The 288,358-nt window shown below is 33.7% G+C and overlaps 1 protein-coding gene across 2 annotated transcripts; it reads right to left on the reverse strand.

Moving 5' to 3' along the window:
• Positions 1-25,368: 25,368 nt before the first annotated feature.
• Cadm2 (cell adhesion molecule 2) lies at positions 25,369-140,784 on the reverse strand. Of its 2 annotated transcripts, XM_070030447.1 has the most exons (8): positions 140,648-140,784; positions 138,594-138,731; positions 121,484-121,654; positions 109,964-110,054; positions 94,501-94,679; positions 77,532-77,651; positions 34,069-34,194; positions 25,369-33,059 (listed from the first exon to the last, which is right to left on the reverse strand). In XM_070030447.1, the coding sequence occupies exons 1-8, from the start codon at positions 140,685-140,687 to the stop codon at positions 32,941-32,943; spliced, it is 984 nt and encodes a 327-aa protein (XP_069886548.1). In that variant the 5' UTR covers positions 140,688-140,784; the 3' UTR covers positions 25,369-32,940. The 2 variants fall into 2 exon arrangements, with proteins under 2 accessions (XP_069886548.1, XP_069886550.1); XM_070030449.1 differs by lacking the exon at positions 77,532-77,651.
• Positions 140,785-288,358: the final 147,574 nt, after the last annotated feature.

The raw sequence follows: 288,358 nt of genomic DNA on the forward strand, positions 1-288,358 counted from the left end.
AGGATTTCAAGGGTGATCCATCAATACCTAGCCACATTCCCTTTTGAAATACTGCTACCCTTTTCTTTATTTAAACTAACCATCTGATTCTAAAACTAAAGTAACAATCTATCTAAATTAACAAACTGATTAGTGGCAATTATGTAATTAAAATAATCTTCAAAATAAAATATTAGAAGAGTCACACTGACAATGCAACCATGGTTGAAAATGCAATCATGGTTTCAACCATGGTTGAAAATGCAATCATGTCATTCAAAGACAAAACAGATGGATTTTAAATTTTCTGTTTATCTCTGTTCCTACATCAGTGCAAAAGTGTTTCATTATTTTTTTCAGATACATATTAATATGTTTTTAGAATTTCATTTAAATTCCTATATGAAATATTTACATTAAAATTTTATGTGACTTAACCCACTCAAAATCTCTATTTCTTCAATGTTCTTAAGTACAATAATTAAATAGTTCAACTTAAATTTTATATGAGAACCTAGAAGATGGATAAATGTGATTCAATACTGTCATTTCCTCTAAAATATTTCTCTGAACTTTTAAGTAATTGGTAACTTTCAATCATCATTTTAGCACTTAAAAATGAGATTATGTTGGTAAATAAAGTATATTTTCAATGAAATGATATTCTATATAAACACACACTAAATCAGTGCCTAATTGTTATATATTTTAATAGACATTATTTACCAAGAATAAACCTTGTTGTTCACATTCTTACTTGGGATTCATAATTTTAAGCAAAGAAATCCAACAATCAATCTTTCTGCACTAATAAAGAATTAGATACAGAAATTGAGAATTCTAGCACTATCAAAACTACTGATAGTGTCTACATAAGACTTTTATCTTCAGAGACAAGAGTCACCATTTTCAGATCAATGTTGTTTGCTGTTGGAATAAAGTAGACACAAAGTCCATATTTTAAAAATCTTTCCTCTTTTCTTCTCTTCATTGGTCTCAACTGCAGTTTTATAGTATTTACTTTTCTCAATTTTTGGACAGTGATTCAAAACTCTAAGCTGAGCTAATACTCAAAATATCATATATTATTTAAGAAGAGATGTGTGTGGACTGCATTTCTATAGACATTAGCCTCCAGGGAGACCTCTTTGAAAATTTTGCTTAGTGGTTAAAGCTGGACAATATTTTTGAAGATACAACAATTTTTAAAAAGTACCCTAAAGATGCAGTTAACTAAAAGTACATGGTTTGTATGCTACTGCCACTAACCATTATTTGACAATTCACAGAGAATCACAGTTTATATTCTATAATGTTTTAAGCATTTCAGTGAAATTAGGCATTGTGTCTGATGAACCAACTTGAGTGATATTTTTCTCCCTAACAAAATTAATCATTGCCTCTAGTAGTAAGTCAAACTTTCTCTGAATTCAACTTGACCATGCAGATTTTACAACTCACTTGAACTATTTTGCTGCTGGCAAAGAATCTCTATGTCAGCCACTGCTGCAAACTTTGCATTTGGCATCTTTCAAACTATGAATAGAAACATAATAATAAAAGCATATGGCTAAAAAGCTAATGGTTTTTTCATCAGTGTTTCTTACATCAGTAATAGTTTGGCAGATTCTGTATAATTTTTACCTGGGGGTAGCTAAATTGGGATTGTGTCTCTGGATGTAAAAATAAAAGGTCATCATTTTCTCTACAGGAATAGATGAAAGGACATTACAAGATACCAGGAGAGCTGAGAATGGCATAGTGCCTCAAGGCATTTTGTTGAAAACAAAATATGTGGACAAACATATTCAATGACTACTGTTCCCATTTTTTTTTCCTGCTAGTCTTCTAAAACCTCTCACCTACCATGGAAAATAATTTACTCTTCTTTGAATTGGATATGAAACAATATTTTATCTGTTATTTAGTGTGTGTGTGTGTGTGTGTGTGTGTGTGTGTGTGTGTGTGTGTGTGTGTGTGTGTATTTGCTGGGGACACCTGCTAAGCAACTGAAATACCTTTGAGCTACTTCCCAAACACCCAGCAATTTTATTGTGATTTCATCATTTAATAGGATCTGCTCCTATAGTGGTAGGGTAAGAATCTATATGAACAGAGATGTATTATGACAAAAAAATTTTTTGTAAACATTGTTGGAAATTGAGAAGTTCCAAGATCTCCAGCAGGTAAGCTAAGAGCAGGGAGAGCCAATGTGTAATTCCATTCTAAGGCTGAATGCCTGAAGGCCAGGAGAAGCAATAGTTTTAAGTATCACTCTGAAGAGTGACAGGCTCAAACCTAAGAAAAGTCAATATGTCAAACCAAATTTGAAGGCAAGAGAAACACAATGTCAGCTCAAGTAGTGAGGCAGAAGGATATTTCTCTCAATCAGCTTTGAGTTCTATTCAGATGTGCAATAGATTGGAAGGAGCCTGTCCACATTGCTCAGTGTTAATTTCATCCAGAAACATTTAGGGAAACACTCAGAAAACTGTTTGGTCAAATATCTGGGATTCCAATTTTTATTGAAAAATTAGGGAAATGAATTTTGCTTCAAATTATTCAAGGGTAATATTTAGACCTAAGATCTCAGAGGGTTTTTGCTTACCTGGCTAAAATGATGATCCTCCTGATCTGTGACTCCTGAGTAAGTAGGACTGGAACTGTAAAGCATTGGTGCCTGGATGATGTAGTTTTAACAAGTAAATCAGTAGGCAGATTAAGAGATAAGACTTAGAAATACAGATATATGTAATTTACATCACTTGAGTTATTTGGCATTAGTCACATGCTTTGTATGTAGGATTTTTTATTATCCTCATGCTTCAATCTGATAATACTGATTTAGAGAACTTCACTAGATCAAAAATTTCTTCATTTGAACAGAAATAAATTGATGTCTGAAAGTAAGAATTTGGTTAGCAAAGTCAGTTACATAAGTAGTTTTTTTTGTTTTATACCTTCATATTATAAAGTTCTAAACAGATTTAATTAATTCATTCACTAAGAAATGGATAATGTGCTGAGGAAGAGAACATGACTTTTTTTATAATACATAAAATAGCAGGAAAGGATCTAGAATCCACATTTTAAGAATTAATGAAATTTTAGCAAGGAAGAAAGAAATGATAGCCAAAATTAGTATATTAACATGTTCCTATTACTGAAATCAGAATGTAGATAGTAGTTCTAAGGAAGATAGAGACCCAGAAATCTCAAGAAATTAAACTCTGTAAAGGAACAGCATTAAGCAACATTGAAATACACTGAAGAAATACAAAAGAAGACAGCAAAAATGTATTTATTCATGGTGAATTGAAAACCCATTGCACAACTTTTCAAAGTTACTTTTCGTTTCTTTGCCAGTTACTTGACAAATAGAGGCAAGTGTCTTGACCTGACCTGTGCAACTCCAAGGCTTTAGTCTTAGGGTCTAAAATCTCTGTTTTCAAGACAGTGCTTTCATTCTATACTTTCTGACTATACATGCAAGAATTGTTTAAGTTAATTGATCTTATGAAGTGCTCTATTCATTGCTTTGATAAGATTTTTCTTTTAAAATGATATATTATAAAGTGTTTCCTCACTTTATTTTTTTCTGTTGCTTTAGTAGCTGAATAAGACTTTTGCTTGATCTAAATCTTTGAATCATGCTTTAGTTCTATATGATTTTGAAATAAAACTTACTTTCTGATTTCCCTATTATTTTCATATGATTGTAAAATTATTCCTATTTTATTCCACCTGACTAATAAGTTGGATTTTTTTTTCTGTCTCAATGCCATAGGCTAATAACTTCTAAGATAACTTAAGCTGATTGAACTGCCTCATAATTTTTGCCTAGATGTGAATTGTGACATCAATGCATTTATTCAAGTTTTCAATGAATTCTCTTAAATTGTTTCTTTGAAAATATTTCTGCTTGTTTTCATCATGTTCCATTGGTTATGCTTAATTTTACAAGGCTTAGCAATGATGTATATATTGGATGATCTTTTTGCGTCATGTAGTCCTTTTTTATTTTGAAACTGCTCATTTACTTTTATATTTCATATTGCTCAACTTGAATTCTCTTGGTAAGTTTATATTTTTCTCTTTCTGCTTCAATCAGCACATTTATTTTAGATGCTATTGTTTTTATTCATTTTGACAGAAATTTTGGCATATTATTTTTTCTTTTTTCCACTAAGTTATAATGTTCATGAAGATGATGTTTATTTTAACATATTGGATATAGTAACAAAGTGTGTAATCAAATATCACCTGTTTTCTACTATCATCTTTAGGCATATTTCTAGTGTGTTCACAAAATATCCTTTGCAGGTAAAATTCATTTTATATTTTATTTTTAGCATGTTTATTGGGAGATAGTAGGCTTGAAACTATTCTTGGTAAACTTCTTTGGAAAATAAAACTTTTAATGTAATAAGACAATGGAGAGAGAATTAGGGCAAGCAAAATACTTAGGACCATGTAATTTACATTTCAATCTGGTGCCATTTTCTTAGGAACATAACACTATGTCAGGATGTGACTGATATAACCAAGTGTCTCACAGTGGTTCAATATGGTAGACAGTTTCATTTCCAAGAAGATATACACCTAAGCATAAACACATACACATACACACACATACACACACACATTGGACTAGATTAAGGAATTATTAGAACTCCTTTTTCCTAGATTATGATCATGTTGAGACAGAGCTCTCTAGCATACAGAAGGCAGAACTCTATTCAACCACTTCCATCCAAACTTACTTGAAGTTGGAGGATTTTCCATCCTGTGTTTGTTAGTGAACTTTTTCCCCCTATTTTCAGTAGCTCTAGGCTTTAATATTGCTTTCAGTAAATTTGGTGGAAAATGTTGTTAACTATCCAATATTTATTTTTGCTTTCCTTTCTGTTTCATCACCAGAAGTAGAGTTTGGACTGGGACCACAATGTGTGCTAAACAAAAATCATGTTTCTAGATTTTGTGAAGCATGTGGACATATGCATCAGTTTTGGAATGGAATTCTACTGGCTGTGATCCAGGAATGATACTATTTTACCACAATGACAGAACTGATTGAGCTGACCCGGGCCACAGCTCTTTTCTCTCTTCCCTTTGACTTTTATTGCAAAGGGTCAGCATTGTGTTTTTTGGTAGCTTTCAATCCACTTTGGCTGCATTTTGCATTTGTTATGGCAGTTAGAAGAAAAAGAAGATGGGGGAGGAGGAAAAGGAGGGTGAGCAAGAGGGGGAGGTGTGGAGAAAGAAAAGGGGAAGAGAAAAGGGGGGAGGCAGATTATTTTGTGAAGAGCCAGCTCTTAAAATTGAATATATGACATATGGAAATCATAGTCCAAATGTTATAGGAAAATGACCTCCTCTCCCAAAAAATAAAAAAAAAAGAAAAAGAAAAAATGAAGGGGAGGGAAGAGAAGAAGAGGTAAGGAAGGGAAGGAAGGAGGAAAGAAAGGAAGGGTAAAAGGAGAGAAGGAAGGAACGATAGAAAGAGAGAAGGAAGGAAAGTATAGAGGGTAGGTGGGCAGACAAGCAAACAAGTAAGGGATTCTATTCCCTAGATTTCATTTCAAAATCTTTTGAAAACCAGTTTTATTTATTCTTTTGATTCAGGGCCTCATTCCTAAACAAATCACAATTTTTGAAGAGTTGGGGAAGAGTTCCTCAGCCTTTGATTCTCAGCTATAAGCTCAGAACTGAAATAATTTTTATAAGTTTTTTTATTGGGAAAATACTGAACAGAGGGCTTACAGTTACATGAGCAAGGTGATGAGTACATTTCTTATCAAGCACTGTTGCATTCTCCTTTGTTTTTCCCCTACCATTCCTTCCCTCCCACTTCCACAACTACACCCTCCCTGCCTAAATTGTAAAGTTCATTGTTCAAGTGTCTTGTATATCACATTGTTGCAATGGATCAACCTGTATCTCTATTTAAACATTTGTTTTTTCCCTTCCCCTCTCCAAACTATATGGACATCAAATACAGTGAAAACAGGGGTTATACCATGGGGGAGGAACATGCAAATGAAACAAAAGAAATCACATGGTATCTTATAAATACGATAGAAACAATAGCAAGAAAGAAAAAACTACTTGTGTCCCTATCTTGGGTTACATTTCACTTAACATCATCTTATCTGGTCATATGTATACAGCTTTTGATCTTTTCTGCTTGCCCAAGACATATAATAGTTATTGTAAAGAAGGGAAACCATAGGACCTATGTTTCTTTGGGCCTAGTTTACTTCATTTAATACAATATTTTTGAAGCTTTCCATATCCTAACAAATGGGGCAATGTCATTCTTTCTGATGGAGGCATAGAATTCCATTGTGTATCTATACCACATTTTCTTGAACCATTCATCTACTGAGGGGCATCTGGGTCGGTTCCATATCTTTTTTTTTTTTTTTTTTTTGTGGGTCGTGGGGCTTGAACTCTGGGCCTGGGCGCTGTCCCTCAGCTCTTCAGCTCAAGGCGAGCGCTCTACCACTTGAGCTACAGCGCCACTTCCCCATATCTTAGCTATGGTAAATAATGCTGCAATAAACATAGTTGTGTTGGTAGATTTAGTATGGTCTTGTTTGTGATCATTCGGATAAATGCCCAAAAGTGGGATTGCTGGGTCATAGGGGAGCTCTATGTGGAGTCTTTTGAGGAACCTCCATACTACTTTCCAAAGTGGTTGAACAAGTTTACACTCCCAGCAACAATGCAGTAAGGTTTCCTTCTGGCCACATCCCCTCCAGCATCTGTTGTTATTAGAGTTCTTGATTATAGCTATTCTAACTGGGGTAAGGTACCACCTCAATGTTGTTTTGATTTGCATTTCTTTTATGTGTCTATTGGTCATTCTTATTTCCTCTTCAGAGAAGTTTCTCTTTAAGTCTATAGCCCACTTATTTATTGGGCAGTTGTTTCTTTGAGGATTTGTTGTTGGGGGATTTAATTTTTTGAGTTCCAGGTATATTTTAGATATGAGACCCTTATCCATTGTATGGCTAGTGACGATCTTCTCCCAATCCATGGGCTTTCTATTGATCTTGCTAATTATGTCCTTTGCCTTGCAGGAGCTCTGCAGCTTCATACAGTCCCATTTGTCCAACCTTTCTTTGATTTGTCATTTTTCTGGGTCTCTTTCTTTTTCTTTTTCTTTTTTTTTTTTTTTTTTCGGTCCAGTCGTGGGGCTTGAACTCTGGGCCTGGGCACTGTCCCTCAGCTCTTCAGCTCAAGGCTAGCACTCTACCACTTGAGTCACAGCGCCACTTGGGGGTTTTTTCTTTTTGCTTATGTGGTGCTGAGGAATCGAACCCAGGGCCTCAGGCATGCAAGGCAAGCACTCTACCACTGAGCCACCTTCCCAGCCCCATTTTTCTGGGTCTCTATTAAGAAAATTAGGCCTGTGCCAAGAAGTCCTAGGGTTTCTCCTATTCCATCTTGTAATGTTTTCAGGGTGTCTGCTTTGACTCCGAGATCTTTGATGCATTTGGAGTTGATTCTGGTGCAAGGTGATATTTAAGGAGCTAGATTTAGTTTTCTACAGGTGATTAACCAATTTTGCCAGCACCATTTACTGATGAGGCTGTCTTTCTTCCATTCTCTTGTTTTAGCTCCCTTATCGAAGATTAGATGGCTATAGGTCTATAGGTTCATTTCTGGGTTTCAATTCTATTCCATTGGTTCTGAGGTCTCTTCTTGTGCCAGTACCAAGCTATTTTGATTGCTATGGCTCTGTAGTAGAGTTTGAAATTTGGTATTGATATTCCTCCAGCAATGTTCTTTCTGTTAAGGATCGTTTTTGCTATTCAGGGTTGTTTATTGTTCCATATGAAATTTTGGATTGTCTCTTCTATTTCCTTGAAGAATGAGGTTGGAATATTGATAGATATTCCATTGAATTTGGATGTAGCCTTGGGAAGTGTTGCATTTTCACAATGTTGACCCTTCCAATCCAGGAACATTTGAGGTTTTCCCACTTTCTAAGTTCTGTTTTGATTTCCTTTTTCATGTTTTTAAAGTTTTCATTATAGAGGTCTTTCACTTCTTTAGTTAATTCCTAGGTATTTTATTTTTTGTGAAGCTATTACAAATGGAGTTGTTTTCATGATTTCAGCGATGCTCTTCTCATTGGTGGCATAAAGAAAAGCCATTGATTTTTGAGGGTTTATTTTATACCCTGCTACTTTGCCGAAGTTTCCAATCAGCTCTAGTAATTTGGGAGTGGAGTCCGTGGGATTCTTTTTTTTTTTTTTTTTTTTTTTGGTCGGTTGTTGGCCTGATCTCTGTCCCTCAGCTCTTCAGCTCAAGGCTAGCGCTCTACCACTTGAGCCACAGCGCCACTGCAGGGTTTTTCTGCTTATGTGGTACTGAGGAATCGAACCCAGGGCCTCATGCATGCAAGGCAAGCACTCTACCACTGAGCCACCTTCCCAGCCCAGTGGGATTCTTTAAATACAAGATCCTGTCATCTGCAAACAGGAAGAGCTTTACTTCATCTTTCCCTATTTGGATCCCCTTTATGTTTGCATCTTGTCTTAGTGCTGTAGCTAAGCATTCTAAGACTAAATTGAAGAGAAGTGGAGAGAATGTACATCCTTATCTCATTCCTGAGTTTAGAAGAAATGTCTTTAGTTTTCACCATTAAGTATAATGCTGGCTGTAGGTTTGTCATATACAGCCTTTATTGTATTGAGGAATGTTCCATGGATTCCTAATTTCTCCAGAGACTCATCATGAAAGGGTGTAGGAACTAATCAAATACTTTTTCTGCTTCTTTTTTCTTTTTTGTCGTTCGTGGGGCTTGAACTCTGGACTTGGGCACTGTCCCTGTGCTCTTTCAGCCCAAGGTGATTGATTGCTCTACCACTTGAGCCACAGCAGCACTTCCGGTTTTCTAGTGGTTTATTGGAGATAAGAGTCACGGAGTTTCCTGCCCGGGCTGGCTTTTGAACCACAATCCTCAGATCTCAGCCTCCTGAATAGCTAGGATTAGAGTCCTGAGCCATTGCGGCCCAGCTCTTTTTCTGCTTCTTTTGAGATAACCATGAGCTTCTTATCCTTGCTCTTGTTAATGTGATAAATTACATTAATTGATTTGCATATATTGAAGCAGCTTTGTATCCCTGAAATGAATCCTGTTTGACCATGGTGTATGATTTGTTTGGATGAATTGTTGAAGTCGATTGGCCAGAATTTTGTTGAGAAGTTTTGCATTGGTGTTCATCAAAGAAATGGATTTATAGTTCTCTTTCTTTGATGAGTCCCTGCCTGGTTTTAGGATGAGGGTTATGATGGCTTCATAGAAATAGTTTGGTAGTGAACTTTCAATTTCATTGAAGAGTTGAAGGAGTGTTGGTGTGAGTACTGCTTTGAAGGCCTTGTAGAATTCTGCTATAAATCCATCTGGTCCTGGGATTTTCTTAGATGGGAGATCTCTTATTTCTGTTTCTATTTCAATACTTAATATGGGTCTGTTAAGTTGGTTTAACTTACGTTGGTTTAGTTTTGGCATGTTGACATTTGCTAGGAAATCGTCCATTTCTTCCAGATTCTCAAACTTCTTAGTATAAAAGTTTGAAAATTATTCCTTTATAAAGTTCTGAATCTTGTTTTTTTTTCTGTGGTGATGTATCCATTCTCATCTCTAAGTTTGTTTATTTGGGTGTGTTCTCTTCTTTTTCTGATAAGATTTATTAAGGGTCTGTCAATTTTGTTAATTTTTTCAAAGAACCAACTCTTTATTATGTTGGTTCTTTCTATGGTTTTCTTTGGATTCCAATTGGTTTGATTCTGAATTAATTTTAATTATTTCTTTCTGTCTACTGGATTGGGGTTTAGTTTGCTGTTCTTTTTCAAGAGGTTCACATGTCTCATTAAATTGTTGGTTTCAAATCTCTCCTATTTTTTGATGTTGGAACTCTAACTCTGAGTACTGTCTTTGCTGCGTCTCAGCTGGTAATTTGTATGTTCATTTTTGTTGCATGGCATGAACATTTGAATTTCCTTTTTAATCTCTCCCATGACCCACTGGTGATTAAACAGTTTGTTGTTCAGCCTCCATGTGTTCCAGGACTTTCTTTGGTGGCTTTTGGTGTTGAGTTGTAATTTTATTCACTTGTGGTCTGAATGAATGCAGGGCATAAGTTCAATTTTCTGAATTTGGACAAGTTTGTTTTGTGACCTAAAATGTCATCTATTTTGGAAAAGGTTCCCTGTGCTACTGACAAAAATGTGTATTCTGATGCTGCTGGGTGGAATATTCAGTAGATGTCTGTTAAATCTAGTTGATCTATGCAGTTGTTTAGATCTGTGGTTTTTCTATTGAGTTTTTGCCGGTTGACTTATCTAGTGGGGATAAAGGTGTGTTAAAGTCCCCAACAATTAGTGTCTTTGGATCTATGTGAGATTTGAGGGAAAGTAGTGTTTCTTGGATAAATTTGGATGTTCTATTGTTTGGTGATTGGATATTTAGAATTGTAATATACTCCTGAAGGAGAGATCCCTTAATTAGTTTGTAGCAACCTTCTTTATCTCTTCTTATTAATTTTAATTTGAAGACTATTTTATTTGATATTAGAATTGCAACTCCCATCTGTTTATTGGGGACATTTGCTTGGTTTATTTTATTTATTTATTTTTTATTTTTTGGTAGGTCGTGGGGCCTGAACTCTGGGCACTGTCTCTCAGCTCTTTAGCTGAAGGCTAGCACTCTATCACTTGAGCGTCAGCCCCACTTTTGGCTTTGTCTGCTTATGTGGCACTGAGGAATCGAATTCAGGGCCTTATGCATGCAAGGTGAGCACTCTACCACTGAGCCACCTTCCCAGCCCTACTTGGTTGATTTTATTCCAGCCTTTCATTTTCAAAATATGTTTGTTTTTATGGGCAAGGTGTGACTCTTGAAAGCTGCAGATAGAAGAATTTTGGTTTTTAATCCAACTAGACAGGCTACATCACTTAATTAGAGAGTTAAGTCCATTAATGTTGAAAGTCAGGAGTGGGAGCTGTTTGGTAGTTTCTGCCATGTTATCCACCTTCTTGGGGGCTGTGACAACTGGGTTCTTCCTATGGTTCTTGGATTCTCAGTTTGGGTGCAGTTTCTTGGCCTTTATTGTGGTCTCGTTGGTTTTCTATGCATATGACATCTTTAAGTATCTTTTGTAAAGCTGATTTGGTGGAGGTATATTGTTTCAGTTTTTCTTTGCTATGGAAGGTTTTCATCTGACCTTCTGTTATGAAGGAGAGTTTAGCTGGGTACAGTATTCTTGGTTGATTGTTGTTTGTCTTTAGGGTGTGGCATACATCAATCCAGGCTCTTCTTGCTTTAATTGTCTCTGCTGAGAAATCTGAGGTTATTCTAATTTGTTTTCCTTTGTAGGTGATTTATCTTTTCTCCTTGAGAGTTTTAAGGATCCTTTCCTTGGTCTGAATTGATCCTGTGCGGATTATAAAATGAGGGTGGGATGTCCTGTTCTGGGTCTATCTGGTCTATCTAGGGTTCTAAAAGCTTCTTGTATCTGAATAGGCTTACCTTTTTGCATGTTTGGGAAATTCTCTGTTAGGATCCTGTTAAATAAATTTCCTAGAAGGTGCTCCTCTACACCCATTACCCTCAGATTAGGCCCTCTGATGGTGTCTTCTAAATGTTGAATAGATCTATATTTCTTGGATTTGTCTTGGATAGTTGTGTGTTCTTTCTCTATAATATCTAGGCTGTCTTCAATTCCCGAGATTTGATCTTCTGTATGGTCTAATCCATTGTCAAGACTTTCTACTTTGTTTTTTATTTGCTTTCCTTCTAATTGGTCAGCTTAGATGGCTTCAAATTCTTTGTTGGAGCTTTGGTTTAGATCTTGTATGAACTTCTTTACTTCCTTAATTTGGTGGTCACTGTTTATTCTCAAATCACTTAGGTGATTGGTTATGGTCTCCTTGGTGGTTATGGTTTCCTTGGACTTCCTTTCCTTCTGATGGGTTCCATACAGCATTCCATTTGTGGTCTCGCTAGATTCCTTCAATTGTCTGTTTATGGATTCCATGAATGCCTATATCGAACTTTGTCTATTCTCTTCCCACTCATACAATGCCTGTATTAATCTTTGATTAGCTTCCTCATGCTAGTGAGATTCCTGTATTGAGTTTTGGTTAGCCTCAACATGCTCCTGAAGTTCCTGTATAAATCTTTGGTTAGCTTTGTCTTGCTCCCTATCACACTCACACTGAGTCCTTTGCAGGTTTTCAATCTTTTCATTCACCATGTTTACCAGTAGCGTTGGTAGAGCTTTTTGGGAACTCTCCTCTGGGATTATTCCTAAACTGTTATGTCACCTGGTTATCATGTATGGGAGTTGGGATACCCAGACTTGCAATTTTTCTTGTGTTTCTCTGGCTTGTTCTGCCCATTTTGTATGAAAGTAACATCAATTTTATGCTAGAACACTATTTTAGGCAAGCATCAACCTGAGTCCTGTAATTGCACAATCAAAATGGCTACCGATACAATCTAATTCAATAAATACAATCTATTCATCATACAACTATGGATTAATGGGATAAGAACATCAAAGAGGGATTCAGCAGACCAGAAATTAAAAGGTTGACAATTGTGGGGAAAATAGGATTAGATGGATGGAGAGAGGTAAAAGAAAAGAGAGAATTTAACCAAGTCCTAATCTCAGAAAGGAAATGGATAGGACAGAATGAGGGGAGAGAGGTAAAAGAAACAAGAAAAATGAAAAAAAAACCAAAAATTTAAATTTTAAAAATGAAACATTAAAAAATTAATAAAAAGTGTAAAAAATGATATTGAGAGAAGAAAAAGATAAGATGAGAGGAGAGAGATAAAAAGAAAAATGAAATGATAAAAAAATTTAAAAAATAAAAATGGAATACTTAAAAATTACATAGGTATAAAGAAATAATACTATTATTAAAGAAGTTAAGCCTAAGAGGTTGTGAATTGTGTAATATATTTCTGAATTAAGTATGTACACCATGAGGGATAAGATCTATTAATCAACAACGGATATATATCTGGGGATAAGCAGAAAAACAATTAAGTCACATAAACAAGAAAAGAATAAAAAGAAAAAAAAGAAATGAAAAAAGGACCAAAAGGTTAAAAGAGATTTAAAAAAACCCACACAGCTAAAATAAAAATTATGAAAGAAAAAAGAAAACATTTTACAAAAATAAAAAATAAATTAGGTAGAAAAGAGTTCTTTGAATTTTTTTTTTTGGGGGGGGGTGTGAAGGAAGATTTTGTATCTCCCGTATGTCTGTAACCAGTCTCTTGGTGGAGTCTCTGGTCTGCTTGTGGTGTTTGGTTTTCCTGTGGCTTAATTGGTTTCTTAAGTCAGTTTGAGTAGGCATAAAGAAGATCTGCCTTCTCAGGATTTTGTAATCCTCCTGGCATTCTAGTTCAGTGGGAGGGAGATCTGCTTTGAGTATCACAAAAGAGGTAGATGGTTATTTCCTCTAGTTTGGAGTTGCTGTGATGAGGCTAAGTTCTGGGTAGGTTTGAGGCCTATTGGCAATCAGTAGTTTTTCCCTGAGGGGTTAACTCCTGAGATACTCTCAGAGCCCAGCCTGGATCCATTCTCATGATTTATATTTACTGAGCTTCAATTGTTTGTCTTTTACCCCTCCAGCTGTCTAGGCTTGCAGTAGGGAAGAGCAGCCTATAACTCTGTTTACCCAGTGAGGAAAGTCCCTCTTCAGGGGGTGGAGCTTAATTTTGTGGGGGAAGCTTCCTATGCCTGAGAAGGGCGACTTTCCTGTGGGTGAGACCCTCAGGTCAGGTTCCTGTGACCTGCTAAAAGCTCCTGTTGTTTTCTTCTAAGGCCTGATTTGGAGCTAGCTGCTCTGGTCATGCCTTTGTCAGTATCAAAGATGGAGATCTTCTCTGGTGGTAGGGGAGGGCTACTTTCCCACCTCTGCTCTGTGAGAAGGAGTGAGGATGTCAGGGTTCTATTCTTGGTTCCTGGGCCATCCCTGGTCTGAGATCAGCAGGATGAAGATTTCTGCTCCTTGTCAGCCTGTGGTGAGTAGAATTCGCTTGTACTCCACATCAGGCACTTTTGTCCCTCTCTCTGTTGATATGGCTGTCACGGCAGCTGCTACCACAGCTGAAACTGGCAAGTGTTCAAATCTGTTTCCTTGACCAAGCTGCCTGGATATTCCCTCTTTGGCCAAACTCTCTGTACTGTGATGGCACACTTGGTGTGATTCTCTAGCCTAGGATTTCACTGGAACACTAAAACTGCTTTCTATGTGAGTGCTTGTTTAGCCTCCAGCTTCTCCTCCACCATCTTCCTCCCCAGAACTGAAATAATTTTAAATGGAACAAGAACTACATATAAAATCAATTATTAGTGACTTCTTTTTTAAAGCAAGGTGGAATTTCGTGAAGAAGAAAGAGTAAGATTACAATTAAAACCATGCCTCAGGGCATATGTACAAGTGGTGTTTGTGTGTGTGTGTGTGCGTGTGTGTGTATGCATGTTTGTGATAGAAATTCTTTAACTCCTGCTGACAAATATTGGTAGTTGCAAAGTAATGATTTCTCTTTGTGTTTATAGCACTATTAGATATTTTTTGGCATTGGACTTGAACTCAGGACCTTGACACTGTTCCTGAGCTGTTTTTGCTCAAGGCTAGCTAGTGCTCTATCATCTTCTGGTTTTCTGGTGGTTAATTGGAGATAATAGTAAGAGCTCCCTCCCAGCAATCCCACTCCTACTCATTTCTTCAGATAACATAAATCAGGCTTCACTAGTGCTACCAGAACAACCATGCTTATTGTAGCATTGCTTACCATAGCTAAGATATAGACTCAACCCAGATGCCCCTCAGCAGATGAATAGATCAATGGTGTATACATACTCAATGGAATTCTATGCTTCCATCAGAAAAAATGTCATGGCCCCACTTGTAAAAAGATGGAAAGACTTAGAAAAAAAATTATCTCAAATAAAGTAAGCCAGACCCAAAGAAACATAGGCTGTATGGTTTCCCTCATTTGTAATAATTAAAATGTGCCCAGAAATCTACAAGTAAACTCAATGGATAGTAAAATACAAATAATTAAACACCACTCCAAACTTTCACACAGTGACACCAAAGGAGAATATTCTTAGAAGAGGATCACAAAGGCTAATTGGCGCTATGCATATTATTATATAAAATGATGTTTATCAAAATGAGTTCCAAGACATGGAACCTAGAGGCTCTTAATTGTACTTTTTGTGGTTCATTTATTTTCTTTTTCTTTGGTTTATTCCCTTTGTCACTCTGTTTGAGCTCTGTATTCTTTCTCTTGTATATAGTTTATCTGATTTGAGGGAGGGAAGAGGAAGCAGTGAAATTGTAGGGCAAAGGGTAAACTAATTCAGCAGTGATACTACATACTATGTCAGAAACGAAATATATAATTTGGGGAAGAGGAGGGTTGGGAGGTGAAAAACTGTGAGAAAATATGGGAGTGGGTGACACTATCAAAAAAAGAAATAGGACTGGAAAGGTGGCTCAGTGGTAGAGAGCTTGCCTTGCATGCATGAGGCCCTGGGTTCAATTCCTCAGCACCACATAAGCAGAAAAAAAAAGCTGGAAATGGCACTGTGGCTCAAGTGGTAGAGTGCTAGCCTTGAGCTGAAGAGCTGAGGGACAGCACCCAGGCCAATAGTTCAGGCCCCACGACCGGACCCCCCAAAAAAAGAAAAAAGAAAAAAGAAATGTACTCATTATCTGACTTATGTAACAGTAACTTCTTTGTTCTTTACCTTTACAGGAAAATAAAATAAAGTAACAAACAAATAAGAGAACAAAAAAGAATAAGGGTGTGGGTATCATTATTGCAATGAGTCATCCTGTGTCCTTGTTTCAGTGTTTTATTACTCCCCTTTACTTCCCCAAATTAGACAATTGTGTATACAAGATGTAGAGTACCAAAATCAAGGACAGTGACAACAGGGAATATACCATAGCTGGAAGAATATACAAAGGCAACAACAACAACAAAAAATAACATAGTACATTAAAAACAACAACAAAGAAAGACCTCTTGTGTCCATATCTTGGGGTTCATATCATTTAGCATCATTTTATATGGTCATATGTACATAACTTTTGAGCTTTTCTGCTCATCTGATAAAATTATCCTAGACCTATACTAATTGCAAATGAGGGAAACCATGGGGGCTATATTTCTTTGGGCCTGGCTTACTTCCCTTAATATAATTTTTTCCTAAGTCTTTCCATTTCCTAACAAATGGTTCTGATGGAAGCATAGAATTCCATTTTGTGTGTGTGTGTGTGAGAGAGAGAGAGAGAGAGAGAGAATACATACATACATACATATATATATATATATAATTTCTTAATTCATTCATCTACTGGGGGCATCTGGGTTGGTTCCATATCTTAGCTATGGTGAATAATGCTGTAGTTTTATTATGGCCTTGTTTGTGATTGTTTGGGTAAATGCCCAAAAGTCTGATTCCTGGGTCATAGGAGAGCTCTATATGTAGTCCTTTGTGAAACCTCCATACTGCTTTCCAAAGTGGTTGAACAAGGCTCTGCGTAGCCGGGACTGTGTATAGTCACCTACAGAAAATAGCATAAGTGCCGGCCGCTGGGGCCAGCAGCCGGGTGCTCCGTCCCGTCCCTGAAAGCAGCACAAATATCTTCCCCACAGTATGAAAAATAGACACCTCTACCACTGCACCCATGCATCTCAGCTCTTAAAAAAAAAAATCAGTAGTATGGATTGTTTCCTCTCAAGTTTCAAAGAAAAAAAAATGAAAGGTCACTTTTTCTCATTACACACTGGTGTGTAGCTAGTAACTTTTAGATAAAAATGTGCCACTCTAGAAAAAAGTGCTCAGCAGATTCTGACCAGGCGAAGCAAGCCGCCCTGGGGGAGCTGGGGGGTAGGGGGGCTGGGGCAAGGTGGAGTTTTTGTTCAAAAGCACTGGACTTTAGTTGATAGTCTGTACCACAAGCTACAAGCATCTACAGTCTGACACACTTTTCCACATATTTGTTCAAATATTGAGGTTGTCAGTGTTGGCATTTCCAATGCTGGCTAAAATACAATGAGTTTTATTGTGTGCTTTTGTTATTTTTATTTCTGTTTACTCTTATCTTTATGATCATTGGCATCAGAAGACAACAGAAAGTCTCTACTGTCATCTTAAGCTAATATACTACATATTATTTATATTCATGAATATATATCTAGTCTGAGACTGATTTTATAGTCCAAATTTCAGGTTGATTTGCACTTAATATAAAGTACAATTTTCTATATTTGAAGTTTTTTTAATGCCAATTCTATCCTCAAACCATCAAAAGCAATTTCATTGAAAGATACAATCCAGTATTTTTACTCTGAAATGCATGTGGATATTAATGTAAATTCAGTGACACAGTATTTCTACTTAGGCCCTGAGTTCCTCCAATTTTACTCTATCAAAAATGCTCTTTGTATCAATTTACCATCATTTTTAGTCTACCTCTAAGATAAAGTTGCCTCCATTACTCTCTAGCCAAATATCACTTTAGTTCCTATGTTACAATTACTTAAATGAGAGTGTTTTATTGAAATATCTCACCCTCCCTATTATATTTCTAAGAGTTCTAGCATTCTATTCTGATGAATATGTATGCTTATGATGGTTCCTAATCTATCATATCTTCAATTACTTGTTGAATTGTACTTTTACAAATTGAGGTTTAATTTTAAAAGTTACTTTAAATAATTTCTTTTTTTCCCCAGAAACACAGAAGTGATCAATGTAGTCATTTCTAGTTCTCGTTTAACCTTTATCATTTGTAATCACTCTGAGATGACATACACTAGATAAAATTTATATGGAACACCTAAGAGCCAGTACCATTAACTTGAACACATGGGAAAATAAATTGTAAGGTTAAATTGATAGTAAATCAAATATTTGAAATGATAAGTGTTTGAGTGAAGAAGTATGCTTACTTTGGTTAGAACTTATATACTGTGCATATACATACTGTACACATTACATACTGTGCATATGGATCAAAGAATCTCACAAAACTGGGCACCAGTGGCTCAGTGTAGCTACTTGTAGCTACACAAGAAGCTAAGATCTCGAAGACCATGCTTTGACCATGGAAGAAAGTCTATGAGACTCCATCTCCAAAATAATGAGCAAAAAGCTAGACTGGGGGTACGGCCTCCATGATAGAATACTAACCTATAAGTGGTAAAGCCCTGAGTTCAAATCCTAACTAAAAAAAATCATATAGCCTATAAATCTCTACAATACATTTTACTTAAAAAATACTGTATGTATGTATGTGTGTGTGTGTGTGTGTGTGTGTGTGTGTGTGTGTGTGTGTGTGTGTGTCTATAGGTATGTGTGTGTGTGGTCTGCTTGTACTGTGCTTTAACTTATGACCCCTTGGATTTTCTCTCACTGATGGTACTCTTACACTTGAACCATACCTCCAGTTTCAGTTTTTTGCTGGCTAATTGGAAGTAAGGTTCACAGATTCATCTGCCAGTGTTGGTTTAGAACCACAGTCCTCAGACATTAACCTCTTGAGTGGCTAAGATTATAGGCAAGTTTTAAAAAGGAGAAAGGATCAATGAAGTTTCTGTTTGAATCCCCTTCTTCATGATCTGGAATTTTCAGTTTGAGGCTGATCATGCTTTGGAAAGGCAACACATACTATAGATGGCTTTTTGACAGAAATAGTTTTGGACATAGGGATTTTGAAAATCTGTATTTCCTCCAGTTCTTCTCTAAACACTTTTTCAAAAGAGTTCCACACACATGAAGTAGCCATGGCCCTATGAAATTCAAACTTACTCAAGTTACCCCGGTAAATATTTAAATTATTTCTTCTTTATATATTCTTAGAGAAATAATGTAGATATCTAATGATGTATACAAAACCCTAAAAGTTAGTGATGTAAAAGCATTGGTTTTGCTTGCAGCTCTGCTGCCTGAGCTATATCACCTCAGCAGAACCAACATGTTTTTGCCACACTCTGGCAGCTCTGGCAGCTTGAAGCTCATATCTGAATCCTCTGAAATCTCATTTATAAACATGCCAGTGCCCGGGCTTAAAAGCCTTGGCTGAAAAAGACTAGGACTCCTTACGCAACTCTATATTTCCATGTGAATTTTTTTTCCCAGCAGTGGCTTCAAGGAAGTTGGATATACACAGACTCATGCTACAGACCATGTCCAAGAGAGAGAATGAGCCAATGTGAAGTTCTTTTTTTTTTTTTTTAATATGATCTAGTTCTGGAATTCATCAGGTATTCCTGTCTTACTCTTTGCCTTGCAGAAGTTGTGAACCCTTTCAGATTCAAAACAAGAAAAGCTAGGGCTGATTTCTCAAAGTAATTCAGTATCACTGTAAATATTGTAATTCTTGGTTGAAACTGATCCATCTCAGGAGACTTACTGTGCCCTCAGAAATTTGCTGAAAATTATTTTTACTTAATGTAAAGTAATATTCCATATTTATTATGCTCTGTGAATTATTCTTTGAGATGCATTAGTCAATTATTTTTGGTTCCAAGTGCTCCGCTATCTAATAATTATTGCATTACTTTATAAATTTTGATGTCTTTGCATTTCTGTCTTTATTCATTTTCTTTTTCTTCTTCTTTTATTTTTTTGGGGGGGTATCAGTTATGGGGCTTGAACTCTGGGCTTGGGTGCTGTCCCTGAACTCTTCAGTTCAAGGTGAATGCTCTCCCATTTGAACCATAGGGCAACTTCCAGTTTTCTGGTGGTTAATTAAAGATAAGAGTTTCATGCACTTTCCTGCCTGGGCTGGTTTTGAACCATGATCCTCAGAACTCAGTCTCCTGAGCAGCTAGCATTATAGGCATGAGCCACCAGCAACCAGCTTATCCTTATATCTGCTTTTGTTCTGTTTATTTTATATTTTTGTTTTTTAGTTTTCAAGTATGAAAACCACAAAAGACAATATAGTGTGTATTCACTTGACACTTAATATGTCTACAATAAGCTAGTGGTGGTGGCTCATGTCCATAATGCTAGCTACAAAGGAATCAAAGACTAGGAAAAAACGCATTTCAAAGACAGCAAGTGCATAAAGTTTGCAGCGAATAAAATGTTGAATATAGTAGTATAAGCCTCTCATTCCAGCTATGCCTAAAATATCAATATGAGGATTATAGTCAGATTACTTCCAGACATAACTGACTAGTGTTGACCAGTCATAAAAGGCTAGGATGTAAATCAAATTTAAAGAGTGGCTGCCTAGCAAGAACTAGGACTGGGATTAAACCCCCAGACTCCTAAAGGAAAAAAAAAATCTGTACAACATTTTAAATAAAATCCTTCTATTTTCTCTTTTTTCAATGCTACTTTATAGCTCTATCTATCAGACCTTATGGATTTTTCTTCCAAATATGTTATCTTCTTTAACATACCGAAGAGTTATATTTGAACATGGAAGAATGGAGGAAAATTGAATGTTTTTATACATAAGTAAAATCATATTAACACAATTAATCATATGATCTCAGTAATTTACTTTTTTGTGTTCCAGCTCTGGGGCTTGAACTCAAGGTCTGAATGCTATCTCTGAGCATTTTTGCTCAAGGCTAGCACTCTACCTCAACTTCTAGCGTGTATAGTGGTTAATTGGAGATAACAGTCCTGCAAATTTTCTTGTCTGGAGCTTTCTTAGAACTGCAACCCTCAGATCTCAGTCTCCTGAATAGTTGGGATTACAGATGTGAATAACTGATGCCTGGATCACTTACATTTCTAAACAGCAGCATAGAGACTTAATTTCTTAGAAATCTGCAGGAATAGAATTGTAAAGTATGCATTACAAATGGCCTCTTATATTTAACCTAGTGTCAGTGGTTCCTGCCCATATCATTGTTCTACATCAGTTGCGTTGATTTGCTTTTGAAATAGCATGAATTATTATAGACATGCCATTTTTCTTTATTTATTTTTATTTAGTAGTATAGGAGACTTAAAATACAAATTCCATAGATACAGCCAGTATATTTGGAGCAATGTCACTCCTCTATGATATTCTTTTTATTCCCCCCCCAAAACTTCTTCCTTTTCAAAAACAGTAGTTGATGCTGTTTTGTGAGCATACAGTGCCATGTGGGGAGAAATCGCCTCTCACCAGGCAGTGAATCTACTGGCCCTAGAGCTGAACTTCACATCTTCCTGAGCTGTGAGCTGTAAATGCAGTTCTGTCATTTAAAATTGCTCAGTCTAAGGCATTTGTTACTGCAGCTTGCAGGATGAGACCTCACTTCTTTTGAGGAAACCTTCAGCTTCTTCTTGACTCAGGAACCTGTCAATCACATACCCTCTCTACTCCTAGTACCATATGCTCTCCAAGGACTCCCATGGTTTTCACACGTGGGGGGGATGATTAAATCCTTGTCTAGTGAACGGCAGCTTATTTCTAAGTCAGCACTAGACACTGGGTAGGCCACATGAACCCCTCCAGGAGATTTCTGGCTCTTTCCAGCATGAGTGTGACAGCACGTTCCTCATGTGGCTAATCCCTAGGTTGTCTTACCAACTCATTTACTTTCTCACCTGGATAACTCACACTGACTTTAAAAAAAACAAAACAAAACAAAACTACCACTGTTTCTGTCTTTGTGAAGATACCGAGTTTTACACTTTCTTTGCCCATATTTCACAAGTCATGCCTGTGATAAATACAAATATGGATAAAAGACCAGGTGCTTCTGGTCTGGCATCTTTTCTGATGGTCAAAAATGATGTGCCTAACTCAAGCCTTCACACTGGCTGCTGCTTTTTCAGTGTCAACTGTATTTTCCTTTGTGTTTACTTACCATTTACCACTCGCTAGTTCATTCATGAGAAACAGTTCAACATTTCTTCCCAGACCAGGCTGCCTCCATAAGTCAATGCTTTCTCTGTCCATCCTCTCTGTCTTTGTATACTGCCCATCACAGATACTGGAATTGATAATTATTCATTAACCTTTGTGTTTTGTTCTGTTTCCTTCCAGGCAGTGTTTATCTGCTAGTGGAAGGGATGGTGTCTTATTTACTAATTACTGTTCTGTGGACTCTCATGAATGACCCAGGATCTTTTAGTGATTAAAATTCTGATTGAATAAATAAAGGGAAAAATAGAAATACCAGGAGATACATGGGGAATACAATATTTTAAATTAAAACACATTATTGGGTAAAAGGAAAGAACATAATATATCCAAAACAGATTGTAAGACAGAATTAATAGAAAGATTCATGTATGTGTATCTAGCTGAAAAGTAAAAAAAAATAAGCTCAGATGATAAGTACTGGATTTTGTAGCCTCTTCTGATAAATTATCCACATGAACTTGGACTTTCTAGATTAAAATACATACAGGTTCCTAATGTTATTCACTTGGATTTAAACGAGCCCATTCTTGCATATTTGTGGAACTCTGAAGAAATTTTAGACTCTCACACATTTTAAAAATTGTGGACTTGCAAATTATGTAGCATAGATTAACAATGAGCCTGAGGATGTAGCTCAGTGGTTACAGAGCTTGCTTTGATTAAGGATGAATGTAGCAGATAAATACTGCTAATAATAAACTGACAACAGTACTAGGGGAAGGAAAACCTGTGCATTTTCAGCGGAATTACACAACACAATGGAAATGTAGTTCAGTGGCTAGATGTATATTCTTATCCTCCAATAGATATTTATGTTATTTAACCTGAATTTCCTGTTTTCTATGATGTGAAGTTCTCTTCAAAATTATATACTTTCTTTGTCTCTGAGGAAGCAGTGTATTTTTAAGAAGAAGAGAATCACCTGTGAAGTATGCTTCAATGTCTCAGTATAAAAATCATGGATAGTGGCTGGGCACAAGAAGGAGAAACATGAATCAGAAGTGTTTCCAGAGCTGTGGGGCACAGTTTGGTTCAAGAGATTTTCATACTGTAGTTCATTGTGAAACATAAAATACTGCCCCACTTTCTACTCAAAGTACTCTATGTGTGTCTACTTTCTAATCATTAAGAGAAAAATATATCTGTTTTGGCTACTCCCAAAATATTATTTAAAAAGAAAATGCCTTTTCTGATTCCTTAAGTCCATACAAACACAAGGGAAGTATAAGTAATATAGCCTGTTCTGTTATACAGTACTTAATAAATGTATAATTATGTAATTGGTAGATTATGTAGTAAAAAATCAAAGTTCTTGTATTAATCGATCCTGATGATGCGAAGTGTGTAAATGAGAGCTTGTGAGATCTCTGATACATTGTGATCCTCTTTCATAAACTTTCTATGATCTCTAGGGGATCTTCATTGTGCTGTAGTCCCATCAATTGGAAAATTGTCAAATAGGTAAATCTTACCTTTGTAAATTTTCACATTATTTTTTTCTGGAAACAACACTGAAAAGGATCCATTTCCTGATACTCTGTTAATGGAGAACAAAAAAAAACCCACATCTCTTTCTGATACATCTATTTTATGAGCTAAGTTTATTTTTCAAATCATAGAGTGAATATTTGTCCTATTCAAGGGTATTAGGTTGTCTTCATAAATACTTTATGGTTTTTACTGGGTCACCTGAATTCCATCAATTCCATCATTATTATATCCCAATTATAATCTGTATGAATGAATTTCTTTCTTTCTTTTTTTCTCCCTAGTATCAGGGTTTGAACTCAGCGCCTCACTCTTAGTTGCATTGAATAGATTTCCTATCTGGTACTCTAACATCTGATCTCCAGCTCCAATCCAGCTTTTAATAGATATTTTGGAAATGTAGAATTATGAGCTTTCTGCCTAGGGTAGCTTTGTATTGTAATCTTTTCATCTCTACCATCTGATTAGCTAGGATTTCAGTCATGAGCCACTATGGCAGCCTGGCTTATGAATTTATTTCCTTAATATTTCTTGTATTTCTTGTATATATATCATATATATTAGAAATGCATATATATTACATATATATTATCCAATTGCTCTTGAGAATTTAAAATGGTAAGGTAAAATTAAAATATATTTAATTATATTGAGACTGTGTTCAGGATAAATATTTTAGTAAGTTGAGTGATTTATTGATTTTGGTCATGGTTTTGGTCCCTTTTCAGATGACTGAATATTATGATTCCTTAGTCTGATGAAGTATTTATTTCTAAGTCAGATTGGCTTTTTAAAAAAATTCTCACATGAAATCACTAGAAAAGGATCACGTTTATGGCTATAGTTTTTGAAAGATACATCCTTTTAATTTCTAGTTTTACTAAGTTTTAAGATTTTTGTTCCTAAATATGCAACTATTTATTACTGGATTTTTCTACTTTTTCACTAGCTTAAGAATGCAAGAAATTCAGAAATTTGGTATTCTTTGCAAATTAAGGTGGCTGTTTAATAGGGTGTAGAGGTCTGGGAATTGATATTTTGGCTGGTTTATTGGAGATAAGAGTCTCACTGACTTTCCTGCCTGGACTGGCTTTGAACCGTAATCCTCAGATCTCAGCCTCCTGAGTAGCTAGGATTACAGGTGTGAGCCACCAGTGCCCAGCTAGAAAATTACTTTTCTTAAATTTCACAAAAAAATGGCTTCAAATTTTACAAAAAATGTATAATTTGAAAATTCTCTAAAACTATGTACTTCCTGAAACACATCATGTTATATCTTAGCATTATTTTAGTATTATCATGCAATAAAGATTTTTCTCATGTACCCAAATTACCATGTAATAAATAATTAAACAATTAATACTTAGCCTTGAGGTATGAAGAAAATGAAAGTATGTTACATATATGTATGTGCAGATAGCATAATGAGAGCCACCAAATACCATTGGAAACAGGGTGAAAAACAAGTAAGGTTAAGCTAATCCAATAGAGATGGCAAATGTGTTTCGCTAACACTCTATACACATAGGGGAATTGTCATGATGAAGCTCCATTGTAGTAGTAATGTATTCAAGTAAAATAAATCTGAAAACATTTTTCTGTGAGTTAAACATTTCTAGAGTGCCTTCTTGGTTTTTAAAACACTACAGAAAGCTTTTAACAAAGTAAAAATTGCCATTATGAAAATCCAACTATTTTAGGTAGGAAACATAGATGCAAGTATTTGGTTGTAGAATTTTGTATGAATGGGCATGTCGCTTATCACTAAAAAGAGAAACATAGCTATGGCTATGGGTATTTCACATTAAATGTCATCATTTCTTTTTATGTACTGAATGGGATCTTTTATATAGGCTCAAATATCTTAACTGACATTGCAAGTTTGACTTTTTTTCTTGTAAAACATGAATTAGATATAATACAACATATTACTTAAAGAAAATAAACCAGATACAAAATCTTGCCTTGTATTTACAGACAAATTTTAATGGAATATTTCATGGTCCAACACAAATATCAGACCCAATGACACTAATTCTTGTACAGCCTTTGGCTTACCCTGTATTAACAAAATCTTTTTTTTAAAGTAGACTATAAAATACCGTATGGTAAGTGAACTTTCAAAGACACAAAGAAAATCCTCCATAAATTTAAAAGCTTATCTCAAATTCTTATTTGTATAAGCTTAGGATGGATATAATATTAATTGCATTATCTTAGGTAGTTGAAATATTTAATTGATTATAGTGTGAAAATTAAAAAAATGGTTTAAATATATTTGCTTGTTTCTAGTCAACATTAGTAAATACATGTAAGTGAATGTAAAATTACCTATACAGAGTTTTGAAATTTTGGAAATCTCAAACGAATTTCCCTAAATCAGCAACACTTATTTTTTAACCCTTAGTCAGCATACTACAAGGTTCATAAATTTCAAGGAGTAATGATTAAATGTTGTACAAATAAAAAGACACTAATTTGATGCTTCTTAATTTTTAAAACTTCTCCTTAAAAATTTATAACAAAAATGGTCAGCATGAGGAAACCTAAAAAAGGTGGGTAATGTATGCATTTGAAAATGTTACCAAAATATCTTTGACATAAAGAAATCCTTGCAATATCTTTAAGCTGTCACTAGAATAAAAGAAAGTTCCATCTTTCAATGTCTGTTTTTAAGCTTAAGAAAATGTGCTAAATGAATAGGGAATTCAGTAATGTTCAACAGATAACTAAAATTGAAATTTTATTATTTCATATTTCTTGGACAATATTTTTCTGACAAGACTTTACTGAAAGATGTAGTGCCAATGGGAACCCTGTAAGAATGTTTATAAGAGTTGTACATGACATATTTTAAGTGCCACTAAGTACACATTGAATACTTTGTAAGTATATAGGCATATCAACATGCAAGTGTCATGTACCTCATATTACAATATGCATTTTGTTTGAAAATGTGAATTACAAGTAGATTTGATAATAGTGTTTGTTTTCTGTGCAACATATTTAATTTTGATGAATAGTCTTTACAGCACCGAATAATTTTCTTTAATGCTATCATAAATATACCCTTCCAAAAGTTATGTATTTCATGTCATAGAAATAAAATATTTTATTTTTGAAGCTACATTACTGGGAACACCTGCATATCTGGGTATCATTTTTTAGAGATAAGTCTTTAAATTCTTTTTAACATGGCAGACTTGTTCCAAGGTTGAAATATTTATGACAAAAATGGAGCTTTCTTGACGAAATACTTTTTGATTGAATGAAACACTAAACAACCAATTCACAAATACTGATGTGAACTGAATATGAAGAAAATAGATCAGCAATCCCAAACTCAGAAATCCTCGGCTTACTACTTAACTGCATCATTGAATCTACAATAAGTACAACAGGTACAGTTAAATGAATTGCAAAATACTGAGTTCTTACACATTCATAAGGATTAATACTACTAGCTTTGAAAATTTTTCAGATTATTTTTCTACTTATGATATTCGTTCAACACATTAGAAACACAGAGGAAAACAGAAGGAGAAATATATAACAATTCTGTTCACATTCTATAATCTTTATAACCAATTAGTGATCACTCCTTTCAACCATCCATAGTTTATTGCGTTTGACCTTCACTATGCGCAAATATAAATAGAAGTGTCAACTAGTTTCATGTACAAGGAAAAGCACTAAAAGAAAGAAAGCGTTTGAGGTTAGACAGTACTGTGTGTAAGTGTTATGTTGCGTTTAGTACTGCACTGAAAAGTCCATGTAGGAATCATTGCTGCTTTGACCCTGAATGTGGGAAAAGTGCTTAAGTGCTGAGCCCTGGTAGGTTTTTCTTTGCCCCTGCAAATCATATATTTTTAAACTTGACTTCTTTTGAAATATACAGTATATTTCAGAGGGGAAAATAGTTTGTTTTCTTTACATCTTTTTCACATTTGGGCCCATTCTCTCCAAAATAATCATACATTTCTTGGATATATAGATATATAGATATATATATACACACACACATAGATGTATATATATACACACACATATGAAAAAGATGGTAAAGATTCTACCATGTATTGATTCTTAACCTACAACTTAACATAGCCACATTTCACTTCAAGAATAACTGATAGATTCACCACCAAATCTGAGAAATTTATGTATGCTTTCTTTTCCTAGAGGAAAATATGGTCATAAAATAAAATTTTCTTTTCTGTTATTTAAATCACCCATTGAAAAACAAAATTATATTGTGCCTAAGTAGACAAAATATATTGATATTAATGGCAATACTTTGCATTTTCAGGGTTATCTGTTAATGAGGAGGCAGTTTAAAAATATTTTTTGTTTACATAGATAACACTTCTTAGGAAAATAAATAATATACATGATTTTCACTTAAAACGCAGCATTGATTTGTAAGAAATTGTTTCCTTTTAAAAAATGAAATGAAATATCAGATCGGACTGCAAAGTGTTGCCTTTCAAATTATTTTAAAAATCACAATTACATTACAATGAATATTAAACAGACATGTAAACTATCCTTACCAAGTGATCATATTTTACCTATAGGAAAAGTTAACGGTAGAGAGAAGGAAACAAACGCAGATTCATACACCATAGAATACACTACAAGAAGTTGGCTTTTGAGATTTCCCAGCGGGCGGGGAGTGCATTGTTATGAAAAATCCCAAAATAATGCTTCCTGGGATATCTTGTAAATATTTATTTCCTCTATTTATATAGCCCATGTTAAAAGTGAGAGGTAGAAGGATTATTGTAAGTATGCATGGCAGAGAAATTACCAGCTATATCCAATAACTATTGCATTCAATATTAATAACCTCAATACATAAAATGCTGATGATTTAAAAATCCATTCTTATTGATGACCCATTTAACACACTTTCTTATCTTGTTACTTTAATGCATTGCCTTTGGAAGGGTATAAGTGCAAAGGGTGTGTTTGGGTTATAATAGGGATAGAAAAGAGAAAAAATGAAAACCCACACAATTCCAATTAATATATAGTTACTTTAAATATGATATGTACCTGATGTTCTTTCATTGAATAATCTTGCACTCAGAATAAGAGTACTGCAATCTAGTAACAAATACACATTTCAAAAAAAGTTTAATAATTTCTATGAGCTTTGAATCAAAGTTTAATGCCAGATTATTTCTTTCTCTATAGTAATGCCAAAAACTAAACCAAACAATTTTATTATGTTACATTAATATTTAAGAAACAACTTTTTGAGTTAGGTGTGTTTTTGAGTCATGTATTAGTATATGAAATGTGAAGGGGAACAAACTCTTGGACTTTGTTTAAGAATTCTTGAAAATCCCTTTGCATTAGGTATCCAGCAATAGAATTGTAGATATTGCACTGAATCTATTTCAATATTGCCAGTGTATATATTTCAAAACAAATTCTATTATCTACACTAAGGTTTCCTCTTTCCCAGTATTCAAAATGCATATTATAATTACATGGGTTTCCAACATCCATACACAGCAAGTACAAGATAATTACATGTACATATACTGTAGTTACCTATATTTTGCATAGTTTTTAGTGTGTACTTTGTGCCACTTAACAAAAAGCATTACTCATCAGTAATTCTCATTAGGTGTCTCATTTATTTCAACTCTGATTACAGTTTAAACTCTTTTCGTTTTTAATATTCATCATAGATTGCCATTTGCAAAACAGAATAATAATAACAGAGTATTTTAGAGGGTTCTAAGTAATTATATGTACCATGAGAAAGTTGCAGTAAGACATGAGGTTTTGCATGTTCTCCACAATTAAAAAAATAATAAAACAATGTGAAATTTGATATTTGTCATCCACTTGTCATTATGTCCAAAATAAAAGAAGAAAGCATTTTTCATGTTCCCCTTGGTAACACTTTGCAATAAGTGGCACTAAATTACACTATAACTGCTATGTTACATGGAAGAGCCATCACTGTGAAACAGCTGCTGTACATGTGCCTATATGGAACCTCAATGCTGTTACAATCATGAGTACATAATTACAAGTGAGCCTGTCCTTTTCATTGAGATATCTATACTTTTATATCGAAACAAAAATAAATGGATGTTAGCTTCTTTTCCATAATGAGGAAAGTTAACTTTCTCTATGTTATTTTAATTGTGGAGTTTCAATGAAAGAGTAAGCATCTTGAATCAACATGAGATCATCCAGTTTCTATATTAAGCTCCAATATCAGGTTCCTTAAACTGCTTCTTGGATTTTCTGGTGAAAGAAAACAAGTTGAAGTTTTCTCTCTCTCTCTCTCTCTCTCTCTCTCTCTCTCTCTCTCTCTCTCTCTCTCTCTCTCTCTCTCTCTCTCTCTCCTATTTTTTAGTCTGTCTCGGTCTTTTCTATACCACTTCTTCTCATATTGCCATACATACACACATTCACACACATTCACACAACTTCATCATCATCAATACTCCAATTGACTGTCTTTACCCTTGTACTCTCAAACTTTTCTTATGAATTTTGATTCTACCTACGACATTAAAAAATGGAAAAGAGAAATGTTGTTTTGATCAACTTTTGATGGAGAACAATCAATTTACACTGTAAACAGTACACTGGCAGAGAATAGCTATTTTTGGTAAGGAACAATGATCCATATTCTACTGGGTGTGTTTGCACATGCATTCCATTGAGTCTGTAGCTACTGTGCTCACTTAGCAGAGACAACAAGTGTATCCTCTTGTCTACAGTGTGTGCATTTCATACTTCTCAATGGACACATGTCCCATTTAGAAATCTTATCTCTTTTTAGTTTTTTCCTGATCTGTTGGTATGGACATAAACATGATTTTTAGAATTGATTTCATTTGTGAAAAGTCAAATCACTTTTAATTATTGGAAGGATATTTCATTCATTCTTTTGTCCTATTGCAGAAAATGATATCAATTCAAACTAAGTATACCAAATTGAAAAACATTTTCATAAATTTCAATCTATTTTTTATGAGTTCTAATAAGATTTTTATATTACTCAGAGGGATTAAAAAGAGTGAAAATTTTAAATGTAACCAAGTTTGGAGTTCTAATTTTACAAGAGCTATAAATAAGGATTGAGTTATTTAGGCAACAATTTAGCAGTTGGAGCCAAGTAGAATATAGATGAAATGAAGAGGAATGTAAATACAGCATCGATGAAGAGGAGCAATTTTGTAAGTGCATCCTGAAATTAGGCTTTAAATAGTAATTGATGATGCAGTTTATACAGAATACTTCTGCAGTAAGAACCCTTTTATTTTGTACTAACAGGATGAATTTTGCTTTGTGGAGTCTTTCTAAATATTATGCATTGAAAGATATGAACAGTATAAACCTATTCTAGTTTCAATGTGTCTAGTAGCACCTACCTGATTCTCTCAAACTACCATACTATATTAACATATTATTGCATTTTTCCACAGATGGTATGTAGTGAACTGTAAAAAACAAGCATGCAATCACATCAATGCAGACTTATTTCCTTAAAATGTCATACTGTATATGATTTATTATGTTAACACTCAACCACATCATATTATTTATGTTCTGTATATTTTGAAAAAAGTGCTGCTTGACTGACATCGTCCTTTATCTCTTGTACGAAATCAACAAGATAAATGCTTCAACAATCAAAAAACAACAAAAAACCCTGAAAAATTCTAACATTATCCTTAAAGGTTTATACTTTTCTGATAAATAACCTAAGATACCGCACCTTCGTCTTTCATTTTGTATTAATACATGATGTTGTACTCAACCATTATCATTCCCCGCAAAAATATATTCCAAGGTATTGTTTTTAAAACCCTAAGCCATCACACTGTCAGATGTCATAAGAATAGCAACCATTTTGTCATATTTGTTTTTTTCTTAAAGGTGCAGTGCTTATAAATGGGAAAATATTTTTAATCTAACTGGATTTTTAATTTAGCATAATAGAAATTTACTGAAAACTAATCTAGCGATATTGCATTTTACTAGAAGAAATAAGACTTTAGACTGACTCTGTGTCATATTTAAGAATACAGCATTTCATAGTGGTTAAATACACAATTGTTTTTAAATAATCCAGAGAAAGAGACTTTCACCTTGGAGTTAAAAGCATGGCAGAATTTCTCTATCACTCACTGTGTCATAAGTTTGTACCTCACAAAATGCATAGACAGGAATTTAATATAAAGAATTAGTTCTTTTATACAGAAAACATATCTTGAACACTTTTTTGGCAAATCAACATAGGTCAGCAGATCTAGAACTGCCAAATCAAATTTTGTAAGTTTTTAGCAAACTAAAAGTTTATTTTTAGGTTATTATTCAACTGTGGTTGTAATTGAAAACCTGAGGCTGTGCACTGGTTGTTAGCTTAAAATTACCTTTCCTTAGAACATTGTGCTTCCGTTGTATAACAAATAAAAATTAACAAGAACTAGAAAAATTTGTTGTTGAACAGTGCGAGGACATACAGACAAAAATACTAATACATGTTATCTACTCATAATATTGACTTAAGTAATATCTAAAGAGATCGAATGGACATTAGAAAATGCTTACTTATGACTGAATAACCTACAGCCAAAAAAGTTAAATATGTATCAAATAATGTTTAATTGGATTTATTATATGCACTATATACAGATACTAAAATGTCTCAAAATTGTGCCCTATGGATACTTCGGTTTTGTTTAGGCAGGTGAGTCTGGATGGAGCAAATAAATTATAGTTTCAAAGAGAGAAATGAATGAAATTATTGTGATTCCCAAAGTAGTTACACGTTTGGAATAATTTATTGGTAAATGAAGCTACAGTAACCTAATGATAGGGTCTATATAGTTCTATAAGATATCATGTCATGATTATATCCATACACATGGCTCCTGTATCAAACTCTCAATTTGTTAAATAGTAAATTGATACAGCATTACCAGTATAATCTCAAACACTCAGTAAACTACACTACAGTGTTTTCAGATTGTGTTTTCTAGGGCATATGTTTCCAAAACATGTCTTTGAAGATAGACAAGTAGAAAACATTGTAAACCTCTAATCTTCGATTAAACTTAAGTATATTAGGTCTTTGCCTAATCTTGTTACTGTGAAAGCTGTCCAATGGTAAACCAATAAATTCTATGATTTAAAGAAAAGCATGGAGGGTGGGGAACCGCTGCATACATTTTTTTTTCAATGTATAAAAACAACTCAATATCATGATCAGAGGAGATGATTAACATTGTTAAGGCTGTATATTCAAGCACTGTGTGTTAAAACAGCAATGGTGTGAAATTTAGGCAGTAGGAATGTCCTGCATTATGGATGGTACTGTAATTAAAAAATGATTCTTTTCAACAACTGATTGTTGGCATACACTGGCTACTGATAGCAGTACAGTATGGATGTTAATAAAAGTAGCAGAAGATGGTAGGAATGATTTTCTGAAAGATGATAGCCAGTTTTCTCCAGCAGCCAGCCGGGTAAGGAAAACTCAGAACTGTGGCCTGAATTTTAAATGAAATACTCTTTTTTCTCTTCCGCATTGACTTGGCTGCCTTCAGCATTGATAATGGCTGTGTCAGCATCGGGCGCATCTTCAGCTCCTTTAGCTTCATTCGTTAGATAGGTTCCTGTGGATATGGAAAGGAAACAATGTTACTTCTAGAAGTCTAATAAAATAACCAGCAACAAAACTAGATTTGTTTCGTTAGGAACTTTGGATGAATTCCTTACATGTTGGAACATATTCTGAGATGTAATAAACTACAGAAGTCGCCCTTTTATATTTGGGTCTCTTCTTTTAGTTTTCAGCAGGTGTAGCTATGGGAGAGTTAATGATAGGGAACAGCCAAACTGCAATGGACATGACATTTTTATTTCTTTAATGATTACTAAAGAATACATAATAATGTGGCTGTAGGAATCAGAATCCTTTGTTAACAAGGATGAAGCTAATGATCATGCCAAATGTATCCCATTCACTTTCGTAATTCTGCTTGAAAGCAATGTCAATATGGACTCTTTTCCATAACAAAGAATGTTACATATTTCTTTCAGTAAAAAAAAAAAAGTAATATGACTGGCCACTTGTGTTTCCATAAACCTGTAAACAATACACTGACCACTTAATTAGAATTGAAAGTTTAGTCCTAAAGCAAATTTAGAAAGTCTTTTCATTCTTTAAGTCATTTTTTATTCAACCTTGGACTGGCTTAGTAAAATACTGTTTAGAAAATTGTGAAAGCTCACAAATGGGCTTCTGGCCTAGGAGGGTAAAGAATAAAATTTCATAATTTATCTAAAGGACTAAAATACATCTATAAGCATCTGTTTGTTTGGTTCTTTTTGTGTTTCTGTAACACTGAGGAAATTTTAAAAATCTTGTGTAATATTATAGATAACCTATTAGTGGTATGTTTTACTTTAAAAAGGAAATAATAGAATATGAATGATATGACCAAGAATATCTTGAAATAATTTAGTATAAAAACCATTCCCTCCTCCTTTCTTTTATATACATATATACACATAGATGTATATACATATACACACATACATGAATATCTATCCATCAAATTTTAAGCCAATTTTAGAATTTTGTTGTCCTAATGAAGGGCACTCTCTTTCATTATAACATACCTTTATGTCTTGCCAGATATCGACCAAGTAAAAATATAGAACAGAGTGTTACAAACACAACTACCGCCACTATTCCTCCTATGAGGGCGTGGTCAGGACCATTCTGGCCAGCCAGGGAATTGGGATCTGGAAGAAAGAAGAAATATTGTTATAGTTAGTCTGTCTCAATTAAGTCAAAAGATACATATCTGTGCAAGAATGAATTATGTGAAAAATAGCACATTTTTGTAAAATAAAATTGTGTTGTTTGTTGCAACACTTATCCAGTTAGCAAATATATATTGTGTGCCAATAAAGTACAGCATACCTGAGAATATAACATCTGATATATTAACTACTTACTATTGCCATGGAGCTTACATGTTAAACAAAAGACTGCGTAAACAAACACATAGATACAGAACATGATCTTTTATATTCATATGTTCTTTCATGATCCTTACTTCTATTTGAAAATACATGTCTGTATTGTGTGTATGTCTATTTGGTGTGATAAATCCAATTATGCCATTTGCCTCTGTGTGTGTGTGTGTGTGTGTGTGTGTGTGTGTGTGTGTGTGTGTGTGTGTGTATGCTGGTCCTGGGGTTTGAACTCAGAACCTTGACACTACCCTGAGCTTATTTTTGCTCAACCATTGCTCAAGTAACATTCCATCATTTGAGCCACAGCCCCACTTCTGGCTTTCTGTTAGTTAATTGGGGATATTCCTAGACTTTCCTCGTCATACTGGCTTTGATACTTGAATCTCAAGACCTTAGTCTTCTGAGTAGTCATGGTTACCGGCATGAGCCTCCTGTGTCCATCTCCAACTATGCTATTTGAAAAATAAAATTATGTCATTGGAAAATCTAGACCTAAATATGTATATTGAGATTTATTATCATGTTAATATTATTTCAAGATTTGGAAATAGAAATCATCTTATAAATATGTTAGAAACAATATTTGATGTTGGTATAATTTGTGGAGGGGAAGGGAAGAAACAAATCGTTTTAATAGTGATACAGGTGGACCCATTGCAACAATGAGAAGTACAAGTCGTTATGTCGAAAAATGAACTTTACAATTTTGGCTGAGGTAGGAGGTGGATGGGAATGGGTAGGGGGAAGATGGGAAGGGATAGGAAGGGGAAACAAAGGAGGAGGCAACAATGCTTGATATGAAATGTACTCATTACCTTGCCCATGTAATTGTAACCCCTCTGTATGGTATTTTCACTATATGTATATATATATATATATATATATATATATATATATATATATATATATATATATGAATGAGTTGGAAATAGAGAAGACTCCCAACACTTAATCCACATTTAAGTCTCAAGTGATTTCCTCAAGTTCATATAAGAGTTCCACTATCATTGAAGAAGACAGAAAAGCTGCTGTAATTAATCCAAGTGAAAAAGTATATTGTTGATAAGATGGGGAAAACAATGTACAATATGGAAGATCACATCTTAAATGTATAGTACAAAATAAAGTGATTAGAATAAAACAAGTTATTAATATCCTTTTATATTTTCTTTAGTATCACTGGAAGGAGATAAACTCAGTAATAGATGGAGAGCTTTCAAGCACAAATATAATGATCAAAAGAAATTCTAAATGTTTATGTTTTTGCAAAGTTTGGAAAATAAGTGGTATATGTCACATAATAAATGAAAAAAATAATTGAAGTTTTGAGCAAGAGAATCCATTAAGTCTGTTTAATGGCAAGGATTATATTAAATGTATTTTCCTATGCTTCCCAAGTCACATGTTGCAAACCAGTCTCATGGACTACTTTTACTGTGAAATAGTATCTAGGGAAGGAGAAAGCAACAAAGAAAATTGGTTTGTCAATAATTCTTTCAAAAAACTTAGAGTGTGATGATAGAAACATGTATCTGACAAATATATTTAGAAGTATTGTGTGCTTTTAATGGAACTATTGTGTCAAAGAATCATATATCTAGACAGAAAAATACTGACTTGAAACTTTCGACTATAGATCTTCTTTGTGTGTATATGTGTGTGTGTGTGTGTGTGTGTGTGTGTGTGTGTGTGTGTGTGTGTGTGCATGCATGTGTGTATGTAATGGGGCCTGAATGCTGGGCCTGGGTGCTATTCCTCAGCTCTTCAGCTCAAGGCTAGCACTCTACCACTGAGCCAGAGAGCAACTTCCTGCTTCTTTTGCTCATGAGGAGTCAAACCCAAGGCCTCATGTATGCAAGGCAAGTACTCTAGCAGTGAGCCACCTTCCCAGCCCCAATCATAAACACTTTATATGCTGAGTATCTCTCAAAACTGAACATTCAGTTGGGAAAGGAGATTTAGGGAATACTTTTCAAACAACTCATTTCTTGAAACTAAACCCTAAGAAGGGGTAATGCTGCATCAAAGGGCCTAGATGTTTTGTAGAGACTTTTGCAATATAACAAAAATCTATTGTAGAATCAACCTTACCTGGGAAATTTCCCTTTTTCCATGTATTGCTCACTTTAGATACTATAACTAAAATTATTATGCCAATCTGGTACAGCAAAATGACATATTAATTTAAATATTTTGGCAATACTGGAGTTTAAACTCTACTATTTGAGATGTCCCACTGGCTCCAGTTTAAATATTTTGGATTTAGTTCATTGAAGGTTTGCATAATGCCTGCATATTTTTTGCCACTTGAGGTAATTAATTTTGAAATACCTACCTAAGCAGTTCATTCATTTTTGTACTCAAGGTTTCTATTTTAGCAACTTGTTTCACAAAAGGATTAACCATTTTTAGCATTTTCTATTTATTATCCATTTGTGGTATTCTCAGTGATACATACTTCTTACCAGATTTTGTATAACAGCAATGGAAACATTTCACCCATGATAAAATGACATGCATCTAAATCTATATTGTCACCTTACACTTTCACTATTATATTTAGTCCTTCTGAAATGCCTTTCTGTCTATGATTTGGTGTTAATGCATACAATTAAAATGTAATTTTTTATATTGCTGGAGTTTAAACTCAGAGCCTAAGATTATTAGGAAAGTATGTAATCACTTGAAATATGTATCTATGTTCTTTTCTTCTTTTCCTCCTCTCTCTGCCTCCTCTTCTCTTTCTTTTCTTTTCTTTTTTTTTTTTTTTGTGCTGTTCTTGTGGCTTGAACTCAGTGCCTGGACACTGTCCATGAGTTGCTTTTGCTCAAGGCTAGTCTTCTACCACTTAAGCCACAGCTCCTCTTCTGGCTTCTGGCATTTGTGGTAATTTTTTAGAAGGAAGAATCTCAGGGATTTTTCTTGCCAGGGCTAGCTTTGAACCATGATCCTCAGATCTCAGACTCCTGAGTAGCTAAGATTTCTGGTACCTTTTTTTCTTCTGTAATGTATTTTCAGGTAAGGTCTCCTGCTTTTACCCAATAGTTGGCCAGTTGTCGTTGGTGATTCTCCTACTTCTACTATCAAGGAGCTAGAATTACAGGTGTATAACCCACCTCCTTTTCATTTGGTTCAGTCTTTTTGGACAATTACTTGTACTGTACATAATTTATTTTATCAGAAATTTTACATGGTTTTTCATAACTTAGTCATCTATGTACTATGTTTTTGGGTATTTGGATTTGTTTGTAGGTGAAATATGGATTATGATATTATACTTCCTGGGTAGAGTGGAGAATGAGCTTGGTGACACAGACTATCATTTTGATTGACAGCTTTCCCTGATTTATTTCATTTTTCCCTCTCATTTTCTATATTTTCAATCTCATGGCTTAATGTCAGATAATATAGTTTAAATTAAGATAATTTTTGATGATTTTTTTCCAATGCTAGGAATCATTGTCAGGATCTTGTCCATTTAGGGCAAGCAATATTTTAGCCTTTCCTCATATACAGTTGGGTTTAGGATGAAAGGACAATATGATCTATTACAATTTATTTCAGATCAAGGTTATCTTTTCATGCCCCTTATTACATTTATAGTTTCCTTCATTTCATATGCACTAATAGATATTTTATGACTTTAGGGTAATTAATCACGCCAATATTAATTTGGCTGTATCCATTCTTAGAACCTGGGAAAGAGACCATCCATAAAATCGATAAAAATGTAGCCTAGTAACTTTTAAGATTGCACATGCACTTGAGGTATAGAGAATGCTATTTACATGTCTACTGGTAAATACGTCTTTTTTAATGACACATTACTTATTTCTGGATCTGATCTTTTAAAAAAATGGTATTGTAGCTCTAAGATGTTAAGATTTTGTTTTTAAATTTTCCTTTGCCATTCCTGAGGCTTGAACTCTTGGCCTGGGAGCTGTCCCAAAATTCCTATGCTGAATGCTAGCACTCTACGGCTTCAGCCACAATGACACTTCCAGTTTTCTTATGATAGACTTGGAGATAAGAGTCTCACAGACTTTCCTCCCCCTGTCTGGCTTAGAGTTGCTATCCTCAGAGCTCAGCTTCCTGAGTAGCTATGATTACAGGTCTGAGCCACATGCACTCATCTTAAAGGTTTCTGTTTAATTTTTCTTCTTAACAGTTAAAAACAAGACACCAAATCAAATAAATACTATTTGAACAATGCATAAATAATAGATAATTGAAATGACCACATCCTAATGAGAATTTCTTCCATATCCTTTTTGTCTCATCCATCTCTGACTGTCATAAAGATAGAAGATAAAGTACAGCCTTCTCTTCTGAAGTTTCATAACAGGAAGATAAGACTGCATTATTATTCATATAAATTCACCACACATCTTTAAAGTACCTTATTTGCTCTCCAGTGTTAATGATTTTTCTGGAGTGACCCTGTGATCACCAGAATGAGTCAGTTCCAATGGGTTTTTCAAGGTATGAGTGTTCTTTTAAATAAAAACATTACAATGCAATATATATATATATATATATGTATATAATATATATAGAGAAATATATAGATATATACATAAGTATAGTAAAATTAGAGCTTTTTCAACATCTTTTATTTAAAGTATATTTACTACAAAGACAAAGTAATGTCAATATATGATATTTAGAGTTAGAGATTGCTCTATTTGAAAGAGTAGAAAATAACATTAAGAAATAAAAAAGAAAAGAAGTAACCAACCCTTTGGGTTGTAGAGTGCTACCAATGAGCAAAAGCATCAGATACCGAGTTTGAGAAGCAAAAAAAAAAAAAAAAAGAAAAAAGAAAGATAGAAAGAAAAAGACAAAAGAAAAGAAAAGAAAAAAGCATTAAGTTACAGTCTTATTTAGAATATTAAAATATGAAGAATCATATAGTGCATAATCTATCTGCAAACTTATTTTGCAGATTTCAATTTACCATATTCTTCTTCTTGTTTTTTTTTTTTTGGTCGGCCATAGGGCTTGCACTCTGGGCTTGGGCGCTGTCTTGCGCTCTTCAGCTCAAGGCGAGTGCTCTACGGCTCAAGCCACAGCACCACTTCTGGTTTTCTAGTGGTTTATTGGCGATAAAAGTCTCCCAAACTTTCCTGCCCTGGCTGACTTCGAACCGTGATCCTCAGATCTTAGCTTCCTGAGAAGCCAGGATTACAGGTGTGAGCCACCTGCTCCTGGCCTAACACGTTATTCTTCTATGCAAGTATAAATTGTAATAGAAAAGTATGTCAAAGATTGTAAAAATCACAGGGTGTAAGCTGTGGAATTTTTTTGATTGATTGAAACACTTCTGAAATATTAAGCTAAAGGTGAAATAAGAGACCATAAATCAGTCATGTTTATCTCAGGGAAGTTTTTCTAGTGTTTAGTTGAAAGTTTGAATCAAAGGATTCTTAAGTGCTCCACCACTTTAGCCTCTCCACATGTGTGCACACATACATTTCATACAGTCAAAATTATCTGTTAGTTACATAAGAAAAAAGGAGGGTAAATGGGATGCCATGAAGAACAGTAGTTTCCAGTTTGGAGCTCCTCAAAAGACTGACTGAGGATCTCTCATTCACTCTAGAGGGCAACTGTAAAACATTCTAAGGTCAAAACTAGCTGAAGAATTGACTAGAGGACGATTTGCATAAACTAAGAGTGGTGGAAAACCTCTAGTGGAAGCCTGATGGGTTAAGGATTACATGAGAGAATACATTGTTAACTCTTCAGTCTGTGTCAGGCTTTTATTATAAATCATTACTTCATTCAATACACAGAAACTGCTGATTCAGTAGCTTTGATGTAATGTTTGAAAGATTCAGAAATAATAATGAAAATCATGTTTTATCTTGAAGATGACTCGATTTGAGAATAAGAACTGATGGAGGTAATTAGTAACATTTAATTTTTGCACAATTATAGTCTCCTTTCTTCTATCATGATAAAGATTCTAATGTCTGTCCTATTAAATAATCACTTGCCAATATTCCTTTTTCTTACTGTAAGATGTTCTTTTCTTTTTCTGTTTGCAAAATTTCAGACAATAGTGATCAGTTTTTCATGAATTATTTAGATTAAGAGCTCACACATTGGATTAATTCATTCAAGTTTCATCTTCCCTAGATATATGTTTTCTTGAAGATAAAAGTTGGACCATGCACTTGTAATACAGCTGCAACAGCAATTTTATAAAATTCTTAGAATCAAACTACTTGAGTGGGTAAATTGATAATATTAAATTCTTATATGGAATTCTAGAAAAATTGGATTTTTATATCTCAATTTATTGTGTTGAGCACTGAGCACTGAATCATTGTTCTTTCACAAACTAAATACTATCTAAACACTAAATACTAGGTTTCCATCTAAATAACATAGAAATTAGAGCTCAGTAGAAAAATGACAGCCAGATTTTCATTTAATTCCTGTTTAGAATAATATGATTTGATATTAGATCTGGAATTTTTCAGTGTAGCTATGGAACTGTTTATCACTTTTTAAAGATAAAGTGTTTCACAGAGAGGATTGCTGTAACAAAACAGTGGTAATATTGACGAATCATTTATGGAAAAAAAAACTTTGGCAGAATATGATATCAGCAAAGCTCCTGGGGAGAGGGCTTCCAAAGAGCCATCTGTTATTATATTTCTGTTCAGGTACTGATTCTGATGAAACTATTTAAGAAAAACTTCAAAGAAGAGAAAACATTAAAATATGTAAATATTTGTCTATGTGCAGTGATTTTCACTTAATTTTCTCTATAAATTTCATTATAAGAACTGGGCATGGTGGCCACATGTCTTCAGCCTATAAAGGCTGAGTCAGAATTGCAAATTCCAGGATAGACTAGGCTAAACAACCTCATTTCCTTTCAAAAAAGAATAAGAAAAACAAAAGCAATATGTAGAGGGACTATAAGTTTATATGAGTTCTATAATAGGGTGTTATCATATAAGAGATTTTCAATAATAAATTAAAATAAACTCTACTAAAATTCTTAAGCTTTCCTCTTAAAATATATTTATTATAATACATTTGTTTGCACTTCAAGCTGATGAGGGACAGATACTCTGTATTAGCATTTAATCACTATAACAATATACTTGAAATGGTTAGTTTATCAAGACACAAGTTTTATTTAGGCTCCTGGTTTTGAAGGTTCCATTCCAAAAGTGGTTACAGTATAGTAATTGCTTTGGGCTCTAATGTATAACAGATGACAATGGCAGACATTGGTGTAGTAGTAGTAGTTTAGTTTGGTGGATCAAACTACTCATTTGATGCGCCACGGAACAAGAGAAAGAGGGACATATTGTAATGCTTCCAGTATCTTAAGGACTTCTCGCTATCCTCTACCTCCTAAATGTTCCAGTATCTCCTAGGAGTGCCAGCCTGACACAATCCTTTAATCCACTGATTTTGTAGGACAAAATGAATCTAAAGTATATTACACCCTCACTTCTTCCTGCTTGCATTAGTTAGTGCACTTTTTGACAGAAATTATAAAATCATTGTTTTGTTTAATTTGTTTGGATTATTTTCATGAAATTGTTTAGCTTAGAAATACAATCAAGTGATAAAATAGTGATATATTTTGCTATATATAGTATAGATATAATTTTATCAGCTTGCATTTATAGAGTCAAAATGTACTGGGTTTGAATAAAATATGTACTTGAGTAGTTTACTTAATTTGAGAATTAAAATTAAAATGAGAAGTTGCTTCTCAAGTGATGTCTTGGGGAAAAAGAGAGAGAGAGATGTTAGCAAATTTCCATTGATTTCATTGATCTTTCTCTCTGGAAAGAAAATTTTTCAGCTATGAAGAATTTGTACAACTCCAGTGAAGATTCTCACCCAGTATAGCAGTGGCAGCATTAGGACCAAGAGCCCTTCATAAAGTATATCACTCTTATCCAACATGCAAGAGAAATTCCCAGAGGATTACTGAGGAGAGAGCGGGAGGAAATTGAAGGAAAGGAATGTTTTATAAAACATTATCTCTAGATGATAATTTTAAAAAATCTCTTGGAATCAGTCACATAAATGATCAGTCAAGCATATGACACCTATGTTAAATAATAGCACTGCTTCTGATGGAGATCTGAGAGAACATCTCATTCAAAAATGTAAGATCCTAACTCATGTCTTAAGTTGACATTTTCCCTTTCAGTTCCTTCCTCATTAATGAGAGTGGATATATTTCTGCTGTGTCTTTTTCAAAACTGTATTGTGGTTTTTTGTTTTTTTGGGGGTCTGGTCGTGGGGCCTGAACTCTGGGCCTGGGCACTGTCCCTCAGTTCTTCAGCTCAAGGCTAGCGTTCTACCAATTGAGCCACAGCGCCACTTCCGGCTTTTTTCTTTTTGCTTATGTGGTGCTGAGGAATTGAACCCAGGGCCTCATGCATGCAAGGCAAGCACTCTACCACTGAGCCACCTTCCCAGCCCCTCAAAATTGTATTGTTAAAAATAGTTTCCTTTGGATTTTCTATAGTCTGAATATTTGTGTACTTCTAGAATTCTCACCAGAATATTATTTATAGTGGTGATGAAATTAGGTAGAGAGTGAAGAGAATTTGGGAAGTGAAGAAATCATGGTGGCTGTTCTTTCATTAAAAGGATAAAGCTTTTTATAAAACTATCTTGTCCTTTTTATCATGGTAGGACACAGTGAGAATGTCCTATCAGTGACCCCAAAACAGCCATTGCCACAACTAAAGGGTTTGCCTTTGTCTTCACATGTACCTTCTCACTAGCTCTAGGTCTTCAGGAAATAAATTCCTATTGCTCTGATATCACCCAACATATGGGTGATTAAGTCTTTTGTTAGAGAAGCCTGAAAAGTACTCAGAATCTAAGTACTAAGTACTAATTTTAGTACTAGTACTAAGTACTAATCTTAGTACTAAGTACTAAGAATGTAAGTACTGTAGATCAGAATCTTCAGAAATAACTGCCGAGTAAAATAAAGCGTCTGAAGTGTATTAACATGTCTACAATTTATAACTTTGTTTTGCTTTCATCAGAACAAAAAAAAACTTTTAAATGTGTTCCATAGCACCCAGGTTCTTTTTCTTCTTTGTTGATCTGTGAAAATGGCTGAATTTCACACTGTTGATCCTTGTGTTTTTAACTAGAAATTTCTCTGCCTTCATGGTCAACAATACCTACTTCTTTGCACATCACTGGTCTCAGCTTCTGCATACAGAGTGAATACATGGAAACAACTAAGAAAAAAGATAAAAGACAAACCTACAACACTGCCATTTCTCTATTTTGGCAGTAAATTCTATGAAAAAAAAGATTTATTAGAATGTGTTTAAAGCAGAATGGAATTTCAATGAATTGAATGCTATGACTTTTTCATAAAGTAAAATCTAGAGAAAAATTTATTTCTTAAAGTAAGCAAATATATTTTACATTAAATATTATATTTAAATTATGAGTAAGCAGCAGTAGTAAAAAGTTATTTTTAAGTGCTCAGAAAATGTAACAAAGAAACACATACTTGAAAATAAGAATATATATATTATATATATATATATATATATAGAGAGAGAGAGAGAGAGAGAGAGTGAGAGAGAGAGAGAGAGACCTGACATGCTAAAGTGCTAGTCAATACCAACTCTTTCAAATGTCTGTCCAAATATGGAAATGATAGTGACAGAAATAAAACTTTGCAAGGCTGGGGAACTATCACTTGGATAGAAGCATGTTTAATTTCAAATGGAACAATAGTCTAGAAATAAATTTTCCTATTATGTGGAGTGAAGTAATCAGCCTTGAAGAGACAAAGAACAAATTTTTCCTCTCATATGTAGAAGTTAGATATAAAATACAAAACAGTTATGAAAACTTATATAAGCCATGTGCATATATAACAAAATAAAATTGATCAAAGTATGTTAGATGTTATGGTGGTTTACAACAAGGTAATTCTTTTGAATATTTTTCTGACCGTTTAACAAAATGAAAATCAGGGATCTGAAAGATGCTTCATATGAGGAGGTTAAGACTCTCAAGGGAAGAGTGGAGGAGGCAGGTAAGGGGAGACAAATGAAGAGAAGAATGGTGGAAGATAATATTTCAATGTATTTACATGAAAATGTAATCAAGCAATTTGAGAGGATTAGTGGTTTGGTACAGATGAGGGAGATATTGGTGGAAGGGGCAACACGGATCTATTCTCAGGTTAACATCATTTGATATGTTTGAAGCTTCTATGTCTTCAGTATCAGGAATTAAACAATCAGCTGTTTCAGCAACCATAATACTGATCATAGTAACAGGAATTATGTATACACTGTGACTACAGAATGAACTTTATCATTCACAAAGCAAATGGAAAGTTTTTAAGAAACATACTGTGCCAAAATCATAACACTGTTTTCTATTTAAGTATAGATAGCTTGCATACTGCCAGAATTCACGATCTCTTATTGTTTTTTAAATTTAAAATATGCATTCAGTCATACTACTTAATGTGTATCCTATGAAACAAAGAAAAATGAGTGGATGAATGAATATTCTAATGATGCTGGAGAATGATGGAAGGGGTGAACTTTATCAAGATGCATTATACTCATAAACTCACATGTGAATTGTAACTCCTTTGTACAACTACTTAAAGATAATAAAAACATAACTTAAAAAGAAATAAGTATGCAAAATGCAGCTAATGAAGCCTGTAGCAAATTCTTTAGAGGGAATTGCCTTTAATAGTAAAGAATGGCAACTCTGTCTAAAATAGCTCTGCCCTTACTAGTAAAAATGAACTATGATTAGATGTAATATTTTTTTCCTACATGAATACTAATAAGCATTAGGACCAAATCCTGGATATGTAGGAAATGTAATTATTCATGTTAACAATTATTACGTAGCAATTTATAGACCATTATAAATGAAATGATACACCTGATGTAAGATTCATCCACTGAAGCCATTTAAAATAAAATAAAGAAAAAAAAATTAATGGCAACATTAAAATACTTGTACTTTATATTCTAAACTATGTCTTAAAGTCATAAGCGTAGCATTCTGAAATCTTTTAAAGTGATACATAATACTAAGAAGTGTTCTACAATTTTTTAAATAAAGGTTCTATACAGAGGGGTTGCAGTTACATGAGGAGGGTAATGTGTACATTTCCTCTTATCGAGCATTATTACCTTCTCCTTTGATTTTTCCCTCACCATCACTTCCCTCCCCACCTCCTCAACTCCTCCCTCTCTCCACTCCCCTCCCAACATTGTAAAGTTCATTTTCAACATAGTGTCCTGTACACCTCATCGTCACAATGGGTCAACCTGCATCCCCATTTGAGCATTCCGCTATACCTTTTCCCCTCCCTAAATTACAAAAATGTATATTCAAGATGCAGAACACCGGAATCAAATACAGTGAAAACAGGGGTTATACCATGGGGGAAGAATGTCCAAAAGAAACAAAAGAACTTTGATAACAGCTTTATCTTTCCTCTCCTTAAACAATATAAAGTATATTCGAATAGAGCACATTCTGTGACTCAGAACCTCAAGTCATCAAAATGGTCTTAAAATTTAACACATTTATTTCTTTTTCTGTTGTAATTATTTACCTTCTTTCCACTTCGTCTTATCCCCAGATAAAATCACCTTTCTGAATTATTTTCTGAAATATATCCCTAACCAATAGTTGAAATTGTCTTCAAGATAACCAATGGAGAAAATGCAGTAACAACGTAATAATCTGTAGATTTTTGAAAGTCCTCTTGGAAGGTAACAACTCAGTACCAGAAATGTTTGTATGTGCTTTATTTTGTTGATTAAAATAGACTTTTAAAATAGACACATCAAAATACTGTAAAAATTAAACACATCAAAATACTGTAATTCTTTTAGTGGCCATAATAGGTCTGTTGCTGTAAACTTAAAATAGAAATCAGATGATGCTTAACGTAATTTTTCTTCTTTTTTTGGGGGGGGATGCCTGTCATGGAACTTGAACTCAGGGTCTGAGCATTGTCCCTAAGCTTTTGTGCTCAAGACTGCACCTCTGTAACTTGATCCCTAGCTCTACTTTCAGCATTTTGTGGTTAATTGGAACAAAGTGTCTTAAGGACTTCCTTGTCCTCAGATAGCTTAAAACTATGAACCTCAGATTTTGGCCTCCTGAGTAGCTAGGATTACAAGCATAAACCAATGGTACCTAGCTTAAAACAATTTTTTAGCAAAACTAAATGTTCCCCCTTAAAAAATGTTATTGTAAAGGTTATATACAGAGGGGTTACAATTACATGAGTCAGATGAGTACATTTATTTTTGAACATTGTCATCCCTCCCTCGTTTTTCAGTTATTTTTTTCCCTCTCAATCCTTCCCCCCAGTTGTACAGTTCATTTCCAACACAGTGTCTAGTATCACTGATGAAAATATTTGTCACAAAGAATGTGACACTGATTATCAATCGTTTATAGTCTCAAGTAAGATTTTTAGTGTCAAAAAGGCTCAGAACAAACTCAACTCAGTGTGCATTTCATAATCTCATCACTATTTGTCCATTGCATTGAGCCTTGGTTTATCCTTAGTAATTTGTTTTCTGTCCAGATCATTTATACTACAGAGTTGTGAATTTCAATTTGGTTCTCTATCTGTCCTTTAAATGATGTACGTTACAGTGTAATATTTATTTATTTATTTATTTAATTTTTTTGGCCAGTCATGGGGCCTGAACTCTGGGCCTGGGAACTGTCCCTCACCTCTTCAGCTCAAGGCTAGTGCTCTACCACTTGAGCCACAGCGTTACTTCCGGCTTTTGCTGCTTTTAAGGTGCTGAAAAATCGAACCCAGGGCCTCATGCATGCAAGGCAAGCACTCTAACACTGAGCCACCTTCCCAGCCCCAGTGTAATATTTAATATGTGTTATATTCATTCATGAAATACATCCTTTTCAATGTCTACACTTAAGTGTCATTTGAATGAAACTATTATTCTTAAGAATAGTAACAATAATCACTACTGATTACTATAGAATATACACATACTATAGTATACTCCATCCTTCCTTAATGTAAAAAATGAAATGTAGGCAGGATCCATTTTGCCTTAGAATTAGCACATTAATTCAGTGAAAATTTAGTGATATTTTAATTTAACATGATTTAAGAAAAATAGTATATTAATATTGCTCTGAACAATAATATTTTTAAGACATTTCAGAATATATATAATTTATCTTTTTCATTATATCATTTTATCTAAATAGACTTACTGGTTTTCTTTTATTGACAATCTCATACATTTTCTTTTCTTTTCTTTTCTTTTTTGTTGGTCATGGAGCTTGAACCCTGGGCCTGGGCACTGTCCCTCAGCTCTTCAGCTCAAGGCTAGTACTCTACCACTTGAGCCACAGCACTACTTCTCGTTTTTCTGAGTGTTTTATTGGAGATAAGAGTCTCACGGACCTGGGCTGGCTTTGAACCGAGATCCTTAGATCTCAGACCCCTGAGTAGCTAGGATTACAAGAGTGATTCTCCATTGGCTGGCACATTTCTTTTAAACTTAAAATTTTCAAAATTATTTCAGAAAATGCTATATTTTTTATAAACTTATGCAGGAAAAGAAATAATATATATATATACATGTATAGTTTTATATATACATTATATATGTTATTTAATTGAAAACAAAATAACATTATTTTAAGATAAATATTTTAAATGATTATAAAGATGTAACATTAGTTTTAATTCTTCCATTAAAACTAATCTATAGTCTGGCACTAGTGGCTCATGCCTATAATCCTAGCTATTCAGGAGGCTGAGCTCTGAGGATCATGGTTCAAAACCAGGTTGTTCAGTTAACCACCAGAAAACTGGAAGTGGTACTGTAACTCAAAGTGGTAGGGTGCTAGCCTTGAGCAAAAGAGCTCAGAGATGGTTCTCAGACAATGAGTTCAAGACCCATGACAGCAAAATAAATAAGTTGATAAATAAATAAATATACTAATCTACAGAGATCATCTACATCTTAGATATTCTTTCAATATATTTTGCAAATACATGCATGGTTCAGCATTGTTTATTTATGCCATAGTTGCAATTATAGTCAACATTGAACCATTCAGGAAAAAAGCAAAACAAACTGGTGGTACATAATTTTCCTAGCTAGAAAATTCTGTATTGATATCTCATTGATATCTTCCTAATGTAGAGAACCAGTCTAAATACATAAATTTCCCCTGAATTTATGTATACCATGCATATATGTGGATATTGGTATTTCATCAATTTGTACCCAACTCCTCCCAGTTATCGCTCATAGGAGTGAGCTTCTGAGGAGCATGAAAGAATAAGAGAAAAGGCAATGTATTAGACTGAGCAAACCTTCTTTCTCTTTGCATTCAAGTTCACTAAGATTTTTTTATCTATCTCTAGTCCTTGAAGTCCATTATGACTTTTAGCAATACTCTAGTCCCAGCAGTGATAGATGTAAAGTCTACCCAAAGAGTTAAATCCATGTCAGTTTGCAACTGACAAACTCATTTCCTGAGTTCTCCTAAGACACTAATAAGATCTTGAATCAAAGGTCCAGTGTAATTACCAAGGGTATTTCAGAATAAATAAATTTGATGAATGCATCCATTTGGCTATTGATCAAACATGTGGAGAGAGGTTGATTTCCAGTGATACATTGCAATCTGTCGATTGTAACAGTCCCTGATGCCTTTCTATAAATGATGTACATTGGGGATTACTTGACTTAGGCAGACAGAAATGTTAGTCACTTTTAAAGTGTTACACAATGGGAGTTTGTCAGATACAAGCTAATCTTATATTGTTAAGGAAGACATTAAGAAATAATAGAGCCATGTTTATTTTACTAAATGACAATTGTATTGAAACTATTTGAAGAGGGTAAAGTCAATTTCATATCTGCCAGGAACTGGCTTTGAATGACAGAAATGTATATCAAAGGGGATTGGAAATGAAGGCACCAGATAAATGTTTGGTTATATTTTAAAATAACCAAATTTTGATAAATGAATGAAGCCTAGCTGTTTATTTAAGCAAAGAACATCAACAGTGCAAGGCATTAAAAACAAAACATTATTAGACATTTTTACATGTTGTGGTTATTACCCTCATATCAACACATTTAAGTTTCAAGGAAATAATTCTAATCTATTGACTTTTAATTAAAATGCAAAGCATGTTGGGAAGGATGGGGCATGTTTTTAGAATAGGGTAAAAATAAAACTAAACAATCCATTATTGCAAAAAAAAAAAAATAGTATAGTCTGTTGTAAGTTTTCATGTTATGTAAAATTTCCAAGGAGTGTTTGGGCCTCAGAATTTCACTCTTGGCAACACTGACTGTTTTACTTTTGGAGGTGTGTCCCTTGCGTTGGAAAAGTTTAGCAGCATGTTTAGCTAAATTGTGACATACTTGTAAACCAACTCTCATATGGACTTTAATTTTTAAAAATGCCAATTTCAATAAATCTCATTTTGTATGATCCTATGCCCATAGCTTGTGATCCCTTTGTGATCCTATCCTAAGAATATTCTCTTCTGGTGTCACTGTGTGAATGTTTAGAGGACTGTTTAATTTATCACCTACAAGTGTTTTGTTTTTTTGTTTGTTTGTTTTGTTTGTCTCTTACCATCCAGTATATTTACTTGTAGATTGTAAATTTATAGGTACATTCTAACAAAAACAAGAAGGTTTTTTTTTTGTTGTTGTTATTTTTTCTCCTTCATTGATATTTTTGTTTACTTCTTTTCTTGTATGTAAGTTGATCTGTTTTCAGTGTAAGGGGGGCACAGAAATGGTGGGACAAAGGGGGACCAAATCAGCATTAATGCTCACTAGACACTGTGTTTAAAATAAACTATGCAGTTTGTGTAGGGGGTGGGGTTGAGAGGGGAAAACTGGAAAAACAAAGGGGGGGGGAGAACGGATGTTTGAAAAGAAATGTGCTCATTTACCTGACTTATGTGACTGTAACCCCTCTGTATATCACCTATATCACCTTTACAAGAAAAACATGCCAAGACATTACTGAATGTGTCCTAGCAAGCCAAGAGTTTGGCTATCCATAATGATTTAAATGAACTTGCTTAATAAGCACAGAGGGTAATATGAAAGATAGGAATAAAAATATGCTAGATTATCAACTACTAAATCTTTGTAAAATTTTGTGTATGATGGAATACACAGATATTACATATTTTAAGAATGAGTATTTGTATTAAAATATTAATTTTATAAAATCATGTTAAGAAAAAGTCAATATATTTAAAGTGATGCATTAAAATGATTAGTATAGGAAGTAAAGGAGAAAAATAAAATATTGTCTTTGCTTACTAGGTACAACAGAATATTATGAAGTAAACTGGACTACTAGTAATTCTAATATTTTGATTTTTAATAAATACATTTGGAAGCAATGTACAGTTAGTTACATTTTAACACATTTTTATTTAAGGCTGAACTGAACTACATTCTTCGCATCAAGTTGGATGTTGAGTGAGAAAATAAGTATGGACATAATTGCATAGCAGTAGGCTTAGATTTGTGTTAGAATCTGAATTTATCTTTGTCAAGCTTGGACACAGGAAAATACAAAGTTTACTTTCTCTGGGGCTCCTGAAATATAATGTTAAAAATAGTATGTACTATATAATTTATGGTTAAAATTTAAAAAAAACTCACAAGTATAAGGACTTATATAATGCTTAGCACTTTAAAATAACTTTATATTTGTTGCTATTTTCATTATTGTTGTAAGTTAAATAAATACAAAAAATGTCTATGGAGAAAAAAACTTGTACAGAAATGTAATCTAATTGGATAAATTAAAAAGGAAACCTAAGTAAATGTTTTATTTCTGGTAGATGGAAATGTATCTTTAAAAACCTTCTAGTGAAACAAAGGGAGGGATATTTGTGTTATGACCTAATTTAGTAGTCCCTGTGATACAATCCAGAGCAATTGAGAATTGGATTATAAGTACACTCATCAATGCCTCAATAATTCAATGTCCCTAAGAACTGGAGCATAGACAAAGAAATGCCTGCCTTTATGAATGGGAATAAAAAAGAATGATGCTAGAAATTTTAGACCAATGTAATTACCTGCAAGTTCCAGGAAGACTAGAGGAACAAATAGGCAATTAACTTAAATCATGAAATCATAGAGGTTAATTAGCCGCCCTCCTCCCATAAGATCAGTTCTTAGAAGGATATTTGCAATAGCAACATGTGCTTACTTTTTTTTTTTTTACTACAGTGGTAGTATTTACAGAAACATTAGTAATTGTGGAAGGGGAAAAAAAAAAGCAATCTCAACATTGCTATTCTCTATTCTTGTCCAGATTCTTCTTCTATGTGTTTATTCTCTCCAATCCTAATCTCAAATATATCTGTCACTTGAGACAGACAAGTATGATGAAAGTTTCTTATAGGTAGAAAGCTCAGCCATGTCATTTCCTACCATTCCATTTTAAGGAAAAGACAAAATGATGATGGTTAGGTTCAGTTTACTTTGAGTGTAAAATGAAGCTACTAATATCTACTTCATGGGATTCTGAAGGCGTGAATGAAGAGGCATTTGCAATTAAAATTTTAGAAAGTTTTATTAGGCAAACTAATTGCCTATATCGATCTACTTTCTTGCTCTCAGAAAAAACTCATAAAATAAATTATAAAAATGTTTGTTAATGTACTTAAAATGTACTATGTGATTTTTGTTGTTGTTTTTCTTTCTTTGTATGTTCTTCCCCCATGGTATAACTCCTATTGCCATTGTATTCCGTGTCCTGCATCATATATATATATATATATTTTTTTTTCTAATTTGGGGAGGGGAAGAGAAATAACAAAAAAAAATAAGGATACAGAATGACCCATTCTAACAATGAGATGTACAAGACACATGTTGAAAATGAACTTTACAACTGTGGGGTGGGGGGAGGAGTTGGGGAGGTGGGGAGAAAAGGGATGGTAGGGGGAAAACAAAGGAGCAGGTAACAATGCTCAATAGGAAATGGACTCATTACCTTGTTCATATAACTGTAACCCCTCTGTACAGTATGTTTACAATAAAAATATATATCTTAAAGAAAAAGTTTGTTGAGCCAGACAGCTCCATGAAGATGCTGGTGAGGAAAGCGGGACAATGACCTCAACTGCAGTGAGGCAATGCTAATAATGTAGGATGGTTTTCAAAGGAAGAGGAAGCATAAGTATTCAGTAGAGAGGGCAAGGTAGAAAGACTCCAAGATAAAGGACATTCTGAGTTCAATGAAGCAGCAAAAGCTTCAGAAATCAGAAAGATATGCTGTCCTATCACTTTACATGAGGATATGTTTTCCTCCAGTAACTTCTTTCTATGGTCATGTGATTGGCTCCATGTCCTACAGGTCGCTGATGGGTAAAAGACCTCATTGCAAGGATTTAGAGAATTTACAAAAACATTTAGAACACAATTTACGTTTAATTCTAAAATTAGCTCCACTTGTATCTACAAAAGGAAATAAAATCTGCAATCTATTAAAACTCTCAGCTTGATAATAATAGTTTCTAATTGTTTTAACAAGGCATACAGCGTAAGTTATTATAGTTTCTTTATAAAGGTAAATCACTAAAGTTCTTAAATTCTAAAAATAAATCTTTAAGACTTCCATAACAATTTGTTTTTCATTTAAAATCTAGCCTCTACTGGTATGATTAGCTGGTATGGCTGGCTTTGTACAACGGCAGCTACAGAAATTCAGCTTCCTCACTGCTTTATTCAATAGACACTTTTGAAACATTTCTTTGTGCCAATAATCACAATTGCATTTGTAACTCATTATTTTTTTCTGTGCTTCTGTCTCTCTTTCTCTGTCCCTCTGTCAGCATTTTTTTCCATTTTCAAATTTAAAGCCTCCTTTTACTGTTGACATTATGGTAACATCTGTGTGTTAAGCAAAAGTTGGCAGGGTAGGCTTAGTTAAAAAAATTTAAACAACAAACCAATAACACTTCATTGTATAAAAATCATAAATTTCATAAAATAAACATTTTAGATAGCTCTTGTAGAAGTAAGAGGAAAAAAGAAAATCAATAGAAATCCTAATGAAGACAACAAGTATAGAATAATAATTCTGAAAAAAATATTATAGAATAAAGAATCTCCCTTATTTACATGGGTTTGATTACAGAAACTAATAAAGTACTCGCTAAATAAAAAAATTAAAAAAAAAAGAATAAAAAATCTCAGTCTCCTGAGTGGCTAAGACTACAGGTATGAGTCACCAGCACCCAGCCTTATCCTGACTTTTAAATCTCTTAAGGAGAGATTTGTCTTTCCATTTTCTGATGAGTAGACTGTGATCTTGAGAGGTGAAATAATGTGTGGTGGTGGTGGTGATGGTGGTGGTGGTGGTGGTGGTGGTGGTGGTGTGTGTGTGCGTGTGTGTGTGGGTCCTGGGGTTGAAACTAGGTGCCTTAGGGCTGTCCTTGAGCATTTTTTTGTTGTTTTTCAAGGATAATGCTTCATAATGAAGTAAATAATTGGAGATAAGGGTCTCACAGATTTTTATTTATTTATTTTGGTGATCTTCAGTTTGAACTCTAGGCCTTGGAGTTGTCCTTCAGCTCTTCAGCTCAAGGCAAGCGCTCTGCCACTTGAGCCACAACGCCACTTCTGGTTTTCTGGTGGTTTATCTGAGATTAAGTGTCTCATGGGCTTTCTTGCCCTGGCTGGCTTTGAACCGCAATCCTCAGATCTCATCCTCCTGATTAGCTAGGATTACAGGTATGAGCCGAGTGGGTCTCAAAGATATTTCTGCCTGGCTGGCTTCAAACACTGATCCTTAGATCTCAGTTTTTTTAGTAGCTAGGATTATAGACGTGGGACATCCTAACTCAGAAATACCAATTATTATTATTTTTTTAGTCTATGTCTGAACAGCAACTTTTTCCTTATGCTCATACTTTGTGTTTTTGGATAGAAAAAATAAAAATTGTTTTGCTACAAAATATACAGCTCACACTACAGGTATCTTTATGGACATTAATGATGAAAGTGGTTCTCTGGAGTGGTTTTAAACCTTGTCCTTCATTTTTGATTTTAGGAGAGAAGAAGGCAAAAATGTTGTACAACAACTGAGATCATGAAGAGAAATTATCTCCAGATTCATAAGTGGCAGAAGACTGTGGGAATGAAGGAGTGAAAAATAGGGAATTTTATAGTGGAAGATTTTATTTTCATATAAAGGACAAAGCTAAATCAAAAGAAAGAATTTGATCAAAGAGCAACCATAAAATACAAAGCAAATTCAAGAAATGTCTAAGAACCATGACATTTTCGGAGAAATAAGATGAGTAAACTTCAGAAAAAGAGAAAGACAGGATTGGTTTTTTAGAACATGTCCTAATTTTTTTCAAAACATGTATAACTTCACGAATAGCTCATAAAACATTTGAATGATTTCAGTTTTGCATTAGCATTCTGTCAAATTTTATGTTCTAAATGTAAAATAGGGACTACATTTCAGTGTGTAACTCAGAAACAGTGAATGAGTATAACTATTTTGGTCATGTATGAGTTACTTGATAATGAAAATTTGTCATATTTAGAAGTATAGAGTTAGAACAATTTTGTCTTACACTTTCACTACAAACTTAATATATGCATGTGTATGAATGTGACAAATATATATATTTGTCGTTGATGATAATTTCTTCAAATTTTATGCTGTATTTTATAGCTACATAAGAAAAGCCACATCTGAAACACATTAAAAATTTTCTTTTCAGCTATTGCTCTCTGATACATTTTATTATAGCAATTGACAAGACAAAGGTATCCTTTGAAAGGCTAGTTTATGTTTTATAGCATTGTTTACTAAACACTTAATGCCTATTCTAGTTGTAACACAGATGTCTTTTGAAACACCAGCTGTTTTTTAAAATTTTATATACCTTTTTGATAACTGGGATATGAATAACAGGAAAAAAATGACCTTTTATGTCTCAAACTAGATGAAAGCCACATTTCAGCTTTCTTTGTGTGATGCATGAATCTATTTCATGCTCATATTGTTATTGAATTTTGATCAGGGAATATTTCAAAATATAAATTAATAAATAGAGATAAAAATAGGAACCAGATTATTACTGCTTAAACTTCCACTTTTTATTGGCTAATATTTGTCAGCTATATTGGTGTATATATTGATACTATCCTCCACTTAGAAAATATCAGCTATGATGAATATTTTCATCCTTTTGTCTCTCACTCAAGAAATTCTTGGAGGCAGGGGGGAGTTGGGAGGGCAGAGATGGGAAGGGGAAACAAAGGAGGAGGCAACAATGCTTGATAAGAAATGTACTCATTACCTTGCTCATGTAATTGTAACCCCTCTGTATGGTATTTACACAATAAAAAAACTTATTAATAATAAAAAAAGAAATTCTCCCCAACTTGCTCCTTGTAGGATAATTCATTATTTTTCTACTTTTTAATTATTCATATATTTGTTTAATCATTTTAATAAAATTGTCATTTTATGAGTCCTCAGACATTGAATGAAACATTGAATGGATTTTCAAAAATTCTGAAATATAAATTACTAGTTTCTGAACAAAATTCCTTTTTACTTTGCTCTCCTTAAATAATATTCTTTCCCCTGGTTCTCCTCATCCAACTTTCTGCCTCTGGTGTGTGCAGCATTTGCCATTATCCTTTGAATCCTCATTATCCTTGAATTGAACAATTATCTCATAAGACACCTGTCAGTCCCCAATTTTTCCTATTTTTTTTAAATTTAAAAACATCTAATAATTTTAGTATTTGTAAAGCCCAATTATTACCACATTGTAACTTCATCCCCAATGCTTGATACTTCTCTATTGCCTAAAGAAGAGAAGCATCTCTTCTTAGGAGACATTTAGAGTACGTCTCAAGAATGTTTCTGCAACTGATCTCCAGTCATATTTTCCTCCATTAAATATTATGGTATGAGACAAAAGTATGATACATAATTTATTCCAGGGCAAACTTGGTATTATTACTTCATTTTACAGATGAGAATATTGAGAATTAAGAAAATGAAATATCTTGCTCATTCACCTAGAAAATTAAGTTAAAGAGTTTTGATTTGGCTGTATAAAGTTTCAAAATTTTTTTTTTTTTGGGGTCCAGTCGTGGGGCCTGAACTCTGGGCCTGGGTGCTGTCCCTCAGCTCTTCAGCTCAAGGCTAGCGCTCTACCACTTGAGCTACAGCGCCACTTCTGGCTTTTTTCTTTTTTTGCATATGTGGTGCTGGGGAATCGAACCCAGGGCCTCAGGCATGCAAGGCAAGCGCTCTACCACTGAGCCATCCTCCCAGCCCCTAAAGTTTCAAATTTTATGTGAGCTGTTTTTTTCTCCCTTTCTGTAAAGTTATTTGTTTTTGTAAAATGTTACAACAATTTGAATGTACTGGAATCTACACTTTTTACCTTATTTTAAGCAAAGATCCAACACTGTAACCTAATTGGAACAAATATACCACTGTAGTGTGTAATATAACTGACAGATATTATTGCAATTGAGGGCTATAAAATAGTAGTTTACCTAAAAGAATTGGGCACACATAATTTTCAAGGCCAATTATGAGTTGCAACAGTACTTGCTAAATACTACCAACTAAAGATGCTACACATTTTTTTTTTAGAAATCAAAATCATTGTTGGCCTGTACTACAAATAATTAGCAAAATGCTTCTAGACTAGGTGTAAGGGAAGAGTATAAACTGGACACTAATGTCTGTACAGATCCAGACCCATCAAACTATGTTTCTTCAGCTTACTCAGATAAGTACTAGCCTACATCAACTTGGTACAATGGCACTGGCCCACTGGGTAGCTGAAGTCCATCAGCACAAATACTTTGTGGTCAGAATATAATTGTTACAACTTTTCTATTGAAATGAGTTTCTTCTTTTTGATTAAAAAAAAAAGAATCTTACTTGTCACTCTACATATTCTTGTTCTGTCTCTTGAAAAAAAAAGATATGTAAAAAAACTTTTAAAAATTGTGTTTTTGCATTTGAACTTATTTCAAATCATTAATCCAATCTTTAGTAATTTGTTTTATTATTAAATCACCTTAGGGAACCGGATTATTTTACCTTGATTATATAACAAAGACATTAATCATCATTAGATATGAATAAAATATAATGATTGCCCTAAGTTTTAACATATCATAAAATTCCAGAGGCCAAATTCTGGAGTTGTTAAGATTTTTGAAATTATTATTAGAGGTAATAACAGGGCAAATTTAAGGTTTCCACCTTCCTTCACCTTTGGAACTTCTAATGCAAAGAATAATTTTTGGACTGTGATTAACAAAACTTATGCTAGCTTTTATTCTAAGAAAGAAAGTGGTGGGAGTCACAACTGCTGGCACACTATTACTGATTAATTATATTTTCTTCCTTTTCCACCAGAATCTTTTCTTTACCTATTATTAACCTCCAAATCAAAATAAGGTTATCACCTTAATGAGAAAATATGTAGCATATTTTCTCTTCCTCATGTTTTATCTTAAAACCTTTTAAATGATAGATCACTACATATAAAAAATCACATTTATCTTATTACAGTCTCATTAATCAATATAAATAAGTGTATAGGCATATAACTTAAATACATAGGAAGAAGCACAATAACATGGTTTACAGATGGCTTCCTTGTGTACTTCTCCTACTTCACTATCACACCTTCATACTTTAATTAGAAAGTAATGCATGCCTCTAGAATGATGTGTTAGTTACATCCTAGGAAAATGGAAAGCTTTTGTAAGTTATGTATTCTTTTTTTTTGCCTAGAAAATAAAATGGTTACTTTTGCTTAAAGTTCCATAGTATATGCGTTGAAAGTTATGACTGAATTCTCCCTCTCACTTCCTTCTCTCTATCCTTTATCCTCTTCCCTTGCACCTTCCCACCTCACCCACCCACAAACACATCTTTCACATGTCAGTTACTTGGTATTCATTTTGTTAGGCCATGAGTTTGTTTTTCTAAGAAATTATAACAGTTGAATTTTCCCTTGCAAATCCCATACTTTGGTTAATATATTTCTGTGCACTTGTATGCAGACCCTTATACATTTAGAAATTAGTTCTAGCTTTTGCATATGAGAGAAAACATGAATCATTTTCTCTCTGTATGGATTTGCTTAACATTATTTTCCAGGTCCATCTATTTCTTTGCAAGTGATATAGTGTCTGTCTTCCCAGCAGATGAGTAAAATTCCACTCTCTATATACATATATATGCACACATACGTATGTGTGTATATAGACACACATATATACACAAATATACAAACATATATATATACATATATGTGATATATATACATATATGTGGTATATACATATATGTGGTATATATATGTATATATATATATATATATATATATATATATATATATAATCCTTTTGTCCATTGGGGAGCAAATGGGCTGTTCCTATACTTTGGTTATGGTGAATAGTGTTGCTATAAAATATGATTGTGCAAGTGACTTACTGTGTCTTGACTTGTAATATTTTATAATTGTGGTATTGATAGGTTATAGAGTAGTTCTGTGTGTATTTTTTTAAAATTTTAACTCTAAGATGCTTTCTAGGCATTTGAACAATTTACATTCTACCAATATTGTATTAGGGTACATTTTCTACTGTATCTGTAAGAACCTAGGTTATAGAGTAGTTCTGCGTGTATTTTTTTAAAATTTTAACTCTAAGATGCTTTCTAGGCATTTGAACAATTTACATTCTACCAATATTGTATTAGGGTACATTTTCTACTGTATCTGTAAGAACCTCTGCTGTTTGTATTTTTGATGATGAGCATTCTAACTGGGGAAGAGTGGAATTTTAGTGTTGTTTAGATTTACATTAAGAAACATTTTATATTGAGGTAGATCAATTGCTTGAAAATAAAGTTATATACAATACAATAGTTACAATCACACATTTAACAGAATACTGATTGCCATGCATTTATATAAACAAAAATGAATATTTTATCTGCTAATTTATATTGACTTCAATACTACAATGTATTTTTATCATTTAGTTACAGATTTGTGTTCTTTATTTTATATTTTATCAAAAGATTACATATATTTCCATTATGTCGCTAAGATTTTAGATATTGAATTGAATCTATCTGGCATTTTAAGATAATTTTTGTACATTCTCATATGCCATCATCAAGGAGAGATTTACTTTTTTGCAATATAATTGGCAGCTTAGATTGTGTATGGAGTTTTGTAGTTCAAGATCTTTATCTGAGGGCTGGGAAAGTGGCTCAGAGTGCTTGCCTTGCATGCATGAGGCCCTGGGTTCAATTCCTCAGCACCACATAAGCAAAGAGAAAAAAGCCGGAAGTGGCGCTGTGGCTCAAGTGGTAGAGCACTAGCCTTGAGCTGAAGAGCTGAGGGACAGCGCCCAGGCCCAGAGTTCAGGCCCCACGCCGGGACCCCCCCCCAAAAAAAAAAAGGTCTTTATCTGATAAAATATCTCTTCCTCGTCTGTTGTCTTTCTCTTTTTCTTCTTTTCCACTTTTCTTATTGGATTTCTCTCCTCAGTCTCATGAATTCTATATTGGTCTCTTAATGTTTTGTCATTAACTACAAAATCAATTTTTGGAGTCTAAACTTGGCACACACACATATTTTGTTTCTTAATAAATTTTAAAGAAGTTGCCAATTTTCAAGTGTTTATTAAGTCTGTTAACATGTACATATTAATGGCTCAGCATACTTATTAAAATGGCTAATTATTTGGATATATTTATTAATATTAAATTTGAATCACTAGGTTGTTTAGCTATGGTTCTTTTAATCTGACTAGATTATATATGCTATTATACTATGTAGATTTTTTTCATCAGTATTTACAGTGATTGCATTAGAATTTTCTTGATCTTGCCGGGTGCTGGTGGCTCACACCTGTAATCCTAGCTACTCAGGAGGCTGAGATATGAGGATCACGGTTCAAAGCCAGCCCGGGCAGCAAATCTATGAGACTCCTATCTCCAACAAACCATTAGAAAATCGGAAATGCCACTGTGCCTCAAGTGGTAGAGCACTCACCTTGAGTTGAAGAGCTGAGGGACAGTGCCCAAGCCCAGAGTTCATGCCCCACAACCGAAAATAATAATAATAATAATAATAATAATTTTCTTTGTACTATCATTATAAGATTTCCTAGTGATGTTCTACTGGCATTATGAAAAGCTATGTGAAATTTACTTGTTTCTTTGTGCCTGGGTCAATTTTTAAAAATAATACATTTAAATTTTGATATAATTGACAAGTACATGGTAAAAAGGGCATTTTGGCCACTATTGTAGTTCATTTTTCTGAACAAGACATTTTTAACTTTGTTTTCATGGGAATATACTGCATATAGATTTTCACTTAGTTGTATCTTTTTACAAAAATTATTGTAAAGATGCTGTACAGAGGGGTTACAGTTATATGAGTAAGGCCATGAGTACATTACTTGTCGATCATTGTTACCTCTTCTCTTCCTTGACATATTTATATCTTTATTTATAGAATTCCTTTTCTTTCTCTCTTAATTTCTCCTTACTAGTAATTTTAAAATCTTTTCTTGGCTGGGCACCAGTGGCTCATCCCTGTAATCCTAGCTACTCAGAAGGCTGAGATCTGATGATCATGGTTCAAAGCCAGCCCAGGCAGGAAAGTCCATGACACTCTTCTCAATAAACCACCAGAAAACCAGAAATGGCACTGTATCTCAAGTGGTAGAGTGCCAGCCTTGAGCTGAAGAGCTGAGAAAAAGATTTGTCTTCCAGGACTGATCTCTGACAAAGATTGTTTCACCTCCTTAATATCTTACATTACAGAAAAGTGTTACTATATCTGTTACTATGTTGTTTCTGTTTCCTTGTCTTAAAATTTTATCATTATTTTTCTTTCATACTTATTTTTAGAATATGTTTTATCAAGTTACAGCAATAGAAATGTTCATTGTTTGGAATTTTTCTATGAATAAGATTTTAAGTGGTTTATATATCATTAGATTTGCTGTTTCACTAGTATTATGAAGTGAAGACTTTATGTTTTTCTATTATTTGTCACATAACTTATCTTCCATTGTCCATAATACATTAGGATAGTATATTCTAGCTAGAAAAATTATATTTATCAATATTTTATATTCTTTCATACTGACTGTTGTTTCCTGTCCTATCCCTGATTTGTAATATTTTGAATAAATGCCTAATTGTGGTATGGCTAGATTTTTAGGGTAGTTCTATGTGATTGATTCCTTTATAAAAATATGTTTACACAAACTTGATAAAATATGTGTTCTCTATTTGTGGGGAAGAATTTGATGTATACCAGTCAGACCAAGTTTGTTTTAATTGTTCAGCCTATTTAAATTTTTATTATTAGCCTTATCAAGGATTGTAATTCCATGGTTTTAGATTACAGGATATCACATACAAGATTTCTAAATAATATTTAATTTTAACTTTCAATCTGATCAACACAAAGTAGTCATCTTTATTGCATATATTGCCATTTAATTTAAATTAAAGGGTAAAAAATTACATGGATAATTACTAAGATATTCCAAATAGGCTGAGAAGAAGAAAGTGTCACAATGTTAAACAACATGTAACAAAGGCATCATTTAAGGCATTCATTTTCTAAACACAACTAAAAAGTTTAAGGCTCAAAACTATGCAAATTAAATGCATGCGATCAGAACTTTTTACTAAATACTCATATGATAATAAAACCATAATAGTTTCTTGACTGCTCCTGGGAAAAGATAATAAGAGTTTATAAGCAGGAAGTATTGACTTAAGTAGTCATATTGACAGCTTTTCAGTGAATAAAGGTCAAATTTCGTGATATAATAACGTAGAACTCATAAATTATGAATATCAGTGCACTGTGTTTTTAGTTTCTTGAGCAATAGTACATATTTTCCTTTTTGCTCTATCTTAGTCTATTAGAAATTATTTTGTAGGACATGGGTGATAGAAAGAAGATTAAAAATTATTCATGAAGAATTTCACATATGAAGTGTATTTTCTTTTTTACAATTTTGTGTTCTCATTAAGGTAAAGTCCTTGAAAAATCCAAAAGTCTTTGTAGTAATTTTTTTTTCTTTCTCTCTTTCTGCTTGACAGTATTAGGTGCTTTGGGAGTGTAAGGTGTAAAAGGTTCATATGCTAGCCACAAACTGTATCATTACTCACCTTATCTTCTTTCATCCAAGAAAGTCCTAATTTCTTTCACATATTATCTGCTAGAACAAGATTAGTATGGATTAGCTCACCTAGACAGGCCTGGCCTTACACATCTTGATGTTCTACAACAACCTAGCAAGTCTACTTCCACCTGACACATTACAGGATTTTTTTTTTATTTCTAGGAGGATCAGTTTAAATGTGTATCTCATGAGTAACAGAGCTGAGGATTTTGGAATAACCCTGTAGTGACTTAATGACACTTAACAATGTTTGTTTATTCTTTCTCTCTTTCTTTTCTTGCACAAATATAGCCTCATTTATGGTTGGTTTTAACCTTGTTTCTGTTATTTGCATTATGTGTATTTTGATAAGCCTTGTCAAACCAATTTTGTTGTAATCACACTGCTTTGCAGCAGTAGTTTTAAGTTTTAGTGCTGGGAATTGAACCCAAGGCCTTGTGCATGCAATACAATATCTGAACCAGGGAGCCACATCCCCTGTCCCTATCATTTTTAATAGAACAAAGGAACTATGATGTTCTTTTAGCCTACAGTCTTATGGTCTCAATTTTAAAATACACAAGAAAATGAATTCCACATTAAAAAAAAAAAAAACCTGGGAAATTGTGGCTCATGCCCATAATTCTAAGTCATCAGGAGGTGAGATCTGAGGATCATAGCTTGAAGCTAGCCCAGGCAGAAAAGTCCATGAGACTCATCTCAAATTAACTACTACAAAAGCTAGAAGTAGAGCTGTAGCTCAAGTGGTAGAGCACTAACTTTGAGCACAAAAATTCAGGAACAGCACCCAGGCTGAGTTCAAGACCTAAACTGGCACACACACACACACATTTTTCATTCCAGTTTTATAGATCCCCTTTAAAAGTAGATAATTAGGCAAGACTGAATCCATACATAAACTACACAGCAAACACTATCATGATATATTGTGCATTGAAAATTTTTGACAAAAAGAATTCCTCTCCATCTCTATGCAGTTTCTTCTAATTTACTTATTCTGAATAATCATAGAAGTCACTACAGTTTTTTTCTCTACTTTAGGGATTCAGTATTTCAAGATACATACTTTCCATTCATTTGATCTTTATATCTAATTATGAAAGTTGCAAAGTTAGGTGTTTCTATAGCTATAAGTCCTTTCACTATAATTAGATAAGTTTTTTGAGATTATTCCAAATATTGTAGACATTGTTCTAAACACTTTGCATTCATTATCTCATTATACTCACAACCATCATTATTACAATTACAATAACACTTCTCTAATATCATCTGCTAACAGCAGGTGAGATTCTCTAAAAACTGAATAGCTGCAAAAAAACCCTTAAATGTGTAAGACTTGACATAGTGTCGACTTTTCTCCAACATATATAATCATAACATAATTACACAATTGTAACAACCTCTACAATTAATATAATATCTAGTAAAATTTATTAAAATTTAAAGCTATGTAAAATGATTTTTTAAAGAATTTCCTTAGAATGTTAATGTTTGTCTTTTCCCAATTTTAAAACAAAACAAAAAGACAAAAACAACAACAACAACAAAACCCACAACAACTATTTCAGGTATATTACAGGCTCATGCCTTAATACTAGCTACTTATGAGGCTAAGATCCAATGATTATGGTTCAAAGTTAGCCAAGGCAGAAATGTCTTTGTGACTCTTATCTCCAAATAAGCAGCTAAAGCATTGACTGAAAGTGTTTCTTAAATGGTAGAGTGTTAGCCTTGTCTAAAAAAAGACAGTGTAAGGCCTTGAGTTCAAGCCCTATTACTCTCCTGCCCATACAAATGAAGTTCTTAAATAAAATAGCCATAAGAGAAGTGTATGTTTGTGATATTTTCCAGTTATTTTTTGTTTCATTTTGTTTTGTTTTGTTTTCTGTCGGGCCTGAACTCTAGTGCTCTACCACTTGAGCAACAGGGCCACTTCCTGGAGCCTAGGGCATCATGCATGTAAGGCAAGCACTCTACCACAGAGCCACCTTTCCAGCCCAACTTTGCAATTCTTAAAAAGTTCCTGCATATCAGTATGTTCTCAAATAAAATAAAATAAAATTAAAAAAAACAGTATGTTCTCAAATAAAATAAAATAAAATTAAAAAAAAAGTTCCTGCATATATAATTATGCTACTTTTTTATAGATTAGGACCAAATAGTCAAGGAGATGATGTTAAAATTCATGATTCAAATAATAAAATTTAGTTTTATTTTTGACAACAAATTAAAATTTTCATTGAGATTTACTCCAGAGCCTTAAACTGCTTCCTTCAGATAATACTGGCCATATTGCTTTTTGATTTTATGTTTCAAGGATTAAAGTTTACAAATGATCCTTTTCAGTTTCCAAACACCAAGGCTTCAAGTGTAATTTAAACAAAATGTTTTCATTTTGAAGCCAACTTGTTCAGATAGACGAAAGAGAAAACCTTGACCTTGAATAGAGTCTGGAGAAGTAGTTTATGGAAGGCAACGTAATTCCATTTCCTTGCTGACCAATGTATCATTTAACACTTCTCATACCAAAATGAGGCTTTGGGGCTCAGATAGACATGGGGCGGGAGAGAGAGAAAGAGAGAGAGACAGACAGACAGAGACAGAGAGACAGAGAGACAGACACAGACAAAGAGAGAGAGACAGAGAGACAGACAGACTGAGACAGATAGAGAGAGACAGAGATAGAGACAAAGAGACAGAGAGAAGAGAGAGGGAGGGAGACAGAGGGAGGAGGGAGAGGGAAGAAAGGAGAAAGGGAGAGAGGGAGAGAGAGAGAGGAAGGACAGAGGGAGAGAGGGAGAGGGAGAAGGGAGGAGGGAGATAGGGAGAGGGGGTAAGGAGAGAGGGAGAGAGAGAGGAGGGAAAGAGGGAGAGAGGGAGAAGGGAGGAGGGAGAGGGAGAAGGGAGAAGGGAGAAGGGAGAAAAGGAGGAGAGAGAGAGGGAAAGGGGGGAGAGAGAGAGATAGAGAGAGGGAGGGAGGGAGGGAGGGAGGGAAAAGAGGGGAAGGTGAGGTGGAGACAGAGAGGGAGAGGGGATTAAAGTACCTAAGGATCAAAAAACCTAAGAACAAGATTTCCAAACATATTGAAGTAGGAATCCTTTGTCTTGTTTTAAGTCTTGGTTAATTAATTCCTTAAATTAGATGTTTAGGTGAAAGCGGTAAAAATAATTACTTCAAATTTTAAAATGAGCTTCTAAGAGTTGGTCATTGTAATTCTACTTCAGTTAATGGAAGTCTGAGGCTTGAAGGGTCTCAAGTCAAGCAAAGGCTACCTGTAGCAATTAATCATTCAATCGATCAGCCAATCAATCAATAAAATAAATGAGCCCCAAACCAGACTGCAGTGAGTTCATACAGAAAATAATATGTAAAATATGATGTTATATTTTATAACCATGCAAAATTTTTTCTCATAATACTTAACAATAAAGTTTCTACTAGATCAAATCTGTGTGTTTTGTGTGTGTGTGTGTGTGAAAGTGTGTGCAAATACCAAGACTCTACCACTTGAGTGATCCCTCCAACTGGGTGTCTTTCACAAGAGGGAGTTTTATCTCCTATATCTGATGTTGAAGGGTTTTCTTTCTCCTAATAAAGGGAGGAAGAGGAAAGTTAGACTGACTGTTTTGAATCTGCTGGTTTTTAGAGTCTTAATTCAACATAATCTTTATGCCATAATGGCATTTGAGTGGGCATATTTTGTCACCTATAATGGCTCACTTTAACTCACATTACAGACATTTATAAATTTAGATTTTAAAGATGACTTGGACTTGGTTGACTTTGAAGAATGAGTATTATCATTTGTAAGTGTTCTATTAAGTATATGTGTTGGAAACTTAATTATCAATGCAACTTAATCCCTAATCCCTATCTGGGGAGATGAAGCTAATGCACAGTGATGTGTTCCTTTGCCTTTATGAATAGATCCTAGAAATGGCAAAATTTGGTTAGTTATCTGAAAGTAGGTGGTTAGGAAAGTGTCCCTTTTAAAGTATGTTTTTTATTGTAAACATACTGTACAGAGGGGTTCCAGTTACATGAGTAAGGTAGTGAGTGCATTTCCTATTGAGCATTGTTACCCCTCCTTTGTTTTTCCCCTAACATCCCTTCCCTTCCACCTCCCTAGCTCCTCCCCGCCTCACCCTGGAAGTTGTAAAGTTCATTTTCAACCTAGTATCTTGTATGTCTCATTGTTACAATGGGTCAACCTGAATTCTTGTTTCAGCATTTTGTTATTTCCCTTCTCCTCCCCAAATTAGGAAAGTGTATATACAAGATGCAGGGCACCAGAACCTTGCTCACACTTTTGGGGATTCTCCTGTCCATGCACTTTCTGCCATGGGGACACAAAAAAGAAAGCCTTCACCAGTGTCTTGCTGGCTGAGAATCGTGAGGAAAACACACTTTTTAAAATAAATAATCCAGTTCTAGTCATACTGTCATAGCAGCAGAAAACAGAAACGCACATATTTTCAAACTGCCATACTTTGTAGCTCTCACTTAACAACATCATTTAATCTCACTGGTAGTAAAATTTTTATCTTGTCCATCTAGTCCGGTCTTTCTGGCTCACACAGCCTTCAAATCTTGATCCTCTTATCTCAGCCTCCAAAATAGATAGGATTATAGGTTTGAACCACTGGCACTCAGCTACAAAGGTATTTTAAGCTCATCATCTTTAATTCAAAATTTATATTATCACCAAGTATCTTCATTTACATAATGCCAAATACTGAAGAAATTAGAAATATACTACAGACTAGAGATATAAATATGAGTGTGGAAGTGTAACATATGTAAATATTAGTGGGGTAGGGTAAAGCATGTATTTAACCCTGGCTTCAATACTCACCATTATGACAAAAAGTATGAAAGAAAGAAAATAAATATACGGAAGTCAAATGAAAAGAATATTAGATTTTTTATCTCTCCTTTGCATATTCATTTCTTTTAACTTGCTTCTAAGCTGTAATATATGGATTTATCCTTGCTAGACTCAAAGGAAAATATAAGAGGATTTGCTTTTTTCTTCTTGGAAATGGATTGTGAACTACTGAATCTCCAGAAGCATTTCAAACTATTTGTATTTAGAATACAGTAAGGTCTGCCCCTGGCCATGCAGGCCCTGAGCAGACTCCTCCCTAGTCTTGGCCCAGTATCTGTGTTACCTAGGTAACTGGCACACCAAGAAGCTGTAACCTTTCCCTCCTGCTAGGTCACAACTGTGGGCTGCATCTGGTCAGGCCTCCTATCTGACCATAGGCTGGTCCCAGGCCCTGAGGTCATGTCCAGATACAGTGTGGCCACACCTCTTCCTGTCCCTGGCCTAGATAAGTCCTGGACTGGGATTGGGTCACCCCTTTTGGCCATGCCTCTCTACCTTGCTTGGCGAGGGGCAGCAGTTTGGTAAATGAACTTCTTTTCCTGCCAGAATATCGTGTGGTATCCTCTTCATCTGCTATCTAATGAAACCTACCTATTTAATATACCTTACAAATACCTGTTACAAAAAAATACATGATCATTCTTCATGCTTTAAACAAACTTCTAAAATCTTATGACCAAAGCTTTATGATTTCTCAGTTGTAGCTGCAACATAGAAAAATAGGTATACAGCAGAGTGAAAACAAATAGATTGTTTTCATTTTACATGTTTCCTTTCTACCAATGGAACTGAATTAAAAACACACATACTTTAAAAGTATCAAAGACAGATAAATCAAGTTATATATTTAAAACCGTGATTGTTGTTGGTAAAATCTTCTCTTAAGAAAATTTCAATTTCTGAAAAGCTATTTCTCAGGACTGGAAATTACATGTCTGTGTGACACTAAAATTCCTTTAATGGAAAATTAATAGGACATAACCATATCAGTCATTTTTTATTAAATTACTGCTATCTTGCTTTTAGAAACTGTAGCTAAGATTCTCTAAGCACTTATTCCTAATGGAAAGAGTTTGCATCCATACAAGTGGATTTGAGAGTCTTACAAGTGAAGGATAAATTAGATGGGTATTCCTTATAAGACTCATGGGGTTTTCAACCGTGTCCCATCTCCAGTATTTGTCTTTTCCTAATTTTCCCTGCAATGTATCAAATTGTGAAGGCATTACTTATCTATATTATTTGTCTATTACAGCTTCATGAGAGAATTCAAAAACTAAAATAAGATCTGACATCCAATCACCCCAAACAAATGTGCAGATGAATTATTCTAAAGACATATATCTCTGCTCTTCATTCCTTACCTGGATCCCAAATCCATCTGTTACTCTGATTTGTCTTTTATTCAGCCTGGCAGGGTTCCCTGAGGGTCCTCAAATTTTCAGGATGACTTTAGTTAGAAAGGTATAGATAGGAAGGCAGAAAATGAAATGTCTGACATTTAATCTCCCCCTTCCAATGTCCCTACCTTCCTGGGATTCTGTCAATTGATAATACAGTCTGTGAAAACTGGTTTTTGAACTTTACCTTGTGTGGCTCCAGTTTTTCCTGGTTGGAAGAATCTGTGTCATTACTTTGGTCCTGCAGATTTAGTCTAGACATAACATCTTTCTTTCTTGCTAGTACATTCTTTGTTCTTCTCCATACCTTATCTTCCAGCCTTGTATTAAAGGTTACTTTATTAAATAAACATTGGCTACTCTATGTTTAGACCATCTTCATGTTTCTGCTGACATCCTGAGCATCAGGGTAACCATAAGAGTAGTAGGGGAGGGGGAAGTTAGGGATTATCTTATAATCAATGTAGAGCATGACACTAAAGAGAAAGAAAAGTATTTCAATATTACTCTTTTCATTATAATTCAGACTATTTCTGTACAGCATTGTTTGTTTGGTTTTTTTGTTATGGAACCTATATTGTAGGCATGACTTTTTTTTTTTTTTTTTTGGTCGTGGGGCTTGAACTCTGGACTTGGGCGCTATCCCTGCGCTCTTCAGCTCAAGGCAAGCACTCTACTGCTTGAGCCACAGTGGTGCTTCCGTTTTTCTAGTGGTTTATTGGAGATAAGAGTCTCCCAGACTATCCTGACCGGGCTGGCTTTGAACCATGATCCTCAGATCTCAGCCTCCTGAGTAGCTAGGATTATAAGCGTGAGCCACCAATGCCTGGCTTTGTAGGCATGACTTTGTTTGAACTAATTTAGACAAAAATATGTTTTTCAAAATGCTCATGTAATTTCTAATGTTAACTCATACTTATATTCTCTTTCTCTATATAAATATACATTGCATAACCTTCTATTACTAGAGAGTTGCATAAAAAATTTTTCTAATATTTGAGTTCATATCTTTACCTAAGATGTAAAATAACTGGACTTACTAAGAATTTCCATAAATAATAAAACGTTAATGTAATCATTTAAACCATATTATTAAAGGAAGTTTTATTTCTGTTATCACTTACTGACATGTATTGTAACACTGTTAACTGCTTTTCTAACACTGTTGCATTCAAATTTTTGGCTATGAAACTTCTACTTATAGTTGGTCCTGACAATTTTGTTGGTGGTGATGGTGGTGGTGGTGGTGGTAGTGGTGGTGGTGTGTATGTATATGCAATAGTTTAAACCTGTGAAACTACTTTATTTTTTTTGCTTTTTCAGTTTTCTTGATCAATTTATGATAGGATTTCTTTATTTAAGATTCAGTGTGTCAAAGATTCAAAATAAAAAGTTCTGAGTATTTTGTCCATTTTTCAGCAGTCACTCAGAAAATTCAGTCTCCTCGTTCTTTAATCATTGTGTGCACATTTTACATCAAGTAGCTTTTAATTTACTGGTCACAGATTAAATGAGTATAGAAAGCCAATATGAACTTATTTGAAATTTTGAGCAATAAGGAAATAGTGTATTAGTGAAGCAAGAGATGTTTAAAATACTGCAATTATCTGAGCTCTTATTGAAATTCCACAAACTTCCCAAAGTTAATAGATTATATTAGACCCGGCTTAGAAGTCATGCTTTGTGGCTTTGGTCTTATTTATTGTCCTGCCTAAAAGTTCCCACTGAAGTCAAGGTCACCTTGGGCCCCAAAGTTGGTATAATTAGTATCAATTCAGTGTTTCACCAAGCTTACAAGGGAGGTTATTAACTGTGCTTCATGCAGAGTGTCAGAGAAGCAAAGGCAGGACTGGCAATCTTTTAAGCTTCAAAGGCACAGCTCATAAATTTAATTCACTATTTAGTAAGGAAGATACATCAGTTTAGTTTATTAATGACTTTTCAAATAATATCAGAGATGTTCTAGAATTATTTATTCATACATGTGGTCCAGGATTTCCAAAGAGAAAACAAGATTTTCCCAATAACATATAACTCATTTTAGTTTCACTATTTTCAAATGTAATATATATAATTCTTTCAATACAAAAACTATGCATATGACTTTAAAATTTATGTGACTATATATATTACATGAAAATGAACTGAATAAAATGGCACATACTTGGTTAAGACACCTGTCATTCAGTTGCTAGTTTCTTCTGAAGATAATATAAGAATATAATTATATTATACAAAGATATACTTTTTTTTTTGGTCGGTCATGGGGCTTGAACACTGGGCCTGAATGCTGTTCCTCAGCTCTTCAGCTCAAGGCTAGCATTCTATCATTGAGCTACAGCACCACTTCCGGGTCCCTGGTGGTTTACTGGAGATAAGAGTTTCACGGACTTTCCTGCCTAGGCTGGCTTTGAACCGCAATCCTCAGATCTCAGCTTCCTGAGTAGCTAGGATTACAGACGTGAGCCACCAGTGCCCCGCTACAAAGACAATATTCTTATCATAAAATCACCACTATACTTATAAATGTTGAAAGCAATAATAATATTCTATTTACTAAAGTTAGCAGCAGTTGGACAGAGATTTCTATTGAAATGGATGTATAAAACCTTAAAATGTAATGCCACTGCCACTGTTTTTTGATACTGCACAAACTGCAAGAATGTCCTTAAAAACTGACATAAGTATAGGTGTACTGCTCTTTGCAAGTGAGATTGGCATTGTTATGAAAACATGAATATGAGCTTTCATATTTCATGGATGATGTAATGAACTTGGTAAGAATTTAAAGATTTTCAAATGTTGCCAGAAAGCAATTTCAGTCGAGTCCAAAACACTCAATTTAGTTTTAAAATGATTATTAAAAATAGTATTATTCATTCTTTTTTCAAATAAGGTAAAATAAAAAATACAGTAATTCTGGCATTTTATGATATCATATGTAATTTGACCCTACCCATTCAATTATGCATAGGCCACCAGCCTGCCTCACTACTCACATCTAGCCTGTGGATACTTCATTAGTATTAACAATTGGGTACTTGCAGCAAGGTTGATGAAATACTTTCAACTGTAGAACTTACATTGCTATTCATTTGCTGTATGATGTATGCTTAATGTGTTGTTTCCATTATGAACTATTTTTTTACATGTAGAATTTAAAACAGAATCAACTTCACATAACAATTCTTGTTATGATGGGAAAAAAACTAATGAAAATTTAGCTATCATTTATAGCTCAAACTGAGAAACTTGTCTCTTTGTAGATAAGCATGTTTCTGTATACAGACCATCTGGATATCAAATTATTACTTAATTTTTGTCAACTGAAAGAATCACCAGCATATTGACACTTAATTTTTAAAAGCTCACAATACCATACAGATTGTATTTTATTACCAACAATAAAACCAGAAACATCTTTATAGTTAAACACTTGTAGTAAAGGCTCATAAACAACTTCTTGATTTGTACACTTTAGAATTTGTGTCAAGATGATAGATTCTTGACATTTCAAATGCTCTGTTTGAGTGCATTCGTAGTGGCTAACTCACAAATATGGTGTTTACTTCAGTCATTTTTTTCTTTATTGCTATATTTCTGTCCTTTTATTTTGATAAATTTTCCTTTATGCCATAATATTCTACTTTGTAAAATTTCCGAGTATAATATACATGATCCAGACACTGGCTTTAAGTTTACATGCAATATTTTCTGTTCTTTTTCTTGAGCTTATTTTATTTTGAAGTCAGGGCTATGAAATAATTGAAGTTAAAAGCCTACAGACAAAAAAATACTTTTATGATACAAGCCTACCAACTGTGCCTATATTAAATACAAGTAGAAATTAGCAATACATCTCATTCTTTATGCTGGAACAAGGTAAATACTGAGGTAATTTATTTTCAGTTTACACATACAACACATATATGATTATATTACAAACATTAAAATATATTTGTTCGTGTGTGTGTGTGTGTGTGTGTGTGTGTGTGTGTGTGTGTGTGTGTGTGTGTGTGTGCTGGTCCTGGGGCTTCAACTCAGAGCATGGGCGCTATCTCTGAGTTTTTGTGCTCAAAGCTAGCTCTCTGCCACTTGAGCCACAGAACCATTTCTGGCTCTTTGGTATTTTATTAGAGACAAGATTCTCCCAGACTTTGTTTGCCAGGTTGCCTTTGAAAGGCAGTCCTCAGATTTCAGCTGAGTAGCTGGGATTATAATAAACATGAGCCATCAGCTCCAGCTGATTCAGTTTTTACAAAGAAAAATTAATGATTTATTCAAAGATTTCCAGAATCCATAGCTCTGATTTATTATAAAAATACAAGATTTCATATAAAGAACTCTTTTGTCTTACTTTGCAGTGCTATAATCAACAAAGGTTCTCTTGCAATTAGCTTCATTTTAATTATTAAATTGGTTGCGATTTTTAGAAAAATGATAGCTAAATTAGTGTGAAAATTTCCTTCTATCATTTCAACAGCTGATACAAAATCAATTCCAGACTTAAAACAATAATTAATTTCAATATTACATGGATGTACAAACAACTTTGAGTCCAGTTTTAGTTTTTCTTTTTTCCACATCCACATTATTAAAATGTGAATTATTCGAACAGATTAGGGTATATAAACTGTTTTAAAACAATTTTTAATTCCAATATGATCAGGTACTAATATTTAGTTTAGGATTCTTCCTGTCTCAATTATAAAAGTATGTTATGAATTGTTATTCAAAAACTCAGATAAACATACATAGTTAATCTTATATGTCCTTACTTAATTACATAGTTGTATCACTGAAGCCAATCACAAGCTACACCTTGCCCAGACCTTGACCACTTATGGCAAATAATAATGGTGGCAATATTGCTCCCTTCTTTCTAGCTTTAAATACTAATTGCAAATGTGGTAGGGTGGGATAAAGAAACAATATTTTTAGTGTGAATGTTCCAGTTGTCTTGCTCAAAGAAATTTGTTAAAATTAATGTATTTCAGAGGTATTTTCAACATGAATTCTCGTAATGACTACAGGAAGTAAGGGCTTCTTATTTTCTGATGAAATAAAAAATGGGAAAGCAAAATTTAATTCCATGTCTGAGACCAAAAGGCTCTTAATCAAAGAATCAAAATTACCTTTTTTTATTTTTACTTTTTCATTATAAAGATGATATACAGAAGTGTTTCAGTTAACATGAGTCAGGTAATGAGTACATTTCCTTTCAAACACTATCACCCTTCCTTTGCTCTCTCCCCATTTTTCCCTCCCATTCCCACACACAGTTAATTTTCAACATTGTTACTAGTGAGTATGACTACTGCATTTGTTCACACTTTGTCCCTTCATTTAAAGTATGGCTTTAAAAAAAGAATACTAGGTCGGGTGCCAGTGGCTCATATCTATAATGCTAGCAACTAAGGAGGCTGAGATCTAAGAATAGTGGTTCGAAGCCAGACCAGACAGGAATAGCCCCCTCTTATCTCCAATAAATCATTCATAAAAAGCTGAATACTAGTGTTGTGTGTGGCTCAAGTGGTAGAGCACTAGCCTTGAGCACAAAGAGGCTCAGGCCCCAGTTCATGCCTCAGAACTGAAAGAAAAAAAAAAAAGAGCAAGCGATAGCATGTTTTTTAAAGGGTTGAAGTCAAAGGGAGAGACTGGATGAATGGAAAGAGGAAAGATTTCTGAATGCACTCATAATATTCAGTGTATATGTGAAATCAGATCTAGGTAAATTGAGAGGATGGTTGGGGTAAGAAGAGATCGGGGAGAATGATGACAGGGGTGACATTGCTCAAGATACATTGAACTCATAAACTGACATGTAGAACTGAAAACCCTCAGTTGAACTAGTTGATAACAAACATGAGTAAATAGACATTTACACTCAAAACTATCTTTCTCATTTATTTTTTCCTTGTTTTTGCCATGACTGCTCAAATTGATTCACTTATTTGTGTGTTAACACTGCATACTACTGGATACTACTAATTTCTTGCCTCTCTCCCTCATTGAATTAAAAGTCTTCGTTTTCAAACAGGGATTAATTTTATTCACAAGCAAAGAGATGTATAGTCTCAAGGTTATTACTTTAATCATCTGACTAGTATTTTTTTTTGTTTGAGTCCATCTTGATTTCTTATATAGCCACAGTTGAAACTCTACACTTACTTTAAATTGGATATTGATCATACTCAAAGACTCTGTAATGATAGGAGTTGTGAAAGTATAGATGTTGATATTAACCTTGATAATTTGCTATTATTTATTATATTTACCAAGATAAATTTTACAGTTTATGAAATCGCAAAATATGGCATTTAAATCTAATGAAATTAAATATATTTAGTTTAGTTCAAATCATAGTATGGAAGGGTTGAAATGAATTTTACAGGTTGAAAATATTTCTTTAAATTTTACATTTTCTGATATAAACTGCTTACTGTACCTCCTCAATTATAATTTTGAAATAGCCTCAAAAATGTATTTATAAATGAATTGAATGTGTATATATGCAATGTATTATTATATATATATCTCTATATAAATCTATGTATTTATATGTTAATATGTGTAAATATATACTGTAGACTATACTCTGTGTAAATACAAATGTGTAAAATGTATAAATATATCCATTATATATACTGTATATATATATATATATACACAACATATACAAATGCATATAAATATTAGCATCCCACTTCAATAGGCTGAAAGATAGATATGCAAGATTTTCCCAAAAAGAATACACTTGCTTCTTTCTAAAAATTAAACAAAATCACTGATTTGGTTAAAAATGTTTCCATTGATTACTATTGATATTAAATGTAAATAATTTTCATAATTGTAAGACCTGGTATATGCCAGCTAAATATTCAATACTTTTTTTGAAAAATGACAGAGTAGTTGATTATCAGACTTTGTATCTAAATAGACATTTAAAACTGTTTCAGTAAATGCTCTTCACTCTTTATGTTTGTTATACTAGAACATAACATAGAGACTTTGGTATAACACAGTAGTTAAAATTTACATTGAATTACAATGTACACACATCTCTGCAGAACAAAACAAATAGGACTTTGTATACCTTTCATTTTATTGATTCCATAAAAATATGTTTTTTTACCTTTTTATTTTCATTTTCTTTCCTCCATTATTTAATATTATTAACAATGACTAAGATCTTTAAGTTGCTCCTACTTATAGAGTTAGCTAAAATAAAATTTATTCAGTTATCCAAACAATAAACCAAATTATTTCTGAAATATTTTAACTGCTACACACCTCAAATTAATTTTAACAACAGTCTTCTACACTGAAAAATATGGTTGAAAGATTATTAGATCTTGAGAGATGTCAGACATTGTGTTTTCTGGAACAATTTAAAGAAAGAAAATGTTGTGCAAATTGGAAATTGAATACAACATCAAAATTATTAAAAATTCCAAGAAAAACACTCCTACATGATCTACCCTTACAGGTAATGATAGCGAACATATCTTTGATGTTAATTACTACACGCAAAAATAGAAACTCTCTGTTAATTTTAAATGAAATTGTTAATTTTAACATATATTAGTATAGCCAACATAATACAAACACATTATAAGTAAGAAAAAGACAACATTAAACATGATGACTTCTCTCTTAATATTGCTTATGCATAAAGTAAGATGTAGGCTTTACTATAATACCCTTAAAACTCTATTATCTATGAATGAGCCATTTCACAATTTTCTCAAGAATACTTTTACTTTTTGTATTTCTCAACCAGAATATAATTAATTCTTTTAATCTTAAAGATACTTGATTTCCTTAAATTTGCTCTTTCTTTTGGTAATAGAAAATGTTACATGGATAGTAATAGCAGGGATTTTTTTTTCCTGCAGGAATGTAGATTCCTATTATTTTCCTGGACAACTGCAATATTTGGTCTGAGAACATTCCATTAGCATAATACATAAATCTAGTGTCAAATCAATTTAGAATGACTTGCACTTTGAATAGTTCTTGTCAAGTCTACGTGGTGAGTAGTTTGTAATAACTTCATGACTTATGACTATTTTAAATCAAGTTCAGCATTCCACACCCTTTAGTTATTTGCAAAGGAATATAAAGTCAGTAACATTAAACTAGTATGAGAGAATTGAGATGATGCCCTCTGCATCCTTGAATGTTCTTCATTTATATTTGAAGATGAAGCAAAACCTGTGTTCCATGCTCAGATTTTAATTTGGTCAACACTTTAGAGTCCCAAATCTTAACATCTGTATTCTGGAATATTTTGATAACTCTTCAGTACACTATGAAATAAAATATCCCAATGTTTTCCCATATTATTTTTCAATAATTTGAATTTCAGCTATTTTGGTAATTTAATTAGTTCTTAAAATTCTTTCATATTATACATCAGTTATTCTACTCTTCTAAAGAACCTCTATATAATAACACCAGTTATGGTGTTTTTCAGGCCGTAACAAAGAAGCATACTGTACCTCTTATTCTGCTGGTGGTTTCAGATGTGGTTGGGCTGGTTGTTATGGTTACTGTGGTTGTGACTGTTGCAGTGGTAAGGGAGGGGATGATAGTAGTGGGAAGCAAAGTGGTGGGAACATCTGGTGAGTGGGAAGAAAAACAAAACACAAAACAAAAATCATATCATGCAAACAAAAGAGAAACACGAATGATTCAAATTATAAGCACATATATCTTACTTATGTTTAACTTTACAAGCTTGCACAGAGGTTCGGGTGGTACAACTGATGGTACCACACAGATTCTGTCATTTTTATTTTTCACTTCTTTTTTATTTTCTCCAACACAAAGCAATGTCTTGGAGCCAAGTTAGAGAATAATGAAGGTTCTTTGCAATATGTAGAGTGAAATTTAAAATGACAAGAATTCATTTGTTCACTGAATCATTTGAAAAATGAGTCATTTGAAAATTTGGACATGCAGTAGCAAAATACATACAGTAAAACAAAAAAATAGCATGCTTGGTAAACAAATTAAAAAAAAGAAATAACACATACAGAAATAAACAAAAATACCACCATAGAAGATTAACGATGTTAATGATGAATATGCATATGCATATTAAGTGCTGTTCGCTTTTTGCTTTTTTTAGGAAAACTTAATGGTAAGAACTAAAATGAGAGCAAACTTTAGAAACAAACAAACAAAAGAAGCTATTATTATTATTGTTATTTTGCTTCTCCTGTTTTCACAAATAATGTTAATGTACAGAATCTTGCAAATCTTACCCAAATTAGCTGGTAACGCCTTGTAACAATTTTGCGGTACGTAGGAGTCTTTAACATGTATTGAGTCAACTAGAATGGAACTCAATATTCTGAAAGGTTTATGGCTTATTTTAATGTGGCATAGCTTGAGGAATTTACTGAACATAGATTTTATGACATTCAATCCTTAATCCATAAATCATCAAGTTGCCAAAAGTTAACATAGTACTTCAAATTTACACAAGACAGGAGATGAAACAAATAAAGACAGAATAATTTAATGTCCAATCCCCTCTTCCTTTCATTCAAACTTTCTGAAAATATGAAAAAATAGCAAAGGGAAAATTAAAAGGACCCAACTAATATCAAGCTACATAATCCTCAGTAAAAGGCTTAGAGTAACAAATCTAGTCTCAAGTGGATATATGTATTAACTAATACAGTGACGTGATTAGAAACAGTTCCCAAATTACCTGCAATTAATATACTGGTGATTATTTCATGTGTTTGTCACAAACATGCAAAGTGTTTGACAGACTGTTTTGCTATTAAGTGGTTTCCTATAATTCCCTCTAGTAAAAGTCTTTGAGTCACACCAAACATTTTATAGTTCTTTACTTCTGATAAATAGTCCTACTCAATTACAGACTTTCCCTACTGAATTCTGTATATTAGAAACAAGCATGGGGTCACTCTCTCATCTTGAATATTGATGTTTACACCTGCTTTGCAATGGAGAAATGCTTCCTGGCCAGGCAAATTATGGAAACAACCTCTGAAAACTCATTGATGTAACATTAATTACTAAGGAAAGTGGCTATTTCCTGGAGTGTGGTTTTGCATGATCATACCTTAGAACTGTCTATAAAATGTTTTAATGGAATAAATATTATGTATCTATGCATGTACATAGTACTTTTGGGTTGAGAGGGTTGTTTTATTTGTTTTTAATCATATGTTCTTATTTCATGGTAAGCTTTTTAAATAGTGGAAACTGATTCTAATTTTCCAAATATGATTTTAATTTTTGTGCACAGACAACAGAAAATGAAAAATCTTTATTAGCAAAATAATTTCCTCATTATGATCTAAATGGTATGTATTTAATAAATGCAAAGGTCAGTATTTTCCATGACGTTCAAGTTTGAAAACAGATTTTAATATTGTCACTTACTGCTCAGTGTAAAGCGTAAAGAATCTATTATTACCAAACTAATCTCATATTAAATTATTTTCTATCAGATATAGTAATAGAATACTACTTTTTCACCTAGTTTTAATAAAATAAACTATCAATATCAGCTCAGGCATTTGATTTGTAAGCACAGAATACATATAAGTGTGTTATTCATTTGCTTATATTAGTATATTTAAAAAATGTCATTTTGAATTTTTTTCTCTTCCCATATTAGAAAAAAATAGAAATTCTAATTTGGGAGTCTACATATTTTCAAGTCTTATGACCTATCTCATATAAACCAATAATGTCCTGGTATTGTATAAAATTCATTAAATATATATATATATATATATATATATATATCTTTTTCTTCAACTAGTACTCAGAGAATTGAAAATATGGATAAATGTAACAATTGTTTATGAATTTTAAATTAATTATCCAGATAGATGAGTAAAAAACGCATGTCATTATTAGCATGTGATCTAGCTTCCCATCATCTTCTTCCAACCTTCCTTCTTTTTTTTTTGTGGCTGAAAGTAATCTGGTGAAAGCATCTTGGCCTATATGATAACTCGGTTAAGAAAATGACCCATTAGGGGGCTGGGAAGGTGGCTTAGTGGTAGAGTGTTTGCCTTCCATGCTTGAGATTCTGGGTTTAATTCCTCAGCACCACATAAGCAGAAAAAGCTGGAAATGGAGCTGTGGCTCAAGTGGTAGAGTGCTTGCCTTGAGCTGAAGAGCTGAGGGACAATACCCAGGCCCAGAGTTTGGGCCCCAGGACAAACAAGAAAAAAATAAAATAAAGTAAATCAGAGAGAAATGGACTTGAATTAAAAGCCTGGGCCCTATCACTGAACTATTTTTCTCCAGATTACTGCACTATCACTTTGAGCTACAGCTCTTGGTTTCTGGTGGTTAATTAGAGGTAAGAGTCTTGCAGAAGATTTCCTTTCCTGGGCTACAAGAATGATCAATGTGAACAGGATCATATTAGTTTTTTATTTTTTTTAATTGTTGTTTTTAATGCATAGGTCTATCACTTCTCAATAAATTCCACATATCTGTGGGAAAAAAAGAACAACAAACAAACATAAACAGAGTCTCACGGACTGGAGCTTGAACTCAGGACCTAGATGCTCCCATGTGATTTTGTGCTCAAGGCTATTGCTCTACCACTTGAACCACAGTTGCATGCCTGGTTAATTGCAGAAAACAATCTCATTGACTTTTCTTCCTGGCCTGGCTTCAAACCATGGTCCTCAGATCTCAGCCTCCTGAGTAGCTAGGATTAAAAGCATGAGCCAGTGGAACCTGGATCCTATTTTCAATGAATACAAATGGATGAATTTTGATTTTTTTTAATTTCTTTTAAAATTTCAAATAATTATGAGGGATTCTTCAATCTGTTGTGCTCTACTAAGCGCCACTCATAAAATGTGGTGACATTTACTTCTTTTTTTGTGGGGGGGGGGGGATGGTGAAACAATAAAATCTGAAATAATTTGAATTCACACTTCTAGAATTTTTTAAATAATTAATATGAATTTCAAAAATAAACCATGGACTTAAACCTTCCAACAATTCTTTGGAACTGCTTGGAATTCTGTGCAAGTTGATAGAAATTTAACAGTATTCCTATATTCTACTTAAATTTCCTGATTGCTCTCATTTTAGTCCCTTTTCTCTTGTCTTGACAATTAGTCTTAGAGCATAATCTTTCTTGATGTGGAAACCTCAGTGCAATGTGAAAGGTCAATAAATAGCCAATAAACACAATTATAATATTATAAGCATATAACCTTTTCAAGGTATTTAGATAAGCCCAATTATGTGATAGGACCAACGAATTATCATTGAAGTAAAATGATTTCTTTCCACTGAAAAAAGTGATCTTATTTTGTCTTCAACATAAATTAGAAAGGTCAGATTTCAAGGCCAACACCTAGTTACTCCTCATTTCATCAAAACATAAATATCATCCACAAATCTTTCTTCTACATTGAGAGTAATGCAGATCTGGTTTATAGCTGATGTTTTCTGTGTTTCCATATAAATTCTCTTCCTTGTCACCTAACTGAAGTTTTTTTCAAGCTTCTTGTCAGTTGTCTCGTATCACAACAAAATTACAATACTTGTATTGCCATAATTAAGGAAGTTTCAAGATAGTTTTCTGTTCTATATAATTTTACATATACATATTTATACTAGTTATATGACAGAACCTTGTTTTATTTGATCTCAGTATTATTATCTTTGTCTTGTCAGAGAGCTGACATTAGCAAAAGTCTGTAGGAACCACTTTCTGAAACCCAAGGGTTCTTACTTTTTATTTTGATCTTGTTCTTACTCCGACAAATGACTGGCAATATTCAGGACTATTTAGCAGATTAAGGCAAGGTAAAGAATATTAATTTTGGCCTTTTAGTTAGCTGTTGATTACAAAAGTATACAATATTTTCATGAAATAACTGGACTTGTCAGGCACTTCATAACGCTATTACTAGGGATAATGATACTGATGACATAGGTACCATATCCTTGTTAATAACATGAATCAGTAACAGAATTATACAATTATTCCCTAGAAAATATTGCTGTCCTCACTTTCTTGTGCTCATGGTATTTAGAAATTCATTCTGAGAGTCTTCAGTTCTACAAGACTATTTTTAAAATATAAAAAAAGACAGCATCTCCAAGGATCTTGTGCTTTGAATGCATATTTTTTAATGTTGTGAAAGTGTTAGAACTCCCAGATCATATCATCCAATTAAAAATGATGGGAAAATGTCCTTTCCTTCACATACTAATGAGTGAATTAAAAAAAAAAATGCCACCACATTTTGTTAGTGGCGCTTAGTAGAGCACAACAGATACTGTATAACCTTGTCAGAATGAAATCACTTGCAACAAGCACTGCATACAATAAACTGCAGTGTGGTAAAGCACCTTTTCCCCAGTAACGAGCTTTTCAGGTTAAAGGTATGTTCTGTTCTCTACAAATGCAATGTACAATAATTTCTAACTTGTCAACCTGTTTTGTTTTGTGGCAGTTTCTCTTTTTAAAACTGGCATTTAGAATGGATTTTCGAAGCAAAATTAAGTCTAAACAGCCCTAGAAGCCAAAACTGTGAGTTTCTCTTTCCAAACCAGTGTTCAAATAAGGAGAAAAATTCCTCCTACTTATGTACTTTGAAATCCATTTATCTATTTCCTTCCTTTGTGTGTCCTAAGTTTTCCTTTCCAGACTACTCCCAGGATAATCAGTCTACACCAACTTTTCTTTTTTTTTTTTTTTTTTATGGAGACACTTATAAGTGTTAGATTTTGATGGATAATAGATGAACTAAGATTGGAAGTGTCTCGTTCATTTCCAACATAGTATCCAGTGGGTTTCACCGCTGAATTAGTGCAAACATGGTCCCACTTTTCTCTGCTTCCCTTTCCACTCCCCAAATCAGATTAACTTATATAGAAGATAAAGGGTACAGAAAAACAAACAAACAAATCTACTTAAGGGAATTAACTCCCCCCAAAAAAGGAAAGAAAAAAGATTGGTAGTGTCTTTCTGGTAGAGAAAAAAGGAAATGTATTCATCTGAATCATATAACTGGAAGTTTTGTCCATCACCTTTACAATAAAATTTAAATTAAAAAAAGATTGGAAGTGTCTTTCTGGTAGAGAGTATGCACATTTTTTTTCTTTACAAATCGTAAGGCATCTTTTTTTTTTTTGTCAGTCATGGGGCTTCAACTCTGTAAGGCACCTTCTTGTTATTGCTAATTCTACTTCCATCAGATGTGATGGTAAAAGAACATTTTATGGTATTTGCTTTTACGTCTTTGGGGAAAATGAACATTCCTCTGTTTACCTTATGTTCAATTACACATAGAGCAATCTATTTTGGGTCAGGCCATAAAAGTACATAACTACAAGTCCCTTATTTAAATGCCATTCATCAGGTTGAAAGGGCCTCAAGTCACCAGTGGATTTCACCTCCCTGAAAAATCATCCATAATCTCATCTGCTTCATAGAAAGGGACCCTTTGCAAAACCAGATTTGAATGAATCCCTTTTCATTATTTTGGTTGCTCCTATAGCTTTTCATAATAAATGAATCCTTATGAGAAAAATGAAAAGTAGCACAATTTTCAACTGTAGGTGGTATCTCACAGTTTTATGTAATTACAATTAAAAGTTATGAATAAAATCAATGTATTATTAAAAATATATGGTTTACACTTTTAAAATGCTTTTGAGCGGGGGCGGGGGAGGGAGAGGATGGGAAGGGATAGGAAGGGGAAACAAAGGAGGAGGCTACAATGCTTGATAAGAAATGTACTCATTATCTTGCCCATGTAATTGTAACCCCTCTGTACAGTATTTTCACAAATTAAAAATTAAAAAAATAAAATGCTTTTGATACATTCCAAAGTGAAAAAAAATACATTGAAATTTAAAGAAGGACTTCAAAATGCTTTGACATGGATAATCTGACATCCTTTAGCTCCACCTAATTCAATTGGTTTGTCTTTGGCTAAAATATTTTACATACAAGTATATCAGATAAATACTGTCCTTTATTTACAAAATCGAATCAAGTATGTATACAAAGAAATGTGTTATACTAGAAAAATACAGATATTATTGTTTTCATGTAGTTTATGATAAAATAGCTAGAAGGAATTTTGTATGTAGTTTAGGTCTGTGTACCTATTAATTTTATTTAAAATTGAATACTATAGATATGGTAATTTATATAAATTTCTCCAGAACAGGTTCTTGACTATTGATAGATACAACTGACTTAAACACAAAATATGTTCACTTAAGAATATTATTGATGTAATATTTTTGCATGTGACTTTGAGAAACTAGTTTTCTCAATGTGTCAGCTCATATATAAAATACAAAAACTCACCAATTACCTTACACTGCAAGTCATATTAGACATAAAACTTAAAAGATAACCTTGTATATGCTTGAAAAACTAATAATGACATGCATGGCATAAAAAGGAACATAAGTGAAACTTCATTTGAGAATACAAAAGCACTTTCTATGAAACAACCATAGTCGAATATAGCATGCTAATGATAAAACCTCTCAAGTTTTCTTGATTGAATTTATTTATTTATTTTTAGTGTTCATTTTTTCACAAAAAGTTGCTTAACTAGTACTAGGTTATATATTTATTTCATATTACATTGTTCAATCATGGACTTAATAAAAATATTTGTGATATTGGTCTTGAACCCATTTCTTCTTTCACACACATATCATACACATATAGTGTAAAACTGACTGGATCATGTCTGAACTATGCTACCTTTGTTGAATCTAAAGAGAGAGATCTGAGCTTCCAGGAGTCACATCTAAGACTGAAATTTCACAAGTAAAAATATTTTACTCTGAATGTTTTTGATGGCTCAAGTCTGTAATCAAAGCTACTTGGGATATGAGGAAAGGAGGATCTTGGCTTAAGGCTAAGGCAAGCAAAAGCATGAGATCTTATCTAAAAACAAACTCAAGAAAAGAGAGCCAGGACTGTAGCTCAAGTTTTGCTTGTTTAGCAAATGTGAGGCCCTGAGTTTAAACTCCCGCACCATCAAGAAAAAAATAAATAATTGTTTTATTTGGTAAAATATTCACGATTCTTATTTTAGAAGTAATGACAAAGACTGATAATGTTCCCAGAATATTTTTGTTTAAAATATGGTCTTTATAAGGATGTCAACATTTCACCAAATTAAAACACTTTGAGGAATTTTACATTTCCATGGATGTAGTTCTTGCAATATATTAACCTGGAAAACCTGTTTAACTCTATAAGTGGCCATTTATTTACAAATGAATTGCCAAATAAATACAACTTACTTCACTCACATACAACATACAAAGATCTTTGGAAGTGATAGAAGAACAAGCATTACACTGACACCTGATGTCAAGTTGTATGTGTGTGTGTGTGTGTGTGTGTGTGTGTGCACGCGCGCGTGTGTTTTGTGTGCGTATAAAACGTATGTGTATTGTACATTTAATTACAATTGAGACTGAATGAATGAATGTCAGCATGTACATATGTGCACATACATATTTACATATAATTAATCCATTAAATTTGTGTTTGAGGATAGATATAATAATTAAAGAAACTACTAATTAATAGTTTACTACCTAAGAGCTAGGTGTTCAGAGATAAAGAAAATTCTCTAAAGCTCTGCTTTCAAGGAAATCATATTCTCCTGAAAAAATAAAGAATAATTCAAATGTGTATATACATTTTTATTTGAAAATAAAGGTGTAGCTTTATATACACTTATATAAATATACTGTCAGGAACTACTTCATGATGGGGTTGCATATTTTCTAAGAAATATATTTTTAGAGAATAGAACACTGGAATAGGAATAGATCTATTTATATGATCATCACTACTAACAGGAAGACTGTGTATGCTACAATGTCTTGGTTACTATGATATCATTAAGTGATAGTGATTTTTTTATCTTCTTCATAATCTTTGAGATTACATTCAGCTACACAGCCCATCACTGACCAAAGTCACAACATTATGTGGCACATGACTATATAACTAAATATGTCTATATCTATATCTAGATAGATAGATAGATAGATATACACCCAACTAAAACATGGAGAATAATAATAAATGTTCTGTCAAGAAATAAAATGAAACGGTAGAGGGATGGTAGTAGCTTTTAATGGAGATGAATGAAAAACATCTAAGAAGACATCTTTTATCAGAGATCTGGAAAATGAGAAAATAGCACTACACAGACAAGGCCAGCATTCATGACAGTCATGCTTCAATTTCTTGGAAAACCACTGTGGACACAGGCAAAATTCCTTTAAAAACAGAATGAGCTTAGTGTCTTAGGAGAGTTGAAAGAGGGTGAAGGGACAGAATTGGTTGTCTGCATGATACCAGGAAATGTGAGTTAGGGACTGTAGCACATAACTTCCAATTACTTGAGAGGTGAAGACCAGAAAATCACATTGCTTGGTAGCCTAGGCAAGACTATCACAAACCAGTCTCTGCATAGTGGTGCATACCTTTAATACCAGGTACGAATAGTTAAGGAGGAAAAAATAGGAGGATGATGGTCTAATGGTGGATAGGGCTAACAAGCTTTAATCCCTTCCCAAAAAACAAACAAAAACAAAACAACTCCCCCCCCCCAAAAAAATATCATAAAATCTAAATGAAGTGGGACAGGGTTGCAAAGTTGCTTATGACTCAAGTGGTGGAATTCTTGCCAAGTAAGTATGAGGCCTTGAGTTTAAGATGGGTGGGGGAACTCTGCTGGGAACATCAATCTTATCTAGCTAGATATGATAAGGTCAGTAATAATTGAGCTTAATACAAAGTAATAACTTTGCATTTGCTCTAGATATGAAGCATCTTTAGGTTTTGTGAATGGGGAAAAGTCATGAAAGGATATGAATTTAAAGGCTCATAAGTTGGAACAATTGGAAATATGCATGGATTTTTGTGTGTATGTGTGGTTTGTGGGGCTTGAACTCAGGCCTGGGTGCTGTCCCTGAGCTCTTCAGCTCAAGGTGAGCACTCTACCATTTTGAGCCACAGCACCACTTGAGGTTTTCTGGTCCTTAATTGGAGGTAAGAGTCTCATGGATATCCCTGTCCAGGCTGGATATGAAATGTGATCCTCAGATCTCAGCCTACTGAATAGCTGGAGTAACAGGCATAAGCCACTGGTGCCCAGCTATGCATGGGTGTTTAGAATCTGGCACCTGTAAGATACCCTTTCAATATTTATGCCAGAGTAAAGGGTGGCTTGAAGATTAGGGAGCATGGTTTAGAAGGATGAAAAGTACTGGTGAGAGAAAAACAGGTAGGAATGAAGATAATTCTTAGATGCTAAAACAACTACATGATACATAGTTAAGCCATTTGGGAAAACTACATTGTAAGGAGCAGAAAAAACAGGCTCTATGCCAAACCTGTATCTCCTTTTCATAAATGTCATTGTTTCTGAAAACTATTGCTAACATTTCTCCTCCTGGCTGTTGCATGATGCTTGAATTCACTAATAAATGAGCTAATTAATGCTTGTATTTTGGGGTAGAAGAGCTCTCTGCTTTTCTTCAAAGCTCTAGCCTTATTATCTTATTTCCACAAAAACCTATCTAAAAGGCCATAGTGAGTGCCATAGATTTTTTTTAATCCTTATTAAATAGTGCAACTGAGAGAAACAATTATATGTAACTAGACTCAGAAATATTCTTAAATGTATGGAATTTTGAATAGTACTTCCTTTCTTAGGAGGAATGGAGATTTTTTTTTCCCTTTTGACATCTCACGCAGGGTTCCATCTAGATATTTACTGCAGAGTGGTATGTCTATGTGATTTTTTTTAGATTTACGTGAATTTTTAAAATTTATCCACCACATACTCTATGTGGAAAAGCTGGAATTCACCTTCACTCTGCGTTGTCTCCCCAATACATGTTTAAAATGCTTTATGAAGCAAACAGTGATCTTGTCCCTAGTCTTTTTCACCACTCCTCTTCTCTCTGCAGAGTTCAACAGTGGATTTATCCAGTCAGAGGTATGCATTTCCTACAGGCATCAGAGCTCTCCCTACTCATTCATGTCCAGAAATGACATGTTTTATCTCAAAGATTAAAGCAACTACTGTTTTAAGAATCATCCAACTAGTTACTGCCTGGAAATTCTCAACCAAATATGAGAGCAGCAAGCATAGGGTTTTTCCATTAGCAGACTGTTCATTACTCCATATGGATGTCTTTTTGCCATCCTTTTCTTCTTCTACCATGTATTTGCTATCTATGCTTCTAAAGAAAGCTGCTCCAAAGGAAAATGCTCATTATGAGTGTGCAGAATTAATTTGCCAACTGGTATGTCTGTTTCTATGTGAGGAAACAGATTTTAGTTAAAACCCCTTTTCATGTTTGCTAGGCTGTGCAGCTGTCCATAATCCAAGGCTTCCTCTCTTGCTTGTCATCCACTCATCAGAGCTCAAAGGTTTTCTCTTTTAATTTAACAAGGTTTATAAGTGTCACCTTGCCTAGTAATACAGCTAGGCATAAAGAAACGATGCCGTCTTCCAGTGAGTCTAAACATTTTGTTCCTAGGTGACTTTAATAGTAAATCCATGTCACAAGAAGCTACAAACATTTTTGTCTGGCTATATACTTGCTCTGAAGCACGTTTCTCAAAAATATTGTGATGAGAATACTTAGTAGCTTTGAAATCATTGCTAACCCTGACATGTGTCTATGGAAGTTCTATGCCTATAATAAATAGGCATGTGCATGTAACAATTACATGTATCAATTTCTATACTTTGGAAGGTCATAAACAAATTTGAGATATTAATTTGTGATATTTTTAATCTTTTAGAAAAAATATTATAGCATTCACTCACAGAAGTTTTATTTTGCTAAACATAGGTCAATAATAACAATGCTAGATCAACAATGTTTATTTTCTGTATAACAGTTAAATATTTGAAAGACAAGATGGCTTGAATTGAAATGTTTACTAACTGAAGGAAGGATACCCCTTATTTGGTTTGTTTCACTTCCATAGCAGGCAAGTCAATTACAATAGAAAATCAACAATACTCCGGATGGAAAAGAGCTTTCATTTACTTTATCTCTGAAGACATGTATGTCCAAATAAGGAACCAAGCTTGGAAGGTTGGCTTAAGGCAGTAATCTGTAATATACAGTTGCACATACAGCTTTTTTTTGGTCTCTGAATATCTTTTGACATTTATTAACAATAAAATCAAAATGAAATGAAAGTTTCAATCTTATTGATTCTTAAAAGTTAGAAAGGCACAGTAAATAGCTTCATTCCTTTTACAACAATACATGCACATTTCTAGTAGTAATATTCTCTTATTATTAAAATTTAAGAAATAGAACACCTTTTTATTATGTGCAAGTACTTATACAAAGGAATTTCAATTTAACATGTCCTTTTATGTGTTAAAAAACCCACAATATTTTTATAATGGTTCCTGTTAGCTAATAATAAGTGTGTATAGGTGTATATATACATATATATATGTATTATCTAAAAGATTAAAACAACTACTCTTTTAAGATAATCATATATAGCTAAATACATGTATGTGAGTGCTACATCTGAAACAAACAATTTTACTGGCAACATAAATATCAGTATTTATTTACTAGACACCTGTATAAATAAACAAATTAAAATTTGCTCTATTTCTATATTTTAAAGATTTTTTCCTATTGCTTTGTTAGCAAGAATTTTGAGTGTTTTTGTTCTTTAGTAAAATTAATTTAATTTATAATCTGGATATTATTCAGAAACATCTGTGTCAGTAAACTTTCTGCAGTCGTTTAGTAATTATTATAATTGAATTGTCCTTTGTATAAGAAGGTTATTACCAAAATAAACAACAATAATAGATGCATTAAGCTTTGTATTAATCTATGAATAAATCTATGTATCTGACATAGTATGTGATACTTCCATTTATATTTGTCACTTAGGAAAAATCCAGAATTCGTGAATTACTATTTTTTTTTAAATCCCAGATTCTTGGATTTCACTCTCCTATGTTTCAATCATGTGCATCTATGTATGACTTCCTTTTCATATTAAACTACAATCTTCTTAAATGTCATTTACCTGAGTGTTATTGTTCTAAAAAGATAAATACTGTCATTTTTTAATAAAGGAATCAATTGTTCTTTTGGTTAAATTATCTAGATATAAATATGGCAATAAAAAACATATTTCAAGTCAGGTTCTGCTGGCTCACATCTGTATTTCTAGCTACTCAGGAGGCTGAGATTTGAGGATCATTGTTCAAGGCCAGCCTAGGAAGGAAAGGCCATGAGACTCTTTTCTCCAATTAACCACCAGAAACCTGGGAGTTCTGTTGTAGCTCAAAGTGGTAGAGCACTAGCCTTGAGCACAAGAGCTCAGGGACAGAACTCAAGCCATGAGCTGAAGCCACATGACCAACAAGAAAACTTTTAAAAAAGAAAAAAATATTTCAAATCTATTAACCTTTGGATTATGGATTTTAAAGAAATAAATATGATAGCATATATAACAAGAAAAAAATTTCAACCTTTAAGTAAGAAAGCAAAATATAAGAAATAACTATGCTCTCAGGAATTAATTAGTGCAAATGTGCTTATTAATTTAACATGTTAATTTTTTCTATTGTTGAGTTTTTTAGTGAAACTGATACCTAGTCTACTATTGGAACCTCCATGGTGCAAATTCTTCTTCATAAGTATAATATGTTATCATATAGGTATTTGTTCCCTGGCTCCAGTTAGGAATTTCATTACAGGTAAATTTTGTACCCATGGTTTCAAATTACCATTTGTACTCCTCCTTCTTAAATTTCGAAAGGTGCAAGTAAGAGTGGGACAAAATCTACTAGTATACATAACACAAAATATCAGTGCCATTGACAATTAGCTGTGAGAGCCTTTAAATCATGCTCTTTCCATTGACACCCAAAGAATAAAATCTAACCACAAAGATGCATGTAGATAGCTGATGATTTCACACAAAACTGCTCAGCAGTCTATCAGGTTAACAATCAATAGAATCTGGGCAATTGTGGGAGGCTCAGACAGGAGATTCTGTTCATGAAAAATCTTATGCTAGAGCCATATTAAATTATCACAGCTAATGTAAAAATCATCCTTGGTATAAAAGATAGAAGGGTAAAGTTATCAGAAATGATCGCTTATCATCCAATTCTGAAATGCATACAGATGTCATTATGGATTGAAATGCCACTCAAATTTCATCGCTTAGTAGGTTTTGAAACAGCAAAACCATTTACAGAAGAGTGCAGCTTTATATTTATACAACCAGTGACTAATGAAACATTATACCCAGTGTGCAAAGGGGAAAAAACACTTTATTTTGTAACGAACCCAATTGGAACCCTTTTTAAACACACTGTAACATGGTTTCACTGTTTCATCAAACCTCTCATTACTCGAGTCAATAATCCTAGGTAAACGACTGTTGAACTTCACAGCATTTATCTAGCAGCATGAATAGCGTTAATCTATGGGGTGCTTTTGATGAATTGAAGTTCAAAAAGCAAAGCCAAAAATGACTTCTTACAAAGAGCTTAGAGAACTATTTATTTGAAATATGTCAGCTGCCAACTACCTAAAGGTAGCTTGGCTATTTAGGAAACCATGCTGTTGGCTAGCCTGCAAACATCAGAAAAAAAAATATGAATTTAGCCTATTTGAATTGCCTTAAAGAAACAAATGGCATGTTCCTTATCTGACTATATTATTTCTTTTGTCACTAGCCTTCTAATTCTCTGTATTTTTGTGTTGTTGCTTTCAGCACAATGGGGCACACTCCCCAACATGCAACTGCTTTCTGAGAAATCATTAGGTGAGAGAAACACTTAAAACTTAGGAAGAATCACAGACAGTATGCTTAACCTTGATACTATACAATCTAATTATAGCCATACTCTTGAATCTGGCTTCCTGGATCTAATTTATATTCTTTACACCTGCATCAATCGTTCAATTCATTCTGGTAGTAAGTCTAGATGTTCTGTCTATGGGAACATACAACATTTAATTCCATATTTGATTGTGCTAAGCTTTCCCAAAGATGAGCTTTCTAATATATATATATATATATATATATATATATATATATATATGTATATATATATGTATTGGTAATGGGGCTTGAACTCTGGGCCTGGGTGCTGTCTCTTAGCTCTTCAACTCAAAGCTAGCACTCTCCCACTTGAGCCACAGCACCACTTCTGGTTTTCTGGTAGTTTATTGAAGATAAGAGTCTCACAGACTTTTGTGCCTGGGCTGGCTTTGAACCACAGTCCTCAGATCTCGGCCTCCTGAGTAGCTAGGATTACAGGCGAGAATCACTGGCACGCAGCTTGTACTACTTATAAAATATTAGAAATTAAATGTTTAGCTTTACCATGTTGAAGATGTATATATGTAGAGAGTTTATTCACTGTCTGCCCTCATCTTTTTAGCAGCACCAGGGGCCATTGTGAAATGAATGAAAATACATACACATATATATAATCAAGGTTGCCTAAAAATAAGAAAAGTCTTACTTTTATATATTACTTTTCTCCCACATTAGCCCACATCTTTACAAAATGAACACAAGGAAAAATCAGAAAAGCAGGGTTATTATTATTATTTTTGGTAAATTAAAACTCTTTACAAAGAATTAGACAATTCTATTTTTGTATAAATCTATGGAACTAATCAATGCTTCTTACTGTATTCCATAATTAGATTCATAGAGAAGATATCACGTAAGCAAAACTTATACATGATTCTTAAAATTCACTGGATTTAGCCAGCATCAGTGCCTTATGCATGTAATCCTTTCTACTCAGGAGGCTGAGATCTGAGTACCACGGTTCAAAGCCAGCCCAAGCAGGAAAGTCTATGAAACTCTTACCTCTCATTAACCACCAGGAAACCAGAAGTTGCACTGTGGCACAAGTTTCAGAGCACTCACTTGAGCTGAAGAGCTCAGGGACATCGCCTAAGGCCCAGAGTTCAAGCCCCACAACCAACCAAAAAAAACAAATCATTGGATTTTTACAGAATTTTGTTTTACATAAAATTACAGAATTTCAGAATTTTTTTAATACTGAAAAGAATATACTGGTACTATTAAGCATGTTTCTCTTGGTGAAATAATCTAAGGGAAATGTTATATTCTCTTAGAGAGATGCCGTTTTAGCCTGGCATACAAAATAAACCTCAAGGGCAATGTATAATTTTATTAATTACAGTACTTATTGACATCATAAAAAGTTAGCTCCATTTAATGATATGTTAAAGCTACCTATGGACAACCCATTGTGACTTCTTGTGGTTGAAAAGACATGATTGTCTTCACTACAGAGTATAGGCATTATTTCCTGTTATTTTGTTGTATTCACACCAATTATGAAATAAGATCAATCAAGAAGAAAAGTCTACAGATATTGCAATTTATTATTTGTCCGAGGCATCGACCTGCGTGACTCATCTGAGTTCCTGTGTGCCATGGGGTACATGTGTCATGCATTCCCTCTGGGTGCCCCACACTGGGCAAAGAGCCTGCGCTGCCTGACACACTCAGGAGATGGTTTGCGGGAAGTGCCATTTGTGCCCCTCCTATTTAATCAAGTAGAACAATGCCTCATGATGCCTTTTGTGTTTTTTAATGGAGGACCTCCCCCCCACCTTGCTTCCTCTTTTATTATCTTGAACAACTCTTCCCGCCCACTGATTAAAGGTTGCTAATTGTCCACATTGCCCCGAAATTGTTTAAAGTCAACTTTCTGTCCCGTGATGATCCCATGACTACAGACTTACCTTCTATGCCCCTGTTATCTATATAAGCATAAGCGTATGACGTTTTAATAAACTTTGGCTATACTCGCACGGTAGGGTCCCATTCTGCCTACCAGATACTGCGTTCCCCGGTCTCGCTGTGTGAACTGCAACAATTATTCATATGAAATTGCTCATTGATATTGTATTTTCTGTAATCAATAATATTGTCTCTAGGACTTTCTATTTTTGAGTACTATCATTTTTATGAGTAGCCAGTTAGAGAGATTTTTAAAAGGTTGTTTTTTTGATCATACAACTGCAAGTTAATTAAAGGAAATAGTTTTCATAACTCTAGATTTTAATAAAAATCCTTTAATTTGCAAAATTAAAGATATGCATTAACATTTATGAGTCACCACCAAAAATTAAATAAAAGTATTTATGACAAACTTTTTCACAAAATAACCTTATTCTTAGTGTGTGCTGTAATTTTCTTTTTATTAGCCTTTCTTGGAACGTATTAATGCAAATCTTGGAGATGTTTATGTTTATGAAAAGTCCTGATGAAAGAGCAACCAGCCCTTTAATTTGCTTTATTATGCTGAGGACTTTGACAAATTTAAGCAACTTTTTAGGCCATTCTCTAACCTGCAGTGCTTTCAGAAAGATACTTACCATGGACGATGAGGACGTATTCCGCGCTGCTTTGGCCGATGGTGTTTGTGGCTTCGCATCGGTATGTGCCATTGTCAGTCTTGTTCAGGAACAGAATGTTGAGCTCTCTGCCACTCACAACCATTCGATCAGGATCCGGTAGCTCTCCGCCATCTTTTGTCCACAACACAGGTTCTGGCCTGTTAGATCCAAAGAGGAGTACAGAGAAAATAAGAAACATTGCATACTCTGTGAACCCACTGAGTTGAGCAATTCACAAATTTCAAGACCTACTTTGTGCATAAGTATAGGCTATGGTACCATTAGAAGCACCGAACACTCACTAAGAAGATTCCATGTTAGGTTAAATTATAATTTAATTCTACCCTTCTTTAGCCGAGAGGTGTGGAACAACTAATTTGTTGAGAATCATACCATTTAACCTTTGTACCCTGAACAGGTCCTGAGTCTACATCCTGCTGCTAATGGCTCACACCTCACATTAGAAGATTTTCTTTGCAGTATTGAAGCAAATCTTTCCCAGAAATACCTGAAATTATATTTTCCCAAGAGTTCTATCTAATGACACAGCTCTGCCTGAATGTGACTGATGGGTATCTCACATCTCCTCCACCATTCACATTCACCCAAAAGGTTTATCTAAAAGATCATCTTTAACAAAATCCAGGTGCTTAATAATTTGGGAATAAGTAACAAAAATGTTGTGTATATTCACAATGAAATAGTATCAGCAATAAAGAATAAAATTATGCCATATTTGAGCAAATGTATAGCAATAAAGATTATCATGTTGAAAGAGAAAAACCAAATTCAAAAGCCAAATACTGCATGTTTTCTCTTATATGCAAATCCATATTTAAATAATCATAATAATTATGGGATATTATTATATAATATGTAATATATTACATATAACATATATTATGTATTGATAATTTATATGATTATATAATCTATAATGTATTATACATTTTATATGTAATATATGTTCTATCATATTATAATTTCTATTGCTTTCTTGAGGGAGCATAAGCAGAGGAATAGAGAATGGGAGGAACATGACAAAAATACATGTATCACGATATATGCATGTATAAATGAAGATAACAGAATAAGTAGATAAAGAATTGGACTAAGAATAATGGAGGAAATAAATTTGAACAATGTGTGTTGAATTGATCATAATATCATAATAAAACTCTATTATGATTGATATATAATGATAAAAGTAATTGAATACATTCTGATCATGTACTTCGTAAGGTAATTTTGGTTAATGACAGAGAACATGGAATTTTGAGCTCATGAGACTTGTGACCATCTTAGAATGTGTATAATGATGTTCTTTTTTTTCTTTTTTTTATAAACCGGTCGTAGGGCCTGAACTCTGGGCCTGGACACTGTCCCTCAGCTCTTCAGCTCAAGGCTAGCGCTCTACCACTTGAGCCACAGCGCCACTTCCGGCTTTTTTTTTTGCTTATGTGGTGCTGGGAATCGAACCCAGGGCCTCAGGCATGCAAGGCAAGCGCTCTACCACTGAGCCACCTTCCCGGCCCGATATAATGATGTTCTTACAGAAGGGAAATTTCCTAAGTTGCCTGTCTCGGGGTTTATCCCATTAGTTGAGCAATGAAGATTGTACTTGCAAAGGATTCTCATGTCAAAATTATAATTTGGGGAGGGGAAAGAAAAAACAAATTGTTTAAATAGGGATACAGTTGGACCCATTGCAAAGATGAGATGTATAAGATGTTATGTCAAAAAACGAACTTTACAATTTTGGCGCAGGGTGGGAGTGGGGGTGGGGCGGAGATGAGAAGGGGAAACAAAGGAGGAGGAAACAATGCTTAAGAAATGTACTCATTACCTTGCTCATGTAATTGTAACCCCTCTGTATGGTATTTTCAGTAAAAAAAACTTATTGATTAAAAAAATAAAAAAATTACCTTTTAGAGAAGAAATGACAAGTAAACCATAGGTTCTCATCTTTGAAATATTTAACTTTTTCAAAGCATTAATAATAGGAATAATTGTTCATAATCCCTATCATGCTGTATGGATGATGCATTCCATATCTTTTCAGTAATTCTCAAAATAAACGTATCTGTTTGCTGTTTTACAATATGGCGGCTTGATCTTTGGGCAGCACAATTGCTAGACAGACACTCTACTTCTTAAGCAACATTCCCAACACTTTGGGGATTTTAGTTAATTTTTTCAATAAGGTTGTGAACTTTTGCCCCTGGCCAACCTTGAACTGTGATTCTATTACCTCTACATTTTGAGTATCTTACATTACCAGGATGTACCATCATGCCTAACCTAAATGCCTTAAAAAAAAAATCATAGGTACTATATAAAGAATGGAGAAGATAGGAGAAATAGTCAAAATCTGATCTAACTCATTTTGATGTTTCATCTCCTAGCTCCTGCTTTCAACATAACAATTATTTTCCTTGTGTACATACGGATTTTCTACTTTTAGCAAGATTTTGTCATTATTTCATGTCATGAACATTTAAATATATGTTAAACCATTGTGAATACAAGCAGAACATAATATTTGAAAATTGATACTAGGATTGTGACATGCATTCTATGAGAAATAATATATATTTTAGAGACAAAACCATCTGCAAAATATCAAACTTAAAAATGAAAACTGTGAGTTCCTAGCTGCCACCTCTAATCCTACCTACTCAGGAGGCTGACATAGAGAATTTGGGTTCAAAGCCAGCTCAGGCACACAGATCAGAGTGACTCTTATTTCCACTTAACCAGCAAAATGTAAAACTAAGGTGTGTGTGTTTCAAGTAGAGCTTCAGCCATAAACAAAATAGCTTTAATGAGAACATGAGGCCCTGAGATCAGGCCTCAGTACTGACATTAAAAAACAAAACAAAACAAAATGAGATAAAACAAAACAAATCTTACAGATGAAATATTAAAAATACAACATTGAGAAGAACACCTATATGTGCAAATCAGCGAGATGGTGAAAGAACTGGCAATCAAATAGTTAAATGTTGAAACCAGTTGGAAGTGTGATATTTTTATATAACAAATAATGCATATTTTCCATCTGCCAATAGTAATTAATTATATGCCCTTGAAATCCTTTTAATTAATTAAGAGTGTTATAATATTTTTGTTCAAAATTTTGGTCTTTCACCTCAGTTGCTAACAGCATTCTGAGTCCTGATGTTTCCTGAGTAATAGGCTTATTTTTGTTCTGTTGAGGAGCTCTTAAAAGGTAGTATGAGATTCTCTTGGTGGACTCCTGGAGAAATCAGGATGGAAACTATGTAGAAGGATATAACATTCAATCCTACTTGAGAAAAAGGAAATAATTGAATATTGAATTATCAATGTTCAGTGTCCAATCACTAAGGCCTTTGTAATGAAGCCATCAGAGAAACTCAAGGCACCTGATTCAAAGAGCATAGGTGTTGAACAATGTGCTGGGAGGAGTGAGGTCATTCAGTAGAGGATGTGGAAGCACATGTCCTTTCCAACTCATCTCTGCATCTGGCTATTCATGTGAATCCTATGTAGTTTATGGGAAAGCATAAACATAGTGCTTTCCAGAGACCCATGAGCTGTTACAGAAAATTAATCAAACACACACAGACAGCCATGATGACCCCAGTTTGTAGTTGGTTGGACAATAGGTTGTTGACCCCCATTGTTGGGAGATGAAACTCACATAAATTTTGATGATCACGGGTGAATTAGTATAGTGTATGAGTAGAGAATAGTGAAAGGTTGTATGTGTGTGTGTGTGTGTGTGTGTGTGTGTGTGTGTGTGTGTGTGTGTGTTTCACAGAGTGAAAGCGAAGAAGGGGCTTTTATTAGGACTGTACCTATGAAATATAAAGTTCATCTTTATAATTATACTCAAGTTACTCACTATATTGAAGCATATTTTAGTGAAAAATAAGCTGAAATTTTAAATTAACAGATGTAATTATGTATATATATACATTAATGTATCTGTACATTTATATTTATTAAAAATAATACCTGTAGTATCTCAAACCTGAAACAGTAGCGGTTTCTTATTACTTGAATCCATAAATTTTGTGTCATCCTGACAGTAAAAACGTTGTGCAAATATATAATTAAATTTAGACTTGTCTTTTAAAATTAAATAACTAGAAATATAGACATATAGAGAACCTTTTGATTTGTTAATTGGCATTTCAAATAACTGAAGAAGTGATTAATGGAAAATGAAAAAAAAGAACATTCTGAAAACAGTGAGCTAAGTTTTTCACTGATTCTTGAACCTATTTTGGATGGTAAATCTTCCATTAGAACCATAAGATGGAGTTATGGTAAAATAGTAGTTAGGTTTATACATAAATTAAAACTAGCCTACACAGCCAAGTGCCAGTGTCATACACTTGTAATCTTAGCTACTAAGGAGGCTGAGATCTGAGAATAATATTTTGAAGCCAGATCAGGCAGGAAAGTCTGTAAGACTCTTGTTTTTATTTTTTTATTTCTTGCTTTTTTTTTTAATTGTGAAAATACCATATAGAGGGGTTACAATTAAGATAATGAGTACATTTCTTACCAAGCATTGTTGCCTCCTCCTTTGTTCCCCTTCCCATCCCTTCCCATCTCTCCCCCCTCCCCAAAGTTGTAAAGTTCCTTCTTCGAAATAACGAGAAATTAGCAGTAGAGCTGTGACTCAAGTGGTACAGTGCTAGTCTTAACAGCTTTCTGTGCTTTCTCTGCAGCTTTTTGGTGTTTTTTTTTTTAAATGGAGATTTTTTTTTTATTGTGAACATACTGTACAGAAGGGTTACAATTACATGGGCAAGCTTTTTGGTTTTGAGTTCACCAAGACTAATACACATACACATGAGCGAGTACACATACACACACACACACAAACACACACACACACACACACACACACTCTAGCATACATGTATTTCCAGTTATTATTTAAAATAATCAAACTTCTTAATATCTCCATAAAAATTAAGTGGTTTAGCAAATACAATTTGTTTCATCTGAATAAAGAAGGCCTGTAGATGTTTTCTAATTTGAACACAGAAATGATTGAATTTCTGGCTCCAGAGAACAACGTCCTTCCCTGGTATCCAGACATCCAAAAGAGATCATTTGAAAAATGGTCATAGTCTTCGGATTTTGTGTGGTCAGATTAAAAAATGTACAGGAGTCAGGCACTAGGGGCAAAAGGAAATTGAGGGCAGCAACACGAGTGAGACAGTAACATTGTACATTGTAGTTAATCCCGAAAATCACCCCTTTAAAAATAGCAAGTAATTAGAACTTGGAAATCTACATGTGATGAGCCTTGAGTTTTTTTTCTATCAAATCTAAGTGACAATGTTTTATTTTTACCTTTTAAAATTATAACTGTTTCTAAACCCACTGAATGGATGATACAGAACAAAAGAAGCAAATATGTTTATGAATTCACTCGCATACATTCTAAGGTTGTAGGGCCATAGTTTTCAAATTTAACACATTTTTATAAATTTTAATTCAATGTTTTATTTTGTGCATATATTTAAAACTTGAACAGCAAATAAGAAATGGACTTCTAATTGGGTTTTTCTCATCATATAATACTTGATTCTGATTTACTAGGCACTTACTGCTGCTAAATTTAGTCTTATAGTTGAGAGAAGAAATAACCTATATAGAAGAGTTAAGTGCTTATTAGCAAACTTAATAATAATAACATTATTTTAGAGTGTCTGTGAAATCCTGTACTTATTTATCTAATGTCTATTGATAATTATTTCAAGTTTTGAGGTAGAAAGCGATTATACTACAAACTGCATAATTCCAGCAAAGTTATGGTACAACAAATGGATTATATCTAGAGCATTTCAGATTGCTATGGTATTGAAGGAGATGCAGAGGTCATGCTGAAGTCAAAACAAAATTCAAGGGTGGGACACAGAAATAAACTAATCTCTCAGGATGGTCTGCTGAAGAAAAACAACTACCCATGTTTTATCTAAACGTTTCTTTTCTTTGTAACACAAAATGTTAATGATTAGGATATCATGAGCAGCTAGGTGCTGCTGTAATCCTAGCTATTCAGCAGGCTGAAATATGAGGATTGTGATTCAAAGCCAGCCTCAACAGGAAAGTCCTTGAGCATCTTATCTCCAATTAACCACCAGAAAACCAGAAAGAGAGCCATGGTTTAAAGTGACAGAGCACTAGCCTTGAGCAAAAGAGCACAAGAACAGTACACAGCCCCTGATTTCAAACCCATGGCCAACAACAACAGAACGACATCATGAGTATCATATGTGAAATTGCAAGTACCATTATGTGTGTACATTAGGTATGAAATCTTCATGATCAAGTGAACAATTCACTTACTCTATGTATTCTTTTAAAACTTACTTGAAAAGTATTAGTTCTTGAATTTCTCTCTTGAAAATAATGCACTTTTTAACAGATTCATGCTTTTTAAAATCCAAAACATGCCAGTCTGAATGTCTCAGATTCTGCTGTTTTATATCTGCCATCATATAAGGCAATTAGGTGCCTTATAAGATGGAGCTTCTACCATTCACCTCAGTCAAACCTGGAAGAACATTCAGTTCAGAATGTTGCAAGGAAGAATTATATTTTCTATAGAAGAGTTAAATTAATTCATGGCTTCCACTGATATAAAATAGTGCTTATTAGTCTATGTGATCTCATACTTACGTTAAACACAGAGTGAGCCACAGTCATAGAATTGCAACTGTTTCATAACTCCTTTCTTGTCTAACATCAAAGTGAATGGTCTTGGAAAAATAATCAGAAAGTGCACATCATTTGTCTGGTAGCTGACAATGAAATATTTTGTGCAAAGAAGAATGAAATGGATCTAAATTTAAAACTTACAAATTTGAAATTGTATTTTAATTATTTGGAAGAAATCCTCAGAGGATCACATTTTTCTTCATTATTAAACACAGCGTTGCTGTTGATATTCAAGTCTATTTTATGGAACTAAAATGACTTCATGTAGAACACACAGGTTTGTATTTTCATTATAGATGGGTAAAGTGGTTAAAATTTAGCATCAGTTTCCCCAAGATCTTGATGTATCTTTAATGTAAAAAATTTCGATTTTGAGGGTAAGAAAGGCATTACAAAGTCATGTATAAAAATCATATACTTGTATATAAGAACAATTTGCTCACTTTGTTCTCTTTTCTTCTCTATAATTTCCTTTCCTCCATTGTCCATTTTTTGGCTTTTAAGGGTCCTCATCTAAATTGATTTTATGACTCAAGAATAAGCCACAACTTGCATTTTTGACATCATAGGGAGAGCAACTGTATTCATAGATACTCTTCTTCCTACATTCTGCAAAACCATAGTATTTACATTTGACTTCAGTAAGATCATTTCAGGATCGCCTGTCCTTGCAGTTTCAAGTGAAAAATACTTACATTCTTCACTTCCCACCTTCAGAGCATAATGTTGGTCACAAATCACAATAGGTGCTTTTCTACTACTCACTTACCTTTAAAAAATGAATATATCTCTATATCTCTCTACTTTCTCCTTTCTTTCAGGTATATGGATATTTATGGGACTTTGACTTCCTAAAAGTTAGGCTGATAGAGTGTCCATGGATCATTGACAGACTGACTATTCTAATTAGACCCAATTTAATTCCTAAAATTTGGGACATTAATGTTTAAATTTGTTTCCCATTATAAAGCTTTCTGCCTGTTATGTTTGAACAGAAGTTATTTGTAAAATAACTTCATGCATGTTAAAAATCATGTGTAATGCAAGGAAAACACTTTTTTTATTGTTTCTGTGAGTTCACACAATAACTTTCCAGAGAATAATATTCTGTTCCATCATTAAGTAAAATAATACCAAACATGTACAGTGACTCCAAATTAATTCTGTTCTACATATCTTCTTCTATCCATATATTTATTCAGAAGTGATAACTAAAATATTTTACAGCTAATATAACAAGCACAGAACAATCCACTTTACAGTAAATTGTATTTGTGATTACCACAGGGATATTAGCTTCAAATTTATGACTAATATTATGGAAAAATGCAAAGAGAAAAAGCAGATATAGAATGCCTCGTATTGAAGAATGAATAATTTTTTTCTTGAATAAATAATTCCAACATTTCAGCATATACACAAACACACATATGCACACCCAAACATGCATACATATAACTTGTTTTTTTATTCCTGAAATCTTCCTATACCATTACCAAGTTGATGATTTTATTATTTATAAGCACCTACATGGTCTGTAGATTTTCAAAAAGTAAAAAGATAAGATGTAGTATAAAAATAAATGTATAAAATCACTACAGAATTTTAAAGCTAGAAACAAGAAATGCATGGCCTAAAATTCTAGTTCATGCATAGGACAGTATCATTAATATGTAGATAAATTTTGTATAGGATTTCCAGCTAAACATTTACATATCCCTCAAAATAATTGGCTTTTTGTTGCAAGAAAACTGCTTACCTGAAAATATTCAAGAAATACTTTTGCTCTGGGGATCTATAATCATGTTCTTTAAGCTCTTAGGGGACTTTGACAAGACATTGGAACATTTAATTGAAAATGACTGTGAGCCCAACACACCACAGATGCATATCCTAAATAACAGCAGTGGAGATTACCAGTCATCAGCTTCTTGTTTCAAAACAAACCCAAATATATTCAATCTCAGACTCATTTCCAACATAACCACTTGTGTGTTTCCACAGAGTCAATGTATGATTAAATTTTGAGCCATGAGATGGAAAAGACCATATGGGCTTCAAGAAGAAATCGATATGGGAAGAACAACACATGGATGCATTTATATTATGGAAATTTAGAATTAATTCCCCAAATTATACTTCTGTAAAAATCTTAGAATAATAAGTGCAATATCTTTCATTTTAATTAATAAAGTAATTAAATGAGAAAAGTTTATAATCACTCTAAAGTTGACATTAGATGATAAATAATAAACCTAAATATTCTATAACACCTATTAACTAGGAATGGTGCTTTAAGAATGTCTAGATAACAAAGGAATAATCACTACATCCATTATTGTTTTGATGACATGTTATTATGTAGAGCATGACCTGATTTTCTGCTCATTTTATTTAGAATAGCAAGCTCCACATGACATTATATTAAATGGGTATTGTATTTGTATTGATGATGCTAGGAATCTAAAGCTTCAAAAGTCAAAGTTGTTTAATAAATATATATATATAAATATATATTTATATTTATTTATATTTATTATATTTATATTTATTTATATTTATATATATTTATTTATATATATAAATATATATATATATATACAAAAGATACCTGAAGTAATTAGAAGACTTGTTTAAAACAGAAGCTTAGTATAGCCACAGATTTTTATAATTCAAATCCTAATATACATTTTTCTTTCTATTAAGAATAAAACTTTTATTTACCCTTGAGCTTAACTGCTAAAGCATCCTCTTCTAGCATAAACACAGATCATGATGATTAATTAGAAAGCTTGCTATAAAGCAGGAAATACATTTTCCTTAATGATTATATCTGTTGTATTTAGGTCAAAATATGTGACATTGATATTATTATAGATCTATATTAATTCCAAATTATATTTTTCCCTCTTTTGCTGAACAGTATCTCACTCTGGATCATAACTTGACTTCATTAACTCCTGATATGTTTCACAATTTCTTCTCATTAATTAGTTTGTAAAATAATGATCAAACAGCCCATGTTTTGTAAATAAGTCCACAGAAGGGAAGGAATCTAACTCCTTATAAAACAGGTTTTCCTTAATAATTGTCTCTTTTTAAAAATTCTAGGGGCTAGGAAGGTGGCTCAGTGGTAGAATGCTTGCCTTGCATGCATGAGGCCCTAGGTTCAATTCCTCAGTACCATCTAAGCCGAAAAAGCCGGAAGTGATGCTGTGGCTCAAGTGGTTAAACACTATACTAGTCTTGAGCTGAAGAGCTGACTGACAGTGCCCAGGCCCAGAGTTCAGGCCCACTACTGACAAAAAATAAAATAAAAAATAAAAAAATAAAAAAATTCTACCATGTGAATAAGAAAATACCAATTTTTGATCATTTCTAAAATGGATAATTGTTTACAACACCTCACTGGTTGCTATATGGTATGTTATCTGTCTTCCAAAAGATCAAAATATTTCTGTTTGTCCAGAATCAGAAGTTTCTTTGGCATGAAATTATGCATATTAGACTTATGCCAAAAAATGAAAGAAAAATTGTGGTTACCAGAAAGTAGAGTAGTTAAGTACAAGGCAAACATTGTGCTGTATACTCAGAAAAATTTATCAAATCTCATAATTATTGCCTGTTATAGAACAAATGCCAAAACACACCCATTCAACTGAAAAAGGGTTCATTGTATGAAGTTAATTCACAAAGTGTTAAATATTGGATTAAAATGTAGGATGACTCACTAGTCACAGCATGGGGCGGCAACCACGCAGCACTTAAGGTCATGACTTTAGTGTAATATAAAGTTCCCACCCCTTCCCCCCCACCTTTTAATTTTTTTTTTTTAAATAAATGGAGAATGTTGCTGCCTGAAAGCTGTCTGGGAATTCAGCCAAGGAAAAAAGAAGACTGCAAAAACTCTGGAGACTTGAAAGAAAAGTAGCTGTCATTGGCTGGGTCCTCACTTTAAACTAAAATTAAAACAATAGACAGACATGTACTGTAATCTCTCTTTTAAGGAAAGAATGGGATGCCTCTGCCTGTATAGTAATGTCAAGTGGAACAATTTGGTTCTGGCCCAAGTAATGCAGCTGTTCCACAGGAAAATGGCAAAAGGCTCCAGTCCAAAGCAGGCAAATAAGGCATGATTGTTCCTAAACAGTCACTAGGGCCCTCACATTTAGAACAAGGAAAACAACATTAGTATGCAGGAGGGCAGGTTACAAACAGGAGTCTCAATGCAACTTGAGCGATGGCATCATTTTTTGTGATTTACACAAAGGATAGTGGGTTGCTTTGTCTGTTAACAATATGCCTAATAATGATGAATGACTCATTCTTCTAGAAATCATATGTTGATCAAACACTATTTTTAGGAAGTAATAAAGATTTGGCCTTGGATCACAGAAATGATTCAAGTCAGCTAAAATGAAAAAAAGTGAAGACATAATGCTTCCCTTTTACATTTTTGATTCTCTTTTGTTCATTAAGGGTGGATCAGGTAAATAGTAGAGTTAATAGACATTAAGTGTTTAGGGAAGCAATTGAACGTGAAGCAATAGCAATATTTCTCCTGGTGCCAAAATAATCAAGTGGGGAATCAGTTGCAATAGCTCTGAGGTAATGGAGCAGAACTTTGGCAGTGATTACCAAAGTGCAGTAGGCAACTTGAATCTGCCTATTAGGTTTGCACTATCCCAGAGTTCATTTTCACTCTTTTTTGATCCTCTCTTAAAATATGGATAGCCTCCCCACTACTGTTTCGAATCGTGCTTTATTTTAAAATGTTTATTTCAAAATATTTATTTCTTTTAATCACCTCTCTTCCACAGTTCATGTTTCATTCTCTGATGTACATTGTATTCTGATTAGACGTTCTCTTCTTTGCCTACTACCTACAAACTCCCTGATGAATCTACTGCAATTTACTTTCTGTTCTCTGGGCTCTAGTGAAACTGTTTTCTTGATGATCAGTAAGATTTCCTTCTGGGGAAATTCAATAATTTCTTTTTAGCCTTCACTTCCTTTTTTTTTTTTTTTTTTCTTTTTTCTGTCTGGCACTGTTGGAAACAACAAACTACAGAGAGCCTACCAGAGAAACTGTCTTTAGAGAGGTTAATGCCTGAGAGGCTACCAGTGAAACTGTCTTTAGAGAGGTTAATGCCTTCATCTAATGGAAATGATGGTCACATTAAAAAATGGAGAATAGGTTCCAAGAAGATGAGGAAGAAGTAAAGAAATCACACGAAGCTATCACTTTATTGTCAATTGCCTAGCAGCTTAGATGGAAAGGAAATGAAAATGAAAATCTGGAAATGGGGATCTAATCTTGTGAATTAATGTACTTTTAGTTGTGTACAATTTGGGTATAAACAGAAATTGTAAGAATGAAGTAGAAAATGACTATTTTACCTGTTTACAAATCTATGACTTAATTGCTCAAAGATCCTATATTAATTGGAGTTTTTCATATATGAGTACAAACATGCTAGCCACAGTCGAATAAGAATTCGGAAACAGTAGGGCATAAATATAAAGAAAAGTCAGATAAGCATGCAAACTAAATATATCATAATGCTAGTGAATTCTTTACTCTAAAACATCCAGAGCTACAACTTTTGTGTTAAAATTATTATTAGCCTTATAGTAGAATTTCATATGTAAGTTTGGATATCATAAGTGGCAATTTAGCCTCAGCAGTTGAAGTAGCCACAAATAATTGAAACAGTCTAAGATTTGGATAGAACTGAATTACAAGTTTAGTCTCACCAATTTTCAATGTAGATGGATAGAAAATTGTAGTTAATCCTCTTGAACATTAATTTTCTCTTCCGTAAAATAGGGAGCATTCTAACTTTCCTTTTACATTTGCACGTTTATATTAATCTAAATTTATGGGAAAGGTGACCTCTATTTCCTAAAATTACCAAACTTTGAATTCTTAAAAATAAGTATATGAGATTATTATATTTTACAATCATCTCCAATAGAGAGGATATTTTACACACAAGCTTATTTCAAGTTAACAAAGTCTCCAGGAAACACAATGAGGCACAACCACTCAATAATGTATGAAGTGGATGACATGGACATCTTAAATATGTAATCTCATAAATGTCAATCTAATTATTCATATAAATAAAATGATGACTCTAACATTGGGAGGAGGCATTGAATTAAAAATAAACAAACAAACAAAAACAGATCACTGACAGTTGATGATTATTTGAGCAGGCACATATTTATTTCTAAGCATGTATATATCATGTTTTTTTCCTCCATCTCATTTAACTTCCTATACTATATACATTTATTGCATATATATACCAAATATATTGCACATGTATACCAAATGTACAACTATTTACCTTAGGATAAAGATGAAGAAAAAAGTAAACACAAAATTACTTTGCGTATCCTGATTATACTGATGTTCCTTCATAGTTCCCTATGCTTAATCCTGATGCTGTGAAAAAAAAAGCAAGAGAAGAGAGACAAGGAAAAGACTACACTAACAATAATAGCAGAAATAAGTGAAAGTAGAGAAGATAGTGATACAGAATCTGAGAAATTTTTGTTTAAATATATCTAAGCTGGGTAAAATCCATTATACTTCTTTGCCTGGTTAAAGTACTATATTTATAGTCAAAAGTTCTAGCTGAGGCTGTAATGCTGAAATGTATTTGTTACATATAAATAACATATTGTGGTAGAAAACAGTTTTCTATAAGCAACTTCAACTTCTCTGAAGGTGAAACTATGAATATGAATTGAATAGGCTATATAGACAGAAAAGCTACCATAAAAGTATGTTCAATTAACTCTAAAGTGGTTTCATATATTTACTTGGAAAAAACAATAGAATTATGCATAAATTGCTCATAAAACTATGTATTCTGTTTTTTGTATTTTCTTTTTAACTCAGGGCCTTCTACTGGTAGTCTGATACCCTACCATTTGAGCCATGCCTCTAGAAATGTTTTCAGGGGTTAATTTTGAGACTTATTTTCTGCCATTATCTATCTAGTTTCAGCTTTCTGTCATTGCTGGACTGATAGGTATGACCCCCAAATCTACCATCCCTCCATAAATATAGGCTGTGGACTCTTCTGCTTACGCTAATCTGGAATCACCATCCTTTTTATTTCAGCCACAAATTCACCTCATGAATACAGCCACACAAAACTGCAGCCAGTTATTTGTTGAGAAAAAAACAAAAAACAAAAAACAAAACTCTCAAAAATGTTCTGATGGGGCTGACATTATACCACTACACTCGCTCCCAACATAACCTCCCAAGTAGTTAGAATTACAGATGAGTCACCTGAACCCAGAAAAACAGTGTCCTTTCATCCCAGGAAAATACTGTCCCAAAGAGTCAGGAATTTAAAAAATATATGTATCAAAATGGTAATAAAGATGACATTGATTTACTTACTGTGATTAATAGAAAAAAGTTTCAATGTCAAGCTTATATTTTATAGTTCATGGAAAGGTTTGTCATGACATAAGCTGGTACCTATACTTTAATAATTTAATTATAATTAGAAGTAAAATTTGGCAAGTGAAACTGCTTTGCAGAGACTCTCCCGTATAATAATATAATTAAATAATACAATATAATTAAATTTCTCCTATTAAAATTTAAACACAAATGACTTGGAAGATTTTTAAAAATCAAACATTTCACAAAGTTAGGCCTAGAGTGTTATTTTATTAAAACAATCACATCATTTTCAATTACTATTAAATGATCTATTCACGAATCATTCATATTTAAATATATTATGTTTTTAAAAAAATTGTGTCCTGGGCTATGGTGGTTCATCCCTACAACTCTCAGTACTTGGAAAGCTGAGATGAGGAGGATCATGCTCATGGCCAGCTCTAGCAGATAGACAACACTCCTTTTTTACCAAAAGTTTGATGCATTGACTTCACACGTCACTCAAGCTACACTGGAGTCTGAGGTCTTGAAGCTTATAGTGCCAGGAAAGCCCAGTAAGAAAAGTCCCTGAGTCTCCATCACAATGAAAGAAGCTGGAATGATGGTATGAAAAACAGGAGTTTGTCTTTGTTTTTGGTAAATAACTAGACAAAGAGTCTGGAATTGGTTTCCGCTGTTGGAGTGCCTCACACCACAGTACATGGAGAAAAAGGTAGCATCCTATGATTTAGCTGTATATGTACATGTATGGTGAAAAGAAAAGCTTTAGAATTAACTTGACCTCAACATTAACATGCCCTAATATTAAAATCTTATTTCATGTTTGCTTGAAGTATGTAACATTTGAAGACCATATTTTCATTGGGTACTACATTAGGGGTATATGCCTGTTTTTCTTGAAACTTTGAGGATACTTAAATATTTTCCACTTTCTAGGAAAATTAAATTTAGTAGAGTGTCACTTTTATCAGTATGGTGACATAAATAAATAAATAGTGATTGATTAAGCCTTTACTCCTCCCAAGTTAAAGTATCTTATTGAAGCTTAAAAACAAAAAAAAGGCATAGTTGGAAACCTTCCCAGAAATTTCTCTAGATAGCAAAGTAAAAGCCAACCTTCCCCAGAAGCTTAATGAAGACATGGTTCAGGGGTTTTCTATTCCAAGGATCACATTTGCCCACCAAGAAAAAAAAATAAAACTAATATGTTTCTTTAGTTAAAACCTGTAATCAAATAAGGATATAGTGAAAGTCTTTATTGCTTGTTAAGTTACTTACAGTGGTTTTCCTTTGGATTCACAAGTCAAAGTTAAAGACTGCCCTTCTTGTGGAAAAGGAGTAGATGGTATAATCTTAACTGAAGGTGTATCTGGAAAAAAAACAAAGAATATTAAGACAGGTTATTAGTCACAGACAATATCTAATTTCTCCATACATTCTTTATGTTCATATATTATTTCTTTTTTTATAGTTATATGTATTTATAAAAGATTCCTGAGGCAACTCAATTTTAAGAAGTTCTTCTCCATGCAAATCCAACCGAAATATATGAATATCTTAGGAGCGTCTCTGAAATCTAGATTGAAAAGTGAAATGGCAAAATGTGGTTCAAATGAATATCAAGTATTTCATACAATTGTTTCTCCAACTGTTTATAGATGCTATGAATGCTATTAGTGTGGGCTGAATGTATTTATGTGCATTGAAATACAGCACTTCATTGTTATAGGAGTCACAATAAGGAACCCCTAGTGAACTCTTCCTCTGTTATCTCAGAAGCATAATACTGAGTATTTTCAGAATGAAGTAACATATCACTGAGCACCTGAAGCTGTCTAAAGCAAACTGAATAACTACTTAAAATGTTATTAAGAGTTAAAATGTGCCTTGTTAAAAAACTATACCTACTTGATACACCAAGTAGGTATCATATTGATAAAAATCATATCTACTTGTAGAAAATTCAAGAATAGTATAGGATATTTATATTTCTAATTTGTATAACTTTAATCTATGCCATTGTGCTGACATGATTCTAATCCCATTACTCATGAGGGTGAGGCTAGATTTTCTGAGTTCAAAATCAGGATGTGTGGCCATGAAGAGAACCTGATTTAAGGATGACTCATCACAACAATGATACTCACAAGGCACTATGTTGGAAATGTACCTTACAATTTTGGGAGAGGGAACTGGGGGAAGGTGGAGGAGGCAGGGATAGTGGGATAAAAACAAAGGAGGGGGTAAAAATGCCCAACAAGAAATGTACTCATTACCTTACTGATGCAATTGTAACCTCTCTGTACAACATCTTAACAAGGAAATAAAAATTTAAAAAATCTAAAAAACAAAACAAAACAAAAAATCAAAGGGACCAATGTGCAAATCAGGAATACTGTGTTTACGATCGGGGATATTGTGTTTGCCTAACCTGTGTAACTTCTGGTGTGAATTCCCAAAATAGAATGAATAGTACAGATAGGTACCTCTTATACTTTATAATAAAATAAGTCCAGTCTAAAAAATTATTTAAGAAAATGAAGAGATGTGTTCATTGTAGTCATTTTTTAACTGGTAGATGTGTACACTGAAGAAAAATTTACATATAATTTAATTAGCATTTATTAATATTATTAAATTTGTGAGTCATTTGTTGACTAGAAATTACATACATTTTTGACTCCGGAATTTTGTTTTTTAATAAAGAAGCAACTTTATTGAGAAGGTTCCTACACTGACCAGCCAGGGCCGCAGCACAGGCTCGGGTGCTGATACTGTGACCCTGAGTGACCCACGTACTTAGGTTTTTAAAGGCAAATTTCACAAGGTCAGATCTGGTCACGCAGGTGACCAATGAGATTGTCACACACCCCAAAGATTGCACAGTCATACTAGACCACACGCAGGTGGCTAATGAGGTTACACTTTGTCAAATAATGGCTGCTTAAACCTATCACTTTTGGTTTCAATGACTCACAAATTCAACGGTAAGGCGGAGCTTATGGTAAGCATACTGACTCCAGAATTGTTAAAAGTGAAAGTGGATATGTGGAAACATAGTGATCATATGCAGGGTAAGAGAGATGAGTCAGAATTGTTGTTGGCAAACTGAAGCCTATATCTTTTTACTTTTAGACATTATATACACAACATCACTTTCCTTTGTCATATCTTAAAAGAAAGCTGTATTTCTAGGGAACAGGTTGGAAGATAATAGAATGCATATGGCTCTGTGAAAGAGATTGGATTAATTTATGTCAATTTGACTATGCCATAGGATATAGAGCTCTTAAGTCAAGCATTGTAATTGATTCTGTGAAAACAATTTTTCAAAATAGGATTGACATATACTGAGTGCAGCTAATTGTCCTCCATAATACAGGTGGGCTCACCCAACTGGTGGTCCCTACAAAGAATAATGATGAGACTAAACCTGTGCCCAGAAATTGGATCTTTGAACTTGGGATCTGGAATTTTTCTGCCTTTTGACTGGCTGTCATTGGGATCTAGAACATTCCTCAAAGGGTAGATGTTGAAAGCATGATCACCAGCCTATGACACTACTGGAAGGTAGGAGAAACTTAAGGAGGTTTGGCCTAGAGGAGGAAGTTCACTGGCATGTGTCTCTGAAGATGGTATTGTTGTTTGTCTCTTTGCTTTCTTAGCCACCATAAGGTGAATGAACAGGACTCAGCTTGTGCATTTACCACAATTAACTATACCTCCACTGGCTCAAAGTGACAGGGCCCAACAATCATGGTTTGAAGTTCCTGGTATGAGTCAAAGTCAAACTTGCTCCCTATTAATTTCATAATCGTTGATATTTTGTGACAGTGCCTAAAAGCTGATAACTAGACTAGAATAATAGTATCTGTCTTCCCTGACTTCAATTTGGACTAGGATTTATAAACCAGGCAATTCAGCCTGAAACGAGCCAATGGCTGGTTTGAGTCTCTCCTTTCCACGTTCTCTGGGACTTGTCAGACTCATAGTGTGAACAATTCCTTAAAATAAATCTCTTTTTATATGTATGTGTAATTGGTTTTGTTTCTCTAGAGAACTCACACTAATGCACTATCCTAGTAAAAATTTTTGAGGCATGGATTTTATGAGGACTGGGACTCCGTCTCAAAAAGTACTGAGAAAGGAGAAAAGAATGGATAAAAATAAATAAAGCCTACCAACCCTGTGATACCAAACAGATTATATTTTAGCCACAGAAATTCCATCCCATTGTAGAACACAGCTCTATAATACTCAATAGTGAAGGGACAGAAATATTTACTACTGAATATTCTAATTCTTATTAAGGTTTGTTTGGAGATTGCTCTCTGGGTAAAGAAGAGAAGTATTATTTCCCTGACACTTCTACACTATTCAGAACATAGGAATGGGTTTTGTTAAAGGATATGGAGGATAGCAATCAGTTTCCACTATAGTAAAGAAATTATATTGTGGAATATTGGTGTAAGAAAACAGAAAATAAAGTAAGCATTTTTTTTTTTTAGTTCTGCCTATTTAGTATAGGCAGTTTATTAGAGGCAGAACTTTGTATAACAAATTCCTCAATGCATTGTTCAATACTCCCTTTAGAAACCTCCTGTGGAATTTTATGTAAAAACAAAGGCCAAATGAGGTAAAATATTTAATATGTAATTCTATGGAAACACCTCCTGGGAACTATTGACCCCACTGTGATTCAGAACAGTTCATGGTCAAGTCATGGGATAGAGCTATTTTTCTGTAAAGAGCAACCAATCGTATTTGCCCAGTTTAGCTTGCTTTAAATGTTAACCAATCATGTATTTTTTATGTAAAAGTTCCTTAAAGTTGTTTGTTCAATACTATAAAAACTGTGCTGATTCTATGCTCGGGGCCTCTTAGCATCACTGGTCACTGAGTGCCCCGACGACCAAGCTCGAGCTTGCAATAAATGACTCTTTGCTGCTTGCATTGATGTGATCTCTGGTGGTCTGTGAGGAGGCATCCGAAAACGGAGTACTTCACAACACACATTTCTTTGACTTTAATTTTTTCTATTTTCTTTTATGTTTTCCCCCCGTATGGTTTGTCCCCTGTTGTCACTGCATTTGATTTTGGTATCCTGGGAATTGTATATACATTTATATGAGCGAGGGAGGGGAAGGAGAACAACAAAATGGTGAGACAAAAGACAAAGGGGTACCTATGCAACAGCAAAACTCACAAGACAATATGTTGGGACAATAAGTTGGGAATGTACAACTTGGAGGGGCTGGGGGAAGGAAAGAGGGAGAAAGTAAATAGCTCATGTAAAGATAATTTAACAATGGAAATACAACGAAAAAGGCAATTTCCTTAGGTTTGTTTGACATCCTTCCCTTATACAGACATGTGCAGACACAAAAGTATCACACATGTGATTTAATGTATATCTCTGGGTGATCTTTCTTACATTTTGTGTGTTTCATTTTTTTATTTAGCCTTTAATAGTTGGAATCCACAGACCACAGGATCTAGAACCTGATGTCATATTGTTTTATGCAGGGTCTTTTCAGTCATACCAACAACTAAACACCAATCAATGGCAAATGACTATCCCGCAACAATACTGTCACATGACCTACTTTTATTTATATGCAGCACCTATTTGACATGCCCATTTGCCTATCTCAAAAGCAGCTCATTTGATATGCCCTTAAGTAAAATAAAAAATTTTAAATTTCCTCTTACCTGTCCTTTATACAGCAATTCCTTAGATGAACACCATTCATCTAGCTCATCTATTTGATTTCTCTGGCTTCTTTCAATCAGCTCCAAACTCTGGCTGATCTACCTCCTAAATCATTTTCAAATCCATTGTCTTCTCTTGTTACACCTCTCAAGTCACTTATGTAATTTTCCAAATAATATTTTTTCCTTTCTTTCTGCTTTATGTCTTACTAAATCTTATTCTGACAATAAAATAAAATTGTCATCTCAAAATAGGAATTTTGACATCAACTTTGTGACTCAGAGCTCAAATGACAATCTTTTGTTATATATTCAAAACAAAATTATAATGTCATATGTACTAGCCTAAGCTACATCTTCCTTTCCTTGTTCTCTATTTAATTTATAAAATTCCACCAAGTATACTTTCTTACTCATCTTTTACTGAATGACTTATTTACATTCATACAAACTCAAAAATACTCCATAGGTGGACAATCTTTTCCTTATTTGGCTCTCACAATGTCTTTAAATCTGTGTGTGTGTGTGTGTGTGTGTGTGTGTGTGTGTGTGTGTGTGTGTGTGTGTGTGTGTGTGTGTGTGTGTGTGTGTGTGTGTGTGTGTGTGTGTGTGTGTGTGTGTGTGTGTGTGCTGTGTTAGTACCGGGATTTGAAATCAAGGATTCATGAGTTCCTTTGACTTTTGTATTCAAAGTAGCACTCTACCATTTGAGCCACACCCCTACTTCAAGGCTTTTGTGGTTTAATTGGAGATAAGAATCTCATTATATTTTTGTCCTGGACTTACTTTGGACTTTGATTGTAGCGTCTCAGTCCCCTAATCCCCCAGATTAGAAGTATGAGCCACTGTGCTCTAAAACACTACTTCTAATCTCAATTCAAATTGTTGTTTTCAAGTGCATTAAATGAATGCTTTGTATTTCATCCTTATACTGCTATGTATTTTGTAACTGCTATCTCTTTAGTATTTTGCACACTTCTTTATACTAAGTCTTTTCTTAATAAACAGACAATAAATGAAGATGATACTATTTCTGCTGGTTTGTCACCAATTTGATAATCTATTCTGAAGCCTTTAAGAAATGATTGAATTTTTTAAAATGTCTATTACATAGATAATTTTGCTTAAGTAGTTAGGACACAAACTTTATATTAATTCTTATTCCCAGCTCACATTGACATAATTTGACATAAATTAAGTGTATTTTGCTAGATGTTTTCCTGCCATAATTTTTCTGCTTTAGATATCTTTTTTTTTTTTTTTTTTTTTTGGTCAGTGGTAGGGCTTGAACTCTGGCTGAGCGATGTCCCTGAGCTCTTTATCTGAAGGCTCTACCATTTTGATCCACAATACCACTTCCGGTTTCCTGGTGGTTAATTGGAGATAAGAGACTCAAAGACTTTCCTACCTGGCCTGGTCTTGAACCAAAATCCTTAGCTTTCAGCATATTAAGTAGCTAGGATTATAAGCATGAGTTAAAAGCATCTGGTTGGCAAGTTATTTTGAATACAAGTATATATGTGTAATACTTGTCTCTATTATATGGTCAATGCCATTTTTTCTGATGGAAGCATAGATTTCCAGTGTGTATATATACTACATTTTCTTGATCCATTCATCTACTGAGGGGCATATGGATTGGTTCCATGTTGTAACTATAATAAATAATTTTTCAATGAATATCTTTGTGCTGATGGCTTAAATGGCAGGCTGGTTTGTAAATTTCCAGGAATAGCATTGTTGAGTCATAGGGAAGGTCTATGTTTAGTCTTTTTTTTTTTTTTTGTCAGTCATGGGGCCTGAACTCTGGTCCTAGGCACTGTCTTTCAGCTCTTCAGCTCAAAAGTTGTGGTCTATCACTTGAGTCACAGTGCCACTTCTGGCTTTTTCTCCTTATGTGGTGCTGAGGAATCGAACCCAGGGGCTCATACATGCAAAGGAAAGCATTCTACCACTGAGCCACCTTCCTAGCCCCTTTATTTGCTTTCTTGATATAGTGGAAGAACCTAATTATGAACAGATGTGTTAATTTTCAAGCTAAAATTCTAGATTTAATGTCCATGAAATGTCAATATTTCTCTTTAACCAGATTATGTTTGCAACACGCACAGAATATATGTCCAATTAGCTGATTATTAGCTTAATTTGATTTTTCAAAGTGTTTTGCAGTAAGAGAAAGTAATTTGGATTTTGAATAGTTTTTATTTTATAATAAGACCTCCTTCATTCTAAATCATCCTTTACTTTTGTGATTCATTTTAAAATATCCATAAAGAGGGCTGAAAAGGTGGCTCAGTGGTAGAGCACTTGCCTTACATGCATGAGGCCCTGGGTTCGATTCCTCATCACCACATAAGCAAAAAGAAAAAAGCTGGAAGTGGCGCTGTGGCTCAAGTGGTAGAGTGCTAGCCTTGAGCTGAAGAGCTGAGGGACAGTGCCCAGGCCCAGAGTTCAGGCCCCACAACCGGACCCCCAAAAAATAAAATAAAATACCCATGAAGGAATTGATCAGATGATGGTAGGGCAAAATATTTTAGTGAAATATTAATGCCATTCCTGAAATGATATTTTTAACAAGAATAGAACTTTTGTTAGTAGTTTAACCAACAAATGTCCTAACAAATATGTCCTAACATATAAATTTATGCTACATTTGTATATAGATATATATGTAAAATCAGAATGAATTTTAACAGTATTCACTTTCCACATTTTCTTCAAAACAATCCAATAAACAATGTCTCCTTTATTTCTTTGTACTGTTTGTTTAGTTATATATTAAGCTGGGAGATTTATCAAGAAAAGGATGTAATACCATAGATTATGTGATTTTTATGAAGTAATTCTAAATTAGAAATTCATACATTTCTATAATATTGATTTTTTAATAACTAATAGATGAGTTGCATTTAAAAAGTAATCACTTCATAATCAAAATATTTCATTGTACATCCTTAACATCTTTTAAGAATCATTATTGTCATGTTGATGTACAGAGGGGTTACAGTTACATAGGTAAGGGAATAAGTATATTTCTTATCAAACTTGTTATTCCTTCCCTCATTTTACCCCTACTTCCCTCCCAACCCCTTCATTCTCAAGTTGTACAGATCATTTCCAATGTATTGTCATGTATATATTGCTATTGCATTGGTTCCCCCCTGTCCTTGTCCTTTAACTCACCATACCATTGTTCCCCTTTCCTTCCCCAATTGAAATAAATGTATATACAATACCAGGGTACCAACATCAAATACAGTGACCACAGGGGATATACCATAGGGAGAAGAACATGCAAAAGAAACAAAAAAAAAAATACAAAGTACATTAACAACAACAACAACAAAGAAAAACCTCTTCCAACCATGTCTTGGAGTTCATTTTGCTTAGCATCATCTTATATGGTCATATGTACATACCTATTGAGCTAGCTATTCTGCTCATCTGCTAAGATTATCCTAGATGTATACTAATTATTGCAAATAAGGGAAACCTTAACAATTATTAAAAGGTGCATGCATATTTGTATTTATATTTTGTAATACATTTCAAAGGATTGGATGTAGATTTCAAATCACAAATTCATTTAAATACTAATTCCAGGCTTGTGAAAGTAAGCCTTTTCTTTTCCAGTATAGAATTACATACTATACTTCTTTACAAACTAAAATAATGTTCTTGCTTCAACTTTTTTGGCATATATATTATGTTGTGTTTAATTACTGATAGATATAATGTACCATTTGATGTTATATCGAAGGGTTACCAAAATTGCATTATTATTGCTGTCAGTTCTTTGTTCTTATTTCATCATGTGTGCTAATTTGTTGTTGTTGTTGTTGTTGTTGGTTGTGGGGCATGAACTCTGGGCCTGGGCACTTTCCCTGTACTCTTCAGCTCAAGGCAAGTGCTCTCCTGCTTGAGCCACAACACCAGTTCCAGTTTTCTAGTTCTTTATTGGAGATAAGAGTCTCATGAACTTTCCTGCCCCAACTGGCTTTGAATCCTGATCCACACATCTCAGCCTCCTGAGTAGCTAGGATTACAGGTGTGAACCATGAGCGCCTGGCTGTATGCTATTTTTTTGTGTATTTAAAAAATATTTTAAAGCAGTATAAAATATTAAAGTCAAAACATATTTAAGTAAACTCAATACTGTATGTACTGGATATATGTGAATGTATACAACATTTATACAAAATGTCAGGAAATACTTAATATTCATGGTTAAATGCAGAGTATAAACTGTTACAATATATTGAACTTAGTGACACATTCTAATATGTTTAATTCATTAAGTCTAGTACTTGATTCTACAATAATCTTGCACCTTCATATCTTAATGAAATGCATGGTATGTTAAGAATTCTGAAACGTTGCATGAATACATAAACTGATCTGTGATGTTTCACTTTCTTATTCCATTTACACCTGAAATGAACTAAATGCTAAATATTGAGCAAAACGCTATAATTATTTTTTGGAAACAATTTTAGAAATTGATCTTGATTAATGCCACAAGGCCTACCACTTTTTATTAGGGGTTGTAGTTGATTTCAGCCTGAATCATTTTATTTTCAGCACCATTCTTCATTTTCTCCAGGTAATATTGCATTTATCTAAGAGGTCCAATTTATTTTTTCTGTTTGAAAGTTTGCAGTTAAACCCAGATTTCACATCCTAGTGGCTTCAGATTCCTATTGTCAGTGTACAGTGATATCAGGTAACTTTTCTTCCATATTTTGCTAAGTTTCTCATAATACTAAGGAATTACTACTATATAATTGTAATAAATTAACTACCAGAGTAATAAATTCACAAAAATAGTGATCTATAGAAAATTAGTCATAAAAATAAGTTGAATATGGTTTCATGGCATGTACCTGTAATTCTAATTACATAGGAAGTAGAGATAAAAGAACTGTGGCTTAAACTCTGGGCTTGGGTGCTATTCTGCGCTCTCCAGCTCAAGGCTAACACTCTACCGCTTGAGCCACAGCACCACTTCCAGTTTTATAGTGGTTTATTGGAGATAAGAATCTCACAGACTTTCCTGCCTGGGCTGGATTTTAACCATGATCCTCAGATCTCAGCCTCCTGAGTAGCTAGGATTACAGGCATGAGCCACCGGTGCCCGGTGCTTTAATATATTTTATGGCTTGATTCATATTTTCTATTATCATATGCTGGCCTTTATAGTCCAATAAGTGATTATTAAAGTATTACTTTGTTATATGAATTTGTATCACAAATTACAAATTATTGTGCTGGTGTTCTAGACGCCTTCAGAATAACTATCCATACTATTTTTCATGGTTTGAAAGACCAAATGACGTAATAAATAAGGAAAGAAAACAGAAAGGCAATCGATATTTAATTATTAAATAAAGTGAGAAGATGGAATTTCTCTCTACAAGACCTACCTCTCATATTTTAATCAAATTCATGAAGACATTAATTCTTTAATTTATAATCAAACCCACACATATAAATAATTGTTCCAAGGTCACTATGACTAGTTCTTGGTATTTAAAGATAATCCTGCATGTGGATCTACAGTTTTCTTGTTTCTCATTCTTCTTAAAGGAAAATATGATAAAACCTAATGAAATAACTAATTATATAATAATTTCATTCACTGGAAAACTAATACAATTAAAAGACATTTTTAGCCAAAAGTTAAAAACATACAAACGAACAAAAATCAACAGCAAAAATACTCCCCACCCCAACTCCTGTTTCCTGGTAATTCTCCAAGATTTTCTTCAAATGCATATTCTATTTGCCTTCACCCGTATTGTGGGCTTATTTTGTATCAGTGTTATTTCTAGATATAAAAATGATAAGCACATTTGTAACTTAGGGCCTTTGTACAATCCCTTACTCAGTATCACACACACACACACACACACACACACACACACACACACACACACACACACACACACACACACACATCCATCCCTTACTTTCCTTGTTTTGTGTATTTATTTTATTTTATGTTTTGCCTTTCTATTACTCCTGTCTAAGTTAGATGGTGAAAGAAAATGGAACTTTGTTGTGAGGAGGGTAACAATTGGAAAGAAGAGAACAATTTCATTCTTGTTTCTGTTGCTGCTATTTATTGGGAGTGGTACTTCTCTAAGACCAGGGGTCCACACAATATCTCTTACATAATTGGAACCTGATAAACTCTTACTCAACAATGAAACAAATTAATAAATTTACATTTAGAAATCAGTATTTTTATTTATGTAATTACATGTCACATATAAATTCTAAATTCAAGCTATGATTTTAATATAGATAAGAAAACCAGCCAAAGTCTCCATAATCAAAACTCACATAGTGCAATTTTAAATATATTTTTCTCTCTTTTACACTTTCCTGTTCTCTTTATCATTCTATGCAGTTTAATTTTAATAAACTTATATTATTGACTATAACCTTCGGAGCTTCATTAAAAGAATGCCATGATAACAAGTTTGCCATTTGCTAGTTCTTAGAATCTCCTTCCTTCATCTTCACTGCTGTCTGTGTGTAGCTGGTGACTAATGAGAGCAACTGCTCCTCAGGATGTGTGAGAAACTCTTCAAAGTATTTCTAACAGTTCCTCATGTAGAGGGACGTGGAAATTAAGGCTACTATTATTATAATAAATAATAGTGATAACCATATTAGACATACTCCTGCATTCAACCAGACATAGAATATCTCATGTACAAGATCGAATGAAGCCTAATTTTAAAAGCAGCACTGGGAGACCAAAATTATAATATAAACACATTGATCCTCCCTTAATCTACACACACACACACACACACACACACACACACACACACACACACACACACACACTGCAAGCCACAACTTTGACCCAAGTATGAATGATAACCTCATTCCATCTCCAATATTTACTTCATTGTTGAGAATGACACAGAAGACAGTATTTTCCTTTGAATGTGAAGAACGGTAAGGAGTAAGTTTACCGCACATTTTCTGTTATTTCACTCAACTTTGACATGATTAAATGCAAATGGAGAGATGCATTGCTGAGGTAAGAGAGAGAAGAGTAGATGTACTTACAGTGTATTTCTAGCACCTGCATGGCTACTTGAGGGGTGGCGTTGAGGGACTCGTGGTCTACTCTGCAGATCACAGCAACTCCGTCGTCACTCCTGTCCACTCGGAAATCCAGTGTGCTGCTGACAGTGAACGTCTTGCGGTTCGCATCTTCTTCCTTCAAGTATTTTACATCTGAAAATAAAATATGAATGGAGAAAGTCTGTCATATTTTTAAAGTAGTGTATTTCTATTTACTCGACACTGAAAGGATTTTCTCTCACACTCTCTTTCTCTCTTTATCTCTGATTCAATACATGACAATTTGATTTTTTTTTTTTTTAATTTTAGGCGTTGAAAAATAAAAGGTTGGAAACGAGCACTGGTATTTCATTCTGAATGTGACCTAGATGATAAAAACAATGTGAGTCCAGACAAACACAAAATTTCTAAAGAATTTCTAGAGTTGTTATTACTGGTGGGAGGTGGGGGGAAGCCATCTGAATAAGTTGAATATTTAAATGTACATTTTCAGTGAAAGTTACATTGAAACAAATGCTCTCCACTTTGCTGAGGAATCTATTTCAGCAGAAATGAAAATAGTTTTTGAAGGTGTGAATTCACTTATAGATAGTCAAACTTGCTGTGCAAGATTGAGATCCATTGTTAAATGGTACACTCATGGATTATTTTGCCTGTGTGAAAAAGGAGCTTAATAATATATTCATTTAATTGTAATTTCTCAAGTCTGAAGTAGCTGATAAGAAGAGGGCAATTTAAAAGAATTAGAAATCAAAATGATAGGTGAAGGTATAGATAGTATTATAACACTATCTTAAACATAGTTGAGAGGAAAATGTGTTCTGTTTTATTTTGTTTTTTCTCATTTTTCCCACCATTCAATAGCAAATGAATAGTTATATTTTCTGAAATTGAACACTTTCACATAAAATACACATCATAAGTTACTATGCATGTATTCAATTTATTTGAAAAACATTTAAAAATATGTTAATGACAGTAAACATTTAAGTTCAGTTTAGCAACTCTTCTTTTAGCTTTACACTTAAAAATAACTTTCAATTTGATGTGCTTTATAAGTAGAAATAGGTATGGTTCATTAAGATTTTATTTCGATGAAATTATGATTTAATCTTATTGGTTGCTCTTAAGAGAACAACTAAAAATTAGCAAAGGATATTTCTAGACAAATGTAATATACTTGTCCTTTAAAATATGTGTTTACAATGGTGTTTATATATTAAGAAAAATCAAGTAAGATTTTTAACGCAAAACATGTTTTGAGATTGGGAGCTAAAAAATGTGCTTTCAGTTCAGGGTTTGCCAAAGAAGTGCAAGGCCCTGAACTCAAACTTCAGTAAACCACTAATCCCTCTCAACACATATGCACACACACACACACACACACACATACACACACACACACACACACACACACACACACACACACACACACAGGCTAAAAAACAAAACTTTATTGAACTTTGGAAGAGAATAAAATTTCTAGCATTTATAAACAGGGACTGACATATAAAAATCTCCATTCTTGGGGCTGGGAAGATGGCTCAGTGGTAGAGTGATTGCCTTGCATGCCTGAGGCCCTGGATTCGATTCCTCAGCACCACATAAGCAAAAAAAAAAGCCGGAGTGGCGCTGTGGCTCAAGTGGTAGAGCGCTAGCCTTGAGCTGAAGAGCTGAGGGACAGCGCCCAGGCCCAGAGTTCAGGCCCCACGACCGGACCCAAAAAACAAACAAACAAACAAACAAAAATCTCCATTCTGTATTTTACCAATATGTTAATTTTATTATTTATAGAATGTATGCATACTTTACTTATGTTTTATGTAATATATTGGTTTTGCTGTTTTCTTCTTATACAAAGAATTTTGTATTTAAAATTCCAGTTAATATATCAAAAAATATGGAATGACCTCCTTTAAGTAAAATTGTATCAGAATAATAGAAGTATATTTCCACTATTTGCTAACATTAAAACTTTAGGAGGTTCACTTTTCAATGTCTCGTATATTTATACAAAAGCGTTGTGTCATTTTAACATTTTATTTTGTCTCCTACAAATCTGTGTCAATGTTTATTTGTTCCTACATCTAAACTGTCAAGGTAAGAAAATTCAGATCTCTTGACAAACTTTTATTATCCTATTATATTATATATGGCAAAATATTTCAGAATATTGATAGCAATTGTTTATTTTTAATAACAGCTCATTTTATGAATCTACACATCTGTTTTCTTTAGGTATTTCCTTTCCAAAAGTATCATTAATGTAAAATTAATTGGACACATAAACTTTGATAGCAGTTGTATAAAACATAAAATTTTAATGAGCATCTTTCAAATAAGATAAACAAAAGTTTAATTTGTTGCTTTTAATAAGCTCATATGAATGTGCGACGATAATGTGAGTCCACAAGGTGAACTAAAAAAAACAAAAACAAACAAAAAAACTCCACAACAGTGACATGAGGTGCTCCTAGTACCTTTCCCCATATTTGATGCTGACTCCTTTCTCCCCCAAACAGGAAGAGTTTCCTTAATAAATAACCTTAATACTTTCTACCTTCTAAAAGTAAATTTTATATTGCTAGGTTACAGAATTAATATATCTTTATGTCTCATACTTGCTCATTTCATGGCATTCTTTTTTTATAGTCTATCTTGTAGTTTCCATTACCTTTCACATGACACATTATATGTGATTAAAAGCATCATGTCAAAATGGGATAAGTATGTCATTCACATTCAGATCATTTTCAATGCAGGTTCTTATGCAGCTGTAAGAATGTGTAGGTGAAAATAAATATATAAATGTATATTTTCCTATGTATGTGATTCAAAATAACGTTACAGATGACACATATTCCTATTCAGAACAGTGGTCCTTTTTGTGGTTAATCATTGAGAATTGACCAAAAAGAAATATAAAAATAAATTCTGAGGTGTGAACATGTTTCCATCAAAAAAGATTTTAGTTATATATTTGCTAAAATGTCATGGCTAAATTGAGTTAATTTCAATGTACATAGTTTTTACTGGAAAAATAAGAAGTATACAACATTCCCTTTTTATAATTTGTATTTATTTATGTATTTATGTACTTATTTATGTATGTATTTATTTATTTTTGTCGGTTGTGGATCTTGAACTTGCGGCTTGGGCACTGTCCCAGTGCTCTTCAGCTCAAGGCAAGCTGTCTACCGCTTGAGCCAAAGTGCCACTTCAGGTTTTCCAGTGGTTTATTGAAGATAAGAGTCTCAAGGAGTTTCCTGCCCGCACTGGCTTTGAACCGTGATCCTCAGATCTCAGCCTCTTGAGTAGCTAGGATTACAGGCATGTGCCACCAGTGCCTGGCATTAACAACATTCTAATTAACACAACCAAGAAGTTGCTTTGTATGTCCCTCCCCCACAGTATAACCCCTGCTTTCACTGCATTTGTTGTCGGTATAATTTGTGGAGGGGAAGTGGGAAAACAAATCATTTAAATAGGGATCCAGGTGGACCCATTGCAACAATGAGATGTACAAGTCGTTATGTCGAAAAGGAACTTTACAACTTTGGTGGGGGGGAGGGGCGGTGGGAAGGATTGAGTGGGGGGGGGGCAGGGGAGAGGATGGGAAGGGATGGGAAGGGGAAACAAAGGAGGAGGCTACAATGCTTGATAAGAAATGTACTCATTATCTTGCCCATGTAATTGTAACCCCTCTGTACAGTATTTTCACAATAAAAAAAAGAAATTAATTTAAAAAAAAAGAAGTAATACTGAAACAAGAAAGGCTGAACTTTTCAGGAAGGAATAGAAGAAACTGCTTGGAGAATAGGAGAAGCTCCTTGGTACAGGCTGAAATTTTCTTTAAAAAGACTCAGAAATAAAACAAATCAAAGAAAGGTTGGATAAATGGGATTGCATTAAACTGCAGAGCTTCTGTATCGCAAAGGACATAGCTAGTAAGATCAGTAGAAATCACACAGATTGAGAGATATTCAATAGCCAAATAACAGACAATGGCCTTAAATCTAATATACACTTGGAGCTCAAAAAATTAGATCCCCCAAAACAAATCCTCAAAGAAACAACTGCCCCATTAATAAGAGGGCTAAAGACTTAGAGACACTTCTCTGAAGAGGAAATAAGAATGGCCAATAGATTCATGAAGAAATGCCCAACACCTCTGGCCATACAATAAACTCAAATCAAAACAACATTGAGATTCCACCTCACCCCAGTTAGAATGGCTATAATAATAATAATAAAACATTTAATAACAACAGATGCTGGAAGAGATGTGGCCAAAAGGGAACCCTACTGCATTGTTATGGAAGTATAAACTTGTTCAGCCACTCTGGAAAGCAGTATAGAGGTTCCTCAAAGTACTACACATAGAACTCCCCAAAGACCCAGCAATCCCTCTTCTGGGTATTTACACTAATGATCACAAACAAGACCACACTAAAGCTACCAGCACTACTATGTTTATCACAGCACCATTCACCATAGATAAAATATGGAACAACCGAGATGCCCCTCAGTAGATGAATGGATCAAGAAAATTTGGTATACACACACACACACACATACACACACACACACACACACACACACACACACACACACACACACACACACACAATGGAATTCTATGCTTCCATCAGAAAGGAAATTTGTAAGGAAATGGAAGGACTTTGAAAAAATAATATTAAGTGAAGTAAGACAGACTCAAAGAACCATAAGTCCCATGATATCTCTTATTTGTAATAGTTAGAATAGGATAATATTAGAAAATGAGCATAATAACTCAATAGCTATTTTCATATTACCATACAAGACGATGTTAAGCAAAATGAACTCCAAGACATGGACACAAGAGGTTTTTCTTTGTTGTTGTTGTTCTCAATGTACTATGTGATTTCTTTTTTCTCTTGTGTTATTTCATTGTGTTCAATTTTGGTACCCTGGGTATTGTATAGTTGTTTATGTATACTAGGAAGGGAAGGGCAACAACAAAATATGAAACAAAGGACAAAGGGGCAACTTATACAACAGTGATACTCACAAGACAATATTTTGGAAATGATCTGTAAACTTGTGTGGAGGACTGGGGGGTGGAAGGGGAAGAAGGAGAAAAATGTAAGAAAGGTTAACAAGAAATGTAATCACTACCTTACTACAATAAAATTTTAAAAATAAAAAGGCTGAGTGCTAACCTAGGTGGTAAACACTGTCTGCCTCATTATACCATCGTGATTACTTTGTAGGTAATAAAATTATCTAAATGACATATCTAGGTTTAAGAGAATATTCCTTAAGTATATTTTCAAAAAAAAAGTTTTGCTAAACATTCCTTATTTATTTATTTATTTATTTATTTATTTTTGGCAGTTGTGGGGCTTGAACTCTGGGCCTGGGTGCTGTCTCTCAGCTCTTCAGCTCAAGGCGAGCGCTCTACCACTTGAGCTACAGCGCCACTTCCGGTTTTCTGGTGGTTTATTGGAGATAGGAGTCTCATGGTCTCTCCTGCCCTGGCTGGCTTTGAACTGCGATCCTCAGATCTCAGCCTCCTGAGTAGCTAGGATTACAGGCGTGAGCCACCGGCGCCCAGCTTAAACATTCCTTATTTAATGACCCAAACTAAAGAACCTCCTATGAACTTTTCACTTATCTTTATAAATAATACATATATAGGGTGCAATAGCAGTCTCCTTATATTCAGTATCGTAGATTTTTTAATCTCACTTAGACTTAACTTAGAAAAGAAATGAAGATGAATCTAGCAATCTATTGCTAGAGGCCTAAAATAAAATATTTGAAAATCTTCTGAAATATTTCTGAAAAAAAAGACATGTAGGCTTTTTTATATTTAAATATTTTAATAAAGTATCAGATCACCTGTCCATCTTGAGTAGATTTATATCACCAAGTTATCTGCCTTTCTAACCACATTTGCACTGGACTTTCAGAGAGAAAATCCTCTTAAGAGAACTTCCTGGGGAAGTTGCCTTGTCTCCACAGTAGTTCAAACACATCCTGAGCAGTACAATCTGAACTATTTTCACTCATTTTCTCTATTCCCTTTTGTGATTTTGATGCCATTTAGAGAAACCTGAAAAGATGATACTTCTGCTTTTGTAAAGAGAAATTGTCTCCCTGGATCCTGAAGTAGACTTCTATATCAAGCACACACCCAGAGCAGGCCAGTTTCTTTTTAATCCACTGCAAAGCTAATGGGTCACACTGGGAACGAGGTAGGTTTTGATAACCACTCTCCACCTTGAAAATGCCATACTTCTACCTTTTGAAGCCAACACTCAGGAATTTTATAAGTATCTTATTTTTGTACTCCAATTTGTCTGCTGTTTAATTTTTAATAGCACTCTAATTAATCTGTGATTTATTTTCATTTTTGTGCAAATACAGAATGCCAGATTCTGCATGTAAAACTTTCATTAAGGAAGTAAGTCACCATATATTAAAGGGCACACACACACATATGTATGTATAAACATTTTTTGTAGACATGTTCAAAATGCTTAGGTGAAGAGTTTAATTATCAATAATATCAGATCTATTCCTTAATCATCACTACTTCAAAAAAGTCTATGAAGTAATTATGGGAGATAAATGATTATTTTTGCAGACAAAAAATGTACTAAGGAAAATATATCTAGGTATGTTTCATTAGTTTTTAATAGCTTGACAAAGACAAATATTGTGACAAAGACAAAGCAAAAGAAAAAAGAAGTGGATTCAAACATATATCCAAGACCACATTAAGCAAGCACAGTATATCTTAACAAAAGGATCATATGAGAGAACTAAAAGACAGAAGAAAAAGAAGTAGAAAAAAATATGATGGTATTCTTGGGATTTATTTCCTTAACTGGTGTAAAATATTACCTAGGTCTTTAACAAGCTCAGTGGGCTCAATATAAACAACTACAAAGGAGTTTGTAGCCAGAGACATCATAATAAGGCTGTACATGTTGGAAAACAAAAGCAAGCAAAAAGTCAGGTAATCAAGGTATGATGAACAACTACATATAAACAAAGGAACTCCCTGAGAATAACAACTAATTTCTCCAAATAAACAATGAATTAAAACAAAGAAGGAAGTTTCATAATATATATCGAATTCTAAAAAAAGGATAGAAATGTCAAACAAGAAATTCGATTAAATATTTTTTTTTACAAAAGAATGTGAAATATTAATCCCCAAAACAAAACGTGACAGAACTGTTTATTAGCAGTTTCCAAGTACTTTTTTTGGGGGGGGTCTGGTAGTGGGGCCTGATCTCTGGGCCTGGGCACTGTCCCTCAGCTTTTCAGCTCAAGGCTAGCGCTCTACCACTTGAGCCACAGCGCCACTTCTGGCTTTTTCTTTTTGCTTATGTGGTGCTGAGGAATCGAACCCAGGGCCTTGAGCATGTAAGGCAAGTGCTCTACCACTGAGCCACCTTCCCAGCCCCCAGTTTCCAAGTATTAAAGGAAGTGATTAAGGACAAAACCAAAACCAAAAACATAAGTGAAGGTGCCTATAATCAACAACATGTATTTAAAGGATATTTTTTCTCTATTCCTCACTGACTTAATTACCAATCATCAACAATTGCTCCTCAACGTACCATAGGATTTATATAACACACTAAAATGAAACATATTTAATAACAATGGAGGAAATGAGGGCAGATATTTTTCTAAAAGAAGAAATGTCACCAGTGATGGAAGAAATTTGCATGGAGAAAATAACTAAAAATGATACATGATGTGATGAATCTAACAAACTCTTTGTATTTTCTATCCTTTGTGAATCTCAGATTCAAAGACATAGCATTTTATAATACAATAATAATAATTTTTATTGTTTTTAACAATAGTTGTAATTTGTCTAATAACACTAATAATGGGAGAAAAGTAACAATTTTATAGCTTTTTAGATTAGATTATTAAAATCAGATAAAGAGTTTGGGTAGTTACAATGTGTACATCTCTAAGCATCTATCAAGTATATGAGTCAAACAATTACATCATATGGAATGTTGTAGTATAAAAAAAGAAACAATATATGAACAATGACATGAAATATTAAAACATTAAGTGATAGAAATCATATTGTATATACACATCTTGGTGTATAATTTGGCAATGAAAATAAAATGCTAACATATGCTGCAGTATGCAGCCTTTGTTTATGTTAAGCTTGTCACAAAACAGTATATGTACTATGCTTTTATAAATTATTCACATATATGTGCATAAATATGTATTGTGATGAGAGAGATTATATGTGTTGTAGGAAGTAGGAAGAGGAATAGAGGAGTAAAATTGATTGCAATTCAGAGTGAACATGTGTGGAGTTATAAAAACAACATATCACTCTGTTCCTAATATAAACTAATTTTAAAATAAGAAATTATAATAATTGGCAATAGACTGGAGGCAATGCAGTTGAGTAGAAATAGAAAACTACTGATAATGGTCATGAGGTTGCTTGTGGGATTATAAAAATAGGAAAGTGTGATGATAACTTTATAGCTCTATAAATTAATTGAATGAAATTATACATAATACCTTATTTTATCATATCAATTTTATTTCAATAAGCCTATATTAAGGATACAGATTTGTAATTTCCATGATTGGCATCAACAAGGGAGGTATGAAATAATAGGCATTTTAAAGAGTTTCAGTTGAAGAGAAAATTATCTGAAGTAAAATTTAAATTGGTCACTCTCTGGGAAAAGAATACTTTTACATAATGACTAAAACTAGTAAATAAACTAGTAGACAAAGAATGTACATTGTCTACTATGCAGAACTTTATGATTCATCTTGTAATAGTAATATTAAATAGTGTCACCCTTTTGTTGAGTTATGTTAGTACTCTATTTTCACCAGTTCCTATAATGAATGCAAATGAAAGAAAGTATACAAATATACTTCAGTTCTGTGACACTAAGATGCTATTTTGACCACAATTGTGTGAAAAACTATTTGAATCTCATGTCTTTCAATGAGTTAAAGTAAAAAATCATTTTAGGAAGATATGCTTTAAATGTTGAAAAATCCTCTGAGTTCAAAAAGGTCATTAGCCAAAGGTGTTGGAACCAGTGTCTGCCCTTCAAATCCCAACAAAGTAAAAAATCCTGGTTCCATGAGAAATTGAAAGTTAATAACATTAGCATCACCTTTTCTAGAATCAGCAGAATCCACAAAAGGCCTTGTGGAAATAACGTGAAAAGTTGCAGGTGGCCTAGTCAGAAAATGATAACTAAAAACGAATGTATCTGGACATTTATGTTACTGTAATTTGTTTGTTTATTATTGCCTAAAGGGTTATAAATCCTATAGAATTGAGGTGAACTCTTTTTTTAATTAAACACATGAATTTAAAAGTGTTTTTAACTTCTTTTACTAAAAAAAGTCTCATTATTAACAGTAAGTCCAATAATAAAAGGATTACTTATATCATTATATATGTACTGAAATATTCCTCTACATTTTTTCCATTTCTACGATCCTACTGCATTCCTCTGATTAAGCAAATGGATTTCTAATCTGTAATTTTATAGTGTAAAATAATATATCAAAAGGGAATATAGTTTATACTCTCATTCCTTTTCATTCTTCTAAATATTACGTGATTATCAGCTCTTTATAACATTATAGTGTTTACTACTATACTTCAAACAAGCCAACAGACACAAATTAAACCCAAGTCTTCACAATAATTCATCAGCATTTCAAAAGTAAAGACTGGGACATCTATTTCCAACCTACACAGAAGTAAGAGAGATTTTTTTAAGATGGTGAACAGTATATTAATAAGCAGTGAGTAATATCTGACAGATTGGAAACATATGATTTGAGTCCTCAAATGCCACTTCTTTCTTGCTTTGAAATACTTTTGGGATGCAGTTATGGAGGGGAATCCTTTTGAAGTAGGTAGACTGAATTGAGAAAGAGCTAGTCATCTAAGATCAGATCACTTTTCAGGACACTTTATTGGTGAAGAGGGTGCAAAGAGGGAAAGTCAGACATATCTGGTGCTCCCTCTTGTGTTCAGCAATGCAATTACTAAGCTGTGCATGTGAAGAAGGAACGTGATCTTGGCACCTGAGCCATTAGAGGTATTAGTGCTTCGTGTTGAGGCTGGGCTGGATGATGGATCTATGCGTTAACAATAAACTTGATTTTAAAAAATGAGAATAACAAAAAGCAAATAAATGTTTTATTTACTATTTTCCCACACCAAACACCTACATGGTGCAGCCATGCTTTTTTTCCCCCCATATGATGATTTAGGTATCTAGAGATCTCTATGTTTACAAAACATCTTTAAAAATTAGGATTTATTTTTAATCAATACACAGTAAATGCATTTGTTATCTTGTATCCAAGAAAATATTATATTGGTACTCCATTTAGTGTTATGGGATAAACAAAATTTTACGGGGGAGCTATAATTGCTGTTTGGAATTTACTGTCCTTTTGAGTTCAGCGGTTGTTACCAAATGTTTCTATGAAGCAAACTGTTGCTACACAGTAACTGTATTCAGCTTGTTGAAGTCATGTATGGTTCTTCACCACAAACACAGCCTTGAGAAACATTTGAAAACTATTTGTCCTCTTTCAGGCCAAGCAAACTATGCCTTTGACCATTCTTTGTTATGCCAGACACAGTTTTGATATCTCCTTTTAATGAACTAGAATATAATCCACAGTTACATCTCCATGACCCTATTTCTTAAATGAGATTTCAAAATAAAGACAAGATTTCCTCTGGCAATTAAGAAGGAAGATTTATTCAGGAGCATAGGTCATTGAGGGTTATGATAGCATAGTGCCTAATACATTCAAGTAAAAGCTAGTTTGAAAACTCTCAAGGTTATGATAAGATATCCTCAAATAACAAGTTACCAAACTTAGACCTGGAATGAAAATTTCACTGTAACAGTCGGCTTTCATGGAGCTGAAATATTTGAAAGGCCATGCACATCTTTTTTCCCACTAAATGGCAGACATGCAGGCTTCCTGGCTACTCGGTAGATTAAAAGCTTCAGAGAAACACCTGTGGGTTTGGAAGCAGCGCTGCACAGAGGCATCAAAGGGATATCTGAGTCAGCTCTCAGAGGGAGGAAGCCCAGAGTTAGAGTTAGATGAAATTATGATTTTATTCTACTGTTTAGAGCTCATAGAAAAAAGGAATCTCAACACTGCCTACAGAATACATTCCAAAACCTTTAATTTGCGACGAAAGACCTGCCATCTGGATTCAGTCTCCTTATTTTCCTATTATATGTATAACACACATAAAATTCCAGTTATTTCAGTTGTCTGCTTTTCATGCCATGTAGATACAGATATTAAAAATCTATCTTCAGATAGTCTTATCTCCAAATCATGTGATAAATTCCACTTCTTCAGACCTTTTGTTTTTCACTGAATGAACAAGTATATTGGGTGCATAAATTTATGAATGAACTATTGAGCTTTTCAACTGTGTCCAGAATTGTAACTGTTCCTTGCTTCTGTGTTTGTTTTTTGTTTTATTTTTTGTCTTTGTAAGTAATGGGGGCTGGATGCTGTCCCTGAACTTTTCTGCTCAAGGCTAGCACTGTATTGCTTTGAGCCACAGATTTACTTCCATTTTGTTCTTTTGTTTTTCTTTTTGTTTTGTTTTGTTTTGTTTTAATTGAAGGTAAGAGTCTTACAGACTTTCCTACCTGGGCTGGCTTCAAATGCCAATGCTCAGATCATAGCCTCCTAAGTAGCTAAGATTACAGGTATGAGCCACCAGTGCCTGGTTCTCTGCTTTTTTTGAACAACATAAAAGAAGTAGCTCATGTATTTCTTCCCAGTATACATTATGACATCTACCTCCAGCTGTGACTATTTCGAGGGTGGCTTGTGCACTTTGATATTTTCAATATTAATTTACATATTTTTACAACTCATAAGCCATAATTTGATGAATATACCAATCACAGTGAGATCTATATTAATACTTAAAATATTTTTAGTTGCTCCCTGTGCTTGATGAAAATCTCTATATTGGCTAATCTAGAATTCATATGAAAGCAGTTTGAGGCAAATATTATCTTCATTTAGTAGACAAAGAGACTACAGATCAGTTATAGATGGAGGTCTTCTATCTATATTATTGAAGATTATTATTCCTAATTTTATTCTTTCTATACCAGTATGGTCCTAGAAGAAGGGTATCGGCTTTACTCATACAAATATAATTATTTAGTATATTCTATTAATGTTAACACAAAACTTGCAAATAAAATTTGCATAGTAATTATTGAAGAAGAAGAATAAAAATTTGTCCATATTCTCTTTTATAGGATAGTATTATCAACAACCTGCTTAATAATTACAAAGACATCTTTAACACCTGCAGAGGAAAATTTTTGTTTTCGTCATTTAGATATTCACTCATATACCATGAAATGTTTTATCATAACTTTTTGAATTAAATTTGTGTATTTGATGAGTTTTATTTTCTCCTTTGTTTTTCACAATTATATCTTTAAAAATGTTAGTACAAAGAGTAAGATTCAGAAATAGAGAATAGTGAAATAGAAATATAGATAGTGAAATAGAGAATGCAATGCACATCTCTGAAAAGAAAAGACAGTGCAAGATAGGGATGGATCTAACTGCTTTCACAGAAGAGTCTCTGTTAAACAGACAGGCCTGAGATTTCATTTAGTATATCCAGAGAACAGTAACCATAGTGAGCACACAGTTTATACAAACAACTATACTTATCTCATTTACATTTATTTCTGTAAAAAATAAAGTTTATAGCATTCAGGAAGTTCGCCATCTGGTTGGGAAGACAAAATGTGTAAACATGCTGAAAAGTTATAAACAAAGAAAAAATATACATAGACTAATAAAATTGTAGGGCTAATATATGCTCCATAAATGGCCATGCATTTTAGAGTATAAACAAATGAAGCTCTACAACTCTGAATTCAGAAAGAACCATATGCTGATTAAGTATGTTTTGGTTTCAATCTTTGGTCTGGTTTTAATTCAGATGACTGAAGTAGGGTATTTAAAATTTAACCTTCTCGCATTTACACTTATAAACAACAACATATGTCTGCAGTTGTTATGTATCAATACATATACATTCATATATATCAAATCTGTTTGACATTAAAGAAGAGGCCATATACCTTTAAAATTAAGTTTTGCAATAAAAATTTGAGAACATCACTGCAATGCTAAAAGCAATCAACAGCTAATAAAATATGTAATTTATTAAGGTTTATCACTACCTTGAGGGTACAAGAAAGGAAAAGCTTCTGGAACACAAAATCCTAGCAAACAGAGAAGTAATGATTATATCAAAGATAAGGAAGGGATGTATATAGGTAACAGAACAGGTTTTTTTTTTTTTTTTTTTTTTGCAGCATCATATTTAACAAGTATATTCTAGCTGGCCACTGATGGCTTATAATAGCAATTGTAGCCTCCCAGAACACTGAGATATGAAGGTCCCTTGATAGAGTCTAGCCAAGAAGAAAAGGGTCAGCATAAAGCAGGGTTATAGCACAGCTTAAGTGGTATTGTGTCAGCCTGTTAAGCAGAATGTCCTGAATTCAAACAACAGTACTATATATGAGGGAGAGGGAGAGAAGGGAGGGAGAGAGAAAAGAGGGTGGGTAATGGATTCTATCATATTCCAATCACAGAATCAAAGAAAATGATTTTTTGTGATGGGGAAGAAAGGGAACTTCAAATTCATCCTAAATTTAGATCTTTCTATTGAAGGGTTTCAGCAGAAAAGTGACCAGAACACATCTTATCAGAGTCAGATAATACTACAAGTTTTAAGAAAATTCCATCTAATAAGATGTAGGACCAGAATTTCCTAAACAAATATGTCCTAGATTCAAATCCAAAAGATTATAATTTGAGTCCTGTAAACAAAACAAGAAGTAGGTAACAATACTGTGAAAGTTTAATTTGACATAATAAAATGACAAACTGTGTCTTTCCTTTTGTATTTCCAAAATCACGCTCTTCAATATGATATATTTATTACTTCTAGACAAAGGGAGTAATTAGCTGTAATCATACATGAAATCTTTTTTTTCATACATGAAATCTCATTTTTGCAAACTGAATGTACAAAAGGAAAAATTAAACTGGAAAATAAGTAAAATAATTTTGTGGATTATAATTCAAAAGTTTCTATGTGGTATGGATGATTCTATCTATTCAAATGGTATACCATTACTAAAAATTATATAACCTGATATGCGTCAATGGAGTTAGAAGCTAAAATAATCATTATTATTAGTATAAACCAATAATAAACAATATGGCTATTATAATGTAGATTGTTTTTAGAATAATATTGGTATTACCAATACACAATTTGATTTTTCACTCAATATAAAAGGTAATTACACTTAGATGTTTGTACATGTAATGTATATAATATGAACACATTATGTGCATATTATAGATACTATATGATGCCTATACTTTATATATATTACGTGACTGTATATTATATAATATGAAAAACACAGATAATATATAAAAACAAAATCCTCAAAGAAATAACCACCCCATTAATAAATGGGCTAAAGATTTAAAGAGAGACTTCCCTGAAGAGGAAATAAGAAAGGCCAATAGACACATGAAGAAATGTTCAACACCTCTGGCCATGATCAAAAGAACATTGAGATTCCACCTCATCCCAGTTAGAATAGTTTATAATAAAGAAATCTAAAAAAAGAGATGCTGGAGGGGATGTGCCAAAAGGGAATGTTACTATACTGTTGGTGGAATGTAAATATGTTCAACTACTCTGGAAAGCAGTGGGAAGGTTCCTCAAAGGACACCACATAGCTCTCCCCTATGACGCAGTAATCCCATTTCTGGGCATTTACCCTAATGAACTCAAACAAAGCCACACTAAAGCTACCAGCACTACTATGTTTATCACAGTATTATTTACCATAGCTAAGCTATGGTACCAACCCAGACGCCCCTCAGTAGATGAATGGATCAAGGAAACATATGTGTGTGTGTGTGTGTGTGTGCATGTGTGTGTGTGTGTGTGTGTGTGTGTGTGTGTGAGGAGTTCTATGTTTCCATTAGAAAGAATGACACCATCCCATTTGTAACAAAATGGACTGACTTTGAAAAAAATCATATTAAGTGAAGTAAGCCAGACCTAAAGAGACATAGCTCCATGGTCTCAATTTTTTTGGGGGGTGGAGGGGTCGGCCTTGACCTCTGGGTCTAGGCGTTGTCCCTCAGCTCTTCAGCTCAAGGCTAGCGCTCTACCACTTGAGCTTCAGTGCCACTTCCGGTTTTCTGGTGGTTAATTGGAGATAAGAGTTTCACGGACTTTCCTGCCTGGGGTTGGCTTTGAACCGTGATCCCCAGATCTCAGCCTCCTGAGTAGTTAGGATTACAGACGTGAGCCATCAGCGCCCAGCTTCCCTTATTTTTAATAATTAGTATAGGTCTAGGATAGTTGTAGCAGAGGATCTTAATAGCTTAATAGCTATGTATATATTTCTAAAATTATGCTAATCACAATGAACTACAAGATATGGAAACAAGAGGGTTGTTTTTGTATGTTTTTTTCTTAGTGCACTGTATGCAGTTATTCCTTTTCGCTTTTTTTAAATTTCCCCCAGTCCTTTGGTTTACCCCCTGTTGTCATTGCTTTAGCTTTTAGTACCCTTTGTATTGTATATAAGTTTTATCTGATTTGGGCATGGGAAAAGTAATCATCACAGAAATGGTGAGACAAATTGACAAAGGGTGAACCAATGCGAACAGTGATACTCAGAAGATATTATGTTGGAAATAATCTATACAACTTGTGTGGGAGTAGAATGAATGCAGGAGATTGGAGTGGGAAATCTGGAGAAAACAAGGGATGGGTAATACTATTCCAAAAGAAATGTACTCATTACCTTACTTGTGTAACTGTTACCCCCTATGTCTATCATCACCTTTACAAAAATTAAAACAAAAATAATACTGTGTGTAGCCAGGTTCCCATGGCTCAAGTCTATAATCCTACCTACTCAGGAGGCTGAGAACAGAGGATTGCAGTTCAAAGCCAGCCATGGCACAAAAGTCCCCATGAGACTCTTATCTCCAATTAAACAGTCAAAAATTGGAACTGGAACTGTGGCTCAATGTGCTAGAGCACTAGCCTTGATCGAAAGAGCTCAGGACAGGGCCAGGCCTAGATTTCAAATCCCATGGCAGACATAAAAATTGCAAGCAAAAGAAACCAACTCTGTGTGTGTGTGTGTGTAAGAGTATTTAAATCTAAATGTATGAATTAGTTAAATAATTATGCCTTTCTACCAAGACAAGCAATATTTTGGCCTTCTGTGGAAATTATTAGAAATCAAATTTATTGATGCTTAAATTGTTTTATTCTTAGAATCTTATAATTCCATAACCAATAAACTTATGAATAATTCATGTATTTTGTCTGCCTGAAATCTAAATATTATAAATGAGTTCTGAATAGTCAAGTGTACTTAGTGTTTATTTTCACACATGAATCTGTGTGTCTTTCATACACACACTCATTCTCACAAATTGCCTATGTGGATTGTGTTAATTCAGTAATGTTTTTTTGTTGTTGTTGTTGGTCATGAGGTTTGAACTCTGGGCCTGAGAGCTGTTCCTCAGCTCTTCAGCTCAAGGCTAGCACTCAACCATTTAAGCTACAGAACCACTTCTGTTTTTTTCTGGTGGTTTATTGTAGTTAAGAGTCTCATGGACTTTTCTGTCTGGACTAGCTTTGAACCACGATCCTCAGATCTCAGCCTCCTGAGTAGCTAGGGTTACAGGTATGAGACACCAGCACCCGGCTCAACTCAATAATTTTTAATAACTAAAAATTAAATATACAACAAGTATATTACCATAACTTGTATAATAACCTTAGTTCAATGGTAAATCTAGTTCAAATGACTTTTAATTCACTAACAATGTAGTTTGAAAGATATGCAAAATACGCATTTTCTAATATGTCATAGTGTTTTAATATATTAATTTTGATGTGGGGATTTTTTCCATTGTTTACCTTTAATTTCCTTGTCATTTTTGAACCATCTTATATCAGCTGCGGGTTTACTGCCAGATGTTTTGCAAGTCAACTGCATCAAGTCTCCCTCCATAACAGGTGAAGAGAATCCACTAATTTGAGGCTTCTCTGGAACACCTGAAATTTAGGTAAATAAGGAAGTTATCATCAATCTCCATATGTTTTATGATAAAATTAAATACTTTACACACATATAGTTTTTAAGTATGTGTAGTTCAAATCACAAGATTTTACGTGCAAAAATATTTTTTGCAATTCTGAAACACAATCACGCCATATATTGTAAGAGTTCCAGCATAGGTTAAAGAAAGTAAAATGCATTTGGGATAGAATCCATAAAAATTGTTACTTTTTTTTTTTTGAAAATTATAACATCGCTCATCAAGCATCTTCCTTTCCTGATCCTGAAATGTTTTTTGTCATTTCCTTAAAGTGGTTTTGTCACCTTCTGTGTATTTTGAGAAAATAAAGTTTTGGGTAAGAGATCCATCAATGAACTTTTTTGATTATTTATCTTATTCCTTTAAATGAGAGAATGTCTCTTGATAACATTTGCATAAAAATGCAATTTAAGTTGTAGAAGTAGGGTATATATTATTTTAATGCTAACTATGGCTACTTTTTTCTAGTCCTTATCAACATACGCAGTTATATTATCGTATATGAATGATTTAAAAATTTAAAGGTATATATACTTCTTGGGTATATATGAATTAAATTTTCTTATCAAATCCTTCAATAATAAACATATACTAAAACTTTATTGAACTACATTGATCTACTTTAAGTTTTGAGGAGACTAAATGCACAAATGTTGGAAAGTTTAAATATGAAGCATTCAAATTAAACAAAACCTACAATTACTAAGATCTGTTGTGTTTCTGGTCAAAGTACAAAATAGTAAATGGTAATTATTCAGTAATTATTTTTCTTTTTGAGTCTCATGTCTTTCTAGAGAAGAAAATATTACTTAAACTTAAGTAATTTTTAACTTGGAATACTCGATGTTGTTGGTACACACACACACACACATACACATATCTTCAATGACAAGCTAGAGAAGATTTTTTTAAATAAAATCATTCCAGCAGGACTCACAGTGAAACATTATTTTATATCTTAAGCACAAAACCAATTTGCTATCTGGATTAACCTTAGTATTCCCAACCCAAGAGGTGTGTATTCGTTCTTTTGAATGCAACATTGTGTGTTTATCTATCTAAAAAGGATAGCAGACTAGTGGGGGAATCAATCTTCAAATTTCTCTAACTTCTACAGAACACAGGTGTTTTTCAATGAACTGCAGCAATTTGTACTGATTGGGGCACCGGTGTCTATAGAATTGTGGAGCTCTGAGCTGCAACTTTATTTCCTCAGAATCTCTACAAATATATTGCTTTTTTATGTCACTTTAACCTTTGGGAAAATAAGTCTGATACTTAAAAAATAAAAGCACAGAGATGCTACAGGCTGCATGAACAAGTGACATTATGTACTTCATTTGGGAATCTAGAAACTGCAAATGTAAAAAGAAAGAAAATGCATGGAAATGGCACAGTCATTTAAAGGAACTAAAATATACAAAAGAGTCATTTTTGAAAGCTACAGGTTATTAGGGAAGGTCTCTATTGAGTGACTTATAGAAAAGAAGAGGCACAAGTTACACACAAATTGAATCCATCGTGTTCATGGCCATGTCATTTAACAAAGGGACCAGAGTACATCCTATATCGAGATGATTCTATCAAGATTAATTAGAAATTAAGGAAACTGACAGGTGTTGGTGAATAATAGATGAAATGCTCTATACTTTCTGGTTGTCATATAAATCCATGTATTTCCTTTTGTCCATTTGGAAAATGAGAAAAAACCATACTAGATGGAGTTTAAATATCTTTTGTTGTACAATAGCAGAGAATAATTTGAGCTGAATCTATCAATGATTTTCAAAATATATTATCTAGTTGCATCACTTTGCTGTGGTGGAATGCAGGTCTCTAAAATTTCTATTGGAATTAATCAGTTGCACTTACCCAAAACAGTGAGATAAGCCTTGGAAGTTTTGACAGGCATTGTAAATAAGGAACAGGTGTACTGTCCTTCATCGGAGAGAGATACATCACTGACACTGATGCTCAATTCATGCCAGGAAGCGCGAACCAGCTCGATCCTATTGTCTCTTAAAGCTAAAAAAATATTGAAAGTGAATAACATTAGAAATAGTCTATATTTTTATACATTTTCAACACATTATTGGTACCTTCTGTTTGACATACATCTATGTTTCCTGAACTAGTTTAAATAGTTTGACATAATTTATCAGTGTTTTTTTAACAAAAGCACAATGAAGTGCTCATTAATGGTGTCTGGAGTTATTTTTTAGTTAAATGATTAAATCTAGTTTAATGCTAGATAAAGCGATGTTTGTGCTAGCAGCTGACCTCTAGAAAGGATGCCATGGCATGCCAGAACCAAGGAAAAATGTGAACAAAATGTTGTCATTTTTGTGGACAGATAGCTCTGGGAATCTGATTGCTGACGACATTCAAGAAACTGAACAAAGAGAATTGTTATATTAAAAGTTCAATAGGGACATTTACTGAACTTTACCTAAATCTAAGGTGATATTTAGCTGAAAACACTTTCAGGCTACCAGAGACTTAAATTCACTGATTGGCTGAGATAGATCATGCTCATATATGCTTTGATCAAAATCACTTTCCTATCACAGAACACTTGTTTTCATTCAATATATCTTAGAATGCTATAGAGTTGTGCTACACTTGGCCAGTTTTTTGTGGGAGGGCACAGGAGTCTCAGTCATTATTATGTATATCTTATGATTACAAAATCATATTTTCATTAAGTAAACACATAAAATCTGGAAATAAGCAGGATATTACTAGTGAAATATAGAAAAAGGAAGCAAAGATGCTCAAGAATACCCAGATATAATGAATAATATAGTGGCTAGCTAAAAGGAAAAGATGGTCCATGGCCATCTTCTCCCAGTTATGGAAGAAGCACTCATTAAGCTTGATTATATTGTTGATCAAATAGGGTCTCTCCATCAGTATAAAAAGACACTTGGTCACCTTCAATGAAATATAGAAGAAATATCACAGACAAACATCCCCAAGAAGTAACCCCAAATTCAGCCTGAGAACCCTGGCCCATCTTGGGCAAGGTATTTGGATAACAAGACAATAACTAAAAGAGCCTTTCACAATAATAAGTCTTCAAAATGCCTTTTCCAAGGCAATTGAGAGTACCTTGCCCTACCAAATCACTGCCAAGGTGAGTTCACCAATCATTTACAGTGAAAATTTCTTTGCTAGTTCATTTGCTAAATAGTAGAACTTCTGCATGAGATTTTTCATAACATTCTTTTTCATTGCATTCCTTTCCCAGTTTATAAATACATATAGTGTCATCTCCAATATGCTTCAAAAAGGAAGTTCAAGTATAGAAGAATAAAGGACAACCTACAGTGGTACAACCGAGGATCTCCTAAAACTCAATGGACTCCCAGTGAGCAGGAAACTTGTCTCAATATCTCAGCACCCTGAACCATAGCTCTCTGCACAGTAGGTATTCAATGAATGGCTGTTACATTGAAAGTGAGAACTAAACTCTGTCTGTATATGATAAGAACAGTGTAACAAAGAACTGAGCTGGGAAATCCTCTTCAATATCTCTCCACAGGATTCCCCATGGGAAAGAAGTCAAATAAAGAGAAAATGAAAAGAAATAGAGGTAGAGAAAGAAGGGAGAATTAATTTTTAAAAAGCTCCCACTTACAGGCTATGGGCATAAAAGAGTTAGAGACCCCATGCTACGTAGTTTTCAACCAAGTGATATTTCATTGGTAAGTGATTTGAAGTACCAAGTAGGTGATCTTTGATATAATACCTTTGCCTCACAGTTTCCAAATGAACATTCATGGCAAGGTAATAGTTGATCAGAGACCACCCGCATTACTATGTAGTAATTTCCAAATATGTAGCGAACAAAGAATTATAATATTGTCAGTGGATGTAAATTCAGTTTTTAAAAAGTTTCCTCATGAAAGCAAGGAATGCAAATGGTTTATCTTTCAAAAATAAGTATGAATCTTACATATGTCTCTTTAAAACATTTCCCTACAAATGAATAATTGTAGAGCAGGAATGAGCAATTGTAATTTTTAAAAAAGGAAAAATAAATTATACATACTGCAGTGATTAAAAAAAAAAAAAAGAACTACTAGATAGGCCTCTCTGGTCCGGCATCATTAACCATTAGGTACTTGCTAAACACAGGTAAGGTGATTTAATAGTTTAAAATCTCAAGTTCTGGAGAGTTTAAAACAAGAAGTACTGACCAATGAGTAAAAATCTGTTAATAACCACTTAATGGTAAACGTTATTATTACAAAATATTATTGTTTCTAAGTGGTTTATTAATATAAAAATAAATACTGTAATTCATGTTACATAAAATTAAAATTCCTAAGAAAATTTCTTGGATAAATTTAGTAATGCCCATTTGTGACAAAAGTTGCCAGAATATTTGGTAAGCTGCATGCTAATTCAATTAAAAAATGAAATAATAACAACAGTCTAATTGTATCCATTTAACATTATTTATCCAGGAGTCTACTAGGAGAGTTAGAAAAAGGAAGCTCAATTGCAGAGTGCTGTCTTAGCAATCTACACTCTGTTATAATTTTTACATCCCTGCAAAACCTTTTCAATTCAATTATGTTTAAATAGTTTCTAGTGAGAAATAATTAACTTTACATTCTATAAAATACTTACATAATATCAAATATTTTTTGCTGTTTAAATATTAACTAACATAATTATATCATTGTTTTATTTGCTTTTTTCTAGTTCACCCACTCGTTCGCCCCATGACATCTTCCCATGAGATGATTATGATGGATTGAATTATACCCAATTCCTCACAATTCCTCAGGATCCATGTACAAAATTATTGCTAGTTTATTGAATTATTAAATTGAATAGGAACATATTCCTAATTTGTAAAAGTAGTTTATGAGTTTATGTGTTAATGGTTTAGAATAATATTATATACTTTATATAATACATATTTTATATAAGGGAATTCTGTATAGTGAATTTTTCATTATTGTATTGAATTACTATGCAGTTTACACAGAAGAGCCACAGATAAAATCCCATCAGAATAATAGCAATACTTTCAAATGTCATCTTGGCTATTTAATTTCTTTTTTTGGGGGGGGGGTCTGGTCCTGGGGATTGAACTCTGGGCCTGGGCGCTGCCCCTCAGCAATTCAGCTCAAGGCTAGTGCTCTACCACTTGAGCCACAGCGCCACTTCTGGCTTTTTTCTTTTTGCTTATGTGGTACTGAGGAATTGAACCCAGGGCCTCATGCATGCAAGGCAAGCGCTCTACCACTGAGCCACCTTCCCAGCCCTAATTTCTTAATATTAATATAATTAATATAGCTAACACAAGCATACATTTCTAGATACATGAGATATTACCAATCAGTGTAATCACTTAAAAGCATTCAAAATTCTTTTAATATCCAAACAGTTTTGTAATGAAAGCTCCACAAATCAGATACAGAATGCATTTTAAGAATCTTGCTATCGGGCTGGGAAGGTGGCTCAGTGGTAGAGTGCTTGCCTTGCATGCCTGAGGCCCTGGGTTCAATTCCTCAGCACCACATAAGCAAAAAGAAAAAAGCCGGAAGTGGCGCTGTGGCTCAAGTGGTAGAGCGCTAGCCTTGAGCTGAAGAGCTGAGGGACAGCGCCCAGGCCCAGAGTTCAGGCCCCACAACCGGACCCAAAAAAAAAAAAAAAAAAAGAATCTTGCTACCTATTCTCCTTGGACTAAGAACACATCATCTCTATCCAGTAGATGTTGTAGGGAGTTTAGAAGTGTTAACATAATCAACCAAATTCTGCTGACAGGTAAGATTTATCTACAAATTTCAATACTAAACTTTTGATTTAATTTAAGATTTATTTTGCCGTGCATTGCATAAGAATATCCTCTTTTCTATTTCCACTTTTGATAACAAGGATACCTGGACTTTAATCTGATTTTTTTGCAGGAATATTGTATTGTCCACCTGGTTCAGGCCTAATTGCCTAATGTACTTCAGTCCTAATCACAATTTCTCTGGACTTGGTTAATTATCAAGATGATTCATTCAATGCAAAAACCCCAGTATCTATGAGTGTTACATATCTACTTTCCACCTCCTACCCCTTTATCTTTTAGAAAGAGAATTGGATTTAGTATGCCAAAATGATTTTTTTTTCCTGCTGAGTGGATTTGAACACTAAGAATGAAGATCATTTAAGGAAAGCTAAGTCAAATAAATTATCATAAAACCTATAAAAAAACCTATAAAAAGTATAAAGAATCAGGCCTAATACTTTTTAGCTTGACATGTGTGATATTAAAATTTTTCTCTACCTATTGCACAAAAGATAAGAGAAAGGGAAATCTTGTCACTCTCAATGGATACTTTATTTGCTGATAGGTCAGCACAGTTTTAGTTAATGTTTTAAAATTAGTTTGAGTTCCATGCATGTATCAGTACTGGGAAGTACTGGGAAAAAAAACTGAAAGATGAAGCAAGTGAATCTTTTCTGTTTTGTTCTTTTACAGTCAGACAACATAGAACAATCTAAATCAATTTTCTGGAAAATTGAAAAAAAAACAACCATTGCTTCAGAGCTGCTTTTTGGTATACCGAGTTTCAGCCTGGATGAAATCTTACCAGAGCCATAGTTAATGGGCTTTTAGAATAAAATGTGAAGAGAACCTAAGCAATAAATCTGGAAACTGTGTAGCCATTTGGAAGACTTTTAGAAGAATTCCACTTTTTAAACTTCAGCTTTTCTTATTTCAAATGTATGAAAGCAAAGAGTGACTACTCGGTCCCATACCTAAACGCTCTTTTATGTAACATTTTTAAAAGCAAAGCAAAAATGTTGCCACGTGATATATAAAATTAATATACTTTCATTGGAAATATACTATACAAGAAATACTAATAATGTGTTTTACTTCCACATTGTTTTTCATTTTGTATACTTTTTTATTTGCCAGACTTCTTGATTTTGCTAAAAATGAACATCCTCTTTATGAGGTAGGCTCTTTTATTCTATTGTTTCCTACAGCTATGTACTTGAGCTAGTTTGATAACATACCAGTATCTTTACAGTGAGATCACATTTAAACTGTTACACAATATAAGGCCTGAGTCTGTTTTCTCAATCCTCCCAGAAGCCTCCTCAAAAGTCTCATCAACTAGAAATAACTGAGCATTTGTAGAAATATGGAAGAAAAAAATTCTCTTTCTCCATATGTTATTAATCTTTTTCTAGTCCACCCCCAAACCACATTATTTGTGCTTATGGATTATTAACCTAAATCTTTAGTTCTCAGGGTCAAAATATTAAAATGAAGCTACATTGTTTTTTTTATGACAAAGAGAGTGAACAGGTGAGCTTTTTCTGGTCCATTATTTATATTCTTATTTGCACCTTTTACCTTATGACATGGTAATCTCCCAAGACATTTTAACTGTGTAAAAGACAAGTATCTATTGCCCAGACTAATTAGCAAAGTGCTCTAAATGTAACTCTTACTTCCTCTATTTAACAAGTGAATGACAATACAGAGGAGTACATAACATGCTAGTTCTATTTAGCGAATCATATCACAGAACATTCAGTGTGTCTTACTGTAACATAAATGTGTGATAAATATGTGCATGTATATACATATATTGATAAATAATAAATTCAATGTCCATTTCAATTATACATAAAATGCAACTCTTTTTGTATGTAAAATACCTGTATTTAACTCTATTTCATAATGATACAATTGTCATAATATTTTTTTACTCTATGATAAAATCTGTATAACCTGAAATCAGCTCTTGATCATTGTTGAGAGGAGAAAATGTTTCAGTGACACACATGATTGATATATAATTCCCTGACAATATGTATAGAACATTTTGAGAAAGAAAGAAACTCAGTAACTGCCTAAAATCCATAACAGATAATTACATAATCTAAATCTGGAAAAATTTGTACTAATAACAAGGACACTGATTGAAAAAGTATGATACCCAGTCCATTAATAAGTTTTTTTATGTCTCTCAAATCTACTGAATTTTTGAACACAATGTGGTTTTGGATTTCATATAGGAAGTATTTATTTATTGAGAACTTCAACATTTTAATGCATCTATACTTGAAGTAGTGATCCCTGACAATTCTTCACATAATAGTTACCTTGTATTCTGCCAAGATTGTTTAAGTATTTTTTTGACCTTGCAGGGTCATAATTTCTCATAAATTTTTAGGTCCCTTGCAGTATATTGTACAGTCAGCTTTCAGAGACACCTAGAAAAGCACAATATATTATATGACCCTCGGTGGTCATGTGATTCAGTGGTGCATTATAGTCTATTTGTGAATGTTCGAAAAGTCAATTCCATCTTCAAGTTGTTTTTAAAAATGAGTTAAATCTCAATTGTATTAGTGTTCAAAAAGTTCATTCAATTTTAAGGTGTTTTCAAATTAGTTAAACCTCAATTGTATTAGTGCTATTATTCATCCATATTTTAAAATTATCCAATATGAATTATGTTTTTTGCTCAATTTAGTTCTTTAATATGATTGAAATTTATGCTGAAAATATTGTCACTTGGAAGCTAGCGATTCAATAAGACTGTTCAGATAATCAAGCACATTTCAGACATTTATCTTTAGAAAATTAGTACGTATCCACTCAAATCATGTTTGTTCTAGGTCTCATTATTCTCATCAAACAAATGACAAAGCCAGTATGACAGTATGTAGGGGAATGACACAAAGTTGTGAAGAGGCACGCATGTAAGTCTAGTTGATTAAGGTTGAGTTTCAAATGACAAAGACATCTTGTGCAAGTTGGAAAAATATTCAGGCATACTATGTTTTTAGATATATTACATACAGTAATATAGATATGCACACAGTACATACATAATTTCAATGAAATTAATTCCCTTATTCTTACACAGGATGCTTCCCTTTTCATATATAATTCCTAAATTAAAAATTAATATTCTAATAATTGTGTATTTATCTCATGAAAAAAAAGTCTAATAGAAAAAAAATGAATACATTATTTGCCAGATGCCATGACAACATGGTAGAAGGTTAGTTTACAAATCTCAGATCTAGAATGCCAGAAGATTCAACTGTCCTCTGACTACTTATGTTATGTATGTTTTAATGAATGTTCTTTGAAGTAGTAAAATACCAATGAAAACATGACCAGAATATAAAGAAGACTATACAATCTTAGGAACTTAGTCTTTAGAAAATTCTTTAAGCCTTCAAGGCAAAATAACTCATAAGCATAGCAAGTAAAGTATGATTTATAACTTAAACTAAATGCCCTTATGCTGCTAGATGTGCAATGAAAGTTTTATATGGTGAAAAAAGATGTTTATGAGCCTTCTTTTTTTAAAATCAAATATGGCATATATTTGTTTAATTCTGATGAGAAATTTTATTAAAGAAGACTTTTAATAGATAATCACAAATCCTATTTAATTAGAAAATTATGACCCGTTTTTGTGTCTCTTATTCAGACAATGCTTTTCTTTCCATTCATCACAAATAACAGTTAAGGAATATTTTGTCTGATTTTTTCACAACAGAGTATTTTTCTAGGTAATTACCACAGTTTACATTGAAATTTGATGTAAGTCTTGATTTATACTTAGTAAGAAAAAAAACTACTTTTGGAAGCTTTTTTTAAACCACTTACAGCATATTGTACTGTTATGTTTACATCTACAATATTGCTACTATATCATGTAGAATTTATCTCAGAGATTAGATTATATGTAAAGCTGTTAACTAAATACATATTAAATAGTGATTGAAAAATATTTGCCTTCATTAGATAGAGAAATCAAAATCTTGTTATTTATTATTTTGAGACATTATAATGCCCCACATTCTGTGAAAGGCTTTCAGTTTATGTTTATAATAAATGTAGAATGATGAAATTAGTTTGATTTCTGTTGAGCATGATTCTGATGGCTCCAAAGTAAAACATATTATAGCCTGATTATTTTTTGTTGTTGTTGTTGTTGCTTTCAGTCCTGGGGCTCAAGTGAGTACTCTACAACTAGAGTCACAGCGCCACTTCCAGTTTTCTGGTGGCTAATTGGAGGTAAGAGTCTCATAGACTTTCCTACCTGGACTGGCTTTGAACAACAATCCTCAGATTTCACCTGTGTAGCTAGGATTACAGGCATGAGGCACTGGTGCCCTGCGTGTGTGTGTGTGTGTGTGTGTGTGTGTGTGTGTGTGTGTGTGTGTGCGTGTGCATGCGTGCACATGAGCGCCAGTCCTGATATTTGAATTCAGAACCTTCAAGTTTTGCTCATCATGGATGCTCTACATCCTCAACTTCTGGCTTTTTACTATTTAATTGTAAATAAGAATGTCATATTTTGTCTTCCTGGGCTGGCTCCAAATTATGATTTTCAGATCTCAACCTCCTGAGTGGGTAGGATGATGAGCATGAAATACTAGCCTTGATTTTGTATCAAAAAATTTAGTTCCATCTTTATACGTGGACAACATTATTGTTCAGTAAAAGAAATTGCTATAGCATACAAATTCCTTTAGAAATCTTGCAAGATTCCTATAGAAATCTTGCATGTTACCTAGTTGAGAAATAAATTTATGGTCATTTTAAATTAATTATTCCAAAGTAATATGTGTGAAAATACTGGCAGCTCAACAACCAGTCTCTATTGGAGGGAGAAAAAAATCCCTCTTTCAAAAGAAAGACTGTATAAAGTAGTTTTCTAGTTTGAGAAGGAATAAGAAAACATTTTAGAAATAATTTCCTACAACATTATTTCCTTCTTATATTCTACAACTTAAACATTACTGACTTGATTTCCTCAACTAGATAAAAGGAGAAAGAAAATGGAAAAAGAAAAGAAAACAACAGCAACAACAACAAAACCAGCCTTCGATTCAAGTTATTGAAACCTAATCTACAGAATCCTAAACAATTAGATAATGACTGATCCTGTGGTCAATAGAGAACAAATAAACATAATGTCATCAAAAAAGGAATGCAGTACTTGGACAATTCACACCATAATGATGATGATGATAATGAAGATGAAAGTGTGGAGTTATTTGGAGCTAATACCTATGGATGATGTACTATATTAATACAAAAGAAAAAATGATCTTTTACAGGTTTTTCCAAGTGTTATCCTTATTGTTATTGTCTGAGGTTTCAGTAAACTTAGGACAGTTGTGATCTCTTAGTTGAGATTAAGAGGAAGGGTTCTTATTATTAAATTAGTGATTATGCCAGTAATTGATATATTATGTATATCTATATACACAATACACTATATATGTATATATGTATATATATATGTGATATATATACATATATATACATATATAGTCACTATAAAAAGTAAAATATAAAGTGAGCCACCAGTGGCTCATGCCTATAATCCTAGCTACTCTGGATGCTGCATTCTGAAGATCACAGTTCAAAGTCAAACCAGGTAGAAAAATCTGTGAGTCTCATATATCTCCAAAAAACCTACACAAGAAAAGATGGAAGTGAAGCTTTGGCTCAAGTTTTAGCATGCTAGACAAGTAAAAAGAAGCTCAGGAACAGTACCCATACCCTGAGTTCAAACCTTAGGACTGGCACATTAAAAAAAAAAGTTTACAAATAATGTGGGGGCTTGGAATGTGGTTTAGTGGTAAAGTACTTACCTAGCATGCATGAAGCCCTGGGTTCAATTCCTCACAACCACATAAACAGAAAAGACAGAAGTAGGGTTGTGGCTCAAGTGGTAGAGTGTTAGCATTGAGCAAAAGAAGCTCAGGGACAGCGCCAGGCCCTAAGTTCAAGCTCTGGGTCTGGCACAAAAATAAATAAGTAAATAAATAATTAAATAAAAGAATAATGTGCACATTTTACATACTTCATCATTAAAAATCAGGTGTGGGGAAAGAACTTGTTAAAGACTAAGTGTAATGTAAGTGGATTGATTTTCTTTCAAAAATAATAAAAATAAAATTTACTATTACTTTTTTACTTATTCATTTATTGCTTGTGGTTGGTGGTTTGGCACTCTACCATTTCAACCACACCTCCAGCTCTGTTAGAATGTGAGTCCAATGAATACTTCTGCACTATCTGGAATCAAGCCATTATTTTCTACACTCAGTTCTGAGAATCCTGAATAACAGGATGTAAGACCCCTGTGTCTGCCTCCCCTTCCATATTAAATTTAGGGTACAATTGTCAAATGAAAGCTGTCACAAACCAAGATTAGAGAGTTGAATGATAGTAATGATTGCATTCCTCTTCATATATACATTTTGAGAGGTGGACACATTTATTTATTAATTTTTCTATTATCTTTCCTTTTGTTTGGAAGCAGAATCTGAAAAGGCTCTAGATGGTAAAAACACTGTATCCTTAAAGGAGCTTGGGTTATTCAATTCCTACATATTCAAGGTATCTCAATATAAGGTAAAAGAGAGAGAAAGAAAGGGATACAGATACAGAGAGAGAGAGAGATTACTGAAAAAAAATCTACAATGACACACTGTTACTTAAATATATCAGTAAGATAAATTTTTTGGCCATAATTAACCTGTCTTTACAGTCCAAATATTATATTTCAAATATGAATGAAAACTTCCATTACAATGCTGAGAAATGGATTAAAAGACAAAAGTTAATAACTATTAAATTCCTTCTCAGTACAAGACTGTCATAGATTGTTAGTTATTGAAGGTACCAGGGAAATTCCTTCTATTTATTTTTCTGAAAAAAAGGAGAAAATACGTAGGTAGGCCTAATTAAGGACTAGAATTGGGAATCATTCACCTGTTTCTTTGAAATTTCTGAATTTTCTAAATTTATCAATTAGGTAGCATTACAACTATTCTAAAATCTTAAAATGTTATACAGAATTAATGTAACAAACTGTTGTTTCTGAAATTGACTATTTATTAAATATTGAACTCTTTCAATTATTAATGCTATTTCTTAGCAATAGACATGTCAGAAGATGTTTATAAGAAAACTAGAAATGGAAAAATATGAAAAAGTGGTTATAGAGTATGTGATTTTAAAAAAGGTACTTTAATTATCATAATCACCACATTAAATTATCCTACATTTACTACATTGGGATTTATTTTACCTTAGCTATCAATGATCTGAACAAATATATTACTTTTTGAAATGTTTTTCATCCATAAAATAAGCACTGTTTAAATCTTTTTATGTAACTTCTTTTGGAGCACTAAATACACCAATAATTTTGTTTAAAAATATTCCTAAAGCAATAAAAATAGTTCAATTTATGTGCTGCATGCCTATAGAGATTCTGTTCATATTTTGAAAAAAAATAGACATATCTTGTGGTATTGATTCCTCCATTTTAAATAAGCATCTATGAAACAGATTGCTTCAATATTCTAGGATTTTTGGTAGCGGCTTAAAATGTTCTCTTCTCAAGTAGGTAAGTTATATAATGAGAGTTTATTTCCTCAGGAATATGTTGCCATAAGGGGAATATATATATATGTATATAATCAAATTGTTTATGTGCATATCTTTATGAACATTAGGACCAGAACAGTGTTGAAGTCACATAGGCAGCTACACCAATCGTGACAGACTTGAGTGATGACAAAATACCCTCCTGTCTGTGAGGGTAACACAAAACGACAAAGGGCATAAAACTGTCAGTCTTTTTGTTTATCTTTCATCTGTGACTAATAAGGGAAGAAGGTGATCGACGGCCTGGTGACATGCCCATGGTCTTAAGCAGATCATTGCTACCCTTAATACATACATAGAAGTGCTATATTGATGCTTGTAAATTACTCTTCCTTCTCCAGCTTTCTAGCATGTTGTCTTCACGGAAAAAATACAATAAAATAAGTATTTATAACTTTATTTTATGGAAAATTACACACAATGCTTACAAGATACTGCTTCTTGAGGTGCTGTCTTCAGAGTGTAAATGTGTTTGTACATGTATTATGTATAAAATGGTATAAACACATTTAAGGTGTGTGAACATGTATATATTTATGTGTTCAAATAGAGAAAGAATCAGAAAGTACTAGAGAAAAAAGGCAGTAGAAAATGAAGACAAGTTGAGAAAAATATGAAAAAAAGAATAACTAGAATGTGAACTCAATTTCTTAATATACACCTCAAAGATATAAATTATTAATTAAAATATTCAAAGCACTGAATATGTATAGAGGAAGTTCCAAAGAAGTGGTTAAGTGTCTCTACTGATTTTTAAGAGCTTGTAACTTATTTGAAGGATATTAAACATACAGATATAAAATATGAAGGTGATAATTGTAATGTAACCTGAAAACAAGTGAATGATAATGTGGTTTAAGATTCATAAATCTGAACTGGGAAGAGAAATTAAATAAGAATCTAATGAGCCAAGAAATTCCTTGTTTTAACTTGGAATGTGGCTATAGGCCACCGAATGGCAAAGAAATAAATTAACATTAACTTCAGCCAGAGAAATAATGGACTGGGAGATGAAGCAATGTATTTCTGCAGATAACATTCAGGACTCATCCCAACCATATTTGTTTTGCCCTTTTCAGCAAATTGAAAGACATTTCTGATATAACTCCAAACTATGCACTTCTGGGCCTTGGTTCTCATGGCTGCCTCTTAGTTGATCCGTCTTGAAAGCTCTCAGTTCCAAATCCTATTTTTCTCTCTTGCATCTTTTCAAATAAAAGTGATGCATACTCACCTCATTAAGATGTAAATATTGTTTATACTAGGGATCATTTTCTCTAAGATGTGTTATTTTTACCTATATTAATGTTGCCCCCTGATACCCCCCATAGAAAAATCAGATGTGACTACATTAGGAAAAAGAAAGAAAAAAATAGTATTTTTGTCAGAAGTATATTACACTTTCAACTGTAAATCCCTCAGAAATATTTTCCTATAAATGCTATCACACTTTTTTTTGGAGGGGGGGATCCGGTCCTGGGGCCTGAACTCCGGGCCTGGACGCTGTCCCTCAGCTCTTCAGCTCAAGGCTAGTGCTCTACCACTTGAGTCACAGCGCAACTTCCGGCTTTTTTTCTTTTTGCTTATGTGGTGCTGAGGAAGCGAACCCAGGGCCTCATGCGTGCAAGGCAAGCGCTCTACCACTGAGCCACCTTCCCAGCCCAAATGCTATCACATTTAGCGGACATTTGTTTTTTATCCTATTTCATGTTGTCCAGTAACCACATGTCTATCAAGACTCAGATATGAAAAGAACACCAAATAAAATGACAGAATGGTTAATACTTTGGTTCAATACATTTGTTAATAAATAAATACATGTAGTAAAGAAAAACATGTCATAGGATACACATCTTCCAATGTAGAAATGACAGATGGCCTGGACAGATGGCCTGTGGCTGATAAAAATATCTTGGATATTGATAAGTAATCCTATCCTGGGTTGATAATATTAATAATATCACTTATGACATACATCTGGGTCTTGATGAATGACAGCTCTTGAAACATGCAGTAATAGCCCAGATTGACTACAGTGCCAAGACCTTTTTCCTGTTGGCCCAAATATCTTATGAAATTATGATATACAATAAAATCTCTGGAAGTTAATGACACATAATCCAGTTTTCCAAGATTGACCATCCATGTTTAAGATTCCAATAAGGAGTCTTGAAATCTTAGACCTTCAATGCAACAATTCCTCATTATCTTGCCCACCTTCCTCTTTGGTAAGTACATGTTTGCTTTTCTTTATATTAATAAACCTAATCCTGCCTATTCTCCTTTGACATTCCTTAAATACTGAAAGATCACATAAGAATTTAAGTATTGAAACAAGTGGCCTGAATCCAGTAACATGTTTTGATAATCCAACCAGTAGGCTGTAGGAAACACAGAAGCAAGTAAATATATTTACCTCTGGCTCTGGCAAGCCTATCTGATTTCAAATCAAAATGTATGCATTGAAAGGACATTTTTAAGGTTTATTTTGTCTGAACTATTACCTTGAAAAACTTGAGCAACAATGGAAATTTGCTTCTCTCATGTCCTGTGAATGGGAGGAACAAATAATAGTAATCCCGGGATTAACATGTGAAGATTTGGAGCTCATTGCATATTTCTTCTCCCTTCTGCTGTTTCTTCTTATATTGTTATGTTTGGTTATTTAATAGTTTTCTGAAAATTCTGTTACTTTCGCCAGCTGTAGTAATTATTCAAACTTATTGTAACAATGTAATATCACATATTAACTAAACAAAGAGTATAAAGTAAATGTTAGAATTGAGGGGAGGATTGGGTGGGGGCCGGGGGGAGGCTGGGAAAGGGAAACAAAGGAGGAGGCTACAATGCTTGTTAAGAAATGTACTCATTATCTTGCCCATCTAATTGTAACCCCTCTGTACAGTATTTTCACAATAAAAAATAAATAAAAGTTAAAAAAGTTATATTAATCTCTAAAAAAATGTTAGAATTGAATGCAATAATAAATACAGGAATAATTTCCCATTAAAATAAATAAATGAAAATAAGTATTTATAGTCTTTAATCATCTATAAATTGATCTATCTATATCTTTCTGTCTACCTATCTAGCCATCTATTATTTATCTATAGGGATATATTTTAAAACATAACAAAATTTTAGCTGGATCTAAATGGAGAACTTCCGACTCATATTCACAGAAAATTGTACACAAAAGATACAGGATGATGTCTCCTGACTTCATTCATTACTTAGGAGGAGAAATGCAGTTTTATATAAAGGATGATTTAATTTTTATCAGTTTGAGTTTATTCCACTAATTCGAAGGGTCTATAACAACAGAAAAATCAATCACTATATTTTTAATTGAAATAGCATGAGACATTAGCTGAATAACATTTTGAGCCTAAAATACACAGGATGATGATCGTAAATACTTCTCTGATTTAAAGCAAAAAAAATAGTGCTGAAAAGCTTTGAATAATATTATTTTATTTTGTTTATGCTATTTACTAATAAAATATTACATCTGTGTGATATATCTATTAGGTTGACAGATGAATGAAATGTTAAAACGGAGTGAGGAATGCTGGTGAATATATGCTTTTATAGTATACCAGAGGATGCTGTGTTAAAGTTTCCTTGAATTTATATGTGATTTTAGCAACTTTCAGTTTTCTTTAATAGAAGAAATATGTATTATAGAAAATATGAGACATTCTTTGCACTCCAGTTTATTTTTAGCTGGAAGAAGCCACATAATAAATTTATCTGATTAAACATTGCATTCCAGCACCAGAAAAAAGATATTTTAAGTTGATTTGATTTTATTAATATCCATGAATATCTTAGTAAAATACTGGTTTATATGTTTGACAATTTATACTCATTTCCTTAAGAATTTATGTCTGCAGCTTGAACACTAGAGCTGTCCATTTTAATGTTTAATATACATTTCCTGGTTAAATGTTCACAGCACAACCCATCGTATTCCTTACCAAATACCTCTACCAGAAAAATATCCTGTCTTATTTTATATCCAATCCACTTTTGTCCAAGCCATAAACAATGAAATCATCCTTAATTCATCTCTGTCCTTCGTAACATAAAGCATTCAATAACTGGTTTTTGCCGTGTTTGCAATTATAGATCAGAAAATCAGAACAATGATCATCTGTACTGCTAATACTCTACTTGAAGACAGAAACTACTCTTACTTGGCTATTGGGGTTCTTCACTAATCACTCTCCAGGTTACCATGTCAATAATATAGTCAGGGTGATCCTGCCCCAAATGTGTAAGGCATTTACATGCTCAAGCATCTCTCCCATAAGCCTCTTTTCTACTAATGCCAGAGTTCCTTAGACTGCTTCAACAGGTGCAAACAATCTGCTATCACCATAACTCCTGTCATGACATACAATAGAATCCTCTCTCTCCCTTTAGCCATGTCCATCTTCACACTACTTCTGGAATACCAATCTCATAGTTTTGATGCTTATTGTTGTTCAACCTTGTAAGAATTTCTACATAAAATGACTTTAAAAGTCCCACATTCCCTTAGAATTTTTCTGATCATCTTATTGTCTGAATATTTGTATCTTCACAGTATCCAAATATGGGAATCTTCACCTCCCAGAAAATAGTATAAGGAAGCAGTTTGGGGAGATTGAGAAGGTAATGACATGGAGCCTTCCTGAATGGAATTGGCAACGTTACAAAATAGGTGCAAGTATGTTCTTGCTCCTGCTACCATCAGAAACAAGACTGACAGCTAAGATACCACACTTCAACATCTTGATCTTGAAGTTCTAGCCTTCAGAACTCTGAGAAATACATTTTTGTTTACAATCTACGCAGCTTGTAGGATTTTGTTCCAGCAATCTAAGCAGGACTAATAGCCTAGTTAAAATTAAAGTTGTCACAAATCTACATAATTCATTTTTCGTAGTATTATATAACAAAAGATAAATTACTTATTTTCCTGATTAATACCCACTTTTAATGTCTGTAAACTTCCTTGTATTTCAGACCTACTTTTTTCCTTTCTTTACCTCCTGCATCCAACAAACTGCAGGATACATTATAAGTAATGAAACTTACTACCACTGTGTAATAAATAGTATGTGACTATGGTTTTACATAGAAATTCTTACAATTATATAGCTTCAAAATATGTTTACAATATAATAACACAAGCTAGCTTAACATATAATAAACAAAATATTTACTCTAATGTTACTTAAAAATAAATTACAGGATATGCTTTCAAAAATTCATAAAATGAAATTAAGGAGAAAATGATTATTATGATGAAAACAATGTATATTATAAATAATGATTCTTCCTAAATTAAGTTTTAAGTTTAATACAATTCAAACTAAAATCTCTGATTAAAAAAATACATGTAAGTAAGAATTCCATAAAAACTTAAATAAAGACTACAAAGGCAATGTTTAATTTGCTGTGAAAATAGTCAACTGTTCCCCAGCAAGAAGAGAAGGCTTTTCTTCTTGCTGGAGAAAGTAGCTTTTGAAATTTGTAACAGAAGATTCAGAGTACAAATGGCAAAACTGGGAGTGAGGAAAAGATATCTACTGAGAAGAAACTACAGCATTTAATGACATAGAGAAAGAAACTATTAATAGTTACTTGGTAACACACAAGACAACCTATATATGTTGTCAGTTATGTTTGAATGTAGAAAACAATATACAGAATGTCAACAGAAGTTGTTTCTAGGTGTTGAGACTGTGAGTGGTACATAGTTTTAAGATTATTTCTATATCTATATTTTTGATACTTAAATTATTTCTATATCTATATCTATGTGTATCTCTCTCTCTATTTCTATATCTCTCAAACATAAACCAGTAAACTTTTTGCATTTAAAATGTCACAAAATTGAAATTGTTTCTAAATCTTTCCATACAGTCTTCTCATTTAGATGTTTTTCAATAAAAACTGTACTAAAACCCATGCATTTTGTTAGCAAGAATGTATATTTGTTTGGTATTCTACAAATGGCCAGTTTAGTTATTCTTTCTATTTATCTGAGTAGTAATAAGCTCATGAGTGCCAAGCTTTGGCACATGATTAATGTGTCACCAGGAAGGAGCTTTAGCGGCCTTTGGCATTCTGTTGCTAAAGGTGAGCTTAGCGAAGTCTAGCAAGACACATTTACCAATCCTATAAAAATGCAATATAAACTGTTGACTTGACAGTGCATACAACACCAAGTAAAGCGTAATTGCATTCAACTCACGTACATCAGGTACTAACAGAGCAGTTTATTATCATCGCAGGTGCAGAAACCTGCCAACATTTCAGCCATCTGGGCTTTCTCAGGGCAGTATAAAAATAAAATACGGGAATGAAATATGTGAATTGAATGTAATTTTAAACCTTTTTTGCTTCTGTTTATATATATATATATATATCTATATCTATATATATATATATAGTAATTCTGAAACATTAGTTTCTTTTAGAAAGCCAACAACTTTTACTAATTTAAACTCATTAATGGCCTCACTTAAAGGCTGTTGTCTCAATAATAATGGATGCTCCGAAAGCATTTTGTAGTGAGAATGTTGTGGTAAATGTAATTGAATTAAAAAAGTTAGAATTTCTTAGGGGTTAATGAACAATCTATCTTTTTAACATGTGTCATCAGTGCAATATCAAGAATCAAAGGTTTTATTAGTATTTAAGCATCTGTTTTCAGAAGTTGTTAGGGTATTTTAATTTCAGCCTCTCATAGCTAAAGGCAGAGATGTTACATGTTCTACACTACAGTTTTACAAATAGAACCCATTTCTTTCCCACCAATGTACGACCAAATTATTCTCCATTGCCAACAGAAAACAAAGTAAAATAATTAGCACAAATATTCAATAGTAGGTTGAATAATCAGATTATTGTTGCATTTTTATCTCACTATCTATAAGCCTCTAAAGAACTATTGTTTTTTGTTAGTGTGTTTTTTGTTTTGGCTGAAAATACAATTTTTCTGTAAAACAAAGAGTTTATTCTCTTGCTTTGACTTTTAGTTAGTAGTTTTTATGATGATAAATTTGAAATTTGTTATTACCATAATGCAGGTAACAATGCCAAGACTGTCTCAGAAAATACTTTCAAGGGCTCTGAAGATCTAAGTTTGGGAAAACTGTCAAAACTGACGGAAGCTTCTGCTCCACTTTGGGTTTTCTGTTCATGGCACACAGCCATGTGAGCCTATGAGTTATAAAGAATGCTAACAGAATGCTAACAGAAGGCACACAACATGATGCCACACTGTTATATACAACTTTACTGCTAAATCCTGATTTTCCTGGGTCTTTCCCCATCATTATGCTTTGGCTGGTACTTTGACTACCAGACATCTGGACTCTTGGCTTATTTGTTGCACTTGTCTTTGACCTTATTCTTTTCAATGAATTGAGTGATTATAATTTTATCCCTGCCAAATTCACAAATTGAAATCCTACCCGTGAAGGTATGGTCTTCAGAGCAGGAAACACCTTCAGGAAATAATTACCTCATGAGAATTAGTGTTCCTACCAAATAGACCTCAGAGAGCTGTCTTGATTCTTCTGTGTCCTGTGAAGATCCATTGAGAGAAAGGGAGTTTATAAACATCAATGACCCTGACCACATTGACAATATGATCATAGATTTCTAGCCTCTATCAGTATAAGAATTAGATTTTCATAGTCTACAAGCCACATAGTCCATAGTAACTTGTTATAACCTGAACTAAAACAATACCCTTCAATTTATTTTTTTCTTATATAATTTATTCCAAGATACCCTTGTGGCTCATCTATTAATCTATTATGACATAAAACCAGATAAATTTTACTTTGGTTCTTAAGCATTGACTCTTTTTTTTTTTTTTGTCGCCCATGGGGCTTGAACTCTGGGCTTGGGCGCTGCCCCTCAGCTCTTCAGCTCAAGGCGAGCACTCTACTGCTTGAGCCATAGCGCCACTTCCAGTTTTCTAGTGGTTTAGTGGAGATAAGAGTCTCACAGACTTTCCTGACTGGGCTGGCTTTGAACTGTGATCCTCAGATCTCAGCCTCCCGAGTAGCTAGGATTACAGACATGAGCCATTGGCTCCAGGCTAAGCATTTGACTCTTAATCCATCTTAAATGTGATTTCTTCTTTTTGAAACTTTTACTTGGGATGAGAACATGAGGTAATTCTTAATTTTACATTGCTGAGTTTCAAGATATAATTAAATGAAGTTTCCAATATATTGTTCTGTTTCAAAGCTTTAAATCATGACAAGTTTTGCATGTTGTCTTTTTCTAATAATTCTTTCCTAAATGTACGTTGCTGATGGCTATAATCCTGGACTGTGGCTCAGGAAACAAAAGGAAAGCTATATTACATATATTATAATGTTCCTTTTTTTGTTTTTTGGTCAGTATTGGGGCTTAAACTATGGGCCTGGGCTCTGTCGCTGAGCTCTTCAGCTCAAGGGGAGCACTCTACCACTTAAGCCTCAGTGCCACTTCTGGTTTTTTGGTGCTTAATTGGAGATAAAAGTCTCACGGATATTCCTGCCCAGGCTGGCTTTGAACTGCAATCCTCTGATCTCAGCCTGAGCCCCTGGTGCCTGGCCTAATGTTTCTTTTTAAACAATGGGTACTACACAGTTTGAAAGAGCTTGTTACTGTAGGAAAAATGTTCAGTCAACATAGGTTATGAAGGAAGACATGCTTTTAATGGTTTTGAGACACTGGCCAAAATTCAGAAGCCATTTTATGAAAGAGAATGGAATATTTAAATGAATACGTGCCATTTCTTTTATAATAATTATAGAATGTATTACTCTGAATCTGAATGAAATAGACCCAAAGTTTTAAGAAGCATAAATATAAAATATTGTGTAACAGGCTACTATGTTTCGGGACAAAGAAAAATGCTATTTCTACAATATTTCCTGAGAAACTGGTAGTGCTTTCTCACTACCACTAACCACTAGAGAATGACCACACTAGCTAGAAAGTTACCATTACTGTAACAAAAATGTTATAATTATACAAACTGTGAGCAGAAAATTTAATAATAAGGATACTTAATTGGCACTCCACACAGGTAACACCCCTTTGTAAGTCTTTGGATTGCCGCTGACTTGAATTTTTAAACAGATTATTTCTCAAGAAATGATACTTTGTGATCAGTATTGTCATTAAAACCCCAAATGAAAGGTCTAAATGACAGCATGATTGCAAAAGAAAAACTAAGCATTCTTATGCTAAATTTGGAAGTTATCTATCTGTATAAATGTAAATAAATTTTAAAATAAGTAATTTTAAGACTTTTCAAAAATTATTCTTCTTGATTGAAAAAAAAAAAGATTGCTTCCATGCATCCATTATTGTTTTCACCAAATGCATTGACTGAATGCTAGATGACAGGTGCCAGGGTTGGACAATGCAGCCACAAACAGAAGACTCTGTGGGGGAACAAATGATTTGTAAGCAAATAAGTATGTATGATCATAATGAGATTCTTGTGGCTGAGACAAATATCACATTGTTAAATGCAGTTTAAAAACTTCTGTTCTTTGTCTTTACTCCTCAGTGCTGTCAACTTTTTTCTTTTAGAGCAAAAGCTAGCTTTTATTAAGGCAGAAGTGATTACAAAGCAAGAAGAAACAAGATGGACAGCTCAACCTCACAGTTAAGTACCCCATGTATCCAGTCTTAGACACTTCTATAGATACTGTTTAATGACTATGTTAATGATTATGTTAAGGTTATGTACACAATTGTGGAATTTTCCAAGAAGTAGAAATGGCTTACCTTAATAAGGTGCTTTCAGAGACAGAAGGATGATTTGAAGGTAAATTTATGCATGAAACCACAATATAATGAGATGTACACCCAGGCCTCTCGCTAACTTGGAATGTTCGGAATAATCTCTACTAGGATTGTTGCTGGGGACTGGTGACCACTAGTACTGTCAACTTCTAACTTTGTATTGTTTTACTTTCTGTGTTGTTGTCTTTATTTCTGTGTATCAGTGTTTTTTTCTTAATATTCCATATAAAATGTGAAAAATAAAGCAAATTTTATGACTTTTACACCAAAATTTAAGTAACCATTTAAATGAACTGTGTAGCTTTGCTTCTATTCATTAAATTGGAAGTATTTATTTACTCTTTGTTAGGGCATAACACACTGTAGACAAAGCAAAATCTTTGTCTATAATCAGCTCTTACTCTATTGGAGAATGAGAAAACAATATGAGTATACATGGAAAGATGTAATCCATGTATCTTCTCATTTATGCATGTCACATTTATCGAGTGGCTGTTATGTACTTAGAGCCATGATGGCACAGTATTTCATTTCAAATAAAACAGTCTACTGGGTGCAAGCAACACAGAGACAGCATATTTAATTAGTGCTCTCTACACAGATTAAATGAAAATACAAGTCATTACAAAAGGTCAGTAAGATTACAGTGGAAGGAAAAACCACTTGTGTTGAAGACTATTATAGATGTACTGATGAGCTTCAGGAATCCAGACTCCTGAAGTCTGTAGTATACACCACACAAAATTACCAAAAATCTCGAATATAAGGAACACCTAAAATATACCTTTTATAGGTATCCTACGGAGTCCATTCCCAAAACCCTATTTAATTGTTTTTCCACTTACACTGCCATTACTCTCCTCCAGACTTAGGTAGTTATGAGGTATCTTTCTGATTTTGGTTACATGCTGTTTTGAGAGGACAAGACCAAAACATCCAGTAGGGTGCAAATTTGATAGCATGATGTTAATTTTCAAAAATTTATGTATAAGCTATGTTTGTATAAATTAAAATTAAAAAAATAGACAGGCAAAATTACAGAGTAATTCAAATGATAGAATGTAAATATATTTTGTTTTCTTTCCCATTTGTAAAAGTTTAACAAGGGAATCTGCTTCCTAGTACAAAATAGCAACACACACACACACATTACTGTTTTTCTACAAAAAACAGAAACAAACAAAAAAAAAACCTGTATCCTTAGCCAAGATTACCATCTTGAATGCTTGAGAGCACATTGGTATTACAGCTTCTCCCAGAGTTTTAGTTTCATTTATTTACAAGGAGCAGTAAGGTGATTTTCAATTGTACTGCTTGACTTGAGAGGAAAATCAGATTCAACATTTCATCTATTCAAGATGTCCCCATTTAGAGTGAACACTTTCATCTTTTTATACTATGTGGGTATTTTTACTTACATCTTATTTTGTTTCAAGATAAAAGTTAAATCAATTTATATACGATTATACATTATGTGATTCATCATAGATTTACACTGAACAACATAGGAAAAGAGTTAGTGAGAGACTATGAGGTTATAGCAAAAGTTTTTATTTATTATTATTATTATTATTTTTATTATTGTTATTTATTTGGTGAAAAAAAGCAGTGATTCCACTATTGACTCCCAAACACTTAAAGATACTCAGAAAAAAATAACATAAATTTTACAAAAATATATATCAGTTTCAAAAAATAATCTAAATATTTTCTCAGATGCCCTACTTCAGATTTTATTTCATATTTTCCCAAAAGACACTTCGGTGTATAAAAACATCAGCTCTGCCAGCTTCTATGCCATAGTTTCATGGTTTCCCTTTTCTATTTCTGGAACAAATACATCGATTCTAATTGTGTATTATTATAACTATATACCCATATTTTCTTTTAAAGATAATGCCTCTAACTGGCTGTTATAAAAATTTTATATATATTTTATATTTCCACCTACTACCTAATGTATAAACATCAATGGAAAATATATTTTGTTTACACTGCACTAATTTGTTTAATATCTAATCATTTGATATATATATCAATTTTAAGTCATAATCTTGCTTCCTATAAGAAGTTCAAATTAAGAACATCATAACTTAAAGGATTCTTGAGTTCAATAACAGAAGAAAGGTTCAATGGAAATACATGGAAGATCCTCCTTTTTTGTAGTTCCTAGGTGAAGTCTACAGGGTAGAAAGAGGATGCATAGATTTGACTGTCCTGCTTCCTAATTTGCCAAGAAGACCTGTGATGATGTCTCTAAATCTAACCTTTAGATGATTTGAATTGTGTACAAACAGGAAATTATTTGCTTCAAGTAGATAGATCTTATTAACTAGGTTTTCTACAAAACACTGAGAAAACATAGCAGATGTGTAAGTTTGAAATGACACCTTTTTTTTGTTTGTTTTTTAATGTTGAGTAATGCAGGCATATATAACTTAGAGTCATTTAGTTGCTTTATCACTTCAGCTGTAGTTCCTCATCTCCAGAGGCTGCCAGCCCCAGCCATTTTGGGAGTCACTGTAGATCTATTCTATTCAATCTTGAGGAGATAGGTTGTTACATCAGCAATGTGACTTCCCACAACAGATTTTCCTTCTAGTGCTAATTTGTTTTTCTCTGGAGCAATATGCAGAGGCACTAATCATGAGGGTTCATCGTGAATGTTTTCTTGGTAGAGTTTTAACCTCTGCTGCAGCTGCAGGATTGGAAAATATATGCATTAAAGCAATTAAATTCTAAAAAAAAGTAAGAGGCATAACATATCAGTAATGTGTGCATGATACGGTTTATTACAGAAAATAAACATACATTAAAATTAGCTACAAGACAGAAACTATAATTTCACAAGACACATGCCCTGATATTTTCCTAACAATATTATCTAGGGTTTCTTAATAAAAGTGTATTAGTGAATTTTGAAAGATTAAAGTCATTTAAAAGTCAATGGAAGGAAGCTAGAAGTTCTGTAAGACTGTGGCTTCCTAAGCAACTGGAAAATAATTACATGCATGTATCACTGTGGCTATATCTTCATTGTCTTATAATATATAACATTGCTATTCTAAACAATTGTACCACTAAGCTCTCAGTTCTATATGCTAGAGACACTAGATGTATCTACAAATCCACTTCAACTCTCAAGAATATGGATTATTTGGATACACTGAGAACATAGGGTCAAAGAAAGATATTTAAAGAATTTAGTCTCCAACTTGTTTTTCAGAAATTGCTAAAGACTGAAATAGCTTTGCAGAATTTTCCTTTGATGGCAATAGCCAAACAAATTTTGAGTGACTGTTCAGATCAACATGGGGATGTTGGTAATATATGAAAATATAAAGGCTTAGATGACTGCTCAGCTCCTTCAAATCCCAAAGTCATGCTTTCTAAGGAAAGCACACAAAATTAACATATTAGTGGAATTAAGGTTCTTTTCTTTCTCTACAGCTGTCTTCTGTTACAATACTAATCTTTCATTCCATGTTGACTTTAAAAAAATATAACTGCAAAGTTGTTATATAGAGGGGCTAGAGTTACATAAGTCAGGTAATGAGTAATTTCTTTTTAAACAGTGTTACCCATCTCTCGTTTTCTCCCACTTTTTCGCCTCCTGACTTTCCCTGCTCTCGCCCCCCACCACGCTCTAAAGTTCATTTCCAACAGTGTCTAATGAGTATCCACTGCTGAATTGGTTCACCTTTTGTCCCACCATTTCTGTGCTTTCCTTCCTCTCCCCAAATCAGAAAAACTTACAAACAAGACAAAGTGTACAGATATCAAAAACAGTGACAAAAAGGAATAAACCAAAGAAAAAAATTACTGCAAATATTACAATAAAAATCCTCTTTCTTCCACTATGTGCATATGATCATATAAAATGGTGTTCATCGAAATGAACTCCATGTTGTTTTATATATAATTTTTCCTGAGTAGGAATAAAGCTTATGAATAACTGTCTAATTGACTACCATTACCTGTACTACTCAACTTTAAGTTTTATAATTTTCTCTTGAAGTATTTTATAATATCAACTGATAATAACAATGTTAAGTTTAATCAGTTCTCTAATTAGGCCTTTAATTTTCTTCTGCTGAATTTCAATCATTGTGAAATATTTACTATGATGCTGGTATTACAATAATACAATATGAAGCACATTTAGATTTACTGATATCTGAATGGTTGCTATTTAACAGGTATATAAACTTATCAGATAAGGTGTTTTTAGTTATTTTGGGGGTTTATTCTAGTGGTAAAGGTTAAAAATTCATTTAATGCAAGTTTCTGTTCAGAGCTCTCAAATACATATGAGTATCACTGATTATTTACATACAAGATGTTGCTGCAATAACAGTTTATAATGTTTTATTAAGGTTGAGTTATATTGTATCCTATTTTATGTAATTTAAAATTGAATTACTATATTTTATGGATAAGTTAAATAACAATATATTCTGTGTCTAGAAAGCATAATTTCATTTTACAAATATCAAAATAATAATTTGGGAAGCATTTTGTCTTAAAGAATTTTGCTGATAAAAATTAGATTCAGGGAAACAAAAGATATCTGAATTTCTGAAAAGAGAATATAAATATTTTGTATCATATAATTGGCTATACAAAGAGCAAATGTGTTTTTATATTTGAATTGATGAACCAATTAGAATCCTACATGCTTTAAATAAAGCATTTGACCTACGGAAACATATAAAATTTAATTATAATAGAACAGCATTTTCAATAATCTGAAAGAATTATAAAAACCAGAGGACATGAACAAATTCCTGATGTGCATGAAAAGACAACTAGTCACTGCAATAAGCTATTGAAAGTCAGAGGTGAGGGCTCCTGGTTAACACAAGCTTGTAAGTCATGTTTATTCTCATAGAAAACAAAGAACGTGGTGTTGTAATTTTTTTTCCTAAAAATGGAAAGGAAAACAAGAAACAAGATTCAAAAACTAATTAAACGCTGCAACAGAAGTGAAAGCATTTTGGTGCAACTTATTAAAGGGAAAATGCTGTGAAATTAACAGTAATCAAAAGCTAATTAAGGTCGATGCAAGAGGAACAGTCAAAGAATGCTTGATAACATTTATTGAACTAAAGAGACATGTCTTTCCAAAAAGGGCATGTAGGAAAAAATCCAAGTAATTACATGGAAATCACTGGCATGATATATTTCAAATTTCTTTTTAATACCTATTATACATATACATAATTATTAGAAAAATCTTAATTTTAGTTAATGAGCATGCCTCCACAAGAAATAAGAGGTGTCAAGAAGCAATGTTTTCTTTTATCCCTCCCACATTACTTGTAATAATGCACAGTTCTCAAATGTTAATGACAAATTTATTCTTTTTTATTGAATGAACTATTTCATATGCTCTAATAAGAATGCATATTCATTTACTTAATCTGTGATTTGATAACTAAATTCACCTTTTTTCTTGATGTGTAAGGTGATTATGTAGGATTTTGATGCTTTTCTTTCTTATTGTGACAGACCCTGACTTCTACACTGCTAGATAATAGAAATGATTGCTTTTGCTCTTCTTGTCTTGCTTCCCTTCATTTTCACTAATGTCAATTAGATAGAATTGTGTGGTGAGAACGTATTCTGACAAGCAATGAACTTTCACTGAGCTCTATAACAGAGGGCAGAGTCCCGAATACAAAGAAATAGTCACAAGGTTAAAACAGAAAATTTCCAAAGAAACATTAACAAGTTTTTTTTGTTTACTATTATATAGTATTAGCCTTTTGTAGAAGACCTAGGTAAAAAAGAGAAAAATATGTAAGCAATGAAAGTAATTATTTAAGTATTAACAAAGGTCAATGGGGCAGGCATATAAAAATACCCCTTTTCTTACAATCCAAAGTAGTTACTTTTAACTGAACAGTGAGGAATTATACTATTACAAAAAAAAGGAAAGCAAGTTGATGCTGTTAGTAAAGCAAACCTCATAAAGGAAAGAAAGGAAAAAGAAAGCATTGTTGTATTCTCTGTAGGCACTTAGCTACAGAATAAGTTACAATCAGCAGGTGATCAGCCACATTAATTAGGGTCTGCAATGGTGGCTGTTAAATTTCCTTGAGAATAAATAACTGGCAAGGAAGCAAATGACTTAGACCAAGACACTTATACTTCCTGTTTGTTTGGGCACCTGTTCTTGGTAATTCTGATTTTGTGAGTCAGGTAAATTCTCAGACTTTTACCTTCAACAGCAGTACTATGTCTTGCAATACACTTTAATGAGTTCAATCTGGTAACCTCCAACCATCCTAAATTGTATATATATATATATATTTCTCAAGGTTTGGACATTTTTCTTTTATAATGTCTTATAATAAGCTTTCTCCTCTTAGTTTTCTCACATCCCTCTTAAACTTCTGTATTAGTCCAAAATTTATCCCTTTGAACTGATCCAGAATCCCCATAGACCCAGACTCCTTTATTCCTTTCCACTCCTTTTTTTTTTTTGCCTTAAACTATATTTTCAAATAGCTTGATTTCAAGCTCACTGATTGTTGGTTCTTCTCGATCTATTCTTCCTTTGTTGATTTTGATTTAATTTTATAATTTACACTTTTTTTTGCTCAGGAATATCTGTTTAATTTTTTAGTACTGTTATAGTATTGATTTTATTTTCTCTTGATGATCATTGACTTTCTATAAGTAAGTTTTATGTTCTTCATTGGCTATTTTTGTCTGTCTTGTCTTGTCACTTTATTTTGTATGGTAGGTGAAATTCCTCATTCCCTAAAAGTTCTTGAATGCTTATTGGTGTCCAACTTGTCTGCACATCAAAAATATGGTATCTTTTCCAGTCTTTGTAACCTGGATTTGCTTATTCTCATTGGTCCAGAAAGTCAAGAAGCTTACTTATTTCTTTTGAGCCTGTAGCTACTGAGATTTTTGGCAACAGATCACCAAGTTCAGTTCTGCCAAACTTGCTGTTGGTGTGTTTTCATACTGCTAGCATGAGAGGGCAGTAGGAGATCAAGCTTTTCCCAAATCAACACTGGTGCATTGTTCAGCCTGAACTGAGAAAGTGTATTAAAATGGCAGTCCATCCTTACAACCTTTCTCCTGGTGTGGACATAGCCCTAAACACCTTGTCTATACTCAGTAGCTTCTGACAGAAACTATAACATTTCACCTGGCTCTAGGTAGGTCAGTTGCTAAGTAAGGGATGTGACCATGAAAGATGTAAGGCTATGTCACATCTTGAAATCACAGCTGTTCCAGACAGGGCAAGTGCTCAGTAGATCAATGCCTACAGGCTGTGTATTGCTGAACTGAGAAGTCTGCAATCAGCCACAGTACAAAGAATTCTAGTAAAAGTCTCCATTTGATAATAAAGTTATTTTAGAATCATGATTTACTAACACTGGCTTTAGAAGTGCAGGACATTCAGTGTCTTCCCAATATCAGATTGCATATATTTGGCACTGAATTCTAAGTCAATCTTGTATCCTTGCTAGCTTTTCCTACTCCAATAAATAAAATCTTGTTTGGTGCTAAGTAGCCAAAAGTTGAGGTAATATCAGTGGTTTTGCCACTAAGACTAATGAACTTATGAACAGGTCTCCCTGTGGTGTGGGAACAGCTATAGAGGCCTCCCTCTGTAAACATTGGATTGGGTAGAAGCCGCTGATTTTTCAGTTCTACTAGTCTTCATTTTATGCCCTTCTCACCAGCAGTTGTAGGGTTGATCTCTTGTTTGCCTATGCAGATTGGATTATTGGAAATAGCAGCTGCTTTGGCTTGTATGGTAGCAGAACTCCAGCATCTCAATCGAAAGGATAGAGTGGTGTTAGGAATTTTGGAGCTATGATCAGCACTAGGGTTCATGTTGAAATCCTAATTCTTTCCTTCCCAACTGTAAAGTTGCAGTTACAACTGCATCTGTAAAGTTGGAGTTGAGAAAGGTTTGTTGTGAGTTAGCTCTTTTCTGTCTGCCACCTTTAGTGCACTTTTTCTTACTACTATATAAAAAGCAGGCATTGTGTTTTCTCACCTGAGTTCCTAAGAACCAGAAAGTAAAGTTAAGAAAGTAGCTTAATATAAGAAAAAATGCGCTCACGCCTGTAATCCTAGCTACTCAGGAGGCTGAGATCTGAGGATCGCGGTTCAAAGTCAGCCCGGGGAAGAAAGTCCATGAAACTCTTATCTCCAATAAACCACCAGAAAACCGGAAGTGGCGCTGAAGCTCAAGTGGTAGAGCGCTCGCCTTGAGCTGAAGAGCTGAGGGACAGCGCTTAGGCCCAGAGTTCAAGACCCACGACCAACAAAAAAATAAAAAAAGAAAAAAATGTTCAAATTGGTGAGTTTGTAAGGAGGCAATTGCTGGGGAAACTTAGCTAGCATTTTGTTTTGCCCTCTAGTAGCTTTTCTGAAACTCACTTTTTGTATCTCACTTCACAATGGTTGCAGTTATTTGGACATAGCTTCATTTGTCAATGATCATGATCAGGGTTATGTAGGTAAATGACAAAGTGATTTCATTGCATGAATGAGCACCAGAATTTGATCCTTACCACCACACAGAGAGAAAAAAAGGAACCATAACTGCTTATCACATATTTATCTCTCATGTAACCATAAGTAATCGTGTCTGATATGGACTCAAAAAATGCAAGAGAATTAGACCTAGTTTCTATGTGTGTGAGTGTGTATGTGCATGTGTATGTATATGTATGCATATGTATTTGCACAGGTGTTAAAAAATGTGTGTATTTTAACATTATATGAAGGAGAGAGAAGAGAGAAATTGATGTTTTGGGAGACAACATAAATATCATATTATATTGTTAGTAGTTACTGGTTTTATATTAAATAAGTTGTAACTATTTGTAGAGCATGCAGGCATTGAGCCAAAAGAACTGAAGAAATAAAAAAAAGTCATTGACATTCAAATCCAAGATTGCATTCATTCTGAGATTTATCTAAATTTCTTCCAATTCATTTCACAGTTGAATTATCAATATATCTTTTGATCTGTGAACTTAGGTCAATTCTGGTTTAGAGATTCTGTATGTTTCCCAACACTCTGGGCATAAGAATTTTGTGCTAATTACTCTCCAAATAGTTATGTGATTATGTTTTGTTTCTTCTCTAGAGTTCTTCCAAAAGAAAATTGTACAGCAAAAGTAGGATCTGTTATATATCGTATCTCTTCAATTCATCACACTTTCCTGGGATAGATACACTTATTTGAATATGTACCTTTTTGGAGGTTCCTTTGTATTATGATTATGTATAATACCTTTAAAATTCTAAATCAAAACTAAAATATATATCATTAAATTAAAACTAGCTTTACCAAAAGAACCCCATATGATACCCAGCCTATCTCCAATAAAATACAATTGAAATAAGCATTGATTTTGAGACTTTAATATATGGTAACAAGTAATTTATCAATTCACTTAATCTTTACAACCATTGCAAACTGGGCTTTCCTAAATTTAGGAAGTTCTCATGCTTGCTTAAAACTCTGCCACCATTGGCTATGTTGCCAACCTTAAGCTGAGTATCATGATAGCTCATATTTGTATTTTTCACTGAGCTTCACAGATTCTGTAGCTAGAAAAGATCCATCAAGGTTTGTGTGTGTGTGTGTGTGTGTGTGTGTGTGTGTGTGTGTGTATGTGTGCAGTGTTGTTGTTGTTCTTACTGTTTTGCTATGTGGCAATGAGAAGTAAATCCAGGTTCTTGCACATACAAGGCAAGTCTTGCATAGTCAGTTGTCCTCTGGTAGTGTTTCAATATTGATGTTTCACATTCTTTTTTAAGTTGACAAGCTACTTCAATGGCAAAGTGAGATTCCCAAACTAGACATTTGCCTCTTTTGACTTGTTCCTTAAACATAAATGAGATAGCCATTTGAAATTAAAATGGATCCAAGGATGAAGGAATTTAAAAATACAGTTATCAAAATAGTAGTAAACTTAAAAGTTATCTAAATAATTAAACATTTCTTCTAATTTATGTGTACTAATAAAAGTGCCCAATGGCTGCTATCAATGTAGCACATATTTGTGAAAATTGAATTATATAGAAAAGGGAAGCAGGGATAGCTAGCCATCATGAAGGTGAAAATTAATTTTGATTTATTACAATAAATAATTATGTAATTATGGGTTGATTTTATAATTAAATTATTGTGTAATTATTTATTGCAGCAAATATCTTCCTCAAATTACCTACAGTACACTGTCAACATACTCTTTCTTAAGTTTGACTTCAGAATGTATATGTTATAGTAAATGTATACTCTATAATTGTATGCCTGGAAAGTAACAGCAGAAAAGCATATTTTAATGAGACAGTACTCTTACACTTAGATATTTTCCAGACATACTTCTTGTTCTAGCTCAAGATTTTTATATGTAAGACCAAATAAAGCTTAATTATGTTAGTTGGCTCCAAACATGACATGTAACAGACAAACTTAAGAAAAAGCAACATCCAATGCAAACTTCTCCAAATATAACTCATGCTCATTTTAACTTACGTTGAAAAAAAGGATGATGAATATTTTAAAATAAGTATTACTTGTACATCCTCATAGTCATACAACATCCTTTGTTAACTAATTTGGTAAATGTTATACCTTGCAATTTCTTTTGACTCCATTAAACTGCACACACTCATTTTTTCAAGTGAAGCACACAACAGTCTCTCTTGTTGAAAAAACACTAAGTTTAATTTCTTTCTCAGATGATTAATTGAAAGTCATCTGAAATAATTTAGTCAGTTATCTGAGCTAAGTTTTTCCTGTGCTTCCGTTGATCAGAGACATGTCTCTCTAATATTTTGCTTACACACACATGTGTAAATATAAAAACTTTGGAATAAAGGTATCAGTGCTGAGCTTCATGTAAGAGGAAGATAGCTTTAAAATGTCTATTCACTTTTAGTCATGCAGGAGGGATTGTCTTTGAAGTTTCCCTGGCCATCTTCTCTGGTGCACAACATAAATTACTCCAATTCAGTTTCTATTACCCTCTATTCCAGGCCCATTAAATCTTTCCAAATAGATATCCTTTATGTCACACACGTACAGTGAAACTCAAGGCCCTTTTTATCATAGAGTTAAGTGGTGCCACATACTGCTCTCAAACATGAAGAGTAATTTCCACATTTTAAAGCAACAAATTAATCCTGACCTCCACTATTGACTCTTGGAAAGGGAGCCTGATCTTCCAAGCCTTGATCGTTTTGTCTCTAAAAATTTCTAATTATTGTGAACAGTCAGCAGAAGGTAGAAAGAACCAGAACCCGAAGTGGTATGTGATCACTATCACTCCTTGCTTTTACTGGAATAAATTATTATCTCTATCAGCAGCAAATGGTTCTTTTTATAATCATGGCTACTGGACTTTTCCTTGTGATTATTCCCACCTTACTACACTAACAGAAAATATACTTTACCAGCGAGTAATTTTATTCTTTAGAGGAAGTTTTCTCTTAATCTCCAAAGGCTCTTTAAATAAGTGATCTTATAAGGTCAGATGCTATCAAAATGTTTTCATCCACTCATTATAATCAACAGCATCCATGTTATTCTGCTTATAGACTAAAGTACTTTTTGAAAACTGACTATTTGTGGTCAATATTCAAAAATCTCAGCCTATTAAGAATAGTAGCCTTTTTTTTCATTGAGTATTTTTAAACATGAGCATATACTTATCTCCAGGAATGAAGTAAAAATATAGTGACTTTCAGAGGAAATTAAGGAAGTAATGTGAAAGAAAGAGAAAATTCACAAGATTTAATGCCAGAGAGAATGGGTTGTAGTAGAATCAGTTCTTACTGAGTCTGTCAGTAAGGGATATTTGGTATGGACACAAGTAATGTCCATAAGGTTCCCTTTAGGAAGCAAATGGCAAGTTCTTTACTAAGAAAAGACTAATACATAGGGTACTTAAAGAAAACCCTAACAATATAGAGTAAGAAACAAAGAATATTATTGTTTTTAGAATATAATTAACTTACAAGAAGTAAAATTCATTGAGAGTTTTTAGAGTTCTGTATGGCCCACAGGTTCACAGTACTTGGTATATTGTATTAAATTTTCTAAAAAAAAAATTAAAAAGGAAAGTAACAACGAACTGTCCCTGTAAGCCCAAGTGCTAGATTATATTTGATTTTCCTACAGCCCAGAATAAATAGTGATTTTAACTAAGTTCAACAAGTGAGAAAAAGGAATGATACTGAAACTGTTCTTACTATAGCTACTGCTCACATATTTCAAATTTTAAAGTGTAGCTTTTAAAAAAGCTATCAAAATATCTCCATCAAAGTATACATCACAAGCAGGTAAGGAAAATGAAAAGTCAAACCCAGAAAAATTACTAGAGCTATGGGGAAAAGATTTTTAATTCACTTTTTTTTTAATTTACATTGAAGTTTTGCCATCCTTCAAGATGTGGCACATTTATTTGTTCTTAATTCTGATAACCTCAGCAGGAGTAATAAATCCTTATACTTATACCTTAAACATTTACACACTTGAAGTCATGTATACCAGCACACTCCCAACAGAGTATGTGCAAATTAGCAAGTGACTTTTTTTAAACATGGCTAGTAAGTTTTCAGCTCTATTACTTAAGAGCTCTAAACCATTAACTTAATGGCCTTTTGTAAACAGTAATCTACTTTTAATCATTAGGAAATGTATTTCAAGACCAACCTCTACTTGTAGTGAATGCCTGAATCTCAAAATCACTTCAGCTATGACAACTAGGTAACCAGGTTGGTAGTGATAAATCTGTTCATTAATTTCATTATGGAAATTATTACACTGTGTTGTATGTATCAAATTATCAGTATATGCAATAATCATATATATCCCTCTAGAGATTTTTGTCTTATATCTAAGCACATTTTGGGGAAAACATAGACCAGAAGCATTCATTAACTTTTAAATTATTTATATTAAGATTGAATATTTCATATAAGGCATCCCTTTAAAACATTTGGTCTGATTCCTACAAAATGAATGAAATACAAAATCATGAATTTATTTTTATGAATAGAGTACTTTACCACTGGCTAAGAGCCACCTGAATTTACAGTCATGTAACTCCTTTGTCAAATTATTTTAATATTAAGGGAAATATACTCTTTTGGGGGATCTACACAGCACACTACACAATGCAAAATGTGCATTTTCACATATACCAGGAAAAGTAATAATGCATATTTTAGAAAATGTTCTAGAATTTAGACAGCCTTTATAATTTCCTACTGGGCTACCACCCACTATTATATTTGTATTAGGCTACAATTCCTATGAGCATGACTAGAGGGTTATCAAGATTTTATGGTCATATATTTTCATATTACTTTGACCAAAAGTTATTATTCATTTATTTAAATGTTCAATTTTATTCAGTGAAAAGAGTGATCTCAATGAAACCTAGTATGAAATCTGTAAAACCCTCTCATTTTTTGGCATTAATGGGGTTATTTCTAGCCTGCCTATGTGACCCTCCATTTTAAGGTCAATTTGGGTAACTAAGTAAAATTAGAATTTCCACATAATCTCTGGACTACAAAGGGAGAAATATAGTTCCTGACTGCATTTATCTTGCAATCAGAATCTAACACTGTATCAATTCTAACTTCCACTTGATTTCTAATTGCAGGGTTATTTCTTCAAAAGTGGTTGCAATTTTCAGACAGAGGGCCCATTTCTCCAAGTGGGTTAAACAGAGCTCTCCATTTTGAAAAATAAAACTTTTAATATTCATTTTGAGGTAGGTTAATAGTCTTTTTCATTAGGAAAGAAGAGCACACACTGAGAATATCTTTCTGCCATGTGAGTAGTCAATGAACCAGTATGGTTGTAAATCTTCCAGAAATTCCCCTATGGTTCATTCAAAGAAAAATGTTTATTCTTCTCTGCCCTTTTACCCATCATTTCTCCACTATCATTTGGTAGCTGTAGGGGAATCTTTTCATCTTATAATTAGAAAGAAAATAAATTATTTCACATTTTCTTTTAACTTCTGCCTCTTAAAACAATTCTTGTTACTTGAATTTTTACTAATCTCAAAAGAAAAGTGATACAAAATTATTTGGGATATAAAAGAAGTATAATACCCTACCATCATGAAAATCATTCATATTATTAGTGTTGATTTAATGATTGAAATGCAAATGTGTGATTTGTCATTATTTTAACAGAAGTAGAGTGCAAAGTAATGATTAAGTCTGAGTGCAATTGTTCATTACATAGTACAATGGGCAGCACATTACAAAAAGGAAAGTCAGGCTTGCAAATAATTATACTACCCATGATTAGTGTATTGGTACTGAATAAAGCCAAAGTAACATGACTGATATTTAAAATTATATAATGAGTGATTGAAGTTAGAATGAGACAACCTTTTGAAGAATATTCTGAATTTGTATAAAGTATGTGATAATATAAAAGGTTAGTAATTACATTGTGATGATATACTTTTAAGAATAATCAATATATTATTTTACTTAAAAATTATATTCCTAGAATGGTAGAATTCAACACTTGCTAATTAAAATATTTCAAATTAGAAACTCCCTTTGATATTACACAAATTTCTGTTGAGTGGTGAATATGTCTGAAATACATTAAAGACTTGAGAGTCAATTTTCACCTTCTGCCTCATATTGCAAATCATTTCTACACAGTAACTTAAAAAATATTAACCCCTCTGTATGGTATTTTCACAATAAAAGAAAAAATAAAGCAAAAAATTATTCACTTAAAAATCTGTAAAAAGAAAAAAAAACAAGACATTTCAAAATGTGAAAGTAGTATTCTAAAGGTTATTTGCATAATGAATTTGTTAACTGATACAGTTTGATTCATATTTTGCCATATTTACCTTTGTCATTGCCATAATCTCAATTATATAAGCAAATATATGTTCCCTCAGAAACACATTCCTTAAACATACTTTTCCTGGGTCTTAAAAATAGTTTCTGTCAAACTGGAAAAAAAAAGTAGGAAAAGGGTGAAGGTATTGTTCCTTTAGCTCTGATAATGGATATAAATTTAGGTTACAGCATAAATCACATGTTATATCAGTCTTCTGCACCATAAGTGATAACTTCGCATATTGTTGGCTAATAAATCATTCATTTCTGCTGTTCCTCTAATCTCCCACATCTAATGAAGTTGCCTTCATTATAGTCTCTTTACTTACAAACTTTGGCGCTTGTGTTTTCTACTGTAAAATGATCATATTCTCTCATGGCAATCCTAATTGCTCATCATTTTGATATTGTTTTCAGAGTCAGGACAATTAGATGTCAGTTTACAGTATAAAATACATAATGTATTTATAAATACAGTATAAAATACATAATGTACATAAATGGCATTTTCCAATACAAATTAATCTACTATTTGAAGGTTTTAAAAATATTTGCCACATCTGTATGTTTATTTGATTATTTTTAACCCTTGTTACATACTTTTTGCCTTTTAAAGCTGCCACTTTTTGTTTGTTTAAAGTATCTCATTCATAGAGATTTGAATCTTGGCTCATTATTGGTTGTTACTGATTCCTATTCATGCCTATTTGATTACACATTCATATACTTCATTTTAAATATATATTCCATATTTCATGTTTTTCTTAGATTATTCCTAATTTGGGTTTGTACTGTTTCTCAATTGAATTGCCTGATTTGAACAAAATAAAGATTTCAAAATAACTCTACCTTTACCTTCCTATTTAGTTGTGAAAATCCACCTTGCTCCAGCTCTTTGTTGCTCATTCTACTTACAGCTCTGTTCTCATGCACAATAGCGTACATTGGACCATTTAAAAGCACAGGGCATGTATACCTGTTCTTCTCTTCTGTCTTCACTACTCATCTGTGTATTTTCAGTTCACTTGAAGTCATTTTGGAAGTTCTTTCTGTCTATTATCTTTTCTCAATAGACTTACTACAAACTTTCCATTCTTAGCTTCTACTTACTATTTGTGAGACAATACTGTAAATAATTGAGACCAATGGCTATATGGTCACCCTGCCTAACATGTTATCCTTTTGTAAACTTTGTTACAGTATTGGTTACTGCAAACTTAAGCAAGCATCTGAGTCTCTTTCCTCAATATTCATATGTGTAAATTCATGTAATAATAGCACTGTATTGAATATTATGTAGGTTAAAATTTTAAGAGCACTTTCTGTTAATAAACTGTTTTGTTTGTTCTGCATTGGTGGAAAAATGTGACAGAGATGAGTATAAGATCAAAATGCATATAAGCTTTCAGGACTGGCTTAAGCTAAAGCAAATAATTCCACAATCTTTTTTCACAATCTCAAAATTCACTTAGTGTTCTTAGCTGTTATAATGATCTTGATAATTGGCTGCCATTTGATTACACATTTGTTGCACATATCACTTCCTGGAAATTAGTTAATCATTCTTATAGAATGTCTTTAACATAATTAATTGTGTATTTCTGCCTATATACAGTGAAGTGTGGATGTGTTGGAATAGAGAAGCATATGAGACATACACTTCTGTATGATTGTTGATATTTTCAGGTAAGATACAATGCTTTGTTTTTTTGTTTTTTGTTTTCTTTCTTTCCAGGTATAGTTTTATTATTTTTAAACAAGTTTATTGCATAAAGACATTTAATAGCTTTTTTTAAATCAAATTAGAACCAGCTCAGTTTCTGGTTTATAACTATTGGGACACTCAGCTTTCCTTATGCTTAATGATTATGGTACTTCTTGCATAAAAAGTATGCAGCAGAGTTTGCAAAGGTAATTAAGGGCAAAATAAATGTTAAAATCTAGAAGGTACAGAATTTCTACAATCATTTATGATATGATATCCATAAATAAGATTAGGTGATTATCTTGATATTGCTTATTTGGAGTTATGATAGATCATTCTGCAAAATGTAGGATTCCGAATTGCATTTTTCCATCAAAAATAAACCAGGTTCAGAAATTTCACAAATCCTAAGCTGATTCCTTTCTTTCAAAAACTCCCTTTTACCTATAAGTTTACAGGATAAATACTAGAACTGACTACTAACATCGGATTGAAGATGAATTTTGAAAATGTACCAAAATGTGCCTCATTTTATATAAAAGCTTAAAATGAGTGTCCTAAGCTTGCTGAAATTGCTTCAAAATATCCTCTTCCATTCCTGTTGATGCACTTGTCTAAGGCATTTCTTTATCATGATTGCTATTAATAATAGACATAGAAATATTTCAGCTGGTCCATTATTTCCTATAAGAAAGGCTTTAGTAATTCCAAAGAGATTAGGTAAATTATAAAAAAGAAACATGCCCATATTATATTTAATTTTAAATCATTGATAAATGTGATATTCATTTGATATATGGTTATAGGCAACTTCTGCTTCTCTGATAGTTTTTTTATTCTAATTCCAGAAGAGCAAATATAATAAAATTTTATATTGATTTTATTATTTCTGATATATTATGTTCAATGAGTGCATATAATTTTATAATCCTTGCTTATTTTTTACAGAAAAAAACATAATAAGAAAACACTGGAATTTGCATTTTGTATCTCTTATAATTTTGTTATCTATTAATTTACCTTTGTTTCACTTAAAAAAACATTGTCCTTCATTGATGGAAAATGTTGCACTTTTCAGAGAATTAGAGAAGTTGAGAAAGCTTTTAGAATGAAGCTAGTTTGTTATAGTTGCTATTAAAGCACGCACTCTTCCTCGCTAGAATTTTGCCCAGACAAAATTCATCCAGAGGCTTGTTGTATTAAAACAACAACACAACAACAACAAGCCTCAGTGGTAACAATCATCATCATCAGTAGCAGCAGCAGCAGCAGCAGCCCTGATACAACATTAAGTATACAAAATGTGTATGTATCACATCTTCCTGCATGTAAGAACAACAACAACAAAAGGATCTCTCTCCTTTTTGACATCCACATAGAAAATTGCATTACACTAAGGAGAAATAAGATTAGGGGTGTTTTTAATTTTTTACCAATAACACAAACGACCTTCCTCAACAATGAGACTCATAAGACATTATGTTGGAAATGAATTGGGGGGGGGGTAGGCAGGTGGAGGGATGGGAAAGATAAGGGAGGGGAGGAAAGGGTTAGTGGGAGAAAAACAAAGGAGGAGGTAACAATGCCAGGAAATGCACTCATTACCTTAATGATGTAAATACAACCTCTCTATATAGCATCTTTTTTTTTTGTTTGTTTTTTTGTTTTTGTGATTTGGTTCATTGTGGGACCTGAACTGTGGGCTGCAGTTTAAGAGCACTCTACCACTTGAGCCACAGCTCCATTTCGGGCTTTCTGGTGGTTTTATTGGACATAAGAGTCTCACGGACTTTTCCTGCCCAGGGCTGGCTTTGAACCGCAATCCTTAGATTTCAGCCTCTTGAGTAGTTAGGATTACAGATGTGAGCCACTGGTGCCCAGATTTCTGTACAGCATCTTTACAAGAAAATACTTTTTTAAGAGGCCTTCCATTACTCTGAGTAGAACATGGATTTTTCACCCCTGCACTAACTGCAGGTGCTCATGGAGGCTTCCACCGATGCCCAAGACACATGGAAAAATTCTCTTGCCTCACTTGATGGCTATTCATGGAGGTTTGTTCCCTAGCAGCGTCCCTGATATGTCCACCTCCAATCCTTGCCCTTGCTCATTGTTTTGCAAGAAAAAAAATGTAGTTTCCAATGGTAGTTAAGATTAAAGGGCAAAATGAAAGTTAAAATTTAGAAAGTACAGGATTTTTAGAATTATCTGTGATGATCTCTAAAATTGAGTAAAGTTTGGTGATCATTGTGATATAGACCATCTTGATTTGAAAAAAGTTGGATTATTTTACAACACTGATGGCAAATTTGAATTTCATATTCCATCAAATGTAGAATGCAAAAGAGTACAAAGTTTCCCTGTTTGAGTATCAGGATTTGGAGATGAACAAACAAAAATGGTCAAATATAGAACAAGAACCTTCTCCACAAAGTATGAGCAAGCATGTTGTAAAGACACAACCAGAATTGTAGTGACTTAGACTGAAATATGCTTAATAAGTAATGACAGTAAAGAAGAAACATGAATGAATATATTCACCATTTGTAAATTACAAATTTATGGTTTGTCAATATTGTGTTTCTGCTTAACATAATTAAACTGGAGATCAAATATCCCACCTGGATTCTAAACTTACTTCCCTACTATATAGTCTCCACTTTTATGTTAATAATAGATAGAACAGAGTCAAATCTAAATCTTCTAGTGATAGCTCTCAACCCAGCATGCACCTCTATGTCTATTTTTTAAGTTATAAAAGCCCAGGATTTCTCTTTATACTCTTTGACACAAGTATTCATGTTATCTACTTTCATGTAGATTTATTTGCTCTACTTTCATGAACACGGAGAATTCACTATATTTTCATTATTTTCATTGTTATATATCTGATCTAAACCAGATTGATGTTTTTGCCTGAAAAATTGCAAACAGCTGCTCAGTAGGTCAATCTTCTTGTGACTCTCTCTTCTACCCTCAGTCCATTCTCTGCAAGTCAGTCAGACTGATACTGTGCATATATTCATATGAATGCTTCATTGTTTTTGGCCCAATGCTATCCAAAAGTGTCATTAGTTGTAGCTGCTCGGCTTGTTTGTTTTTGTTTTTGTGCTGGTACCAGGAGCTGCCTTTGAGCTTTTGTGTTGAGCTTTTGTGTTCAAAGTTAACACTCTATCACTTGAGGCACAGCCTCACTTTTGATTTTCTTTTCCTGGTTAATTTGATTTAAGTTTCTCATAGACTTTCCTGTCTTGGCTGGTGTGAAACCACACACCACTGTCCTTGTGTGCAGCATGCCTATCAACCTACTTTGTTGTTGAACAGCCATCTTCAGATTTCAGTTTTCTGAGTAGCTAGGATTGCAGATGTGAGCCATGGGTACCTGGCTCAGTTTTGTGTCTTAATCAGGGAAAAAACTCTAATTCTTTTTCAGTATGGTGTCCTCTTAAAACTTTTTATCTCTTCTTCACATCAGATGATGTGTACATACTTACTTCCCCTTCCAACTTGCTCAGAGAGCAGCCACTTCAGTTTCTCTACTTCACCTACTGTCTCCACAGTCACACATCTAGCTACTTTTTTCTTTCTTTTTTTTTTTTTTCTTTCTTTGGTTATGGGGCTTGAACTCTAGGCCTGAGCACTGTCCTTCAGCTCTTCAGCTCAAGCACTCTACCTCTTGAGCCACAGCGCCACTTCCGATTTTCTAGTGGTTTATTGGAGATAAGAGTCTCACAAACTTTTCTGCCCGCGCTGGCTTTGAATCGTAATCCTCAGATCTCAGCCTCCTGAATAGCTAAGATTACAGGTGTCAACCACTGGCGGCAGGCTGTGTTACTTTCTTAATGAGAGTTCTCACCATATTATTTAACATGGTTTTTCTTGTCTTTATTTTCTAAGCTATGATTCTTGATAGAATTTGTTACTCTCAGACACATGAGATATTTACATGATTTTGTTTATGGTTAGTTTCTTCCCATTTGAATATGCATGGCATGAGTACAGAGTTTCATATTTTGTCCTCTGCTAATTCAAAAGTTCGCAATGTAACTCCTGGCATGCAGCAGATCAATGATTGTTATTAAATGTATCATCAAACCCTAATTACTCCAAAAATGCCAGTTGCATCAATAGGTAAGGTTATAGTTAATGAATATATCTGCTAATTTTGTCATTATTTATACACTCAGAGTTATTATTCAAAATTATGCTGTTTTCCTTGCTCATACCTAGTCTGTCATAAAAATGGTAGAACACTTTAGTATCTAATAAATATAAAATTTTCAACCACATTGCTATGGTTTCAAAAGTGGGAGCTATAGTTTTCTAGCTTTGTCACACTAGAAAGTCCAGTAAATCCTTTGTCTTAATATATCTGTCAGTCTATGTACTTATGTATTGGAGTATCTTTTCCTATCTCTCTCTTTTTTATTTTTACCTCCTTCTTTATGATCCAGGCCATTACTACATCACACCTTAGTTCTAGAAAACCATATTTAAACTGTTTGTCTTTCGCTATGGCTATATCTCCTTCCAACATCTGGTCAAGTATTATTTTTCAGTCCTCTAATTTTAACACTACAGTCAGCATAACATTTTATGCACAAAAGAGGGGGAACAATCCCTTAAATTGTCTGTCAGTGTCAGAAGGACTATCAGTGGTCTCTCCTCTCTGTGTGCCAGGCCATGCTTTGTCGCAAAGCGTCAGCAACATCTGCTGATGGAAAGTGCCTTTCTGGAAATTTATGGCTCTAAAAACTCATACTGTAAGTTAAAAGTAAGATAGTAAAGGGAGAGAAAGTTTCCCCTTTGTCTCCTAAATTACTCATGTACTTGTTTCCTCAAACCCTTTAGTGTAGAAAGGAAGTATCAAAATGAGAAATAATGGTTCCATTGTTTCCTTTAGGGTATTTTCAGCATCTAGTAAATTATTGGGCTAAATAATGCCATTTAATACTGAATTTTGCTTTGGGTTCCTCTAATAAGAGGTGTATTTTAAGTGTTTATTGAAGGTGGAACCATTTCCATTCAAAGGCAAATGTATAAAATCCACAACTTTCAGTTAGGTAGGAAATACTTAAGAACTTCTAACATAAGACTTAGGATTTGATTTTGTACAATGCTACAGATTTGATTATCTGGGTTCATTTGCAGTTCTCTTGACCAGTAAGATTCACTCTTCCTTAACTGGATTCATCTACAATATTTATGAAAGTTCATGAGATAGTATTTTTGAGTTACAAATGAATAAATATATGACTAATAAACTAACAATTAATCAGGTCTGTAGAAGAACAGTAACTGATCTATTTATCGATCTATTTATATCAGTGAATATAATATGTGCTATATATAATATATTATGTTTTATATTATATATAATGTACATTATATATAATATACATTATGTCATATATAATTACATGTAATATAATACACAATATATTTTATAGATAATATTTTTATATATAAATATTATATATTTATAATTTCAAAAATAGTCCAATCAGTTTCACTGTAAATATAAAAGAAAAATGAGATGTGTATATCTGAATTTTCTTCCAAAATTTGAGCACAAGATATTCTATCTAATTCATACTGCTGCCTATCTTTCTAATTATGACTATATTTTTTAAATGCCAGAGAAGACTGAAAACAATCTTTCAACTTCCTCTTTCCCTATTTCCCATTTGTAATTCAGTTCACTCACTAGTCTCAGTTAAATAGATATAAAATTAGGAGATTCAGTGATTACAAACACCCACATGTGGGTACTAAATAAATAACATAGCCTCCTATATTTCACTAGAACTACAAAATGGTTGTTTACTCTTGTTTCCAGGAACCACTTGTAAGAGCCTGCTGAGACTAAAGGAGCAGATTAGTGAAAACAGAAAAAAGCTCTATTAATTTATAACCTTCATATTCACAATATAAAAGTACATTAAATTATTTATTCTGGAAATACTATTTCTAAATTGCATGATTTTGTATGAACAGTGGAAGAATTTTTGCTTCAGGGCTAGAGAAAGGGAAAATACTTGGTTTTATAAATGTAAGAAATATCCCAAGTAATTGGAGAAAATCAAAAGTCAATACCTGAAAGTAGATCACAATAGTCACCATAACATAATTGATAGCTTTCTAATTAATGGTGACATTAATAAATTTTGGCTTTATTTTGTTTACGTTTTTACAGAGTTGAATTAATACTTACAGTTTGCTTATTAAAAAGCTTTTCTGGTTCAAAAACCTGCATACTACCTTTAAAGAAAACTCAGGAAATACCATTTTAAGGATACCTTTTCATTCAATTTATAATTTATGTCAAAATGACTTTCAGGAAAAAAAATGTATCCTATTAAGAGAAATTACTTCTTGGCACAAATGCCTATTTTCCCAAATACTCCAAAGAGAGAGGGAAGAGGGTAAAAATAGTTGGAGACCAGTCCAGGCAAGGTTAGTGGGACTACCTCAAAAACAAGCAGCTGGCCAGTAGCTTATGCCTGTAATCCTAGCTACTCAGAGGCTGAGATCTGATAATTGCAGTTCACAACCAGCTTGGGCAGGAAAGTCTGTGAGACTCTTATCTCCAATTAACCACCAGAAAACCAGGAATGGTACTGTGGCATAAGTGGTAGAGTGCTAGCCATGAGCTGAAGAGCTCAGGGGCACTGCCCAGACACAGAATTCAAGCCCCATGACCAACAAAAAACAAAATAAAAAAATACCAAAAACAACAACAAGCAAACAAAAAGAAAAAGAAAAAGACTTGACTCAAGTACTATAACCAGGTCCCAGAAAGGGATTACATAGCACACATTCAATACTGAACACTTGAAGTAAGACTCTCTGTGATGTAAAGTGTAGATCTTCTGCTGTTCAGTGTCCATACATTACTGTTTTTAACCAAAGCTTAGAGCTCAGGAATGTAATATTTGGTGAACAAATCTACACTCTTTTGGAATTTTGGATATATTTGATAAATATTTGATGATTAAATCTATTTTTCTCTCTTGGAATTACAGTGGCTCTAAGTGATTGAAGAGCCCTTGTTCATAATTGCTCTGGAGCTGGTTTAAGTGCCCAACATCAACACTTCCATATGATTTCACCAATGTAGAATCAGGGCATCATTTTTTTATTTTTGTAAAACAAACAAGTAAAATGAATAATAAAACTAGAGACTAAAACTAATACTGTATCTAAAATGTAATATGTTCATATAAATAAAAAATCATGTGGTATCAAAAAGAATCAGATGTATCCCTTAATGCCTAAGATTTTTTCTTTTCAGAGTATTATAATTTCCTGTGTGTACCAAAAACTACATCGATGATGCTATTTCACAACTTCTGATCCTAACTACAAAGCTGATAACTACAATTGTTAATTACAATTTATAGGGATTCAAACAAACCTATTTTTATCCCACCTGTTTTTAGGTACATGAAAGTTAAATTACTTGGCTATTTTATATCTCCTAGAATAAATTTATACTGCAATAAATAGATTTATAGTTTCCTATCTGAAGAATACATGGCATAATATCATTTCTTATTCATATGGGAAATTTAACACTTCTGTATAGATGATATATGATAATATGGAAATCTCATTTGCAGCAAAACAAGCTTTCTTCCAAACCTCTTTAGGGAATGCACTATAAGATCAGGGAAATTCATGCGATTTAACACAGTGGCTACCTCAAAAATATTTGTTGAAACCTGGAGCTGGTGGCTCACATCTGTAATCCTAACTACTCAGGAGGCTGAGATCTGAGGATCACCGTTCAAAGCCAGCCTGGACAGGAAAATCCGAGAGACTCTTATCTCCAATAAACCACTAGAAAACCGGAAGTGGCGCTGTGGCTCACATGGTAGAGCTCTCAAAACAAATAAACAAACAAACAAAATATTTGTTGAATTGTCAAATTAAAATATCTGATAATAGTCAGAAAATAGATTTGAAAAAATAGTGTTGTGATAATAACTTTTCTCTTTGTAGGGTTTTAACAAAACCTTTTTTCTATATGATCAAGAACATGCAATATCTAAAATAATCTAGAATTAGGTTCTGGCTCAAGAAAAGACACCTACACTTGATTTATTTGCAGAAAATGTTATAATATTTAAACAAAACATTGCAGAAGATATTATAAATTGATGATATGAATGAACATTGAATATATATGTATATATAATCTACAGAACTTTAAAATGAGTTCTAAGGTATGCAAAAGTTAAAAGTTGCTGGAAGCAAATTTATGAATGTTTATGAATTTTTTTATGCATAAAATACTTTAATCATTGTTGCTTAAATAATACAGTATAACAAGTATTTACATGGCATGTACAGTACATTAGATATTATGAATCATCTGTGATTATTCAAAGTATATGGGAAAATGTATATGGGTGATGTGCACATATTATGTCATCTTATATAGGGACTTGAGTATTTGCAGATTTTTAAAAAAATTCTTTTTTTATTATTAGTTTTTTTATTGTGAAAATACCATAGAGAGGGTTTACAATTATATGGGCAAGGTAATGTAATGAGTACATTTTTTATCAAGCATTGTTGCCTCCTCCTTTGTTTCCCCTTCTCATCCCTTCCCATCTCCCCCACCCTTCAGCCCTAACCAAAGTTGTAAAGTTTGTTTTTTGACATAACAACTTGTACATCTCATTGCTGCAATGAGCCCACTTGTATCCCTATTTAAACGATTTGTTTTTTCCCTTCCCCTCCACAAATTATTCCAACATCAAATACAGTGATAATGGGGGCTATACCGTGGGGGACGGACATACAAAGCAACAAAGAAATCATCTTATAAATATGTTAGAAATAATAGCAAGAAAGAAAAACCACCTGAGTCTTTTTCTTGGGGTTCATTTTGGTATCAACTTATCTGAGCATTTCTGCTTGTCTCAGACATATACTACTTATTGCAAATAAGGGAAACCAAGGAACCTATGTTTCTTTGGGCCTGGTTTACTTCACTTAATATAATTTTTTCTAAGTCTTTCCATTTCCTAACAAACGGGGCAATGTCATTCTTTCTGATGGAGGCATAGGATTCCATTATGTATATATACCACATTTTCTTGATCCATTCGTCTACTGAGGGACATCTGGGTTGGTTCCATATCTTAGCTATGGTAAATAATTCTGCAATAAACATAGTTGTGCTGGTAGCTTTAGTATGGTCTTGTTTGTGATCGTTTGTGTAAATGCCCAAAAGTGGGATTGCTGGGTCATAGGGGAGTTCTATGTGGAGTCTTTTGAGGAACCTCCATACTACTTTCCAAAGTGGTTGAACAAGTTTACACTCCCACCAACAATGCAGTAGGGTTAAAGACTTACAGAGAAATTTCTCTAAAGAGGAAAGAAGGATGGCCAATAGACACATGAAGAAATGGTCAACCTCCTTAGCCATAAAAGAAATGCAAATCAAAACAACACTGAGATATCAGTTCAACTCAGTTAGAATGGCTATAATCAAGATCTCTAATAACAACAGATGTTGGAGAGGATGTGGACATAAGGGAACCCTACTGCATTGTTGGTGGGAGTATGAATGTGTTTTGAATGTCACAAATCTTTTTGCTGATGTTGATGATTTAACACAGGGCTTCACCCCTCTTTTGCACAAAGCTGGAGTTTTACCACTTGAGCTGCATAGAACTCTAGGTCAGCTTTAAAATTTTATGCTGTTACAGAATGTTATACCATGTCACTAGTAAAAAATTAAAGTATATGATTGTTTTTATGCATATTTTTAACTTAATGGACTCAAATCATATGATCATAAAGAGGTAGGATTTCATCATACACAACTGTTTTCCTTTTATTAAAATCAGTGTAAAAAGTTGAAAGAATGGCTTTATCAGTAGTAAAAGTGGAAGTACTTTTCTCAAAAGGCTTATGAACATACATACTAATATACATTCAATATTAGAGGCAGGAAACACTGAAATTAAAAAAATAATTTTGAAAATATGTGCATTGTTTCAATGTAACTTCCAAAAGGAATGATAAAACTGAGAGCAGTTGTAAACATAGAATGATAGATGGCTTTCAATGAAAATTATCTTAAAAGAAATTTGGATAGGAAAAACATCTTTATGCAGAATATTTGATATTGTCTTCTTTCTATCTTTCCAGAGCTGTGTTTTTTGTCTTGAAGGACTAATGAACCCAGAATCTCTTGACTTACACTTTCCATTTGGGCTTAGTGTACATAACACATTTCACAGAAGCTCAAAGGGAAGAGGTGCAAATTCCATATTGTCCTTCATTGTCTTCTCCTCATGCAGTCATGTTTCCTGTATATAAATGAAGTGGAGGCTCCGGTTTCTGCTATAGGGCCCTAAATAGGATGCTTTTCTCCTGCTAGGCCTTCCTGGTTGCTGTATCATCTTCCCTAGTGTTCTTATTATATTTGCATAATTAAGCTTTCTTTCTTAATCAAACTGTGCAGTTTATTTTGAAGGAAATTTGATTCCTATTCAGTTAACATGTAAGAATTTGCTAGAAAATTTGCTAATATGCATGAAATTATTGTGATGTGGTAGAATTGAAATATAAAGGATGCTTGGCAATCAGTAATACAAAAAGGATATTGTAGTACAGTCCCAAAAGAAGTTACAATATATACTAGAAAGTAAAAATAATAAATAAAAACCAAAGAAATGTAGCCTTTCTTGATAGCATCGTCTGTGCTATAAATAATACATCACTGCTTTGCCAATTGCTGTTCAAGATCTTCAAGACTGTAAGTCTAGTTTTATTTTTGTATGCAGAAGAGGGAGGCCTTCTATAAGTATTGTTGAAAATCTAATGAAAGACATAATTATGTGCAATGTTGTATCACCATTGTATATTATTGTGTAAGTGTAAGTATCACCACTCATTGCATATAGTTAATGGACACACAGAGAACAACTGGATTTTGGCAGTGGGGACAGGAAGAAAGGAAGAATAATACTACCACTTTGATACCTGCTTCTGGCTAATCTTTAATATTTCAAAGCCTGTCAAGGTGATTGATACTGCTTGTAGGTATAGATACAGTGAGGTGGCATTGATTGGTATGGAAGCTGAAGCACTGGTATCTTCATTTCATATTCATCTCATTTTTCTTCTCTTTATCACTCCTTGTTTTAAGACACTATATTCATGTTCTTTCCCTCTCATTGTCTCCAATATTAATGTAAAATTATCAACAGAGTAATTGGTCAATTAACACCAATGATTTGGGGTTTCACTCTTAGAAAATTCTTGTTTTCTTTCCTCCAGGAAACATGTGAGAAACAAAGAACAATAGTTCACACACACATAAAAATGGAGAAAACACCTCACAAAGAGCAATGTATTTTACATTTTATATTTAAAAAATATAAGCAAAAATGTGATTTTAGAATGTGTACATTATGGGTTTCTGCAGGTGTTCATGTAAAGTTTTTTCATGTGTGTGAATAATAGGAAAGAATTGAAGTGGTTTTATTTCTGACCATTAATGATAAGATTTTCCTTCTTCAATTGTTTTTTTTTCCTGCACCTGCCAAATTATCAACACTATGATCTAATTTATTTTCCAAAGTTCCTGTTGCGAAATACCATACAGCATTTATGTGGCACTTCGGTGAACTCTCCTTCTCTCTCTGTCTTTCTTCCCACACTCTCACTATTTCAGTGCTGACCTATCATTTGTAACTGCTTGGCTCACAGTTGTGCAAAATAACCAGGAGAAGACTAACAAATGAATTTCACCTTACTATATCAATCTAGATTTTTCTTTTCCTTTTTATATATTCATGTTGTTATTGTAAAGGTGATACACAGAGGGATTACAGCTTCATAAATCAGATAATGAGTACCTTTCTTTTTGACTAGTGTCCCTTCTTCCCTTTTTTCCCTCCTGACACCTCTCCCCGACAAGTTGTATAGTTCAGTTTCAACATAGTGTTTAGTATCACTGCATTTGTTCACTCTTTGATCCCTCCTTTCTTGTGCTTATCCAAAACAGATGAATTTACATAACAAAACAAAAAGTATAGAAATAAAAAAATGATAGCAGAGAGGAAATATATATTAATTAATTAATAAGCTACATAATAAAAACCTCTTGTGTCCATTTCTTGGAGTTACTTTTGTCTTTTATTTTCCCACGGCTGAGACCCCAACCCAGGGCCTTGCGCATGCCAGGCAGGCCCCCTTCCTCTGGGCTAAACCCCCAGCCCTTTCTTGGAGTTACTTTTGAAAAGCACCATTTTATATGATCATATGCATATAGCTATTGAGCTTATGTAATCTAAGAATATCATCTTTGGTCTCACTGTGTGAATGTTTAGAGTCCTGTATATTTTATCATGGCCAAGCGTATTTTTTTTTGTCTTTTACCATACAGTATGTTTACTTGTAGGTTTATAGGAACAGCTACAACAAATGAGGGAAACCATGCAACCTAGACTTCTTTGGTATCTGGCAAATCAGAGAAAGAACTGAAGAATTTTGCATGGCAAAAGAAACAGCAAGATAAATAGCCCATAGAATGGAAATTTTTACTAGCTTCAAAGGCTTTATATCTAAAATATACTTACAGCTCAAAAATTCCCCCCAATAAACAAACACATAATAAGTCCATTAATAAATGGGATAAACTTTTAGAGAAATTTCTCAAAAAAAGTAAGAATGCCAAAAGACACATGAAGAAATATTCAACATCTCTGGCCATAAATAGAAATGCAAATCAAAACAACATTGAGATTCCGCTTATCCCAGTTAGAATGGCCATTATCAAGAAAAGTAATAACAGTTACTGATGGGGATGTGGCCAAAAAGGAATGCTACTTTATTTTTAGTGGGAATGTAAATTTGTTCAGCCACTCTGGAAAACAGCATGGAGGTTCTTCAAAATATTAAAAAAGCATAGAGCTTCCCTATTACCCAGTAATTCCACTCTTGGGCCTTTATCCAATAAACCTCAAACATGGCCACAGTAAAGCTATCAACACAACCATGCCCATTGCAATATTATTCACCATAGCCAAGATATGGAATCAATCCAGATGCCCCTCAGTGGATGAATGGATTAAGAATATATATATCTATATATATATAGATATATATAGATATATCTATATATATGAGTTCTGATTCTGTCAGAAGGATACTGCACTATTTGTAAGAAAATGGAAAGATTTCAAAAAAATATACTCTAGGTATTTCTAATCCAGAAGGATTCTAAATTTTCTTCTTGATATTTATTTTCTATTTAGTGTTTTTCAGGCTCTTAAATATTACACATGAAAAAAAAATCTTCTAGAAGCTAGGCAGAACTGAAATGCAATTTTTCTTGAATTTGTACTTCAAAGGTTAATATTTTTTGCTTTCAGGTGCACACAAAGTGGATAGGGAGTTGTCAAAATGCAGTTCTGATCCAACATCCAGTTTATCTGATTTGGCAGGGTATCAGTGAGCACCTTCTTTTAGGCTGCTAGTTAGTGCCAAAAGTAATATTACTGGTCAGATCTGACTTTTCTTCTACAGCCTACCATGTACAGCTCTACAACCAAAACAGCCGGAACTAAACATTTAATATCCATGAATATTTCTGTGATAGGATATTCTTGTTTAGGAACTACATATTCTACTAGTCAGTGCTGTCATTGGACAAGACCTATGTTGTAACTTAAAGTCTGAATAAGCATGTAGAATTATACTTTTCAAAGTAGAAAAAATTATAACCTATAGAATCCTTGAAAAGTAGCTAGTGTGAATGAGAAATCATTTTGAGTTTCACTTAGCTTTAATTAAATGTAAAAATCTACATGAGTCTACTAAATTGTTTTAAGCTTGCATTGAATGTTTTGAGCACCATGAAATGTCATCTAAGGCAGTGTGACTGTAATATATTCTTGCATCTTAACCGATTTGTGTCTTCAATGGTATGAAGGAACTCTTGCTTTTCAAGGATTATATATCTGCCTGGTATAGGGCCCATTTCATTCAATCCTAGACTGAGAATGCTATGACTGGAAGAGGGTGGATTCCCCTTAAGTTGCCAGAGTAAAATTCATAGCAAGGTCCTGTCTTAAAGGAGAAAGAAAAAGAAGAGAAAGGAGAAAAAGGAAAGGAAGAAAACAAGACACAGAGGCTCACCCCAGATATCCCAGCTACTTTAGCTCAATGCTCAGTCTCAGCATGCTTCAGCAAGTAGTTCCCACTAAACAAGGCTTTCCTGACTCTGACATGACCATTGACATCCTTATAGGTTTTTGTTCATCCATCTGGAGAGAACCCTTGACGACACCCATGGGTAGGGAGTGTGTAGTGCTGCTCAGCATGCTGAGACTTATGATCACAATGGAAATAGCAATGGCATTGAGGTGCACTCGTTCATTTGGTTTTTCCTAATCGCTTTACCCTTTTTCACTTCCTTTTGTCTTTCCCTCTTTTTGTTTGCTATCTATTCAGTTCACAGTTCTGAGTTTACAGATGCAAAACTCCTGTATTGACTTGCTTAACTCAAGAGTCTCAACTTCAGCTTCATTTCATAATCAGTTAAGATGTAATTAAAACATTCTGATACTGCTCCCGTCCTGAAAGATTCAATTTGGAAAGCTCCCTAGGTGATTTTATTGTGTTGCTAGGGCTAAGAAACACTGGTGACATTATCTGAGCCAGAAATATGGGTGGTATTGACAGGGAATCTTCAACAGCAGCCCCCTGCAGAAATTTGTATAAATGACACAGACAATAGCAGGTGCAGGTGGCCCTATTCATCTAACACATGTTTAGTTTCTGTCCTTAGTTTAGGTACAACTTGTCATGATTTAAAAACAAAGTCAAGATAAGCCTTAGTTTGCAGAAGGTTAAATAGGCAAATTGCTAACCAAAAGGTGGTGTGTGAAAAACTGACATGGGATCTTTAAAGGAAGCTTTCACTTTCCAAACTCCTGTAGTTAATGAATATCACTGTTCAGAGTTTCCTTCAACTAAAACATCACATAAAAGCTGAACAACTGCCATTCATGAAAGGATTTCTTTACTCAAGTAATTTCCGTTAATTTGCTGTGATTGATGACTAAAACCATAACAAAGTAGATAAACAGCTAATACCCAAAGATTCTGCTACTACTACTATTACTACTGCCACTACTACTGCAACTCACACTACACACACACACACACACACACACACACACACACACACACACACACACACACACGTGAGAGAGAGAGAAAGAGAGAGAGAAGACTGTTTTTCTTACAGCATAACTTTAAGCTGCCAGTTGAGATAGGAAAAAGGAAGAAAGCAGAACAAGAACAAACTGCAAACATTAATATGATCAAATACATTCCATATTTCACAGCAAAGGAAAGATGCTAGATATCCTAAATATAATATGTTTTATTTCTCCCTAGAATAATTCCCCAGAAGTTTGAGAGTTGCTTATTCAAAACCCTGAACATATATTGCATTTCTACAGGAAAGATGCATTAGCTTGAAAAACTCAAAATCAATTCCAGTTTTAGATGATCTGTAAAGTACAACTTAAAGAACCATTGAAAGAAGAGGGAAGGGCATTCAATATAGATTTTTTGTTTTTGTTTTGTCAGAGGATATGACTTCTTAATTGTAGATGTCATTGTAAACACAACTGCCAAAGATCTTAAACAGTACAAGCTTTGTTAAAAAGAGAGAGAGAGAGAAAGAGAGAGAGAGAGAGAGAGAGAGAGAGAGAGAGAGAGAGAGAGAGAGAGAGAGAGAGAGAGAGAGAGAGAGAGAGAGATTGGGCTGGGAATCAGTGTTAGAGTGCTTGCCTTGCATGCATGAGGTCCTGGGTTCGATTCCTCAGCACCACATAAGCAGAAAAAAAAGCCGGAAGTGACACTGTGGCTCAAGTGGTAGAGTGCTAGCCTTGAGCTGAAGAGCTGAGGAACAAAGCCCAGGCCCAGAGTTCAGGCCCCATGACCGGACCACCCCCCGTCCCCCCAAAAAAGAGAAAGAAAGAAAAATGAAGTCTATCAAACGCCTGTAAGATGAACAAACAGCAATAAAAATGTACCAAATTTGTAAAAGTATAATTGTTGTCCCACATAAATTTCTTATCAATAATGCTACATATTCTAAAAGTCCTAAGTAGATTGTTCCATTCAATTCAAAACTAAGGAAAGAAATTTTCTCAATATGTTTTTAAATTGTTAAAATATGGACATGTAAACATTATATATTGTATAACCATATAATCACCTGCAGTAACTGTGGATAACTAAAACCTTGGAATTCAGAAACTTAGAGAAGAGCAGAAATACTGTATTTATTGTTTCAGGAATTCAGGGATGTTCTAGAATTCATCCCTTACCAACAAGGGAAGGGATAGTTGAAATACTAGTTTAGATGTTTCCATGACAATGTTGTTTAGAAGAACTAGTACTCAAATGAGCAGAATTTGAGTAAAGCCATCCTCTCTCTACATTGTGAATATGTCTCATCTTATTCATTAAAGACCATCAGAGAAAGACTAAGGTCTTTAAAGGAGAGGGGATGTTATCTCTATAATGCTTTTGGATTTGAGCTAGAACATGAATACTTTCTTAGAGTCTGCAGTTGGGATTCATCCAAAACCTAGTCCATCTGATCATTTCAAACTTGCCTTCTCCATAAACACTTGAGCTAGTTACTAAACATCTTCCTCTCTCCCTCTCACTACCTCTCTCTCTCTCTCTCTCTCTCTCTCTCTCTCTCTCTCTCTCTCTCTCTCTCTCTCTCTCTCTCTCTCTCTCTCTCTCTCTTTCCATCCTGTTGGTATTGATTTTCTGGAAAACAACTAGTACATCCTGCACACACAATTCATTCTTTTTATATACTATGTGTCCCTTACGATTTGTTAACATCTATGTATATGTATGTGTACACATAGATATGTGTTTGTTTATGTGTATGCTTATTGTCTGCCTCCTATATTTTTTTGATTGAATGCCTGGTAAATGTAGGGGCTTTCTTTACTTACTATATTGTTTCATGCAAAACACTTCATAAAAAATTGTCAAATGAACTGTGGATACATTTAATCACTTCTTCCTTGTATCTTTAATACACTAAAAAATTCATCTCAAATTTAGAAGATGTAAATGAGAGAAAGTCACAGTACCACTCAAAATATACTGAATGGATATTTTAGGTGGACTGGGTACATTTATTAGAACTTATTTGTATCAAATATAATTGTTAAAATGAAAAGTGAAATTAAATTATTTCATCATTATCTATCAGGGTTAATAAGAAACCAGGTATTAACCATTTGTTGAATTAATAATATATAATTAAAATTACTATTCCATATCATTTAAAGAAATGTTATACATTTTCACTCTGTTAATAAACTCTCTTTTTTCATCATATCACAATGGAACAACTCTTACTGATATGTTATTCATGGTTTCCTTGCATAAGAAAACCTGGATTTTTCTTATTGCTCTGAAAAGCTTAAACAAAATCTACTTGTATCCAATTAGAAGCCCAGATTAATTAATAAAATACATATTACCTTTCTCTTAAGCACATATAAATTCAGCTTTTCACTTATTTTGAAAATATTTGTATGTGTAACTATATTTTGGAAATCAATTTCTAAAATTATTAATTGTAGAACTAATTCAAGAGAGTAATTTTCTTATTATGCAAATTTTGTCTACAAACTTTTCTTGCTATGCAAAGTTGTGTAACATTTTCCAAATATCTAAAATAATGTGAAAAATAGCATTGTCTTAAGAATATTCAAAATATTAACTCATAGGTAAGACAATAATAAGTTATGATAGTATCTAGACGAAAACAGCATGTAAGAGGAGTCATAAAAGTATTTTTTAAAACAGCACTCAAACTGTTTATTTTATTAAAAAGTTGACATAGGTTATCTTCAGTGTTTATGACTTGCAAACTAAAGTATTTAATATTTAACATGTTTAAATACAAGCAGCAGCAGTTTGGTAATCAAAAGGAATAATTTGAATCATCTCAGAAAAATAAATTTATTATAATTAGGATATTTCAGAATATAATTAAAATATTTAAAAGAAAATTTATTCACCTTTCTTGTCATCAAAGTACAGAGTCTGCTGGGCTGGATTTGACCACTGGAGGGAGGTATTATCATTTTGATCAACCCTGCAGGTCAAAATTGCGGTTCCGCCTTCTACAACCGTTACATTCTGTGTGAGTGGAAACTGCCCTTGACTGCCTAAAAGGAGATTAAAGAGAAAGTTGATTAAATGCAAGTTATAAAATGATTAATTTCCAGTTTCTACATTGGACTTCACTTCTTATTCAAAGTAAACAAACTAACCAACCACCTCTTAAAAAATCAATATAAAATAATTAAAAATTCTTCATCGGAGGAACAATGCAACATACCATCAAGATTTCTTTATATTCTCTTACATGTTCCAGAAAAACCTTGTTTTCCTTTCAGGAACACATGGAGATTTATATTCCAGTGGGCACATGATAGCCATTAATATCCCTGAGTCTTGCATTAATTTTGTGGTGATAGATTGGATTATTATTGAGGATAAGTCGGTGGATGAGATGAGATGAAATAAACTCTCTAATGCAGCACATGCAATACATAAAGTTCTTTCTTGGTAGCTTTGCAAATGCTGAATAAAGTCTGAAATATGAATACTAGAACGTTTGATTCAATTTCTGATAGCAGAAATTAAAAAGAACCCTATTCCACCAGCGTTTCTTGTAGAGAAAGTTATTTTTAGAAATCTATAATGTATTGGGGTGAAAAGTATGTGACTAGTGTCTAAAATGAACTTCATCTTATAGAATATTCATTAATATATTATTAAATCTAGTTTGGGATCACGTTTGTATTCTAAGGTACTTAGAATGTTAAGGAGGGAGGGACTTTTCAGCCTAGAAATTTGAGTCAGTCAAATATCAAGATATCAAGGCTCTGTCTCATAAAAGAAATACACACACACACACACACACACACACACACTCACACACACACACACACACACACATTCACACACAGCCATTAACTCTAACCCAGAATATACTGGTAATATTCTTCATTGCACTTTTTTGTAGTTGTCTGTTCTTATCCAGTTGGTATATGTATTATTTTTTAGAATCAGGAAAATATATTTTTCTGAATATTTGTCTATATATAGGTATTATTATTATATAATCAACCTTTCTACATTCCTAAGAATTATACTAATACATAGAAGTAATTTTTGCAATACACTTAATGAAGAACCACACTCCTAATAGTTAAACAAAAGCATTCATCCAGAAAGCAATACATAAATTTCACTTATAAGATTATGATCTGTATTTAATTCCTCTAATTCTGATAACGAAGATCAACATGGGTAAAAATGACTTTGTATAGCCAAATTAAAATACTCTTATGTGAACAAGGTATTTTCAGCAAGTCAAAGATAATTTAAATATGACAGAATCTTACAATGACGAAATCAAATCCAGTAAGCATATTTCTAGTTTTTTCTCAGTTATATAATAATATAACTGTATATATCAAGAGTATATAATAATATACTTTTGGTACTTCAATCACCACTTGTAGGTTAGGCTGGAGTTATTGGCATAAAGAATCTTACTACCAAGAAACTTGTTGATTGGCACCATAAGAGATAGAAGAGCCTGAGGGAATTTTTTCTACTCAGACCTAAATGATACTACACAGAGGTTCATGGCCACATTATATAATTAAACCTATCAAGTATAAAAATCTGATATCAGAAGCTTTGTCTTCTCCATGCCAACCTCTTAGAGTCACTATGGCAACTCCCTGGGATAGCTCGCTGTAATCTTTAGGGTGGAGTTTTAAAATTGAGGTTAGAAGTTGTCTGGAATAAATTCTTTGATAGTTGACTTGAATGTCAACAGGAGCCAGAGTGGGATGTGTTTTGCCTTCAGCTCCGAGGTGACCTCTAGCAGGGGAACATGGAGAACCATCAATCTTGTGATGTGAAGTGAGGCAAAAACCACATCAAAGAAAGCTTGAGCTAAAGCACAAAGAGGGAATAATTACCAGCGATTAGCAGTTCATAAATTCTAAGCTCAGGACATTTTTAAAGATACTTTTCTTCAGTTTCTAGTATTGATGGAATGAATAAATTGAATAGTTTGGATTCTTTGCATCATAAAAAAGCATACAAGTGCTAATAAATAAGCATACTTCAACCCAGGTGACATTTTTGACTATCAAGAGTTACATGGATGATACAGTTTCTTAAAGGAAGTGGAAAAAGAGCAGTGAGGCTTGCAGCCATTTCATCCACTACATTTGCAAAATAATTTTCTAAACATTCCCATAAGAAAATATTATCCTTCTCATTTCACAGATGGGTAAACTGACACTGGGAGGCTAAGAGATTTTCTTTTTTTCCATGGTGAAACAAAATCAATGAACCATTTGGAGTTTTGTGCTGAAAGTTCAGGATTTCTCTTATTATCTTTCCACAAATGCTGCTGACTCATTATAGATTTATCATTGTTTAAATGTGATTTAGACAACAACAAAAAAAGAGAAACATGTTCACAGTAAAATTTTAATTTATAAACCAAATGAGAGGGGCTATCAATATTAATTGCTCTCAAATCCCTTGTGCTTTACAGAACTTACTTTTGATAATTATTTTAGCCTATTTTTTTGCTAGCACGAATGAAAGAAAGAAGCAAATATTTGCTAATGACTTCTTATGGGCCAAATACTTTGGCTATGCCAGCATACCTACACTTTGCCCTTCCAGCATCCTTCCAACTTTTCACCACATGGATTCCGACTTTAAAGTAGTATGACTTCAGTTCACTGAGACTTACAGCCTAAAATCCCTGCAGTCAAATAATTTAGTTTTTCCCAATGGAGAGCAAATTCATGTGGAGAATCTACTAATCCTAAATACCCTTAGGATACATGGTTTCCAAAATCAATTCGAAAGCCTGTGTTGAAGGCAGTCAAACTTCTTCTCAGAGGTCTGAATTGCCTTTTACTCCTGGTTATAACCTGGAGAGAGCATTGAGTTGGCTGCTGCTTTTCTCTTTTTTAACTCCTCATGGCTCACAGATGCTATTTAATTTCAGGAAGTCTTTCCAAAGGAATTACTAATTTTTCTTACCTATAAAAGTGACTGTATTTTCAAATGAACAATTCATCCTCAATGCTTTTATGGAGTAAATATTTTGTGAGACCACCCATGTGCCTTATCTTGAAAGAATCAATAGTCAAAGGATGAACAGAAGATTAAAATCCTGCCTGCTAAGTAGCCAACAAAATAATCAGTAGTTTTAGAAACAATGATGGAAGAAGACACACTGAGGTGTAATGATCCAGATCTTTTTGTGTGTGTATGTGTGTGTGTACAAAAACCTGCTTGTATTGAGCCCTTATTTTAAAATAACCTTAACTTGACCTAACAACCAAGAACTAGAGTCCAGAGAAGCATCCTTCTGAAAAAAAGCAAATAATTACATTTACCTTATTGAAGAATCCTATGGAAGAGGGAGTAAAGGATGCAGGTATTGATGGAAGACACAGATAAAGATGTAGGCATAAACTGTTTTGTTACATGGCAACAAAAGTCAGTACAGATCCTCAAAAATTAAGAAATTGAGGGAAGGAGTTGGATGGGAGGGTTGGGTGATTATGTTGAAAAGGGTGGCATTGATCAAGATACTCTGTATTAGTCATAAACTGCTTTGTTGAATGGCAAGTCCTTTGTACAACTGCTTAAAGATAATACAAGTATTCAAAAATAAAAATAAATAAATAGGAATCCTAGAAGTGGATTTTCTAGAAACTCTCTCATCATTATTGAATCCCTCATTGTTTTTATGTTAGTTTGTTAACTACAAACTAATGTAGAGCATAGTAACATATAAATTTGCTACATTTGCTTAGCTTTATTTTAAGTTTGAGCTCTATTTTTTACTATTCAAAGAGAATGAATTTGGAGAAGAATTGTGACAGTAGAATAATGATGTTAGATCTGGCCTGTTGCATTTGCTCATGGTCAAATTAAGGGGTAAAAGAGTAATTCGTCTTCCCTGAGACAAAACATGCACAGATTAAATTGCAATAGCCCTAAAGATACATTAAGGTATTTTTAAGTTCTACTTGAAATTTAAGAAATATATGTAAGAATATTGTGCAGATGGTGGTTGAGAAAAAGAGCTAACACCAATGAAGCCTTAAAATGAGAAAGGAAATTATATACATATATATTTATATATATATGCCAGATTTTCATGTCAAAAGAAAAAATGCAGTGTGCAACATTTTTTTAATATTAACTAATAGTACTACTTAAGGCTTCTTAGATAAGTAGTCTTCTATAGCCTTCTATACTTTTCTAATTCCTTTTCCTAATTTGTAAATGTATGGAATGTGTAGCTGACTTTAACACTGATAATGTACTAAGTAACTAGTCAAAATTTTAAATACATTTTCCATATCCAATGGCTTAATCTGCCATAATAACTTTGCCATCTTTATATTGAAGATTAATGAAATGATACACAGCAACTTTAAATAATATACCCACAGTCATACAGTTGGAAAAGAGACAAAAATTTCATTATTGCCCTCTTGTTCTTAGATCTTCATCACAGAGGGTCTTTGCAAATATTAAATCTAATTCTGATTACATAATGATAACATTGTTTAAAGTGAAGCAATTAAAATGCATTTGGGCTTTTCTACCTATTTTTAACACATAAAAGGGCATTTGAAATTCAAGTAAAAGCACAATGTGCTGGAGCTGGTGTGAGCCAGATCCCAAGATCCCACTGAATGTAACTCTTCCCACTTTGTGTTCAGTGACATAAGCTCATAGCTTGAAATTGACCACAGAGGGAGTATTTTCACCATGGAAATTGGCAAACACCACAGGCCAATGATTTTCCCCACAGAATAAGCTGTTAAATATTTACAGGCTATCACTGAAAATTATCATTGATGTCTCTTGTTGGGGCTGCTGCACACATGCTTAACTTTTTCCCTTTCTAACCCATCATTCTTCCAATTATATTCTTCCAACAGGTTTCTATGTTTCATCAGTTCTGTGGACAGTGATACTCAAGTGTGAGTTTTTCTTATGCTGCCAAGGTTATTTCTAACTATGACTGGTGGTTTCAAATTTTCAAGTAGCTCTGCAAAAAAAAAATATGCTAGTTTATTTCTGTGAAAACACTTTTTATGAAGAATAGTCTGAAAAAGTAGTGCTCCATATTTTAAATAGTGCACACAGCTGCTGCCATTAATTCATAATACAAACATTATTATGAAGTGGTTTAAAGATTTCCTTGCTTCTCCTATGAAGTCCAAAATCAAGTAAACCTTGGCTCCTGTTGACCTTTGTTATCTAGCCGTCCTACCATCACAAGTTTGGTACAAACCTACACAGTCTGACAACCAAGAATCTAGCTCACTGTCAAACAAAATATTAAGAAGCTGATTCTAAGATGATGACCACCTTAACTTTCTTGAGAGTTGGTGATATATCACGAGACAAAAGAATGAGTAAGCAAAATGTTGAAGAAAGACCCTTGAAACCAGCATTGTTCATCGAAAGGGAGCAGGCAGACAAAGTTGCATGTCTTAGCATGGATCCTCAAGCATGACTCTACTTCCATAAACAATACTATTCAACTTTTCCTATCTCTTAAATGGATAATGAGTAAGGGTATTGAGTTTTTCCATCTCTCTCCCAAAGAGCAAGATAAAGCATGGACAAAATGATGGAGCAATGATCTTGAGTGCTTTCTTCCTTAAGAGCAATAATCACCCAAGGTATATCTAGATAGAGGCTGAGAGGGAGTATTTTATACTCAGTAATTTTTTTAAAGCAAATGATCACAAGATATGCCTATTTCACTGAAACTGTGGGCCATTCATATTTTCCTTTCTGGAGATAAGCAAAAAAAGCTTCCTCAACAGAAGAATCAGATTGAAAAAAACAAACAAACAGAACAAAGAAAAACATGACAAAAGAACCATGATGTGGAAAAAATGAAGAAGCAAATTTTCAATAAGAATATGTAGAAGTCTCTTATTAGGGTATATTTATACTTAGTGAATACTGAAGAGTTTATCTAAAAAATTAGTTAATTCAACAGAGGTAAAGCCACATGATTCAAATACCATCTTTAATGTTTTAAGTTGTGTGCTCTCTGAAGAACTATATTTAAATGCAAAATATTTTTCCCATACTGTTTCTAATATCTTTGTTGTGAACAGCACAAATGACTAATGTATCAGTAGATATAAAATATGTTCATTGTTCTTAAACACCCAGCTCAAAAATTAGACAATATATTTTTAAATGAAGTATGAAGAGGTCTACTGTTCTTTTTTTTTTTTTCTGGGTCCAGTTGTGGGGCCAGAACTCTGGGCCTGGGCACTATCCCTCAGCTCTTCAGCTAAAGGATAGTGCTCTACCACTTGAGCCACAGTGCCACTTCTGGCTTTTTTTCTTATGTGGTGCTGAGGAATCGAACCCAGGGCCTCATGCATGCAAGGCAAGTGCTCTACCACTGAGCCACCTTCCCAGCCCCAAGCCTATTGTTCCTTAGGGTTATCCTTTCTACTAATCTCAGCTCTTAGCCCTTGTGGTTCTTTCAGTTCTCTCTCTTCTTTTCCTCTTGCACTTTTCTTTCATCAAATGATTGGGGTATTTATACAAAGAAGCTGCATCTTAGGAAGTTCAAGATCGTTCTTGTTGCTTAAATTAGAGTCTAAAAATATATCTAAATGTGCACACAGCATGCTATTACTTCCACTAAATTACTGAAGGCATTCTAAACAAATAACCTTCTAATGTGAAAGTTGTGGCTCAGTAGCTGTGTGGACTGAAACACATACTGCATACGAAAGCCTATTGGATTGAAAAGCACCAATGTCATTAATGCAGGCTTACAATTCTTAAGTGAAGAGCGATAAATGTGCTATCATGTGAGAAAGGAAATGGAAAAGAAAAAGAAAATGAAAACGGATAACTAAGTGTGAGATGCTTCCAGGTTTGGAATGTTCCTCTGCTCTTTCATAAGCTTAAGATTTCTCTGGTCATTTTTGTCGTTTGTTTGTTTGTTTTGTTTTGTTTTTGTTTCTCCTGTCGTTGAATTCAGGCTTTTAGACTTTGCCTGAAAACTTTTCTAGGCTGCCACACACACTTTTATTTTTCCTTCATTCTACTTCTTCCTTTCTGGATTCAGTCTGCCTGTTAAAGCACAGCACCTGGTACCCGCTTTCTGTGCCTCCCCGATGCCCAGCCACTGTAAGCACGGCCATCAGGCTGATACTGGTAGCCAGTTTCCATAGCGACAGGAGGCACATTGGAGACCTGTGTTCCATTGCAACTGCCAGACCACAGCAGAGAAGAGACAAAGCTGGCGGGCAGAAGGTCCTGCAAGGCCAGGATAGGTTGGAAGGGCTTTCTGCGCCTGATATCAGAGCCTAACGGTGCCAAATTGGCAGCTTCGTGAGTTACAATCCTGTAGACCAGATCCTCTTGTTCACTGTGGCCATTGTGAGCAGCCCATTCTGCTACCAACTTGGGGAGCAGAATGTCTTGTGTACCCAAAGCTTGGCCCTAGTCCTCTGTTGTTGGCTTGTGATCCATAACAAAAGGCTCGTTCAGAATTACAGTGGCTCCCACAGCTTCTGATCCAGAGAATCGTAATATTCCTGTAGAAATTCAACATCTCTTCCATATGATTCAGAGCAGAATAGGGAAACCTATAGAATGACCATTAGATTATCCCCCTAGTGATTTAGGGAAAGTGAACCGAACGAGTAGGAAACACAGTTCAAATAGCATCAAAGTGAAAGGCCATTTTCTCTGTCTACAGTAGCATTTACAATTATACTTCCTCTCTGAATATCAGGACCAGAGATACTGTATTTCAGCCAAGTCAGACTTTCTTATTTGTTTCTGTACTATCTTTATATAGTTGTACGAAAGAATTGCCATTTAATGAGGGAGTTTATAAATATATCTCGATCAGTGTCACCACATTCACCACTCCAACCCATCCCTCCGGCATTCACTCCCTGCTTCCTTCTTTATTTTGTAGGATAGACGTTGAAATCTTGACTATATTCTCCCCCACCATTACACCCCTTTCCTGGAATTTATTTTATTGAACTTTGACTTTGCCTTTCTAAGGAATTACACTATTTTGCTTTCTTCCTTGAATATACCATATTTCAATTAATACCTTTGTATACACTTGCATGATATCTCACATTTATGAGTGAGATAATGATATAGTTATAAGTTAATTTTAGGTTCTGCACATATTTATTCTATGTCTCTCTGGGCTTGACGTATTTCCCTTGACAATTTTTTCCAGGTCTTTCTATTTGTTTTAAAATAACATATAATTCTAATGGATGAGTAAAATTCTATTGTATATCTATATGCCACATTTTCTTGATGCTTTAGTCCATTGAGGGACATCATTGCTAGTACAGTTAATGCCTTTTACATAATATACTTTAAAATACACACATACATATATATATAATCTATTATTTTCTTGTGTTACATTTATTTTTGGCAACAATGGAATGATGAGGATGAGAATGAGGATGATGGTGATGATGGTGATGATGATGATAATGGTTATTTTTATGTATTTGAACAAAATAGTTGTCATTCAACAAATCAGTTTTGCTTTAACTTCTTCCACTAAGTTTGCATTACTCAGCATTATCACCAGCTTGATATTTCTCTTAGCTGATAACTTTATAATTTGCACGCAATACTTGTAAAATCCTAGGAAATGTTGTTTAATATCTGCATTGTATCTTTTCGAAGAAGTGACAATCCTTTAGTTTTTTAAAAAATTATTATCACATATATTTGGAAGTTCTGTCATGTCTAAACTTACAAAGTCAATTTTATATGATTGTTTATCTGCTCTATTCCTGCCAAAATGTAAAATGTAAACACAAGCTTGAGTTTACAAAGTTGTTTATATTCCAAAGAATTAGTGAACTAGAAAAAAATTTAAAAGTACATATTATGGCTTTATATCCAGAATTGAATTTTGACATAAAATATAGTCTTTATTATCATCTATTTTAATTTGATTCAGAAATTATATTTATTTTGTCACATATTCAAATGATAATTTATTAATAAATGTATTTGATCTCTGAAGGAAGAAATAAAATTGATAGATTGTTCACGTATTAATGAGGCTATGCTCATGAAAATATACAAGTATATTTTCGAATAATGTAATTGGGAAATATACAGAACAAAAGAAATTATTTAAATATAGCCTCAAAATTGTCTCTTTCAAGCAACATAAAATTAAAAAAATAAACTTAAAGTATCTCTGTAGCTTCAAAACAGACTTTCATGATAATTACCTTGTGTGCATAAAGTCATTTTATCTTTCTAGAATACTGTTTTCAGGGTGAATGAGCAAGACCTAGAACTGCCTGGCTGTACTGGCTAACTGATGAGCATTTGAGAGGCAGCCTTCCAAAGAAAAGAAATTTATGACCACAATCACATTGTGGTTCACAGTGAAGCTCAATCACGTAACTAAATTTTAAATTGAGATGTCAACCTGGAGGAAATACTCTGGAAAGAAGCACACAGATGGTGGGGCTCTTTAGAAGATAGGGTAAGGGATATAGTGCAGTGCATGTGAAAATCAATCTTCTAGAGACACACCAAGTGGACTGGGTGGGATGCAGTGATTTAAAACTGAAGTTCTTGAGAAAATGTTCAGTCTGAGTTGAAAAAGAGATAAAATAATTCCTGCAAATTTGTCTCATATAGTAAATCTTATCTGGTTCATTCACATAGTTTACAAAATAATACTGCATTTACTATGTTTTGTATGTTAAATAATCTCAAGGAAAAGTAAAATTGCTAATAACTCTTCAAAAGAAAATTTTGTGCCATAAGAAAATTATGTAAACCTTATTAAAATGTTACTTTCTAATATACCACCATTGTAATCACAAAGTCAGTAAAAAATTACAAAGTTATAATTTGATGACATTTTATTGCTTCAAACCTGCTTTTATCTGGGCTTTTACTAATTCTAAGTAAAAGAACAAAATATATTTTTTTAATTGGTTGTTGCCTGATTATCACTAGCTAAGGATTTTATTTGCAATTTGGATTTAGAAACTAATCTTTTTTTAAGATTTTTTAATTGTGAAAATATTGTACAGAGGGGTTATAATTACATGGGCAAGGTAATGAGTACATTTCTTATCAAGCATTATTGCCTCCTCCTTTGTTTCCCCTTAATATTCCTTCCCATCTCCCCCCGAAACTAATCTTTTTTGTTTTTATTTTGTCCCAAATATATACACTTCAGGCATAAAATTATATTGAGCTTTGTTACCTTCCCACTAAGATTACTTTTCTTTACTCTTTGCTATAGATTATAAAAATGATTGTGTTGGTATATTGAATATAGTTGTTGTCATAAAATTATAGTTATTCCTAGTTAGATTACACCTTTATCTTTCTAATTATAGAATGTAATAAAGTATAAAATAATGAATTAAGTTAGAATATATGTAAGTATGGTAGGTATCATGTATATATTCAGTGATAAATAAGTTCAGTTCATCTTAAGCATCAATAATTTCAGTTCATCTAAAATAACATGTACTATCTTCTGAATTAATATTTTATATTTTAATGGATTTTATTCAACATACTTCAACTACACTAATTTTTTCAACAATTTCTGTCAATGCTTTGAATGCACTTTCTCTGTAGATATGAAGGATGTAACTGGGAAGGTGGGAGGGATTCTTGCAAACTCAGACCTTGAGCTGTTAAAGAGCCAATAGAATCAAACAACACTGCAAACAAATAACATCCTAGCTAAGAAGGTAGTGAGACTTCAGATGTAATTCACATGATAAGAGGATACAGGTGGACCCATGGCAACGATGAGATGTACAAAATGTTATGTCAAAAAACGAACTTTACAATTTTGGCAGGGGTAGGGGGTGGAGGAGTGGAGGAGTAGAGGGAGAGATGGGAAGGGATGGGAAGGGGAAACAAAAGAGGAGGCAACAATGTTTGACAAAAAATGCACTCATTACCTTGCCCATGTAATTGTAACCCCTCTGTATGGTATTTTCACAATAGCAATAATAATAAAAAATTTATAGTCATCCTCTATCTAATATAATCTTATTGCAATAAACTATACATTGGTATTAAACCAAAGGGAAAATATTGTTGAAACAGGTGTTGAATGGAATTAGAAGACCCATGATGAGATACAAAAGATCAAAAATAGGTAATACAAGACAGTTTTGTTACCCAAATAAGCATATAGTTATTCTCTTATATTTACACAATGGTAAATGATTAAAAATAAGATTAAATTCTCAAAATATTATATTTCTATTAATCTATTATAACAAAAGACTTTCAACCTTGTAGATAAATACATTGTTTATGTTTTTTAACTTGTTTAATAACTTTCAAAAATAAAGCTGATTTTGTTTTTATAATTTTACCCTGAAAATAACTTTCTATTAAATAGTCCTTATCTACTATAGACTTGAGCTTGTAATAAGGATTGTTACCCTAAGTTCATATAATCACTCTTTATACCTTATTTAAATATTCAGATGCTATTGGGTTGATAAATCTCTTATGTCTAAAACATTAACTTTCTTTTTACTTCTTGCTTTTAAAAGTGCAGCACTTAATTGAAAGAAAAAATACTTTTTGTGAAACATCATGAGTATAAATATTTTGTTTAAAACATTTTCCTTCGCAAGGCATATTTCACTGAATGAGTAGAAATACCAATTCAAATAAATGTTCAAATAAGTAATGTCTCTTAAAAGTATACAGAAATAAGATAACAAATTTTGTTTCTCTTCCTCAGCACATGAGCATATTATATAAACTTTATAATTACACTCATCCTTTAAGAAACATAAACCTAAACACTTTTTTCATTAAGGAATTCTCAATGTAACCAATGGTATATAAATCTGAGGTGTGAAAAACTCCATTAATAAGACATACTGAAATATGCATAGTTTTTCATTATACATAAAGTATTGCTTTATAAACGGTGTGCATGCAGTTTTGAACATATGAGTATTGTGTTCAAATGATGTTCCCTTAATTATTTAAGTGTAGATCAATATGTAGTAACATATGAAGCAACTTGGAATATCCCCTAAGAAACAAGCTTCCCTTTTGAAAAAAAATGTAAAAACACAGTGGTTAATAGAATGTGTTTTTCAGTGTTTGATCATTTCTGAATGCGCAAAGATATCATGAATGTTGATTTTACCCATCTTGTCTGTGTTTACAGTCTTTGATGTTCAAGCCCTTTGTAGTGCCATATTAGATCTAGGGAACATTACCCTAGGAGAGCAAGTGGAAACTGCTGTGGGAAAATATTGAAATGAAATTTCATAGTTTGGCTAGAGTAGTACAGATGAAATAGCTCAAAAGTGTTATACTTGTTAAAAAGGTAAAAATAGAATGAATGATAGCTAAAATATTTGGGGATAATTACTGAATTTTCACCTAATTATAAAATTAGAGTGACTATTTCAATGGCAATTGTTAAAATGAACCTCAAAAATGAAGGTGAGGTTTTAGAAATACCTTAAGATTCTTAAATTGTAGGAATCTTAGTCGGGAGTATAGTTCAAAAATGATAATGAGGAAAAGAAATATTTTTTGTAAGAAGGCTCAGAGTTTCTAAACCACAGTACTGTAAGGAAAGAGTTATGAGCTGATCCTGGACCTTGCTTCTTGTTTTTAGAACTTCTCAAAACAAAGTTAACGGTTGGCTAAATCACAGTTTTTGATTAAATAATTCATAAATAGATTGAATAATACAGGTATGAGAACTGGATAGATTCTTCTATACTGGATTAAGGGTCAATATGTCATTGATGAGATTATTAATTGAAAATAAATTAGGTGGGTGACAGTTGTTCAGGCCTATTACACTCTTTACTCAGGAGGCTGATATCTGATATCACAGTTCAAAGCCACCCAGAACAGTAAATTCCCTGACTCTTAATCTCCAATTACCCACTAAAAAACTCGAAGTGGAGCTGTGGCTCAAATGGCAGAGTCCTATTCTTGAGCACCCAATCTTACAGACAATGTCCGGGCCCTGAGTTCAAGGTCCAGGCGTTCCACAAAAGTATGTATACATACATACATGCATACATACATACATACATATACATACATACAGTACACAGGATTGATGAGATATAGTGGTACAAGCGGATGGAATCATGACAAAATCTTGAAGAGGATGATTTATGAGTAGACCTAAAAGCTGAATAGACCTCCAGAGCAAAAGAGACTTGCTTAGCCTATACTGGTCTCGAGCACTCTTGTATAAAGAATGATGTCATACATGCAGAAGCATTTCATGAAATATCATGGCCTCTGTTCCCATTGTATATATCATCTGTCTCCTAACCTTTGGATAAATTCAATATTGGATGTTGATTGTTGTGTTTTCTGGACATTTTGTATTCACAAAACCAATATTTATTGTACTGTTTTGACAAAGCAGTCTTTTAATGTCTATTAGCAAACATACTAGCTCTATTTCTTTTACTTTTTCCATATTATGGTTTGAACTTAAGGCTTTGTGCTTGAAAGACAGGCTTTTTACTGCTGTGCTATACCTCCAGCTTGGCTTTTCTAATCTCAGTAAATTAGTCATACTTTTCATGTTAAGCATGGTTCTTATTTGTTTCCTCCATATATCAGACTACTACTAAATAAAATATAAAATAAGTTGTGAATACTATGGATAATTTGTATAAAACTAAAGTTACTATATACGGTTTGGGAAATCGTAAACCAAACATATCTAGTAGGAAAGACAGATGAATGATGGATGGATGGATGGATGGATGGATGGATGGATGGATGGATGGATGGATAAGTGGATAGGTGGGTGAGTAGTTGGTTGGACAAGTAGAAGGATTGCTAGATGATAAATAAATCTCTCACTTTCTAAACTGCACTGGAAATTAATAACTGCACTGGTATATTAATAGTAGCTAAGTGTTATTGTTCTAATTAAGATATATACTTAGGATTTTCCAATAAGTCCGTTGAAGAATGCATAATAATGTCAACTAAACTGTCATTATTGAAATTCCTCTTAGAGAAATCTTAATAGAAAATTAGTTCTACCATTTTATATGTTATGCCTCATTGCTTAACAGCATCCTATATTCTCTTCATGTTTTGTAAAAAAAATTTCAAAAAGTTTTAGTGAATCTTGGAGTGACAAAATTTACATTTAAAGTCACTGAATGTGATAAATCCAGGAATTAGAGAACAAATGAAAAATGTTTTGAGTGCTCCCATTTTCGTCAGTAACATGAATGACTATTTTTAAATGACAAATGTGTTAAAATTCAATAATTATGAGTACAGAATTGTGTAAATATTTATTAAGCTCTTGGAGTTATAATCCTAGTATTGAAAACAGTGACCAGAGCAGCCTATGAAGATGATCTTATTGGAAAACTGAAATGTTACCTATTTTTCTGATAATTATTATCTAACTAAAGAACAATACCAGCAAACTAGTGAAGTTTAATGTTTCATTCTCCAGCCACATTTCTAAATATATGCAAGTGATCATTGATATAAATGATCACTTGATGATAGCATAATAGATTACTTTTTTAATTTGACTTTTACTAGTATTAAATTCATAACTTACAATTGCCTGACAGCTACTTTAAATACATATAATACTTAGTTAATGATAGATTTTGACATATAGTGCACTTCCTTCTTTTTTCTTAAATTAGCTTGTTTAGCCCCAGGGCACAGGAAATAGCAATTCATATGGCAGAGCTGATAAGCATCAACTCTCCCTGCAGACTTGGGACAGCAAGCTGCTCTTGAATCCAGCAGATGTTTCCACTGTCTGGGCCAATGGGAACCGTATGGAACTCTCTTCCTTCATCTCCTCCCAGGAGCAAATGTTAACACAGCAGAAATTTGGATGTATGCCAAGTGAGAAGTATAAAGGTTGGTAAGAATATAGGGTCCTTTCTTACCCATAAATAATGGTCATCAGTGGATTTGAATTGACTATTAAGCCACTTTTAAAGGCTGATTTTTGTGCATTTTGCTACTTCATTTAACCAAAACCCTATAATCCTGCTGTTATTATATAATAGTATTTATCCTCAGAATATAAATGTGAGTTGAATATGGTACTTGTTAGAAAATATAAACAACAAAAGGGATTTTGAATAAAGTGAGAGAACTTTATTCTGCCTTTTTTCACAAAAATGGAAATTTTACTGACTTCATGATATAATATGCATTTTGTAATATCACTATTAAACTCTGTATTATAATAAAATGGAAGGTTTTAAAGTTTAATCAGCACTCTGTCCTGAATATATGCATGTTCTGTTAAAATTTTAGTGTACTTTTTGAAGATTGCAAATGGAATAAATCAATATGGTTATTCTTAATCTTCTCTTTATCAATTATGCTGATCCAAAAGCTTGTTCAAACGACTTATCCAAATGATTTTTTAAGGTTTGGGTGTTTACTTGCAATATCAAAATTTTGTGTTTTAACGGTCTCTTTCACCTGTATGTTAACTCGTCAGTTTGTGACAAACTGAAGAGAGAAAAAATATTCAAAAAGGTATTGCATTTCCTAGACTCTGAAACTACAAATGTCACTGATTTATTAGAGAAATATGATGTATTTTCTATTGGCAGTGGACAGAAAGGTTAGGAAATAAAAAAAATAGATAAAAAGTTAATACTAGCGTTTACTTATTCTAACACTACTGTTGAACACTTGACGTTGAGTGAAATATATTGAAACTCATATAAGAATATATAGTACAGTGCATCAGCACACATATATAGTGTAATAATTGATAGGTGTTGTTTCAATAAGGTCAGTGTTAACAATGTTTTGTAGTACACTAAATCAACTCCAAAGGCTGCATCAAGTAGCTTCTGGGCAGAAGTCTGGTTTTCATTTGTTTTCACGAATACTTTGGAAAAGGCATGTCATTTTGAGCAATATAGCAAAGAGTAAGTGGCTAAAATATGTTGACACTTTTTTAAATGTATCTTGTACAAAACACGATCGGTATATTTAGAAAACACACTCACTCATGGATTTCTAATTCCAAACATTTAACAGTTTTCCTTGCATGTATTCTAGTTGTTAGAAACTTAATCTGCACCATGTTCAAGGATTGCATGGATATTATTTTGATTTTCTGATTAAGCACAGAAATTCCAGTCCTGAAAGCTGGCATCTACATCCATAAGACAGAGGTATTACAGTGATTTAATTTCCACCAAAGTATTCTTTGTAAGCTATGGAAACAGTCTTTGGCTAAACCAGGAATCAAGATGATAGAGGTTTTACATCTCAGGATAACAACTACAGGCATCTTTCCTAATTTGCAAAATGAGGAAAGTCCCTCAACAAAGATGATCTTGCCTTTTCTATATTATCATTAACAAAGACTATAAAAGGTTTTCATGTTTTTTTAAAAAAGGTTTTAATTCTGTAATATGTAAAATAAAATGATCAAATGTAAACGCAAATACACTCATGTATTTGACTCATGTCAGACAATAAAAGTACATAATGGAAAGGGCAGTAGAGCTGGGCTCTAGTGGCTCACGCCTGTAATCCTACCTATTCAGGTGACTGAGATCTGAGGATCTCCATTCAAAGCCAGCCCAGAGACAAGAAAATCTGTGAGACTCCCTAATTAACCAACAAAAACTGAAGTGTGGTAAATAATGCTGCAGTAAACATAGTTGTGCTAGTAGTTTTAGTATGGCCTTGTTTGTGACCATTTGTGTAAATGCCCAAAAGTGGGATTGCTGGATCATAGGGGAGCTCTATGTGGAGTCTTTTGAGGAACCTCCATACTACTTTCCAAAGTGGTTGAACAAGTTTACATTCCCACCAACAATGCAGTAAGGTTCCCTTCTATCCACATCCCCTCCAGCATTTGTTTTTAGAGTTGATTATAGCTATTCTAACTGGGGTGAGGTAGTATCTCAATGTTGTTTTGATTTGCATTTCTTTTATGGCTAGGGAGGTTGAGCATTTCTTTATGTGTTTATTGGTCATCCTTCTTTCCTCTTCAGAGAAGTTTCTCTTTAAGTCTTTAGCCCACTTATTTATTAGGCAGTTGTTTCTTTGAGGACTTGTTGTTGGGGGATTTAATTTTTTGAGTTCCAGGTATATTTTAAATATGAGACTTTTGTCCATTGTATGGCTAGTGAAGATCTTCTCCCAATCTGCATAGCTAAGATATGGAACCAACCCAGATGCCCCTCAGTGTATGAACGGATCAAGAAAATGTGGTATATATACCACATATATACACAATGGAATTCTATGCCTCCATCAGAAAGAATATCATTGCCCCATTTGTTAGGATATGGAAAGACTTGGACAAAATTATATTAAGTGAAGTAAGCCAGACCCAAAGAAACATAGGTCCCATGGTTTCCCTTATTTGCAATAACTAGTATATGTCTGAGACAAGCAAAAACTGTCAGACAAGTTGATGTTAGGTGAAATGAACCCCAAGATAAGGACTCAATTTGTTTTTCTTTCTTGCTATTGTTTCTAACATATTTATAAGTTTCTTTGTTGCTTTGTGTGTCCCTCCCCCACGGTATAAGCCCTGTTTTCACTGTATTTGATGTTGGTATAATTTGGGGAGGGAAAGAGAAAAAACAAATTGTTTAAATCAGGATACAGGTGGACCCATTGCAACAATGACATGTACAAGATGTTATATCGAAAAATGACTTTTACAACTTTGGCGCGGGAGGGTGGGGGAGACCTGGGAAGGTATGGTAGTAGAAACAAAGGAGGCGGCAACAATGCTTGATTAGAAATGTACTCATGACCTTGCCCATGTAATTGTAACCCCTCTGTAAGGTTATTTTCACAATAAAAACAAAACAAAAACAAAAATCTGAAGTGTGGTGCTTTGGCTCAAAATGGTGTAATGCTAGCCTTGAGCAAAAGATCAAGGACTGCACCTAGGCCCTGAATTCAAGCCTCATGGCAGATGAAAAATATCCAGCCCAGTGCTTTAAGCATCAACCTTTTCTGTAGTCCCCAATCTCATGCAGTACAGTTAAGGCTGAGATTAATTTAAGCTTAGAACAAGTACAGCTACCTGTGATCTGTTTTAGAGTTTAGCAGACTCTCAATAGGGAAAATAAATGGTGACCTATTTTCCCAAGTCCAAAGATTCCAAGTCTATAGCTCAAGGAGAAGCACTTTCCTTAATGAATCTTGTATTCTTCCTTTATGTTTATATTCTTTCCACAAAGCCAAGAGATAGATGAAAAACTGGAGATTGAACATGCTGAACACATATGGTGCTCAGAGGCCCCCCAAAGGAAACAGAAACATTTTTAATAGCTCACATGTTTCAGGAAAATAAAGGTTACAAAATAGGAGTGAAATATCTATGGAAACTAACCAAAACAGGCTGTAGAGACTCCAAAAATTAAGAGCGTGAAAGAAGATTACAATGTCCTTAAAAGTGAATAAAACATGATCAAAATATGCAGTATAATCAGTTAAAAAGATTGTTAATGAAGGAACCTGTAAAACATAAAGAATGTATAATACTTGAAATATGTGTCTGTTGCCTTGTTTTAGCATATTTTGTTATTAGTAGTTGTTCATTGTAGCTCAGTTGACTTTCTTCAACAGACTATTATTTCTCAAATGTTTTCTATGATCCACCAAGACTGAGAAAAGTATTGGAAATTGCAAGTCTAGGGCTCTCCCACTTCAGGAACAGCACGTTAACACAGAATCTCTGTTCTTAGAATGGCAGCATTATTAAGGGCCTATATTGTACAGCTCCTTCCAGGTAAATATGTAAGTGTAATGGCCACACCTTTATTTTTCTGATATCAGCTTTTACACACACACATACGTACACACACAAAATAGAAATGTTATGTGATGAGTGTACACACGGTTCTACCTCATCTCTTGTCTTGGAATTTAATTAAATTACTTTATTATTAGGAGATTTTTGAGGATATTTAGTTTTTAATTAATGTAATTCTTACTGTGAAATTTTTACTCATTTAAGTGCTGTGGTTAATAACACGCTATTAAACGACAGTAGTTACTCAGCTCTTTAAAATTTTAATGGTTCATTTTTAACCTTCCTTTCATTCTTAAAGTAGTTAAAGATATAAGAGATTCTAACAGAAAATATAAATAAATCAACTGATGTTCTCATTGCCTAACAATTCTAATTATACACAGCTAATGCTTCATTGTTATATATTATCAAAATATATGTATAAATATTATATATCAAAGAACTGCTACACAGAAATGTAATGTACAGTATACAGATTGTTAAAATTGTGTCCAGGTTGAACTGCAGAGAAGTTGGGAAGCTATGATTATTTCTAACAATAGTTTCATAAATTGGAAACTATATAAAATTATGTATTTTGCTGACTGTTGGTTGAAATAATTCTTTCACTGAGGACAAAATTTCACCAATTAACTCAGAAGACAGGTTTTCCCTTGACCAAAACTGACTCATAGAGGCTCATGACCACAAAATTTAAAGAAACATGCATAAAACAAAGGATGTTTAAAAAAGTATTTTAAAGCAAACTTAGTAAGATTTAGCATTGATTAAATCTAATCCTGTCCTAACTTCCTACTAGTAAGACTTGAGTCACTGTGACAATATGTTTGTCATAAATATGTTAAAGAGTACTAAATTTAAATTTAGTTTATGATTTCAGATGTTGCAGTCCAATGGTGGGCAGAAAAGTTCATAAAATAACAACTGGGAACTAAGGAGAGAGGGAAAATGCCTGAACTTTGGCTTTTCTCCTTTTCTTCTTTGTATTCAAGGCTGTCCCAGCCTCTGGGATGCTACTCTCCACATTTAGGGCAGGTCTTTTTCCATAGTTAAGTCTAAAAACACTTCACAGGTTATGCCCACTAATGGCCCACATACTTCTTTACTCAATCAAGCTGAAGATCGAGAATAACCAACACAATACCTTGTTCCAAAGAAAGCACGTTTTACATGTATTTATCAGATGGGTTTCTTTGTCTCATGCCGATGTTTCACAGGTCTTAGCATGTTACGTTAGTGGCATAAAATCTATGTAGAATGTGTAAGAATCTATGCAGGAGTTTCTGGCTGCACAGAAAAGTAAATAGCTCAATGGAACAGTAAAAGGGAACCAAAAAGGTCTCAGGAGAGAGTGTGACACATGGGAGAGGGAGGAGTCAAACTGAGAAGCTGAGTGATTGCCAAGACATAAAAGTATTTGGTACATTCAGATAATACAATATGAATTACTTTCATTACAACTTGTATACTATTTCTGAAGACAGACCTTTTTTGATTTTTTTTAATTGTGAAAATACTGTAGGGAGTGGTTACAATTACAAGGTAATGAGAACATTTCTCATCAAGTATTGTTGCCTCCTTTGTTTCCCCTTACCATCCCTTCCCCTCCCCCCACCCAAAGTTGTAAAGTTCGTTTTTTCGACATAATGTCTTGTACATCTCATTGTTGCAGTGGGTCCACCTGTATCCCTATTTAAACAATTTGTTTTTTCCCTTCCCTTCCCCAAATTATACAAACATCAAATACAGTGAAAACAGGTTAAACACTAATGAACCACTTTTCATCTTTATTTTACTTTTGTCATTTCCTCATGCCACACATGCTTCTTATGTGTTACAATCATGTGGGGCAGAAACTAAATAACATCTAGTATATATGGATATACTAAATCATCTTTATTTAATCCCAAACAAAAATCAAAGATTTTCCTGCTGTTCATTGACTGAAGTGATAGAGACCGTAACATCTACATAGGAATATCACCGTACCTATACATATTACAGTATGGTCAGGTTTAACATCTCTGAATGAGACTTTGAAATTTCGGCATTCTTTTCTGATGGTACAGGTTTCGCTTCTATTTCTTCACTGCCCTGAAGCACTTGGAAAAAATTTATAATTTATTTCATCTATAAGACAATTTGAGAGAAAGATGTCGCTAAAAATTGGGTTTACAAAATAATGTAACGTGGGAAAACGACAAATGGGATTTTATTAGAATTGGGTAGATACAGTTAAGAAGAATAGTAGAGGGGTTTGGGAAGTTGTGAGAAACAAAATAAACATTAAAAACAGGAGTTTAGGGGCTGGGAATGTGGCTCAGTGGTAGAGCGCTTGCCTTGCATGCATAAGGCCCTGGGTTCGATTCCTCAGCACCACATAAGCAAAAAGAAAAAAGCCGGAAGTGGCACTGTGGCTCAAGTGGTAGAGCGCTAACCTTGAGCTGAAGAGCTGAGGGACAGCACGCAGGCCCAGAGTTCAGGCCCCACAACCGCCCCCCCCCCCAAAAAAAAGGAGTTTAAAACATAGCAACTTTGTTCCTTACAACTGGAGATATTTAAAATATCAGAAGAAATTCATAAAGAATTTATGAAAGTAATAAGCTGAAATATAAACTTAGAAATTTGCAAAGAGGTGAAAGTAAGAGAAATATGTATGTACATATTTATGTATATTTTAGAAATATAATAAGCAGTGAATTTGGAAAAGTTTTAAAGAAACAAATAATAATAACCTGATTTATACTAAGGGAACAAATAAACAGGGATAAATTAAATGGTGTTTCAAAATCAAATCAAGTCATATTTGAGCAGACTTCTCATGATTCTCACAGATATATTCAGTTCTTTGTATCCTACAAAGCTGAAGGCACACAGGAACCAGTTTTCTTCAATTTAGAAATCTTCAGGTAGAAAGATGGATGATGGTGATGGATGATAGATGTTAGAGGGAGACTGACAGAGACAGATAGACAGATGAAAGCTATGATAATAGATATACATTTGGGATTTTAAAATTTTTCTACAAAAGTTTTGGATATTAAAAATGAATTAAGTAGCTGGGCATTAGTGGCTCAAACCTGTATTCCTAGCTACTCAGGAGGCTGAGATCTGAGGATTACAGTTCAAATGAGCCCAGGAAAGAAACTCTGTGAAACTCTTATATCCAGTAAACCACTCAGAAAACTGGAAGAGGTGCTGTGGCTCAAGTGGTGGAGTGTTCTCCTCTAGAGAACTGGTAGAGCTGAGGGACAGCGCCCAGGCCCAGAGTTCAAGCCCCATGACTGACTTAATTAATTACTTAACTAAAAATCCTCTGTGTCTGTGCGTGTCTGTTTCTGTCTGTCTCTCCATCTCTATTATAATCTTCTTCAGATATGGATGTCTTGATTTTTAGACTTTAAAATCTGTGGCTAAAAAAATTTCTGTTTTACAGAATAAGTCCAATGTTAATTTTTTCTTCTGACTCTTTTCCCATAAAGAGAAAGGTATGTGAAAGGTGCAATGGTTTGTTTTCCTTATTTTCAGCTTATTCAGCAGTAGTGACTTAATTTTATCCTTATAGCAATAATGAAGAAATAATTATGATTTTTACTTTGAAAATTTGTGTATATTTTTATATACACAAGCAAGAATTCCACAATTTTTAATTGCTGAAATATTAGCAACTGGCTTGGATATTGATATGTGCATTAAAGTAATTTTCTAGATCAGTGAATTCATGTTAGAAATGGTTGCTTGTACTAAAAGTGTATTTCTTCTTCTGCCTAGAAATCCTTTAATAAAAATCTTCTGCTTTCTAGATTACTGAATTATGTTAAAGGTAATTTAGCACCTAATAACATGAAGACATGAATGGATTTATCTAAAGAGCTACTGTGTCTTGAAGCATAGTTTACTCATATGTTAGAACACACTTTGCTTTGCATGCCAGTAAGTTTATTGTATCAGATTGTAAGTAACTGAAATAATAGAAGATCATCCTCAAAGTAATCTTGTAAAACACACATGCACCTAGTAAAACGCTGATCTAATTGTTTAGGAATGATTTTGAAACATGAAAAAATGTAGTGATTTGGACAAAAATTACCATAGACAATATCAAAGCAGTTTGTTAAATTCTGAATGGACATGATTAAGTTATTTCTAATGGCATCTATTTCCTGAGTTCATAAAGTCACAATTTTTTTCATAACAATATATTTACTACTATGTGTATATTTTAACCACGTCCTTAAGATGCAGGTGCTCATGTATTAATTCCCATATTAGTAGTGACACTAATAACATTACTAATATTATCATACTATTCTGTGGAAAGGAGCCTTAAAATAATTTAAAATGATTTCAAAGAAATACAAATACACTTTTTTAAAGGAATCACCGGTATAGTGAATATGTTTTCAATTTGAGTTCTTGGCTTATGTTCAGTACTGAATAACCTTCCTGTTTTGTGCTGATTCTCATTGCCACTGAATAAGGCACATTAAACTTTTCAATAATTTATAATTGTGAGTTTTGTGTCTCTTGTTTTTATGTGAGTTCACAGAATCATTAATGTGTGATACTAAAGGATTTTATTACATTGGGTATATCTGTTTATACACATTTGTACATACATGTATTTGTTGTATAAAATCACATATGTGTATGCATTTTGTAGATTTAACATTAGACAAATAAAATTGAAAACTTATTTTCTGTATTAAGAATAAAGTTACAAAAGTCTGTAGCCCTGTTGTCTGATAAACGTGTATCAATTACACAATAATATTACCTCCTTATTTTGAGCCCTCCCAATCCTAAAAACATTTACTAATATTATTCAATGTAATTTTACCATAAGTAATGTTCATCTATTAAGTCAGAGACTTCATAATCTTTCAGTACATTAAAGATAAAATTCCAAACATCAATTAGGTTTTTGATTAGGCAGGTAGAGCAGTAGTAAATAATTAGACTATCATTGTTAAGACTATGAAGTCTATATTCACAACCATACACAAAAGGATAAATTTAAAAATCAAATTCTGTAGTTTTTCTCAAGAACATAAATAAATAAGACAAAAACAAAACCAGTATTTATCTAGTTCCACGACTAATAATAGTACTTCATGGGATTTTTTTTTTTACAATTCAAGGTCCTAGAATACAGTCAAATAAAATATACCATGAAATTGTTTTTGAAAGTACAAAATACACTTCTTGAATATCTTTATATTAAAGTGCACTGTTGTGAGTGCTGCTTTGTATATAAACTTTACACTATTATATAAATAATTTTCATAGACTCTTCCCCCTAAATTTGTTGAAAATAATTGCTTTTCTGTTTTTAATTGCATCTTTCTTGAGATGAAAATTATTCCACCATGAATAATGCTGCATAAAATGTCTTTAGGCTATCCATGCTAAATTTGAAAATACTAATAGGCCTATGAAAATCATATTAATATGTTTTTCTATCTATACCAGGAGACTATATATCATTTTGCTTATAAATAGCTACCATATTTGTTCTTAGATTCATTTCAATTCATTTTCAGTTAAAGTGAACTATTTCAATTTTTGGAGATAGTAAATGAGTGCACAAAATAAGAGTAGGCTAGAATTGCAGAGTACAAAAGAATAAAAAAGAAAATGGGATGCAAGCTTCATTCATGAGTATAAAAATAACTTCAAAATCAAAATGATCAAAGGAGGAGGCTGCAATGCTTGGTAAGAAATGCATGCATTATCCTGCCCATGTAATTGTAGCCCCTCTGTACAGTATGTTCTCAAATAAAATAAAATAATATTAAAAAAAATCAAAATGATCACTAAACAAAACAAAAGCAAAACAAAAAAGCTCATGCCTAGGGATATCATTTTTCCCTTTAAGCAGAAAATGTGGACTCTATAGGAATTAATATTTTCTGTTGTTTTTAATGTATTTATAAGGTACTATTGTGATTTTTTGTTTCTTTTGTATCTTCTGCCCCCATGGTATAACCCCTGTTGTCACTGTATTTGATTCCAGTGCCCTGCACCTTCTATATACATTTCTCTACTTTGGAGAGGGGAAGGGAAATAACATAATGCTGAAATAAGGATACAGGTTGAGCCATTGTAACAATGAGATGTACAAGACACTATGTTGAAAACAAACTGTACAACTTTAGGAGTAGGGGGAAGGAGTTGGAGAGGTGGTCAGGGAAGGGATGGTAGGGGAAAAAATAAAGGAAGGGATAACAATGCTCAATAGGAAATGTACTCATTACCTTACTCATGTAACTGTAACCCCTCTGTATGGTATCTTTACAATAAAATATATATTTAAAAAGAAGTGAATGTTTTCACGATTATTTAAATTAAATTACTCTATCACATCATCATCTGATCTGATTCCAAGTTAACACATACTTGGACATATATCAATTTGCCTCATACCATGAAAATGCAATTTTCCTTTTTGAAATTTTAGGAGCATATATTAATTACACAAAGGAGCATCATAGCAATATTTGTAACTTGTATATAATGTATTTTATCCAAATTCACCTACCCTATATTACTCTTTCTTAACTTCTGTATCTTTCGCTGCATTTGTAGTGGGATTCATTATGTAATTTTCATATATGTAATGCTGGTTTTCCACAAAGGATTACTCTTACAAAATCATATCTTACCATTACTGTTTAGCATTAGGTCTATTTCCAGCTGTGAGTGAGAATGTTATGTTTTCTTTCTTAACTTGGCTTATTTTCAAAGTTGATATTTTTCAAAGTATTTTTCTAAATCTCTCTATGGATTACAACTACTACACAAAAGGATATTTAAATAGGAAAAACAGCCATATATTTACTTCCTATGATATATTCACCATAAGGAATCATCAAGTAAGAAGAATTTTGTTAGAAAAGAACAAGGAAAATGGGTGAGAATTTATGGTGAAGGACTTCATAAAATTGGAAATAAGCACAATTACAAGCAGATATGATTTGGTAAACATTAAAAATTTTGTTCTTAGTAGATTTGAAGGAGGAAATTGGCATTGAACTAGATTAAGCCTGAAGTAAAATGTAAGGGATATCCTGCTGATCACTAGCAAATTGCATTTTGAAGTTTATTTTCTATACTGAAACTCCTTGTTAAAGCCTGTATGTATGTCAATTTCTTGAAGAAGAAAGAGAGAGAGAAAGAGAAAGAGAGAGGGAGGGAAGGAAGGAGGAAAGAAAGAAGGAAGAAAGGAAAGAAGGAAGGAAAGTAGTACAAACTTCATTGAAGACTTCAAAAATGCATTTTGGAATTCTGTAATCAACTATATGTTTGTTACTGATCACCACAGAGAAAGAAAAATATAGTTAAATATACAAATGCTCCTATATTTATGGAATACAAATATTACAGTTTAGGCATTCTATAAATTTTACTTAGATAAATACACATTTTTTGTTACCTGTGCACCTAAATCCTTATTTAAGTAACTTCAAGAAATATTCAGTATTTAAATGTAAAATTTTCAAAACTAAAATTGACTAGAAAGAGCTTCAAAGGAAAGTGTTAACACCGGTTATATTTACTTTTTCTGTATGGGTATATGTGGGTATATTACCTTGTACAATTTAAAATTTTATCTAACATGTTTTGTTTCAGAAATGCTTTGGTTAGGAATTATTATGCTAACCATAATTTCATTCTCTTCTAGTAACAGTTCCATTTACCTCCAATAATTGCAGAAGATTATTTCACCATTATGTTTTACACCCATGAACATACATACATACGTGCATGCATATAAACACACATACACAAAGTAATGCATGCTATACCAGCTTACACAGGTTCAGTGCATTTGAATTGAAAAAAAAAAAAAACCTTTACATTCAGGTTTCTTTAGTTGTGACATTTGGCCCAACCTGGACAATCCTTTCTGATTATTTACAAAACTCTTGGGAGAGATAAAAGTCCTTTCCTCAGCTTACTATAGATCATGTATCTAGAGAGATAGGACTGAAAAAAAAAATGATGCATGACCCTATTGAAAAAATGTTCTGTGAAATAAAATGCCACCAACATATGGACAGCTTTCCACATTAAAAAAAAAGTTCCTTTCCATGTGGCAATGAACATTTCTCATAAATATTTCTGTCTAAAGTCACCATGGTATTTATTTATTTATTTATTTTAATTTTTATTTTTTTATTGTGAAAATACTGTACAGAGGGGTTACAATTACATGGGCAAGATAATGAGTACGTTTCTTTTCAAGCATTGTAGCCTCCTCCGTTGTTTCCCCTTCCCATCCCTTCCCATCCTCCCCTCCGCCCCCCCCACCCAATCCTCCCCGCTACCTCCCCTCCCCCCGCACCAAAGTTGTAAAATTCATTTTTCAACATAACGTAAAGTCACCATGGTATTTTAAAGCCCATACTATAAATATACAAACTCCAAATTTGAGGCCAAAATAACAATATTAATATAGTAATACTGAATATTTCTTGATGAACTTTTCAGGTCATTCCAACTTAGCATAGTAAATTCACATCCTGTTAATGCATCCATAGGAACATTAATTTTTATTCCACTTCTCTGAAGCAGGCTATGGATTGATTCATGGATTGACCAATGCATTTAAGAAGTTCAGGAAGTGCTGTTATTCTAACATGATAATTATTTAATGTAACTGAACCAGTGAACTGTAGCCCATGCTTCACTGAACAAAATGCTTGTGGTCTAATTTAGATTGATAAAGTGCTCACTTCCAGAGCTCACAGAGCTTTGCTAGAATTATTGTTTTCTAATTCATAAAAATAAGAGGGCTTGTCATATTCCATATGAGAACAGGGTTAGCAGAGTCAAAAAGGGACACCTTGTAAATTACATCCATCAAGGGACTCACTGTAAATGGCATCTATCACAGCCCAGGAAGTAAAAGGACTGCATCATTACGTTGTTCAGTATGAGAGTGGAGAATGCCACAGGTCTCCCCTTGCAGTGTTGTAAGTTAGCTAAGCAGATGCAACAGTGTCCAGGACTAGAGGTGTGGGAATGCACTTTCTGGCCTTAAATAAGGGCATGAAAAAGGACAAAAGGGACATACAGATTCATACACATACATATAAACACACACACACACACACACACACACACACACACACACACACACACACACACACACACACACACACACACACATATGCAAGATTTAACTCAGGGCTTCTGTTTTCCTAGACAGGCATTTTACCACTTGAGCCATATATCTAGATCTTTTCATGCTTCAGTTTATTTTTTTAGAGGCTTTCTTGCACATTAGATATGGACTGGTTTTGGACCTAGATACTTCTCTTTTTTGTGTGTGAAAATACTGTACATTTCTTATCAAGCATTGTAGCCTCCTCCTTTGTTTCCCCTTCCCATCCCTTCCCAGCCTCCCACTCACCCCCCCACCCAGTGCTTCCCCCCCCCCCACCAAAGTTGTAAAACCTAGATACTTCTATATCTACTCCTTACCCATCTGGGATTCGAGGCTTGCTTTACCAAACTAGTTTTTTGAAATAAGGTCTCTCTAACTTTTTTGACAAGGATGGCCTCCTTCTGTGTTCTTTGCATCACTAACTTCCACAGACCTGGAATTACCAACATTAGAATTTTGCTACATCATTATTAACAGAAAACATTTTAAATTTCAATTTAAATCTCAAATTTTTATTTCATGCACAGGAATTTGCATTTCTATCATACCCACTACAGGTATTCAGTAGACACACTAGACAATGATTGATAGCTATTGGGGTACCAGGAAGGCTATTCCAAGATATTAAAGTAATCTATTTGGATTATATTTGGATAATATTCCAGAAATTATTGGACATTGTTCTTATTAATGCAATTTCTCGCTTCTCATCAGCAGGCCATAAATAGTGAGAATAATCTATAGTATCTATAGAAAATAATCTATAATGTCTATAGAACTTGTATGTCAGCCAGATACTGCACATAGTTTAGCAGCTATATATGCATTTTCACTTGGAAATATGCATGTGATCTTCTTACTGATGGACAGAGAAGACAAAGAAATCCTAGCATTCTGTTGAAAGACACAAAAGTGGACATTTCTGACTCATGGATAAGTGAACCAAACCAAATCTTGGAGAGAATCTTGCCATGAAGAATTATTACTGTAGAAGTTTTAATGATGTTAATAACGTAATTAATTGGATCCAAGAAACATGGATCTCAGTAACAAAGAAGATGCAAAATACAAATGAGTATATAAGTGCAAAGTGATTATTAAATTTTTAGTCTCCTTGTAGTTTCTCAGGGAGGAACAAAAAACATTCCTTTTTAAAAGTGATGTTACATTAGTTTACTTTTTTAAAATGATGCCATTAATAATATGTTGATATCTACTAATTCCTCAGAATTTAGAAACTAAATAGACTTTCCCTATAGGAAAAGTGATTGTTGATTTTTTACAATGCTGTTGTAAATGCTGTTTATAAATCAACACGGAATTGTTTATGTCAAAAACTTGATTTTTACATAAAACATCTGCCTTCATTCTATGTATAATTTTTATTTATTTTTTATTGTGAAAATACTGTACAGAGGGGTTACAATTACATGGGCAAGATAATGAGTACATTTCTTATCAAGCATTGTAGCCTCCTCCTTTGTTTCCCCTTCCCATTCCTTCTCATCCTCCCCCTGTCCCCCTTTTGTCCTCTCCTTATTAAGCTCCAGTATACAAAATTCTTTACCTATTTGTTTATATACAGAGGATTCTCATTCATGATCTATTACTGCTTAAGGAATTTCACATTCTCATCTCTCCATAGCTTCATCTATCACTGTTAACTTAATTGTTTTATCTTTGAATTTTCACTCATATTACTAATTCAATTTTTTATTGTTTGTATTTAATAAAGCATAATACTTTATAATGAGATTCCATGAACTGTTTTTCAGGTAAAGATAAGACATATTGCATGTCAAGACTTTTAACATTTAAAAGTATTCATCATGAAAAAAATAAAAAATACATAATTTCTATTTATTAAAATGCAGAAAAATGCTGGGCACCAGTGGCTCATGCCTGTAATCCTAGCTACTCAGGAGGCTGAGATCTGAGGATTGTGGTTCAAAGCCAGCCCGGGCAGGAAGGTCCATGACACTCTTATCTCCAATAAACCACCAGGAAACTGGAAGTGGCGCTGTAGTTCAAGTGGTAGAGTGCTTCCTTGAGCTGAATCGCTGAGGGGTAGCGCTCAGGCCCAGAGTTCAAGCCCTACGGCTGACAAGTAAATAAATAAATAATAAACAAAAATGCAGAAAAAAATAGATAAACTGTCAGGTATAACTGGCATAAGATTCTTTTCTACTTTCTTTTATTATTATCTGCATGTGTCTCAAAAATTGTGTAATGATAGAGAATTTTATTTTAAAAAAATGACACAGAGAAACTTAAAGCCTAGAGAAACAGAATGCACTAAATAGGAAAAGTGAAAATGGCATGGAAGAAAGGAATGAGGTGAGTGAGATTACTGGGTAATATCAGTAAGGTAAAGATAGACAAGGGAAGGGAATATAAATGGACAGCTCCTTGATGAAAAGCTTTGGGCAAGACATTGAGGGTCTCCAGTCGGATGTCTAGATTATAAAGCTATAGGAACATAAAAGAAAAGACCCACAGTGAAAGCATTGAGAACAAAGGATCATGTTAGCAGCTGTAGATTGGCCATTGATTAGAGGAGGGCAGTCTTTAAAGCAGGAAGACAAAGAAGGAGTTGTTCAATGGTCAAAATAAGAGGTGGTTACATCACTGATCTACTTAAGTGCTGTAGGAAATGTTTCCAAGGTGACACGGTTGAATGAAGAGATGCTTTTTCATCAGGAACAAATTGTCAAGGTAATAAATCATGGGCTTTCCAAAAGAAGCCTCTAGAAGGGAGATTAATATAAAGGTACCTTAGCGTAGTTGCAGATGACATTATTTTAAAACAAGTTCAGAATTTTGAATATATCAGTAAACTAACACTCATCAGTTAATGAAATTATATAGAATAATTCTTACATAATGAAGAAGATTGCAACATATTTTTAATTGATAGGACCTATATTATGAGATGAGTAATTGGTATATGACACTAAAAGAAAAAAAACAAACCACATATCAAGGATCACTGTCTGTTTCTTCTCCCAGGTAGACCAGAGGCTCTTAAATCTGAATCTAAGGTGTTATTCTCCATTCAACCTTTCAGGAAGATATTGAAGAATACTATCAGATCTTCTGACATGTCACAAGGAATTTAAAGAAATATTCTTTCTTTTTGTGGAACACATAGTATTATCAGGAATCCTTAAGAAATTTGTGTTAATAATGTCCAAAAATATATAATGTAGTTGCATTGTAATAATGAACAAATAGGACTACCCCAAATGACACCATCAAATATATTGTTAAATAAAATGTTTCAATCAAATAAAATATTGTGCTGTATTTAATATATTTTAAAATATATTTTTGGTACTGGGTATCAAAGTTGGAGCATTGCACTTGCTAGGCATGCCCTTTGTCATTGAGCTATAGCCAGCCCTATATTGTATTTAAGATGAATAAAATACAGCCAAATAAATACAGTTACATTTATTAATGTCTCATATTATCTCATGGTAAATGGACAAAAGGCAAAATTTGAAGTACAGGAATAAATAACTTAATAAAATATGTGCTGTAAAATTTTTTACATATCATATGTAAATAGTATGTATCATATACTTTATATATACATATGCATATTACTTATTCATTTATAATAAAAGCAAAATGAAGAAAAAACTAAAGTGGGAAAGATAGCATATGAAGTGAGAGGGGAAAGAAAGAGCATGCATTAAATGACCAAAAGAGCATAGGAAAGAATTTCAGGAGAAGGAAGACTTAGGATTAGAGTGGAAATTGTGATTTCTCTCAGTGTTAAGCACTGAAGAACTTGAAATGAAGAAATGGAAAGCAGAGATAATTATAAAATGACTTAAAGATAATTAAAAACACATTCTATTAATAACTAAAATAATATAAAAATATATTTCAAATGTGAACTTAGGGAGGCTTACAGTAGATGATGAAAACAAATCATGAATAATGCCCCAAAAAACACAACGGTAGGGCCTAAGAGGAACCAATGTCACTATGGGCAAGTTATCTTGATGTGTTAGTTCATCCGTCACAACTGTCTTAACTGCTTTATGCAACAGAAATTTCCTATTGCACTGAGATTTAGTCTTCCTCCAACACCTAGAATTTGTTTACTAGATCTAGTCATCTTACCTTTGTACTGGACTGGTATTATATTCCCAAGTTACACCCAAGTTTTTTGAATTACTTTCTTAAGTAAATCAAGAAAGATCACAACTCACTTAGCATCTCCCCAATATCAAAGCTATCCACACATATGTAATTTAAGGGAAAAAAAATAAGAGAGGTAATATGCACCCCAATTCCTAAGGAAAGGAAGCCACTTATCTAGTTCCTCACTCCAGTTGTTTTAAATTGTGCTGAAAGAAGTCACCTAGTCAAATGCATGCTGCCTACCTGAACATGATACCTGAAGAATGGATGGCTTTGAAATATCATTGAAGTCTCCAGATCCAAGACTCCTGCAAAAGTTAATGATGAATATCTTCCTGGATACCTCCCTGCTTTCTTTCTGACCAGCCTTGCTTCTTTTACATTCAAACCCCTGTAATGCCCACAGTTCTGATCGCCTTCTGTGAACCCATCTGTCTGCTGCAGACATAGCACATTGATACCATTGCTGGCCTTCACATCCACGTCCACACCACTACTCTACTCTGGTGAGTGAAACTACTCTCTACGGTTCTCTGTTGCTCAGTCTCTGTCCAGACATGGGGCCACACCAGAGAACTTCTATGGACTTTAGCTGAAAGGCCGGTCACCTCTGAAGATGAGATCTCTTGGTTTTGGGGGCTTGGCCATTTCTCTGTAGAGGGCTCTGGGGGAAGTCAGGATGCCACTTCTGCCTGGTTAGCTCTCCTTCACTCACCAGACTGACTCTCCTACACATTTAATGGGGTGCTGCAAGTCACACCCAAGCTGTGAAACCCCTTTGAAATGCCTCCTGCGCTCCCTGGAAAGCCAGAGAGCCTCATTTTTATGCCATTCTCAGATGTAGACAGTTTTTGCCACTGGAATGGTACATGGGCAGAAGTCTGTTTACTTTTAGGCTCTCTTTGCTCTCTCTGCTAATCATGTTCAACTTTCTCTCCTTTTTTTCCACAACTTTTTGGCTTGTGCCCTGAAGAGTGCGACACAGGCTGTGTCCTGGGGACACCCCTCTAGGTTCCCTCTCAAAGGCTAACCAATGTACTTGATCTATTTGTTCAGGGTTTCTTTGCACTTTTTTAGAAATTCGCCATCTTGAGTTCGCCATATTGGCCACATGGTGGGTTAAGGGTTTGGCCCCACCTGACCCTTAACCTTCCATCAAGCTTATTACTCCATCTATTCTAAGATGTCTTGCTAATAAGTTGCTCTTTTCACAGCCCTTGGTAACTCAGGCCCAACCATTTGATATGCTTTGTTAGCAACGATGTCTAAACGTTGTCAAAATTTTAGGCTTTGAGTTTTGCCTTTTTTGTTTTGTGTTGTGTATTCTGGTAGTGACTACGTGACTCTAAAATATTGGTCATATATGTGCTAAGATTCTCACATCCAATGAGTTTGTCATTTCAGAATATTTGTTGGCAATTCTTGATAAGAACCAGGTAGGGGCTGGGAAGGTGGCTCAGTGGTAGAGCGCTTACATTGCATGCATGAGGCCCTGGGTTCGATTCCTCAGCACCACATAAGCAAAAAGAAAAAAAGCCGGAAGTGGCACTGTGGCTCAAGTGGTAGAGCACTAGCCTTGAGCTGAAGAGCTGAGGGACAGTGCTCAGGCCCAGAGTTCAGGCCCAATGACCAGACCCCTCCCCCCCAAAAAAACCAGGTAAACTCTACTTATTCTACTTGATCTCCTTGTTGCTTTAATTGGAAATAATAAAGGGCTTTTGTGGCAAAGATTGCAGTTCAAAGCCAACCCTTCTGAACAGTCCCTAAGTCTCCATCTCCCAACTAACCTGCAAAGAGCCAGGCTGGAAGCATGGCTCAAGACTCTTATCTCTAACCAGCCAAACACTGGAAGTGGTACTGTAAAACAACATGGTAGAGCACTAGCCTTGAGCAGAAGTGCTCAGGGATAGTGCCCAGGCATTGAGTTCAAACCTCCTTGAATGCCAACTGGGACAAGCCATGCCAGCAACAAGCACCTAGACTCAGCCAGGCTGGGGAACAAGGGACCCTGGAACAAGGAGATGATATCACATCAGCTACTTTGTGCCTGCCTTTTCAAGATTAACCAGAGCCGGGAGGTCAGTAAAAGTAAGAAGCCTGCCCATCCAATGTCTATACCTGTCTACCTACTAACAACAGGAATTTATATTCTTGCCTTTGTCACCTGACTTCTCTTCTTAGTCGCCAGATGTCAGAAGTAGTTAGGGACATTTCTACCAACCTTTTCAGCTGCAAGTCCTTCCTCTTGCCATTTATTTGCTCTCTAGTATTTTTTTTCCAGCCCCTCAATACTAATGAGACTTCTCCAGACTTCATCTAAGGACTCACGCCAACAAGGGACAGCTGCTGCTTGCTGCCTTCTCTGGGAGGGGACCAAATTCCTGCCTTTTACCCCTATTGTCGATGCCCCTTGTAAGCAGGAAGTAGCCAGAGAGAATCTGCACCCTATTTCATGATTATTAAAAGGCTGGAATGTAAGGTCCACTCGCAGACTCCACCCTCCTCGAAGCAAAGTCTCCGCCCAGTACCTGCATTACCTAGGCAACTGGCACACCTGGAAGAGGTCACATCTGCATCCACTGAGGTCACATCTGAATTTGATGTGGCCACACCTTTCTCTGCCCATACCCTAGCTAAGGCCTACCCCAGGCCCAGATGCCCTCTTTTCTAGCTCTTTTCTCTCTCTTTTCCAGCTCTCTCTTCTCTTTCCCAGCTCTCTTCTCTTTCCCAGCTCTCTCTCTTTCCCAGGTCTTTCCCAGCTGCATGGAGTGCCAACCTGGCCTGGTCCCAGCAGGTCTCCTGAATAAACCTACCCCTTATCTGAAAAACAAACAAACAGACAAACAAACAAACAAAACCCTGTAATGGTGAAATTCTCTGGAGAATCTCACCTAAGAAACTGGAATTTTGGTACTGATACTATGTGAATATATAACATTATACTTCACTTTTCTCAGTTTTGCTTAATATTTAATTTATGTGAAAACAAAAACGATTTCTAGATTTTTTTTCTGGATCTATCAGATAACATTATTATACTTGTATATTAACATATTTAGTTGTCCCACACCAAAGTGTTTAGGCTGCAGGATAATTGAAGGAAGAATTTACAAGTTACTGTATGAGTGATCTGTTTGGAACATAAAATAACATTTTTTACAAATATTACATAGTAAAATGAAATATCATTCATAAGATTTTTGAAATATTTGTCCTAGTTCTAATTTATTGCTCTTCTCTAAATTTTTATTGGATATCAACAGCTATTATTCATAGATTGTTTCCAAACCAATGAGTTCATTGGCTGTAAATATACTTACATATATACAGATATATATAGTCTATACCTATCTCTATCTATCTAATCTATGTATGTATGCATGTATGCATGTATGTATGTATGTATGTATGTATGTATGTATGTACCTATCTATCTATCTATCTATCTATCTATCTATCTATCTATTTATCATTTATCTTTATTTCATTCTTTCATGACTATGGATTCCATATCTCAGACTCAATCATTTATGGATGGAATATTTGAAAAATAATGTCTCTCTTTTTTCCTTGTCTCTGTATCCTCAAAAACAGTACATCCTATTTACGTAGCATGTACACTATTGTAGTATTTGTAATCCAGATTTAACTTAGTGTACGGGAGAACATATAGAGGCTCTATGTCATTTTTTATTCCACCTTTTATAAAGGACTAGAACATCCATGGATTTAACTATTGTATGAGATGCTAGAACAGTTCTTCACAGCTCACTTAACATTTTAAAGTTTTCATTTTATTTCAAATTATTAAAGTCTGCACATTACCTCTGGTCTCACCAATTTATATTCCTATTAAACAACTGCTTAAAATATTAATCCTGGGACTTGAACTCAGGACCTAAATATTGTACTTGTTCTACTGGTAGTGACAGTGCTCTACCACTTGAACCAGAGCTCCACTTCGTGTTACTTTTTTTGGAGATAAGGATTTATTGGAGATAAAATTCCCATGAACTTTCCTCATATCTCAGCTTTCTGAGTAGCTAGGATTAGAGGTATGACACACCATTTCTCTGATGCTAATTGCCACATCCACATTTTTGTCCCAGAGAAGAATTCACAGAAATTAAATCCATAACAAATCTGTGCCTCAGAAGGACAATTTGGAGAAATGGCTTTGTTTCAAGATTGTTTTGTCCACAAGAGATTAAGAAACTAAGGCTCTATGATACTTTTTTGTCATTTGGTAACTAAAAAAAAAGAGTTAGACGCATTTATAAGATTATCTCTTTGTTGCTTTGTATGTCCCTCCCCCACAGTATAACCCCTGCTTTCACTATATTTGATGTCAGTATAACTTGAGGAGGAGATGGGGAAAAACCAGTTGTTTAAGGATACAGGTGGACCTGTTGCAACAATGAGAAGTACAAGTTGTCATGTCCAAAACGAGCTTTACAACGTCGGTGCGGGGGGTGGGGGGGAATGGGGGGGAAGAAGAAGGATTGGGATTGGGGGGAGGGAGGAGGCTGGGAAGGGACGTGAAAGGTAAACAAAAGGAGGAGGCTGCAATGCTTGGTAAGAAATGTACGCATTATCCTGCCCATGTAATTGTAACCCCTCTGTATAGTATGTTCACAAATAAAAAAAAAAAAAAGAGTTAGAGATGAATTTGGTTCAGAAAACAGAGGTGAAGATTCTTTCAGTGTCATTCCACTTAGAAAAAAAATATCAGTGGTTGCCTTTTTCTACAGGATTAAAAATCATGAGTGTGTATGTAAAAAAAAAAAAACAAAACACGTGTTTTGCAAATGATTCTGCAAGTGATGCTAACATGCAGTTCCTCTTCTTCCTTACAGAGTTTAACTGCAGGAATGGACCAAAAGCATCACTTCAGAAGTGATCACAGAAAATACTGCCAGCACAACTTGCAGATGATACTAAGTCAATTTTCTATTTCATGAAGTTACCACTCGGTATGGTGGGAGGAAGATTAGATTAAAATCATGTTAACAATTTGGAGAAGGTGTATATCCTTCTATAGTTTGCTTGAATGGTAATGTATTATCTATTTTTAAAACAAAAATAATTTGTGAGTTTAGATGTAATTGCCTCTAATTACCTCCCAAGGAATGTATACGAAACAGGAAATAATATAAAATGGAAAGAAAGTCTATTTTAATATAATTTATCTTAATGTATTGCATAAAAATAATCACAGAAAGATCAAAATAACTGTTATGACACATAGAACTTTTCTGCTGCTTCATGTGAATTATGTATGGTGAGGGCTGATTTTCTTTGGCTTCTAATTCGGCAACACATCCTGAATGAACAGTGACTTCTGAATGTCTCATGTTCTTTCTGATGAATTATGCAGAAGCTCCAACCAGAACTATGCTAAGGTGCTGAAGTTCATGTCTATGAGTTGTTTGTGACTCATACAGATACAGTGGACAGATACTTTATTTTTTCCCTTTATACGTAAGACCAAGCATGTTGTGTAGAATAAATGTCACCAATGCACAAATGGATGAATTGAGAAATGAATGCTCACATAAAATAATTTTTTAAAGGAAAGGAAAAAAAAGAAACCTTCCTCTTTCAAGGATGCAGCTGGGAAAAAATTCAGTTACTTGCTGTGCAACTTACGCCTGCAAATCTCATTAACAGTAATGGAATTTTGAATATAACAACCAGTGCATTGATTCTATCATTTTCCCAACATGTATATCTTATTTTTAGAAAAACATTTTTTCAGAGCAGTGAGAGTTCAGACAACTCTGCATTTCAGCAAGTCTGATGTTATATATGAATATTTCTCTTATAAAAATGTAGTTATAAAACTTTCAAACAGAGACACAAAGGCCTTTTTAATATTTTATGAAACACTAAAGCACTAAAGACAGAAGTATTGTTGTGTCAGTATTATAAATTTATATATTATTTTTAAGTCTATATATTTATCAAGAGCATGTGTCATTACAATAAAACTTTGACTCTAAAAGAAGATACTCATAGCAGAACTTAGAGAAATTACTCAGGGTAAATGATGCTTGAAAATGCAAACATCAAAAGTATAAATGGGAAAAAATTAGCGCCTGTTAATATCTTAAGGATATTAAATTTTCCTAATATCTGTTCTCTCTTCTCCCAATTTTATCTGAATATAAAAAATGCAGAATGTCTGTATTCTTAAAAAAATGTCTTTAAAACAGATGTAGCAGTGTAGCTAAGTTATAACCAATAAACTACAAGCCAAAGTCTTTTGAGAAAGGTAACTTGAAACTCTAGTGTTTCTTACTTGTTCCTTCCTGCATGGGACACTTAAAATACAAGATGCCTCATCACCTAAAATGATGATATTGATACAGACAGATTCTAGAGAATATGATTTTTGTATATCTAGGTAGAAATGATCTTAATGCTTATAATAAATCATGTTCAAATTAGAGTTTATTTTGTATATATTATATTGTACTATATATTAAAGGAATATCTACCAGATATTATTTATAATAAAATGAGAAAATATTTTGCTTTGTTTTTTCTTATCTTTGCTGGAAGTTAGAAAAAAAACTTTAATTCAATATGTTTGAGAAAAGTTGGAACAAATCTCAATGCAGGTGTGAAGGAAAAAACATCAGACTTTACATAGTGCTCTTATTTTCAGGAAAAAAAAATCTAAATATAGCAAAAGGAAAAATCAGAGTTTTCATCATGTATGACTATAATTATTTTAAATCAATAAAGTTTCTCTCTGTTTATATTCCACTCAATGTCTGGAAAACAAATAATAATCTGGTTAAAACTATTAATTGTAGCTACATGGACAATAGTATTATTTACTAGTGCCCAGATATTTTTATTTTGTATGATTATGTGATATCTCAATTAATTTAAGCTTATGTTTCTTTATCAGGTATGACTCTTCTCATAGCTAAAATTATTCTATAAAATTATACTTGTATTTTTCATTTTTGGCAAAATAAAAAATATACACACAATCACAAAAAATGCTGATTTTTTTTCAGTGCAAAGAATATGAAGCATTAATACTAAATTGATACAACCAAGTGAGCTATGCAGTATAGTAGCCTATGAGGATTAGCATGGGATAACTTTACATCTACAATAAAAATTATAGTCATATTCAATTATTTGTCTTTAGGGTTGAATGGCTTATGCACTTAAGCTTTCATTTCATATAAAATCTAACCAAATATCAAGGCATCAGACATTTCAAAACGCAGTGTGTGAATATATTTGCTTTAGGAGTAAACAAACAATAATAAAGAGTACCATTGGATTCATATAATGATCAAAATCTTTCCTCACATGTTGTCTTTTACTTGCGATGATGAATATCTAAATACTTTTCAGAAAGAATGGTTTAAGTGGGGGGGGGAATGCTAGTCATGCTTCTTGTTGATTTTATAATTACCATCAACAAATATTTTTTGAGCCTCCTGTGTGCATGGCAGTATGGTAATAATTGAACAGCGTCACTGACCGCCATCTAGATGTCCAATGCTAAATTAACTTTCTCTGATTTATGTTCATTGCTTTATTTGTGCCTTGGCTCATCTGTTCTTATGAGCTGCTCTGTTGTGCTCCTACTAGCAAATTATGTGACAGTAGCAACCTGGTGCTAATTTGCTCAACTCTATGCTATGAAGAAAACATTTTCCTGTTTTTATCCCTATTTCCTTTCTCAGGATTGTTTCTCTATCTCCTTGTGTCTCTAAGTGAATACTGTCAGATAAATAGCATATCTGAATTAATTAAAAAATAAAGAAATCAACTAAACTTTTCATATTTCTATTTTTCGTCTGTGGTACTTTTAATTCTTTAGATACCCTGGTGAAATCTATAAAACTCTGACTAGATTATTAAATTCAGTTATCCTAGGATAAAGTAATCTATTTATTATCCAGTACTTAGAAAATATGTTTTAAAACAGTAGATCAGTTGTTCTTGAAGATTCTTTGATAAGCTACAGAGATCAAATTCAAAATCCTGCATTCTTGTCTCAGTCATTTGTCATCTCCATCCCAGGTTCAAGCACATTGTTCTCTTGATCATACACTTAATCATAAAAAATATTCTTTAAGTCTTTCAAATCTACAGCAATAAAACAAATTTCTCTGTTAACCCTTCCTTTTGGAACATGACTCAACTTATATTATCTGTTCAAGATTTAGAATTTATTACTTCTACCACTCTCTAATTAGTAAGGGAAAAAAAAACCTTAACTTATAATTATGTTGGAGCTTAAAAAACTTAACCCAAAGGGAGGACCTGAAATTTACCTCATAAGCCAAGGTTGTGGAATGTACTACTCTTCACTCCTTGCTCTTATTCTTACCTTCATGTAATCATAAAACAAGAACCACTTTTACTCCAAACCACTCAAATAATATAAAAGTATTTTCTCCTGTTTTTATGGATAAAAGTTGGCCATAATTTTTTTTAAAAACCTACTTTATTTAATCTGATCATGGCTCTTCACATTTCATCTAAATTAAGCACAATATAGTTCTCTAATCTGAAGCTTCCTGTGTCATTCAAATAAATTCTACAATCTTCTTGTTTACCTAGATTTTGCTATAGGGCTACCAACCAGGGCTCCTTATAAAGGGGTCGGATGAAGATTGCTTTGGTTTCTACCCCTAAAGATTCTATTCTTGGGGCTGGGAAGGTGGCTCAGTGGTAGAGCGCTTGCCTTGCATGCCTGAGGCCCTTGGTTCGATTCCTCAGCACCACATAAGCAAAAAGAAAAAAGCTGGAAGTGGCGCTGTGGCTCAAGTGGTAGAGCGCTAGCCTTGAGCTGAAGAGCTGAGGGATAGCTCCCAAGCCCAGAGTTCAGGCCCCACGACCAGACCAAAAAAAAAAAAAAAAAAGATTCTATCTCAAGTAACAATATATACTGAAACATCATACTTTTACATATCCATGTGTTTATCTCCCTGAACCAGACATTTGCTCCTTGAAACCTAGATCAAGTTCTTTATATCTCCTGAACTACAAGTCTCAAATATAAAAATAGTAATTTTATTTTTATTACTAAAGAACTCAGAATATGTTTTTGAATGGATCGAGAAAATGTGATTATATATATATATATATATATATATATATATATATATATATATATATATATATATATATATATATATGGAATTCTATGTCTCCATCAGAAAGAATGACAGTATGACACTGCCCCATTTGTAAGGAAATGAAAAGACTTGGAAAAAAATTGTATTAAGTGCAGTAAGCCAGGCCTAAAGAAACATAGGTCCCATGGTTTCCCTTATTTGCAATAACTAGTAAATGTCTAGGACAAGCAGAAAAGTTCAAAAAAAGCTCTGCATAAGATGATGCTAAGCGAAATGAACCTCATTCTAATACAGAATCCATAGGTTAAATATGCTGTATATCTTTCTGTCAATACAAATAATTCAGGAAATATCAAGATCAACAAGGATAAGCAGTAACTATACAGTTATCTTTCACAAACATCATTGTTGCCATAAAAATCATACAACTAGAAGTATTATGGATGTCATCAAATAGCCCCATTTATGTGTTAACTTAATATATATTGTCCGAAAACTTCAGCTATTAAAATAGTTATTTGGTTTATTTTCTACTTATTGACACATTATAATTAGCATAATACACCTTTGATTTTCTACTCATTAAATAAATTTCATTCAAATCAATTTGAAAGGAACAAATTATTTGATATCATGAAATATACGTTATTTCATAGTAGAAAATAGAATAATTGAAATATTTTATATGCTATATATTTTTAAAATTATTATTATTATTTTTTTGTGGGTGGTAGGGCTTGAACTCTGGGCCTGGGCACTGTCCTTCAGCTCTTTAGCTCAAGGCTAGCGCTCTATCACTTGAGCCACAGCGTCATTTCTGGTTTTCTGAGCAGCTGATTGGAGATAGAGTCTCATGGACTTTCCTGCCTGGGCTGGCTTTGAACTGCAGTCCTCAGATCTCAGCCTCCTGAGTAGCCAGGATTACAGGTGAGAGTATCGGTGCCCGGCTGAGATTTATAAATTTTATCAATTTAATCAACTTCTAAAACCTTTAATATAAAGTAAGATACATCATACATCTGCTGAGATTTTAATCATTATGATAAAATAATATTTTTCAGTGGAAAGAAATCAAATTTCAAAATGTACAAAACTGACAATAGTTAAATTCAATAAGGGTCACTTAGCATTGCTTCTTATTTCTGTATGGATATTTAAAAGTGCATGGATAAATAGATTGTTAATCAGTAAAATACCCTTATATGAGGTTTTAATACAAGAGCAATAGGAGAAATCCCCTTTCTGATTTTTATTGACTAAATGTAACACTAAATGCTTTATCTCTTTTTTCCCTATTTGCCTAAAGTTCAACTTTCTACTCAGAGACTTGTTATTCCTTTACTACTTCATTAAAAATGATGCTGGAAGAAAATATTTAAAGGCCTTAGGTTATCTCTAATATCTAAGGCTTAGTATAGTGATATTCCAAGGAATGAATTTTTTTCAAGATAAGTTTTTTATAGAGAAGGAAAAACATATTTAGGAGGACAGGCAATTATTTGATTCTTATTTCTTCATAAAGTTTGATTCTGGATCTCTACACAGAGTATTCATATCTTCTAAAATGATAATTACTCAAAAATAATAAATCCAAATTGGCAAATTCCTTTTCTTTCAGAGGTTGCTATGCATAGTTTCTCACTTTCATACACACACACACACACACACACACACACACACACACACACACATACACACACATACACACCATGAAAGATAAAGACACAGAGATGAGAGAGATACACAGACCTCAGAGAGGGAAGTGTTTTATTTATTCTCATATTTACAGGTCAATGCTTATAAGTAGGTAAAGATCTAGAGCAATAAAGTCCATAGTTAGTATACATGATTTTCCTATGATAGCTAAAAACATCTAAAAATAAAGAAAACTTGTTGGAAATGATACAGAAACAAGATAAGACATTATGCAGATATCAACATTAGTTATACCCTTGGCTTTCAGATATCTAAACCATTAAATCACTTTTCTGCTTATATATATATATATATATATATATATATATATATATATATATCTCCATACATTTATATACACAGATATATAACCTATTCTATGTATTTATACATATATGAATTATTATATATACACACATATATGTGTTCTGATCTTTGTCTGAAGTTCTGGAAGTTTCTAAATTCCAAAATCTTTTCTAATTTCCTGAGTGACAGACTTGTCCTTTGTGATTGATAATGAGTTCTTTTAACCATACTTGAATCCATGCCAACAAGGTGGCTGGCCAAGAAATTGGAGCTTGGAACATCTTATGATTTATTCAGTCGTGCCCAAATAAGAAAGCCTCAGTAAAACTATTGAAGAGTGAGGTTCAGGAGGCTGTAGGTGGTAAACACACTGGTGTGCTGTAAGGGTAGTGTGTGGAGAGAAAACAGGGAAGCCCTCTGCCATGCCCTACATACATATTTTATACATTCCTCCATGTTGTTGCTCCTAAACTGCATCCTTTTTAATGAAACTATAACCATGAGTTCTGTCAGAATGCTGCACATTTTTCTAACCTGAGGCAGGGTTGTATGTATGTATTCAAGGGCTTGTATGCCCTTGAATTATAGTCAACCTAGAAATTCAGATACTTGAGGATCTCTGAAACATGATGCAGGCATCTGAATTGGTAGCAGTCATAGGAAACAAGTCCTAGTGCATTTTTATACTACCTTAGTACCTGAATTTAATAAAATTATGAGACATGGAATTAGTATTAAAATCCTACATATGATTTAGCTATTAGAGTTCAGTATCTGCAATGCTGAGCTAATAAGGATCTTACACTTTGTCATACACAATTTACTGTTAATTTAAATCAATATTTTCATTTATTATGGACTTTTTTTGTTTCATAGTTCTGAAAATTGAGATTCTTTGGAATTACATATTTTTTCAGAAACAATGCTCTATGATGGGATGTTTTAAATTTTGTTACATTGGCTGGATGCCTGTGGCTCATGCCTGAGCAGGAATGACCATGAGACTCTTATCTCCAGTTAACCACTGGAAAACCAGAAGTGGTGCTGTGGCTCAAAGTGATAGAGTTCTAGCCTTTTGCAAGTGCTCAGGAACAGGACCCTGGCTCTGAGTTTAAGCCCCATACCCAAGAATAATTTTTTAAGTTAAAATTTTAAGGTATATCCTTTAAATGCATTACAAATCAGTGACAAAAAAAGGAGCATGATTTTATTGAGAAAATATATGAATAATTGTAGTGTTTTATATTGCCTTGGTTTTGTTTTTACATTCTCACACAATCTGTTTGCAGGACTTGATTTTTTCTACTTTGTGATCTAGTGGAAGAAATACTCAAGCTGACAAGGCTTGCAAAATGCAGACCAAAACTTGCTTGTTTCTTATAGATACTGGCCTGCATGCAAAGAATAAGAAACTGCATAATAATCTTCAAGGAAGATCAAAAAATGCTAAGCTACCCTTGCATGGTTGCAGAGATTTTGTAAGACACAGATTAACAAGCACTGAATTCTGGCTTCCCTTATCCAGACAGGAGTTACAATAACCACTACCCTTCCAATTCCCTTTTGTACCTGTTTTTTCTAATTCCTCTTTTTTCTCATCAAATATTTACTATTTTCAAGAATTATCTCCTTAAGAGGCAGTGTATGACTCTGGAAAATGTTGTCTAAATGTGATTGACGTTTATAGTATGTCAACAAAACACAGGATTTGAGCATGGAGGGGGTTTGTAAGTCGCTATTATGAAACGATGCATATATCTCTTAATCATATATATATATATATATATATATATATATATATATATATATATATCAGTGTTGTTTATCAGGGATCCTGGAATTTGCCCATTTCTCCCTTCAATCACATTTTCTTCTGTTTGTTTGTTTACATTTTCCTCTGAAAATCAGCTTCTTGTGAATCATCTCTGAGACATTCCTTCATCTTTCTTCTTGTATCTCTTTGTCTCCATGAGAATCGTTAATAATACCTTTGCCCCTGCTTCCTCAAATCCAGTGTCTTACCACTTTTCTAACATCCTATTTTTATGCTAGCTCTGGGGCTTGAACTCAGGGTCTGGGAAATGTCCTTGGGCTTTGGTGCTCAAACCTATTTACTCTACAACTTGATCCACATCTCCACATTCCACATCAGGCTTTTTGGATAGTTAAGTAGCTCCAGGAATTCCCTGCCTGGGCTGGGTTCAAACCTCAGGCCTCAAATCTCAGCCTCCTGAGTGGCTAAGATTACAGGCAAGAGCCAGAGGATACTGGCTGACAGGGATTTTAATGTGGTTGAGTATAGTATACTCACCACATACTTCACAGCTCAGCTCCAAATATACCTGGAAGCATAGTTTTATTTTGTTTTTGTCTTTAACAAATTCAGTCATGTTAAAAGGAAAAACAGTATCATCAATTATATGAAGCTGATCTGCCTACATTTGCAGCTGCATGACAAAAATATCTGTGTGAAAATCTTTTATTTGTAAGTACCAAATAAGGAAATAATTCACCATAGGTAACACTAAGATTTCTATTTTGTACAATTGAAGGTGCTTTGTTTCAAGGCTCTGGGTCTGATTCTCATTTCCTTTATCCACCTATGATTGCTCTTGCTCAATAGATAGTTGTTTATACTCAATGTCTGAAAGACTAAATTTGGAAATTCTTTTTTTATTGTTTTACCTCTGCATTTATATGATTAAATTTCTTTACAAACCATAAAGATAATAAAGTCGGGGCTATGTGGATGTGAACATTTTGGTTCAAACTGTAGATTCAGGGTGGCTGACTAGATGGGAGGCTTTGGAGTAAATGTTACTCTCCCAGAACATCCTTGGCCTTCCTTCTTTCTTCATGGATAGTATGTCAAATTTTTAGCCTCTTAAATATTCCGTGTGATGAAAGTATTCCCTATGTTGCATATCTTCTCTTTTTCTGTCCAAATCTGTACCATAGTACTACCCTTTTCCATCTGCTTCTTCCCTGGGAGGCTGACCTACCCAGCGGATGTTTTTGCTTTGGCCTTTGCTTAAGTCAGACAAATGTGCAGCTCTTTCAAGAGATCAGAGGGAGAAAAGAGTTCTGAAGCTGACTTCCCTTCAGGGTCAGGCTGCATCAGCTGAGTCTCACTTTTGAAGGTGGTCTTTTCTACAGAGCTTCTCTTTTCTTACTTTGAAAATCATTATCTCCTCCTCAACTTCAGGCTGAGGGTTGGAAATAGTTTCCCAGTTACCAACCATGGGATAGTGTACTGTCTCTTGTGATCTTTCTGAAGTCTATCTATTCCTATGTTAACATTTTCTTTGTTAAATCCTGTTTAAATTATCCTGAGTGATTTCTTGCAGCAACCTTGATAGATCCATCCCATCTAAAATGATTTTTAAGAAAACTTACTATAGATAGTCATTCTTATGAAGGATCTCACTCTGTTATTGACAGACGGTATATCTATCAAATGATTTCAGTTATGATATTTCTAATAAAGACCACTTGATTAAAATTTTTTTTAAATTTTGAAAGTAAAAATAAAGAGTGCTTAATATGTTTACTCATATGCATGTGCTTTGATAAATGAAAGTAGCTTGCACTTAAATTTTCAGCTATAGCATCATACAGAATTCAAAGAGATTTATATTATTTTAGACAACTTAAATGGAAATGAAGATATTCTCTAAAAATATTTAAATGTCTTGTCATGTGGCTTTATGATGGCAAGATTGTGATGTTAATGATACATGTGAAAACTCTAAATAAAATTTCCATGATCAACAGGTATAGCACAAATATAAGCTGAGATCTAAAGTTTGAAACCAGCCTGTGCAGAAATGTCCCTATGCAATTCTTATCTCCATTTAACTACACAGAAACTGGAAGTGCAGCTGTGGTTCAAAGTGATAGAACACTAGCCTTGATCAAAAGAGCATAGGGACAGGGCCCAGACCTTGAGTTAAACCCCACAACTACCACCACCACCAACAAAATGGATCTGTTTAATCTATGAGTCATGAGAATATATATATATATATATATATATATATATATATATATATATATAAAGTTTATTTTGACCTAATATCTCTTATAACATATAATAATTTGGGTAGACGTAATATTTGCTTTGCATTTTTAGTTGTACAAAGGAGTTTCACTTCAACAAAGTCAGTTTATGAGTACAGTGTATCTTGATTAATGTCATCTCTTTTTTTTGTATTCATATAAAATTTTCATTGGCATACTGCATATGTTTTTTTTATTGCAAAGATACTATACAGAGGGTTACAGTTACATGAGTAAAGTAATGAGTACACTTCCTATTGAGCATTGTTACCCCCTCCATTGTTTTCCCCCAACTATCCCGACCCTCCCTACCTTCCCCGAGGTTCTTTTTTTTTATTGTGATTAAGTGATTATAATGTCATCTCTTTTATCATTCTTCCTCATTTTTCTCAATTCTATTCACACTCTCATGTTAGCCTGTTCCATTTTTCCTATTGACATTAAATAGAGAGACTATATTTGTGTTCCCTTATTCTCTTTATTCATCAACAGCCCTTTCTCTTATCATCCCTCTCCCACTGCAACAAAACATGTTTTCAACTTCCTATTGTTCATTTTATTAAACTGTTTGTTAGTTGTTCAGAGTTACACAATTGAAATTCTTCCCTGAGTATACAAACTTCCATTAATAAGTTTGTTTATATATGCATATGACCCTGTACATTTTTATATACATTAATAATTTTGATCCCTCTTCTATGTATAAAACATAAGCCAAGTAAATACTGCAGGAATATACTTAGCCATGCCAAAAATCTTTTTAAAAGTTTACTTTTCAAAACCTTGAAAGTTCAACCTGCAGCTATCTCAATTAGTTTTCATACATGTGCACTTCCTTCCTTCACTACATGTCCTTCCTCTAGAGCCTTAAGCTTAAATGACTAACATTTTGGTTTCAATAGCCTTCCAATATCTCTACCAATTCCACCACCTCCTCATTCTCTCTCCCAAAGTTTTGGGGTCAATTTCAAGCTTAATGGCTTCCTATGTTCTACCTCTTCAAACATTAGCCATTGGACTACCTTTGTTCTTTCCTGGTTTAAATACAACACCCTAATTACTTTAAAAAATACTGATCTTCTGTGCTTATTTTAGCTAATATTAAATTCTTCTCTTGTCTAAATTCTAAATCCATGGTTTATTCTATAAATAATTTCTCAATGAGTCTTTGAAGAAGAAAGTTATGAATGTTTACTTTTCATAAATCAAATTCTTACAACAATTATTAAATGATGAGATATAATAAATTGTGTTGCATGGAAGTTACACTTAGGGCTCTGTGGGGAGCTTTACTGAGAGCGTGGTGGAGTAGAGTTTGCAAGCTAGTAACAATAATACTTTGAAGTATATCACAATTCTCAAAGTTACAGCAACATCAGACATCCAAGATAGTAATTATTTGATATAATAATATGCATCATATCTCAACCTATTATAATAAAATAATCCCATTAAAAATCTAGCATTTTAGACATAATATAAATAAAATACTAAAAGTGTTTTAATCCTATTAGATAATGCATCATTAATAGAGTTAAAGAACATAATATTTGAGGAATTAAGAATTGATACCCCAAGATAAGTATTCAAATGTTTTTTTTTTCTTTCATGGAATTGTTTCTAACCTATTCATAAGATTATTTCTATGTTGGTTTGTATGTCCCTCCCCCACAGTATAACCCCTGCTTTCACTGTATTTGATGTTGGTATAACTTGTGGAGGGGAAGGGAAAAACAAATTGTTTAAATAGGGATACAGGTGGACCCATTGCAACAATGAGATGTACAAGTCGTTATGTTGAAAAACGAACTTTACAACTTTGGTGGGGGAGTGGAGGATCGGGTGGGGGGAGATAGGGGGAGTATGGGAAGGGATAGGAAGGGGAAACAAAGGAGGAGGCAACAAAGCTTGATAAGAAATGTACTCGTTATCTTGCCCATGTAATTTTGACTCCTCTGTACAGTATTCTCACAATAAAAAATAAAAATCAAAATAAAATAAACATATTTTCCCAACCCCTTAATGCTTTAAAGATTTTTTAAGAGAATCACAGAATTTTTAAAATATGGAATGAAGGGCTGGGGGTTTAGCCCAGCGGAAGGGCACCCGCCCGGCACGCACAAGGCCCTGGGTTCGGTCCTTAGCCCTGGAAAAAAAACTATAAAGTTAAAATATGGAATGATAACAAGAAGAAAAGACCTTTGTATATTCAATCCATCCAGTTGTAACAATTTAGCTTTTTTCCCAGACTTTTTAGTTCAGATTTAGAACTGATTTACAAGTGCAGAACTTAAGATAAAGCAGGAAATTGGCCTCAATAAATCTCACATAGACAGCTAAGAAAAGCATCTAAATTTAGTTCCCAAAAATAGCTATCTAGTTTCATTTGCATTATTCTTATAAGTTTCATTTGTATATCTTAAATTGTTTTCATCTATGAGAACAACTTAATTCTTTCCTAATCAATTTATTTATTCTATGGATAGTCATTGCATATCTATAAATGACCAGATATGGTATTATGCACCAATATAATATCGCTTAAGGAGATAAAGGGGTATTGAAATAAAGATAAATAAGAGGTAGTCAATTAAAAAGACAGAATATTGCGAAAGCTATGGAAGAGTGATTAGGCAATTAGGGAAGGTTTTCTGCTTCTGTGAAGTTGAGTCAAAGGTAGGGGGCATCTCATACAACGCTGCTTTCCTAGTCTTCAATATCTTGTTGGCCTCAAAGATCCAGAATTTATTAGACTCAGATAAGTGAGTGTTTACCAGGAACAGATACAATTAGAGTTGCAGAAAAGACACAAATGCTCATCAGAAAACTGGATAAAAAATAGACAAGAAAAGAGACATAAGGACAATTTTGTATAATACGCTATATTTCCTGCTTTGGTGTATTTTGGGAATTTATATAAAACTGTATACTAGAGGGCTGGGAATATGGCTTAGTGGTAGAGTGCTTGCTTAGTATGCACGAAGCCCTAGGTTCAGTGTCACATACACATAGAAAGCCAGTAAGGGCACTGTGGCTCATATGCTAGAGTGCTAGCCTTGGCAAAATTGCTTACTCCACGCCCACAGGAGCTGTCAAGCTACTATAAGTAAGATAAAATTGATTATAGGAATATAAATCAACTTTTCAGTGGTTTATTTTTTAAAAGCTAACAATATTGAAAACAATTAAGATCAAATGACATAAGAAATACTTTGATGTCTAAAAATGTTCTTCAGAGTTTGGCAGAAAAAACATAATTCTACATAAAAAATGTTTTTTCTATTGATAAAGAATATGCTTAAGATGGGAGTTGTCCTTTTCTTTATAAAATATCATTATGCATATTTTTTTAAGTATCAGAAAGATGTTTGATCTTATAGCAAAAAGTTAAAAATGGATCACATTCCTTTGATTCAAATGTCATCTGAGATTACACAGAAAGCTCATTTATATCAAAGGTATTTCATATGCCTCTGTATACAGCTCCATTCTAAATAACTCTGCAGTACATAATTTATTTGGATACTTTTCTACCTGCTCAAAACAAGAAATATAAAAGCAAATCAGAATGAATTTATGCTAGCATTTTTGGTGATCTCATTGAGATAATGGATTTGATTTAGGAATGAACAAGTTCCTAAATTTTCTTAAACTTTTCAATTTTTTAGTTCAGTGAAGATAGGTGAAGATAAGTCTATCTTCTCAATGATGTTATCCTTACCTTTCCCAGCATCCTAACAAATCCTCAATGTTTACTCTAAGTTTCATATTTGTTCTTTCCTTCTAAATGGAAGGCCAGAAATGTGTTCATATTAAAGTACAAATGAGGAATGTAACTGTAGAGAATTACTTTTCAATAGTAAGAAGATCCACATTTCTACTATGTATTGCTGTTTATTCATAGATGATCAGAAAATAAATATCTTAATGGCTTAAGTCATACATTCCTCATTTCAGAAGTTGTTATCTCACAGCTTTGAATAAAAGATAATTCTAATGTAAGTGAAATTGCTTGATAAGCAATTCACGAGTTGTAGAATAATAGAATGCTATTTGTAGCATTCAATAGTGGTCAATGTAATACAATTAACTATTTTAAAGTTTCATTACAGGCATACTTCTTATTATGCAAAATTGGTAGATAGTGCATTGTTTATATAAATTGAAGACTTAGTAATTGTGAACCAAACAAGTATATATGAGCCATTTTTCATCAACTTTAACACATATTAGCACATTTTGGTTATAAAGAATGTGTGTGTGTGCCAGAATCAACTCCAAATGGATCAAAGACCTGGGAGTCAAAGCAGACACTCTGAAAATATTACAGGAAGGAATAGAAGAAACTCTAGGGTTCCTTGGCACAGGCCGCAATTTTCTTAATAAAGACCCAGAAACACAAGAAATCAAAGAAAGGTTGGACAAATGGGATTGCATGAATCTGCAGAGCTTCTGCATGGCAAAGGACATAGCTAGCACGATCAATAGAAAGTCTATGGATTGCGAGAGCTTCACTAGTCATACAAAAGACTAGGTTCTCATATATAAAATATACTTGGAACACAAAAAATTAAATCCCCCAACAATAAACTCTCAAAGAAACAATTGCCCAGTAAATATGTGAGTTAAAGACTTAAAGAGAATATAATGGGAAAATGATAGATATTGGTAAAATCTAGCAAACTACTTACCTATTTTATTATTATTATTATTATTATTATTATTATTATTATTATTATTATTATTATTATGTTCAAGTCTGGTACTTGAACTTGGTACCTGATGCTTTTGCTCATTGGCTAGCACTCTACCAACTGAGCCATGCCTCCAATCCCAAGTCATTTAATTTAAGTATTGAAACAATGTGTTTAGGAGTTCACAAAAGGGGCTCCACATCTCTATCTTTAAGGTACAGATCTTGGTCTTTGTTTTCTATAATTTTAAACAACTTTTGTCAGTGCAATTTACCGTCTAGTGTTCATATCTTTCATTAATCAAAGATCTACCTAATTCTTAGAGTTAAATTAACTACATGAAGTAACAACTTTTGTAAATGAATCAAGATCATCTTCAGTTGGGATGAAATGCAAGCTTTTAGAGCAGTGTTTGTAGGTTCATCTTGGTAAACAGATGCTTTTAACAAAGCTTTTTGAAAAACTGAGAACAACTGATTTTACCTTTTCCTTCAAGTTCCTCGTGACTCTTTACTTTTTTTTCTTGCCAGTCGTGGGACCTGAACTCTGGGCCTGGGCCCTGTCTCTCAGCTCTTCAGCTCAAGGCTAGTGCTCTACCACTTGAGCCACAGTGCCACTTCCTGCTTTTTTCTTTTTGCTTATGTGGTGCTGAGGAATCGAACCCAGGGCCTTATGCATGCAAGGCAAGTGCTCTACCACTGAGCCACCTTCCCAGCCCTCCTATGATATTCTTATAATCTTTTAGGTCATACAAGTTTTATTTCTCAGAAAACATGATTGTTAACTAGGTTTCTGTTGATGTTTCCAATACACACCACTGACTGGAACATCAAAGTCTACTTTCTGGGTGTAACCTACCTCTTTGCTTTTGAAGATCAAAGAATCTCATGGTATGTCTCTCTTTCAATATCTCAAGTTATACTGGTAATTGAAATGCTGATTATTTATTACAATCAACACCAAAAAATGGTTTCTTACTTTGTTTTACCTCACACAGTCTGTTAAACAGAAATGCTTGGAAAAATCAAAGCAACATTGAGATTGTACCTCACCCCAGTCAGAATGGCAATAATCAAATAAACTAATAACAACAGATGCTGGAGGGGAAGTGGCCAAAAGGAACCCTACTGCATTGCTGGTGGGAGTGTAAACTTGTTCAACTACTTTGGAAAGCAGTATGGAGGTTCCTCAAAAGATGCCACATAGAACTTCCCTATGATTCAGCAATTCTACTTTTGGGTATTTACCAAAACGATCCCAAACACGGCTATACTAAAGCTACAACACAAGTATGTTTACCGCAGCATTATTTACCATAGCTAAGATATGGAACCAACCCAGATGTCCCTCAGTAGATGAATGGATCAAGAAAATGTGGTATATATACACAATGGAATTCTATGCTTCCATCAGAAAGAATGACATTGCCCCATTTGTTAGGAAATGGAAAGACTTGGAAAAAATTATATTAAGTGAAGTAAGCCAGGCCCAAAGAAACATAGGTCCCATGGTTTTCCTTGTTTGCAATAACTGGGATAAATCTAGGACAAGCAGAAAAAGTCAAAAGCTATATACATATGACCATATAAGATGATGTTAAGTGAAATGAACCCCATGATAGGGACACAACTTTTTTTTCTTTCTTGCTATTGTTTTTAACATATTTAAAATGTGCTATGTGATTTTTTTAATTGTTTCTTTTGTATGTTCTTCCCCCACGGTATAATCCCTGCTTTTACTGTATTTGATTCTGGTGCCCTCCAACTTATATATACATTTTTCTAATTTGGGGAGGGGAAGGGAAATAACAAAATTCTGGACTAAGGATCCAGGTTGACCCATTGTAACAATGAGATTTACAAGACACTATATTGAAAACAAACTTTACAACTTGAAGTGTGGGGAGGGAGGAGTTGGGGAGTTTGGGAAGGAAGGGATGGTCGGGGAACAACAAAGGATAGGGTAACACTGCTCCATAGGAAATGTACTCATTACCTTACTCATGTACTCATGTAACTGTAACCCCTCTGTACATTATTTTTTTTTACCATAAAAACACATTTAAAAAAAGAATGCGTGTGTGAGCATGCACACATGCCTGTGCACATGAATGCATTTATGTGTCAGTACTGGGGCTTGACTCAGGGCCTGACCACTAACATTGAGTTTTCCTTTTGTTCAAATATAGGGTTCTACCATTAAACCCACAGTTCTGCTTTTGGCCTTTTGGTGGTTAATTGAAAATTAGGGTCTGACAAACTTTTCTGCGCAGACTTACTTTGAAAAGCAATCCTGAAATCCCAGTATCCTAAGTAGCTAGGATTTACAAGTGTGAGTCACTGGTGGCTGCATTAACAAAGTACTGTTAACTGAGGTATTTGTATATTAAAAAATAATGCTACTGCACACTTGAGATTTATGATCTCTTTATGTTCATTGGGAATCCATAAATTTTAGGTTACGCATGTTATCTCAATATTTTCTTTATTTGAATGGTCTGAACTGAGTCTGTAGTATCTGTGGAATGTGCTTATACTTTTTTCTTCAAAATTGCTTAATTCTTCTTCACCTTATTCCTTCCTCTCCAATCAGGTAAATTTTAGCTGCTCAGTATACTGATATCAGGACAAACACGTTCAAAAACAGTTTTTCCTTTGCTTTGGAGTTCAACAGCCTTGCCTCAGGAAAACAAAAACAAAAACGAACAATGGTCTTGGTAAAAAGTTAAAGGGATTGTAACACGGTTGGAGGGGTGGAGTGGGGAAGAAGGCACATTACCTCTGAAAACAAGGAGATAAATACTTAAACATCAGAGAGATTGGAAGTGAGAAGGTCATTCCTGATTTACAGTAAGACAAAAGAAACTGCAGTGTTCTTTGTAGGATTCTCTGCCAGAGCTGATCTTAGGGTTTTGACAATCCCCTAAAGCAGATAGGGAAACATATTATGTCTGGAAGAAGTAGTATGTACTGGGCTATTAGTGATATGCAGACCTTCAAGTGTGTCAAGCACTGAGGCTTAGGAACTCTGAGGAGAACATGGAAAGATAGATATAAACAGGTAGAGGGAGAGAGGATGTAAGAAGGAGGGTAGAGAGAGAGATGAGAACATAAAGTACTAGTTTGTTATTTTTAATATGCAGATTCATTGTCTGTTTACACCTGTTTAATGGATAGAATAATTTTATAGTATGAATGTTCTGTCTTTCCTTATTTAAGCCTTTGCTTAAAACGAGTAAGAAGAGAACAATACAACTTTCTTCAAATATCATCAGTTCTATTTATGTAATAAAGCAATCATCTGAATTATTCCCCAGAATGCTTCTAAAAATAAATCCCAAGTAGCTTTTGCAGAGCACATGCGTTCTAATTTTCTAAATTTCATTTTTTATGTTTTTATTGTAAAAATAATGTACAGGGGTTACAGTTACATGAGTAAGGTAATGAGTATTGTTACCTACTCCTTTGTTTTTCCCCTACCATCCTTTCCCTCCCCATCTCTGCAATTCTCCCCACCACAAGTTGTAAATTTCATTTTCTACATAGTGTCTTTTATATCTCATTGTTACAATGGGTCAACCTGTTGTCTTGTTTCAGCATTTTGTTATTTCCCTTCCCCTCCGAAAATTAGAAAAATATATATACAAGATGCAGGACATCAACATCAAATACAATGGAAACAGTTTATACCATGGGGGAAGAACATACAAGAGAAACAAAAAAATTGCCTACTACATTTTAGAAACATTAAAAACAATAACAAGAAAGAAAAAACAACAACAACAAGTTGTGTCCTTATCTTGGGGTTCATTTCACTTAACATCATCTTATATGGTCATATGTACGTAACTTTTGACCTTTTCTGCTTGTTCTCAACTGATACTAGTTATTGCAAATAAGGGAAACCTGGGACCTATGTTTCTTTGGGCCTGGCTTACTTCACTTAATATAATTTTTGAATAAAAAAATTAGGCATAAATTTTAAAGATTGTTAAATTAAAATTAAAAAATAAGTATATATTATTTCTCTGAATTCCAGCATGATATCATATTTATGAAATACTTTTAATACCTTGACAGATTTCCAGAAAGATGATTCAACATGCTTAAGATAATTCAAATTATATGATTTGTAAAGTATAGCTATGTTAGTATGCAAGAGTTAATCCTGCCATCCAGGAGGGGAAGATAGGAAGATTGAAATCCAAGGGATTGAATCCAAGGCCCCAGGGAAAAAAAAATTAAATACTACCTAAAAATAACTAAAGTAAAAGGGCTTGTGGTGTGATTCAATTGTTAGAAAATGTAAACCATGACATCCTGCGTTCCAATGCCAATACTTAATAATAATGATGATGATGATAAAATATACTGTAGAAGCAAATGTGATTGTGTTTTCTCTCAAATTAGACATGATTTTTAAGTCTGATTATATGTGGTACTGAAATTCAAAATTGTGACATTTGTCTTTATAAATTTGTACTGCACAAAAATTAAATTTCAAGAATCTTATTTTAAAGCCATTTGGAATAATATACCAGAAAAATCTGCTCTAAGCCTCACACTTTACCTAGCACACCTATAATGCCAGAGCATAATTAAATATTTATGAAGTGTTTTGTATGTCAACAATAATATTATATTCTAAATTTACCAAAAAATTCTAAAGCACAGATGGGTAATCAGAGGCTGGAATATGGTTTAGTCGTAGAGTGCTTGTCTAGTATGCATGAAGCCCTGGGTTATTGATTCCTCAGAACCACATAAACAGAAGTATCCAGAAGTGGTGCTGTGGCTCAACTGGTAGACTTTGAGAGCTTAGCAAAATAAGCTCAGTGACAGTACCCAGGCCCTCAGTTCAAGCCCTAGAACTGGCAAAAAATAAATAAATAAACTAATATAAATAAAATAAAAAATAAAAATGTTAATCCATATTATTGAATGTTGTACAATTTTATATTAATATGAATTATATATATTTCATTAGATCTGCATATTTATTAGTAGCATATATAAAAGACATCAGCTAGCTAGGCACCTTAGCAATGGTGGTTGGATAGAAACATTGATTTTTTCCCCTGTGTATTGAGAAACTGAACACATGGCTTTGTTTACAAAATGGCTAGGCTCTATCACTGAGATACCAAGAGTCACATTCTCAAGTACATCAACTTCTATCTTTCTCTGCTTTCTCATTCCAGACTTCCAGAAAATTCCATTGCAATAATTTTCAAGCAATCAAATGTAGTTTCTTTTCACCAACGGTGTACTAGTACACAGAATGTCACAGCTTAGATTTTCTCACAATTGAACCACACCTCAAGCCCTTTAACTTTAGTTATTTTTCAGGTGGAATTTCACTTTTTCCCCCCTGGGGCCTTAAATTCAACCCCATAGATTTCAATCCTCCTATCTTCCCCTCCAGGATACCATGGTAAACTCTTGTGTACTATCACACTTGGAAAAGAAAACTATTTCTTTCGTTATCTTATGTTATTAGAAATACTTCTACAACCCATAACAGCCAATACAGCAAACAGAAATCTGTAAATTCATAGGCAGATCATGACACCTTTCTCTTGCCCATTGTGGTGAGAACAAAGGCCTTGGTGGCAGTAAGCAACTCACTCCAACTGCCTCTTTGATTTCATGTACTCCTGTCTTCTCCCTTCCTTTCTTTTCCTGCCTCTGCCTCCTTCACGAAAACAGAGCCCACATTCTTTATTTCTGACAAGTCTGCACCTGCCTTGATCTGATCATGGTCTTTGCTCATGACATAATGGGCAGAAATCTATTATCTAATTATTTCCATTTGTCTTTCACTGCCACTGAAGGTATGTGCTATGGGGCTAGAGATTTTTTTTTCTTTTGTGAATGATAAACACCAGGGAAACATCAAAAGCAGAATTTAGCTGACAGTAGGTACTTAGAAGTTATTATTTTACATGCAAATGGAAAGTATGGATGCTAAGCTACAAAAATACATTCCATTAATATTCTTTTAACACTGTAACTTGTAACTTAAAGCATCCTTTCTTCATGAAAGTCTTGACCGGGAATGTTTCTTAAATTCTTTTGAATTTTTTTACAGAAGATTTTAATCTTTTAATTTAAAAGGCTTCTCATCCTAATTTGCCTTGTGAATTCAGTGGATGGATTCCTGTCTCAGGTTGTGAGAAAAAGGCTGGTAGAATATTCCACCTCATACAAGGAGGTTGTGAATTCCTTTTATACCAGGATCAATAACCATCTGAATTGGACAGATTAAATTAGCCACAGGGCCAGTTTGGAGGCAGGAGAATAGATGGATCACTTCTGTGAGTCTCTTGTAGCTCTATACAAAGTGTTTGTTAAAGTTTCAATAAGGGGGAAAAAAACGCACTAAAATGCAAAGGTAAACATTCTGCCTTAAAGTGATAGAGACAAATGGCCTTATACAGCTGAAACCTTTTCAGAGGTGGTATATATCATCTGCATTATGTTTTTGTGTTGCCTGTGAAAGGATGTGTGGAGAAAGGCACTACTTGAAATTCAGTTCCAATATCATGTTGGCTGAAAAGCTGTGTGCTTCTTAGTAAATCCAAACAAATACACTGACATTTTCAGAGTGCATCTGATACATTTCAATAATTAATTCTTAAGTCAAGAAAGAGTCAAGAAATCAGATGAAGAAGCACAGTAGGCTGAAAATTGCTAGTGGGAAGAGAAAAAAAATCAGCAATAGATAGAACCTTTTCAAGCTGAAAAGAGGTCAGTGGGATACCACTGGGAACAAGGATGAAGCCTCAAGGATTTTATTATTGTTATTTACATAAATCACCTAGAGAGTAATGAAAGATGCTCTGACCATAACTGCAGAAATCAGTAGACTTAGAAAAAAAAATCATGACAGAAAAAATACTAACTCAATGAAGTATTTATGTAATAAGTAGTCAGAAGAGAATATCACAGACAAAACAAACTTATTTTAAAGAACACAGGTTGTACAATATTCATGCTGGACAGGATCTAAAGAAGTACCCCAACAAGCTTCTGTCAGAAAGTTCTGTCAATGTTGTATTGATATCCTTGATTTCTAAATAATAGCAATGTGACATGATTGCTAAGTTAATTAGCTCTACAATAAATCTAGAACTTCATTCATAATTGGGCATTTAGTATGAAAAATATAATTTTTGTATAGATTATTCCAGAGATAATAATAGTTATTTAGAGAAATTACCATTCTAAGGGATGTTTTGGAAAAAGATATCTCATGAATTCTCGTTATGATTTTAATTGTCTGTAAAAGAATTCACTCAAAGTTTTTTTTTCTCTTCCTTCTTCATTGATGTTTTTGTTTATTCTACCTTTGTTTTGTTTGTTAGTGTATCTGTTTTGGGGAGGGTAAATGGAGGCATAGAAATGGTGGAACAAAGGGTAAACAGGTACAGCAGTGGTACTCACTAGACACTATATTGAACATGAACTATATAACTTGGGAGGAGGCAGGAGGGTAAAACTAGTAGAAAGAAAAAGAAGGGTTGACACTATTCAAAAAGAAATGTACTCATTACCTGACTTATGTAACTGTAACCCCTCTGTATATCATCTTTAGTATAACTATAAAAAAATAACATGGGAATAATGAAAGTCAGTCAAAAGAAAACAAAATTTGACTCTCAGATTTTTTCTAAATAGCATGAAAGCATTTCAAGTTTTAATAAAATATCCAGATGCCCTAAAAATCACTCTGAAATAGTATCATTTAAAATAACTGGTGAAATACAATTTAAATCTGTTATAGTTAATTGAAATATCAATTCTAACTTAATTCAATATTTATCCTATACAATTCTTCCATGTGCTCATAGGTGGTAGAGACATAGACTAGAGAGACATAGCCAGATTAGTGTAGTCAGTGACCTATATAGAAATTTTCTTTTAAGTGGTTTTCAATACAAGTCTGAGGAAAGGTCAATGTGTGCAGAAAGATATGGAAACATAAAACTCTGACATGCATCATGAGTGAAATGCATCCATGAATATAATACCATATCTCTGCAAGCAAATAGCTACAACCTGGAAGAGAAATCATGCTTCCATTGTTGCAACTACCAAGCGGTCAAAGCCTCCATCAAGAAACACAAAGTAAGAATATATCAATTATACTTACATTAAACCTTATAAATATAACAATGTGTTCTCTTATATTCTACAGTATAGTAATGGAAAAATAAAATGTAGATACTACTATAGAAAGCCATAAATACTCAAATACTCAAATAGATCACTTTTTAATATATAACTGGTAGTAAATTCCTTGTCAAAAGGATTTATATTCATCTAACACTTCTAAGGAAATAATAATTTATATAATGTTACTTTTGACCCCAGAATGCACTATATTATTTCTTCTCATTCAAATGAGTTATGAAATATTAGTTTTCCAATTGTATCTCTGCCAATTACAGGATATTACTTTAAGGAAACTATATATTTTAGCTTCAATATTATTTGGATGATAAATGTGTAGAATAACATATACAATGGTCTTAAAAAATCTCTACTTGACTACTATAAGATAGTAATTTTCTAGAAAGAGAATGTTCCATATGTGAGATAATTTGCTCTCGAGTAACTGAGTCAAAAAACAGTCATATATTCTCTTGATAGAAATAAATCATCTAAGACAGGAGCAATTTACTCCTAGCATACTCTTAACTAATACACTTTGCATTCATACAAAGAGCTTTCAGACATATAAACAGGGTAGCTATTGACTGGAATTATCTCTCATACTAACATAGAAGATGTATGTACAGATCTTAGACGATTAAATCAAATGGTTGAGAATTTCAATTCCTTTTTTTGGTAAAATATGTGTGAAGGCCCAACCTACCCCATCCTTCAGAATTGAGCAGAAGAGGAAAGAGGAGATTCAAACAAAATGGTACAAGTCTTAAGCAGTGATAAGAAGACAATATAGATATTAAATTGCAGACAGAAATATGCTTTCACTGCAACATTCTAGCTCTCTGGAGTCGTAGGAGGACATGATAGGCAGCTATGGTATTATTTGTGGTTATAATTAGCCTCCTAATGACGAATTTGCTTTCCTATATATGTCTAACTTCTGTATTATGCTTTATGCTCTATTACTAGTGTAATCAATAGTAATGACTGATAATATCATTGCTGTTGAAACTTCTTCTGATTATTTTCCTCTACTTTCTTAATAGAAATTTAGGGCTTCAATCAAAATGAACTTTCACTATATGAAATGGACTGTATTCATACTTGCTACTATACATTGATATACACAAACACTTATTGCTTTCTGTACTACATTTTTCTCTGTTCATTTTCTCCTGTCTTCAAAAACCAGCAGCTTTAGCAACTATCTTTACTTCTCTTTACATTTGTGAACTATCCCAAAGTAAATGGATTATTGTAAATACTCTTAATACCTCATGACTAAAACCACATTTCTTAGCCTTCAATTATATACTCACATTGTTTATTAATTTATAAATATGAAGTTATCAAGTAATTTCTTAAGTTCATGTGCATGTATTTCATTTGTTCACAGAAATTATCCAAAGTTGGCTAATATTTCTACCACTATTACTGGAAAAGGAAAGTAAGTTAGTCAATATATTTTTTACAGAAGATGAAAAAATGGTAGATTATGGTCACGTTGTCCCATCTCTTTCTGTAAAAAATATATTGCTGGGGAAATAGTAATTGCAAAATCAATACCTGGCCTCCAGCAATGGAAGTTATAAACATTTAAGAGATTGGCCTAGAGTACAGAGTGAAAACTGTCTATGAGACTGGAAACCTAGAAACACAAGTTAACAAAGTAGACTTTTAAAAAGAGCAAAGTCAGATATCTATCTACCTATCTTTCTATCTATGGATTGATTGTCGATCAATATAGATACATAGTACTCTGTGGAGTAGGAAATTGAAACAGGCATGTATGTACACAGATAAATATATAGACACAGATACATAAATATACATATACAGATACACACAGACTACATATATATATATATGTATATATATGAATTCTTCAAATCATGCAGGCTTGCACATACTGTATCCAAAATCATACTTGTGTTTTCTTGGAGATGTTTTAGTCATTGAGTAAATGTACTCTCTTTCATAATAATATACATATATTTATCTTTCTAGCAACAAAACAAAACACAATGCTGCTAGGAAGAAGAAGACTAGTATCTACATTCATAATATCCATCTTATAGTAGATTAAATTTTCCTTTGATATAATCGCATTATGGCATAGATTGTTAAGACTTTCTGTGAGATTTATTTTATGCTATTTTTTTCAATTCTCAATTTTGTCAAGGAAACTAAATTCAATAAGCACAAAGTTAGTGCCCAAGAATATTTTCTCTAATAATGGCATAAAGTATTCTAAGTAAGAAATAAGGCAAGAAAACAAGTTATCAGTGCAACAACCATGCAAATTAAAACATATGTCCAAAACCGAATGCTTGAAAAAATATATTTGTATTGATAAGGACATAGAAACAGTATCAGTACACTGAAATAGGATCACTACCAACGGAATAGATTCTTCCATTTAGAAAAACTGACAACAGAACAGAATAAATCATGGTGAATCATGCAGAAAATACCAGAGCTCACCTTTCATTTTGTTCTTTGAAGCAGCCGCTGGTAACCAAGGAAAGGTTGCACAAGAAGAAACAAAGATAATAGATATTAGACTAAGAAAAAAAAAAGCTAGAGATTATATTATCGTTAGTTAAAAGCTTTTAAAAGTACATTTAAGATTATGTAATCAAACACATAATACATGAATTAAATCTATGATAAAGAAAATGAAAATTGTTATTTTTGTTAGTCTGTGATTATTAAAAGTTAAAAAGAGAGAATAATAGGCAGGAGCCATATAGAAGATGGTACTTCCAAATGTAAGTCGCCATTCCCTTGTAGGGAAGACATATCTTTCTTTCTCTGTGTGATTCCTAACTCTAAGATTAATTAATAATCAATTAAAGTAAAACTCATAGGTGTTTTCAAGATCCTTTAACAACAAAAAATCAACTAAATAAGAAAAATATTAAGCCAGGAGATTTTCATTTATTAAGTATGTGTTATTAAATATCAATGACATGTGAACACTTTTCATACATTTTCACAGAATAATGAAAATCAGGAACATTGTCTGTTGTCATTGTCTTATACATGGAACATAACTTAGAAAATAAAAATCACTTGCTGCAGGTGAGATGTCTAGAAAGGAACAAATGCAGGATTTGACCCTAAATAGATTTACCTTCAAAACCTGTACTGTAAGATTCTGCTGTCTGGTGTTGGAATTTAAAGAAGTGAGCCATTAACTAAAATCACAAGCAACTGCTCCATAACAAAGCCCAACCCACATTATCTAATTCATTAAACTTCATCTATTTTGGTACTTTTTTGACTGTATAGCTATGAAACTTGAAAACTTTATTACTTTAATTGGCATGATTCCCTTAAGAAGTCAAAATTTAAGCTTATTTATATCTAGTGGTAAACACGATTTGGGGCAGAAATACACTTAATGAGGAAATTAAATTAATTAGTCCTATAGGACAGTCTCTCATTCAAAGGATGCCTTCTAGTCAAAATGCATAATTAGATACCTCTAAACACTTTTGAAGTGATATATTCTACTTTGATTAGATATAATTTGAAAATGAAGATTTAAGGAAGAGGGAATGTTTGTTAATTCTCTAAATAGTATTGAAGGAATTGACCACTCCCTAATTTGGAAATCTGCAATCTCTTCGTCAACAGATTGACCTTTGCTGAATTTAAGTTAGCTTTAAGTCTAATTCTACATACAGAACCTTAATTGATGTTTCATTCTTCCTAGTTACTTATACCCAAAAAATAAATTCATTAAGATTAAATATCAGACTACCACAGAAATTTTATTTTAACCGTATTTACAATCACTATCATTTTATATAAAGTTAAATAATATTCCCAAACAAAAATATTGAATTAAAACAAAATTCTTTTTTACAAAACCTGAATCAATAATTTTCCTCAAAAGATTCAGCTGTTTATCCCATAACTTTCAAATTGAGGTAGACTGTAGCAATCTTTAGAACAAGAAAACCCAAAGTATTTTGTGAAAAAGGGGGAAAAAACTTTGATTTGAGTAAAAGACAAACATTTTATCTGCTAACCTCTTTTAAAAATTTTGATATAATAGTTCATAATAAAATTAATTTCTCTCAGCCAGGCACTGTTGGCTCAATCTTGTAATCTTAGCTCTTAAGGAGGCTGAAATCTGAGGATTGCAGTTCAAAGATAGAACAGGCAGGAACTGAGACTCTTATCTCCAATAAACTACTCTAAAAAGGCTGGAAGTGATGCTATGATTCAAGTGGTAGAGAGCCAGCCTTCAGTCAAAAAAGTTCACAGACAACGCCCTCAGTTCAAGCCCAAGGACGGGCACACACACACACACACACACACACACACACACACACACACACACACACACAATTTACTATCTCAATAGTCACTTAATAGGTAATAATAAATCTAAAAATGTTATTTTTTTAAATTATAAATATGCTTTCAAAAACTAAATTACCTCTGCTTGATCGTTTACATACAAACCTGAATCACATTGAACAACTATGTAATTCAGTGTTAAAACACTTATCTATCAACACAATCATAGCATTAGTACTATTTTTAGTAAGAAATCTGCTCAAATTGCACTACTTAAAAGAATTATTAATAGAAAAGTGTTTTAATATATTTAATTTCATAAAAAGTGTGATAATATACATATTAGTATGCAATCAGCTTTCCATAATATTGCCTGCCAACAAATCCTCAATACCCATCCTTGCAGAGGATTGTAATGAACTGTAGTTTTGTTTGAATTCTGTGGAACAAGTTTCCAGTTGGTTTCATATTGCTATACATAAAACAACAGAAAGACATGCTTTAAATTTTTAGGCAGAATTCTTAAGGGAATTTGGAAAATAAATCTTCAAACACATTGGATACTTTAACATAAAAGCCATCTACAAAATAAAGGAAAAAAAAGAGTGGAGGATCAAATATTTTTGATAGTTGATTTATTATGAATTGTTTATCTTTCAAACCACAAAATTTTTCTTGGAAGTTTTTTGTTACCTTTTAATTATTATGAATTTAGTTTATAGTTCATGGTTTTCCTTAGTACATTATAGGATCATATGCACTGAGAAATTTTCTTATCTGCTTATAGGTTCATTAGTATTTTTTTATAGTTATGCTGAGCTATTAGTTAAATATATTATAAAATTTCAAGCACAACTATGCAGTACATCAATAAATAGATTGGTTCATGTGAAGCACAATTTCACTTCAATCTCAAATTCATCATTTTAGCATGCACTCCAAGAAATTCTTGAAGTTTTGAAACAATAGTATCATCTTATATAAAACAGATGTAATTGATCTCTTATAAGGATTCATTTTCATTTGAAAACAGTGAAATAAAATACAAAAAAGCAAATGTTTACATTTCTCACTAGAACAGAGTTCAGTTATTGAACGTTCTCAAACATTACATAAAAGTAGAGGATTTTCGTCTCAGATTCTTGGAAAAGCACCAAAATAAAAAAGACAGGAAAGCAAAAGCTTTGCCTTCTTCTGTGTGTGTTCAGGCAGCTAATACTAGACAAGGCTGGTTAATATAATTGGAAAGAGGCCAGGCTACCAGGCTTGTTAGCCCAATTATAATTCTCTGCATTTTCAATAAAAGAAGCCAAGATGACAGCAATACTGTCATAAATGTCATGTTTAATACTTGTACGATTTTCCATTGTCAGCACAGTCCAATTATAAGTCAATTGTAAAGTGCACATTGCATACCACCCAAAACTGACTGAAAATTACCTTAAAATGTGATTTTGACTGTGCATGTTAAAATGAAAAGTATGAAATTAAAGGTATTTTGACCAGAGAAAAGTTTTAGATGTGACATCCACAGTTCTTCAAATTTGTAAAAAAATTGGAACTTATGCTGTTTCCTATTTTATTAATGATGCCACTAATAATGTTAAAATTTTAAATATGTTAATTATAATCATAATGTGACTATTTGTATAGCTACATTCTATAGAAAAATATTTGAATAATGAGATATTTGTAATCAAAATTTATATTGATGTGGAATTGCTAGTTAAAATTAGTTGTATTAATAAAGATAATCTCCATAAATTCCAAAGCAAACAATCAAAAATTAATTCATTATGTTAGCAATTTGGTTCATTTATCTTATTGTACGGACACTTGCCTGACTGTTTGCAAAATAATCCTGACAATTTCCATGTCAAAACCAGCTTTACAATGTCGGTGTGGGGGGGGGGAGGGGGGTATAATTGCGTGCGGGGAGGGGGGTAAAATTGGGTGGGGGGAGGGGGGAGGCGGGGAAGGGAAGTGAAGGGTAAACAAAGGAGGAGGCTGCAATGCTTGGTAAGAAATGTATGCATTATCCTGTCCATGTAATTGTAGCCCCTCTGTACAGTATGTTCCCAAATAAAATAAAATACAATTAAAAAAAAATAATCCTGACAATTTCAAAATTATCAGTAATAATTAGGGACTTAGAACAGTATTACTCAAGAAGTATTAAAGTTATAACATGCTTGCAATCATGGTTTAAGAGATTAATAGATAATTTTGCATACCTAGTCACATTTTACTATTTTTAATTCATTTTATATTAAGATTAATTGCCAGATAGTCTTCCATTAATTGAAGTATAGAGATAATGCACAATTATATATATATATATATATATATATATATATATATATATATAATATATTTCTCATAGACTTAGAAGCATTTGTTGAAGTTATTTATCGATATAAAAAATAGTTAACAAAGACATACCTAATTTATGTTTATTCAGAAACAGCTAATGCTAAAGCTTTTTTTAAAGGTTTTTTAAAGATTATGTAAAATGTTATGGAATTATTTTGACATTTTAGCATGTGTTTTGATTATCCTCCATATGCAAATTATAAGATAAGGGATCTTGAAAGAGAGACAGTAAACTTAGATGTTCTAAGGAGACAGTTTTTGTTATCTATAGATTGTATTCATTTAAATTAGTTGCTTTTCCTTGTCCCCAATATAACTACAATAAATAAAAATGAAACAAAACAAGGCCTATTAATAAATACAACTTTAAACGTGAAACATTACTTGTAGAATACACAGAAAAAACACATTGGTAGATAACTATAATATCAACACTGCTTCTAGGAGGAACTTTATAAAAAGGAAGATACTAATGTTTGATACATAAATTGAGATATAATATTAAACACTAAAATATTACAAACTGTGATTGGAAAATCACATCATTGTGCATAATATAAAATATTCCATTCAATTGTAAACTGGAACACTACAAAATAGATGAATACTAAGTATATTCAGTCTACTAAGTCAAACTCCAGTCATAAATAGATGTAATAAACAATACTGTAGTACTAGTCAATGCCAAATAATCTTCTTACAAATAAATCACATTGATATGAATAAAGGATAATATTACTACATTTAATTTATCAACTACTTCATTATTACATTCTTTGAAGATATGAAAATCACAGTGCTACAAAGCCACTTACATTGCCTTCCCACTGCTGACTCTTTTGGGCAGTATTGTGGCTTGAGGGTTTGAATTCAACTTTTCTACTATTTCAGCATAATCATAGTCCTTTTGGTTTTAGTTTTTTTTATTATTATTATTATATATTTTTTTAGATAGGGCCTCTTACCCTTTTTTTTTTTTTTGGCCAGCCTATTGGCCTTCGAAGTCGGTGAATTTCATGTCTGAACCGTCCTGATCACCTTGTTTTCTGAAACAGGGTCATATTAACTTCTTTTCCTCCAGGCTTTACCTTGAACTGTGATCCTACTTCTTTATCTCCCAGTAGTTGGGATTATAGGCATTCACCATCAATTCTGATTCCTGAACATTAAAATTTATTTCTAAAGCTCATTAGAATAGCTAGACTTAGAAAATTGGGCCCTCAGTTAACTTCACTAGTTTTTCATTTTTAATAATCACAAAATTTTCATTCTAGGAATAAAAATTGTGCAAACATGATGTTCCAAATATTCCAAAAATAAACATTCTACGTTATATACTGGGAAATCAAATGTTTGATAATGAGAAATTTCTTTTACTAGTAAAATTTGAATTAATAAGAGAAAATAAAAAAATAAACCATCATCATTCTATTCCTAACAAGTTCTTATATTTAGACTGTGATACCCAAACACACTGACATAAACAAAGGCAGAATACCAGAACCTATCTACCTTTTCATGCAAGGATTTAACAATACTCAAAATGTCCTCTTTTCCAAAATAATTACAGATGGATAAGATCATACCTGTACTTTGAAATTATGATATTCCGTGAATTAAGGAACATAAAATGTTACAGATTAATACAGTCAGACAAATATTCAATGTGAGAAACCACACAGAAATTTGACAATTGATTCAAGAAATTAGATAAGAAACTTAAAAGACATATCAGCTGAGAATTGAGGATAAATACATGAATCAATGGGTTCTAGTCCAAGCACTCAACAATTAATGATTAATAAACCAATTGAAATTTGTGCACTTGAAATGCAATTATTTTAAGGAGCTATTAGAAATATTTAGGTGGGAAATAGTATTGTGGTTTTTTTAGATAATTATCATTTATAAAATTAATTGTATCTTAGAAATCATCTATTGTTTGTATTTGATTATAAAAGTAGTTTGGGATAAGAAACATTTTCACATTTTTATATGCTTATGATTTCTGATAATAAAAGCCATTATACCATTTTAAATATTTAAAGAAAAATGACACATTACTATTTTAAATACCAGCATGTCTCATTATCATTTTACTTTTAATATATTAGACTATGAGTGCATACATCAAGTAGAATAGCATAGTTTCTATTTATAGATCCATTTTCTATGAGAATAAGTCAAATATGTCTTGGGTATAAATTACATACTGGTCAAATTGTTCCATTGAAATAATTTTGGTTTATAAAATTTTGTTTTTAAGCCATGGAATATCAGTAATTTTTACAACACAGTAAACATTTAAATTCCAGAGAGATGTAACAAAACATTATTGTAACCATTATATGTTTATTGTGTGCTTAGTTCATAGATAGATAGATAGATAGATATGGTTGTGGGTCCTCAACTCTGGGCCTGGGCACTGTCCTGAGCTCTTCAGCTCACGACAAACACTCTATCATTTGAGCCACAGCGTCACTTCTGGCTTTCTGGTGGTTAACTGAAGATAAGAGTCTCATGAATTTTCCTGCCTGAGGTGCCTTTGAACCGTGGGTTCTCAAATCTCAGTCTCCTGAGTATGAGCGGTTCATAAATATTTTACAATTTAAATTTAAAAATACAAGTATCTTCCATATTCCACATTTTTATAGCAGAAATTAATCTTATGTATCAAAATACATACTGCTTTTTATTAAGATGTTTTTCTCTTTACTGTTTCTATGCCTTTGGTATTGAGTTTATATATAAAATATCCACACTCCCTTATTTTTTATTTATTCCTTCTACTCTCAAGAATCTCTTCAGCTTCATGAATCACTACCAATTCCTAAATCTCTTTTTCTTATATATTTCTAACTTTGCTGTAAGATTATGACTTTTGCCCCAATAAGTACACAGAGAAGTTTTTAAGTCAAAACAGGACACAAACACATACCTTAAGAAGACAGTATAAAACAAATTCAATCCCTTAGATATTTCAGACATATATTTTTATGAAAGGCTTAAGAAAGAAGCAACAGACACAAAGGGTTTGCAATAAATCAAGCATACTAACAATCTTTGAAGTTACATGCTATCCCTTCCTTATTTACACAAAAAGTTTACTTAGAAATATCCTAAATCTACAACTGAACATAAAATGGTATAGATATTTTGCCCCAATTCTCTAGATACTCAATGCCAAATTTTGATAGCTATGTTTAATATATATCTATATCGATATCTTTCTACCCATCTATCTATATATAGCTATATATTTATGTAAGTATACAAACATGTATAGTTTCATAGAAGTGCTATTTGTATACTTTAAAAAATAACTTCCAAATTTAGTAAGAATAATAACATTTTCTCTTTTCTTTGTTTCCTTGAGATTGTAATTTATAATTTTTCTACTATTTTCATTAAAATTTTTATTTTTTATTTTAAATATAATTTCTTAATTAAAAAGCATATGCAAAGTATATAATATTCTTGTACACTTACTAAGAGGGACAAAATTAAAAAGAATTATGTCCGGTGTGAATACTACTTTAAAGACTTATTGTCCTTTGCTATGCAGAGCTCTGCAATTTTATGCAATCTCATTTGTCCAACCTTTCTGTAATTTGTTGTGTTTCTGGATCTCTAATAAGAAAATTTTGATGTGTGCAAAGGGGACCTAGGGTTTCTCCTATTCTGTCCTGTAATGTTTTCATATTGTCTGCTTTGACTCCAAGGTCTTTGATCCATTTGGAGTTGATTCTGGGTCAGGGTGATTTATAAGGATCTAGCTTTAGTTTTCTACAAGTGATTAACCAATTTTGCCAACACCATTTACAGAAGAGGCTGTCTTTCTTCCATTCTATTTTTTAGCTTCCTTATCGAAGATTAGATGGCTATATGTCTGTGGGTTCATTTCTGGGTTTTCAATTCTGTTCCACTGGTCCTGAGGTCTGTTCTTGTGCCAGTACCAAGCTGATTTGATTACTATGGCTTTGTAGTAGAGTTTGAAATTTGGTATTGATATTCCTCCAGCACTGTTCTTTCTGTTAAGAATCATTTTTGCTATTCAGGGTCTTTTATTAATCCATAAGAATTTTTGGATTGTATCTTCTATTTTCTTGAAAAATGAAGTTGGAATGTTGATAGGTATCGCGTTGAATTTGTAGATAGCCTTGGGAAGTATTGCCATTTTCATGATGTTGACCTTTCCAATCCAGGAGCAAGGGAGTTTTTGCCACTTCCTAAGTTCTGTTTTGATTTCCTTTTTCAGATTTTTAAAGTTTTCATCATAGAGGTCCTTCATTTCTTTGGTTAAGTTAATTCCTACATGGCAAAGGACATAGCTAGCAAAATCAACAGAAAGCCCATGTATTGGGAGAAGATCTTCACTAGCCATACAACGGACAAGGGTCTCATATCTAAAATATATCTGAAACTCAAAAAATTAAATCCCCCAACAACAAACACTCAAAGAAACAACTTCTCAATAAATACGTGGGCTATAGACTTACAGAGAAACTTCTCTGAAGAGGAAAGAAGGATTGGCAATACACACATGAAGAAATATTCAACCTCCCTAGCCATAAAAGAAATGCAAGTCAAAACAACAATGAGATTCCACCTCACCCCAGTTAGAATGCCTATAATCAAGAAATCTAATAACAACAGATGCTGGAGGCGATGTAGACAGAAGAGAACCCTACTGCATTGTTAGTGGGAGTGTAAACTTGTTCAACCACTTTGGAAAGTGGTATGGAGGTTTCTCAGAAGACTTCACATAGAGCTCCCCTATGACCCAGCAATACCACTTTTGGGCATTTACCCAAATGATCACAAACAAGACCATAATAATGCTTCCAGCATGACTATATTTATTGCAGCATTATTTACCATAGCTAAGATATGGAACCAACCCAGATGCCCCTCAAAAAATGTAGAATACATACACAATGAAATTCTATGCCTCCATCAGAAAGAATGGCATTGAGCCATTTGTTAGGAAATGGAAAGACTTGGAAAAATTTATATTAAGTGAAGTAAGCCAGGCCCAAAGAAGCATAGGTCCCATGGTCTTCCTCATTTGCAATAACTAGTATATGTCTGAGACAAGCAGAAAAGGTCAGATAAGTTGATGTCAGGTGAAATGAAGATAAGATTCAAATGATTTTTCTTTCTTGTGATTGTTTCTAACATATATATAAGGTGATTGTTTTGTTGCTTTGTATGTCCCTCCCTGAAGGTATAACCTCTGTTTTCATTGTATTTGATGTTGGTATAATTTGTGGAGGGGAAGGGAAAAAACAAATCATTTAAACAGGGATACAGGGACCCATTGCAACAATGAAATGTACAAGTCATTATGTGGAAAAACAAACTTTACAACTTCGGGGAGTGAGGAGGGAAGGGATGGGAAGGAGAAACCAAGGAGGAGGCAACAACGTTTGATAAGAAATGTACTCATTATCTTGTTCATTTAATTGTAACCCCTCTGTATGGTATTTTCACAATAAAAACAACTCAATAATAATAGTAACAATAATAATAATAATAAAACTTATTGTGATCCAAAGATAGTGGAAAATTAAATGGGGACCAAGAGAGGTCTTTCCAAAGAAGCAGAGTGTTTTGGTCCCACCAAACTCTTCGTTTCTAGAGAGTCACACTAAGTAAGTTATAATGATACAGAGATTTATACCAAAGAAGGAAAGTATAACAAGCCTGCATAAGAAGGCAGATTTAAGAACCATCATTGGTGGTGGCAGTGGCAGATGCAGCTCGAGGAGCTGTGACAAGATCAGTAGCAGCAACAATAAAGAAAGCATACCAGAGTACTTTCCTCTGAACTCTACCATGAATTTCAAGACCAGGAATGGGAGTCCATCTCCCAGCTGGACACAAACTGACTCTGACATAACTTGTCACATAGAGGAAATCAGAAACACCAAGGGAAACGACTACCCCACAAAAGACATCCTCCCTCCCTCCTAGAAAACAATATCTGGAAGGAAATCCTCCCCTTAACCAAGAAGAACACCATTTTTTGAAAGGTGTACAGAGCCTGCCAGAGCACCAAACTAGTAACATTTGCAGGAGAGGTGGTGTCATTTTTGAAGAGAGCAAAGCAAACTGATAACCTTGCACCTCCCAGCTCTGGTGGGGGGGGGGGGCGGGGGGGGGAGGGGAGAACAAAAACAAAAGCAAAAAAACAGACAAGTAAACAATTATACCCATGGAGATCCAGATCTGCCCAGAGAGAGGCAGCTTCAGCTGCTCAGGAGCAAACAAGAAAAGCTCAGCCTTCCAGACATATTACAGCTGAACCCACAGCTAGCAGTGCACCTTGGGGAACCTTAGAATTATAAAACCAAAAATCTGTAAAAATCTCATTGGAACAAACAAACAAAACAAAAAACAAAAACAAACACAACACTGTACAGATCCTAAAAGCTGAGGATGATTTCAAGAACTAGCCCCTCTGGAGAAATCTACAGACTCCAGGCATACCACAGTAATCCATTTGAGAATGCTGCAGAGATTTTATTTTTATTTTTGTTATATTATTATTATTTTGCCTGTCGTGGGTCTTGAACTCTGGGCCTGGGTGCTGTTACTCAGCTCTTCAGCTCAAGGCTAGCGCTCTACCACTTGAACCACAGCACAACTTCCTGCTTTTTCTGCTTATATGTGGTAAGGAACCAAACCCAGGGCCTTATGCATGCAATGCAAGCACTCTACCACTGAGCCACCTTCCCAGCTCTTGCTGCATAGATTTTAACCAGCAGAAAAGAGCCACCTGCTTTCTGCTCTACCACATAAAGCAAATACCCCCTCCCACTAAGTTGGTGTGGGAGATTGTGTATAAGAATCCAAGTTTGTAAGACAGAACATTTTTTCTGCCCTATCAATCAAAATGACTTGAGAATATGTCTGTTCACTTAGCGTTATGAGTTAGATTCAGGTAGCCTAGCTAACAGACATACCCTATATCAAGAAGTCTTCTGAATCCAAATAAGTCATAAGGCAAGCTAGGAAATCAAGGACTTCACATAGAGGCTGAATAGTGGACATTGAGAAGACACAGGCTAGTCTATGGTGATTACTAGATCACTTTCTTAATTATGTGCATACTTAATTCAGGCAATATTTTAGATAACTCAATTTTCTATTCCTCTATCATTCCAAGTATTTTTAACTTTATTATATATATGTATATATGATTTTGCTTCCATTTCCTTTATTCTTTTATTCTTATTTGTTCTTTTCTGTCATTGTGATTATATTTCTTAATCTTTCTTTTAATTTCATTTTAACCTGTTTTTCTATATTTTCTTCCTTCTCTCCTCTTCATTTTCTTTAGTCCATTGATCCTTATTTGTCTGTGATTTTGACTGTGTCTATTTGGCTCATCCTGTTACCCTTTTGGTTGAGATTGTTTTACTGATTACAACAGATTTGCTACTGGCTACAATCACTTATAATCTCTGCTCCTGAGCTACAATACTCTTCCCAATCAAAGAAAAGAAGGGTTAGAGAGGGGAATACCTATTTATGATTGTGAACCTCTAAAGTCTGTGCAATTACAGGGCTCGGGGTTGGTTTTTGACTTAAACTTGTGTTCTGTTGTCATATTGGATGTGCTTTTGTTTCTAAATTGGTGGAACAAACCAAGAGAAGGAAAGGCAGTCTAATGGAAAAAATAGTCACTAAGCTAAAGGATATGAGAAAAGACAATGAAAATCAAATCAAGCAAGTAAAGAAATCCATAAAGATCTAAAACAAAGCTAAAATTAAGAGATTGTAGCCATCAAAAATGTAGGAAAACAAAACAACAAAATAGAGACTTAACAACAGATTAGATGACTCAGAACTCAAAGTATCAAAATATTATAGAGAAAGAATAGATACTTATACAGAACAATTCTAAGATACAAGAAACATCCTTACAGGAGCTTCAAAACCTAATCAGAAGATCTAGTATAAGGATAATAGGTATTAAGGAAGAATAGGTATAAAGAAGGAAACTAAAGGGATAGGGGATATATTTAACAAAATCCTAGCAGAGAACTTGCCAAAGATCCAAACAATAGACCCAATCAGATACAAGAAATATTTAGAACCCCAAATAGAACAAACAAGAGCAGAACATACTAATGCCATATTGTAATTCACACAGGATCAATAGAGATCTAGGAAAGGATACTTAAAACTGTCAAAGAGGACAAATCAATTATTTATAATGGAAAACCAGTTACAATAACTACATATTTCACAGCTTAGACCATGAAAGTAAGGCGAGGTATGCTGTGGGGTTTGCCATGCCTTAAAGGCAAACAACTAGCAATTAAAAATATTGTATTCAGTAAAGCTCTTCTTGATAACACAGGCCTTTAATAAAAACCTTCCACAACAAGGAAAAAAGGAAACAAGTTATCTCCACCAAACCAAACCAATATTACAGAAGATACTTAAAGATACAGAGGAAATCAACAAGAACACGATATTGGCAGAGAAATGGCCTCTAAATAGAAAACCAGATAAATATAGTAAGAAATGGTGAGGCAAAGACCTTAAGAAGGTGGATAACATTCAGGAACTACCAAACACTTCTCAGTCCTAACTCTTAATTTCATGGCCTTAACTCTCCAATTAACTGGCATAGATTGACTAGCTGTATCGAAAAGCAAGATCCATCCATTTACTGTCTTCAAGAGACACATTTTTCTCACAAAATTGAACAAATTTGAAAGTGAAAATTTTGAATAAAATCTAACAAGCAAATGCCCCCCCCCTCCCCGTAAACAGGCTGGGTTTGTAATACTAATTTCGGATAAAATAGACTTCAATTAAAATAGTGAGAATGTATAAAGAAAGAAAAAGAAATTGTGTACTAACAAAGGAGTCTCTCCTACAGGAGGATATAACAATTCTAAATATTAATACACCAAGTGCATTCATCAAACACAACTTCATCAAACACATAAAACACTAATAGATCTGAACACATTGATTGTTGGTGACTTTTACACACCACTGTCACATCTAGATAGATCAATCCACTAAGAAATCAACAGAGAAATCTCAGAACTAAATTATTTAATAGACCAACTAGACTTAACAGATATCTGCAGGATATTTCACCCAGCAGCATCAGAATACGCATTCTTCTCAGCAGTACGTTGAACAGTCTCCAAAATAGATCACACTTTAGTTCATAAAGCTAAGCTGTACAAATTTAAAAATATCTAATTATTCTCTGCATTCTTTCAGACCACAACGGACTAAAATTAGAGCTCAGCCTCAAAATCCACCATAGAAAACTTTCTAACTTATTGAAACTGAACAACACATTGTTGAATCACCAGTGAGTCACTGAAGAGATCAGAATGGAAATTCAAACATTTATGGTATTTTATAAATAGGAACAGACAAAATGCCAGCTCCTCTGGGACACAGCAAATTTTATATCTCCAAGTGCCGATATCAACAATTTGGAGAAATCTCAAACCAACCATTTAAAACCAACAATTAAATGAGGTACCTTAAGATCTCTGAAAAGGAGTTCCAGGAAGATGGCGGAGGAGAAGCTGGAATCTGAACAAGCTCTCGCATAGAAAGCAGTTTTAGAGTTCCAGTGAACAGTCCTAAGCCAGAGAATCACACCAAGTGTGCCATCACAGGACAGAGAGTTAGACAAGAGAGGGGAAGCCAAGGCAAAAAGACACATCTGAGTGCCTGCCAACAGCTGCTGCGGCGGCGGCAGGGTCGCGGTGGCGACCACCGCCGAGGGGGTCATACCTGAGACACAGAGAGTCCGGGACGAAGGAGCCAGACGCAGCGGACAAACGGATTCTACTCAACACCAACAAGAACCGACAAGGAGCGGACATCTTCATCCTGCAGTTCGCAGACCAGAGACGACCCAGGATCCAAGACTCGGCGCGAGTACAAGCCCGACATCCTCACTCCTTCTCAGGGAGCAGAGGAGGGAAGGCCACCCCTCCCCCCCCCAGCACCGGTGATCTCCATCTTGGATACCGACAAAGCTCGGAGGAGCTGCTAGCTCCAGCTCAGGCCTTGGAATAAAACGAGTCATTTAGCAGGTCACAAGAACTTAACGGCGAAGTGACCTGCCAGACTCAGCTCCATCCAGGGAAAAGTCACTCAGCTCAGGCGCCAGCCATTGGAGTGCCTAGCGTCACTGGGTAACCAGAGCCAGAGGCAGTCCCTCCCTCTAGCAGCCACCACAATCAATTGAAAAACAGAAACCCTGAGAATGGCTCCAGGCTGGGCACTGTGAGCTTTATCACAAAATAGCCCCAGGGAAAAGCTACTGTTTGTTGAAAGGCCTCAACTCTACCCAGAACCTAGCCTCATCACTGCATCCCCCTCTTTTGTGATTCTCAAAGCAGATCACCCTCCCAGAAAACTAACCTGGGAGGGGGATCTCAAAATCTTGGGTAAAGCAGAGCATTTTTCTGCCTCTTCCAACAAACTGACTTAAGAAACCAATCAAGCCACAGGACCTCAAGCTGACCAGAGACTCCAACAAGAGACTGGTTGCAGACAAAAGGGAGATACAGGATTCTTCCCACCCCTCCCCCCCCCAAAAAAAAGACTTTTTTTTTCTTCTTCTTCTTTTCTTTTTTTTTGTTTGTTTTTTGTTTTTTGTTACCTTATATATATATAAAAATTTTTTTCTCTTCTAAAACTTTTATTAATCTTTAATTTTTGCCTCTTCTGAAAAAACAATTGTTTTCCAGTAACTTTTTTTTTCTCATCTTATAATTTTTATTTCAGAATTACGTGAATGAGAGTTTTCCTTTCTTTTCTTGTCTTCTTTCTCTTTTTCTTTCTTTCTTAATTATCTTTTTGTTTTTTGTCTAGCTCTACTGAACTTCTGATCTTTTCTTCTCCCTTTCCCATCCTTAAAGTTTTTCAAACCTCCTCTATGTCCCTCCCTTTCTCTCAACATATTCACATTCCTCTCTAAATAGACGGTCTTTTAATCTCTATAATAACATTAATCTTTACGTTTCTATTTTTTTCTGATCTCTTTTCATTCCCCTCTCCCTCTTTTCTCTTTCTCTCTCTCTCTACTTGCATCCTACCCAACCCATTTCCTGCATTGTGACTAGGACATAGTTAACTCTCCCTGTGCCTCCCCACACCAATCTATTCCTATTTTTTACCCACATCTCTCCCTAATCCTAATAATTTCTGGTTTTCCAAATTCTTTTCTGCGGTTCGAAGTCCTTTAACATATAGTTGTTTGATGTTGAACAGATGTATCTGTTGAACTAGATTGTGTCTGTAGACTATTGACTGTACAAATGCAAACTTTGGTTGATGGTTGCCTTAAGATAGTGTTCTAGCACAAAACTGATGCTATCCTCATCTCAAATGGGCAGAGTAAGCCGGAAAAACACAAGAAAAATGGCAAATTCGGGTATCTCAATTCCCAATCTTGATAATCTTGGATTAGAACAGATAATGAATAATCCAGAGGAGAGTTCCCAAATAGCTCTACAAACACTACTAGCAAAAATGATAAATGAGAAGTTTGACAATGTACAAAGGACTCTGTATGAGCATGATAGGGAGAGAGAGGAGGCATCCCAGAAGTTTATACAGGAATATCATAAGTGTGAGGAAGCTACTCAAAAACTAATACAGGATTTGCGTGAACAACTTGAGAATACTCAAAGAGAAAGGGAGGAATGGCGTGAGCAGGCTGAGAACACTCAAAGAGAACTGCATGAATCCCACGAACGCGAGGAAGCTAATCAAAGAGTAATACAGGAATTGAGAGACCAGGTAGAGAACATACAAAGATCACTAAAGGCATCCATAGAATCCATTAACAAAGAGCTGAAGGAAGTCAGGGAGACCACAAAGGGAAAGCTGAATGAAACCCAACAGAAGGAATGGGAGTCCAAAGAAACCATATCCAATCAACTAAGTGATTTGAGGACAAACACTGAACACTAAATTAAGGAAGTAAAGAGATTCATACAAAACCTAAAACAGAGCTTCAACAAAGAACTTGAAGCCATCAAAGCTGACCAATTAGAAGGAAAAGAGAAAAAAAACAAAGTAGAGAGTCTTGACAGCACGTTAGACCATGCAGAAGATCGAATCTCAGGGATTGAAGACAGCCTAGATATCATAGAGAGAGAACATACAACCATCCAAGACAAGTCCAAGAAATATGATAGATCTATTCAACACCTGGAAGACACCATCAGAAGGCCTAACTTAAGGATAATGGGTGTAGAGGAGCACCTAGAAACAGAAGTTAATGGTCTAGGAAATTTGTTTAACAGGATCCTAGCAAAGAACTTCCCAAACATACAAAAAGATAGGCCTATTCAGATACAAGAAGCCTTTAGAACCCCAAATAGACCGGACCAGAATAGGACATCCCACCGTCACATTATAATCCACACAGGATCAACTCAGAACAAGGAAAAGATCCTTAAAGCTGTCAGGGAGAAAAGGGTAATCACCTATAAAGGGAAACCAATTAGAATCACCTCAGATTTCTCAGCAGAGACAATCAAAGCAAGAAGAGCCTGGAATGATGTATGCCATGCCCTAAAAACAAACAACTATCAACCAAGAATACTGTACCCAGCTAAACTCTCCTTCATAACTGAAGGCCAAATAAAAACCTTCCACAGCAAAGAAAAATTGAAACAATACATCTCCACCAAACCAGCCCTACAAAAGATTCTTAAAGATGTCCTACACATAGGAAACCAACAAGACCACAATAAAGGCCAACAAACTGCACCCAAACTGAGAATCCAAGAACCATAGGAAGAACCCAGTTTTCGCAGCCCCCAAGAAGGTGGATAACATGGCAGGAACTCCCAAATACCTTTCAGTCCTATCTCTTAACGTTAACGGACTGAACTCTCCAATTAAGCGACATAGACTGTCTAGTTGGATTAAAAAACAAGACCCTTCTATCTGCTGCCTGCAGGAGTCACATCTTGCCCGTAAAAACAAACATATTTTCAAGGTTAAAGGCTGGAACAAAATCTACCAAGCAAACGGCCCTCATAAACAGGCGGGAGTTGCAATCCTAATATCAGATAAAATAGACTTCAAATTAAAATTCGTGAGAAGAGATAAAGAAGGTCGCTACATACTAATTAAAGGATCTCTCCTTCAGGAGGATATTACAATTCTAAATATCTATTCGCCAAACAATGGAGCACCCAAATTTATCAAAGAAACACTACTTTCCCTCAAATCCCATATAGATCCAAAGACATTAATTGTTGGGGATTTTAACACACCACTCTCCCCACTAGATAGATCAACTCGGCAAAAACTCAACAGAGAAACCACAGATCTAAACAGCTGCATAGATCAACTAGACTTAACAGACATTTACCGAATATTTCAGCCAGCAGCATCAGAATACACATTCTTCTCAGCAGCACATGGAACGTTTTCTAAAATAGACCACATTTTAGGCCACAAAGCAAACTTGTCTAAATTCAGAAACATTGAAGTTATACCTTGCATTCTCTCTGACCACAAGAAAATAAAATTAGAACTCAACACCAAAAGCCACCAAAGAAAGTCCGGTATCACATGGAGGCTGAACAACACACTGCTGAATCATGAGTGGGTCATGGAAGAGATTAGAAAGGAAATTCAAATGTTCATGCTATTCAACAAAAATGAACACACAAATTACCAGCTCCTCTGGGACACAGCAAAGGCAGTACTCAGAGGCAAGTTTATAGCTCTGAGCTCCTACATCAACAAATTGGAGAGATCTGAAACTAACAATTTAATGACACATCTAAACCTCCTTGAAAAAGAGCAGCAAGATAAACCCCAATCCAGTAGACGGAAAGAAATAATCAAAATTAAATCAGAATTAAATGAATTAAAATCCAAAAAAACTATAGAAAGAATGAACAAAACAAAGAGTTGGTTCTTTGAAAAACTTAACAAAATTGACAGACCCTTAGCAAATCTTATCAGAAAAAGAAGAGAACACACCCAAATTAATAAACTCAGAGATGAGAATGGAAACATCACCACAGAAACAACCAAGATTCAGAACATTATAAGGGAATACTTCTCAAAACTTTATGCTAATAAGTTTGACAACTTGGCAGAAATGGACCTCTTCCTAGCAAATATTGACATGCCAAAACTAAACCAAGATGAGTTAAACTATCTTAACAGGCCCATATCAAGCATTGAAATAGAAACAGCAATAACAGACCTCCCAGCTAAGAAAAGTCCAGGACCAGATGGTTTTACAGCGGAATTTTACAAGGCCTTCAAAGCATAGCTCACACCAATTCTCCTCCAACTCTTCAATGAAATTGAAAGAGAAAGCTCACTACCGAACACATTCTATGAAGCCATCATAACCCTCATCCCAAAACCAGGCAGGGACTCATCAAAGAAAGAGAACTATAGACCCATTTCTTTGATGAACATTGATGCAAAACTTCTCAACAAAATTTTGGCCAACTGACTTCAACAATTCATCCAAAAAATCATACACCACGATCAAACAGGATTCATTTCAGGGATGCAAAGCTGGTTCAATATACGCAAATCAATTAATATTATTCATCACATCAACAGGAGCAAGAACAAGAACCACATGGTTATCTCAATAGACGCAGAAAAAACATTCGATAAGATCCAACTCCCCTTTATGATGAAGGTTTCGGAAAAATTAGGAATCCATGGAACATTCCTCAATACAATAAAGGCTATATATGACAAACCTACAGCCAGCATTATACTCAATGGTGAAAAACTAAAGCCATTTCCTCTTAACTCAGGAACAAGACAAGGAGGCCCACTCTCTCCACTTCTCTTCAATCTTGTATTAGAATGCCTAGCTACAGCAATAAGACAAGATGCAGACATAAAGGGGATCCAAATAGGGAAAGAAGAAATAAAACTCTCCCTCTTTGCAGATGACATGATCTTGTATTTAAAGAATCCCATAGACTCCACTCCCAAATTACTCAAGCTGATTCAAAACTTTGGCAAAGTAGCAGGTTATAAAATTAACCCCCAAAAATCAATGTCTTTTCTGTATGCCAACAATGAGAAAAGTGTGGCTGAAATTAGGAAAGCAACTCCATTTGTAATAGCCCCACAAAAAATAAAATACCTCGGAATTAAGTTAACTAAAGAAGTGAAGGACCTTTAAGATGAAAACTTTAAAATCTTGAAAAAGGAAATCAACACAGAACTTAAAAAATGGCAAAACCTCCCATGCTCCTGGATTGGCAAGATTAACATCGTGAAAATGGCAATACGTCCCAAGGCTATCTACAAATTCAACGCGATACCTATCAAAATTCCACCCTCATTCTTCAAGGAAATAGAAGAGGCCATCCAAAAATTCATATGGAACAATAAAAGACCCCGAATAGCAAAAACGCTCCTCAACGGAAAGAACACCCCTGGAGGAATATCAATACCAAATTTCAAACTCTACTATCAAGCCATAGTAATCAAAACAGCTTGGTATTGGCATAAGAACAGACCTCAGGACCAATGGAATAGAATTTAAAACCCAGAAATGAACCTACAGACCTATAGCCATCTAATCTTCGATAAGGAAGCTAAAACAATAGAATGGAAGAAAGACAGCCTCTTCAGTAAATGGTGCTGGCAAAATTGGTTAACTACATGTAGAAAACTAAAGCTAGATCCTTATATATCACCCTGCACCAGAATCAACTCCAAATGGATCAAAGACCTTGAACTCAAAGCAGACACTCTGAAAACATTACAGGATGGAATCGGAGAAACCCTAGGTCTCCTTGGTTCAGGCCGAAATTTTCTGAACAGAGACCCGGAAACACAACAAATCAAAGAAAGGTTGGACAAATGGGATTGCATAAAGTTGCAGAGCTTCTGCAGGGCAAATGACATAGCTAGCAAGATCAATAGAAAGCCCAGCGATTGGGAGAAGATCTTTACGAGCCATACAACGGACAAGGGTCTCATATCTAAAATATACTTGGAACTCAAAAAATTAAACCACCCAACAACAAATCCTCAAAGAAACAACTGCCCAATAAATAAGTGGGCGAAAGACTTAAAGAGAAGCTTCTCTGAAGAAAAAAGAAGGATGGCCAATAGACACATGAAGAAATGTTCAACATCCCTAGCCACAAAAGAAATGCAAATCAAAACAACATTGAGATATCACCTCACTCCAGTTAGAACAGCAAAAATCAAGACCTCTAACAACAACAGATGCTGGAGGCGATATGGACAGAAAGGAACCTTACTTCATTGTTGGTGGGAATGTAAACTTGTTCAACCACTTTGGAAAGCAGTATGGAGGTTCCTCAAAAGACTTCACATAGATCTCCCCTATGATCCAGCAATCCCACTTTTGGGCATTTACCCAAATGTTTACAAACAAGACCACACTAAAGCTACCAGCACAACTATGTTTATTGCAGCATTATTTACCATAGCTAAGATATGGAACCAACCCAGATGCCCCTCAGTAGATGAATGGATCAAGAAAATGTGGTATATATATACACAATGGAATTCTATGCCTCCATCAGAAAGAATGACATTTCCCCATTTGTTAGGAAATGGAAAGGCTTGGAAAAAATTATATTAAGTGAAGTAAGCCAGGCCCAAAGAAACATAGGTCCCATGGTTTCCCTTATTTGCAATATCTAGTATAGGTATGAGTCAAGCGGAAAAGGTCAGATATTGTGATGTTAGGAAAACAAACCCTTAAATATGTATTTTGATGTTTTCTTTTCTTTCATGCATGTGTTTCTAACACATTTATAAGATTATTTCTTTGTTGCCTTGTATGTCTCTCCCCCACAGTGTAACCCCCGCTTTCACTATATTTTATGTCAGTATAACATGTGGAGGAGATGGGGACAAACAAGTCGTTTAAGGATTCAGGTGGACCTGTTGCAACAATGAGAAGTACAAAATGTCATGTCAAAGCAAGCTTTACAATGTCGGTGTGGGGGGGAGGGGGAAGGCTGGGAAGGGAAGTGAAGGGTAAACAGAGGAGGAGGCTGCAATGCTTGGTAAGAAATGTATGCATTATCCTGCCCATGTAATTGTAACCCCTCTGTACAGTATGTTCTCAAATAAAATAAAATTAAATTAAAAAAAAAGATCTCTGAAAAATAGGAACAAGCAAACCCCAAACCAGTAGATAGAAAAAATAAGTAAAATTAAATCAGAAATAAATGAATCAGAAACAACAATGAAGATTAAACATAACAATTGGTTCTTTGAAAGAATTAACAAAATTGACAGACCCTTAGCAAATCTGACCAAGAGAAAAAGAGAAAACAACCACATACACGAAATTAGCAACAGAATGGGAACATCATGTCAGAAAAAGCAAGATACGGAACCCTGTAAAGAAATACCTTATAAACCTTTATGCTGACAAGTTGGATAATCTGGAAGAAATGGAAGAATTCTCAGCAAATATTTGTTTACCCAAACTAAATTAACTAAATATAGCATAACAAGTAATGAAATAGAAATGGTCATAAGAGATATCTCATCCAAGAACAGCCCACAAGAAGATGGATTCACAGCCATTCTATAAGGCCTTCAAGGTAGAACTCACTCTTAATATACTTCAAAATATTCAGTGAAATTGAAAGCAAAAGATCACTACTAAACTCATAATATGAAGCCAGTATAACCCTCATCCCAAAACTAGGTATGTACGCATCAAAAAGAACTATAGAACCATCTCTTTAATGCACAACAGTGTAGAACTTTTCAATAAAATTCTGGCCAACTGACTTCACCAACTAATCAAAAACAAATGGGATTCATTTCAGAGATGAAAAGCTGGTTCAATATACATGAACCAATTAATGTTATTCAACACATCAGCAGGAGCAAGAGCAAGAACTACATTATCATCACAATAGATGCAGAAAAAGCATTTGACAAGATCCATCACTTTTTATGATAAAAGCTCTGGAGAAGCTAGGAAGCCATGAGAAATCCCTTAATACAGTAAAGGGTATATATAACAAACTTATAGCTAGCACTGTACTTAATGATAGAATATTAAAACCATTTCTTTTAAAATAAGGAATGAGACAAGGATGTTCATTCTTCTCATTCTTCTTCAATAAAGTATTGGAATTCCTAGTTAAAGCAATAAGGGACAAACCTAAATGGGATCCATAATAGAGAATGAAGAATTAAGACTCTCCCTCTTTGTAAATAACATTATCCTGTATGTAAAAGAACCCCCCCATACACTCAACTCCCAAGTTAATTGAGCTAATCTAAAGCTTTGGCAAAGTAGCAGAGTCTAAAATTAACCAACAAAAGTAAATAGCTTTTCTGTATGTCAATAATGAGAAGAACTAGTCTGAAATCAGGAAAGCTACTCATTTTGTAAAATACTTAGGAATTAGCCAAATATGTGAAGGATATCTATGATGAAAAATGTTAAAACCTGAAAAAGGAAAGCAGGTTTAAGGAAGTGGTAAAACCTCCTATGGGAGGACTGCTACCATGAAAATGGAAATTCTGCACAAAGCTATCTACAAATTGAATGCAATACCCATAAAAATCCAAACACTATTCTTCAATAATACAGAAGTAATCCAAAAATGTATATGAAAAAAATAGAAGACTCCGAATAGCATAAACAATCCTGAGCAGGAAGAACAGTGCTGGATGAATCACAATACCAAACTTCAAAACCTCTTACAAAGCTGTAATTATAAATACATCTTGGTTCTGGCACTTAATGAGGCCTGAAGACAAGTGGAATAGAAACAAAGACCCAGAAATGACCCTACAGACCTATAGCCATCTAATTTTGGTAAGGGAGTCAAAAACATAGGATAGAAGAAAAGTAGTGTCTTCAACAAATGATGTTGGCAGAATAGGATAGAGACATATAGTCAACTGAAGTTAGACCCTTATATATTACCCTGTACCAGAATCAATTCCAATGGATCAAAGACTTCAATGTAAGAAGCGAAACCCAGAAAATATTACTGGAAATTAATAAAACTGAAGAGTTTCTGCATGGCAAAGGACAAAGCTAGCAGGATAAATAAAAAGCCCACAGACTGGAAGAAGATCTTTACTAGTTATACATCAGACAAACCTCTCACAACTAAAATATATTTAGAGGTTAAAAAAAATTCCCCAAAACAAATCCTCAAAAAAACAATAACCCCATCAATAAGTATGCTATAGACTTAAGTGTGCTATAGACTTTTTGAATATGAAATAAAAATGCCCAATAAACACATGAGAAATGCTTGTCCATAAAAGAAATGCAAATAAAAACAACATTGAGATTCCACCTCACACCAGTTAGAATGGCCATTATGAAGAAAAGTAATAATAAAAGATGGGGGCAGGGATGTGGCCAAAATGGAACACTCCTACACTGTTGGTGAGAATCTAAACTTGTTCAAACACTCAGGAAATCAGTATGGAGGTTCATCATAAGAGTTAACATAGGAATGGGAAGATGGCTCACTGGTAGAGTGCTTGCTTTGCATGCATGAGGCCCTGGATTTGATTCCTAAGCACCACATAACCAGAAAAAGCTGCAAGTGGTGCTGTGGCTCAAGTGGTAGAGAGCTAGCCAGGGACAGTGCCCAGGCCCAGAGTCCCTGCAGGTCCCATGACCAACCCCGCTCCCCCAGCAAAAAAAAAAAAAAAAAAAAAAAAAAAAAAAAGACTAAGCATAGACCTCTACAACCCAGAAATGCTTCTCCTGGGCACATACATACCAGCCTACTATTTAAGCCATCAGCACAAAGTTGTTCAGTGAATAATTATTTACTATAGCTACAACTTGGAACCAATCCAGATGCCCCTCAGTAGAGGAATGGATCAAGAAAATGTGGTATATATACACACTGGAAAACTATGTTTCCATCAGAATGACATTGCCACATTCCTAAGGAAATGGAAAGCCTTGGGAAAAAATGATATTAATCAAAGTAAGCCAAATCCAAAGAAACATAGGTTGCATGGTTTCTCTCATTTGTAATAACTAGAATATATCTGTAAATCTACAAGTTAATCTAATCTAGAGTAAAGAACAAATAATTACACTTGAACATGACTAATTAATCCACACTCTAAGCATCACACAGTGAGAACACAGGCAGATCACAATACCTCAATAACTATGTATATATGACCATATCAAATGATACTTACTGAAATGAACTTTGAGAAATGGAAACAAGAAGTTTTATTTTTATTTTAGTTTTATTCTACTTTTCTTTTTTCTTTCCTTTTCCCCCCTTTGGTATATTCCCTGTTGTCACTGGCCTTGATTTCTATACCTTTTGTCTTGTATATAGGTTTATCTGATTTGTCGAAGGGAAGGGAAATGGTGGGGAAAAAAGGTGAACCAATTCAACCGTGACACTCACTAGACACTAAGTTGGAAACGAATTTTACAATTTGGGGATGGGGATGGGAGTTGAGCCAGAAGAAAGTAGGAGAAAATTAGGGAGAAGATTACACTGTTGAAAAAGAAATGTACTCATTACCTTACTATGTAATTATAAGTCCTCTGCAAACCACCTTTACAATAAAATTTTTTAAAAAGATTAAACAAGAAATAAAAAAAGACATTGTAATAAGCAACTTTAATCACATAGCAATACTTAGAGGATTTCTGAGAAGCAAGTAAAGGGATTTTTCAATAAAGTCCCTGTCTCTCCATATACAAAATTTCAATTTAAACATCCTCAACTTGGGGAGCAACTGCTATCACTGAAGAACCTAGAGTTCATGATTTGCATAGGATTTTTCTTTTTGTTGTACACACTCTGGGTTTGTTTAGGTGTTTAATAACAACTGTCCATCTTTATTTGAATAATAGTGGATCTATCAAGTTCTGAAATTGTTATAAAGTACCAACATTGGGTAGCATTCACCACTGAACATAATATGGGAGAATGCTTCAACTAAACAAGGGTGCCACTATGTATATTTCTTAAATGATAAAAAAGACTTTAATTATTACACTGGATAGGTGGGCTGTAATGATGTAGAAAAAGACAGTTCTCCCTGGAGATTATGCAGTATTTTAATTTTAACAGCATCCAGATTAAGTAAATAGTTAAAGGAAATGGGACAGGAAGCAAATATTGAGTCAAATATAGTTTAAAACAAGAACAGAAAAAATACATTATTAAATGAGTTCATAGAATAAACGCTTTTGAGAAAGTGTATCCAAATAAAGTAGTATAAACCACGAGAATACGTGCTCATTTTTTAAGCAAATAATCATAAAGGAAATACTTTAATGTTCATCAATGTTCCCTAACTTCCAATTACTGGGTAATGAGTAAATATTGATGATGTGAGCAAATGGAGAACATGGACAGGAATAACTTAAAGGACTACATCTAATCTGTTTCAGTGTGCTTTCAGGTAACCAATTTAAACCCAAGGAGATCAAAAGGCAGTCAGGTAGTCATTTCAGCTAAGAAGGTGAAGTTCCTTCATACTCATACTGAAGAAATGCTTTGCTTTGTTCTCAAGCTGCTCATCCAAGTGGGGGCATAGAGGAAGATTAAAAAGCAAACTCCACTATATTATGTTAGATACTGTTAAATTCTCTCCTGCCACTTCTGTGACCTCATCATGATTCTACATCAAGTGGTCCTCTAAAACTAAGGGATCTACACTGAAGCTTAAGAGCAGCAAACACACACACACACACACACACACACACACACACACACACACACACACACACACACACACACACACACACACACACACACACAGATTTAAGGTATCTACAGTACTGAAAGTATGCTGATCTCAAATTCTATCATCCAAAACTCTTATCACTTCTACACATCATTTCAATACATGAAATGAAGGAATCTGATCTACTATGAAGAGCAGTCCTAAAGTTTTTATAAAGAAGGTGTTTAGTCTTTTTTTTTTTTCTGTCATGGGGCTTAAACTCTGGGCCTGGGCTGGGCTCTGTCCTGTGCTCTTCAGCTCAAGGCAAGCATTCTACCACTTGAGCTACAGTGCCTTCTGGTTTTCTGGTGGTTTACTGGAGATAAGAGTCTCATGGAGTTTCCTGCCTGGGCTGGCTTTGAACCTCAGCTCTCAGCCTCCTGATTAACTAGGATTACAGGCGTGAGACACAAGGTGCCCAGCTGTGTAGTCATTTTTATTGCAAAATAAGATAAGTATAGGTTTATGACAAAATATGTAGAATTAATTGGTTTGACAAATGAACGTGGCAGAAATCACATTACAAATTTGGTATTGAGTAGGTTAGTAGGCATTAAACTCTTGGTATTTTGGTGCCAAGGAGTAATTTTCTAATTGAAAATAACAAAGTGGCATCTTCTTCCATTGTATTTTTCTTCTTTCAATTTAACTTTTTTCATATACTTATAAATAGCACTTTTTCCTGGTTTATTACTTATTAAATGTATGTACCTCTATGTGACAACAGAGAATATTTTACTTTGATTAATAGCATAGTTCTAAATGTAACACAAATTCAGAGTATAAACTTTGATTCAGGAGAAAAAATAAACATTATTTAAGGTATTCAAATGTAGGTTAATTAAGGATCTCCTGTAACTACATTCTTTTGGTTTGTTTTATGTTAGTCATGGGTGCTGACCCTGAGATCTTCAGCTCAAGGCAAGTGCTCTACCATTTCTTTTATATATTTTTTTGAGTATTCTACCATTAAACCCACAGTGCCACATCTGGTTTTCTGGTGGTTAATGGGAGATAAGACTCTCATAGAATTTCCTGCCTGGGGTAGCTTTGAATTGTGATCCTCAGATCTCATGTGAGCTACCAGCTCTACATATCATATATATATATATATATATATATATATAATGTATTTGTGTGTGTACATGTGTATGATATTTCTTAGCAACACAAAAAAGTAGCATAACTGCATTTTATGACACATAAAATATAGATTGTTCAATAATTTGTTCCACTTTATGGACATGAGTATTTTTAAATAAAATATATTACCACTTAATATGTCAATTTTTTGGGGGAGGAATACTTAATTCTAAAGAATAGAAAGAATAGGATACAATTTGGTTTAGTTTGTATTTGCATTTTTATTTTTTGTTTGATTGCTATTGTTATGGGTGTTGTTAACCTAATACATTCACCTTTGATTCAGAATCAGTAATAGCCACATTCACAAAGAAGAACAATAATTTTAGCTCTGCTTTATAGGCTGTAATGTGGAAGGAAAGCTATATTAATATATAGAAATATAATCTGTAATATGTATTTGATTAGATAATCAACCTAGGATAATGTAACATGTCACTAAATCAAACTGAAAGTAACTCCTTAAAATCATAACTTTCTTTAAAAACAATAATCTGTTCCAAGTATTGTTAATATTTATAAATCTCAGAATTTCAAAAACAGAAGCAATTCAGTGGTTTTTAAACAGATTTTTAATAGCTAGGATTAGATAAAAAAACACAATGGAATAGTTATACTATCAAACTCAAACTATTTACACAGAAATTGAGGTGTGACTGCCATTTAGAAGCTTTCTGATTCTCGGCTACCTTGCAAGACAAGAGATCACAAAGGTGCTACATGTTCCAGTTTCTCCCTTGAGGACCTTTCCCTTACATCAGAACCCTTGATTTCAGTAGCCATGTTATGGTTCAACTGTGCTATGGGAAAATTATCCATCTAACTTGGAAAGAAAATATCCAGTCTCTATGGAAAAGTGCCATTTTCATACTTTTACAAACTACTTTATATGTACATATTAATAAACTAGTTGAGAAGTCACAATGGGGATTTAGAATTGAAAGGAAGATATAATCAGTTGTCAGGATTTCTAAATAGTGGAACTATAACTAAATTTATTCAGTTTGTTTGCATTTGAATCTTCTGCTAAGCCTAAAATCCCACCTGAGATGATTTTAGAGAATCAGAGTATCCGAGTTGGAAAATACTATTGAAGATTATCTAGTCTAACTTCCTTCCCAGAATTGATTATCTAATTCTGTTTACTCTAAATTGAAGGGCAAAATAGATGCTCAGCAGTACAAACCACAACTGTTCATTACTTCAAATTTCAAAAGTATTATTTAGAAAATTCAAGTGAGCAAATTATAATTGCGTATTCCTATCTGCTCTCTGAAAATCAGATCTGAACATGGTTTACACTCTGAGCTAGTCAAAACTCAATATAAAACCCACAAATAGAAAGTTCTTCCTGGTGTCTGTCTGATATTCAGCTTTTCAAAATGCCTTATATGTGGATATTTTTGAAGCTGTAGTTCTTTACTTAAATTATAAATATTACAAAACATTATTCCTTTGAGGAGCTGTAATTTGGAGTCAAAGAAAGTCAAAATACTTTAGCAGTAACTTACTGAACCTATAGGATAAAATATAGATTTAATGATAGATTTGGACAAGGAACATGATGAATACAAGTCATTATCATCAGTGATTTTATCAAGTGGTTCAAATAGAACATAAATGTAAAAGTAGGAGTGTGCCATCAAAAGTGGGATTAAAGTTTGGTAAAACAAAATCCCAAGGTAAATCAGATTGAACACCTGAGCAAGAGAAATTTTTCTAGGCATAGAATCAGGGCAGAGAAGAGAGGAGGATCATGGTCTATA

Source organism: Dipodomys merriami, unplaced genomic scaffold, assembly GCF_024711535.1.
Source record: "Dipodomys merriami isolate MVZ:Mamm:240054 unplaced genomic scaffold, mDipMer1.0.p SCAF_2, whole genome shotgun sequence".
Classification (NCBI taxonomy): Eukaryota; Metazoa; Chordata; class Mammalia; order Rodentia; family Heteromyidae; genus Dipodomys; species Dipodomys merriami.

Bases quoted from the DNA above. Each gene is read 5' to 3' on its own strand.
- Cadm2 (XM_070030447.1), bottom strand. From the start codon at position 140,687: ATGCCTGTCAAAACTTCCAAGGCTTATCTCACTGTTTTGG. The intron at 110,055-121,483 runs GTAAGTACATCT...TTTTTTTTCCAG, and splicing joins GCAGGTGCTAGAAATACACT to ATACACCTTCAGTTAAGATT. The intron at 77,652-94,500 runs GTAAGTATCTTT...CCCACTCACCAG, and splicing joins ATACGTCCTCATCGTCCATG to ATGTTCCCACCACTTTGCTT.